Source organism: Condylostylus longicornis, unplaced genomic scaffold (genome assembly GCF_029603195.1).
Source record: "Condylostylus longicornis isolate FDR11 unplaced genomic scaffold, ASM2960319v2 ptg000001l, whole genome shotgun sequence".
NCBI lineage: Eukaryota > Metazoa > Arthropoda > Insecta > Diptera > Dolichopodidae > Condylostylus > Condylostylus longicornis.
In genome coordinates this window covers 4,060,855-4,264,462 of record NW_026577970.1, presented here as the reverse complement: position 1 = coordinate 4,264,462, position 203,608 = coordinate 4,060,855, and the positions used below count along the sequence as shown (strand labels likewise).

The 203,608-nt window shown below is 24.7% G+C and overlaps 2 protein-coding genes across 9 annotated transcripts; one reads left to right on the top strand and one right to left on the bottom strand.

Annotated features, from left to right (window-relative positions):
• Positions 1–77,613: 77,613 nt before the first annotated feature.
• On the top strand, positions 77,614–186,961 carry LOC129617143 (uncharacterized). Of its 8 annotated transcripts, none has more exons than XM_055532550.1 (23): positions 77,614–79,022; positions 106,678–106,789; positions 110,018–110,249; positions 116,202–116,373; positions 121,445–121,486; positions 130,504–130,625; positions 136,043–136,200; positions 137,465–137,557; positions 139,852–140,093; positions 144,300–144,362; positions 148,897–149,425; positions 149,672–149,848; positions 151,126–151,757; positions 153,529–153,738; positions 171,736–171,901; positions 176,220–176,375; positions 178,086–178,274; positions 178,458–178,625; positions 179,463–179,666; positions 180,614–181,821; positions 181,996–182,188; positions 182,264–182,413; positions 182,888–186,961. In XM_055532550.1, the coding sequence occupies exons 1-23, from the start codon at positions 77,695–77,697 to the stop codon at positions 185,765–185,767; spliced, it is 9,426 nt and encodes a 3,141-aa protein (XP_055388525.1). In that variant the 5' UTR covers positions 77,614–77,694; the 3' UTR covers positions 185,768–186,961. The 8 variants fall into 8 exon arrangements, with proteins under 8 accessions (XP_055388525.1, XP_055388606.1, XP_055388566.1 ...); XM_055532631.1 differs by lacking the exon at positions 171,736–171,901 and adding an exon at positions 162,764–162,878; XM_055532591.1 differs by lacking the exon at positions 121,445–121,486.
• Positions 186,962–200,479: 13,518 nt separating this feature from the next.
• Positions 200,480–202,835, bottom strand: LOC129618471 (alpha-ketoglutarate-dependent dioxygenase alkB homolog 7, mitochondrial). Its single transcript, XM_055533255.1, has 5 exons — positions 202,643–202,835; positions 201,204–201,376; positions 200,965–201,132; positions 200,703–200,902; positions 200,480–200,635 (listed from the first exon to the last, which is right to left on the bottom strand). Exons 1-5 carry the CDS (start codon positions 202,770–202,772, stop codon positions 200,518–200,520), a joined length of 789 nt encoding a protein of 262 aa, XP_055389230.1. The 5' UTR covers positions 202,773–202,835; the 3' UTR covers positions 200,480–200,517.
• Positions 202,836–203,608: the final 773 nt, after the last annotated feature.

Below are 203,608 nucleotides of genomic sequence, written 5' to 3'. Positions count from 1 at the left end.
AATATTAAAAGTACATCAATATTCTTTGGTTGAATTAAAGCTGAAAAAATTTAAATTTTATCATAATTAATTTTTGAACAAATTCTGGCTTTAAAGTACTTAAATAAATTTTTACTAAATAAATTTGTAATAAAAGGCACTAGCATTAGGTTCTTGTACTCCTTTAATTCATTAAAAATTATACAAAACCAATTTATATTAAAAATTTAAAAGTTCAAAAAATAAAAAAAAAAACCAATTAAAAATCGGCTACATTTTTTTATCTCGTTTCACGTTATGTGTTCATACAATAGAATTCTATTTTATTTCATTTTATTCATTGGAAGTCCCATAGGTGCCACTTAGATTTTGGGTTTTAATTCAGTTGATAGTAAAAAATAAGCAAACATTTTAATTTCGTTCCAAATGAAAAATTCTAATAATTTGAAATTTTTTTTTCTGTGGAAATTATATTTTTAGGGCAATTTTTTTTTTACAAATTCTTGTGCTGCAAGACTTTCCTGGAAAATTATGTTATGCATTAGTATATGTATTTTTTCCTACTCGAATATGTTATACACAAATATGTTAGTATGTAAAATACGTTAGTAAAAAGTAGATAATAAATATTGTTGTTAATAAATAGGTGTTATAAGAGTAAGTAGAAATAATTTGGTCATAGGTGGAAGTAGATTTTATGCAAATATATGGGAGTAGTAAAGTATTTTCCATAGTTTGAATATTTTCAGTATTTTTAGTAGTGCTTAAATAATTTTTTGGTATTAAAGTTCCCAATATTATTCTACATTTATAATGAAATGTTAATGCTAATGTGCACGTTCTAGTTATTAATAATTCACACACTTTATTCATGTATAAAAATATAAAAATTAGATCATTGCCTATAATTTATAATATCAGGGCTGACGCCTAACACAAAATTTATTATTCAATTTCATTATAATATACACATTTCAAAATTGTGTTTTTTATAAACAAAAGCAGGGATACGCAACAAAACAGTATTGATATGAAAAAAAATTTGTTTATTTATTTCACTCCATTTATCTGTGCATTGGGTGCGTCTGTTAACTTTTTAATATAAAGAGCTGAAATTTTAAACAAAAATAGATCTTTTCTGACAAATCAATTTTTGTCCTCTTTAATGAGTTATGACTGCTCGAAATTCGAAAAACATTCCATAGTTGCTCAATCTATTGCATTGAAACTACAAAATTGTAATCCAATATTGCAAAGACAGCAAACTGATCTTACTTCTATTACTGTCAAACAGTGTGGGTAAATGACAAAATGGCTGTTTTTAGAAATTAATAAATGTTTTATTTTATTAGAACAAAATATTTTTGGATTTTTCTCTCCATGTTAAGCTATTGACTCCCGATGTTTCAATATGAAAAATTTGAAGAAAAACATAACAGTAATTAATATCTTGCCATAATAAATGTAATTTGTTGTAATTTAATTTTTGTCCTCCTCCCGAATGTACGCAACAGTTGATTTTCGGAAAATAGTTTCAAAAGTCTTGTGTAATAATGAGAATAATTAAAATGGAGGGTTCCTTTTCAGAAAAAAATTATTTTCACTGAATTCATTAGCAAACCATTGGTGTTATTCGGATTTGTAATAAGTTATTTTAAATCTACCGAGAAGTCTGTGTACTTCATGTAAATATTATATCATATTCTATATACCTAAAACTCATTGTGAATTGCGTCACAATACACACTTCGAGAAAAATTTATTTTATTCTGGCAAGTATTTTTGATAAAGTTCACCTCTGAAATTCACTTTAGACACTATTTTCAACTTTTAGGTATATCTACATAGATACTCTATACAGATACTCATTAGATACAATGTTGGAAAACAATACCGTATAAATGTTCTCATGTTTTCGTATTAATATTTTGAAAACTTGAATTTCCTTTTTGGAAATTAATTCCAATTTTTAACAATGTTTTAGTGATCTACAAAAATTCTCTTAACAAGAAAAATGATAGTTAGTGTGCCTGCAGGGTTTTTATTTTTAATTAATCATCCATAACTTTTATTCTATTCATAAAGAAAATCATGAATGATTAATTAAGGTTGGTTACCTAATATTTATACAATATACACACACATGAGTACAATTTGTTTACATATTATTACATACATATTTACTATTCACATTCCTACATAATTTTACTAGGTACATATATATATATATATATATATATATATACAATATAATGAAGAGTATTATTTTATAAGAGTTTTGATTTATTTGGAAAACTTTTTAAGGTTCACATTTGTATTCCATTACACTTGTATGTACATAATTAGTTTAAATTAGTTATTCGCATATATTTGCAAATTAAAATTATATACTAGAATATTGCAAAATGAATAAGTGGAATATATTATTTTGATTAGTTTACTAATTTATTGTCTCTAATAAGCAGCCCTAATGGAAATCGAATTATAATTTATTATGCTACCACTCACAGTTTCGTGTAATATGAGATTTATTTTTCAGATTTCGGTTTTGTATTAAAGTAATGAAATTATAAAATTTATTGTGTATAACTTCTATTAAATATATGGCTTGAGTTCAGTTTTATAGAATAACAACTTAAAATTAAATGAGAATAAGGACATTGAATGGGTCACCCATATAATATTAAATAATATTTTATTTACTTTATACATTAAAGCAGTGACTTCAAAAAAAAAATAAAATTTCACTGTCCGAACAGATTATGTCAAAGCTTACTTCCATTACCATTCCACAAATCCATAACCGAAGCTCTATTCACTCTCTATCAATCAAATCTAGGTATTATTTAACTACCAAAGGAAAAAAAGTGTTAAGTTCGAGAATAATCTGAGTTTGAAAATTTGGTCTTAAAAACCGGGTTTCAGAAACTGGTTTCTTTCAAGGATCAATTCAACAACGTAACATTTGCTTTTAGTTTTGATTAAAGTTCTGATTATTCAAATATTAGATTCAAAATTATTAAATTGTTTTTGTGTCACTGTAAGTTATCAAAAACTTATAAATAATCTGTTGTGTAGTTTGCGATTAGTTGAAACTAGTAGATACATTCTTGTAAAATTTCTTTCTATTCTGCTAACGAAGCATAAATTTTAATTAAGTATAAGTATTCGAAAATGTAAATTTAAACATAAAAGCAATAAGTGTCTAGTTAGTCCGTCTATTATTTCATCGATCAGTTCGCCTGTCCACCTGTGTGTTTATGCAACGCACTTACACAAAAATTAGAATTTTACAACTAAGTATAGAACTTCAAAAATAAATCATTTTTCTGAAAAAGCGTTCTTTTACATAATTATTATCCATTCTCCAATAGAATGAATCTCTTTTTGTAATATCACTTTTTTATCGAAACAATAGGCATTGTCAAACTTTTATTAAAGCCAAGTTTTGTTGTTTTATAAACTGCAATTATAATTTTTATTAGATTAATAGTTATTAATCATTGTTTTAGCGCTAGTAAAATTTTTTTCCCTTTCCTCCAAGATGTATGCAATAAGTTTACAACAAAAAATTTCAAATTACTAAAAATACTGGGTTCTAAAGACTTAAAATTTTTGGTTCTTTATAAAACAATGGGTAGGATTTGTGTTTTTTTCCAATTCACTCTAGTAGCCAGGTATAAAGGAATTAAAATCCTTTTAAAATTATTTTAAAAAATTCTTGTGAAGAAACTTTTTTCTCTTTTTTTGTTTGAGGAGTAGGTATTGAAAGAAATAATTTATTTTCTTTTTGTTTTGTGAAATCAGATAAAAAATAGCAACAAGTTTGTAGCTTGTGTAGCTTTCTAATATTGCTGCTGATTAGAAAATATGTACATACATATACACAATTTTATTTTTTATTTTATTATTGTAAAAAATTTTCAATAAAAATCTGTTTCCGTGGTGTTGATTTATCATTTTTCACTTTAAAAAGCACATAAATTGAAAGCAAGAAGCAAATTAAGAGGGTGTAACGACACAGGGGCTATGAAAAGATCTGAAAGATAATTAAAACAATTAAACTTACTGTACTTACCGATATCACATTTTAGTGCTACTTGCTCTCATGTTAAAAAATTTCGAAAAAATTTACATATTTTCCAAACAGTTTTACGACATCTTCAATTTTAACAACAAATTCAATTTTATGTTATATGAGACGTCAAAAATGTTTCCAATTAATGAAATTGCTGCAATTTTCTAATTTTTATAGTTCAAATTCGAACATAAAAACAGTTTATTAATTTTTTAACACAATAAAATACTAATGAGTTCTTAAAAAAATTATATGACTATAAAAATTAATTCAATTTCATACCATCAGCATATTTTTACAATTTATTAAAATAAAACTGGCATAATTCTATTATTTCCGTATAATAAAAACAAAAAACATATTAAAATTTATATTATAAGTGTATTATTAAGGTCCCTTTAAAATATAATGATGTTATTATCTTAATCTTAACAGAATATTTTGCAAATATAATTTACAATCAGACAAACATCTTATATTTCAAGCTGAATTTCTTCATATCTGTTTAGAAACAAAATTTCTATAGCAGTGTTATATTTAATATGTATGTATGTATAAATATTATGTGATATTTGAATGTTGCTTTCAATTTGAGTCCCATTTGTCACTGTATTAAATTAAATATTTTTATTATATTATGTATTTTTTCTTTAACACAATATAAACTATAATATTTTCCTTAAAATATAGGGGTATTTTGCCTTCATGTTATTTAGAACTTATTTTACGAAATTTATTTCAGTATAAATTGTAGAGTTCGCAATTAATATTGGCATTATATTACAATATATCAGATGGTCCTGAGCCTAACGGGCTTTCGCCAGAATGGATGTTTCGTTTCGAAGATTACACTTTAAATATTTAACATAAATTTTCTAATATTGGCTGCAACAAAACCATATCCAGTATTGGGAAGATAACTCTTTTGAATAAAAACTTTCTGTTTGACCTTCTTGGTCTAATTTTCAAAAACTTTGTAAAGCTCTTCAAGACCTCTTCATCGCAAAATCATCATACGATCATATCGGACTAATTTTAAATAAAATTCTTTGTTGAATTTATTTGTTTTTCTGAATATTCTTATAAAATATTTCGAAAATCATAAAAACAAATGTTAAATGTTCTTCAATAGCACTCCTTAAGAAATTTTTGTTTCTATAAACCAATTTCACGACAATTAATTAAACATTACAATTGACGCAGTTTACATTCAATTTCATCGTCAATTAGAAACTTACGCGTGCATTGATTGTTACATTATGTAACATTAATCATCCTGTATAAAATGATAGCTTCTCATTTCATATGTGCGAAAAACATTTATGCATTTGCAAATATCTATCTGTTATATTGTGAGACCTAAAGATATTAAACTAAAGACACTATCAAATTTAATTCAACTCGGTTTATAATTTATATATGTACATGGAGTAGTTGAGAGATTCTATGTATTTATTCAAGAATGATTCAGGTCATTTATTAGTGCTCAATATAAGCTCAAATTACATAAATATGAAATGACGTATTAATAAAAATGCTAATCATAAACGATATTTTATAAAATATAAAATAGTCAATATAAATAATATACAATGACATCTTATATCCTTGGACTTATAATAAATCCCCGAATTTAGGATATTTTGCATAAAATCTTACATGCACTCATACATATAAAATTTGTTATACATAAATGAGAGTAAGGTTTTTCTAAGAACTTATTAATTTAAGTTAATGTGGTCTAATATTTCATAATATGTTACAGAATAAATTTATATTCTGATAGTTTTCTGTAATTTTCCAAAATTTTGTATCATTTGCAATTACAAAATTTACAGTAAATTAAAATTGCAAATGTAAAAATTTATTTCGTGGTAAAAATGGAATTCTAAAAATTAATTTAGTGTAGCAATATAAATTTCAACAATTGATTTAGTAGTTTTTCGAATTGGAAATTGAAATAGTTTACATATTATACGTATAATAAAGAGTTATACATGTATATATATATGAAAATATTAATGTAAGGATATTTCGAGTCATGTAGTTTATGCATTTTAAACAGTATAGAAATTCATTAAAAAGCTCCAAAAACAATATAACCTCGACTTGCTATAACATCGAGCTAGTTTGTGTGACAATGAAAGCCTTTTAAACGTTTTGTTTCCAAATTTGAACAAAATACAGAAAATTCCAATCTATAAATCAATTGTTAAAATTTCTTTTTATAATAAAACGTAAGTGTTTGTAATGACTAAGCTCTAGGTAGCCCGTTGGAAGACCCTAATTTTCGATATAAATAAGCATTATTATCGATACTAACAATAAAATGGTCGGTAAACTTCGATTAGTAAGATCTCAGCAGTCAATTAACAGGTTCCAATCGTGAATTGAATTCTTAATAGAACGTGTTCTTAATTTTTTAACGCTTACTAATGATAAATAATGTAGAGACGTTGTTTTAATTTGCGTTTCTAAAAGTTGAATTCACAAACCAATAATTGAAAATATTTCTGTCCAAAATTTTGTAAAACAAAAGCAAAAGAAAGCAAAAAATCAGCAGTTGCTTTGTAACCAAAAATTGTACGGTAATCAAAATTTGACGGACTGCACAGCTAAACGTGACTGATTTTGTATTTTTAATAACATCAAAAATTACTTAAGAGTAGTAGTTTTAAGCTATTTTTCATTATACTAATACTATACGATGAGAAAATGAAATCGAAAAATAAGGAATAAATTCACATTGATCTAAAAACTTATGGGGACAATTTAAGCATTTCAATTTTAAGTTAACGACGGAGTTGTTGAATTAAAATAAAATTAAAAGCAAATTAATTTTTTATTATAAAGATTGGCTTGGTGAACTCGTATTTACTGAGATCATTTCTGCTTGTTTGTAATGAAATTATGAAGGTTTTTACATTAGACAATTGTTTTTGTAAAAATGCTACTTTGAAACCATCTTTATAATTTGACATACATTGAATGACAATGACAAAAGCGAATTTGTTAAAACAAATTTTTTAATATGACAATGTTTAAATGATTTCTTTTGAACAAAAAACAACAATTTCTTTTATTTACCAGTCGTCTCAGAAGGGAAAATTGTAATAATGAATAAAAAGTTTTTACTACTATTACATAAATTCTACAAAAATTGTACTATTATAGGGAATCTAGCAGGAACAAAACATCAAACAAAGTATAAAATTTAAAAAAAAATGTGAAACCAACCCTCTAGAGTTTCAAGCATAATCAATTTTCAAAAAAAAAAAAAACAAACAATACAATACAGAACCAACAGAAAATCAAAATAAGACGGATGTAAAGATGAAATAAAGGGTATTCCATTGGGACTATTTGGATACTAAACACATATGCACAATTGTAAGGGTAAATGGGTGTTTTTTCCATTCTCTTATTTCGTTTTCTTTTTTAATAGAACAAACAAACAAAAAAGGAATCCCTATTATTTTCTTTTAAAAGAAAAACTTTATTTCAACTTTCACAGAACTTTTTTTTTATTTTTTTTTATATGTCAAGAATAAATTTTTATTGAAATGTCCTTTTTTTTTTTTGCTCTCTTCGTACATAATTTTTACAATGTATTCTCAATTATCAAAATCAGAAGTATATTTCTTATTTTTGTTCTGCTTCTCAACACTTTATGGAAAAATGATGAGAATGAGTTCTTTTTAAGAACGTGCCTCGTATAATAAACATTTTAAAATCTATCAAAATTCAACTATAGAAAACACGATGTGAAAAATAAGGATGAAAAATAATCATGTATGAGTTTTTTTTTTTTATTAAATTATAAAACATTGTTTTGAATAAATCCAGAATCGTATCTCAGTTTAAGAATAATATGCTTTAGCCAATAGGTAATTTTGGAAAATATTTAATGGTACGAAAGTTAGTGGCGGTGAATAAATGCAGTACCGAAAGAAATTTAATAGTATTTAATTTAAGAATACTAATCCAATAAAATTGAAATAAAATTGAATTAAAAAAAAAATGAATTTGTTATATTTCCACTGCGTTTGAACAAGTGCCTAGTTGGAAAACTTCTAAAACTATGAAAATAGAAAGTTACAACTTTAACACGTCTTTTTAAGGAATTCATGTATTTCTAATTTTTAAGCCTTATATAAGACTTACTTTGTTATACAACAAAATTTTATCCGAAGTAGAATTTCCAATTTTAAAAAGTAAGAACAAATTCGTTAAATTAAACTTATTTACCTTCGATTTCAACCATTGTGACAGTATTTAACTATTTTGGACATTAGTTGCCTTTTGATATTATGCAAAAATATGTGCGTATGTGCAGTATGTAATTAACTTATATAAATAGTCTCTCAAGTTTTAATAACTTACCTTGTGGAATTTCGATTCCATTCCATACACTCTTTTTACAAAAACCTATTCATATTTCTCTAAGATTGTATAAAATTCAGTATAGGATTTATATTTATTTAATTGACTTCAATTTAATCCCTTTTAAATGGTTTTTTTTTATAACAATCTACTTCCAAAAATTTTATATATCCTGCTGTTTCAAGATGAAACATAGTTCTTGATTCAAACAATAATTTTGGATATAAAAAAAAGCCTTGAAAATAATAACAAATGTGGTCAAAAATTTTGGCATAAAAAAGTAAATAAAAATAATAAAGAAAAGACGCTAAGTCTTAAAATTGCCTACTTTTATTATTTCTCAAAAAATAATACAAATGTCGTCATAATATCGGATGATTTTCGATTATCGCAAATATTATAGCAAAATAATAACTAATATCGTAAATATTTATTATCTTAAATAATTTAAAACAAATTTTTATATGTAGCTATAAAAACTTGATATTGCTTTTTAATTTTTGTTGATAGCCAAATAATAGGAAACTAAAAACGTACATAATAAAATGCATAAAATATATTGTTAAATAAATTCTAGTTAATATAAGCTTAATCAAATATAGTTGAAATTAAATGAAATAATGAAAGAATGATATTCAATGCTGCGAATTTAACGATAACGCAAGAATATTGCAATTTTACGTTTCAAGAATAAGTATGTATGCAATAAACGTTAAAACAATGATTAAATCCGAAGGTTGATCAATTAATTTAAGATAGATAATGCTATATTTTTTTATGGCAAAACATTATTTAACCGCTTCAGAAAGGCTTATAATGTTTCGAAAGCAATCTAAAGCTGCAATTTCATTACATTTGCAAGGTAATTTAATATATTAAAATTTACATAGCGTGATTCAGTAATTAGTGACATGACATGTAGCATGGTTTTGGGCATCATAAAATGAGTAAATTTTTTTTTTGCTAAGAACTAACTACCAAATTCGAACTAGGCACGGTTTCCGAGATGCAGGAATTTTAATCGAACTTTTGTGAAGTTTCTATATTTTATTAAGTTAAGCTTTAATATTTAGTACAAAAAATGAATAGTATTTATTTAAAATAAGTAATCCCGAAGTGAAAGAAGTAAAATGCTATTTTTCTACGTTTGCAGAATTTACAAAATATTTGTTATATCGATAAAAATTTTTTTCTTCTTTGTTCACTCCTAGAATCAGCATAGGGCCTTGTGCATACTTTTATAGATAGATAGTTATGCCAAAGTTTCGTTGCGTCATAGATATTTTATCTAGGTAGGTGAGTAACCAGCCGTAGTTTTTTCTTTTATGTTAAATATTTAATATATGTATATATACGTATATGAAAATTGCTTACTAATTTTTTTTAATTTTTTATAATTATTGTATATTAAGCTATAATTATTTGGAATATAATTTTATAGTGACCTGCCCGTTTTTTGAACCCAAGACTTTTCGATTAAAGGATCGGTGCCACTGCAAGAGTAAATATATAGATATATTTATCAAACTGGAGAATGCAATCAAAACTTTTCTTCTGGAGTTGCATTTTTAAATACCACACAGTTCGTATTTTCAACAAGTAAAGAAATAATAAAATTAATAATATTTTATTTATTCTCAATTTTTATTGTAAATAATTAATTATTGTAAAGCTTATATAAAATTTATTGATACAAAAGAACAAGACCTATATATTGTAGAAGGTATTCTTCTTTAAGCTAATTACAAAAATCTTCAGAAATAAATTAATTTTTTTTCACAATTAACTTAATCCTACACTGTTCATATTATTTCAACCTTTTAAATAAAAATACAGAAAAATAAATAAAAGAACCACCTGTGTGTTGAGCTCTTCTCAATAAAATAAAAAAAAAGTGTTCAAATTAAGAATAATAACCAAAAATGGATTTCATTTTTTTCTTCCACAACGAAAAATATAATATTATATAGAAGATAAGGGGGCAAAAAAAAAAAAAAAACACGATGAAATGCTCTGGAGGAATACACAAACAACATGAAAAACTTTTTGATCTTTTAAAAAGAATGAAAAATATATAGCATAATTTTGTATATAACGCACTTACATATAAACAAGTATTTTAAAAGAATTCATAGCCCAAGGATATATTTTCAATTTTTATGATAACCTAAAATTTAAAAAAAAAAAAAAACAAAATAAGAAGAGGAAAAACAGAAAAGAGAATGTTATTTTTTTTTTATCTGAAAAGGACCAAAAGTTATGCAACAACTATACATACAAATTCATGTCTTCAGTTCGCTTCAAAATCGAAGTGAAAAAAAATGTATTTTCCTTTTTTTTCAATTTAAACACAAAAGGTTGATTTTCATCGTTTATTCAGCCAGTAAAACTCATATTTATGAATAGACAAAATGAAAGGTTGGCATTATGTTTTAAGTACACTAAATTTTGTTGGAGAAGGTCCAAGCAATTGAAACATTTTTGTTGAAACTTGTTGCAAAATTCAATGAAAACTATTTATGGAATAAAAATCAACCCTGAACTTCTTCAAAATCATAATTAAGCTTTATGGAATTTTAAAGAATTGTGTGCACAAAAATTAAAATATTAAATCGAACAGCAGTTTTCCTGTACGCATTACGGATTTTGTTGTTTGTCTCAAATCTTTCTTTCGTATTCAAAAATTCCTGTAATTAGAAGTTTTTGAACAAACACGTATTCAATCACGAATTTTATAATGTCGCAACTTCTTTATACTATCAGTTTGTTTGAGCTAACAAAAAAATACGATGTACTATATTTTGTATATGTTGTATATTTATAACACATAGGTTCCATTAAAGGTGCAATGCTAAATTGAAAATATTCAATCAAATATGTATAAGGAAAAATTTGCATGACTCCGTTCTGGTGATTCGGAAAAACTACTTAACATGCCGAATATTAGTGCAGAGTTTCGGAAATACTCAATTTAACATTTTCCTTTAGTAAATTCTAATTTGACCACCTAAAAATTCGAAATGAATGAAATTTGAATATTTTACATTAAACTCAAATTAATTTTGTACTAAATTCACATTGATTCGAAGTTTTGCCTCATTACCACAGATTTAATATAATATAAAAGTACCTTTACAAATACATAGATAATTGAAAATTTATTTATGGAAAATTTGAATAAAAAATATATTCTTAACATTTATTTAAATACTACAGTGTAATCATTTTTATATTGAAGGATAAAGAAAAAATCATAAGGTATTTTGTTTAGTTAATATTGGATATCGATGATTTAGAATTTCAATGAATAATGTTTTTTGAGTATACCTAAGTATCCTTACAAATTATAATCCCTATGTAAATTTTCATTTTTATCTCATAAAATTTTTGAATATAGAATTTTATACTTCAGCAAAAATTAAAATAAATTGTTTTTATTAAAAGGTAGCCGCACACAAATTCAAACATGATCAACCGGTTAAAAAAGATTTCAATGAAAAAATTTTAATAAAATGGGGTATTTGAAACGATTTTGTACAAAACCATTTTTTAATTTGTTGTAATATCGAAAATAATTATTAATGCAAAATTTTTTTTAATTATGTCTAGACGGAATAAAATTATTTAAGGAAAGGAATTTTTACAAATCAAAACAAACAATGGACAAAAGTATTTATGCCCAATATCCCACTTTTCAGCGTAACAATTTAGCTTTTCTTAACTGTTATTTGCAACAATATTTTGGTTCTATAACCAATTTATATTGAATTAGCACTACCAAAAATGAAGATTTATTTTCGAAGTGAAGGTATTATGGTCCTATTTTTCTTCGAAACTTCAAAATAAGAGAGTAAAACATAAAATCTTCGAAATTAAAATTACCGAACCGAAGTTTTTCAGAATTACAATTTTTTTATTTTTACAATATTTTTCAAAGTTAACAAAAAAGAATTGATCAAAAAGTCAATTTACTAGCTAACGCATAGTAGCAACCTACATGATAGAAAATTTTTCATATCCATCGCTGCAATTAATTCTGTATTAACTGAATTGTCAAAATAACTAAATGCGTATACAATTTATGACATTACAATGTTTTTAGCTTTTCTTTTTTTAGTGTCTGATTCGGTTTGCATTGAAATCGTGATATTTTGATTTATCTGCTTTTTTCAATTGAATTTCGATTGAAGATCTCGAAGGGTTCGTGAAGATTTCTTATTATCAAATATTCAAAATAAAGGTTTTTTTCTTTTTTTAAATTAAGAAATTTGTGTTAATCAATTTGGCAGCACTGGGCAACACAAAAATTATTGAAAAGTACTTTAAAGTTTTAAAAGAAAGTTTTAAAAGAAATATAATTATTTCAATTCAAAACAACGATCCTTGCTACTTTAACTGATTTTAATAAAGCATGTTCTCAAAAGTTCTTATACGGCCTGTGATCAAAATTGCAACGTTTCTGAGTAAACGCGGTTATTTTAACATTAAATTTACTTTTAACATGCAATTTTATTCATTTTGGAATTATATGAGCTGCAAAAACTTCAAATTGCGCGGATTAATAATAAATTGATAACTTTAAGATGAGAAGGATATATTCCAGTATCTAGTATGCAATTAGTAGTAGGTGTCTGAACCATAAACCAAGACAAGCAAGTTATATGTTTAATAACACAATCTAAACGATAAGTAGTTAATTTGATGTTATTGTACACTGTCGTTAAAAATTTTTTTTATTATAGCGATTAATGACTATAATTCCCGGGCTCAGTTGAAAATATAAGTACAGAAAATTCAATATTACGTATAATCAAATAAATTTTAGAAAATTTTTAAATGTTTTCGAATTTCTAAAATTATTTGAATTCATTAGGTTTCTGTTATGCACATAAGGTCTCATATGCTAACTGAAATGAAAGTTTTGGTCTTATAATCTTAAGTAATTATATAACACACTAAATTAGACTTAAGATCATTTCGGTTTAGATAACAATAAAGAAAATAATTTATACTAGACCTTATACCACGCATTATTTAAAGTTTTGTTCTCATTAAGTGTTAAATTACAAAAAAAAAAATATTTTAATTACTCAAACTCATCGTTTGATGTGCACAATAATAACAATATTTTGATTTTATAATTTATTTGATAAAGTTTTACATCAATATTTATTTTAAATTAATTAACTTTCATTTTACCTGAAACTAAACAACCAATAAGCACATACACATATACAAATATGTATTAATACTTTTATACACACCAGAAATTTACACCTTTAATAACCAGTTAACGCGGCGATGCTCAAATGAGTTTCAATATACAATATGGAGGTGTCTACCTACCAATGTTATTGTTGAATTTAATGTACATGAAAACTTTAAAATACCCAAGTAAATTAAATTAAAAAGTTTGAGCTCAAAATCGTTTTCGTTTTCTTATCTGATGGAGAGAAGAAAAGAGTTGATGAAAGAAAAATGAAAAACTTTTGTTTTTTTTCTACAAAGTTTTTTCCATCTTTAAAATTAATTATTTCAACTTTTTTCTTTTGATTTTGTGTAATAAAATTCTTAAAAATTTTTTTTTAAAAGAATTATTCAGAAGATTTCTTCTCATTATTCAATTTTCGCACCATCTGTAATTGGCACCATATAACTATTTTGCTTCTAACCTTGTACAATTATTTTTGTTTTTTCTTCTTATACATACACATACATACACATACATACATTTTACCTTGATATGATTAAGTGGAAAAATATTTAAAAAATTTAGAAACTTTTTTCCTTAAATGTATTCTATAGCTATAAATTTAGAAAAAAATTTGTAGCTATTCGCAAATACAATTACAGTTAAAGAAGATTTAGGACAATTACAAAATGGAAATTAATTCAAACTTTTTTTTAAATTTGTTCAAAAAAAATATTGTTAATTCATTAAAAATTGTTAGGGTAACAATGTCCAATTAAAAATTTAAATTTTCCACTTAAATGTGTGAGTTAAATGCCGTCCAAGTATATCATCTAAAATAAAATAATTGAATGTACCCCAAACATAATAAAATATTTTGAAAGAAAAAGAAGAGATGACGCTATATGCAAATGGAAATTTGTCCTAAAATTTTGTGTTACTTTCATCAAATTTTTTTCTAAGCAAGCACTTGTATTTATATAACAATACCTAAGTAAGGCCATTTTTTGTCAATATCTAAGAGATTTTCCTTATATGAGCTTTGTATATGGAAATGAAATTGCACACAATTCGAAAAACTGTCTTCTAATTTAAACGAGAAAAAATAGAGTTCACCGTGTCAACTCTGTGATACCCGTACGAATTTTTTATCCTATGTGCGAATAAATATGCCATAGTTGACTATGGCACTGACTATGACTTTAAGTTGCCATATTATCATATTAATTTATGCAAAATTTCAGTACTGTGTTTTCAATATTTTTTAAGAGATGGCCCAACTACTATTGAAGTTGTATGGCAGCTGCTAGAAAGAGTCAAGAAATTTTAACAAATTTTATTAAGCACATCGGCCATACTAATATATTTGCTTATGTAAAATTTCAATATCACAGCTTTTATAGTTTCTATATAGTTTCTATATATATTTGGCTATAGATATAGCCAAATACCTTTTGAAGCTGTATGGCAGCTGCCAGAACAAGCGAATTTCAACAACTCTCGTTAAACACAGTGGCCTTACTAATATATTTCATATTGCGAAATTTTAATACCAAAGCTTTTATAGTTTCTAAGATATAGTGAAATAAATTGTGAAGTTGAATTGCAATTTAAATAGGGTTCTGGGATTTACTATAATGAATTATTTGAGAAATTTGGTTTTGATGAAAATTGAAACTTATCTAAATTAGTTTTTGAATTATCGCTGGGACGGACGGGCGGACAGATAAAGCTCAATCAACTCAGAATTCGACGCTGATCAAAAACATACACTTCAGTCTATATTTCAGGCAATTGTTTTTTAGTGTTACAAATGGTGAGCAAATTTAGTTCACCCTTCGAACGTTCGTACGGGTATAAAAATACGAAGATTGAGCTTAATTAAAAGTTTCTCATTTTTACTCAGCTAATTAGAAGAAAATTCCTGAATGTTTTGTAATTTTGTATAAAGTAATTTTCAATGAGAAAATCTGCCATAAAGTTTGACATATTATAATAGATAATCTCTAATTTCCTTTTTCTTTAAATCTCTATATTTTATGGATTCTTTTCTATATCACGAAACAAATCTTAGTTGTTGCACTATGTGAAATCTAGTAACTTCCGAAGATGATAAGTTTAGTCCATATTTTTTAAAATTTTTAAAATGATATTTTAACAAAACATTTGAATTAAGCAATTTCCTGCAATATTTTCATGACACAAAAATAAAATTAAATGTTTACCATCCGTTTTGTCTTATTTGGGCCTGAAATTTGAAAAGAAAATATCCGATTTTTTAAAATACCAATATACCAACATGCCCGAAATGATTTAACAAGCACACAAAAGTGTACACAAAAAATATTTAGTGATTAATTATAAAATACAATATTTTTTAGAAATTGTAGCTCTTACATAATTTTATTTTACCAAAATCTTACATTTTTAGAAAGTTTTAATTTTTTTTTTATTGTAATATGAAAAATTCACTTTTTGAAAAGTTTTTTTTACTCAAAATAAATTTCACAAAAGTAAAACATTTTAATTATTTTTTCATTTAACAACCATCAATTGAATAATTTCTTAATTGAATAAACACGCAACATAATTGAGTAAGCAGAACAAAGGAGTTTCGATAGTGTAATGAAAACTTTAAAAAAATATTTATTAACATGAAAATTCGCTTTCATACTTTTTGTTAAACTTTTCAATAAGTCAGTGTAATGCTCAAAATATAGCATTTATAATAATAGAAAGAAATCTTACTAACTTAATTTATTAAAAAATTGTTAGATAGCGTGTTGATAGATATAGCATGATAGGTAAGTAACAATTCTGTACGAAAAATATGTAAATAAATATCTTCTTTATATAATTACGGGGCATATTAATGCAATACCAGCCTGTCTATGAAGCCAGAGGAAGACGCACTACTCAGTAACAGCTGGTTTTTAAAAGCTTATTTAAATTTCAGTTTTGCCTTGTTCTCTATGTAATACTCGGTTTTACTACATTTTTAATTTTTTTAAATTTTTTATGCCTGTTTTAAGCATTTTCCTCGATTATATTCTTAACACATTAAGGACCGCAAAGAAATCTTTAAGAAATACGCCTGGGACCGCACGTTTTTGGGCAATCTTTTACATTCTAAAATTATCATAACTTTGCTATTTATGAAGAAATTTTTGTGAAACTTTCAGAAATTATATAATAAGATGCATTTTAAGTTCGGTTTCAACCAACGAGATCGTTTCCTTTCTGGTGGATGAGACGAAGACGAACCATCAATGGTTCTTGTTAGATTCTTGGAAGACCAAGAATTTAATCATCAAATTTAATACATTGTCTGTTCATGTAAATACTTAAATACACAAAGTAGATATAATTTATCAAAATAGATGACATCTAAAGATAGCGTGTAGAAGACATTAATTATTTTGTGATGCATCCGTAACAGACGGAACGCGAAACACGAGAAAACTCGTGAGCGGTCCATAAGAGAAGAGACGCAAAACACGAGACAACTCGTGAGCGGTCTTTAATGTGTTAATACCTTACTTAATTTTCTTACTTCTACCAAAATTTCTCTTCAGTTATCATGGGTTTACAAGTTTTGTTTTTCTTTGAAGTCTTTGCGTACCGTGCCGGCTAAGAGATATGAATGTCTGCGGGACATTATTATTATTGTTATTAATGGGCCCATATTTCGCCATAAAATTATTATAAAAATTAATACTGGAAATTTAAAATTGAATTATTAATAAATTTAAAGGAAAATGTGATTTTTGAATTTATCTTTACCAAGAAATACCATTCTAAATGAAATGTTACGCCTTCCTTTGAGATACTTCTCTCATATCTGACTAATTGCAAAATAATTTTTCCAACTCCATAGAAAAAGATGATTTTTTATTTTACATTCCTTATTCTTATACACATTTGAAAAAACATAGTTTGCAACTCTCAAATAAATAACACCATCCTCTAAAATTTTTTTTTTTAAAAACCATTGAACAGATGGTATTCATACCATTACATTTAAAAATAAAAACAATTTATGATTGTTGAGATGATTTTGATTTTATCATTTTCATGGTTATGTCCTTCATTAGCCTTTTATATACGATATTTTAATTTTAAATTTATAAACTAAATTTTTTTTTTTTTTTTGAGTTTAATTTGAATAGAAAATAATTTTTTTTTCCTTGTTCTCTCTTTTGAAAAATTTTAATTTAAGATGTGATGGCATATTTATGCTTATACGTATGGAAAAATATACAATGATATACAAAAGAGAGAGAGAGAAAAAAAAAATGAAAAGAAAAGTTAAAACATAATTTTCAACTTAATTTTGAATTTCCTTTCAGTTTTAGTTTTTAATTTCATTTTGGCGTTTCTTTTCAAGCTTTAAATAGTAATTAAACAATAAGCAGTAAGTTTGAGAAGTTAGAATACTCTATATAAGCTACAGAGAGTAATGGAAGAGAATGACAAAAAAAAATTCAATTTATAAAGAGTCCTTTTTTGTTTAAATTTTCTTTAAAATATTAATGAGGTTTTTTTTTTTATTATTTCAGTTTTAGTTTTAATAAAAGTAGGACATTAGTTGAGTTGCGTTTTTTGATATTCTTTGAATTTTTATATTTTCTATTTAGTAAAATAATATCAACTTATTAAAATACTTAGAAATTTGCTACCAATAAGATTCCAAATGATAAAGTATAAAAGTGATGTAGACTATTTTAAGATATTTATCTACATAGTGAATTAAGACATAGTAAGATTTTAAGATATCTACATAGTGAGAAAATGTTAAATTTTTTTACAAATTTGATTTGCAGCCACAATTTTTTACTAAAAATCTGGTACCATCCGATAATGGTAATTTTAGGTAAACCAAAACTGCAATGAAGCAGAGCCCAAATCAGAGCTCAAGTTCATCCAAAGATGGTTTAGCTAGCTTGAAAAATTGGTGTTAAATTCATATTAAAAACGACAAAATGCTGCTCGAATTTAAAATTTTAAAATTTCCGTACTTTAAAATGTTGAGATTATCGTCTTTGAACAAATTCTCACAGAAATTGAACGGAAATTTAATTATACGTTTCAAACGTAAAATGTGTTTTTCATTTTTTTCCATCCTTACTCCTTTTTCTCAAACATAGAGTTAGGCGATGAACTTCGATTTATCCCTTTTTTTTTCAACGTGTTCCATTTTACATCTGATTTGGATTTCTGGAACTATTTTTTGGAATTGATGACTTCTATAATTGCGTGGTTATATGTCTAGATCTAGATTATAAATAATGAATTTTACAATTATGCAAATACAAACACAAGTACATTAAACGTTTATGGAATATTAGGAAATTTGCTTTGTTATAAATAAGCTTCATATCATAGAATCAGACTTAGACCAATTGCCAAACGTAAGCGGTAAAACAGAACTGTCAAGCTCCTTTTTTTTCTAAACCTTGTGTGCTCAATGTTAAGCCCGCAATTGAATTCCTGCTTTTTTTAAGACTTAAAAATTCTTCTATTCTCTTTAGATTTTAATTGTTCCGCATTACAAACACAATTCTTTTGCTTGCAAGATAATGATCTTGTACTCTCATTTAAATTTGAAGACAATTATACTCAATTTACCTTTTTAATTAATTTATTTTAATAATACAATATACTTACATACACTTATGAATAGTAATTAAGCACAGATGGACTGCGTAACGAAATACGAATTCCATTACAATGTTCAATTTTTTCGTTGATGCGAAAATTATTATGGCATAAAATGAATGGTGAATGAAATTAAATTTTGAACAAATGCAATGGAGCCAATATAATTTTTAAACGTCCATTTTATAAACATTTTTTTAAAGTAATGAATGCTAAATATTATTTAAATGGAATTTTTAATATTATAAAATGAAATTGCAATTATTTAAAAAACTAATTTAAGCAATATGATAACAAAATTAAAATTGAATGAAATTATGTAAAATTTATTTGGTTTTAAATTTTAATGATTTTCATAAAATTTGTGTTCATTATTTTATATTAATTTTTAAAAACTAAACTTTTAAATTTTATCATAATAATTTAAAACATATTTTAATATAAAAGCTGTTTTTTATAGCATAATTAAAATTTAAAACAGAGAACTATTTATTTGAAAACTGTACGGGATGAGAGACAAATGATGTCACAATTATAAAACGGTATTGTTAATAAAGAAATATGGTTGAAAAAAAACGGTTTCGAATAGTACGACTTTCTAAATTTAGAGAGCGATATTTGTGAATACTAAAAAATTTTGCTGTATTGAGAAAGAAAATTGCATAGGAGAATATGACAATATGACAATATTATTTGTATCTCCATTCTTTTCTAGTAAGATACTAACATGTTCCCCTCCATTTTGTTATTATATTAACAACATTAGTATGCCCGCTATTTTTGGAAATTTCAGGTGTAAAGCGACTGGTAGCGACTGGATTCTTCATCAAGAATTTTGCAAATTAATGTCTTTAGAAACATAATATGTACATGAATTATCGTAAAAACAAAAAACTAAATATAAAAATTTAAGCACCCACGATTCACCATACATACAGGCACATTCATAACTACGCATTTCATATACTTTATATCGTACATATATATATATCATATAATATGCATCAAAATATATTTTAGTTCAAGTACATGATATTAATTTTCATTTCAAATACGATAAAAGGTATAAAAAAGAGTCAAAAGAAAAAATTGATGAGTATAAAACTTTTCTACTTCTCTACTTCTTTTTAATTCACTCTCATATTATTCGAAATTTTATACAATTCGTTGAACTTAAATGAAAAAAGAATGAACACTTTATACTATATATTTTTCATAATAAATTTACATCAATCAGGAATCAAGACACGTTAACTATTTCGTTTTCAATGTATTCCAGGCAAGAAGAAAAGAACATTCTTAAGCTTGAAGGCAAAATTTTATTTCAAAGACTTTTAAAAACGTCATTCATTCTTGATTGACATTCTAAAAGAAGAATTTGAAAAAAATATATATAATTTTATATTATTCAACAGTGCTGATTCTAAAAATGCAACTCTAACTTTTGAGATTTCAATCTACAATAGTCAAAACAAGTTACAAGAGTTAACAAGTATAAAATAGTTACGCCTGATCTAAAAACGAATTACTAAACTTTTTGAAGGAACCAAATAAATAGACATTATTTTTAATCACATTCAGTTGCGTTTTTTTAAATCACACTGTTTTAAAAGGAAAAGAAAAATATTCTTTCGCTCTTGCATTAACATTTAATTTGACATTTTATAAAAAAGAAATGAAACCATGTTAACAAAACAAGCGTTTTTCAATTAGAACGCTTGATTTTGAAAATATTAACGAATTAAAGAAGTTGTACTTGGTCTTAGTAGGAATTTTTTTACTAATACGTTGTTGATAGTAAACTTTACAATTTGTGTAATCCAAAATTGAAATTTCACTATATTTTAAGGACTTCGTAGCATAGAAGTAAATGAAAAGTAATTCTTACTAAATACTCTTGTTAGACTCTTACTAGATTAGTAACTCTTACTAGATTAGTATAGGACTTACTGTTGCACATTATGCCCCTGATTTTTCGAGGAGGTAAAACTTAAATTATATTTCTTTCAGAGTCTTCATTTTCTGAAAGTTGTCTAAAGTTTCTGCTCAATAACCACTCAAAAATTGAAATTCTGCTGATTGTTTTGTCATATTGAATTACGAAAAGGGGAGCTAAATAAAAATTTTGAAAATAATTTCTTTAGTAGCATTTATTCTGCCGTCAAATTTCAGGCTTTCAATCATAAAATCTTTATAAATTTCCAAATATTTTTTTTTATCAGCATTGCTCGCAAATTTTTTTGCATCATTAAAACAAATGTAAACGTCTTTTCTCAAATTGTATAAGTTTTATTCCAACCGATCTTAAAACGGGTTGTGAGGTTTTTATGAACGTATAATTAAAGCGGTTTCATATAAAAAAGAAATTAAACCTATTGATTATATATAAAATCTGCGCAATATTAAATTAAATTTTAAAAAATATTAATGATAAAATTTTGTAATTTTTCACATTTTTGAAATTTTTTCAATAGAAATTTTTTCTGTGTTGCAATTTACACAAGGACTTATATTGTTTTTTAACACAGTTTAATTTAATTCGGTTTTTTAACAGATGAACAATATTTGTTCTACATCACTATTCTACTATTTCTGTCAGCTAAATATCAGCTCTGTTACGGGAATCATTTCCAGAATTTTTTAAATTTTTTAACAAAATTTCCTTTTTCACGGAGCTTCTCTATAAAGTTATTATTTTAAATCTGAAATTTTTAAAATTTGAATCATCAATATTAGACATGGGAACTTTTGTACTAAATTCTCCAAAATTACATTTTTTTCCCATATAAACAGTCTGACTTACTCGTAAGTGTGTTTCTCTTTTTCATTCACTTTCAGAATCATAATTTCCATTTTTTCCCCATTCTTTGTTTCAAATTCCATTTTTTCCTCGTTCTTTGTCAAAATTCTCGATTGAACTTGCCTCTCGCAAAAACTAAATGAGTAAAGTGAAAATAAATTTTGTGTATTTTTGGAAAAAAGAAATGAATACAAAATAAGAAATTGAAAATTACATTGCATACGAACGAATACATAACACTTACTTATTTTCTTATCATGAGGCGTAAAATATAAAGAGAGCAAAGTACAAAAGTTTTCCTTAAAGTTTTCTTTTCTTTATAAAATGAAGGTTGATAATTATTTTTGCATAATTTAATCACACTACTGTATAGGATTGTATAGGTATAAAAAATTTAAATTACAATATGCAAAAATATTTTAAAAAATTAAAGATGCCTGGTATAGAAATTTTTTTATCACATTCTCTTTTAAAGTCAAAACACAAAACACAAAAAAGGATAAAAAACGAAATTAAATCAAAGTTTTGTAAAAAACATTTTTTCTTTTTTATTTTAATTTACTGTATTTTCCTTTTCCTTTTAAAAATGTCTCTAACCATTAGAAGTTCTCATTCATTTTAATTTTTTTGCAAATATTTTTGATTTCCTTTTTTCATTTTTGTGTTTGTATTTGTTCACACGTTTAGCAATTTTGCATGTAAGTTGTATAGTAGTTTTGTTCTCCTTTTAATTTTTCTTCACTATTTTTTTTTTTACAGACGACCCTCATAAAAAAACCTCAAAAATAAAAGTTGAAAATACAAAATGAATAATATTTGTTTCACTTGTTTTTTCTTTAGATTCTTTTTTTTTTTATTTAGTATACTTTCCCATCAATTATTCAGCAAGGATTGCATAAATGTTTTCTGGAAGTCTTCGTAAATTTTAATCCTTTTTGTAAATTCAAACAAAATTTATTATTCACATACATGTATGCATATATGTACATATTTATCTATTTACTTATAAATATTTATATATATTATAAATGTACATAATATGCACATATATACATACATATTATATTACATGAAGCATCAAGCACACATTTTTCAATAATATTGTTTTTGTGACACACATTGTACATACAAGTAGAGTAAGTATTTTTTTCATCATTCATTCATATTAATACATTCAGTTCATACGATATTTTTTTCCTGTGTTCTATACATACATGCATTATATTGAAAATGTACCATATTTACATAAATGTATATACCAAAAGGAAACCTACATAATATTATATGCATGCATGTGTATTACATTTCAGCATCATTCATTTTTCTCCTGTCATGTCAAGCTTATATGATCAGGCGGTTAAAAGTTTTTTTTTTTTGTTTTATTATTGATTTTATGATTTTTATATTCCTGCTTTTCAAATATCAAAATTTTGTGGCGTATACTAAGTACATAGGTATACAGGTTTTGTTTTATACATACATATATATATATAATAATATTTTGTATACGAAAAAATTAAATAAAACAAATACCTGACATAAAAAATGTAAACGCAAAAATCTATAATATCAAAATCATAAATTCAACCTACATAATTGAAGTAGGTATGTAGATCGGTACACATTATTTGTACACATAAAAATGTTAAAAATTAATATTGCAGTTAACCCTAGGACAATATTGCTTTTTTCAAATAATATTTTTAAAGAGACTCTTTGAAATTTGTTCAAAATAACGCCACATTTGATTTTTGTCAATGAAAAATATTGGAATTTATTTGTATTTGTTTTGCATACACAATTTTATATTGACATTGCTATCCGGTTTAAGAATTTATAACCCATAATATTTAGATTCCTTAGAACTTCAAAATGTTAGCCTGATATTCATATTGTAAAAAAATGTATACTTTATATACTTTATGCATATGAAGAAGGATCAACAAAGCGTTCGATTCCATATTGTTTAAAAACGTTTTTAAATGCGCAATAAAAAGAACAGAGCGTTGCGGGAATCCTCTCGAATCTTTTTAGAACTTTAATCTGTTGGTTTAATAAATAATTTTCCAATTTACTTTTTTAAGACGTTCTCAACTTGGGGTGCTCCTCAAGTTAAGAAATATAGATTTAGAACATATCTGGAAACCCTAAATGTAAAATCTAAAGCAAGTATGAAATAAAAAGTATGAACCATCATAATCTGCCATATTTAATAAATTAAACATTTCGCTGCAACGAAAATTTTATTCAATTGTATTTTTCTTTCAAAACAGGAAGCAGAATAAAATAAACAAACTTTGAATAAACTTAAGAAATTTAAAAGTTAAAAGTGTCATAACAATGTTTTCTGGAAAAATAAATGATGTCACGTTTTTTAATTGTTGTAAAAATACTTTTCATATTTGTTCTAAAGTAAAAACAAAATAATAATTTTTATGGAATCCTAAACCTATGCAACGCAGAATATTTTCAGAAAAATAAGGAAACTTGGCGTCTATGATTGAAGAGACAGACAGAGCTGTCTGAGTAAATTTTGCATTTAATAGCAATAACATTAAAAATTTTCTGAAACCTTTTACTGCTATGTCGATTATTTTCAGGTTATATCGAAAATTAACGATCATTTTATATTATAAGATTCGCAACTGAAATATTTGACTCAAAATTGGTGAATAAAATTACGGTCATGTTAGGTTAGCAAGGGATAATCTGATCATCTTCTCACTTTCATCCGACTTAGTCCAAGTTTATGAAAAATTAAAAAAAAAAAAATTGTTTATTGTTTCTGTCGTGGAATGTGCTAAACGAAGGGAGACGTCTAAGATTTAAGTTTCCTGTATTTCATAAAAGCTGGAGACAAGCAACAAGTTCACTTTTACTTTTTTCTTCAAATATATCGAATGATTTTCAAATTATCCAACAATTGAGTGTTGTTATCTTTATCGAAATACCATTTTAATTGAACATAATCAATGGAACATGAAAAATTTTGTTTAAAATACGTGGAAATAAGAAACCACTATATCTTAAAGATAATTTTAAAATACTTTACTATTGCAGCAATAAAAAAAATGTTACCTGTGCATTAATTAATTATTAACAAAACAGAATGTAACTAAGTCTATATAGAACCTGTAACAAAAATACATGATACGAGTATACATATATTTGTTTTGCTCAAAGAATTATACTACTCAGTATCATTCAAGTTTGTACAAGCCCTACAAAAAAATGTTCATGTTTTATGAAAATTTATGAGTCGTACGGACTTGAATGACGCTGAACTAGTACATGCATGCATATTAAATAAGCACATACATAAATGTACCTCTGATTTTTTTTTTTCCTTCTTCACTCCTAGGAGGATCACGATATCTATCATGCCCTAGTTTCTATAGTCATAGAGAGTTAGCTAGGTAGGTGACTATCCTACCGTAGTTTTTATTTATATTAAATATTTCAGTTTATTAATATTTACTGTTTATTTTTCTTAGTCTTTAGTATCAAATATTATGAATATTTGAAAATTACTTGTATAATATTTATTAGTATTGCATATTAAGTTACATAATATTGAATATAATTTTTATAGTGACCTGACCGGGGTTTGAACCCGAGACCCTTCGGCTAAAGGGCCGGTGCCATAACCACTGCACCAATGGCCAGGTAAATGTACCTCTGATAGATCTATTATATTAACTAGTCTCTTTGGAATTCCCTCACATTAAAAACGATTAAACATTAAAATTTTAAAAATTATCTTTATTATTTCTATTAATAAACAATAATTTTACAATTGCATGAAAATTTTGCATGTTTTATTTTTTATATGGCAATAACACTGTAATTTATTTTCATTTTTCTTCTAAACGTTTCACAAATTCAATAAATCAAAATTTTGTAATATTTTGTACGTCTTATATAAAATTTATATCACAACTATAAAAAATATGAAAAAATATGAACCAAAAAAACAACTAAATAAAAGAATAAATGGCAAAGTTTCACTATAGAAAAAATCTGATGTGGTCAACACATAACCGACCGCATGGTGGATTGTCTATTTGAGTGAAAGTGTTACAGAATATTAAAAAAATGTCTGTTAAGTACTTCTTTCCAATTTTAAGGACATTTGTAAGCTTATAGTCAACATATCTAGAAAAATGTAAATTTGGCTCTTAGTACAGTTTCGTTTTGTGCTATCCGAATTCCCTGAAATGCCCACCAGTTAGTATTGGTAATGTCCAGAACTCAAATATCAAATTTCATGAAATCCCATCAATTCGTTCCGTAGATATGGTGAAAAATGTAAAATCGGCCCGCAAATCAGTTTTCGAGCCCTGATGTTTCCAAAAAAATTATATGTTCATACGAAGAATTCATATATTATATGTTTTGATACGAAGAATTCATATATTAAATTTCAATGAAATCGGTTGGTTATTTCTCTTTTTATACACAAAAATGTATATATGGCCCGTAGTAAACGCCTAGTTGCCGATTTCTTCCAAAACATACGAATTTTTGCGGACGGTCGAGCTGAGCTTATATATAAAATTTCAAGTAAATCGGTTGAATATTTTCTACAAAATGTTCAAAAATGTAAAACAGGCCCGCTAAAAAGTGCAGTTCCCGAGGCCTGATATATCCCAAAAGTTGATCAATCCTTGCCATGGCAGAAATAAACTTACATATAAAATTTCATCAAAATCGGTTCAGCAGAACTTGAGATACACGCGTGCACACACAGACCGGCAGACCGACAGACCGACGGACCGACAGGTTGCTAAAAATAGTTTACTTACACTTCCCTACTATGGAGAAGTGCATTCAAACCGAAAACTCGATATGCAAAATTTGTTGCCATCACATAACCTACCTATTGTTTACACAATAGGTCGGTAAAAAACACTGAAAAAAAAACCAAAATTCGCAACATCTTTTATGAGTTCTTAAAAAAACTTTTGCTATACATCGTGCATTACAAAATATAGCGATTCTAAAGAATATTGTACATAACGTTATATGAAAAATGGCGTATATGCAGATACAAAAATTTAATATACATTTTTAGAAAAATTTTTGCAACTTTTTATGAAATGAATCTGATTAGCAACAGCTGTTTTGTAAACTTTATTACGGAACAGTAGTTAAAAATATTCATAGAGAAACAAAATAATATTGTTGTATAAAAAGAATTTCTCAAAATATAAAAATCGTAGGATGATTATAATAATAAATAATAGTAAATATGCACATACATACATATAATATGTATAGGTTTATAACATGTCTTTCATGAATTTAATAAATCTAATTTAAAAGGTTAATAGTTTTGTTGAGAATAGTTTTGTTAAGCTAGTATGTATGTATAGTTATAATCACGTGCGTTCATAGAACATAGATTTTATATCGTCATAAAAACCATAAAAATTACATAAAAATATAATAAATTGGAATACATAAATATGAATACATAATATTGGAATACAGAACATTTAAATTTTTATGATTTTTTTGTACTTACATTAAAAAAATACCCGTCTAAAAATTGTAATTTATTTTAAATAATGAATTACTTAAAAATAATTCATCATGTTACAACTGAAAATTTTCGATTAATTTAAAATTTGATATAAGGAAACTGTTTTTTCCAGCTCAATTATAATTTTTGAAAAATTTCTAAATTTTTGCTAAATTTTTTAACAAGTAATATTAAAATTTTATTTACTGCTTCAAATTCTGGCAATGTTATAAGTTGTAAAATGTTAAGGCTACATTTTATTAGAACTATTCATAAAGATCTTAACATTAATAATTAATTTTTCTTATGGCGATCGTCATTTTTCTAATTTTATGCTCGATTTTTAATGAATTTCAGCAAAAATTACATAATCTAACTCGACTTTCGATCATTTCGATAGCCATAATTAGTTTATTTTATATTGATACTTTATTAGGTAGCTTGTTGTTAAATTTATTTTATATTTCAAGACTAAAATGTGTATTGGGTTAATCCATTAAGAGTCAACGAAATTTGAAGAAAGCATGTAAGAAAACATGTAAGAAACAATAAAGAAAATAACAAATTAAAATTTATAATAGCTTGTATAATAAGAGACAGTTGTAAACCCTTTTCTTCATTTGTACACGCAACAAAGACAAACATGTGTAGATTATTTATCAAGAATAGGGGCTAGGACATTATAGACTAATTTTGTAATCATTTAAATATTTTTTAAGTTCATGTATAAATTTCACTAGGTTTTAACAATACACTAAAAATATTGTTTAACAATAATTATTCACTTTTAATTATTAATACTTCGATCTTAAAAGTAAAAACATTAGCGTTGGAATTGTATTTTCGTGAAAAAAAATTGGAAATGAAAACTTATATAATATTACCTAGAGAGTATCTAAACAAAGAAACTTTAATATTAATTTTGAGTGAAATATGAATGCCGCTTTTAATCCTATTCTGCTGGATAATTTAATTTGATCCAACCTTCGTTAATTAATAATTTACAATTTTAAAACATTAATTTTTAAATTAATTTGAAAAATTATTGAATGTTGGAAAAAAGTCTTTGACTAGCACAAATTTGAAACAAAATACCACATTATAAATTGAGTTTGTTGGTATAAAATTTAAAGTAGTACGAAACAAGTATAAAAATCTAAAATTTAAGTTTTTAAATATCAGATTCAAAGAAAATTTTATTTATTCAATAAATTCACAAAATCATAAAAATTAATATTATTTAAAAAAATATTATAGCTGCAGGCATCCAAAAATTTCTTATAGCCTAAAAATAAATTCTACAGTATTATTAAAAAATCATATTCATTTACATATTCTACTGAAATATTGTAAAACGAAAAAATATTTCAGGTACCATACAAAATTTCGAAAGATATAACTCTTGCTTTATATAATGTAATAATTCCAAAAATAACTTCTAGTAGAGCTAATGACTTTTATAAAAGTTGTTGAAATTGTTTGGCTCCTTCTAGTAGCTACCATACAACTACCAAAAGTTATTTAGCATTATCTTCGAAATTATTGGAATTATAATATCGAAATTTCGTGAAAACAATTGTTGAAATTCCTTGACTTCTTCTTGTAGCTGCCGTACAACTTCAATAATAGCTGAAATGAGTACTGAAATTTTCCATAAATTAATATGATAATACGGCATTAATACGGTAATACTTAAAGTCATAGTCTGTCCCATAATCAGCTATGGCATATTCTCAGAGTTTACACGATCAACTCTTTTGTTTTCGTTTTTTACTAAAATTTCGTTATTAGTTAAATACATATAATATTATCATTATTATAGTATTGCCTGGAGATGAATATATAGAATGAAAATCCGAATAGCCGCCAAAAAAACACACAAAACAGACTTCAATTATCAATAGAATCCTATAATATACATTCATACAAAAAGGATAAAGAACAAAAATAAGTAAAATCTATTATTTACATACTTACTGAATATTCATGCAATATGTAAATCCAAAGAATGTTTCTCCATCGAATTATATCTTAGTTATATACATACATTAATAATGTAATAAAATTAAACAAATCGATATTCATCATTGCGATACGAACAAAGCATTTTACATTTAACAAATAGCACTATTATAATAACATACGCCAAATTTCAAAAGAGTAACTTAAATCTATGCTGATTGAATTGAATGAACTTAATGTATATAGAATCAAATTGAATTATATGTAATTTTTAAAAAATGTTACATTAAATTCAATTTGATAATATTAGAAAATATTAACAATATTTATAAAATAACATTCAACATTAAGAAAAGAATAGGGTTGCTCAATAAGTTTTAGATTTATGGTACGAAGCAATAAGTTTGTGCATTTATATTCACATCAACTATGCTTTTTAAAAGCGTTCAATAATTTCTTAAGTTAAGCGTGTTAAGCTTATTAATTTGCATGGTATGGGATATTGGATAACCTGTCGCATTTATCTTTTTAAAAATGAAAAAATGAGAGGAAGAGTTACCATCAATGGTGAACAGTATAGATTACCGATTGTTTATTATCGCACAATCTCATATCACATCGAATTCATTCTGTTAAGCTCAACTTAAGAAACTATCTGAATATTAAATTGAAATACCTTGTTCTCCTTTTCAATTCGCTTAACATTTTATTTTTAAAATAAATTCGAGAACTCTAACTAAATAACTCTTTATTCTAAAATATATAATCATCATTAAAACTACAAAATTAATAAAATAAAAAAAAATTCTTCTTACATATGAATATATGTACATATAAATTTTCTTTACATAAATAACAAACGGAGGGTTCAAACCCTATACACGTGAACTACATTACATGTGCTCATGATAAAATATTATTTAAATCTATAAAGAATATAGAAAATTAAGTTAAGTGTTTCCTCACCCTTAAAAATTTTGTGTTTTGAAATCAACGTTCCTTATCTTAAATATTTCATAGACGTCCTTTTTCATTAATGATGTCTGGCTCATGTACACATGTCATTACAATATATGTATGTATGTTAGAATAATAATCATAAAGTAATAAAAAAATAAAATGAATCCTATAATAGCATACATTTTTTATGCGATTAGACTAAATGTATACTCGTAATGCGTGGGTACCAATAATATCATTGCCATTAAATTTGAAAGAATTTGAAAAAAATATCTTTAAAAATAGAAAATTGTTATGATTATAACAATATTTTTAAAATACTACTTTAGAATTATTTAAAAAATGTTCGACACGCAAACTAATTTAAAATAATCAAACATTCAATTTACAAAATAACTGTGTAAATGTAAACTATTATACAAAATATACAATTTGAGAAAATAAGAGAAATTGTAATAAGGATTTCTGAAATTTTAAAGTGAACCATAATAACTGGTATATTACTATTTGTGTACATATATTTATACAATATATGTATGTAATCTATTATACATTACATTGTATTACAAAGTGAAATATTTTTAAGGTCGAAATTTTTTATCTTTAACACCATGATGTCATTTTTTTCATATAAAAATTTCAAATAAAAATATTAAAACGAGCACACTTGCTATTTAAATTTATAAAAGATTTTAAGTCATTTATCAATTCGTTGAAAACTGTGATATAAAGTGATGCTGTAGAATTCAAAATGCCAAATAAAGAAGCTTAAATTTTTGAGATGATCATTTGAAATATACAATATTAATAATATACAAACTCTTAATAGAATTGCTTTTTAACAATTCAATTCTAATTCAGCAATAAAGTTTACTTGATAGTTAAAAGTGAACTCGGAACACGTCCTTAAAAATGCCAAACTGCTTATTTTGTCTACTTGAATAATACACTCATGGATGCAATATTAACTTCATAGACGTTCAATATTGCCAACACAATTTTTTTATAAAATGTCAAACTTCCACTTATTGCAGAGGTCTTTTTAATCAAAAGTCAATCAAAATTCAAATTTTTGTATTGAAAACATTAATATTAATAACGAAGTCACCAAACTTTCACTAAATTTCTTTTTTGAAAACAAAATTGAATGCAATGACTATGCTCTAATGTACGGTATGCTCAATAAACGTCCTACATCTTATTTAATGACGACACGTCCCATGAATTTCTGTTATACAAATATTGAGAAAAATTTTAGATAAAAAGTATCTTATATATGAAGGATCAACGGAATTCATAAAAATTAGAAATTAATCTTAAGTATGAAAACCACAACAATATACCGCATGATATACGCATGGTTTTGATGGATGAACATACTTTTTCACTAAAATAATTTTTAATAAAAGAGAGAATCAACGTAAAATTATATGCTTACATTACGTACAAATGTAGTAAAATTAATCTTTACTTACTAAGATTTACATAATTCTATGATATATATATATATATATATATACATATTTAGAACTTGTATATATCTATAAAAAATATATATAAAGTACTATTATACTATTGTAAATCATACGGAATTGAAATACGACCATTTGCGTAAAATTAATAATAAAAAATATTTTTTTTTAAGAATATAAAAAATAAACTGAAATATTAAGAGTTTGGGAATTGGTGGAGGTTTGTACAAAGAAATCGGAAAAAAAATTTAGGCACGCAAAAATATTTCTAATTTGAATTATTATGTACCTATACAAAATTATAACATTAGCAAAATTATTGTACGAAATTTTGTATGATTTACTTTAATATTTTATATTTGGAGCCATTTATATTAAGTAAAATACGTAGTTATATAAGCAGACCAATAATCTATATTGTAATAATTATTATAATAATATTGTGTGTATAAATTAAACTCTCTTTAAGGTAATAAAGAACTTACACTGGTATTAATACATTGTACTTACATTGTATTACGGGAGAAAATTAAATTATTTTCAAATAGTTTATTACTTATACTTGTAAAATTTTCTGGTTGGTCTATCTATTTGTTCCTGAGGTATTTCAGGGTGAAATAAATTCCTCTTTTCCGTATTATTTTCTTTAATTTCCCCAAAAAGTATGCAATTGAATTGTTGTTTTCATGCATTTCCCCTAAAAATATGCCATTAGTGATAAAAATAATTGCATAGCATTTCGATACTTTCAAAATTTTTGAGTATAACAAATACAACGATTAATAACAATCTAATGAATTCTAATAAAAATATTATGTAATAAATTACATAAAAGACACTGTTTTTTGTAGTAAAATTATTCTCCTTACATATTCTAATGCCACTTAAATAAGATTGAGCAGAACAACTCCTACAGACTTAATAGAAGTAACCTCACCTCTTTTTTATATTCTTAAACTTTTTCCAAAATTTTATTTAATGACAACTTGAATCAAAGCTGCTAAGTTGCGAATCACTAATTAAAAGCTACCACTAATTTATGATTATTGTTTTTACATTCATGTTTAAAGCACTTCACATACAAAATACCCACTTTCCTCAATATAATTGCACATGATTTCAAAGGCAATTTGTATAAGAGTTTGAATTTTTATTTTGATTTTTACTTTACACCTACATAAAATCACTCGAAGAAATGCTTGTGTAGGTACTTAATTCTAACAAAATTTATTTCGAATCATAAAGTAACTATTAATAACACAGGAAATTATTGATCGTAAACACATTTGAACATTATTGTTTATAAATTTTTATGTAAATGTATTATGTACCCAATTCTAGTTTACAATCAGCAAATACAGTATTTTGCTATAATGTATTGGAATACTGTTGAAATAATTTTCTTCATTTTTATACAATTTTCCATTGAAATTAGAATAATTTTGAGGTAATTTAGTTTACCAATTAATTATATTACAATTTCCTTTGAAAAATGAATAGCTAACTGATTTTAAGGGGACAGTCAACTTTTAAAAATCTTAAATATTCTAAGAACTATGTACTCGTAAATTTAAGTTGAACATAAAATCATTTATTTATCTGATCGAATTTTCAAACTATGCACATTGTCACTAAATCTGTATTTCTAATCACAATATTTTCCAGATGCTTTTAATACGAAACCATAACAAATCATCTTGAGCTCAGCTATTGCAAACTTAAAAAAATTGTTATTAAAAATTAATTCTAATACCACAAAATCAATAATTATAAAATGTCACCTTGTTGAATATTAAACAAAATCAAAAACTTTAATAAAACTTGAAGAATATTTCCACTCTCATAAAAAAAACGCCGCATGCGATTAACGATGGACATAATAAAATAATTTTATTAAATTTTTGTGAAATCAATCAAAAACTTTCCATATCACAAGATGGGATTTTCGTATATTAATGTCTAATAAATCCACTCAATCCCATTTTCATGTAAATCTTATATAGTACAACAAGTGCTTTAAATGAATCTCAGTACTGGTATTTACAAATCCATAAATGAGCAGTAATTATTATGTGTTTACTCATTTAAATTGATTGATTTTCTCAAGCAAGAAATTTAAAATAAAATTTTTTCCTAGATTCAAATTTTATTTAAATTTTCTTGTTTGCTCTTATTCCCAATGAAATTGTATTGCTTTTGATAAAACTCTTCTTAACGTATACATAAATATTATATATAATCGTATCTCTAAAAAGGATCTAGGACATCTTTTAAAGAAGCCGTCAACGAAATAAAAAATTGCTTGCAATCAATTCAACATCATTAGAGTTTGAATGAAATTTTTATTATTATGTTTTTTTTTCTTTTTAGTGGGATGTAAGTTGAATATTTATTTGCCTCATTTAACATACAAAATGCTCCTAAGGCTTTCTTACTGTTTCCTTTTTTTAAGGATATAAGTATGTAAATAAATCATAAAATCAACTTAAAAGAAGAAAATCTTAAAAATTTCATCTGATTTTTATTTGAAAATTTTTCTTTTTTTTTTTTTGTTGAACCACCACTTAAATAAACAGCAAATATTCAAACAAATTATTTGCTATTAAATTCTAGAATGTAGTACTCGTAGTATAAATAAATTTCGTACCAATTTAATGAAATTATTAACAAAATTTGGAAATAAATTGGTATACACAACCAATTTATGTTTGTGTAAATGAGTATTTAACTTTTTCTATATGTATAAGTGATATTTTTTGCCTTTTTATGCAAAACAAAATTTATTAAACGATTAACGATTCGTTCTTATAATACGATATGTAGGTATAGTTATATTGTGTGAAATAAAACGTTATACAGTTTACATGTTGTTTACGACATACGACATTTTTAGCTACGTTATTATAAAGTTAACGAAAATTTTCGCAAACATATTAACATTTTTCTACACAATAGCATTCGTATGGTAGACTTTAAATATTGTTATATTTCTGTAATTTACGAACACATACAATTTACGAAATGAAATCAAACAAAATGATTTTCTGAATCAAAGTTCGTTTATTACAGACGAAATACGTCACATGTTATAAACAACACAAAGTTAACAACATTAATGTTAAAACTAGGCAACAATGTGCGTGTTTATGTAACAAAAGTAGGTATTTTTTTGTGAATAATGAATTTAGAAATGGGTTATTCTTAATTATGTTAATGCAAATGTATCATACATGCGTATACTTAGAAAATAAATTGAGTGGGAATTGAGATTTAATTCGCAAGCATAAATTGCATTCAGAAATGTTGTTTTTGTATCAGATTTTCAACGAAATTAGAAAAAATAAAGTTGGGTCAAACCAATGGTTTGTATTGTAGCACTTTTCCCTTCAACAAGTGAAAATACTGCTTTTAAATACAGTCTAGTAGACCGATCACACTATTAAAATTATTTTCATTCATAAACGAGACTATTCCTAGGATTGCATATATTTAGGATAAAAATTAATATACATAATGCTCGATTTTAAGCGTTAATTGTATGAGTTAAGCAAAATACTTATTAATGACTTTTTTAATGTCATGGAATTTATCATTAGCTTTTCGCGTTTATAGAAATTTGAAAAAGCTTGCGGTTTTGGAAATATAAGGTGTCAAAAATTCAAATTTTACAAATTTCAAGAGGCGATAATTTGAGAGGGGGTGGAGATGGAAAAAAAATTTCTTCTAACGAAATGAACTATTTGTTAATGTCTAAAAGCCCCTAATTTAAAGCTTCTACAGGCTGGAGTCCAGAAGAAAAACGAAAACAAAAATTTGGAAAACTTCTAGAGGGGGGGTGGATGGTAAAAATTTTGTTCTACGGAAATAAGTTTCTAGTAAAGATCTATATACGTATTAAATTTCAGCTTTGTATCTTCAAGAGTGTAGAAGTTTTGTAAACAAAAAAAGTGTCCACGGACGGACGACAGAGTGAAACTAATAAGCACTTTTCTCAATAAATTTTTGGAAAAGTGCTAAAAAGGTGAAAAAAAAACGTGCATTCCGTGAAATTTTTGTGTGTTTATTTGCAAATTCTTCTAACACCATTTAAAATTAGGATCTACAATTTTATATATTAAAAATGAATTTTCCCAAGTAGCTGAATTTTTGATCATTCAGATTTCGGTAGGAATAAATTTTCTTGATAACTTGTTAAGCTAAAATGATAACATCTTTGATCCACACAAACGTAAAAATTAAAATATTAACTTTTATTTTGAATAAGTTTTTTTCTTTCAAATTTTGGACATGGTTTTAATCTTACACAGTTTAATTAAATAGTAATTTTGTTCATTACAATACAATATTTTTGCTATACTTTCTTTTCCTCGCAATTTATCGCCTTACCATCACCAAATAACCGTACTTTGAAGAAAATAAACAATTTCGAACATATTAGGCAGAATTTTACGGTAAGCAAGAATATACACCGTCGGTATTCCGGAAGAATTTCAAAACTGCTTTTTTTGTGTTTCGAAAAAAACGCATTTGAAATAATATCAACTTGCAGATATATCTAAAATTTACAACATTATTTTCCGAAAATATTAACATTAAAGTTATGTGGGTTTTTTATAAAGTTATAGTTTAGAAATAGCTGAATTTTTCCGAATATATAACTCAAATCTCTCAAAAAAGCAGTTCCGTGACTCTTCCATAATACTGACGACATGATAATTTCGTCAACAAACTATCAAATTATAGCAAACTGTTTCAGGTTGTTATAATTTTCATTGCATATAGTTAATATACCCTTGACTGAGGTGTAGATATAAAAAAATTTTACGAAGATTTTGAAAGCACGAAAATTGCATTGTCCAAGAATTTTTGTACAAACATGAATTTTTTTAATTACAAAAATTTATAGTAGATCTGATTAGTAAAGAAATTGTTAATTTATTCAAGTAATTTTTATAATTTATATAAAATTGAAGCATTTATCAATTCACAACTAAGAAAAATTAAGGATCATGAAATGTGAAAATCTTTTGAAGTTTTTTTTTACGATACAAAATATAAAATTTATTTAAAATTTACTAATTAATTACTTAATCAGGGTAGAAGATAATGAAATATCGTTACGTGAACTCTAAATCAATCTATATGAATGTGTGGTACTTTTGCTCTTACAAATAAACTACAAAAACTTTCCTTTCCTTTCCTAATGAGCTCAATTGAATGAATTCAACTTTCATTCCCTAATATAATATAAAATTACTAGTGTTACTTTGAATAAGTGTAGTAATATTATGAAGTCCATGATTCATGAATGAAATTAAAATTGCTATGAATGAAAAATAAAACGAAATACAGAATAGCACCTGCATACATCAAAATCTATTTTGTTAAAAGCCATAAATCTTCAAAAATAAAGATAAAAACAACCCTTAAACAAAAACAAAAAAAGAAAGAAACAATAACAAAAAACGCAATTTTATTAATTTTTAAATAACCCATCCGCATTCATTTTACTGGTATCCAATTTAAGTTAATCATTACCTGATAACTTCATTCACCTAAAATGGAAATAAACCGATAGGTTTGATCATGTCAGCCATGTGATATTTTTACGAATCAATATTTTCTTGAGTAATCTGAAAATTATTGTAGTTTGTATTATGAAAATCTTGATTTACCTATCCTTGACTATTTTTCTTGATTTTTCAAAAGTGACTCTATTCTATTGTTTCTTCAACTTGACAATATTGTTAAAAAAGTATCATAACGTGAAAAACCGCACAAAAAAAATGCAGTTGAATTCAAATTTAAATTTAGGTTCGTTTTTGAGCATTCTTCATTTTCAACAGTAATCACTTTACATACAGCAGTACTTGGGTGAAAAATACGTTTTTTATGTATAGAAGTGTCATAATCAGAAAACAATAAATTTCAAATAATGGTCACTTTTTCCTCCCAAGGAACAATAAGTTATCGTGTAATGTTCTAGAAATAAAGTTAAAGAAATAAATAAGAAGAAATGTAGAGAAATAATGTTCTCGTTTCAGCCAATGGCTGATTTAATTTAGAAAATGAAGAAACTTAACATTGCTGCAAATTATAGAACCATTTAAGTATCTAGTCAACTGTTTAAACTCATATATAATGAAATGATTGCCATTATTTTTCAATATTGTGAACGGAACAGCAAATTTGTAATATTCTATAAACATAATTCGTGCGTATACCAATAGAAAAGAAAAAAAAAAGTAAGAAATTTCGGAAATGATTGACCCTTTCTTCTTCATTAACCCTTATTTAATATTCCCCGTAGAACATCATAAAAATGAAAGGATAACCCCTAATAAATCTTTTACCTAAATAAAAAAATAATGTTTAACATAAAATTGAAAAAATAATAAATAAAGATTCATGAAGAAAACAAAATTTAAAATCTATTTTATTTTGCAAGTGATAAATTTTCATCGATAAATTTCAAGTAAATTACTTACTTTAAATGTAAGGACTAAGAAATAAATATTGAGTGTTTTCAATTTTAAGACGAACCTCTCTTTACAAAAAATTTTGTAAATAAATTCTAAATTTAATAAAAATTTTATTTTGGAAATTGAAATTCTGGATTTTTCAGCATTAGATAATTAACGGATAAAAGGTTTTTCTAAAAACTTATCAGTGCAAATTTCCAGGAAATTTTTTCTACTATTATGCTATTATAATGATTTGCAAATCACGTGTTTCGAAAATTCAATCGTTATTCCGACCGGTTTAAAAATATTTTTTCACAGAATTTTGTCTTTTATTTGATTTTAAAGTCGACGGAAATTTGAATGAGTAGGAAGAATAATTTTAAATTACATAAAAAGACTGCAATACTTAGGGCTTCATCATTTAATTCGCTATTTTACCTGCCAAGTTAGATGAAGGAGAATAAAATTTTTCGAAAAACCCAAATGCATGATGAGGCTGCTAGTATTAATTAAATTCTTTGTTCAGTTTAAAACATGGTGATAAAAGAGAAACACGTTTAACCAATAAACTTATTATGAATAGTAATTTAAAATTTTCCAGAATTTAGAGATTTAAGAAGAAGATAAAATATAAAATTGAATAAAATCAATCACAAATGTTTAGGATCTGTTGCAGTTTTATTTGGTTACAATTTACAATCAAAAAAAAATTATTTGACAAACAGAAAAATCATTAATTCAAAATAAGGGTTAGGTTAACTTAAACCAGCGTTTGACTATATAATATAATCACTAATATAATCACTGATAACTGATTTCCGAGCCTTATGTGAATATTTACACATTATTACGATTACGCTTATTAAATACTTCGAGTTAAGAGTGTTCAAGCTCTAATTTTCAGTAAGTAAGATTAAAGTTTCAGTAACTTTACCAAACTGAATTTTTTTCGACCAAAAATATCGAAAAATATAATTGATGTTAACAATCTAAATTAATTTTTGGAATGCCAAATTTTAAGGGCCAATGACATCTTCATCGAAAATATTATGGTTGTACAATAATATTTCAGCAATTCTTTTAAAAAATTTAGTAGTCATTCTAAATATTCTTATTAGTGACAATCATATGATATTCATATTAAAACTTTCTGTACTTCTCAGTAAGCGCACAACATTTATTTCGATAATTCAAAATCTTTTACTAAATTATAACCATTTTCCATAATTTTACATTACCATCTTATATATGAATTTACAATATTTTTAAACACATTAATGATGTACAACACACAATCTTATTTTGCACGTCTTATAATTATTTAAATTAGTGTTTGTTATCAGTTGACGCACATCATATCAGACATGTCATTTACATTTAAAAATTTTGGGTGTTATACACCTCTTCTCTTATTTTTGGATTATTATGAAAGAAATTTTAAATAAAAACTTGCAAAATTTATACAATTATTACATTTATGGCTGTAAAGGATACAACAGTTTCGCAAATTTTTACGCCTACAAAAAAAAATTAAAAAAAAAAGTAATATGTTTCTGAGTCCCCAGTTGAGATTTCTGTCAAATTAAATATTTTAAATATGAATGATGAGCCATTGTTAAGTATATGAATAAAATCTTTTTTAAAATGAAGTTTTCTATTGAATCATTGAGCGTAATTAGGGATGCTAATTAGGAAAACTCCCTGTAGAGAAGATGTTATCATATTTTATGTGTTTTTTTTTTGAAGTACATCATGCTTTCTTTTACAAGAGTATACAGATATTTTTCTTTACAATAATATGGTTTTGAAATCACATTGTTGCAGCAGTTTAAATTCAAATATTATTAATTGTTTCCAAATAAAAAGTATTTTGTATATAAAAAGGGAGACATTCGGATAAAAAATCCTGTCATATTAAAATAAAATTTTAAGAAAATTCTAAATCTAAGACAAAATTGAACAAGAAAATAAAAAACAAACAACATCTTACACATATAGGTTGTATGAAATTATTTACTTTTTTTCAGTGTCGGACAACTTTCACCCATTTGTTCCTGGAGATTCAAAATTTGCCCAATCTATAGGTCTGTGGAACCTATATCTTGAATTATCATTCTAATGGCAAAATAAAATCTAATTAAATACTCTCAATTAATATTGAGTTCAATTTAAACAAGTTCGAATCAAACCAATGGTTTTTAAAGTAAAACTTTTACGTGAGTGGGTTAAAGTAAATAATTAAAATGGATCGTGGAAAAAATTTCACACTATCAAAAACTTATCGGCCATTTTCTGATTGTAATGCTTGACTGTAATGTTTCGTGATGGAACAAAACAGTTGCTAATTTTTTACGTTTACAGAACTTAAAAATGTTTGTGAATTCGACATGTGTAGTCTAAATTGCACTCTTTGAACTTTTAAGAACTAAAGTCTTAGAGGAACAAAGGGACAGATGAAAAAAGTGAAACTGATTAGCACTTTTTTCCTTAAAATTTCTTATCAAAAGTCAAATATTATAGGTGATTACGAATATTTTCTCTTATATTACTATTTATTTTACTTGGTAACAAGGTTTTTTTTGCAAATTGCACCCCATCATGATCGTTTTAACTAACACTTTTATAGAAAACCATAAAATTTCAAATTTTGAAAAATTTAAAAAATAAATTTTATCGTTTCCATATGTAGCAGCTACGAGTACTATGGTTTTTTTTTACAAATTAACAATTTCAAAATTAAAGTTGAATAATTGGAAAAAAGTTGTAGGTACAGGAAATTCATTTGAAATTATTGCACTTGAAATTATAATAACTTTAACTTTTAATTAGTTGCATCAGTTGTAAAACTTTTTTTATTTAAATTTCTATTGAAATTTATGCTTTTGGTAGTCTATCACAATCTCTATTTGTACCAATCTAATTAAAACTTACATATCAACAATTCTTTAGGTATTTTTTATTTTGATATTTAGCTATCCCATAAATGCTCGTATTTGATAAAATATTTTATATAATTATTAACAAGCTAGAACTTTAATTTAACAAAATGTCTTTCTTTCATTACATTCTGTTTCAAACTTTGTTAATTAAATAAGTATTTTATTAAAGTTGGGTCAAACCAATGGTTTGTATTGTAGGATTGCATATAATTAGGATGAATGATTTATGCAGTCTTTGAAATAAATCAGAAATTGACTTAAAGAGGGGTTAACATAATGCTCGATTTTAAGGGTTAATTGCGTGAGTTAATTATATTTTTTAATGTCACGGAAGTTTTAAGTTGCGGTTTCTGAAACATACGGCGTCAAAAATTCAAATTTTATAAATTTCAAGAGGCGATAACTTGAGAGGGGGGGGGAAATCGAAAAAAAATTTCTTCTAACGAAATAATATTATTATTAGTGTCTAAAAGCTGCTAAAATATCAGAGTCATACAACCTGGGTTCTAGAAGAAAAGCGACATCAAAAATTTAGAAAAAACGGATTTTAGATAACGGTAAATTTGAACGGCCATTTTGTTTTTTTTAAGTTTGCCTATTTTATACCCCGATAGGAGAAGCAAGCCACTGCCTTTCTCCGTTTGCAAAATATGAAAAATGCTTATGGTTTCACTGCAACAAATAAAAGGCCATTTTTAGGGTTTTGTGGGGGTATAACTTCTAGAGGGGGGGAGATAGGTAAAAATTTTGTTCTACGTAAATAAGTTTCTTGTAAAGATCTATGCAAATATTAAATTTCAGCTTTCTATCTTCAAGAGCGTAGAAGTTTTGTAAACATATCCACAGACGGACGAACGGACAGAGTGAAATTAATAAGCACTTTTTTTCAAAAAATTTTGGAAAAGCGCTAAAAAGGCTACAATTTTTTATGAAACAATAATAAAAATATTTTTTAAATACATACTTGTAGAGAAGAAGAATGAATTCTGCAGAAAAACTGTTATTAAACCTATCGAAAAACATTTTCGAAATTTCATTGTATACAATAAGGGAGATTATGTAATGGCACCAAATTTAGGATGTTCAGTTACGGCTGGATCGTACTTCTCTATGGTATAGGCAACCGTAAATAAACTATTTCCGGAAATGTTTATTTTCGGTGTAGTTATCATGCCTCGGGAACTCGAATTTTTTGTGGGCCGATTTTACATTATTGCGCATATAAAGAGAAATATATAATCAACCAATATACTTCAAATTTAATATTTAAATTTCGGGTGTTAAAACAATGAATCTATAATATTTTTGAATAGATCACGGTTCGGAAACTCAATTGGCGGCCGATTTTACATTTTTTGCCATTTCTAAGGAACGGATTCATGGAATTCCGTGAAATTTGATATTTAAGTTCTGGTTGTTATTGAAGCTAAATGGCGAGCATTTCATGGAATTCGGGTAGCACAAAGCGAAACTAACTACTAAGAGTCAAATTTACATTTTTGTAGGTATGTTAACTAAAAGCTTACTGACGCCCTTGAGATTGGAAAGAAGTATTTAGCAGGCATTTTTATAATATTCTGTAAAACTTTCACTTAACTGGACAATACATATTGCGGTCGGTTATGTGCCGACTACATATGTTTTTTTTGTTTTTATTTTAGAAAAATTTAAAATGCGAGACGAAAACCAAAATGTACTTAAAAAAATGAAAAATAATTTAGCCCAAGCACTATTGAATGTGACAAAAATCAGAAAAATAATCCCAGTCAAATAGAGTTTTGCATTCTGCTTTTTTCTTAATCCAAAATTTCAGACATTTGGTAGTCTAACAAAAAATTTGTCATAAATAACAATAAATGTACAGGTGTTGAGATTAAGATGTAGCTTAAATTTAAGTATTTGTAAATTGGAATCATTACAGAACGACGAAAATATTTGGCACCGGTCAACTTCAGAATGGCTTATTATTAATTTTAAAATACTGAAAAGATTAAAGAAACAATGATTGAAAAACTATTCATGAATACTTTCGTTTTTTATCTAAAATTAAATTAAACTTTTCAATTAATTGAATCATATTTTTATTAAATTCTTTTATTGTTACTTTATATTTTAAATAACCTTTGTATTTTCTTTCAGGTAACCTTGTTTTTTGCATTTTCACTTTTGAAATTTAAAGAATATTTGAAAACTTTATAACAATCGAGGTAAGATTTTTTTTTTTTAATTTTTTTCTCAATTTACTACAAAAATGTAAATTTCTTATTGATCTTGAAACTGTATCTATGTACCAACGTATTTATTTCCTATTTTGCATAATGGTACTTATATATATATATATATATATGTATTATTTAAAATAAGAGATATTATTCAACAATAAATTACCATCTATTTACCTTTTGTATACAAATACTATAAATTATATTTAATATCCTTTCTATGTTCTCATTACAATTCATTTACGAAATATAAACTTTTATAATATACCTAACTTGGTATACAAATTACCGAATAATCTGCTGAAGAAGCTACAAGTCTTAAAAAGTTATTTTAAATTCCATATCCTTTTCCTCCCGCTGATTTAATATTTGCTTTGCAATAAATTTGAAAAGGAGTCGTTTATTTTTAATTTTTTTTGTTTTCTTTTTTTTTTTAATAGATTTCGTTCTTACTTTTCTGTTCCTTTTTTCGTGTACATACATACGATATAATACTTGTATATATACAACTACATTCTATTGAAAAGAGGTCAGTTTAAAATTCCAAATGACAAAATTTAGTTAATTCGGTTAAAATGTTTTCTTGTTATCGCTTTTTTTTAAAGAAATAAGAAATAATGTTTGAAGGAATGCCAGTCTTTTTTTTAGTTAAGAGCAAATATGGATGACTGATTGTACAAGACGGCTAGACTCACTAATAAACTTACATATTTCAAAAATTATTGAAAGTTTCAGAACAAAATTAATTTTTGAAGTCATTGCAGTTTTGCAGTATGCCACTATCTGTCAAGTTTACCAAAGCCGGTACACTAAATAACTTTTATTCTTTACTTAAAGATGAAAGAAATAAAGTATGTCCAAACTGTTGAATTGCATATTATTCAATTATAACAATAACTCTTAATCTTTTTCAAGTTCCCATTTTCCCGACAATTTTTTCAAACAATGCGCCTTAAATACAATTTGGTGAATAACAATGAAAAAACCCAATGGCGCATGAATTCAAGGGATGCACGTTGTAAATATGTATTTGAAACAAAGGTATGATGCCTTTTGATAGATGGCTTTTTAACTTTTGTGAAGATGTAATAGAAAATAATTTTTAAATTGTTGGGAAAACATGGCAAAAAATACAAAATAAATATTCGCTTGAGCGACGAATATAAGCAAGCATAGAAGTACTTAATGAATTTACAAACCAATTACGAATTTGGCTTGGAATAATAATTCTAAACCAACTTATCCAACATCATCATATAACAAAACTTATGAGCTGTCATGAAAATTTATAAGTTGTTTCAAAATTTTAATCTCAATTCCTAATTCAATAGTATTGTTTTGTGCTAAAATTTTCACATTTCAATAAAAAGTACCTATCCAACTTTTTATAACTGGCTCATAACATCACAAGATATATATATACGTACTTACTTGCTATGTACTTAGAAATGAAGGTAAGAATTATTTTTCTAATATAAATATAGATACATACAAAAAACTTTGGCATATAAGGAACCCAGAAAAGAAAGAAAAAATGTAAAATTAACTTATAAAAATTAATTTTACTGTCTATTTTATAAAATGTTATTGCATTCTGTCACATTTTATCTGATTTAGTGAGCCACCACCAGAGTATTTACAGTATTTTTTATTTTTACACCGCTATACAAAAATAATATTACCGTTATTATCATTGTTATTATTATTATTAGCATTGCCATTTATAACTAAGTACAAGTATATGTACATTAATGGATGAGGTTTTTTTTTGTAGCATCCTTAAAATCGTTAAAAAAGGTTGGTTAAATAAAAGACAATATAGAAAATAGAAAAAGGAAAATGAAACCAACAGGAAAAATTGAATTATTTCCCTAGTCATTTTTTTTGTTATTTTTCTGCTTTCTGTTTATTTGATTTCATTCATTATATTCATAACACGCACACACATACGTACAAACACAGATAAACTTCTTTAGAAAATCGGTTAGATAAAATATTATAGTTAGGTGGTTAGTTCAGGTTCATTGAATGAAAAGAAAGTTGGAAAAAAAGAATAAAAGAATAATTTAATTTGGAAACTCTAAAACTAGTTTCAGCACACATACAGATTTAATTTCATCTGAAAAAGTTATTAATTTGTTTCAATTATTTAAGTAGCATAACTGTAATACAAATCTAATATGGGAATAATTATAATAGAATTATTTTAGCATGAAAATATGAAAATTAATAAATATAAAAAACTTTTAATAATAAAATTAAAAATATTTCTTGACTTTAATTAATTAAAGCTCTTCAAAAAATTTGAGAATTCAATTTACAAATGTTTCCATCATATTGTAGGGAAAATTTGTAGAAGATGAAATTATAAAGTAACGTGATTTAATTATAGAGCGTTAAAGTTCGCTAATATGCACAAAGCTAATTTTTAATTAATTTTCAGAAAATATGAAATTAGTGCCATCTCTCGTTGAATTTGAATCGTTTCAGTGTTAAGTTGAATATGAAAAATAAAGTTGGGTCAAACCAATAGCTTCTAATTTAGCATTTTTCACTTCAACAAGTGAAAATACTGCTTTTAAAAATAATTAAGCTATGTACGAGTACAACATTACTAAAATTACTTTCATATACGAAACTATTTCCACGATTGCATACATTTAGGATGAACAATTTGTTCAGTTTTTGAAAAAAATTTAAATAGGTGTTATCATAATGCTCAATTTTAGAAGTTAATTCCATGAGTTAAGAAAAATAATTATATTTTTTAATGGCATGACATATCGCTAGCTTCCTGCATTTATAGAAATTTCAAAAAGCTTGCAAATTTCGTGGGGCGGTAACTTGGGAGGTGATGGAGGTGGAAAAAAATTTTCTAAAGAAATGAATTACTGTCTATTGTGTCTATTAGTGTCTAAAAGCTGTTAAGATTTCAGACTTTTACAACCTGAGATCTAGAAAAAAAACGACATCAAAACACGCGTTTTAGATAACGGTTGATTTTAACGGTCATTTTGTTTTTTTAACGTTCAAGTATGGTACTTCTCGTGTATAGGAAGCAACTCATTGCTCTTCTGCGCTTGCAAAATTTGAAAACTGCTTATGGTTCCACTACAATAAATAGTTGAAAAATGGCATTTTTAGGGTTTTGGGCGGGTATAAAAATTTTGTTTTACGAAAATTAGTTTCTAAAAAATATCTATGTACATTCAAAATTTCAGCTTTCTATCTTCAAGGATGTAGAAGTTTTGTTAACAGACACACGGGTACACGGACGGACGGACGGACAGAGTGAAACTAATAAAAGCACTTTTTTCAAAAATTTTTTGAAAAGGGGCTAAGAATGAATTGCGAAAAAACAATCTACTTTCCAATTGTTACAATAGTCAATAATTTACTATATCATCAATCACTATGTGTTCAATATGTACTCAACTTTATTAATTTAGTATTAATAATATTTAACTTTATTTAATCGAGAAATATACCGCTTGCGTTTTTGTTTTCAACTCCTATGTATGAACAGTTCCGCCTTATCAAACTCGAGTTATTTTGCAAATAAAACTACAAAAAATATTTTACTCCTATTAACATGATTTTCAGGTTCTGAAACAAAACGAAAGTCTTAATAATTATAATATAAAATATTCAATGACAAATCAATCGTTTAATCAAAAATTTACACCTTCAGCAAATAGCATATGCTAATATACCACCCTCATCTTACAAAAATAAATATGCCTTGATTATCTCTTTGAATAACATTTTCTTTTTCATCAGCATCAAAATAATTTTTCAGATCTCTAAAAAAAAGGTCTTTTTTTTTTATTAATAAAATAATAATGTTCTCATATTATATGTACATACATTTATATGTACGTACATACATAATATGTACGTACATACAAGTATGCACACTTTGCTATAATGCCATGTAATCAATTAGGAAGCAATCAATATTAATTTTTTAAAAGATCTCAAAAAAAAAAAAAAATAAAAATTCACCTTTTTATGCCAAAAAATACCGTAGAGCAATTGATTTTTTTTTTTTATTATGTATACGGGTACAAAAACCAAAAAAAAAAAAAAAACTATAACATTTGTACTTTTCAATCTTTTAACGTGTACCTATTTCAATAATTGAAAAATACCTTTAGGTAACTTTTAAAAGATAACCTTTTATCTATAAAAAGTAAAAAAAAAATTTTTTGTAAAAAAAACACCAAAAAAAAAGTGGAATGTCGCTTAAATATTTTATTATCGTTCTCTTCAGCTAAAAATCAATTTTTCATTGGCTCCCATTTTTTCTTTCCTTTTATTTTTTGTATCGAAAAATAAAAGCATATTTTAGGAAACATCCTTGGAAAAAACCCATCCCGTACTTCAATATAAAATAAAAGTCAACTGAAAATTTCAATGTTGAACATTAAAGCATCCAAAAAAAAAAAAAAAATGTGTCATAATTTTTTGTCTTTTCAACTAAAAAAAAAAAATAAAAAGAGGGCTTAAGTTCAACAATGCACCTTTCCATCGTCTCATATTAAATAACATCCTTCTATTTGACAAATGGATAAAATTAATTTTGACAGAACCTTGAACGTTTAACTTGGCTTTTTTATTCTGTTTATTTTTTTTTCTGCTATCATTTTGCTCTTTTGCTATTATCATTTTAACAACCATTTATTTTTTACCAATATAAATATGTTATGGTTGCTATTTACATGAGCATATAGATTATTGAATGTATTTAACTTTATTCTTTCTCTTATGACAGGATATATTGACTGTATATAATATGTACATAGCATTATCCTTGTGCACCACACTCTAATATATATTGCCATTATTATGTACATAATATAATGCTTTATAAAAGAAAACATTCTACCTGTTATGTTGTACTGTTATAACAACTTTATATTTTACATACTCTGTTTTTGTTTGTTATGTTCTTATTATTTTATCTCTTAGTATTAAAAAAATCCTATGTGCACATACTCATAGAATAAGTTTTCATTTTCGTTATTTTGTAATATAAAGTAACAGAAAAAAAAAAATATCAGAATTTTTTGAACTTGAACAGCATCCTGTATTATTGGTAAAGTATAACAAAATGTGTAATATGAGGGCAATAAAAACAGTGATGAAGTGATGCTTCTTCTTTATTAAATTTTCAAGTGAATTTTCCAAATACAACAACGTAAAATGATTCTACAGAAGCGTCATTTAGAAGCGTCACAGCGATATTGTCATGAAAAACAAGAGTTACACAAAGAGCAAAAAATCATCACTTAGACACAAAATAACCACATCAGATCGTTATGCAAGATCGTATATAATAAACAGTTGGTAGATGTTAGAGTGAATTAATATGAGATATATAAGGTTTTTGGTTAAATTATTACTGAAAAAGCTAACAATATAACGCAAATTACTTCTACATTAATTGCAGTTTAATAATTTTTAAATTTCCCAAAATGATTGAAACTAAGAGCGCACAATTTCTAATACGAGGACAAGATAACAAGAGAAGAGCATTAGAAAACTCAAGCTATTCAAATTTATTCGAACATTCTCTGAAATATATTGACGAATAAAAGACTGTATATGCGATTACCCAAACGTTTCTAAGTTAGTCTAGCAAAAATAACGAATAGTTTAATTTTATAAGGTGGTAACATAAGAGAATGAGACAAATTTCAACGTCACCGTTTTATTAATTATGTAATCCTCGAACACATAATTACTTGAAATAAAATATTTTTATATAAGATTGTAAATTATATTTTCAAATAATTCCATCCCAATAGTTCAATTATCCTTTCCTTAAAACATCGTCAATGTCATATTTCTGTAAGAAAATTATGGTTCCCCGACTTGTTATTAAAATTGTATTAATTTTACCGTAACCGTAACAGAATTGAAACATAAAATTTAAAGCAAGATTATTTAATATCTTTATCAAATATCTTTTTTGTAGTTTCTTTACCAATCCAAAAATTTTTCAATCTATCACACCTCAAATCCCATATAAATTTTTGTTCAAATTTGCTGAGGCGCAACGGAGATAAAAACTTACACAAACCAGCAAGGTCTATCGGTTTGGGAATAGTTTTTTTCTCCCTTGAAGATTTGTTTTTGTATTCACAAGATTTTGTTGAGAACCGATTTCTATAATTTCATTTACACACCTCTGCCAGGAGATACATAATATCAAAAATTCTTTTGTTGGGTAGATTAAAATATTTTTATTAAATGAAAAATATTGCTTGAGAAAAAAATTTCCATAAACAAATATTATGGTTTACTTTAAAATTGACATTATACTCCGATTTAAATTTTTCACTACATTCTTAGCTTGATGATTTGCAAATTCCATTATATAAGAATTAGGCCATTATGTAATACTTCATATGTACAGACCAAATGACTCAAGTAGGATATCACTGCCTTTCAAGGCCATGAAATTTTTAAACTCACTTAAAAGCTGCAACAAAATACCTATAAATTTTTTAAATATTGAAAATGTACGTTCGCTCAATTGCAAACAAACATAATGTCAAAAATTTGCTTGAAAATTTTCTTTTATCTTTTCAACTAAGTAACCAGAATTCTCAAACCGCAACTTTGGAAAAAAACGGTGTTTCAAAACAGCAAGGAAATGTAAGTAGGCGGCTTAGAAGGAAAATATAAAAGCCATTTTCCTTTCTCCACTGACTATGCTGTTATTGTTCTTTTTATGTATGAGTAATTTCTTCATATACATATGAAGTGTTCCTTTTTGCTTCTTACATCATCTTATTGGTTTATTTATCTTCATCTAATAAAACTTCATGACAGTTAAAAAAATTTTACCGTCTTTCTTTCTTCTAATAAAAGATTTCAAAAGTTGTAATGGTTTTGCACATATCCTTGTTTCATTTTTGTTATTGTTTCTTTTTCAACCAACCTTATTATTTATGTGAGAAGTATTGCTTTCTTCATAAAACTTACAAATATGAAGTATTTAAGCGAATTTCTTTAAATGGGTTTCGGTCAGGATATTGATTTGGAAAGTGGCGTATTTCCCTTGAACGATTAATGGAAACATCTTCTTTATTGGACAGAATCCTGCTTAAATTTTTATTATTATTATTGCTAGCAGCATATTCCTAATCTAGTAAATAATGATTCCTTGCTGTTAGAATTAAAGGCAGATACATTAAAAGAAATATTAATATTATTAAGACGGAAGTAAGTGACAAAATTTTACGTGACGATAGCTATGAGTGACGAATGAAAAAAAAAATGGTTCCGACAAAAGAAACTACATATTTACTTACTTCAGATGGTTAAAATGGCAGTTTTGCAATTACAATGCTTACCTATACTTACTGTTTCACTGCAAAAAAACAGATCGCTATTTTAGTGAGTTTTCGGAATTTAAAAAATATTCGTCATTTTAACTTCTATGTAGATTCATTTGTATATGAAATTTCAGTTTTGTATTCAGATTCTACAGAAGTTCTGCAAACGGGCTGGCGGGCGCACGATTGATCTGAAGAATAGAGCGGAATTAATAAGTTTTTTTCTAATTTCGAGAGAAATTTGCTAAAGGAATGTGAGTTCCCTTAAATTGCTATAAATTTTTTTCTTAATTACTTTTGATAAGTCACTTAATGAATAATTACGCATATGCTACTGTTTTTGGAACAGATTAATGGGATTATTTCGATTAAGCAGATTATTTCGACAGCTATGTATAAAACTATTTTTCTCTTTGTTCAATGACAATTAACTTTCAAAGTTATTACAACCGGCGTTAATTATACTTTAGTTCCAAAAAACTTTGTAATCAAGATTTAAATATTCGCCAGCTAAGTTCTTTACCTAATTTTTATGAAAAATGAAATTCAAATGTTGCAACAGATTTAGTTGCAAATTATTTACATTTACTAAAATAAGAAACAAATTAGTACATTTTGCCAATATGGGAAAGGTATTTAGAAATCGATTGTATGACGATCCTATCATATTTGTTTTTTTAATATAATATTTGCTTTGCGAAAGGGATTCAGATAAATGACAGTCTCTTGTCTATATACTTGTACATATACATATAAGAATGATGTTTTCAATTACTGAATGGTTTAAGGATATTAATATCCTAGTATCAAATAAACGTATAAAATATAATGTACGTATAAAATCTCATATGTACAAAACGTCAATTCTCGAACAGGAATTTTTAGATTATATTGAATGGAAGAGCGTGTATGTGATTGTATACTTAAATTTTGGTGAGATTATTTTGTTTCAATTCAATTTTTCTTATATACGAGTAGTTAAAAGAGCGGAAAAATGTAATTTTCCAAATTTATTCAAGGATAAAAGTAAAATTTAAAAAAAAACCATAAAAGTAAAAAATCATTACGTTTCTCATTTTTTTTAACTCTTATGAAAGCCGAAAAAATCAATCAACATAAAGAGCTGACAAAAAAAAAAAAACAAGAAAAAACAAGAGAAAAGTAATATGAGAATCAGTAGGGAGTACATTCGGTAAGGATGGTAATAAAATTTCACTCCAATCAATAATTAAAAATATTAAAATTACGATTTTTAAATGAAAATACAAAAGCGTTATTATGGTGAACCACCTAATTATACTCAGCTACATAATGAAGGAAACACAATATATAATAATTAAGTGCCACATTAAATAAAATGTGGTTAACCTTAACCAATTCTTTTATTCATTAATTATGAAAAAAAGTGTAATTATAAATTCTTAATAAAAAAATTTTGGTTTTTATTTTTAAGCTTTAAATTTTTAAAGTTTTTGAAAATATGCGAGACTTGGATTTAATAAATAGTAAAAATATACGAAAATATTTAAGGAAGTTAAGTTAGAGCTCAGGTATCCAGAAAAGGTGTAACCCAGCAAATAAATTAAAAGTCGAAATCAAGGTTCACAATTCTCGCAAGTTCAACCTTTTGTAATTAACCTTACGTACTTATAGAAGTAATTATAGTTGTAAGTATAGTCTAATCTAAATGTACGACTCTCTGTCTTAAAATATTTTGTCTTCCCAAATTTTACGATAGCTGATCATTCATTGATTTATAATATTTTTATATGTCAGCAAAAATCAAATCAGTAAAATTGACTTCTGCGAAGTCAATGTGTGTGAAAACATTAATTAGGAATCGAAATTTTTAACTCGTTATTTCCATAGTAATAATAACATTCAATATACAATTTATTAGAATAACTTTTTATGTATAAAATTTCTCAATTTAAAATAATGAAACGCTTTCCTCGATATGTTTTTCATTTGTTTTATTTTTCGCAATTTTGAAAGATTAATTTGCTAAGAACGTTTTAATATTTTTAATAAATATGGAGTTTGAAATAAATTGAAAGTATTCCCCTTGCGCGGTATACTATAGTTCAACTTAAGAAAAACAAAATGGCCGCTCAAATTTACCGTTATTTAAAGTCCTTTTTTTCCAAATTTTTGATGTCGTTTTTCTTCTAGACCCCAGACGTAGAAGCTTGAAATTTTAGGAGCTTTTAGATATTAATAAATAGTTTATTTTGTTAGAAGAAATTTTTTTTCCACCCCCTCTCAAGTTACCTCTTGAAATTCGTAAAATTTGAATTTTTGACACCTTATATTTCCGAAACCGCAAGCTTTTCCAAATTTTTATAAACGCAAAAAGCTAACGGTAAATTCCGTGAAATTAAAAAATATAATTATTTTTCTTAACTCACACAATTAACCCTTAAAATCGAGCATTATGTTAACCCCTTTTTATATTAATTTTTGCTTTATTTCAAAGACTGCATATATGTGTCATCCTAAATATATGCAATCCTAGAAATACTCGTAGTTTTGTATATGAATGAAAATAGTTTTAATAGTGTGATAGCTATACATAGACTGTATTTAAAAGCAGAATTTTCACTTGTTGAAGGGAAAAGTGCTACAATACAAACCATTGCTTTGACCCAACTTTATTATTATTTTTTTTAATGCAAACTTTGATGCTAGTAAAAAGTCTTATAAAGTTTTGGCTAAAATTTGAAGAATTTTGCTAAAACATTGAAAAAATATTTCAACATTTTAAAATTATAACTAAAATATAAAAACCTTAATTTTTATTTAGTTTTTGGAAAATATTTCGAAATTCAAAAATAAATTTTTGCAAATCTTTTTGCTAAAAGTGTTTTATCATCAGCATGCATACTTTTATAAATTTCAATAAGTTTGATTAAATAATACAATATTGCTTTAAATATCTTACTAAAATTAAATGCCACATACTCGTATTTGAGATTTATGCATATAGGTGGAAACAACAACATACACAAGAGGTAGAGTCTAGGTAAATTTTCACTCAATTTTAAGACGTCTAGACACAATTATTAACCAAACAAAAATTTGAGTTTTATCAATATCGTTATATACAAAACTAAAAAAGGCTAGAGAGTTCGTTCATTACATTTTTTGCGTAAAAAAATTAACTTTTGGTTAAAGCCTGAAGCCAAAGCATGCATTTCTAGCTCCCGTTTTTGTTTAATAAAAAAAAAAAATAAGATAATTTAGGTCTTCCGAACTAGTGGAAACTGGTATTTTAATTTGCATGTAATTTTATATATTTTCTTAGTTGTATAAAAATACTACTGTTCAGTTGTTCGGGCAAGAAAAATTTATATGTCACTTTAAAATATTTCACCCGGTTATTCTTACCGGTTATTTCACCCGGTTTTTTAAAACTAATTATTGACATTGTTTCAACTTTTGAGGTTCCCCAAAATGTATAAATATTACAAAAATTTTTTGTTCACTTAGCCATAACGCTGTAGATGTAAACATTATCTAAACAAACTTCTATTTCTTTCTCTTTCAATTTCAAATAGATTCTCTTGGCAATTTATGGAATTGATTTTATTTAGTTGGATGAGATATGAACAGCACTCAATCACTTATACTAAGAGTGAACAACATTTCAATTTTATAATTGAAGCGGTAAGTGGACACAGGAGTTAACTTACGTTTCCATTTTAACACTTTTTCTCATTAACAAATTGTACAAATTTTATGTTACTTAACTTTTATGTGCACTGTCAATCTCGTCTTCTATTAAGTTTCTAGCTATAAGAGTAATTACAGTTGAAAATATATGAAATTTAATGATATTTTATCCGAGGAGTTTGATTTTCGTCAAAATGTTAGTTAACTCCTTTGTCCACATGCCTCTTCAATTTCTAAAAGATTTGTTTATTAAAATCTTGCTAAAAAAAAGTTTTATAGATTTTCGGAAATTAATTTCTGAATAAAGTGAATTGATGATGAAAATATTGGGTTTTGTAAATTCTGTAATTCTTTCAATTTTGATTTGGAGGAAAACATTTTTCGAAACATTGTTGCAAACGACTTCTAGCCGGACATAAAAATATCAATTCTACAGTTGACGATGACATTTTATAGCTGCCATTTTGTTGCTATATTGGGCATTTTATTTTTACACCTTATAGTGTGAGTTTTGCAAAATATCGATCTATTATAGTTGTCATCTATTATATAGAATGTTAATTAAATTAATTAACATTCACTTTAACAATTTTACGATATTCTTTTATACACAAATAATCGCCATTTTAAAAGAATAACTTTAGTAAAAAAGATTTTTAATAATTTATCCTTCCATTTTTAATAATTACATCCAATGCCATTTTATATATCAATTAAAATTAGGCTTAACAAATCAACAATCGTAGAAATGTGTTTTGACAAATTTACATAGACTAAACTATTTTCAAAATTTCAAATATTAAGTAAAGTCGAACTAACCAACCATTAACCTTACTTTTATTAATTACTACCCATACCATCAAATTAAACTTCTTTAACAGTTTATTATAAAATTAACAGAGGAAAATGGCGACGTGGCTTTCTTTTTTTTACACAACAACGTGTATACTTTTCTGTATAACAGGATAGTGGTAATATCCTTTTTTGGTTTGTTTCTAAAATACTAAAAATTTTTTTTCTAAATATAAAATTCTGTTATTTATTATGTGATTATGTTTGTTTTGCTTTTTGAATATCCTTTGGGATTAATTAATTATTAATTGTCAATAATAAATTTCTTGTTGTTTTTTTTGTATTATTTCCAACGCGCTCTTATTTTATGGCCAAAATTTGCTTTCCTTTTAAAAAATAAAACAAAAACATTATTGTTAAAGTTAAAGTTCTCGTATTTTCTTTAAATGAATTAAAGGTCCTCTAAAACATAAACCAATTTTTTTTTCAATAACTTGTTCTCATTTCAATTTTAATAAAATGTTTTTATGGTATAGGAAAAGTAGAAAAAGTTACAATGTCCTTCAAAAATTTTCATATTTAAAATTTTGTTTAATTAATTGAATATTTTTTTAATCTTTTTCTCATTTGGTAATATTTTTATTTCTTTTAAAATCCTTTTTTATTAATTTTCATTATTAAATACATAATTAACTCTTCTATCATTCTTGCAAAGAGCTACTATTATAGAAGTAAATATAACGGGAAAAATCAGTGTATAAAAAGTTAAACTTATTGTTTTCTAAATAACATTGGAGGGGCTTTCAGAACACATTTCAACATTTGGATAACAGGGACGGGAATAAATTAATGTGGTGGGGATTGTGTGAAATTGCCGTTAACATATTTTCAACACACTACAATTCGTTCTTAAAAGTTTACAAAAATTTGTGAACAATAAGTGACCTATGTTATCTTTGAAACATGATTTACGTTAACATTTTAAATTTTTTAATAGCTACTCAATTTAAATCAAAAATGCTCTACTCACAAAATGTTCTCAAAATGAATTAGAAGTGGAAATTAATTAGAGTAGAATAAGACGTGGGATTGTCCGCATTTCATTTGATTTAATATAAATTTTGATTTTCCATTGGGCTTGATCCTAAAATCATTAAATTTTTTCATCAATGATTATCAGGGCGTTGCTACTTAATTCGGATAAATTTGAAGAATTTGCTGTTGATAATTATTAATATTATTAATAAAATAAACTCAAATGGCTTAAACCACTGAAACAGTAATAAAATATAAAACCTAAAAGACCTATTTCTTCACCTTCATGTAAAATATTCAAACTGAGTACAAAATAAATAAATATTTAAAATTCGACAAAAACCTCAAAATAAATCTTAAAAACTTTTAAAGACGTTTTTAATTCGAAAGCATTTTTTCTTAGAATTTTAAGGATTTATAACAAAAATAGTGTTTGCAAGAAGATACCATGAAAAATGCTGATATATATATATATTTATTATAAACAAAGAAAATAATCCTTATATTGATTCCGATAATTTATATTTCAACAGCTACCATATATTAAAATTGATTTCTGTTGATACTTCAGTAATAATTCAGCAAACTTACTCTGGATCCTAAATCGAACTTTAAAATTTTTGTATAGAGCGCCCAGAAATTTCAAATTTTTATTGTATTACTTCTGGTTCCTGAAACAATAGCAAGAAAATTTTTCAAACTATTTTTACAATTTCATTAAAGTTAAAATCAAATTCCTTCAGTTAAAATCAAATTCCAAGTTAATGAAAATTCCTTTACTATACACACACACACTCAGTATATTAATAAACTCCCATGCTAAAGTAATATGAAAATTAAAGGACATATTTTAATGCTAAATCCTTGTACTTATTTAGTTAGCATACACAAAAACCAAAAACTAATGCATAATTTTATAAAGAACGAATAAAAAAAGAATAATCTTTTGTGCAAAATCACATATTTGTAAAAAAAGAAAATTACATATACTTATAATAAGTTTAAAAAGAAAATCTAACTATAAGTATTAAGTGTACACAAATATACTTGTTCTTTTTAATAAATGGTTAAGAATCCTCCGGGATTATTGAAAATAGAATAAATACTTTTATATAAGAAAAACTTTGATATTCTTATATACCAGTAATCAAATATTCTTCTTGTATTGCGAGTACATGACAATTCTTTGGAAAATGCATTAAATGATAATATCATTGTGTTTTACAGTTCATGTGCTTTCAGCAACATATATTTATTCCCTCAACTTCATTAAAACCAGAATATTCGATTTTATGATATTTTTGTGTGCATAATCAAGTTTATCAAAAATTCTAAATTTTCCATCATTCCATGTGTTGGCTCTAGAATTAAAATTGGAAGACTATGAGTTTATCTTTTTCATTGATCCAGACTTTTGAATACTGAATTTCAATGTATGGAGTTTCATTGCTTATATACATACATAGGTATTGGATAATCGTCAGTAATTTATAGAAATTTTATATGTACTCTTTTAAAATAAACAATAATTTGTAAAAAATCATAAAGATTAATAAACTATTTTTTCATACAACATTTGGAAACAGTTATTTTCTAATATTTGTGGGGTTGACAGTTTCAAGTTGGAATAAATGTTGACAAATTTTTACCCTTGTCTTTGCTTTGTTTCAGTGATAACGAGCAAATATAAACGGGTGTCAGACATCCAAAATCACGCAAACAATGCTTTATTTTCATCTCAGAAACCGTTAAGGCTGCTGGGCTGTATATGTACATTCCACATAGAGAAATTCGAGAAATGAAATAAAGAAAAGCATTAAGAAACGAAATTAACACTGGTAATTTGAAATCGCTTTCTGTGCACAATGTAAATTTGACCAAACACAACAGTGTAAAAAATTTAGAACAATTTTAGGAGAATTTTATTATTCGTAAATTTTTGACATTTTACTGACAAAATCTTCAATTGTTGATGATGAATAACCGTTGAATTTGTGAGAAATAACAATAGCGAAGCGTTTTCTCACGACCTAACTGTTAAAATAATCAAAAAGAAAGATGAAGATATTCAATATTCAAAACATTGCTCCAAATACCGAACTAGCACGTAATTTATTTCTACCTAATTTTTTATTTCCTTTTAAGTCCGAAACAAGTTTTCTTCGCTAAACTGAAACACTTTCCGTAATTAACTTAAAATAACTGTATTTTTTGCAAAATTTCCATCTGTAAGCATTAACAATATGCGTAAAATATGTAAACTTTATTTTTTCTTAAATAATTTTAATACTGTTTGTGTACACAGAAAAATATTAAACCTTAAACTATTGATTTTTTAATTTTATATCCTTATGCTCGCATTTATATTTTAGTTTGAGATCTTTCAACATTATTTCTGCCTAAGACAATGTTTCTTTAGTTAACCCGAGGCTCTTTTTTAATTTTTGTAACATTGTTTTAAATAAAGTTTTCTTTTCTCTAAGTGCTTTTTAATATTTAAAAGTTTAAAGATATTTTTTTTATAGCATCCTAAATAACTTTATATTGAACATGAGAAAATAATTTTAAAATAAAATTATGCACACTGGGATTTCCAACTATTTTTGCCAACATTTTATAAACAAGAGAACGTACTTGAAAATATTAAAATTGTAATATGGTTGTTGTGCTTAAAGTATGTACCTATATATAACGGTTAATTTATTTATTTAGGCTTTATTTGTGGATTTTTTTTGTTGTTGGGATTTAAAAAGGACACTGAAAATTTTTAAAGATTTTTATACGTGTATCTTTTGCTTTTAGAAAATGTAAAAAAAAATGTAAAGATTTCCAAATATTTTTTGTTTTGTGAAACAACAACATGTTATTATACGAGTACGAACGTTTGTTCAAAGACCAAAAGGGTATTATAAAATCGCAACCCGTTTATAACGCTAAGAAATAATTGTTTAACATATAGATCATGTTTTTGATCGACGTCAAGTTCTGATCAAATCATCGATAACTCAAAAACTAATTGAACCTAATTTTCGTAAATAATTTGTAGTAGTCCGAATGTCAGAATTCGATTTGTATTACATGTGAGCGATGTACTGGTTCAGTAGCACCTACCTGAACTTAAAAATTTAATTGGCTATATCTTAAATATTATAGAAGCTAAAGTAATGAAATTTTTCAATAACAAATATGATAAAATTACCATTATTTTAGTAAAACTGTTGAGACGATACGAGCATTTTTGCAACTGTTATGCAACTTGAAAGGTGATTTGGCCATACAATAGAAATTATTAAAACTAAAGTGCTGAAACAGTGCACGAACGAATTTGGTAATATGGTCATTATTTTCAGTAAAAGTCTTTGAGATTGTAAGACTACAAAATAGTATAACAATTATTCACAATATTTAAAGTCATTCTTTCGTACGTATACCCCACAGCTGACATGGTTAATTCTACCTATTCTCGTTTTTCACTAATGAAAAACTTAAATTAAACACTAATTTACTTAAAGTATTTTAAAAAGCATATGAGAAATTACTTTTTATGTTTACAAAAACAAGAAAATTTCGTAAAATTTTTGCTGGTGTGTAAGAGATGTGAAAATATTTTTTATGTTTAATTGAAACTTTCTTTTATAATTAATACTTTTTTTTCAAGGATTTAAGGGCCTCATTTTATAAATAGAATTAAAAATATTTTTTGGAATCGTATTGAACTTTGAAACACTTTTATATTTGGACATACATGTGTATTTTAGAGGTAACGATAAACATAGAATAAATGGCGTCAAGGAACTCTTTTGTTTTTCAATACAATTTCATGTTTCTTGACTTATTCTTAGTTTAGAAATATTAATTTAACGTTTATTAAAACCAATAAAACTTATTTCTTTAGAAATGTTTTCTCCATGCGCATTAAGCGCTTCAGCTGAAATATTGAAAGAGAATTCTTTTATTAACACACGCACAAGAATCGTGCCTCAATTTTTGAGTTTTAGACATGCATAGATATTATATTTTTAATGATAAGGGTGATTTGATGATTTAAAAACTAAATTTAAATTTTATAATCAGAAACCATCAAAAATTTTAGGAAGAATTACAAACCCAACTTACGATTTCATATACCTTCAATGCTATGATGTAAAATTACCATTACTCCGGAACTCTTATGTATAAAAATATAATCGTGCTAACATTGTAAGAAATGAATTAGAGAAAATTTATGAAACTACTCATAAAAGCATAGAAATATACTCAGTGTCATTAATTTTTTTTTAAAAACAACGCACATTCTTAGAAAATTGAATCTTCCACTCGAACTGTACAGATTTTTGTCGTTGAACTTTGTATTTTATGTATACAGGTCCCGAAATTATAAAAAAAACTGGTGGTATTTTATTCTTTCCAAAAAAAATTAGAAATTGGTTTTTTTAAATTCTATTATCAATAAATTCTGTGTTATAGTTTGGATTCCAGAAAACATATATACAGGGTGATTCAGAAAGCTATACAACAACATATACCATTGGTTAAAACTTTTGTTCCGGACTGAGTGCCAGATCTCAAAGGTTTCCGAGTTCCAAGGGTTTTAACGAATTTTCACGAAATTTTTACTTATCCAAGTTTTTTTTTATTACAACTTTCGTGCTTTAGTAAAAGATAGGAACTTCGAACAAACAGTTTCTGAAAGGCCTAGTAAAGAGCTTAAAATAAACATGTTGCTTGATTCTATATTTTATGTACCTTTGGAATACCAAGCATTCGAACTCTAAAGAAAGTAAAATTTTTCCCTTGATTTCATTTTTTCAGTTTTTTTTAGCTAGATAATTTCGTAAGAAATTTTTTAAAACTTTGAAATTTTTTTAAAGAAATTTTCCCAGCTGTTTAAACTTTAATTTAAGTCGTCAAATATTAAAATAATTTTTATGTTACACAAGATATAGTACAAAAACCATAAATATTGTGAGCCAAAAATTCAATTAAAATCAAACCAGATGTTGATAAAACTAAAAATTAAATTCAACTTAATATTCCTTTATCCAGAAATTTTACAAATTTCTCAAAACAAACATCAAATTCTCCTATAAAAATTCACCTAATTCGGCAAAAGTTTATGTTTTTCTTCTTTCAAATCTCATACCTCATATTTCAAATTATTTGCTTTACTGGAATTCGTATTGGTTGTATCAACCGTTTACCAATTTTAGTTTTTGAAAAACTTGTGAAAATTTATTAATTTCCCTAAATTATTTATTAATTATTTATTAGTTTCTTAATTTTAATACCATATTACTTACAAACTCCATTTTGTGTAAAAAAATTAAATTTTCCTATTAAAAAAATTTTTTTTCAATTTAAATGTCAAAATTTATATGGCATGTCTTTAAAAATTCGCTCCAGCTGAATAATTTTAATAACTTCAGATGCTAAATGGTGTCTAGATTCCGAAAATTATTTTTCCAAATTTTTAAATTGCACCCAATCTGAGAAAAATGTATTTGAAAATTTCAAACCATATAGGTACCATTTCTTATAAAAATTGGCAAAAATTAAAAACCTATCAATTTTCTTTACCAAGAAAAGTTTCGAAAAAAATTTTTTGATTACTAGATTTTTTGTTTTTCGTAATACAAAATTCTAGTTTTTCTTTTCAAAAATTTAAAATTTTTTAAATTCAATATTTGTTTTTCAATTAAAAAGTTTGTACAAAATTTCGTTTCAATTCTGTTATTATTTGTTACATTTCAATCAAAACATTAAAATTCAGATTTATATCAAAATAACGTCTCTTAAAAATGTCAGCTGTTTTTTCGAGTGACTCTTGTCATCCTAAATTAATGATAGTTGATAATTACAGCCCTTAGTAATAAGCAATAGGACCTTAAAAATCTTAACATAGAAATGGTTTTTGTGCTACATCTTCCGTAACATAAAAAATGTTTGAGGACTTAAATTAAAGCTTAAGCAGCTGGGTAACATTCTATTTATATATTCTGAAAAAAATTTTAAAGTTTCAAAAAATTTCTTACGAAATTATCTAGCTAGAAAAAACTGAAAATATCGAGGGAAAAATTTTATTTTCTTAAAAGTTCGAATGCTTGGTATTCCGAAGATACATAAAATACAGAATCAAGCAGCATTTCTATTTTAAGTCCTTTACTAAGCCTTTCTGAAACTATATGCTTTAAGTTCCTACCTTTTTAACAACGAAGTTATAATCAAACAAACCTGGAAATTCGTTAAAATCCCTGAAACTCGGAAATCCTTGAGATCTGGCACCCTGTCCGGAACAAAAGTTTTACCCATTTTCCATCTTCTGACTAATGATATGTGTTGTTGTATAGCTTTCTGAATCAACCTGTATATATAATTTGATCAAGATGTTACTGAAATCTAGTACAAATTGTGATAAAGAAAAGAAAGTGGAATTGAAAAAAAAATAGTGTAGCGTTTGGTGTAGCACTTTGGTATATATACATCGCATTGGTGTTAAAGACTTTCTTTTAGCTTCAGATATATTTATTTTAGGGTATTTTGTTCCAAATACTAAAGATACCAAATACAATTTTAAGGGATAAACAAATTAACTGTTCCATATTGAATCTTTATCAACTGTTTCAATTGAATCTTTAGAAACTGTTCCATATTTCTTTAATCATATAATCAAGCTGCGTATTGTAAAAATTATTAATTGAAAATCTATCTGCGAGGAATGAAACTATGTGGTTGTTTTAACGTGTATGTATTTTAAAGCATATTTAATTTTTCAATAATCACCTCTTTAAAATGAAAATTACAGATACTTACGCGTTTAAAAATTGTAAAACCCTCGGTAAATATTTAACATAATGCAAGTAAGTCCCATATTGCTCTACCAATTTATTTGAAACCAATATGAAAAAGGCACATTTTAACCGACACTTTATCGTAAAATAAATGCATTCTTGTACAAAATATTGTAAAATTGAAATAATAAAATAAAATAAAAAATTTGGATTAACTAAAAGAAAAGACTATAAGGGTAATGAGGGGCAAAAATACTTTATTTTTTTTTGGTTTTTTTATCGAAAGTTCAAAACAAATTTCTTATGTTGCTGTTGAGACTTTGATAAATTTCATTTCTTTTTCATTTATGTTGTCTGTGTGCTAAATGTAAAAGGTTTATTCAATCAAAACTCAGGTGTATTACTGATTCGAGCACAAAAAAAAAACAATAAACTTTTATTATTGTTTTTTCTCAAAATATTTTTACTTTTGGAAAAATAAAAATCAAATTGGGAAACGAATGACCCGAAACGCTGAAAGAAAAATGACTTCCCATGGGGCTACATGAAGATATTCTAAGGGAACTCCTGCACCTGGTGTTGATGAATTAATATAAATATGTATTTACGTATGTAAATATATATATATAGCATTTTTACATGCGCATATATTAATATTTGCAATACATACATAATTACATACAAACATACATAAATAGTTTGTATAATAGAAATTCAAAGTTTTAGAATTTTTTGTTTGCATATTTTTTTTATTCTGTTTATTCGTTTTGCTTTGTCATTTGAGCTCTAAGGAGCACTTTTGTTTTTGCGATAACTTGGAAAATTTTTATTTTAAATAAAATTAAAAAGAAAAACATTTTTTTTTTGTTCTCGAGTTTTGTTTAATGGTGTGTATAGTTGTATTAAAAATGTCTTGATCTTTGGAACTTAAATGTAATTTATTTTGATTTCAGACAAAAAACAAAAGCTATTAATTTGGCATAAAGGACGAATAAAATAATGGAAATTAGAATAATGTTAAGCACAAACACACACACACATATAAACGTCATATTTTTTTTTTTCTTTTATGTAAAATATTTTTTATTTTTGGTGTAAAATGTTTTTTTTTTCTTTCATAAGTAACACCTATTGAGGACCTTGAAAAAAATTTAAATTACAATATTCTAAATATAGAAATTTTTAGCCCAGGCTAAATTGTAGAAAAATTCTTGCTGTATGTATATTTAAAATGTATTTGGAAAGCTAAAAATAATCTACAGGTAGACTTTTTGTTTGTTTATTGTAGGTTTGTTTTGGAATTATTAGTTTGTATTTATTACAGATTTTGGTAATATTATGATTTAATAGCTGCGAAGAAGGAATATGTCAGCCAATTTACCTAAAATCCCGGCAGATTATTTATTTTGAAGGGATTGGCTTTTTCAATTGTATTCGATTTAATATTTATGCTTAGCAAGAACCAAATAGAAACGAATTTTAATGATAATCAAACCAATAAATGAGAAAAATTTCCTTTCTGCAATATTTTAGGGAATTGTCGAGTAACTGTTGATTTTATTTGTAGCAATCAAAAATGCAATAGTTTCACTTAACGTTTCACATATCGAAGAATTTAAAAACAAAGTACCTATTACTGTTAATATCTGTGTACTCTGTTCATCTGTCTGCCTGATTACAAAATTCGATGTTATTATGATGGTCGCTTTACTAAGATCATAGAGAAATTAGATATTATTTCTTGTATCATAAAACCTTTGAAACGGCGTCAGGCTGTTGCATTGATCAATTATTTAAATTAACAAAATTTTGTGTCAAAATTTTAACAATTCATAAATACCAACAATTATTTTGTTTTGTTTGTTTGTTTGTTTATTTGTAATCTCAATGAGCTGGTGAGCTCGCATAGAGTTTATAACTTATTGTAAAACTATAAAAAATCTTTATAAACGTTCCTCCTTCTGACTAAACCACTATCGAAATTTGCAAAATGTCAACTGTTTTTGTTACCTTATTTTTTTTTTTGACAATATGAACACTATCGAACTTCTATAAAAATGAAAATGTAACAGTAAGCAACTTGTTAAAAAATACAATTTATGCTTTATATTAGCATACTTTTTTCGAAAATTATTTTCTTAAGATTTCCCCTAAATTTATGCAAAATTATGTAATAAATTTTGTAATAAGCGAATTATTTTAATAAACTGCTTTCATTATTCATGCCTAAAACCATACGAAAATAAGCTCTGAGCTCAAGTTGTTAAACGAAACTATGCCATTTTACACTATTCCTAAAACTACTGAGTAGTTTAATTTTTTCATATACGTTTTGAACATCTCAATTCCTCTTATATATAAATACATTTTTAGTATGTAAATTTAACATTCCAATAATTAAATAAAATTTTTTTGCTTAAAAAATTAATTAAAAAAAATTTTCACCATTGCATTTTATTTCATAAGAAATACAACATTTTTTATAATGCGAAATTTTTCAATGCATAATCTTTTAATAAACGGCCTTAAAGCATAAACGAAAAAAAATGTTTAACCAATTAATTCAAGTACAAAGCATATACTAAAAAGTTGTACTTATGTAAAAAGATCTTGAACCATGAAGAGACTCTCAATAATATTCTTATGTTGGGTGACCACATTATTTTATTTTATAAAACTTAAAAATCCTTGAGTGGAATAGAGTCAATATTTAATTTAAGCCTCTTTTTCATATTCTATATAAAATATTGTCTTCATAAATTTTTAATAACTTTCTTTTATTTTGCAATGTTATGAAGCTTTTAAAAGTTTTCTTTATTATTTTAATTCTTAGCTTTTTAAAATTTAATAAACAAAGCTATTTAATTTTTTCTTTTTATTTCATTTTATTTATTTATTCATTACAGATTATTATTACACTTCAGCAATAATTTTGAATAGAATGCAAAAACAAAGAATAAAACCAACGAATAAAGCACATTTTCTACTTAAATATAAATTTAATCCTTAAGGATATAAATACGTTATTTATTCAATATTTTCATTGTTTCATTCTTTTTTTTTTTGTTTTTCTGTTTTTAAATTCTTGAATGATTTGTTTTTCGCGTGTTTTCAAACAATACGCCGAAGAAATGAAAAGAGATATTTTTTTTTTCATTTTCACTTTTCCTTTTCAATACAAATAAAATCCAATGGCGCAGTCAATCCTTCTGTACAGTGTTTTTCGAATCGAATGAAAATTTTTATTATAAAAATTTTTTTCTACTTTTATTTACAATTTTTTCAAGAAAAATTTTAATTGAAATTTTTTTCATATCTTTTAATCGCCCCGTTTTAATAAAAAAATAATTTTCAATCAAAAAAATTTTATACTTTTTCAATATTAAATTTATTGATGTCTTAATTAAATTGGTAATATTATGCCAAATTGGAATGGATACAGCCATAGTAAATATTAAAAATTTTAGACAGTGGTCTTGTATTAATCGTACAACGAATCCGTTTTTATGTGTTCAATCTTTAATTCAATCTACCTACCATTGAATTGCTTAATAACTTTCTGATTTTCAAAATTTGCTGTTGCTTTTGGGATCTAACAATATATTTCTAGTATTGGAAAGGATCTCTTCCAAATTCTTATTGCAATTTTGTTAACACTGCTTTTCAAACATAAAAATAAATTCGTTCCATAATAGCCACACAAATTTCGCACTGATTTTTTGTAAATATTGCAGCCGACATAATTTCACTTTCGTTTTTGTTTTGAAAATATTTTGAATTATCATTTATATTTTTTTCTTACAATTTATATTTTTGCATTTCAAAAAAACGTATTGTGCTTCAATTCTCGAATTAACACAATTTTAATTAAAATACCTTAAAAATACTTTCAGAACAAAATTATGTACAAAATGGAGATGAGAAAAATACCAACTTTTTCGAAACCTTGTTCTCGGGTTCTATATTTAAATAAACTACTAACGCACAGTAATAAGATATGTTTTAACAATTCCAGCTCTTAAATTCATGGAAATAACCTGTGGACTATTGTAGGTTCATCATAAATGAATCGAATCAGTAAGTAATAGTGACATTTCATTATTCGTGTCCATAATAAAATTTTTTCGAATATTTACGATAAATATTCACGTGATACTTCATATGTGCGTTTACAAATTTTAAGCACATAGTAAAACAATATCGGATGCCCTTCAGCAATATTTTAATGGATTTGATTCGCTATTATTTTAACTACAATATGATTTTAGCTCTTGATATTTTTATAATTAGAAAATAATAAAGCTATAATTTAAAATAAATTTAAAACATCATTTATACATACCTCAATGAAATGTATTGTTCGCCCACAGTGAAGTACTCTTCTTTTAATTCCATTTATAATAAAAACCTATTTGACACAGTGTTTCCTAGAATAAAAGTTTAAAAATATTTCGCAGCATTATTTTACAAATTATTCAGTTTCTAAACGTATATTTCACATTATCATTGCGCTCTAAAGAAGTATGTAGCCCATCTAGACTTTATATTTAAAGAGCTAAATAAAAGATGCATACATAAAAAATATTTTCTCAAAAACAGGGTTACCCTACTTTTTCGGAAGGCATTGTTTTTCAAAAATTTTGAAAGTTTTTAATAAAATGTATACGAAATTAATTTATTTAAAAATATTTTAAACAGTCTTACTATCAAAATTGTTGTGACAAACTAAAATAAAATTACTACTGGCGTGTCCTAGACATTTATTAAAGAAAAATCAGAAATCACTTCTATAGGGGGTTAATTTTGAAAAAATCCTAGATCTCTTGTTAATATTCTTAACAAAAACTATATAGAATGACGTAATGAAGAAAAGCATTCACAAAATTCGAATAATTTCATTTTAAATTCGCAGCTTATAAAATGGTCAAAAAATAAATTGCCGCAGAATTGAAATGTATTATTTCGTGTCCAGGTTAAAATTTTGACACTAAATTTTGTTAATTTGAATAATTGATAGGGGAAAAATGGTAACATTCATACGTTTTCTATTGGAGCCAACTAACCATCGATATTTACAAAATTTGGATTATCCCTAATCGCTCAAACAATCACGAAGAAATTTTTCATTTATTTTCACCACTTTTTTTTATTTTCCCTGTTTTGCTTTTATCATTTTGATTTAAGACAATATTACAAATGTATAACAAATGAAAAAAAAAATAAAATAAAAATATAAAAACATACGGTATGATTTAAAGTACACGAAATCGCATTTAAGAGAACGTTTTTTTTTTTTTAGAAATAAAAAACGAAATGATTAAAAAAAGCAACACAACAAAAAACCTATTCGCAGGTAACGGATAAATTTACAAATATTTTCAACACCTAAGGCATACAATGTACATACATACACATAATATTATGTACAATATAATATATTCCAAAAGTATACACGTATACTTAGGCAAATGTAGCTCTACATATTAAACCTAACCTCTAAGTATGATTACTTTCACAAATATATGCATGTTTGTAGGTATGTATGTAAGTACAGAAACATTATATTCGCATAAATTTCACATACCAATATTAATGCTGGTACATGTTCAAAATTTCCTTTTCATGCCAAACTTCCATTCACCACCTTATCTAATTTTTTATTTAACAATATAAGCCCATGATTTAAAAAAGTTCTATATAAAGATCACGATATACAAATTCGTTTTCTTATTTTTTTTTTGTTTTTCTTTTCTATACTTAAATCCTGTTTTGTATACAAAATAAAAAATATAAAGAAAAATTGTGAAGAAAATATGGAGTTTTGGTAGCATACGCCAAAAGCCCAAGTTCCTGCCTTCCATTTTTACAATTTGGTTTTTTGTTTCTTATGCTGAGCAACTGAGCGTATATGCTTAAGAAATGTAAAAAAAAAAGAAAAACAACAAAAATAGCAACAAGTGAAATTTAAGCTTGTTGTAATTTTTTTTTCCATTTTAACTGGTTTCTCTTTGTTTTCTGTTTGCATTTATTGCCATGTTGAACGAATGTTAACTAATTGTGGTACAGTTGATTGTGTTTTCATATTTTTTTCATTTTCAAATGCTCATACATTTATAAATTTATATGTATACTCGGATAACTTTATTATATACATAATATAAGTATATATGTAAAATCTAATGTTTAAATACATAGATTGAAATTGTGTTTTTACATACCACAGTACATATAACAAATTATAAAAATTGAAGAGGGAAATACAAATGAAAAGTGTTATCTCTCATAAATTGCGATGGCGTATACATACAGTAGATGATACAATATTTTCGGATACTACTTAATACTCGTATATGAGATCAAAATTATTGTTTTGTTGAAATTATAAATTTGTGTTAAAAAATAAATTTGAAATATTTACAAATTGATCACAATGTTCATTTTTTCAAAAAAATATGAAAACTAGGCAATAAAATTAAAGGTGATTGTGTAAAAAGTCTACATCATTTTATTAACGTTTCTAAAACTCAATATACATCTAAACTATACAGAAGAATAAGGCCTTGCAAGTGATTACCGACCAAGTTGCATAGAAGGCTTTCCGGGAATACTAAATACTGCATGACAAATTTTTAATGGACATTATTTTTCCATTTTAAAGAAATGTAAACAAAATTATTTTATGTATAATAAAGTTGGGTCAAACCAATGGTTTGTATTGTAGAACTTTTCCCATCAACAAGTGAAAATACTGCTTTTAAAAACAGTCTATGTACATATATCCACCACACTATTAAAATTATTTTCATTCATAAACGACACTATTCCTAGGATTGCATATATTTAGGATGAACGATTTATGCAATCTTTGAAATAAAGCAAAAATTAATATAAAGTGGCTTTAACATAATGAACGATTTTAAGAATTAATTGTGTGAGTTAAGAAAAATTATTATATTTTTTAATGTCATGGAACTTATCGTTAGCTTTTTGCGTTTATAGAAATTTGAAAAAGCTTGTGGTTCCGGAAATATAAGGTGCCAAAAATTAAAATTTTACAAATTTCAAGGCGATAACTTGAGAGGGGGTGGAGATGCAAAAAAAATTTTCTTCCAACGAAATGAACTATTTGTTAATGTCTAAAAGCCCCTAAAATTTTAAGCTTCTACAGGCTGGGGTCTAGAAGAAAAACAAAATAAAAAATTTGAAAAAAAATACTTTAGATAACGGTAAATTTGAACGACCATTTTGTTTTTCTAAAGTTTAACTAAGGTATACCACGCTAGAGGAAGCAAGCCACTGTCTTTCTGCGTTCGCAAAATTTCAAAAATTCTTATGGTTTCAGGGAAAACAGGCCCAAGAAGAGTTCGTTCCTTATACTAGGTATCATAAAATTGACCTTTGTCAACCATTTAAATAATCCCTAATTTTGTTAATCACATTTTTTGTCCAAACTTTTTATTTCGAGATTTACTTTGTTTGAGGTAGCTGAATTTTTCTTTCGATTGTCATTTGTTATCACTATAATTGTAAATTAGTAATTTTTCTATTCCCATATTTACCCATATTCAAAATAACTGGATTATTTACAAAAAGAAAATAAATTATTTACAGTAATTACTTTAAGTTAAGAATATGTTTGCAGTAAGACTAAGTCCTTCGAAAACTGATTGCGTGCATTAATTAAAGTGTTAATTTTGTTTCTCCATACTTTCACATTACGTCATTCAAAGTATTGGTAGTACTTGGAAAATCGACAACGCTTTCTTAAATTTAACAATGCGTAATGATTAAAACAAATTTTAAATTTCTTAATAAGCAAACAGAATTCAGGGCTTAGTCTATAATTTTTGATTATCACTGTATGCGTAAATTTTTCTTATTATATTTCCGTATCTAGTTTGTATTATTCTTTTTCAGGAATACACAAGACATCGCAACATGTTTAACAAATTTTCTTTTTTCTTCAAGGAAATTTGGTCTTCCTCTTTTCATTTCTTTCCAGACTTTGCTTTCTTTCTCTCTTTTTCTTAAAATTTTTATTCTGGTTTTTGGAAATTTATTTTTTTTTTTGTTATCTAGGTGAAATGGCAAAACTCTTATTCTACTTTTTCTCTTAAAGGAACAAAGAAAGAGAAATAAAGGAGAATCTAGTGAATGCTTTAAATTATAAAACTCTATATCCTATATAGACATAATATGACGTAAAACTTAGGTCGTGTTAAAGTACTTAATACTGTTAATAATAAGTGTGAAAAAAAATTTTTTTTTTTGTTTCAAGATTATTTCATTCTCTCAGTATCCCATTCAGTTTCTGCCAGTTTTCATCTTCTTTTCTTTCACATTGTGTAAATGAAATGAATTTCTAATATAGGAGTATAGGAATTCATAATAGAATAAATCCAAGAGTGTGAAAACAAACTAAGAGTAGAAAATTAGATAATTGTAATGTAATTAAATCTTTTCCATAGAATAATAGAAATATTTTTTTTGGTTTTTCTATTCTTGGGTTTATTTGTGTTTAGGTTTTTTTGTTTTTCTCAAATTACCGTTTTTCTTATTTAATTTTCCGATTTCGTGACTAAAATTTAGTTCATTAATTTATTTTACAAATCGATAAATCGAAAAATAAAAGTGTTCGTTAAAGTGGAACAATAATACAGGTTTTATGTCTAAAAAACATTCATTGAAAAAATATTGAAATTTGTTATTCTAAAAAAGAGATTAGGTTGAGATTACCCAATAAATATTGAAAAAAATGGAATTCTATTTCATATATCATCATCTGAATAACGAAACGGCGGAAGTAAATGACATTTGTACGTCATTATACGATTTAATCATTATTGAATTCTTCCAATAATTAATTTGATAAGAAAACCTTCTTTACATTAATCCATTCCTTCATTCTAACATTCTTGTAAGAAAAAATGGAAATATTGTGTAAAACACTTAGTTTGAAACAACATTTTAGAACAAAAAAGTAGAATTTTCAACCGGCTTAGTGTGATATCGGTATGTATACAATATAAAACTGTTAGTGGGAGCTTGTACCACTGGTTTAGTTTTCCTAATTTTAACAATAATTTCAATTTTTTGTAGTATGTTTCCTTTTGATTTTCATTTTCCCAATAAGATAGAAACTGCCTCTATCTACAAATTACTTAGTTAATTTCATTTTTAATGACTTACAATTATTTACGAATTTGCTTGTTATAAAGTACTTTCAGCAGGCAAATTTAAAAAGGTCAGGTTGTTAAGTACAGTTCTTACTAAAACTGCATTTAGCGAAATTTATTGTTTGCGTTTTTCCATATTTTTTGGAAGCATAAATTTTCCATATAAAATTTTGGAAGCGCGTATACATTTTTCGCACTAATTCTTCATGATCTTACTTTTAATTTCTTCACGAATCTCCTACATAAATCTTATAACTCTGTTAATTCCATTGTTAATATTAAAATCATTAAATAATTGGATGTTATACCAATAACGATCGAAATTTATGATTAAAATTTACAAATTGATGAAACTAAAAATAAATTTTTTTTTTAACTCGTAGCTAAACTAAATATTAAATCCAATTCTTAGATCAAGTCCTTGAAACTTTATTTGATTATTTTATTAAACTAAACGCAAAATACCTCAAACACTTTTACCTGAAATTTTTGAGATTTAGTTAAATATGCATTTAGAAACATAACAAATTTTAAACCGACCTCAATTTTTCAATTCTACGCCATTTTCTAAAAAATTATTGAAATTAATGCAAAAAAAAAAGTACTTCCATTCATTCAAAACAAAATTAGCTTTATTAGGAATATTAGATTTTTTCTTTTGAACGTTTCATTTTATTATCCTGAACACTAAAATTAAAATTTCAAATAGGCTACTTGTTGCTAAACAATTATTTGGAAATTTAATATTTTTTTTTCTAAACAACCCAATCTATTTTCCACTAACAAAAAATATAATTGGGCAGTTTTTCTTTCCACTAACAAAAATTATAATTGGGCAGTTCTTCTTTCTTAAAAAAAAATAAAAAATAATATCAATGAGAAAAAAAAAGTAAAAAAGAGCGACATAATAGGCCCTATTTTATTTGATCGTCCATTTCATATTTATTCAATTTTAGTTTTGACGATTCACCGCCCGCCTTTATACCGTAAAGGGCATTCATGACCCTAATTTAGTTTAAATGACCAAAAATTATCATAAAAAAATATTTTTCATTCAAGAAAATTAATAGAGCGAACAGTATTATCCTATTATCGTTTAATCAAAAGAAACGTATAAAAAAAGTGAGAAGAAAAATTAATTTTTTTTTTGTATACGATATTGGAGTCAAGCTTTTCCATCAGTTTATTCGCATTAACAACAACAAAATATAAATGACCACATTCAGGACTATTGCAAAATTGAAAAAAAACGCAAAATATCTTTCCTTTTTCAATGTTTTTTATCGCAAAAATTAATTTATAAATTGTGTTCCTATTTATATGTATCTAGTTCTTTACAAAAATAAAATGTTTCTTTTGTAATATGATGGAAAAGATTAATATCGATTTACAAAAAGATTATATTGTGTTAAACGTGTCAATTATTCATTAAAACTGCAAGAATAATAAAAAGTTGGGTCAAACCATGGTTTGCAAAGTAGCACTTTTCCCTATACAAGAAGTGAAGGTGCTGCTCTTAAAAACTTCCCATTACATTATTGAAATTTCGTTTGTTCATACACAAAAATATTTCTAAGATTGCATACATTTAGGATGATTTAAAAAAAAAAAGAAGTGTTAATATAGTGACTGAATTCAACAGTTAATTACGTTAGTTAAGAAAAATAATTATATTTTTTGATGGTTAGCCTTTTGCATTTATAGAAATTTGGAGCAGCTTGTAGTTTCGGAAATGTAGGAAGCCTAAAATAAATTGTACAAATTTTCATGAGGCATAATTTGAAAGGAGTTGAAGGTGGGAGAAAATTTTCTTCTGGATAACGGTTAATTTTAGTGGCCACTTTGTTGAACTTTAATTCAAGTTTGCTGTACCACAGAAGAAGAAACCAGCCACTCCTTTTCCGCATTTGTAAAATTTAAATCTCTTATTGTAACGGTCTCGTTACAATAAATAGTCACAAAATGGCATTTTAAGGTCTTTGACAGATTATAGATTTTAGAGTGGGGGAGATAAATTTTCTTCTACGGAATTAAGTTCGTAGCAAAGATCTATGTACGTATGAAATTTCAACTTACTATCTTCAAGAGTGTAAAAGGAACATTTATGCTACATGGAGTGTGACCAAATTGTCGTACTAACCACACCAGCCCATGACTGAATGGAGACGGTTAAAATTGATCGTTATCTAAAAACCTTTTTTTCTTTTAGCTTTCGATATTGTTTTTCTTCTAGACCAGAGGTTAAATAAAAATCTTAACAATCAAGTTCATATTTTTTATTAAATTTGTTAAATTTAAATATTATTAATTAAATTTAATAAATTTAATAAAAAATTGAATTTAAATAAAAGTAAAGTAATTCTCACATGAGCAAAGCTAAATAAAAATATGAAAAAAAAATTGAGGATCCATAAATAATCAATTTTTTTTTTTTCATCTTCATAGACCCCTAGCAGACCTTAATGGACCCCTGCTAGTCTATTTAGACCACTTTGCGGGAATCGGTGTTCTAGACGATGTAAGTTGTAAAAGTGCAATGTGAATTTTTGCCGCTTTATATTTCCTTGCTTATTTTTAAAGCAGAAAGCCAACGGTAAAGCAATGTAATCAAAAATGTGATTATTTGTTTTGATTCACTTACTCTTTGCAATATCTTGATATAATATTTTCGTATACATCACGAAAGTAGTTTAAATGAACAGTAATTTTACTTATCCAAGGAAAAATTTTACTTTACAAACAATTGATTTGATCCAAATTTCTTGTTTTAGAAACTATTACACGACAACGATGAGTATATCAATTAATCAAATGTACGTTGCCGTTAAGTATAATTTAATTTTTGAATTGTTATGGATATTAGTCGAACAGAATCTTTTCCGTATCATTTTCTTCAATCCTCGAAATTACTAAGAAAAATTCTGAGCGATCAACCCCAAGAGAAGTATATAGTTCTAGACCACCCTGTAGTTGCAAGGCTTTAATCGAATGTTATCTAAATACCAAAAAGAAAATAAGGTCAAAATTAATATTTTTCATTTTCTAAAATGGCAAACTTTTTGACAGCTGGTCGACTTAAAGCTAATGTCTTTCCCAAGTAACATTACCATTCATTTTTCAAAAATAATTTAGGTAGAATTTTAAAATAATAAAAAATATTTTTTGTTTTTCTTAATTTTCTCTTGTTCTCCATAATACAGTCAAAACAAATTTAACTTTTCAAAATAATAACGGTTAATTTTTTGCCTTCTCCAATAAAAAATTCAGGTTCAAAAGAGAAGAATCTTTTTAATATCTTTCTTTTCTCTTTTCACCTTTTTCATTTTCACTTCATGCAATTTAAAAGCAAAATTTCTTTGTTTCTTTTTTTCTTTTAAAGTATTCATTTTATTTTATTTTTGAAATTTTATAATGACATTTTCCAACACTGAACTGTCGTTTTGCCTTTAATAGTAAAGAATGTTGTTAATATCTTTGTATTTTATTTCATCGCATTTGTGATGTGATCTTACCTTTTATTATTCTCACTCCTATGTTGCCTCCAAATTCTGAATGGATACTGTTTTTATTCTTGATTGTAATTGTATTTTTTTTTCCTTTTCTTCTATTATTTTTTTCCTCTCGGAATTTTATTTCTGTTTTTTTTATATAAGTATACAGGAAAACATGTAGCAATAAAACGTGTTGCGAATGTTAAATAGGTTCATTAGAGTTTTATAGGTACTTCTCATGTTTTTTATTAGGTTGAAAATTAAAAAATGTTTGTTTATATTTGGACATTCATAACACATAGAACAAAAATCATTATAGAATGTGACTAAAAACTTTTTTGTCCAACTACAACGAAGAAAGGAATTAAAGTAAATTTGTATTAACAATAGAAAATATTTTGTATTCACAAGACAATAAGATATTTTTATAACTTAAGTTCTTATAACACAATATTATGTTATACCTACGTGTAAATTCGCAAGGGACAGGTACTTGACACACAAAAACGTAACCTTTCAATATAATAGAAAAATTATTAATCCAAAATTATTATCCGATATCCATTGCTTCCATTTATTTTTGTCAAAAAATTTTCATCTTTTATGAAATGACTGGGATTGTACTCAAAATCAAATTTATTTTTAATAATATTTTGAAATTTTATTTTGCGATAATCTTATATTTCTTATATGTATTTGGATACAATTCTTATATTTGATAGTTTTGTCTTATTCTTGTTTAGTGCAGGACTAGTGCAGGTCTTTGACAGGTTCTCATAAAGATCTATTGTCGCATTTGGTAATTAAATTTATTTGGTTTGATATTGCTTTGAATGTACATTCTTAAACTACTCATGAGCCTATGCGTGATGAACGTTTTGGCATATGAGTAAAACGTAACCTTAATTTCTTTTGGACTAAGCTTTGTTCATAAAACTTTTTTTTTAATATGTATATGTCAATTTAATAGAAACCGATATTTCAAATATTATAATTAAATTCCAAAATAACTCCAAAATCACACGACCCATCTGTTGTGAATCGGAAAACTATTCCCATTTACAAGAAAAAAATAGTAACAGCAAAAATCATCTGCACAGATGTTTGAGATACTTAAATCGTACTCAGTTTGGAAAATTATGATGGTCAAATATTAAACAAAGAAAAATATTAACCTTTTTTTTAGAAATATTTCGACTAAACATTATCGAAAGAAATTCTGAACATTTCTATTACATAAAATTTGGAAAATTTGTGCGGAAAATTTCTATATTTTAATTTTCAGCAAAGTAGATTTTATTCGGTAAATTCTGAGAATAAAAGTTTTGTTCGGAGACTTTTTGTCTTTAGAACTCTTTTTTTGAAAAGTACTTTCCGTTTTGAGTTTATAACACAAATTTCATCGAAATTCGGAAAGTGTGTATTTTTCATTTTAAGACTCCGCTTTAGTTCTAAATAAGGTCATACTCACTTTAATTGAATATATATAAACATTCTATTTGTACTTATATTGTTCGTTTCGTCCGCTACATACACATATATTCCAACTATGAATAATAATTAATTCATGCGAGTTTTTCGCGCATCATTTGAAACTTAATTACATAATTTTTTCATAACTTTAACTATAATTTCTCGTATTCATCTGTTAATAATCATATGTTGTTTTTGTTTCAGGATTGACAAGAAGACAACCAAGTTTTGTTGATGATAACAAAAGGAAGAGCAAAACAAAAATAATAGAATTGTTGGTCTAATTAAAATGCTTCACTCCTATCCGGAGTTAAGAAAAAATACAAAACCAGATAAGTTCTTAAATAATAACAATAATGATCGAAAATTTATTAAAAATTCAATTAATGCTGAAGGATTCTCAGTATTTTATGAAAATACTTTGCATACGCCACCATTTTATTCTATTCGAAATCCAAAACAATCAATTCAACAACAACATTACATTTCAGCAATATCATTATCACAACCACCGTCCCAATTACCAGTGCATTCCTTAACAAATCCATTAACAGCTATCATGACAACAGCTACAACTACAAATTCAAATGGTAAAAATAATTGTAATAAAAGTGGTACTGAAATTTATGGTAGTAGCGTTGTTGTTAATATTAATCAGCAACAACAACAACAACAACAAATATCTAACAAGAATAATAATACTGTAAATAATAACAAGAACGAAGAGAATCGCCTTAATCAAAGAATTTTAGGTTCCTGTAATACACGAACCAATACTGCTTTTGGTGTAGCGAATCAACCACAGGGAATCACTGGCATTACAAATTTAAATATAAATAATAAAAATAGTAATAAAATTTTTAATACGAATAATAGTAATAATAAAAATAAGATAATGAGTAATACTGGTGTAAATATAGAAAGCACTGTGATTGATGATACTAGTTATAAAAGAAATCCTATTAATATTAATGTAAATAATAATACTAGCGGTGGTAGTTATAGGAAAGAGCAACAACACCAAAAACAACAACAACAACAGCAACAACAATTACAATATAACAATGAAAATACAATAAACAGTGGTAGAAAACGTATTTCAAGACAAAATTCTAGTGCTAGCGATACGAAATCCCATATAAGGCGACATAGGCAACATGATTCCGAACGAATGCAGAAGCAACAAAAAGGCTGTGAAAAATATTATAGCAGTCAATCAACGATGCAATCTGGTAAACCAAATTCTGGAAATGCTAGTGGTGGAATAAGTGGTTCTTCTACAGGTGTTGGCGGTGTTTCTACGAACAGTGGTAATACTGGCGGAATTCCAACTAATTCTAACACAAAAAATTCTGCTACTAGTGGTGGTAACACAATGAACCCAAACAATATTGTAAACGGACGTAGTACAAAACGTTTACCATCATTAAGTAGCGCTGATTCAACATCATCTTCGTCATCTTCCTGCAGTGGATCATGTAGTGAAGATGGTGATACCAGTTCAACATCATCCGGAGAACCAAATTTACCATATCCTGGTTTTCCAGCAGTTGCACTTAAATATTTAACACAGGATACAAGACCAAGAAATTGGTGTTTAACATTAATAACAAATCCATATCCTTTTCAAAATGATTTTTAATATTTTATTTTTAAGTAAATTAGCTATTAGATTTCAGAAGTAAATTTATGCTGTTTCAAGTGAGTTACACATTTTATATTTCATTTATTTTTTAATAATTATGAACAAATAATAAAAAATTTTCAAAATTTGTTGTGAACAAGAAATTTTTTAAAAATGACTGCGAATTGTTTAAATCGATTTAAATAAATTTTATTAGACTTTAAATATAAAAAAATTTAACTCAGTTTTGTTAAATTTTTAATGTATGCGTTATGTCTTATATTTATGAAAATTTCATTCAGATACAAAAGTTTTAGTACCAAATCTTTGGCCTCTGTAAATGTTCTAAAGTTCTGTACATAATATTTTTAACCGATGTAAAGAAATTTCCATAGTTTAAGGCCTTTTCAAACAAATCGAAAAGAAATACCTAAGAATATTTACTTTTAAATTTTGAAATAAATTGCAATTAAGATCAAATTCTTCTTTATTCTTCTTCCAAATTAAAATCGATTATTCTTCCTAAAAAAAGGATTTCATCCAATTTTAAAAAGATTTTTGAGGCGAAAAGACTTTAGTTTTAAGTAATATTTGCTAAAAATTAAAATTTTTATTTTATGAATAATATCGGAAGTCTACTTTAATATATTTCAAGATCTCATAAATAAAGAACGTGCCGCATGCAAATTGATTTAATGATATGGAAACTTTTCCAAATAAAAACCACGTAGACCTGTAGAAACACAAATATCTTCAATTGACTATGTATGCCTTAAGCATCCATAACAAAATAAAATACGTATGAATTTGTAATGAACTATATTCATTTTCAAACTGTTTAAAAATTCAACTTTTAGCTTATGTTATTGCTTTTAAAAATATTAGAGCACTTCCCTTATAACTTTTCAAAGTTTATGATATTGCGAAAATAATTTTATTCTCATATAATTTGGCAAAATATTACTAGAATAAAAATTTAATATAAGATAATGAAAACGTGCAATTTGGTATGCCACCAATAATTGTATCATTGTAAATCTAAAGAGAATAGGCACGGGTGAAGCATTTGAAATTTATTTATTATAAAAACTGTCCACCAAAATTGTTAATTTTCTTAGCCATAATTTATACAAGAATTCCTAAAATTGTCCGATACAAACTTTTTATACGCTGAAAATGTATATACCTTCATACATATGTACGAGTATAAAAACTTATTTAATTGGCGAAAATTTATTAAAAATAACAAAACAAAATAAAATTGGGTCAAACCAACGGTTGTATTGTACCACTTTTCCCTTATCCCAACAAATAAAAATACTGCTTTTTAATACACTCTATGTATACCTACCACACTATTAAAATTATCTACACTCATAAACGAAACTATTTCAAGAATTGCATATATTTAGGATGAACAATTTGTGCAGTCTTTGAAATAAACCAAAAATTAATACAAAGAGGGGTTAAGATGCACGATTTTAAGGGTTAATTGTGTGAGTTACGAAAAATAATTATATTTTTTAATGTCATGGAATATACCGTTAGCTTTCTGCGTTTATAGAAATTTGAAAAAGCTTTCGGTTTCAGAAATATAAGGTGTCAAAAATTCAAATTTTACAAATTTCAAGAGGTGATAACTTGAGAGGGGGTGGTGATGGAAAAAAATTTTCTTCTAACGAAATAAGTTTCCAGTAAAGATCTATGAACATATAAAATTTTAGCTTTCTATCTTCAAGGGTGTAGAAGTTTTGTAAACATATCCACGGACGGATGGACAGAGTGAAACTAATAAGCACTTTTTTTCAAAAAATTTTTAGAAAAGTGCTACAAAAAAACAAACAGTTTTATTAAAAAAATTTATTTCAGTTAATAAAAATTATTATTTGAGTGTAATTAAATTTTTCGGCGTTATAAATTCAAACTCGTTATATTTTTAGAATTAGATTTTGTTGTTCTTCTCATTTTTATTGTTCAAATCCTTTCTCGGTTCTATTGTAAGCTAATTAAATTTCATGGAAAAATAATGGGATTTTTAATTCATAAACTTTTTCAATTTATTAAGCAAAGGCGAAAAAAAATACAAAAAAAAATATTTTTTCTGGTTTTAATTTTATTTATTGAAAATTCTTTCGAGAAATTTTTATTTTTCATAACAAAAATTCACACACACAAGGATTAGAAGCGAAAAAAAATCTAGTTTAAGAAAAAAAAAATTTTTCATCACTCCCAATTTTTGTTTTCAAAATATTTTCCTTTTTATTTGTTTGTGTTTCTCGTTTTTGTTTAGGTAAATTGAAAAAATAGTTTTCCATTTTCCCTTCTTACTTTAATTTTAAACCATTCTCAAGCTTTTCCACAACAAGTACAACATAAATACGTTTTTAAACATAAAAAATATTTTCACATATGCCAGTGTTTGTGTGTGGTAAAAATAACTAAACTACTTCAACTTCTAAAATTTAAAAAAAAAATGTTATTATTCAAAAAATTACAAATCTAGAAAAAAAAAATTCTTCCTTTTTCTCCCCATTTTTTAAGATTTTTTTCATTTATTTGAAATTTTCAGGTCACTAACAATTTGTTTTTCTCTAATAATATAGGGGAAAGAAGTAAAAATACGAACGTATCCAACATATTTATTTGCATTTTTCATAACACTTTAAATTTATGAATTCATATACTTTAATGAATACACAAACACACACAAATTAACTAAATGTCATTTAAGGAAACACCAGCATATTTTATCAATGTAAACGACATGAAATCGGTAAATGTGCTTTTGTACGTTTTTCATAAGGTATCTCGTATCAATGTCCACTGCTATATACCGTACTCCGTACAATGTGAAACTTTTATACGAAGACGATGTTCATAGCCCAACAGGTTCGGAATTACAGAAGCTTAAAGTCAATCTCGACTGTTTTTTTTAACTTTCTGAAATTTTAAGTATAAATGAGTGATTGTGTATGACAGTCGCATTATTAATAAGATTTGAAAACCTCAGCCCTTAGAATAAGGGCTTTCTCATGAATATCTTTATTAGCTGTAATCTGTTCAAATTTTGGAATCACATGATTTTAAAGTTTGAAAAACTTGAAATTTCAACTTTTTATTTTTAAAAATGCTTAATTTTTTATTTACTGCAAATGTTATTTAACACCAAATTTTTTTCTTCCATTACTTCTTGAAAAACCAAGAACAACCGTTCAAAATAGCGTCTCTTTTCTATTATGGAAATGTTAACAACAAATTTAGAACCGAGCTTCCACTACATTTGCAAAAATTATTGGCCCGAAGAATGACGTAGTAGAATTATACTACTGTATGTCAGTTTTAACTTTGATAATTAATTTTAATATTCAAGCATTGAAGGAGGGTCAATAGCCCAACGATCACGCATAAAAGTCGCCTCATCTTCTCGTTCTTTTTCGTCTCCGAGCCCTAAATTTTATACACACGCCAATTGGAAAAATTCGTTTTTTAGACGATAATTAAAATCAAAACTGACTAAGAGTTTGAGGAATCTAAACATGCTATAAACATAGATAAAATATAAACATGTCGACATCGGAAGCGTTAAAAATTTGCCAATAATTTAGAAAAATTAGACATGTAAAACAATAGTCATATATAAAAGGCATTTTTACTGTATACAATCCCACATTTATTTTAAGATTTCATGCACTTTTGTATTATTGATTTTCCAATTATTGCAATCAATTATTCAAATTAAACATTTCAATAATAAATTGCAATAATTTTAATTTTTCCTATTTAATTTTACAAGTTTAAAGACAAGTCATCTAGTATGATTGTATTAAGGGTATGTGGTTCCTATGTTTTATAAAATATTGCAATAATTTGCATATTTTATTTCGGTTTAAGATAATGTTGAAGTTTTATCAGAAAACATTGGTAATTTTAATAATATTTTTCATATTGATAGTGAAACTGATTTTGCAATGTGTAACTTTTCACTCTATCTTATTAAAATACCCTAATCTATGCCTTAATGTATTCAAAAATCACAATTCGAACAACCAAAAATGAACATGAGAAGAACATTTTTTAAATATTTTTTTTATTTCATTAAATTTCATTAAGAAGCTGGTAATTTATTGAGCATAAAAAATTGAGGACTGGGCAGAAATTTCTTAAAAATAAAACCACAAACTTCAATTATATTTTATTTATAAACTAATGAAAAGTTAGTGTTCCTTTCTATATTCCAAACCTATTTTTTATACATCTTTTCTCTACAAAGCAATTACTGCAAATTAAAATCGACCTTACACACCACTAGCTGTCTTTGTACATATATAATTTTAAATATTCGCAAGTAATCGGACATATCGGACATAAGACACAAAATATTGTCGTTCCGAAAGGCTGAACATATAATCACAAAATTTTTCAATATTATTTATATAGTGTGTAATTCAAAGTCACCCTGTTTAGCAAGTTATAAAAATAAAAAACAAAAGAGAAATTTTTTTTTACGAAATTAATCTTCTCATATTTTTTAATAAACAAGAGTGTTACGTACAGTTAAAAGTATAAAAAATTGTAGGTATGTATCTAGAAACACCGTAAAATTTAAAAAAACAAATTACTAAAAAAATTTTTTCTATACTTTTTCCTTCTATGTATGAAAAATTGTAGGTAAAAAGAACCAAAAAAAAATTTTTTTTCACATCCTTGCAAATGTCGGTATGCATTTTTTTTTTTTGTTTTTCTCAAAAAATTTTCACCAACAATCAGTTTCGGTGACGTTATAACAATCACATATGTATGCTATAAAACTTAATGGCCAGTTATGGTAAGCTTATATAATCAGCGGATATAAAACTGATTTATGGAAAAACTTTGTAAATCTTTTCGTTTCAATAAATTTTAATTAAACTTAAAATTTCGATTTTATTGAATTTTATGAAGACGAAATATCAATAATTCCCGGGAAAATCAAAACGATAAATACGTTCCTACACGTCATCTGTATGTACACCATACCGTGAATTAAAGTTGCGATTTTGGGAATTGCAATAAATTGCGCCTGATCTAATAATCTAAATGGTCGAATAAAAATTTTTCATTTTTCAATTATCAATCGGACGAGTAATGTGTGCGCAACCCACGATAGAAATTTTTTTGAGCACGAGACATCAGATTAGGTTTACATTTTCTTACAGATTGTTTTAAGGCAGTGGGTTAAAGAATGATTTCATTCACTGCTTTTGTAATAAAATGAAATGTGTTGCTTTTGACTTGTTGCAAACATAATAAGGTTTACTACCCCTATTTCGCACAGTAATTAGTTCTATGTGTATGTGTAGGTTTTTTTTAACATACATACATTTGATATTTCTGTTATACCTACTCAATTTTTCATGCTTTACTTTTATTTCACTTTAATTCTTTTTTTTCCCATTATTACATGAAACCCTCTTTTTCACTCTTCAATGTTATTAAATTCGGTTATAAACTGCCTCTAAATTGACCTTGATGTTGTTTTTATTTTTGTAAATTTTTCAGATTGAAATTATTATCGCATTTTAAAGGGCGGCGAAATAATGTTTAGGGGAGGATTTTTTTTTTATATTTTAAATTACTGTTGGTACACTGCACTTAAAATGAAATGAAAAGATATTAAAATAAAGTAGGAATGTATGTATAATTTAGATTTTCAGTGATGTTACTAATTCAATGTTTGTTATAGCTTTGTGCCTACTGATGAAATCGTAACAAAGTATAGAATTTCGTTTTGGATGAATATCAGTAAATAGCAGTCTAATCAACACGATTAATTAGGGTTCTATACATTATGGGATTAATTAAAAATTTTGAGCATACAAAATTCAATCACTCTCATTATGCACTAGCATTATGCATTCTTTGCCCTAAAACTTCCTATATTTTGCCCTGTGAATACATTCTGAAATTTAATTCATTCTCTCACATTCTATTTTTTACTCACGTTTCAAAAGATTCGTTAGGCCTTATGTCCATCTGTAAACTTCTGTAGTATTAATGTTAAAAATGTCAAACATTGAAGACAAATAAACCTTAGCAAAGAAATTTTATTTCAATAGACAGCATTCTTCTTTCTCTTTAAGTTTTAAAAATTGAAGAATGTTTGAAAATTTTTTGGAAAACGACCAAAGTAAAGAGAATTTACAAGATCCGTAAACGTAATAGGAAGAAAATTTAAAAACTTTAAGCAAATGTCAGATTCTCCAACCAGAGATTATACAGTTAATTAACGGTGAAATTATTAAATTCGGAAAAAATAATTGCTTGTAAAGCTGCACTTTTCCCTTGAGCAAATGAAAATAATCTTTTGAATTATCTAGAATTACCCACTTTTATATAATATTTTTAATTTTATTATTTTTCAAATATATTATATAATTGCATACTTTTAGGTCGAGGCAAAAAAAAAATTTTAAGGACCGGTAATATAATCGTCAAACTCGATGTTTAAGTAAGTGAGTTAAGATAAATAATAAAAATATTTTATGACGTGACATTTTTCGTTAAAATTTTTGCTTTAATTGAAAGCTTGCAGTTTAGAAATATAAGACGCCAAAAATTCAAATTTTCCTAGTTCCCATAACTTGGTAGAGGGTGAAAAAAATTTTCTTCTAACGAAATAGGTTATTCGTTAGTATCTGAAAAACGGCTAAAATTTCAGACCGCTACAATCTACCGTCTAAAAGAGAAATGTAATCAAAAATGTTGAACTTTAAAATACGGGCACCGCATTTTCTTCTAAGTTTGATTATAATATTTAAGATTTTAAAAAATTTCTGGCAGGTGCAATACAATAAATATAGTCGACAAATGGCATTTTTAGAATTTATGGAGGTTATAACTTTTGAATGGGCCCGGGAGATACTTTAAAATTTTCTTTTAGGGATTTCAAATTCTAGTAAAGAAATATTTTTAATAATGATTTCGATTTTCAGTCTTAAAATATATAGAAGTTTCGTAAACTAACACACGCACATATAGACACGCAGACGAAAGGACAAATTAAGGGACAGACCTAGTAAAACTAGTGGAAAAATATCAAAAAAATTTCTATTATTGGTTAATATAATGGTTTTTGTACCCTCCAACATGAATTAAACTGTAAAATTTCACAGGCGCATTTATTTTGAAGAAAAAATATCAAATTGACGTAATTTCAATACGTCAAACAAATTCAACTTTTTTAAACTGCCTCACTTATTGTTATAATGGAAACATAACAATGTCTTTAACGAAAAACTTATTTCCAAATATATTTTTTCACTTTACAATATGGCATGTTACGTCCCTCAAACTTAGCTTACTATGTATTTCAACTGACATTGCTATATTACACTTTTTTACAATTACACATTTGAAATGCCTTTCCATGTCATGATTATGATTTCACTATGTGATTCTGTTTTTTTTTCTCCTTTTATCCTCATTGTATTATTTTGTCAGTCTTGATTGAAACAATATTACTATTATAACTGTATACACATACTGCTTTTATTATAGCAGTTCTAATGCTCAGAAGTCACTTATATTTATATTTTTATTTTCTTTTTTTCACTTTTGTTAAGAACAATATCTTGGCAGTTTCTGAAATTAAAATATATTTACAAACCCCATGTACTTACGTGTATATTTCAAGATAAAAAATATTTTATACACTAACAATACTGTTGTGCGCTTCTTTCTGATATTATTATAGTGGATGAATACCAGAAACTATTACAAGTTCATTCAATTTCATAAACAAAAGAGAAAAAACTTAGTATGTAAACAAAATACATATATGTATATGACATGCAGTGTAATATTGTTGAATAGAGAATAAGCTCACGGCATTAAACTTAGACTTAAAAATGTTAAACTGTCGGTGTATAGAATAGACACCTCCTTTCATGTCTTTTCTTTGTTTTTACGTTTCTTTGTTATTTTTAAGAAATTTTTGTCCTTAAACTAAAACTTTTGTTTAATATTGTGTATATAAATTATTGCAAGTTATTTAATTAAAAGTAATGTCAAGAAGCGAGAAAAGCATCTTATTCATAATTATTATTTTAGTAGCCCAATAGAATTAGATTGCAGGTATTAAAATTTGCTAAATGTTTTTTTTTTTATACAATTTTGGAATAGCTTTGAAAGCGCCTAATTCTATTTTTGTCATTTGCACTTATTCACAGCATATTCAAAATGAAACGCAAACCGCATATAAAACTCGAGAGAAAATTTGAAAGTCTATACGTAAATGAAATTTTTGAGATTCAATGATTGTATGATTTGTGAATTCGTATTAGCTTCTTCTTTCTTCTTCTTTGGCACTACAGCTCTTGGTAATATTTGGGCTTCTTTACTATATGCCTCCATATTCTTGGATCTTCAGCTTCTGTTTTCCAGTATCTGACTTGAAGTTTAATGGTGTAATTTTTGACGTTGTCTTCTCATATTGCTCTTGGTCTTGCGATTAAATGTAAGTCTGTTTTGTAAAATTCTAAATTGTGGCATATTTTCATTCATTCGCACAAAACGTTTCGCCCACTTTAATCGTTGCGATTTACTAGAACGTATTATGTCTTCATTTTTAATAAAATCATTAATTTCATTATTATTTCTATGTCTATATTCGCCGTTTTCTAATCTTATTGCCCCAAATGAATTCCTATGAGCATTTATCGGAAAAAATCAATTTAAATTTCTTTCTTCTTTGAAAGATTTTATATAACAAGATTGCGAAAATTTATATTTATAATCTCAATTATGCTCTGAATAGTCCTAAATATTATCGAACCAAAGGTTAGATTTAAAATAAATCTTCGTTTATATACATATTCCATCTATAATGTCTGGAAAAGGGGTGTTCATTTTACCTAATAAAATTAATCATAATTATAAATTCTCCATTTTACTTGTACGGAATTTCTAACAAAAAATCAAACCCTTTTCATAAATTTATCAATTTATCAATGAAATTATTTAATATCACGATGCCTTAAAAGACCAACTAAAATTGTGTTAATATTGTCAACGAGAACAGCTACTCTCACCATAGTACATAGGCCCAATAATTAGTGTCATTATTTATTTTAACAAACGCATTTATTTTTTTTGTTTTTCATGGGAAATAAAAAGCAATAAATTTAATAAAAAAAAATCATTCTTTCCTCTTAAACTTTGAATATACTGTACATAAATTTAAATAGTTTTGGTAACATTTAAAATAACACGAATTTCCTATTCCGCTAAATGAAATTTTTCCACAAAATTCACTATTTTAAAAATACGAAAACAAAATTTAACATTGAAAAATTGGAGTATACACATTCCTCGTATACAAAGTCTAAATTTTATTTATTATTATTTCATTCTTGTTAAAAACTAATATTGTTGTTATTTATATGACTCCATTTACTAGAAAGTGTGATGGGTCGATATATTATTCCAACTTGTTCAGTTATTTTAAATAAATAAATACTTTGTCTATAGAATAAAATAAGAGTACATAGATTTTTTTATATATTTTTCGAACTTTTACTTTTAACGCATAGCTGTCTGAACATAATATATACATACATATACACTCATTTAAATAAATACAATAAGGAAATCTAATGATATACTGCTGACCTCAATGATACTTTTATACAAATATATTTTTTAATATTATGAAAATTTAAGCAATTTAGACCATTTTTCAAGCATTTTTATTTGATATTCCTGAAATTCGAACACGGACTATGGTTTAATTAAAAAATATACATTTAAATTTTCTTGAAGACCTTAAAACACCTTATTGAAAGGCGTAATTTTATTCGTGATTATAATTACATTAATGACTTTAAATAAACTTAATAAATAAAAATAATTTTGAACACAAAAAAAATCTTACGTTGCAAAAAAGTGAAAATCGTTTCAGTACTTAATGAGCAATTCTTTAATTTTAATGTCTGATCAAATTGATTCAATGGCAAATCGAAATTATCCAAGCTGATAGAGCTACAATTGGATTTCTTGAAAAATTTTCAATTTACCTACTATGATGGATGCATTTCTGTAATGTATGATGATGGAGAAATGTATATTGGGCTACCAATGTTTGCCCCCATATGTAGGAAAAGATTTTCAACAAGCATTTTTTTCTAAATCAAAGGCTTTAGAGGAGTAGAAATAATTTTCATTTTCTTTTTTTTAGAGTAAGTAATTGTGAATCATTTTTAAACATTGTCTTATCCAGCTACTGCAAATAGAAGGTACTCTAGATTCACATAATTTTACTGAGCTTGGCGATGTTAACTTGAAAATTGTTATTGATTTCAACTAAATAATCGAAAATTATTCTTGAGTCCTATGAATTTAATTTATATAATTACGGCTGTGAGCTCCATTTTTCTTTCTTTTTAAAACTAAAAAGGCAGTCTTTATTTCACATATTGAATAAAACATTTTACAAAATTGGCCTATAAATAAAAAACAAACTTTTAACCTTGAATAATCATATTAAAATTGAAATTTTCTGTTCTAATATCAAATAGATACCTAGCTAATTATATAAAATAAGCTATTCCTATAATATGATAGAAAAATGCATTATTATTTGCAAGAGTTTTATAAATAACTTTATGATTCAATAAAAATAACTAAATATTTTGATACAAATTCAATAAATTGTAAATTATAAACACAAGTATATATTCATATATATTTATTGTTTCAAACTATATATACGTATATAGCCGGATAATCATGCTGTGATATATACTAAACCATTGTGCTTTTTTTCCACGTCAACGTTTTATAGTTGTTTTGAAAATCTTTTACGTTTTTAAATTTAAAATGCTATTCGAAATATCTACAAATATAATGTTCGGCTATAGCTAATTTTACTTTATTATAAACACAAAGAAATTCGCAATTTTTTTTCGATATTCCAACTATAGAACATATTAAAAGAGAATAACTTTGACCAAAAACTAGTTTATTCATTTGTAATAACAGAATTGTATAATAAATTTTACCTTGTTACTTATTAGGAGAATTAATATGTGAGGTCTGAAAATTTAAGGACTTTGGCAAATGGCAATTTCATTTAGCAAAATAAACTTAGTTAAACTTTATAAACATTATACCCAGACGAACTTATGGTCTAAAATATAGACTCAAATATATGTCTTTGAACTCTAAGTCGATTTAGCTTTGACTGTCCGTTGCCCGCCCAAACGTCCGTACGAATGTCCATATGTCCCAACGATAACTCAGAAACTAATTGAGCTAAACTCACCAAATTATCATAAATGATTTATTATAATAAATGCCAGAACCCTATCTAAATTGGATACGACTGATTCACTGGCACAGGTAGTTGCGATTCAACTTTAAAATTTATTTGGCTGTTTTCAGAAATTATAGAAGCTATGGTATTGATATCTCGCACAAGCGAATATATTATTAGAGCTATTTTGTTTGGTAAAAATCGTCGAAGTTTCTTGGCTCCTTCTGGTAGCTGCCATACACCTTTATAAGCTGTTTGTTCGCAGGCCATAAACTATTAAGGCTACAAAGCTGAAATGTTGAACACAGGAATTTTGTAAAACTCTTTTAGATTGTATTGTTTTATACGGTAACTACCATATATGTATAAAATATTACTATACCAAAAGCAAGAGGTTGTATGAAACTGTATGATCAATATCTCCAACATTAAAAATTCGTACAGGAATTTCAGAGTTAACACGGTCAAATATATTTATTCTCGTTTCGGACTTAAACCAATTAGCAAATTAATATAATGTCACTGAAAATGACATTTTTATAATGTTTCCTTCATGATATTGAAGAGACCTCATTGTCTCTTGTAAAATATTATATGAATGGATGAAGAACCAACAAGATGAATTTAAATTCATATATAAAATTCATTTTAAACTGCATATATTTTTATAAGATCATAAGATTATGGAAGATGATATTTTCATTCTTTTAAGAATAAAGCTTTTTGCCATGGAAATAAACACAAAAGAAGTATAAAAATTTTTTATATATACGATTTGTTGTAAAACAAGAGTTTATCATGAAAAGGAAACATTACAAAGAGCACTACGGAAAAATAACCCTTTATCTTTTTAGTAGACGTACAAAGTACCACCATTTAAAATCCATCTGCTTTTGTTTTCTTACCTACCGCAATAGTTAGAGAAAAATTGTTGATATACTCCTTTTCTCAGAGTATGTAAACAAATTTGCACTCAATTGTCTTATATGAATTGTTTTAGTTAATAGCAGTACAAGCCTTTCATTTTGTTTTGGAAATGTACAATTTCATATTTGGGTGTTATCTTCGGAAGTATAAAATTCAATAAAATTGCAATAAAATTCATGTAACACGTTTTAATTTCGTCTCAATTGCCCTAACAAATTGTTAAAAATTGTGATATTTTTCATAGTTATTAATGTACAAATTTATGAAATTATAAAATCTCATAAAGTTGCGAAATAATAGTCTATAGTTTTCTGTATTTAATAATTTTTTCAACTGTTCTTCAATTTGGGCTCATGTTTCATTTTGGATTGTAGTGAAATTGAATGAACTTTTAGCGAAATTCAATGTGAATTGAAACTATTACTAAAACTAATTTCACATTTTTGATCGTATCTAAAGAAATAATCAACGGAGATTTCTTAAAATTTATTCTTTATATTTTGTTTGTCAATGAAACTAGTGTAAATTACAGCGGTTGTGAGATGCCAAAATCAAATTTTCTCATTAAAAATATGAAAGCTTGCAAATCCATTATATTGAACACCCTATGTGTCTCGTATTGATTTGTTAATTTTTAGTATCTGAAACTGAAAAACCGGCTTCAATATTTCAAAATGTAAATTTAATAAATTTAACAATTAAAATAGCTATATCTCGAGTCTAAACTTAAATCTACACCGAAAATAAACTAAAATAATTAAAAATTTTTAAAAGAAATGAAGTTTTCATCAAGAATACTCAAAATTTTCTTTTTTAACAAAAATTTTAGCATTTTGAATTTGAACGAGATAATTAATATTTTCTAAATAAAAATTAGCCTTCATAAATGGCAAAGAGTAGAATTATTTGTCATTAAAAAAATAAAATAAAATTCATCAAGAAATTTCTAAAAACCTAGTAAAGTATTTTTAGTTTTTTATTAATTAAATTTTTCATAGTTCCGTGATATTTCAAAAATTTGCATTTTAATAATCCCACGAAACTTGAGAAAATAAAAAAGGTAAAAACCCCAATTAACATTTAAGTTTCACTTTTATTTTGAAGTGAACTGACCTTTTTTAACATCAAAAAAAGACCGAAAAAACAAAAAAAAATTATATAGATTTTTTTTATTCCTGGTTCCCTTCCCCCTTTCACTTAAACTTATTTTCAAATGCGGTTTATTGATTTAAAACAAAATTTAAGCCCTTGACCCTTCCTTCCCTTTAATAAAAGTTTTTTGTTTTTTTTTCAAACAAAAGAGACATTCGATTCAAATAATCATTTTTAACACTTTTATTTAGGGGGCTTTATTCTTATAAACAATTATTCGTTGCTTATTAAAAAATTTGTAAATCTTGAATAATAAATTCTCATATGAATACCTAAATCACATCCTACATTAATTCTTTCTTATTTTAAACTGCATAAAACCATAAAATTGTGAATGCATAGTAAATTATAATTAGCTGAGAATAAAAATAAAACTTTTTTGCTAATCATACACGCATACACATTCATAAAAAAATCTCATATTTTGCCCCTATTTACTCTAAAGTAGAACAATTCATTTTCATTTTTTTGTTTCTTTACTTTATTCGCTGTATATTGTGAATTTAAAAACCCGGATGAGGATATCCTTTTGTTAATAAAGTACAAATACATACACATGTATAAATGACAATACATATAAAAAATTTTTATAACTGCAAAATTTTTGCCTAAAAATATACCCGCTATGACAAATCTTTTATACTTTTACTGTACACATAAAAATACATGCATCTACACACGATATGTGTAATATTATGAAAATTAAAAAATACAAGTAAATATATTGATATATGTATGCATATATATTATATATATATATATATATATAAATGTACAATGATGGTATTTTTAATTTTTAGCACGTTTTTAAAAATTCACCTCATTGTTTTAATTGTGATTATTATAATTTCGTCCTTTTTAATTCATATAAAAGCCCAAAGAATAAAAACAAAACAAAAGGCTTAAAGGATTAAATAACTATGAGTTGAAAATATAAAATATGTATACATAATGATGCACACACAAACATACACAATTGTTAACTTGAATAAAAATTTGTAAAATTTTTAATTTATGCAGAATTGATGTGATAACAATGTGGCGAAAATTTAAGCGGTAATTGAGCGGAAATTCAATTCAAGTACAGAATTATAATAAATTTAGACAATTTAGTTAACAATATTGAAAATAATTAAAAAAAAATATTTCTAACTAAAAGTTGTTACTCTTTAAAATAAATTATTTTTAGTTATTTGTTACAATGGTTTTGATTTTAAACTTTGTAATTTGAACAAAATTAATTTGTTTTTTTTTCATCGAAGGAAGGAGGAAAGTATGACATATGAAAGTATGACAAATGAAAGTATGACCGTATTTTGCTGCGCTATATATTTATAAAAGGGTGCTCGTTACTACTATGTTTTTTTTGCTATATATAGTTAATAACGCATTATGGTTACCAATAGCCAGAAAAATTTATTTGTATTGCAGGTCTTCTTGGAGATTTAAAAGAATTATTAATATTAATTTTAAATTTAACAAAAATCTCGTAAATTTTATAAAAAATTTTCTGCATTTTCTGTCATTCATCATTCTATATAATATTAGAGAAGCAATAACCAAATAAGCCGTTTGAAAAAGGTGTATTATGAGTAAAACCTTTACGTCTTGGTTAAAACACATGATAAACTATTGAGTACCTTACTTAAAAGATCTGACCATTGGTGCAGTGGTTATGGCACCGGTCCTTTAACCGAAGGGTTTCGGGTTCAAACCCCGGTCAGGTCACTATAAAAATTATATTCAATATTATTATAACTTAATATACAATACTAATAAAAATATTATACAAGTATTTTTCAAATATTCCTAATATTCGATATTAAAAAAAAAAAACTAAGAAAATTAAATAGTAAATATTAATAACCTTAAATAATTAATATATAAATAAAAACTACGGCAGGCTAGTCACCTACCTAGTTAAACCCTATGACGCTATGAAACTAGTGCATGAGAAATCATGCACTAGCCCTATGCTCCTTCTAGAAGTGAACAAAGGAAAAAAAAAAAAAAAAAAAAAAAAAACCTTACTTAAAAGAATCAATTATTGTATAATTACGGTCGAGAATAAAGAGTAAAAAGTAAATATCTAAAATTTTAAAAATGTTAAAAATTTTCGGTTATTTTGGGGCTTCCCTATCAACAACTAGTTGCCTCTTTATCAATTTTTCTCTTCATAAGAAATAAAAGCAAAGTCCAAAAACAACGAGCTGCTTCAAAAACTAGAATAAACGATTTCCCAAACTCTTTTGCTGATCGGAATGCATAAAGGATACACACACCACATCTATTCATTTTTAAATACATATGCATATATGAACTGAAAATAATGGGGTAGAATTTGTTTAGGATTGCTTTGTATAGTAATATGATATTATCACGATGAAAATTGCGATGAATACCCACTAAAATAGAATCTTTCATTAAAGTTTTTATCAAAACAAAATTATCACATGACTATTTTCTAAACAACAAAGAAATTTTAGATATTTAATTTTAGGAAAAATTGCATACTTTTAAGTAAAATTTAACCAATTGCTTTATTTATTACTATTTGCTTTATTAAACTATTTCTTACTATATATGTACTACGTAATTCGTTGAATTGAAAAACATTTTTAAATTAAAGAGAAAGTTGACTCTTAAGAGTTTTGGTTTATTTTAACAGCAAAAGTTTAATTTTTCAATTTAATTATTTTTAATTACAGGAGAACAAGACATCAACAAATATTTACAAAATTCTCATATTAGTACTGGTAAAAGCCATACCAGAAATTTAATTTTTCACATTATGCAAGCATATTTCATTAGATATCTTTAAGAATTTTATTATAATAAAAATATTATAAAACTTCTTTTAATTTCAATTAAAATTCAATTTAGTAGATTACTTTCATTCGATATCTTCAAAAAAAAAATTCATTTTCAATTTAAAATACATTAAGAATAAATCAAAAGTTAAGGAAAAAAACAAAAAACAGATTAGAATGTGATAAAAATAAAAATTTTTCAATTTTTATATTTAACCTTTAAAATCTATTTAATATTAATGTATTACATTCACATATACATAAATATAAGAGTATATAAATTTAACACACAAAAATAACTTAAAACTCAAAAGTTAGCGGCCATTTTAAGAAAAAATTAACATATATATATATATAAAAAATATACGTATAAGAAAAGGTATTCATAAATATTTTTAAACAAAATAAATTTTATTCTAAAGATTTAAAACACGAATTTTAAGTTGCCTAAAGTTCGAGTATGTGCAATATAAATCCTTATGGAAATTGCTCTAATAAACTACAGCCAATATTTTCAATAAAAAATTTCAAATATGTACCCATAAATATATGTATGAATGTATGTATAAATAAAAAATATTAGATATAGCGTTAACATATTGAAAAGATTTAAAACAACACAGGCTTTCATCGTAGGCCTTTTTCTTTTTTTTTTATTTTTGAAATAAAATATAAAAAGGATTTGTTACCTTTCTTACATACACACAACATAAATTTTTGTATCCTCCGTTTATTTTATCTTATTTTCTTTCTCTTTTGAACTTCAAATTAACAATTTCAAAAAAAAAAAAAATGAACAAAACAAAATAAGTGAAAGGAAAGAAATAAAAAAAAAAGGAGTTCTCTCAAGAGAATCCTCCAATCTTAGGCATAATAATGGAAGATGGAAAGAAAATTTCCTGATTTTCTTTTTCAGCTTCGTTGATTTTAAAATTTTCATTTATTTTTTTTATTTTTTTGAGTTCCTTCATTCTTAATGCATATTTGATAGAGTTTATAATGGGATTATTAAAAGGTTAGGTTATTATTTTATTACTGAAGTGGCCTTTAATAATTATGTATGTATGAACGTATATAAACATTTATACAGATTTACAGAGAGGTTTTTTCAACAGACATTATATATTATATGTTCATATATATTCCATATATATGGAGATCAAATGGAGGTATAGTATTTTATATTTTTTAAACTCTATTATTTTTCTTTATAGAGTTCATTAGAAAATAAATTTATAACTTAAAATTAGTAGAGTCTTTCAATTGTTTTCGAAACAATCTAGAAAGCTAAGAAAAAACATTGAGAATGAAGAGAAAAAAATTCATAATAATGTTCTGGGCGTACCTCTTAATTATTATCTTCTAAATTTCCTTAATTACATCCTGTACAGGTGGTCTGCTTAAGAGATTTATGCAAAAGAAGAATTAGTTATGGTTTTCTTTATAAAAAATCTAAAAATAATATTAAGTAATTATATTTAGAATCCAAACTGTAGGTTAATGAAATTCTCGAAGTAGAGGAAATGTATCTAGAATAGAGACTAAAATGTATCTAGAATAGAACTAAATTTTCATGCTGGTTGGGTAGCTTACAACGAAAATAATAAATTATCAATCAGCAAAAAATATTTTAATGTTAATGACCACAATTTCAATACTATATTTTAATTAATTAATATAATTATACTATTATATAAATTATTAATTAAAATAATATAAATTGATCGGTATATTCGTATAAAACTTGAAATTGGAATAACTCGCCTAATTTTTCGTTAACTAAAAATCTAATTACATTATTTTAGCACCCACAAATCGTCACTTGAGTAAATCATTGTTATATGTCGCAAAACTTATTAGCATGAGTTATTAAACTCATTCAATTTGGATTCAATAACTCAAAAATTGAAAAATGGAATATTTCTCAAATGATATGAAGAAACAAATTTTTTTTAAAGATCTAAATTTTTAAGTTTCAAGACAAGATTCTGAAAATTTTAATTAACTTAGTAGTTTTTATAAAATTCAAAACGAAAATAATGTTTCTTTAATCTAATACAAGTTATTAGTTCCTGTGGGTTCTTATTCAAAATTACACTGTGTCTAAGGCAGCCTCATCTTAGAAATAATAATGGCTTGGTTCACAGTGTTTGAATAGTTAATAATTCCTGTAAGTTCTTATTTAAAATTGCACTGTGTCTAAGGCAGCCTCATCTTAGAAATAATAATGGCTTGGTTCACAGTGTTTGAATAGTTAATAGTTCCTGTAAGTTCTTATTCAAAATTGCACTATGTCTAAGGCAGCCTCACCTTAGAAATATTAATGGCTTAGTTCACAGTGTTTGAATAAAAAGGAACGTTTAAGGTTTAATGTTATCTTTATTCTGACTTTTCTTTAATAATTACAAGCTATTTATAATAAAAATATTCCATATTAAGCAATTTCAAATATCGTGTGCGTTTAACATAAAAAATCAGTTTTAATAACAAATTTATCGTATGCTAAATTGAATAACAAAAATATTGCAACCTAATCAAATTTGAAAAATAAAATATTATTGAATACTATAGGTGCATGTGTTAACTTACACAAAACAAAATTTCAGAGTATCCAAATTTACACAATAGTACATTAGAGCTTGTCAGTGATTTTCACATAATATGCAGAATATTATTATGACAATCATTGTAAAATATTCAAAACTAGAGTTCAAAAATTTGCCTATGTATCAAAAATTTATAAAAGTGGCGATATTCCGAAATATTTTAGCACGTGTTGAAACTACGTTTAAATCTACAAATGTAATTCCTCGAGAGTGAAATCATTTCATTTTGTTCAAATTTAAATTTTGGCACGATTAGTTGTGTTTAGGTGTTTCCTTTTTCAAGATTTCCAATTATTTTACGCAATACAATGAACAATTTTAAAATATTTTGAATAAAAGTCCACTTTGAGCATCACATAAGGATAAGGGAGAATTAATCGTCATTTATGAAAATAAATTAATTTTAAAATTTATTTTAGGTTATCCTTACAAAATTTACAGCAATTTTCTGGCAGTATCAGCGCGGTATTATTTTTGTTTTAACCAAAATAATAAATGCTTATAAATTCTCTGTCCTCTGTTAATTATCTGTTAACTAGCGAATCTTTTCAATGAATTAAATCTGTTTTAAAGAATTTTCCGAAGACTTTACTTCAATTTATCATAATCTTTTTATGTATAATAATTACTACTAAAAAAAAAACCATAATAAATTGAATTGGACAATTTTGCTGTATTGATTAACAATTTATAAAAATACTGGAGCCGCTTTCTTAAACAAGTTGATTATAACTAAAATTCATTACGTTTTTTTTTTGTTAATTTATCCAAGCAAATTCAGCAAATCTGAAATCAATACAAAATAAAAAATAAAAACTGATTTATGATAAATTGAAATTCTAAAATATTAAATTACAAATTCATGATAAAATACAAGATTTATTTATGTAGGTTTATTATGCACATTTATTGAAATTTATTTATACATTTTATTTATCACCATGTTAACACAAATTTATTCGCCCCAAACATAACAAAGTGAAAATTATTCAAATTATTCTAAAATAATAACCGTATGTAAACCAATACTAGGTATTTTGCTTTCAATACTTCTATATAAATAGAATAAATTCAACGAAGCAAATATTTTTTGTTAATTTAATTTTTTATAATTTGTTTAAGTATATGTGAATACATTAATTTGTTAATGAATGGTGATTCACTAAAATTATGCAGCACAAATCAATTATAATTAATTGATTAAATCGGTGTCAAAATGTCAAATACATAAATATTCACAATTTTGTAAAGGGATGAGCATAATTTATTCAAAAAAAAAGGTCTTTCCTTTGAACGTCTGTGTATACGAGTATATAAACACATATATTCAATTGGACTCTCCATAATGGGCTCTCTTTTTCCATGTATATGTATCGGTTTATGTATATAAATGTTATAAATATTTTGTGGGCAAAAATCAATTTAACTTGAAAACCATCACATTAGGCAAAAACAAAATTTAAAAATTTAAATTTTAAAATATTTTTAACCCTTTCGTGTTCACACTAATAATTAAGAAGAAAAAACCTATTAATGAAAACTCAGAAGCGTCATTTCTAATAAAATTGGAAGAAATTGAAAAATTTTGTAAACAAACATGCAGACATAGAAGACAATTGTTTTAAAAATTTTCAATTACCTTAGAAAGAAATTTTTGGTAACCTTAGCCCGTTTTTATTTTAAAATTTTTAAGATTGGTTTTCTTTTAGGCATAAAACTATTTTAACAAATCTTAGCCATTAACAAACAATTTATTCCATCAGAAGAAAATAGTTTATCACATGCTCCCTCCACATTGCACTCTATACCCATTCACATTACACTCTCATAGAATTTTATAATATTGTCATTAAATTTAGTATTGATTTTTTACTACGTGGGATAGTTGAGTATTTTAGTTAACGTCTTCCGAAAATAATTAAATATAGATTTTTAAAATTTTTAAAATTGGCATAAGATTCAAATTATACAAATGAAAGTCTCAATAATTTTTTTTAACTTTTGAATTCATATTGCATTTCAATTTCACAACACCTGTAAGTATGCAATTTTCTATAAAGTTTAATTTTCTAATATTAAATTAAGTATAGTATAGTAAGTTAGAAAACATTGCAAAATCAATAAAATAATTAATAAATTTATAATACTAAAACAAATACTTAAATCATAAAACTTAAATTCAAGTATTCAATAGCTTTAAAGCAACAACTTTTTCAATAACCTTTAACATTTTGATAGCATTCTTTAAACAAAATCAAATTTTTAACTTTTGACATAAATTTTTTGTTTTCTTTGTTAATCGGATTTATTTCAAATCAAAATGAGTTTTACAGCATATGCCACACCAATTATTATTTCCAGTTCAGAACACAATTCTATATTACTTAAAATTGTGTTAATAATTTAACAAATTGGAAACATTTTAAAGAAGAACCATATTATCTTTTGTAGGAAACCGTAAAAAAATTCATTAAAGTAAACTAAAGGATAAGTGCCTGAGCACATGTGCAACGGCTAGGAAGACGTGGCCGAAATACGACCATAAGAAATCAATGAGCCTCCTGGCGATGCCTCGACCGGACATAGCTAAGTTAGTGGCTGTGTACACGGGGCATTGGCCTGTGGGGGATCATGCAGCTAGGCTGGGAATTCCCTTTAATACGTCATGCCCCAGTTGTCGGGAGATAGACAAAAAAGAGACGCTTTTTCACTATCTCTGCGAGTGTCCGGCTCTTCAAAGGGCCAGGTTGTTGTCATTTGGGGAAACGGACATAATGGAACTGGGGAACATTTCTAGTAAAAGTATCGGGGACGTAAATAAGTTCCTTAAAAGAACGGGGTGGCTCTGATCGCTGGCCCTGGACCAACGTACTTTGACAACCGGGTTTCACGAGGCGGTGGTAGCAAAACGGCACGTCAGTGCTAATTGGGGTGTTGGCCAGTCGGGTCGCACCGGCCACTCTAACCAACCAACCAACCAAACTAAAGGATATAAAGAGATCTTATAAATAAATATTTTAGAAATATTTTATAATAAATAAAGGTTAGGAATTTAATCATTTCCAATTAAATTTTGTAAAATATTTTTTGGGTATTGCACCGATTCAGTGGTCCCAGATAATGGCATCTTACAAAAGCCAGTACTTCAAATACAACTTGAAAATTAGTGTCTGCTCATAAAACTAAAACGTTGTTCATAACAATTTTTCAAAGACATTTGATAAACTAATAGAATCTAGATGATTAATCGAATAGTCTAAATTATCATTTAACTATTTTTCACCATATTATACATTTACCTCCTAAAATTTTAAAGAGCCTCCTTCTGTGAGGTTCCCACATTGTGCAAATCGATAGTAATATAACCTATAGTAAAATCCTTCAGTATTTATAATGGTAGATAAGTTATGAGTTTGTATAAAACCCTTTTAAGTTCGCTTGTACTTGTTAAAGCCCTTTATTATTGTAAAAAATATTAACGAGAAAAATATTATGAATTAATTTTAGAATATTAAATGGATATTTTGTAGAATATTAATTGTAGAACTTATTCACATATAACTGAATTTATTTGACACGTTTCTTAATTGCATTAAATAACAGTAAATAAGAATAATTGGTTAATAAACTATTTAAATAGGAATAATATTTTCATCAAATTTTGGAATATTTAAATTTTTTATTATATCGTCTTTAAATATGTGGCCTTCAACTTCTTTACTGAACATTTAAAGTATCAAACGTATGCTAATGTTCTTCTACAATGAAAAATTACATAGTGAATAATATTTTATACTCGTCGTAATTTTTATTATATAGTAGGCTATCTGCCAATTTCCTAACACTGCCGAAAGATAAATTTAGAAATATTACCCAAAAACTTGATATAATAGCAATACATGCAATAATAAAATGTTATTAGAGTAAATGTATGTTGGAGTTGAAACTTTTACTTTTCTTTTTGTATTAGCCCCAGAAGAAAATGCTTCTTTCAGTAATCCGAATCGTCATAACACAAATTACTGCTCTTTAATGTTAAAACTTAGTCTTAATTCGTAAAAATTGTTGTAAATTTTTATTTGAAAAAAAAAATTAATTTTCAGATCAAGACTCAAATTTTTTTGCCTAACAGAAAGTTCGTTACAAAAACGTTGAAGGATATTTTAGACACAATTCAGTTGTTAAATAATACTTTTTTTTTCTAATATTAATTTTTTAAACATTTTACTCTAAAATGTGAACACAAAAAATTTTACTTTTCTTGTAAAATGGTTTCTCTTTCAAAGGATTTTTGATTTCTTTATAATTTTCTTGCATTCTTTTCCTCCCTTTTTTTTTCATTGAAGGACATTTAACTGTCTTCTTCTTCTTCCTTTTCTACTTAATGTTACAAAGAAATTTTATATCTTAATGTAAAAGGATTTTTTTTTCTGTTTTTACCTTAGAATGATTTTTTGCTTAGAGTGTTTATGTGTACACTTGTAATGAATTGGGTGGGTTTGAAATACCATCATAAAAATCATCCAAAACTACAATTAGATATTTTACTTAATATTCTCACTGTATTTACGTTAAACCGTCTTGATATTCTTTAAATAGCATCTAAATATTAATCGTGGGTCACTTAATTGAAGATTAATTACTGCTTTATAATTTTCAGTTTTACATGACGATTAAAAAGATTTATAAATCAAATTAGTAAAGATAGAATATTTTCGCATTAAGTTTAAGTCATCAAAAAAATTTTAACCATTGAAACTCCATTTGAAATGGTTTTACGATTTTATTGAATTGCGACATTGATAGCCACAATGTACTTTTGGAACCATTATTAAAATTCAAACTCTTTAAAATTATATATTTTTGCTTATTCCAATTTATTAGGAGGGTAAATACAATGTTTTTCAAAATGTTAATAAATAAGGAATAATTCCTACTAAATAAGCTCCGAAAAATAGTAGAAAATATGTGTTCAAAAAGATATTCTGAAAATATTTAAGGCAAATTTAATTTAAAAGCAAAAATGAAATTTAATCTGAACAATTTATCATAAATTTATTTATTGTTAACTGTGCGTCTCTCTACCCTTATTGCTAACTGTGCATATTTCCTGTGCCAGGACGTTGTGAGGCTGGCACTTCTCAATATGCATGTATTTTTCTTTTTAAATTTATTTCAAAATCAAATTCTTAATTCTAAATTAGTTTTTAAAAATACTTGCATGTATTTTCGAGATTATTTCTTTCAAAATTCCGAGCATCACCCGTATTATAACACAAGTATTCAGAAATTAAGAAAAAGAAAATAAAATTTAAACGACACTTTAGAAAAAATATAAAAGACTTGACGTTTTTCTTTGCTCTTCCTTTCTCATTTTATTTCATTTTCTTCTTCATCTTTAACATTGAAAAATTCCGAGAAAAAAGAAATTACTGTGAAAAAAATTTAAAGGACACTAAAATCAACATTTTTAGTATTATCTTTTAATACAATTATACATACACAAATACAAATATAAAAGTGTATTCATTGAACCAGATGATTTATAACGAACTTGAAATTTTAAGCGTTGTTTATAAGTTTAATAATATTTTTTATATAATTGCATACACAAGAACGTTTTTGAAACAATGTCAAGGATAATCGAAAATATTATTTAAAAAATTTTTTTTGAAAAAAATTAACAAAGTTTTTAAATATCAATTGTAAATATTTTAGCAATTTTTAAATTAATTTTGAAAGCACATTTACTTTATTCCTTTTATATTTAATTAATTGGAAATTCATGAACAAAATATTCAAAATAAGGAATTAGAAAAATAAATCTGGTCTAATCATTTTTAAAATTTTGTTTTTTTCCTTAAATTTGCAATCGTTTCACCGACGAAACGACCGGCAAATGCTTTATAATAATTTTATTATAGCAGAATTAATATAGCTCTATTTTTATATATTGAATTCAAAAATTTAACTTTAATATTTGAATTTCAATTCGAATTGTTTCCGCCTTCTCTGAAGAAATTAATAATTTTCGATTATACCATAAATGTAACAACAATTCATGGATACGATACCATATGAACTCTTATGATAACTCTTATGATAAATACCATCTAAACTAAAGTCACTTTAAATGGTAGTTGGTAAATTACCCCTTGTTCATAAAGTAACTATGCGTTAAATTATTGTAATATATGAATATTATCTAATATGCTTTTAAACGGCTATTGAAGTCATATGCCAATTATCATTAGAATTCATACAGTTTCACATAATGATCATGTACTACCATTCACATACCACCACATTACATTACCAACATTCCATGTGCCCAAATAGATTTATGGTATAATTATAAAATTATGTTTAAAAATGATAAAGATTCAGACATTTACAATATTAATAACCCTGTTACTATAATTGTATTCTATTACTCTATGTCGTATTGCTTGTAAATGAAATTTCAGTATTGTAAACTCAATAGTTTCTTTGGTAAAGTTAAGTTATTTCAAAATTATAAAGCAGTTTATTGAACCGCTATTTCGAGATTATTGAAATTAACAAAAACTTGTCGCATTTACTATTCCAATTACAGCATTTGTTTTTTGAATTTATTTATTGTACTTGTATTAAATTAGCTCTTGTTAAATTGGCTAAGACCATTATTTTAAAGTGCTTGAGTCGGATAAAAAAACTATAAAATTTTAAAAATACTAATAGTTTTTGAGAATACAATTCGGTTTTATTAATAAAATATTTCATTGAAACAACACAACCGGTAATTTTAACCCGTTAAATAAATAAAATGTTAAATAAATTTATTATAAAATGCTAATATTCATAATAATTAATTTAATTCAATAAACCTTCACTGCAAATACAAAATGAATCTTTGTTAACTTTAAATTCCAAATTTATTCAAATTTATTGAACTAATTTAAATTATATAATAACAGTTCATGCAATCGCTTGTTCTTTGTACTAACCATAAAATTTTTGAATTGGTTACAAATAAAAACTAAAATTTGGTTAAACCAATGATTTTTAAAATAGCACTCTTTTCTTAAATAATTAAATTTACTGCTTTTAATAACGGTCCATTTTACATTTTTTAAATAAATTTTATTCTCATACAAAAATATATTAATTTATTGCATACATTTGGGATGAGCAAAGAAGAAATTGAAAGAATGGTTTAATTGTTGATAAATAATTATACTCTTTAGTGACATGGCATTTACCCTTACCTTTTCACTTTTATAGAAAATTGGGAAAGTTTACAGTTGGAAATATAGGCTGCTGAAAATTTAAATTTTAAGAATTTGAAGCGATAATTGGGAAGAAAATTTTTTTTTGCATCTCCACCCCCTCTCAAGTTATCAGCACTTGAAATTTGTAAAATTTGAATTTTTGACACCTTATATATCCGAAACCGAAAGCTTTTTCAAATTGCTATAACAAGAAGCTAACGGTAAATTCCATGACATTAAAAAGCACAATTATTTTTCTTAACTCACGGAATCAACCCTTAAGATCGAGCATTATGTTAACCCCTGTTTATATTAATTTTTATTTTATTTCAAAGACTGCATAAATTGTTTATCCTAAATATATCCAATCCCAGTATCGTTTATGAATGAAAATAATTTTCATAGTGTGGTTGGTATAGACAGACTATATTTAAAAGCGGTATTTTCACTTGTTGAAGGTAAAAGTGTTAAAATACAAACAATTGGTTTGACCCAACTTTGTTAATTTTCAATTGCAAATTCAACTTAAAAAATGTTATCGTTACGATAAATAGACAAAAATTGCTTTTTTGGCACTATATAACTTCTAGGTGTAGAAACAGCTGTAGAAATTTTCTTTAAGTTCTTGTTAAGGATCTATTTTTGTATAAAATTTTATTTTTGTAAAAAATGTTCTATCTCAAAGGATGTAGAAGTTTTGTAAACAGAGGCACGAACAGACGGACGGACAGAATGAAACTAATAAGCACTTTTTTAAAATTTGTTCTGGAAAACTGTAAGAAGATCGTTATCATTCGAAACATTTTGTTTTCCGTCAACATGTTTTCAAATTAATTGAAAATTCATTGAAACTTCCTTTTATTGCTAATAAACACGTACTGCAAGTAAAAATTTGCATTTTTATCGCATACTTTTCAATTGAAATCGTAATCAATACAAAAATTTATTATTATTGTTTTTATTTTTTTTATTATTCTACATGCACTTTTATAATTTTATAAATTATAAATGTTATCTCTTGTAAACCAAAGCCTTATTGAAGTCGCAAACTACGCACACATTTTTTTAACTTTAATTAGACATAATTTGTATTTTTATGAAAAAATCACATTCTACAACTGGTGTTTTGTAATGAAAAGTCTATGAAGCAAAGTACTCAAAATTTAAAATTTAAAAAATATTAACACTGTACACACAATCATATAAATATTTATTTTTTATACGTTCATACGAAGAAATCCTGTTTATTATACTTGCGTGTTTACGGAAATGGATCCGATTTGACGCTGCATATCGACCAAAACTTTCATTTTTGACCCTCTAACCGATGATATATGGTTTCTAACTTGTTGCTGAATCATGCTATATACACAGTGGTAAAAATTGTTTTTAACATTTTTTCATAATTAATAACAATTTGCCTCCGAATAAATTTCGATCTAAAAGTGTGTAAATTTAATTAAACTTTTCAGATTATAGTAATTTAAACTTGAAACTATATTGCATAAATTTACTATTTATCTTTTCTTTATTTAAATTATTTTTTAAAAATTGATTTAAAAAAAATTAAAGAAAATTTTCCTTAATTAAAATTTTTAATTTTCAATAAACACGTGGTTTGAAAGAATATCAATACTAGTTATATTATTGAATTGCATAACTTTAGGAATGTACCAGCCGTGTGTAGATGATAGATGTGAATCGAATAGATGTAAAATATTGCAGGTAAGTTAACATTTTTAAAACAAATATCTTAAAGAAAATTTTTTTTTAAAATTGAATTAAGTGTGTTCTATAATAATTAAAAAATCATTTAATATTTCGCAAATCAAAAAAAATAATTAATAATATTAACAATTTCACCCAGCATTTACATATATCTATAACATTGACACATATAAAATTAGAAAGTTGAAAGAGCTACTCAATAATGCATACGTTTTTCTGTTAGACTTCGATTCTTTTCTGTTCCCGAGAATGGACTACTTATTCTAGGCACAGAATAGAATTCTTCCATTTCGGTTAATGTAATACAAATATTTTTTCAAAATTCTTAGCATCAGTTTATCATTAGAACAATGTGCAGAGCAAGTTTGTTGAACATATATAAAATTTCTGATATGTTAATTTTTCTCTTTTCTGATAATTGAATAATTAATTATCATAGGTATACATAGAATTAAAATTTGTATCAAGATTAACGATCTTGTCCAATATCAAGTCTATATTTAATTTTATTAATCCCTCATCTATGAAGTACAAATTTGTGTGTCCTTGAAAAAATTAGGGTTTTAAAATAAATTACAATATAATTTTAATTAGGGAAATGCCATTTTATAGTCGAATTAAAATATATTACATATTAACATCATTATTGTGTATACGTATGTATATAATATGTATAAATATGTGAGAATATGTAAATGAATCCTTCAAAATTCCATGTTTTTATTGATTAAAAAATTTTATATTCTTGCATGTTAACATGTTGACATAACTTAATTCAACTTAAGGATACATTAGCTAAAATTATCATTTAAATGTTGTATACATATACCCTCATATATATATGCATAGTATATATGTATATACACCTAATAAACTTTATAATTATACAATGATTAAATTATATTGATATCATCTAAAGTCACTGATTTAATTAAAGAAAATTTTTCTTTATTAAACTCCAATTAAAATCTAAATTATAATGAATTTAAACTCACAAAACAGTAGGTTTCATGGTTTTTCATTGAAACATACCATATGTAAACAATATTTAGATATACATTTATACACATACGAATACACCTTATGTATATGTTAAAACATAATGTTTTACCTTATTATATAAACATACATATTTATTTATAAAATAAAATAGAGGCACCTGTTTAAATAAGAATGAATGAATAGATAAATGTACATACATACACAATGAATAATAAAACATCCAAATAATCCATATATCCTTGAGCTACAATGAACATTTTATATAAATATTTCTACATTGTAGACATTGGCATAAAAATAACAAGTATAAGCATGTACTTTGCTTACAAACCTCTATACATACTTTTATATATGTACATACGTTAAATACATTACCTTGTAAATAAACTTATTAAAATTAAATCTTAGACATGTTATATATGTTGCGTATAGAATTAGTCCTTGTCTTCACATCACTTACAACTTTCTAAAGGATATATTTAAGACATGTTGCTTTTGAAAGTAGAAAAAACTATAGGCAAAATTTAAAAATGTTACACAAACCTCATTGCAATTATATATCGCAACCAAATCAATACTAACAGAGTAAGAAGAATGGTAAAATTCACCAAGAATGGTGTGTTTACTAGAAGAAAAATTAACATAAGAGCGTTCTAACGAATATTTTGTATTATTCTAAAATCACTTTAAATCAGTGATGGTTTCAAACAGAGGGGTTAATAGAGACGGAAATGTTTTACAAGTCGACGCATATATTTTTTGCTTAGCATAAATTTTCAATGCAACCACAATTTTGTGGGAAACAAATTCAATAAATCAATTTCAAAGTTTTTAAACTTTTGACATGAATAATTCATATTTAATGTAATTGTGCTCAGTTTAAAACTATAGAAATTGCGCTGTTAGACTGAAAACTGATCCCTCACAGGATGGTTCTTCAATTCTCTTCGTTTTAATAATTTTTATAATTTCAGTCGTATGAAAATACAAAGAACCACGTATATAATTCTTTCATCTGCTGCAATATTTTATTACATTACTTCATAGACCTTATATTTAAAATATATTTTAAAAATTCTAAAATTTGTGTTGTAACAAATTCAGAATACATTTTAAAATTATTGCTTGATTTCCATTTTTAGCCGAAATTAGAAAAGATTTTTGAATCAATACACTTGTGGTACAGTACAGTTGTAAGTATTATAATCGACGATTACAGCATATTATAGCTTGTATTGAACTTTACAAGGTTATAAGTTTGCCATAATGCACAATTAAATTGACGTTTGTTTTCAGAAAGTCCATAAGTATTTAAAACTTTTTTCTGTTCCTGCAAATATTTCTATAAAATTTCAAATATTCAATGGAAAATATAAAAAAGTTTTTACAACATACTGAAAATAATTCTCACGAAAAATTACATTTTCAATATTTAAACAAAACAAAAAAACTGTTAAACTAGTTTTGCAACAAACTTAGTTCGGTTCGTGAGTAATGGATAATTGTCAAACAATTTCAAATCCGATTTAAAATCAATTCAATCTTGCGTCAATTTTATTTATTCAATAGTATTTGAATTCGTATTGTTGAATATCTTAATTTGATATTAGATTTACATTTTGGTAGATATCTATAAAGTTTCGTTGTTCAATTTTTTATTCGTGCCATAGGGTGGTGGAAACTCGATAGTACGAGTAATTATGAGTAAATAATGTTTAAAAGACAATCAATTTTGAAAAAAAATTTCAAAAATTTTGACTTTGCATTCAAAAGTTTTATAAACTTTTAAGACATTTACACTGTTACATGGCCTGAAGGAAAATTTCATAAGTTTAAGAAGTGTATTCAATCGGAGAAAAATATAAACCCGAAAAGAAGGGCAAGGAGCTAACGTCTCCTCTGAACTCATTTCATTACCTGGGATACGCAATCGATTGGTGGACACTCATTTTAATAAATTTTTCCTGTCAATGCACTTAAAAATAAAAAGTTAAGATTACTTAAATTGTTTGCCTGCAGCGTATGACAGTGTAATATCCTGATTATCACTGGACTTTTCTATATTAAAATATTTTTTGAATTATTTCTATAGAAAAATTTATAACCACTTATATAATAACAAATTAACATATAAAATGCATTAAAAAATACTTTATGTTTTTTTTTTTTGCTTATTTCACTTAGGAACAATAATATACATTAAAAATTTTATTTTCATTTTAGATGTTTGATGATATAATCTTTGCATTTTTCGCACTGGAGATGTCAATTAAAATGGTTGCTATGGGAATTTATGGGAAAAATACATATTTAGCTGATTCATGGAATCGTTTAGACTGTTTTATTGTTTTTGCTGGATTACTTGAATATGTTATGCATGTAGAAAATTTAAATTTAACTGCAATACGAACAATACGTGTATTACGACCATTGAGAGCAATTAACAGAATACCAAGTAAGTATGAATATCTTAAAATTAAATGTATATGCAGGGTTATAAAAAATAAATAAAAAATTTGTAATATTTTAGAGCTCAAAAGCTCCGAATTCAAATTTTTAAGAAAAATTTATTCAATCTTGATTTTTCATTACAATGATTTTGAAAAGTTTAATTATAAGTTAAAATTTAAATTTATGATTTTAGATTGTAAACTGAATGTTAAAGCAACCCACATTTGACTATCACTTATAGATAATTTCTTAAGAACTCTATAACTACAGGAAGCTTTACACAAATTTATTTACAAGAATTTAAATTAAATGTGTCCCGAGTAAAAATAAATGAATATTTTATTTTCTTTTAACACTTTAACTTCGCATGCACAAACAACCAAATTTAATAAAACCAAGAGTTCCAAAGAAATTAAATAAAATTAACTATAATATTTTTTAAAACCAGAAATATGAGCCCACAAAATTATCGCTTTACTTAACAGTTAATTTATCTAACGGTACAAATTCTTTTATTATTAATTTTAAATACCATAATTATTTTAATTATATTGACTATAGTATAACATTATAGTACACAATGATATAAAATTACTGTATAATTGATTCAATACCAAAAAGTTATAAAATATCTTAATATTCAAAGCACTATTCTTTAATGTTCCCTTTAACATTGATAAATCTATCAATAAATTATACTGTTATATCGTATGTACATGCTTACATAAAAAAAATCATAAGTAAAATACTTTTTTAATTATTTCAAATATTTTAAAAATTTCGAAAATTCTGCGAATTATTCAAACTTTTCAAATAAATATTATTGAATCATAAAGTTTCTTGTATAAAAGGATAATATTCAAGTTTATTAATCTTATAAAGTTTATGACAAAAATAAATTTTATTCGATGAAAATAATGCGCGTTTGAATCCTTTAGGAAATAAAAATAATATTATTTTAAAATATTTAAATTCATTAGGAATTGCAAACTTTAAACACCAACAATAATTGTAAAAATAATTTTAAAACTTGAGCAACAAATTTGTTATGGTATAGTATATTTCAAAATTGTGACGTAATTTTACACAATGAAAATTTATTTAAGAGTACTTGACAAGCTTCTGTAATTGGTATGTGAAAAAGGACTTAATTTCCCAAAAAAAAACAAGTGGCCCGTGGTCTTAGTGAACCAAATTGAAATGCCAATTATCAAGCAAATTAATTTATTATTAAGTTAAAACTTATCAAAAGTGTAACATGGACACTTGGTACATATTTAGCTCTTAAAGTCCACCCTGTCTCACAAGTTAATTAACAAAATGTATAAATAAGCAACTCACTTATAAATTTTTTATCAATCCTGTTTCAGGCGAAATATCTTGCTAAAAATTATTTCTTTGGTTTACGATAAAAACTCGTTATTAAATTTTGTACACCTTACATAGGTATCCTTTCCTATTGTATAACCTTTGCTATTATAAGTAACGTAGTCGCTAAAAATAAATTGAAAAACCTTTTTAATTTTTTCAATTTATTTTTAAATCTAAAATTTTAATTTTAAGAATCACATACCTAAAGAACTTAGATCTTCTTGTAAATACCACAGAAATACATTTTGATGTAATTTAAGCTACATTAAATCAATATTGTCAAGATCTTACTTATAGATGTTACGGATAATTGGAAGTCTGGAACAGATCTCTTAATAACAAATTGTTCAATGTATTCTACGGAAAAAACAAATGTGACTTAGTATATATTTTATAATAATAAAATTTCATTGACTAAATCTTGGTCTGTATCAAAATTTTGGAAGAACTGTTCTTTTCAGCTTTATACTACTCGTATCTGTCTGTCTGTGGGTCTATTCGTCTTTAAATTCATTCTTCTACTCATCTATCTGGCTGACCTTTAATCTGTCCGACTGTTTACCAAATTTCTACCAGTCCTTGTCTCATTTTCAGAACAGTTCTCTTCCCTAATACAACTGAAATGACTAAAATTTTAACAGTCTTTATTATAGATACAATATATTGATAAATGTTTTGTATTATTGGAACACAGATATCTTTTAAAATCTTAATCCATCTGCGTCATTTTGCAAAGCATGAGTTTGAACTACCACATTTTTATTCTACTGATTCTGAGCATTTTGACTTTAATTTTTCTAGTCTCGAAATCACTTCATGAATAATATTTAGATAGTAATACATCATTTATTTTTACAAAAAATTACGTTATGTCGTTATGAATATTTCACCATAACCTTCTAATCAAATTTAAAAGAGAAAGTTAAGTGCCATAGGGTTAAGAATTACATTAAAAATGTTAACTCTTCTCTCTATAAAATTACTAAGGAATTATCGAGAATATAATCATGTTTTTTCTTTAAAAAATTTTAGTAACATAAAAGTGACATAGAAGAGAATATCTTTGACATCATTTATTCGACAAACTTTAAAATCTAAACATTTCAAAACTTTTTCCTTATAAATTTTTGAATTAATATTCATCAAAATTATCTTTATATGTACAAGTATAGAAACCAATTTCTTATGAGACAAAATCCAGATTTAATTTTTTTTTTGTGTATTATTATATTTGTATTTTACATAAAATTTTAAAAATAATTTTCCTAGGTTTTAAGCATACACATTCATACATATATAAATCTTATAAATTTGAACAAATTTATTCATTTGAATATTATACAAAACAAGATTAAATTTATTATATTTGTTAATTATGCCATGATAATTTGGATAATTTAAGTATGGTATAACCATGGCATAACTTTGTGATTTGTTTGAATCCAAACTTTATTTAATGCACAACAAAAGTTTAATGAATGTATAATATCACTTTTTATAACTGTAGGCCTCTTTCCTACACACAAATTATACGCAAATTTAATAAAAATTAAAAGCGAGTATAGCATAATAAAATTATACTTAAATTATAAACTCCAATAGCAATATACACACATATTAGTGCATATATATATGTATTTTATATAACCAAAAATTCGTACCAAGATATTTTATATTTTCTTAGATAAAAGGAAACAACAAAACAACTTTGTTAATTAGTATCATAATGATAACATTCATATACGTATACACATAGCTAATTAAAGTATTTTATAAGCGTTTCCTGATATTCATCATTATATTCAAAATAGGCTTTTAAAATCTTCGTATAAAAGTTCAAGAATAATTTATACATACAAACATAAATGTAATTAGGTATAAACACAGAATACATACACACATGCAACCATTATAAATACATATATACAGGGTGATTCAGAAAGTTCTACACAAAGCACATACTTTTGCTTAGAGAATCGAAAATGGGTAAAACTTTTGTTCCGGACTGGCTGCCACATCTCAAAGGTGTCCTATATCTTCTGTACCATAAAATATTTTTTTAATGTTTAAGGACATAAATTAAATTTTCAGAAGCTGGAAAAAATTCTATAAAAAAAATTTCAAGGTTTCGAAAAATTTCTTTCGAAATTATCTAGTTAGAAAAAACTGAAAAAATAAAACCCGCGAAGAATTTGATTTTCCCTAAAGTTCGAATACTTGGTATTTCGAAGGTACATAAAATACAGAATCAAGAACAGTATCTATTCGAAGCCCTTTGCTGCGCCTTTCAGAAACTGTTTGCTTGAAGTTCCTATCTTTTTCTGAACGAAAATTATAATCAAAAACATTTGGATAAATAAAAATTTTGTGAAAATTCGTTAAAAACCCTGGAATTCGGAAACTCTTAAGATTTGATACTCAGCCCGGAACAAAAGTTTTACTCATTTTCGAACCCCTAACTAATAGTATATGTTGTTGTATATATATCAGACTCAGCCTGTATACATATACATATTTTACTTTTCGTAATTTCAAGCACACTTATAACAATTTAAGGAACCTAAACTGACAAACTGAAAAAAAAAGTTTTTGCCTTAAATTAACATTCTTATGTAAATTTTCTTTTAAGTGGTTAAAAAATGCAAAATATAAAAAAAAATGTACCATTTTATTTTATTGGGTGAGAAACTTTACTACACCTATATCTAACCTAAATCTTGTATTCGTATATTCTATAACATCAAAACCTATTATACTAGAAAGAAAACTCAATATACAATCCTTATGAAACATATACATACATACATACATGTGTGAATACTAAAATGCAAATAAGTAGAATACAATCGTTTATTTTAGACAAAAATTTTAGACAAAATTGAAAATGGAAGCACAAAAAAAAAGAGAATATTTCAAATTCAACAAGTTGCTCTTTTTTCGTTTGCCAAATCAACATGAATCAACAGACAACAAACTCAACATTATAATGCATATTACACCCAAACATATACATATCTATGTATGTATATTTGTGTTCATGAGTAAATTCTATTTTTTACTTAAACTCAAGAAGAAGCATTCCTAAATAAAATTCATATGTAAAACACGTTTTATTGAAAATAAAATAAAGTTTATTAAAAAAATTTAAAGAAAAAACTTTTCTTGAACTACATTTACTATTGTTACATGCATATAATGTAGGTGCATATGTATGTACGTATATAATTCTGTAAAATACAGTTTATACCAATCTACATACATACTGCAACTCTTTGAGTTTTTATAGGGCAAAAAAAAAAGATTGGCATTTTAATTTTCTTTATAAATGGCATTTTAATGAAAAATTCAAGTGATAAAGTGACTCGAGCCAAAATAGATAAATAAATTGTAATTTTTAAATTGAATTATTTTCTTCAAAAACTAAAATATTTTTTATACGGTTGAGAAGTTTATAAAAACAAAATTTTAGAAAATTTGCATATCAATGAGCAATATCTGGAAAACTTTTTAAAAAAAACTTTAAAAAAATTTTCCAGTATTCAAGTTTACCTTTATCACATGTTGCCCAGTTGCCAGTTTGTTTACAACTTTTCTTATATATGTCAGAGAGTTATTAAATTTTTTTGATGTTGCAGAATTATAGATTGGGACTCTTAATCCTGATGGTCAAGCTTACACTAATTAGCTCGGAGTTATCAGCAATATCAGCTCGGAGTTATCAATATTGCGAATAAGTAATTTTAACATTATAAAATTACGTCACAACAGTGCATATATCGCTCCTACAATATTGTCCTTCCAAAAAACTGAAAGTAAAAATACACGGTTTATGAGATATTTGTATCTGAAATCTCACAAGTATTTTTCTTAAAAAGCGGATATTGTTATGTTTTATTTCATAAACCCATTGGTTTATTATTGATCCCAATTAGATTATACGCTAACGCCAAGTTAAATAAATAACCGCAATATGTATAGCTATATAAACATAGGAATACCGCAAAATATAGTAAGATCGTAATATATACTTTACAACTGCATTAAAATTTTAGAATTCTGCATTAGAAGTTTTTTTAATTTTTTTACTTTTTTATATGGATCATAAAATTTCCTCATATCTTCTCTATCGTACTCTGTTCCGAAGTATATACCACTTGTTGTAACACATACCAAAACAGTGTGATAAACCTGCAGTTTTCGTATTCGGCTAAACTATCCTCATATTTCTCTTCTTGTATATATAAACGTACGCATTTGAAACACTTTCTTCATGACATATATGCTCTCCAAAATAGGCCTTAAAGTCGTTGTTCCTCATTTTTTTCCCGAATTTTAACTGGGATGGCATTCAATCTTCCCGCCTTGTTATTCCCGAGTTTCCTGACGTTTCTTTGATTTTACTTTTTGTTGGAGGTTTTTAATTGTTTGATCTTTTATGTGAAATTTAATAGAAGTAAAGATTAGGTTCTATAATTTTCGTAATCAAACCCCTTGTCTTACTTTTTAATTTTCATTTAAAAATTTAAGTTTAAAGCCCGATTAGATTTTAAATTTTTAATAATTTTTTTTTTCTTTTATTTCATAGGTATGCGAATATTAGTCATGTTATTACTTGATACATTGCCAATGTTGGGTAATGTTCTTTTGTTATGTTTCTTCGTATTTTTTATTTTTGGTATCGTTGGAGTTCAACTTTGGGAAGGCATATTAAGACAAAGATGTGTACTAGATCTTCCATCAAATGTTATAGCACCAAAGTAAGTAAACATATATTGATGAATAATATTAAAAATATAAATTTATTTTATTATTTTTTTTCTTTTTTGATGATGAAATAATAATTAAAATGTAACAATAATTTTCGCAATTTATAGGTACAAAACATAGTATTCTACTGTTTCGATTTCTTTTAATTTTTTTTATTTAAAGTAATTTAATTCAATTTTAAACAAACTATGGACTTTCTTATATGCAAAACTCTGAAAATTTCTGTGCCTTTACACAATATACTGCCGAGAAATCAAATTTTAAGTAAATTAGGTTTAAAATTTGGGATATTAGAAAATAAAATCATTATTTTTACAATTTTCGGCCTTCTTTGCTGTGGAAAACGCTACCTTTCTAGTTATTTTAACAAAAGATTAAGAGATTCATTTAGTTCACATAAAAACAGGTGAAAAAGAAAAATTTTGGAAACTTATGCGAATATGAAACGCAAATCGAAACAGAAGAATTAAAACTATGTCGAAAGCTCGTCAACTTTACTTTCTTTTAGTTACATTTTTTTAATTTCTCTATCACGATTTACGATATTTTTTACGATAATTTTAATTTTTCGTTATCATCAAAATGCTTTTTTTTCTATCGAAATTAAAATTTAAAAAATTTACCAATTTAAATATAAAATAAAATAAATAAAATTTTCTATTTGAATTAAACAAGGGAATTCAAGAAAAAAAATTTAAAAAAAAAAAAATAAAAAATTAATTAATTTTTAATTTATTAATAATTTTTTTTTTCATAATTTTTATTTAAAATTTAATTTATTTTTAGATAATTTTCAGGTCTACAATAAAAGGTTTTTGTTTTTTTTTTAGAACTTTTAAAATATTTTTTTGTTAATCTTCCGTTTTATGAAAGTTTTGTTCTTTATTGATATTTTTTTCATTTAGGAATTTTAAATAAAAATTTTCTTTTTATAATTTTAATTATTCGAAATCTGTTATATTATTTTCTTTCCTTTTAATTTACTATTTTCCACATATAAAGGATATTTACTTTAGCATTCACTTCACCACTTTTAGAACAATAGATTTTATTTTGAACAAGAGAAACAACGGTTCACCTTTAAAACAATTAAAATTTTTTGTACACACGAGTGAAAGGCTTGAAAATATTAATGTTCATTTCAAATTATTTAATGATTTTCATTTTCAATGTCCTACTTTTCTTTTTTAGAAAATTTTTCAACATTTAAATCTTTGTTTCATTGTTTCACTATGTTTTTCCTTTTTTTTTGTTTATAATATGGCAATGATTTTAAATATTTATTATATATACATATGTATGTATAGTAATTAAAATTAAAATAAACCAAAAAACTATAATATCAGACTTTTAATTTTAAAAGAAAGAGTAAAAAATTTTTTAATTGCATCCCACATAATTAAAATCAATTCAACTTTATTTTGTTGAATGCATTTCTTAAAATGAAATGGACTCACAAACAACACTGGGTACTTGTATATTTGCCCACCAGAAAGTGTAATTTGCGTTTTTATTAACTTCCTAACATTACAAATATCTGCAATCGAATATTTTTTCTCGGTTTAAGTTAACCGGCTGTTTTAAACCCTTATGAACTTTGAGACGGGATTGACCATCATAGTCCGCTTATCCTCGCTCTCAAATAATTTTGCAACGATATTTTCTATTTTTGCGGTTCCTACTCCTATCTCCCTGTTATATTTCACCTATATTGCATTCGAAAAGGATTTCGGTATTCTTCTTAAAGCAGGCTTAAAAATAAACTAAGGTCAATGAATGATGTTCGTGTTGAGATAGGTTAATGATTTGCGTAATTAGTAATGTCTATTTTTTTGTGTCTGCGATTACTTCTTCTATGTTTATTCCTAAATTTGTCTAATAGAATTATGCTCTGTAATCAGTACTGACTGATTGAATTTGCTGCAAAAAGTTAAATGTTTTATCTAGACACATTACTGCTTTCTTTGCGTGTCTCTTATGTATCCGCGAGAGATGATAATTTTCCTCGGATTCTACTGTTTTTTTTTTCGCGATACTTTGTTCGATTTGGTTTTGTTCTTATGCTATTTTCTACGCTTTGTAATTGCTGCGAATTGAATATATTTGCTGTATATTTGTTTGAATATTTTTAGGCACTGCCAATATATCAGGCATATTAATAAATTATTGTAGCATTCAGATGACGCACTTAACTTGAGGTGCTGTGCGATACCCCTTTTAGCTTTTGGTTTGGAAAATATTGTCATACAGATACAATATTACTAAAGAATTATGTCGAAGATAGTTAGATATTTAAGATATTTTTAAAACAATTAACAATCGAGGGATTCAACATTGAAACTTGGAAAAAATTAAAAAAATAATGTAAATATATAATAATATAAATATGTTTAATAAATATAATTCTGGACAATAATAAAAAACTTCAGTTTTTAAAATTATTCATTCGATTTATTAATTTACCATTAGATACAATAAAATATTAGTTTGGTTGCACTTCTACATATAAATCATGCCGTTTATTTGGAAGAAGCTCCAAAATAAATCTAAGTCAGATTAACTTTGAATATTTACAAATTCAAAATAAATTTAAAATCATTGCCATAAATTTTCACTTTAGATTGAGGACAGGTAACCAGACAAGAGAGCTAAGGAATCTGTTCTACTAAAATTTAAAAATTTAATTGAAATGTTTTATAAAACAAGATTTTTTTTAATTTTTCAAGTAATACTTCACGTTTATTAACATAACTCTATAAAAAACTACAATTAACTCTTCAATTTAACAAAAAACAATACAAAATACAACACTTAAGCAATTTAACAATTATTTTACATTTAATTTTATTTACATTTAATAAAATTATAAGTATGTATTGTCACAAAACAAATAGAAAAAATAGACTTGTTGCTGAAAATACACAACCAACAAACATTCGTCTTTGCTTCTAGCCACTTTTATACTGCACCCTTTTGACATATTATGTATTATATTCCTCAAGTACATACATATTTCTCTCAAATTCAATTTCTCATTACTTACTAGTAATGAGAATTTTGAATATGCAGTTATTTTATTCGATTCGTACAAGGTTAGTTGTTTGTGTTCAGTATCGTTTTCGTAATATGGTTTGCACGAATGCTCCATATACATTCGCATTTATTATAATATCAGTTATAAAATTTAAAATTAGAGTTTTGTTTACGTAATTATTCAATTTGTATATATAAATATACGCCAATCAAGATAAAGTTGTCACATATAATACATATTTAGATCAGTATATTTACATACGATATACGCACATTAAATCCACAAGATTTTTAAATCTTATTTTCTTTCAATTCATCTTTTATTTTGAGTAAGCTTGAAAGAAAATAATATACAACAGCTTTAGCACGGAACGAAACTGCAACAATTGTCCAATGGGACAGATCTGAATATCTTTATTTTTGTATTCTTACCTATCAAAGACATTAGAAATTTTACAATGTTTTTACTTAAAATCAAAAAATGTTTACAATAACAAATAAATTGCAATTCTATTTAAATTTTTACATAACATTTATTCTTTTTCAAACAAAAATTTTAACCTGTTTCTGATTAGTGAAGTTGAACTCATTCGAAAAAATTATAGCTTGTGACGTAAAAGTTTCAGTGCTACAACCGTGAAAACACGTTACGACGAATGTAGCACTGAAATATCAGAAACTCACACCTCCTTATTTTATTCACATAAAATATTAGTTCAGAGTCTATTATTTCAAAGAGGTATCGTTATGAAACCAAACTTGAAACGTACATTGTACAAAAGAGTAAATACCAATATTTCAAGAAATTGCGAATTTTTGATCCTAAAAATATCGAATTTCTGTTGGACAATTGATCTAAGCAATAGTCTAATATAGATTTGTACTCATTATCGAATCGGCCGATATAATACATTTTGATTACTTTGTCATAGGGCTATTCATATTATATTTAGAAATTATTTTATCTCAGCAAATCTATTATTTTTATTAATATACGTTAGATATTGCTACACTCTTCTCTTATTTTTCTCTTTTTTAAATTATATAAAATCATTTACAGACATCTATACATATATACAAAGCATATGTACATATTTCATTTTCCTTTTTAAATCTTTTCATTGTTTTCATTTTTATTTTTTATATTTTTAATATTTTTCAGAATTTTTCATTTTCATTAGCCTTTCGCTTCATTAACATTTTATAAAAATTTTTGTTTCTTCTATTATTTCGAATCCAATTGTTATTTAAACCTACATTCATGTATACATATATATATAAAAAAAATCATGATATGTATGTATATATCATTAAAAAAATTATGTTATATAATATTTTTAATTTTGTTCTTCAATTTTAAAACAAAATTTCTCACATTCTTAGAATGAAAAAAAAATATTTTGTTTTCAAAGAGTAAAGTAGTAAAAATTTAAAATCCCGCTTTCAAAGCAATAAGACGATCTGGGGCCTAAATATCACAAAATGTAGGAAGAAGAAACCAATCACCTTTTCTTGTTTTATCCAAAAGAAAAAAAATCCTTAATTATTTATTTTCTTGAGTGTATAATAATTTAACTTGTAAAATCTTCCAGCGTATAGGGTCTTTATACTATTTTTTAATTATTTTTTGTATATTTTATAAATTTATTAAATCTCAATACTTGTTTACACACACAATTTTTTTTATGATTAAATTACAATTTTGTTGTTTAAATTTTAATTTTTTTTTATTTAATTTAAATTAATTTTATTTATTTATACATAAACATAAAACATAAAAAAACACAAATCAAAAATAAAACTAATATTAAATAAACATAAAAAAATCTAAAACCTAAAAAAAAAAGAAACATAAATAATTTAATTTGACATTAAATAAACATTTTTTTACACTGAAAAAAATAAAAAGTAAAAAACAAAAACAACAAGAAAAAAAAAACTAAAATACATTAAAATTTCAACAGAAAAATTAATCAAAAACCTTATACATTTAAAACAAAAAAAAAATTCGGGTTTTCTTGTTTTCAGGCCACTTCCAGATGAATACAGAGTTCGAGTCCGTGTAAATTCGTAAGATTCACACAGATTTTTTTTTTTTTAATTTTTTTTTTTCAAATTTGGTTTGAATTTTAATTTTATAATTTTATATGGTATATACTTAGTTGGATTTTTTTTTAATGAAATTATCCAAAAAAATACATGTAAAATTTATTTAAAACAAAAAATTATTTTTTATTATATTTTTATAAAGCAACATAATTATAACATTGAATAGTGTTTAACTATTTTTTTTTTTTGATTTTGATTTTGTACTAAAATATAAAAATTCATAATACTAATTAAAAAATTTATACTGCTATTATACTAAGTTTATAACAAAATTCATATATATATATAAATATATACCTAGCCATAATTTTATTTTTGATTTTGAATTGAAATTTTATTATATATACATGAAATTATTTTTTTTTTTAACAATATTAGCTCAGTGTTTTACAAAATTAGATGATAAATTTATTTATTTATTTATTTATATACAAAAATCGCATTTTACTTATAAATATTAAATTAAAAACAAAAATGTTTTTTTTTTCTGTTTTTTTTTTTTTTGATTTTTGTAAAGCTCCACCTTTCTATATAATAATATATGTGATTTATTTCAATTTTATATAAGGAATTTAAATCTTTTCTATCTCTTTATATCATAAATAAGGAAATCTGAACTTCTCTTGTATAACTTGTATAAAATAATTGAAATTTTTAAAGAAAGCAAAAACCTATAACCCTACCAGTCTATCAATTATTCATTTCAGATCTATTAACAGTAAAAAAATAAATATATATATATTAAATTTGATGTTCAGTTAAGTTGAAAATTGAAATTTTTAAGCACATAATTATTAAATATCTATATATATATATATATATATATATATATATATATAGTTAAATATAATTATAACATTCTATATGTAAATATATATGTTAGAAAAATTATTAATTAATTATATTATACGTGTACATAATTATATTTAAATTATAATATTATTGTATACAATAAATATTATATTTCCCTATACTTAATTTCATGTTCCTCCCTTTATTTTTATAATCATAAATTTATAAAACTTGTAATATTATTGTTCATATACGCAGTATTATGTAAAATTTAAACAACAAAATATCAACAATCACTATTAGATCAAAAAATATGTAGTTTATGAGTATTATTCTTAGAGAATACGTTGAAATGTATTGAAGGTATAAGAGAAAAACAGTTTTTGTACTACAACTAACAAAGTCAATAAGTGATTTCTTAATTGGGAGCATATTATATTTCGTAATAAAATTTTTAGTTAATTATTTAATTAGTTAATAACGGCAACTCCTACCAGTAATATTTAAATATGATATATCATATGTATAACATATAACTGTTCTATAAAATGGTTGTAATCTTCTAACTTGTACATTTATTATGATATGGAAAAAACAAAATACTTGTTAAAATTTTACTAAATAACGATAATCAAATGAGTACTGTGGAAAAATTTTGCAAGCCATAATTCATAGTGAAATTTTTTAAATAATTTATTTCTTTTCATTATTAATATTTTGTATTCGTTTTTGAAACTCTTTTGGCACAAGCCTTATTTAAATTCTGAAATTTTTCTGCGTTGTTCCAATTCTTAATTGAATATTAGCATTTTCTTTTACTTTCATTTTTGGAAGGAAAATATTTTTTATAGTATTTTAGCTAAACTTCACATAATTTTTGTTTTATAACTTAAAGACTTTTGTTCACTTTCAAACATGTCTTTTAATACTTAATTGAAAAAATTAAACTTAAGATTCAAATAACATTAAAACTTCTTCAGATTACTGACGTTTTCGAAAAGTATGCTTGATAACAGTTGACTAAGATACGTAAATCTTCTTTAAAATAAAAAGTAAAGATTATTTTTATATTTCAAAATAACTTCAGCATTTAAATGAATTTATTCGACAATTACTCGTGTAGAATAATAAATCAAACAAAATACAAATTTGCTATAAAAACAAAGAAATCACTTTCGTTTAAATGATTGATTAAATTTTGTTGTTTAAATTTCGCATGACGCTGCACTTATATAATATCTACAATAGACTCTCACTCTATATACTATATTTATAATTCAGTCTCTCTGAATACCTGACCACCCTTTATCATTTAAAAACTATGGACTTTTAATTGTTTATTTTCACTCAAAGTTGAAAATTTATTTTAATTTTTTTTTTATTTAAGTTTATTCGTATATTTTTTGTAAAGTCTCAAGATTATAAAAATTTGAACGACTTACTTTAAAATATTCTAGAAGGTTAAGAATATAATATAGATTCACTAAATAGTTTTATCCAAATTCCCCTAATAATGCTATAAATAAATATAAAAAATAATCTAATTTTTTTTCTTCTTTTTCCTGCAATAGTCCAAATTTCTACTTGAATCTTAAGTTCATAACATTTTTTAATAAATATAAATGAAAGAGTGAGACCTCTTATTACATCATAATCTTTTCATGCCTAGTCTTTATATCACATGATAGACTATGAAGAATCAAAATATTCTCGTTCCTTTTCACGCGATGAAATATTTAAGAGGTCAAAAAGAATCTTCAAAGAAAAAATTTTATGCAATTATATCTTTAATGTCAAATTTAAACGAAACTTGCCTTTCAAATGTGCTGTACAGCACTATATTTGTAATTTGTACACATAACAAATATGTACATGAAAGATATGTACAAGATGAAAACTTGTCTTGAAATTCAACAACTCCTTGTATTATAAAAAAACCAATTTATGTAGGTCATTATTAAAAATTTTCTCATTTATGCAAAACTTTGACACCTCAATCATAGTATAAAAATGAGAGTATTTTTTTTAATTTTTTCATAAATCAAATCAGATCAAATCCAAAAAATTATGTATTCATGCCCATTTCTAAATTTCACCCCGAAATATTTTACACAAAAAAAGCATTTTCCATTTAAATCGTAATTCATTAAGTAATCAAAATATATACAATTTGAGTCATATTATATAAGTAGTACACACATATAATACAAATATTTAAAAATAAAAAAGACAAAATTTATAAAATTTGCAATTTAAAATTCAAAACTTAATTTGAAATTTAGTTCATATAGTTACTTAAATGATTACATTTTTCTTAAAATTGTATCTGGAACCGATGAAGTAATAATTACTCCATGACCTCATCAATTAACTCATTTATTTATCATAATGCATTTTTACATGCCATTATTTTATTACTTATACATTATACTTGTTCAATATAACATAACAAACTTAATATAAAATTTATAAATATTCTTTATACATTAAAATGCAATTATTTATTTTAATTTATACAAAATAAAATTCGTTTCCGTTATAAATACTTACATAATGTATATCGAAATTTAAATTATCTAAACGAATACTTAAAAATAATAAAATAATCTCAATTTCTGAAAACAAATAAAACTTTTACCATTCAAGAACACGAACTGAATCCAATGATATTTCGTCATTTTCATATGAACACATTTAAATTGCATTCATTCATAATTCACAAATAAATATTTTAATTAAATTTGAAACAAAAAATTATCAAGCAATTTTGACAAAATACACATTTCAAAACCACTTAACGTAATCCACTATCGTTGATACAAAAAAGAACCTTAAATACTCGTATTAAAATTTCAAATACCGAATGCAAAGAAAAATATTATACAAATAGACACAAGAATTATTTTTAAGTTCTTATTTTAGGTTTGATTACAATTTTGTGATTTTTGTTAAAATTATGTTAAATTTTTTTATTTTAATTTTTCTTGTTTCAGAAAGAAAAATTTTTGCTTTTTTTTCTTTGTTTTGTCAAATTATTTTTATTACAAAATATTTATTTTCCACTTTTTTAATTGTAATCCTTTAAAAAAATTTTTAGTTACCCAATTTTTTTTGCGAATGTGCTGCGCTAATAGAAAGTTAAAGCGTTTTTACAATGAAATATTCTTATGAACAAAAAAATATTTAAATTTAAAATTTATTAAAATAAAATCATTAATGAACAAAAACAATGTCTCCTTCGTATTCTTTCAATTTTAATCCAAATTAAATTAAAATTAATTTCAGTTGCCCAAAAATTAAATTTTAGTTTTAAACAATTTCGAATCATTAGGTAATATAAGGTAATAAAGTAAAATATAAGGTAAACATTATTATAAGATTAGTAACGTATGTATTATAGTAATATAATAGTAAATATGTGCGTCCCAAATTGACTGCAAATTTTTACATTGCAAGTTGGTTTGTTCATAGGAGATATATGCGAATTTATGTAAATTTTCGCAAAAAAAATTCACCATTAATGATTACGAGTACTATAAGATTTTCGGATACATTACATTTATACATAAAAAATAATTAAAGTTGAGTCAAACCAATAATCTGTAATGTAGAACTTTTCTCTTTAACAAATGAAAATACTGCTTTTAAAAACAGACTATGTACCTACTACATTATTAAAATTACTTTCATTCATATATGAATATATTTCAAAGATTGCATACATTTAAGATGAGACAGAAAAAAAATTAAAAGAAACGTTAACATAGTGGTTGAAATCAAGCGTTAATTTCGTGAACTTAGATAAATAATTATATTTTTTGGTAGCATTGCATTTACCGTTAGTTTTTTGCCTTCATATGAATTTGAAAGAGCTTGCAGTTTCGGAAATATAAAGTGTCAAAAATTCAAACTACAAATGTCCCACGAAAAGAGAATGGAGGTGGAAGAAAATTTTCTCGCAGCTGTTTAGTACTATCCCTGTTTAGTAATAAACAGTAGCTGCAAGAAAATCCCTGATAGAAATAAACTGTTTATTACTATCCCACAGCTGCTAAAATTTGAGACCACCACAACTTACAGTCTAAAAGAAAAACGATATCAAAAATTTGAAAAAAAAAAACCGACTTCAGATATCAGCTAATTTCAGCAGCCATTATGTCATTACCGTACCCTATATTAGAGGAAGGCAGATAGGTAAAAAATTTTCTTCTACAGAATTAAGTTTCTAGTAAAGACCCATTTGTATGTAAAATTTCATCTTGAAAGCTGTTTATCTTGAAGGGTGAAGTTTTGTAAACAGGTCCAAGGACGGACGAACAAAGTGAAAATAAAAAACAATTTTGTTATTAAAAAAGTTTTTCAAATTTTGAAACCAATTTAATAGTTAAATTTATTGCTTATATTATTTTGATTCAGGCAGCGTTTACAAATCAAGCAAAATTGGACAACTAAATCGTACAACTAATCGAATTAGTTTTTGAAACTATTTACAAATTAAATTTGATTTGATCAAATTTTCTGTCACTTTAATTGTTTTTTTATTGTTGTAATAAAAAACAAATAGAAACAAAAATCAGCCATTTTTAATTGTTTCAGCGGTAAAAAAATTGGATAGAAAATAGGACAAGGTTCTATTTTTTCATATGATTTAATTCATATGATTGGATTGGGTTTCAAATTTTGATTGTTTCAAACTAAATCGTACAATTTTTCTTGATTTGTAAACGCTACCTTAGCGTCGGATTTTAGATAGCGGCCTCGGAATTCATCAAAATAATACAATAACCCAAGCATATTTATAACAACAAAATGTTTGTTTAAATTTTCCGAGTGATTTGTAAAAACTTCCCTTCAAATCATAATAAATAATTTCTAGGAAACCAGCAGCTCTGTTATATGAGGAATAAAAATTTAAGCTTAAATCTAACTTACTGTTACAAGTGTAGGACAATAAACAGACTGTTATTTGAGTTTGTAACAAATATGAAATGATTTGAACGATCATATAATTATTAAGATTTTGTTAGAAGGCACCTTCTACATATTGCAATTAAAATTTGAAACTACTAGGTTCACAATTTTTTTACGTAGTTCTACTTTTTTGTTCAATGGTTTTTTAGAATAGAAAAGAATATAATCAATATAGCTAAGTAAAATAGATTATAATCTCACATATTATATAAAGTAAAACAGCTAGTACTTGCATATTCATTCAATGTGTAAATAACCTTACCATTAGTAAATAACATAGAAGTGCTGAAGAACATTCCACGAAAAGTATTTTATAACTACAAAAAATAAAGAAATTATAATGCAGCTTCCGAAAATGATTTTTAACAATCAATTTGGCTACTAACTACATTCCTAAATTAATTTATTTGTTCATATTATATTTCAGTAAAATTATTCAGTTTTACATTAATACAAAAAAGATTAAATAAACCTTATATATTCCTGCGAGAAGAAGGAGAACAAAATTATATAAAAAATTAATACAAATTACTTTTATGTTATCGTTAAACCTTTAGTTATCGTAATTTGAATTTTTTATTTTAAAAATTAAAACCAAAAATTGGAAAAATTAAAATCAATCCAATTAAACAAAAAACAAATTGAAAATAAAAATTTGAAATTGAAATCAGCATAGAGAAATGCAGTTCTTGTGACATACCTCTCTTCAGTTTCCTTAAAATTTAAGAAAATAGCTATAAATTAGTTACAATGTCTTAATTATAAAAACTGTTTTACAATTATAGCTATACCAGTTCTTATATTGGTATATCAATGCCACGTAAACCATTCAATTCCACAAACAGCGACAGAAAAAAAATAAGAACAAGTAAAAACGCTTCCCTGCACTTTGAGAATCTGAGTATAAAGATTTGTTTTGAGAATTTTGAAATTGCTTTCGCGATTGTATGGCCATGTCGAACCTGTCAGACCATTAAACAAAAACTTCACTTATACCCCTAACCTATAATTGGACACATAACTGCCAAATCTCATGGCAGTTATGTGTCCAATTATAGTCCTCATCTCCAAACTTTATTATTTTGAAATATCGAATATTTGAAATTGGCTTTGGAATTGTGTGGCAGCTATCAGAACCAGTGAAATCATTCCATTGAAATTTTTAGAGCACATGTAATTGAACACAAATATACAAAATTTCATATTTATATCTTTATTAGTTCTTCAAATATTTGAAATAAACTATTTAAATTGTATGGCAGCTACCCGAACCCAATAACTATTGGGTCCGTCCTCGGCACAAAAGAAGCAACTTATTGGCCATATTTGGTTTAATTTATTTTTGAGTTATCGTGTAATTGGAGAGACGGACGAACGACGGATAAACAATGTCTAAACAACGCAGAATTTTACGCTGAGCTAGAATATATATGTACGTCCATACCGAAGACGATTCCTTCAAGTGGTTACAAACTACATAACAAAGTTAATATACCCTTCACGAAGGTGCAGGGTATCAGAAGACTCAAAAATATTTTCCTCAAATATTGAAAAATCACCAAAATATGGTTTTAATATTCAAATATTTTCCTTATAAATATTTTTAATTAACTCTTCCTCAACCAAAAAAAAAACAATGATTAATTTACATGACGAAAGAAACAAAAAAAAAAATACAACAATCAAAAGGGATGAATATCAATTAAAATTTTTAATAACATTTACAATAATGACGGCAGTTAAAATATAACTTTATTGTAATGGAGTTTGAAAAAAAAGGAAAACAGAAGTCCTTTTTATTTTTCATATTTGTAAAGCGGGTATTGTTTTCATATTCATTTTAACAAGTTACGCTTAACGTATACTTAACGTTTTCTATTTGGTTAAGAAAGTTTTACGAATTTCAACTACACTTTTCAAGAATTTATCTAATGGAATGTAAATAGGTACCTACATACCTAGGTCCTTAAGTACAGTCTCTTTACTCTTTGAAAATAAATGATATCCTTACTTAATACAGCTCTTCAATATTCAGTGAATTTTTGAAAATCGGTTATGTTCTGACCATATCACACTCTTTTTGTTTTTCAAAAGTTTTTCGCCTTTCTTTGACTTTGTTTTTTATATCATATTTTTTTTATGCCTTAATATTCCTAGAAAATATTCGCTGATAATTTTAGTATCATTATTAAAGAGTTTATTAGATGATTTTTATGAGTTTGCTTTTAAAAATTACAAGGTTGAGGGAACGGAAAAAATAAGAAAGGATAACAAGTAAATAAAATGAGATATAAAATCAATTAAGGACTTACAAAATTTAAAATGCGTAATTTTTGGCATTCAAATTTAAATAAAGAGAATTGAATGAATGAGACAAGCATATTATTAAAATGAGTGGGCATAAACATAATTTATTATTCAAACGTTTAACGTTATTGTATAAACGTAACGTTAAAGGTCAGATTTCCATTTTGTCATATTTCACATAGTCTCATTTTAATTATTTTTATTATATAAGTAATTTATCATGTGAATTTAGAACTCCGTGGATAACACACTGATTTAGAGCATTTTTTCGTAATATTTGGAAGACTTGTAACAACTGCAAGTGCTGGATATTTATTTTAAGTACTTTTAATGATTTCAATTTCAAATAAATATTATAAAACAGTTTAATAAAACACGAAAAAGAATCAAAACCATCAAAAATTCATTTTATTATTATTATTTATTGGAATTATCATTCAATTCAATTTAATTTTATTTAATTATACGCAATTAATTTCTATATTTTATTTAATTTTATTTTTACTTATATGATTTGAAGAATGATTTTGCTATTTTCTTGAAACATTAATTTCCTCTATAGAAATTTTGAAAAATAAAAAAATAATATTAAATAAAAAATTGTAAATTGATTAAAGTGTGGTGTGCCTTTTTGCATTGTTGTGTGTGTAGTTTTTATTAATATAAATACATTAAATGAATGTATTTGTATGTTTTTTTATTGTTATCAAAAATAAATATATACATATATATATATACATAAATTTTATTGAAATAATAAAAAAAAAATAAACATTGAAATTGAATTTATTACAAAAATATTAATAAATTAATTTTATTTTTTGTTTTCTTTTAATTCTTTTTATAAAAAAAAAATCTATAATAAATAAAATGCCAAACAAAATCTAAATTGTATAACAAACGTGTAGCGTGTCATTTTATTATGAGTTTTCCAAAGAACAGGATTACATTTGTTCAAAACCAGAAGACTCAGGTATGCATCTATGTACAGATCTACCACCATATCGTGAAGGGCGAATGGTTTGTAATGGTAAGAAATCTAAAAAAGAAATTTTTGTTTTAAATATTTTTATTTTGTTTATCTATGAAAAAAATTTAAAATTATTTAAAATTAAACTATAACTCAATAATTACTGGATAGCTGTTATTTATTAGAACAACAGTCGGGTCAAATTGTGTTTTCCCTTCAATAAGTGAAAATTATTAAGAGCATAAACTTTTATTTGAAAATTCTGCTCTTAATAAACTATTGTCTTTTTTAAATTACTTTCCCTCATAAACCAAATTTCAAATTATTGCATACTTTTAGGATGATACAAAAGAAAATTAAAAAGTCCTTTATGTAATGGTCGAATTCAAGGGTTTATTGCATGAGTTAGGATAAAATAATTTTATTTTTTGATGGCATGACATTTACCGTTAGCTTTCTGCATTTCTTCATAGATATTTGGAATAGCTTGTAGTTTCGAAAATATAATGTGCCGAAAGTTAAATTTTACGAGCGGCGATCACTTGAAAAGAGACGAAAATGGAAAAAATTTTTTTTAACAAACTAAACTATTTATTGCTATTTATAAAAACTAAAAGAAAGAACGGATATTACTTTCCGTTTCAAGTATTTCCATGTTCAAGTACAATATGCCGCAGTAAAAGAAGTACTCTTCACTACTTTTTTGATTTGTACAATTAAAAATATTTCTTTATTTTTGTAACAATAAATAAATTGTTAAAAAAAGCATTTTTATAGGAATTTGGTGTTCTAGAACTTTTAGAGTAAGTGAGATAAGTTAGAAAATTTTGTTGTGAAAAAAATTGCAGAGTGAAACTAGTAAACACTTTTTTTTTCAAATGCAATAGGTTTAAATAATCCAAAAAATTATTAAAATGAAAAAAAAATTTTGACCAACATTTTTTCATTGTATAAAATATTGGCATCCCGCAGTGGTGTGAGGTTAAAAGCCCCTGACAGTTCTGGAGAATATTGTTGGTATGTCGGTACTTTTATTTTATGTCAACATCACAATTTAATTACATAAGTTAATTAATAAATGTTAACCACCATTAATAAATATTAGTAGTAGCATAGTTTGTCAAATTATTTTAATATTTCCGAAAGTGAAATATGTTGTATGGTTCCGAAGTTATAAGCATTTATTTATATGCAGGAAAACTCTGGTACGTTTTTTTTAACAGGCTGTAGCTCGAAAACATGTATATCTGCACCACCACCACCCCCTTGCAATTATTTACTTGAAATTGATTAAAGAATCATCCCTGAAATTATTTTCCACCTTATGCGAACCACCCTGTATATGTTCTAAAACTAATTATCAAATATAGTTATCCAAGTTCTCTTACTTTCAATTTGTATCACTTGATAAATAAATGTTTAATTATAATAAATGTAAATTGCTTTAATTAGAGAAATATAAATGTATTACAATTAATTGGTCTTGAAGTTCTTCCGAACAATAATACTTGAAATAATTAGTTATAGAAAAAGAACGGTAAACATCATAATTTTTAGGGCGTGAATAGGTCCTTTATATCTTTATAATTTTAGAAACCGTTACTTCCCTTTTCTTTACTTTAAACATTTTTACTTTTCATTTTTTTACTTTTTCTATCAACGAAAAAGGAAAGTAAAATATATCCTGACTTCGTTTGCAGAATGTCAATGATCCTAATTATATTCAAAATACCGAATTTCAATTTTGTTTACATCCTTGTTTTTATTATTTTTTCTTTTCATCTTTTCTTTCTCTTTTTTACATAAATCTTCTTTGTTTACTACGAATATTTGTATTGTTTTTTAATCCTCTTTAACCGTTAAAAAAGATCCATAAAAATCTTTTCCATTTTCTGTTTCCATAACGCACAAAAAAGAACCATAAATATTATTGTTGAAAAAAAAATTAAATATTCCTAGACATTATAAGAGACTAGCAATCATCAGACATGATAATTTCCATGTTTTTATCCTTATAAGAAAATATGAAGTGAAAATTTTAATATGACGTGTGTGTGTGTATATTAAGTTTTATTCTTAAATAAAATTAACATAAAAAATTGAAATTTTAATTTTTTCCTTCAGACCGGACTAAACCAATATTGAATAATTTATTCCAACTCTAACTTTCGAAATTTTAATTCTTTTTTGAAAAATGAATAAAAAAAGAAATTCTATTCAATTTTTTCTACAGTATAATGACAATGTATGTATGTAATTCTATATTTAAATCTTCCTACATCTCTATTTCAATAATAAAAATTAATGTTTTATACCTACACAAAGTCGGGTATTATTGAACTTACCGGTATTGTCAGAATCCATAAGTAAATTTCAATTAATGTTCGATAATAAGTAAATTTCGAAGCTCGTGCGGAAAAGGAAAAAACAACGCCGCAATATCAAAACAACTAAAATGAAATTACAATAGAATTAGAATAACTATTCTTAGAGCGATATGCAAATCATATGAAACCCTAAAGAAAATAAATATGTCAATAATTTACGGTTAAACATGCATAAACAACTCCCAAACAAAATTTTTAGGATCCAATAAAATTTTTTAATTTTGTGCCCGTATTAGTGATTTTAAAATTAGATGATCACACCAAATACATCTTAATCGTATGTATACACGAATTTTCTTCTTAAAAATTTTTAAATACTATGTCGAAGAGGAGTTTAAGCACAGAATTTGATTGTTATATTCCTAATTTGGCAATCAACTTCTAAGTTTTTTTCTTCATTATACATGTACCCTCAATTATTAGCATTATATTTTCTTTTTGTCTATATATTTCCAAACAAAGCCAAGGTACCTATTAAAATAAATTATTGTAAGTTACTACGTTACATTCATATTTATATCTACTCATAACGTATGTTTTTATTATAGAGTTTCTTCTGTTTTGTTGAATGTATGTGATATATTCAATAATATTCTGCGGCCAAATAAAGTTCATAAAATTATATTTACACAAAAGAAGAAGAAATAAAAAATTTAAGAGAATAAGAAAGCAGTTATTGTTACTGCATATAAAATTCTGTTAAAAAATTGACTCGTTTCCTTGAAAAAATTATTTGAAGGAAATTATGTGTTAAGCAACTACATTAAGTTGTACGACTCGAGTTATTGTAAATAAATATTGTAATATACACACTGCTTATTTGAAAGTTCTTTTCCCTTTACACACAAAATGTAAGTATGAATTTATTTTTAAGAAATAATTTAAAACAAGAACATTACTTTAATTTGAAACGAAGAAAAATAGAATTGACCGTGTCAACTCTGTGATACCCGTACGAATTCTTTATCATATGTGCGAGTAAAAATGCGATAGCTGACTATAGAACAGACTATGACTTTAAGTTGTCATATTACCATATTAATTAATGCAAAATTTCAGTACTGTGTGTTCAATATTTTCTATGTGAAACGAGTTAAGAAATTTTAATGATTTTTATCACACATAACAGGCCTAATAATACACTTGTTTTCACGAGATTTCTATATTATAGTTTCAATAATTTCTGAGATATAACCAAATAAGTTTAGAAGTTGTATGGCAGCTACTAGAAAGAGCAAAGCAATTTCAATGACTTTTATCAGACACATTGGTCCTGCTAATATATTCGCTTGTGTGAAATTTCAATATCACAGCTTTTATAGTTTCTGAGATATAACCAACTAACTTTTGAAGCTGTATGGCAGCTAGCCAAACCAGTACCCCGATCACATCCAATTTAAATGGGGTTCTGGAATCTACTATAATAAATCATTTGTAAAAATTTGGTGAACTTAGCTCAAGTAGTTTTTGTGTTACCGTTGGGAGGGACGGACGAACGGACAGATGGAGACATGGTTAGTGATGACATGGTTAAACTGACTTAGAAGGCTGATCATTATTTCTTAGCGTTACAAACGGTTAACATACGTTCGTACGACTATAACAAAACTTATATGCTCATTATTAATTAAATAAAGTTGGGTCAAATCAATGGTTTGTAAAGTAAGTTTCCTTTCAACAATTGAAAATAAAATCTAGCTATTAACATCCTACTTAAAAATAATATAGCTTTTACGTTATTTAGGTTAATTTCATTCATATACTGAAATATTTAAAGGATTGCATATACTTAGGATGAGATAAAAATAAAATTGAAAGATGCGCTAACATAATACTCGAGGTTTACTTTTTGTTAATGCGTGTGTTGAAAAAATATAATAAAAATATATAAGGTGCCAAAAATTCAAATTTTCCAAAATTCTAGAGGAGATAGCTTGAGAAGGGGTGGAGTTGGAAGAAAATTTTCTTGAAACGAAATAAAATATTTACAAATATATAAAAGCTGCTAATATTTCACAGGTTTTAGTATTTTAGCATAAATATTGCTTTTTGATATTTAATTACAAATAGAAAAGCGGTAGAAAAAAAACCCGAAACTACTTTTCTGCGTTTACAAATTTTGAAAAATATTTATTGTTTCTTTAAAATAAGTAGTCGAAAAATGACATTTTTGGGGGTATAACTTTTAGAGGGGGAAGATAGATAAAAATTTTCCTCTACGGAAATAAGTTTCTTGTAAATATCTTGTAAATAGAGCATGAAATATAAAGTTTTGTAAACGGGTCCGTAAGGACCGACGGACGGCCGAACGGACGGACGGAAAAAGTTAAACTTATAAGCACTTTATTTAAATATTGTTTTTTTGAAAAATTTCTAATAAACTTTTCTTAGATAATAGAAAAAAAGTTAATTTTTTTTATACAAATAAACGGTGACAAAGATCTTTGCTGATCGCAAAAGTTTCCAAATTGAAATTTGAGTTTGAGTTATAGGCGAGCTCGTATTAGTTAAGTGTGTGTTAATAATAAGTTAATAATAGATAGAGAATACCTAATTCATAGAAAATTTTCCTCTATATCACATTATTATTCTTTACAACTTAGAGCCAAAACAAAAAAAAATTGAATGATTTTAATAATCGACTTGTTGCATTTAACCATTACAAAATTTTTAAATTTTTCGATAAATGAAACTGTTGAAATATATACATAAATATGTGTATAATAAAATGTATAATTAATTAAACAAAATATATATAACTTGGTAATATAAATATATATATGTATATATATATATATATATATATATATATATATATATAATTTAATAATTATATTAATTAATTTTATATATATATATATGTATATATATATATATATATATATATATATATATATATATATATATATATATATATATATATATATATTAGCTTTGTTAATTAAGAACATATGTATGTATGTATACTCTTAATCAATACTTAAATCAATACTTAACCCACCATGCACAAAAATAAATATTTTGCATGCATTGACATTAAAAAAATTACGTGGGTGTTAATTTTTATTTTTTTTTTTTGTCTGTTTTCAGCTACCGCCCTCCCATTACCATCTTTAAATTATAAAACGAATGTATCTTGTGTTAACTGGAATCAATATTATACAAACTGTACACAATTGGGTGGTAATCCATTTCAGGGAACAATATCATTTGATAACATTGGTTTAGCATGGGTTGCGATATTTTTAGTAAGTAAATTAAAAAATAAAATTTAATTTATACGTATATTTTGTTTCATAATTTCCAACAAAATGGTAAGTGACATTCAAACAAAAAACTTGAAATTTAATTATAGTAAGAGATGTCATTTCCCAGCATTATGAAATTGAAACCTGAAAAACATTATATTTTTCTATTATGAAAGTTTTGACATTCATATTAATTTAAAAATAATTTATTAGAAGACATTCATAATTCGGCGACTTCTTTCGACATGTTTGTCAATGTTCTACTTTACCTAATTCCATTTTTTAAAAAAAAAATCCATCAATACTAATTACTAAGCTTCAAATTTTGCATATCGAGTTTTCGGTGGGAACGCACTTCTTCTTAGTAGGGAAACATAAATAAACTACTTTTAGAGAGATGTCGGTCTGTTTCGCCACGCGTGTATCTCAAGTTCGACTGAAGCGTTTTTATAAAATTTTATATGTAAGTTTATTTTGGCATTGGATTGGTAAAGTTTTGGGATATATCAGGCCTGGGGAACCTTTTAATGGGCGTTTTTTCCATTTTTGATCATTTTGAAAAAAAATATTCACCAAATTCACTTGAAATTTCATATATAAGCTTCATTCTTCATAACTTTTGGAAGAAATCAGGCGTTAGCATCTGGACGTTAACTACGGGCCAAATAAATATTTTTGCGTATATAAAGAGAAATAATCAAGCGATTTCATTGAAATTTAATATTTAAATTCGAGGTGTTAAAACAATAAATCTATAAATTTTTTGGAAAGATCAGAGCTCGGAAACTGATCTGAAGCAAATTTTACATTTTTTTACCATATCTACGGGACGAATTGATGGAATTTCTTGAAATTTAGCATTTGAGTTCTGATTGTTACCAGAAGTTACTGACGAACTTTTCGTATAATTCGGATTGCACAAAATGAAACTATTAAGAGCCACATTCGCATTTTTCTAGGTATATTAACTAAAAGCTTATTAGTGTCCTTAAAATTGTAAAAAAGTGTTCAAAGTGCATTTTCATAATCTTCAGGAATACTTTTACTAATCTAGACAATATACATTGCGATCGGTTATGACCATATCAGATTTTTTGTACTATTATCAACAGTTATTTTGCATCATAATATAATTTCAAAATGATTACTTCGTTTTAAGTATCTACATTCCCTTTTGATTAATATTTTGAGTACTTACTTGATTTACATATATTTGTATTTGCTAATAATAATCATATAATATAATTTTTTTTTTTTATAATAGGTAATATCTCTTGAAGGTTGGACAGATATTATGTACTATGTACAGGATGCACACAGTTTTTGGGATTGGATATATTTTGTTCTTTTAATTGTGGTAAGTTTTTAAAAGTTTTTCTGATTAAAAATAAAAAGTCTTATTTTACAAAATTAAATCATGGAGTACAGGATTGTATAGATGAACTCCTTAGAATTTTCAGTTTTGTTTGTAAGAAAGATGAGTGGGATCATAATTTTAAGGAAAGTTGGAAAACTACTAAATTAAACAAGCAATTAAAGCATCCGTACAGATTTCTTTTGTGATTTACTTACATATACATGAGAGTTTATAAATTTTTCTTTCAATATGTTTGTTATTTAAATTTTTTTGTACGAATTCCAAATATTTTATTTTCTGTTCCCAATTACAATCGTCTTTACTTCAAAAACGTTTATCGCAGCGGAAATGTTCTGATGTTTTAATAACAAAATGTATTTATAGGCCCCACTTTTTTAAATTTATATTTAATGGCATGCAAACATTCTTTACATAAAATGCAAATTATTTAAATTCTTCCTTTCCATTTTGATTTCAAAATGTGCACGTTGTCACATAATTTTCTTTTATATTACTTACATTGATAGGGTTACGTGTAATTTAAATGCTATCAAAATTTATATTATTTTTTAACCAGTGTTTTATTTTCTCATGAATTTATCCTTTGAATATTATTATTAATATTATATAAAAATATGTACTTGAAAAAGAGAAAAACAAAAAATTAACTTTCTTCTAAATCTTTTCAATATCACATAAAAAATCCTCAAATACATTATGTATACGTAGTAAGACAGAAAAGACGGAACAGGAGCCAAGTTGTTATACCAAATTATTAAGAAATATCAACAAAAAAATGGAAAAAAGGATAAAATAATACAATAAAACAAAAATTACAAAATAAAACACCAATTTTTCGGTTGTTTTCCAATTTCCAATTATTTTGATAAATACCAAAGAAAACAGAAATAAAATCCATATAAGAAAAACAAAAAATTGGATGAAGAATTCAAATTTGATTACTATTATAAGGGTAGATATAAAAAAAGTAAAGCGAAATGTAAACACAAAACAAAAATTCTTAAACAAAATCAAACAAAAATGAAGGGAACGCCAATATTCTCTTACACAAATAAAAGATTCAGAATGGCGCACAATATAACTCAATTTTCATATTTTAGTACACCTACTCTCTAATTGACGTTTACTTTTTTTTAATATCTTTACTTTAAAATTATTTGTAAGATTTTTCAATCCACAAAATACCCCCAATCGATCCCAATTTTCCACACGGAAAATTGGGATCGTAATTCAAGAAATCATAAATTGCCCTGGTACTTATTTTAAAATATTCGTAAAGCATTAGTATAAGAATTTTACTTATACGCATGTTTAAATAAATTGCGCAAATCGTAATTTCAAAAAAGTCTTCAACTCCTGAATAGTTTTTAAACACATTCTCGTAAAATTTGACAAATAAGCATTTCAAAATATTTGGTTTTTTTAGGATTTTTTTGTTTTCCTTTTTCACATTGGCTCATTTAACCGATGGGTCTTGAAGAGGGTTTTGATTTCAGGTTTTTAAATTATCAGTTTCTTGTTATAAATTATTTAATTTAATATTTAAATTTTGGGCGTAAAATTCATGTTCAGTGTAATTCAAAACGTGTATTTCCTCGCATATATTAGCAATCATATCATAACATACTTATATTTCAAATATTTGATTATTAGCTGAGATTTTTTTTATTTATGTCTACATATCGAAATCTTTATTTTTTTCAACGATTGTTTATTTTAGACTTCGTTCATTATAAGATACCTACATATAATGTGGTATTGTCGCTGGGTAAGAGAAATCGCTATTTCTGGTTTCTTATGAATTATTTTTTAAAATCAACTTGCTGGAAAATTTCCTTAAGGAAAAATATTACAATTTTCATCTTTAATTACTTGGTGGCCGAAAAGACTTAGGCTGTTGTGATTTGATTTTATGTCGATCCCCGCCAATATGAAATTCTAAATTTTCAATTATTTTATGAATTTCCAAATTAATTTGCGAACATTTAGGAACTACACAAAAGACCATACTTTAGAAAGTGTTCAAAATCTTCTACTTCAAGTTATTTTGCATGTTAAAAAACTTGAATCTTACATGTTATAATAATTATTTGTATATTCAGTAAAAGCTGATTGCATAATAAAACATCACTACCTGCTATAGAACCATTTTGCTTGCGATATCACTCGTATTCCTTATCTGCAAACATTTATGTTCTTAATACTTTTTTCATATTTTAAAAACAATTTCATCATTAAACAAATCAAAATTTAAATTCTTTAATATATTTCAGATTGGCTCATTTTTTATGATCAATTTATGCTTAGTTGTTATTGCAACACAATTCTCTGAAACAAAAAAACGTGAAATGGAACGTATGAGACAAGAGCGTGCTAGATATACTTCATCATCTACATTGGCATCAAGTACAAATAATTCTGAACCTGCAACATGTTATGCTGAAATTGTGAAATATATTGCACATCTATGGCGAAGGCTTAAAAGGCGACTGATTAAGAAGTACAGATTATATAAGTATGCCGTGTTGTTTTATTTTCAGTTCAGTTATGTTTTTAGTTTTATTTTCCTTTTTCAAAAAAGAAGAAAAAAACTATACATTAACAACAAACAAAACAATAAAAGTATACAGACCTTAAATCTTCTAAATATCTTTCTATATTACAACACCTCTATATATAATTAAAAACAATAAAAATAACTAAAGAAAAAAAAGTTAATTTAGGACTTCTGCATCTTTCATAATCTTTCAACACTCTGCCTGCATAAGTTCTAATTTTCTATTCTATATTAAAACTAAATGTCCACATACATTTCGATGTAAATTTAATTTCGTGTTTGAAATCTTTTAAAGCAAAAATTTGTTTGGCATATCCAATATTCTTTCACACTTTCTCAATATTCTCTTATAGATTAACACAAAACATTAATCCGTCTGTATGTTTAACCAAACAAAAATTGATAAAAAAAATATCATTTACCTTAAATTATTTCTTAACAGTAAAGAACTGTTTTTAATTTTATGCATTTTTTTTTTGAAAGTTTCTTAACATAAATGTATTTATGTATGTAATTTACATAAAACTAAAGTTTATTCCCTATTGTAAACAAAATGTTTACAATCTTACCATTATTTCGATTTTGATATAAAAATATTTTAAATAATAAAATAATTTTCAAATTACTCCTTGAAAAGAAAAATAATTAAACAAAATCAAAATTATACATAAAACAATAACATGTATACAGTAAAACATGTCCTTTGTATACTAATCCCAGGCAAATCGCGCACTACTTAAATTTTTTCTTCAAAGTAGTGGTAGACTAAAATAGTATATAGTAGTTAAATTATATAAGGAAACATTAAGTCTATAAAATCCTTACTTATTTATAATAACAAACTACTTTACCCATTATTAATTCCAGCAATTAAATTTTTCTTTGTAAAATTAGATATAGGCTACATACCTAATGTTCTTGTAATAATCAAGCAGAAAAAATTCGATACAATTGCATATCATTAGGAACAAACATTTTCAAAAAGATCAAATATTAGCTCATTATTGTGCACTGTCGATAAGCTAAAATGACACTATACACAAAACTGTTTGAATAAAAAAAATTACACTACTGTTCGATTTACGAGTTAAATTACGATACTGTTAATATTTTATTAAAAGATTTGTTGAAGAAAAATTCTATAACAAACTTTGTATGACGTCCTTTAAAAATTCTTAAAACTTATATAAAATATAGAGTAAATATAAATAAAGTAAATTAAAATATTGTAATTTGTTAATAAAATAAATTGACGGCCATTTTGTTTTTTTAAGACTCAACAAAGCTATGCTTGGATATAAAAAGCTTACCACTACTTTTCTGCTTTTGCAGAATTAAAAAAATTTTTGTGGTTGTGTTACAATAAATAATCAAAGAGTAGCATTTTTAGGACTTTGAAAGTTATAATTTTTAGGGTGGGGGAGATAGGTAAAAATTTTATTCTACTTAAACAAGTTTTTAGTAAAGATCTGTTTACATGTGAAATTTCAGCTGTATATCTTAAAGCGTGTAGAAGTTTTGTAAGCAGACATACGGACGAATGGACGAATGTACGAATGGACGAATAGATGAACGAGCGGACGAACAGACGAACACACGAACAGACGAACAGACGAGCGGACGGACGGGCGGATGAACAGAGTTAAACTAATAAGAATTTTTTTTTTAATTTTTTTAAAAATGTGCTAAAAAATAGAGACACAAATACATAAAAGAAATTGAATGAGTTATGAATAAATAACAAGGGTATGCAATAAAAAATTAATAAAAAATTTCAATAGATTTTTGAAATTTAATTTTTAGTTTTTGAATATGAGTTCCACACTTAATTTCCTATATTATAAGTACATAAATAAGATTAACGTTTTCGAATTTCAATTATTTCGAATTTCTATACAGAACTAGAAACAGAAATAAATACAAAAATAGAATATATGACTAAAATTTAACGAATTCCATATGTCATAAAATTTATGTAATTGTAGGAATTAATAATGGGAAAAATATTAATTTAGCACCCGACTATGTTTTTTTTCTCTCTATATATATATATAGGTCTCCTTGTTTTTATAGCCCTAGAAAAATGTTGGAAAAAACCGAATGAATTATTAGAATTCTTTTTTTTTTATATATGTAATTCCTTTGAATTACTTTAAAAAAATAAGAAAATATTTAGTCTAATAAAAAATAGCACTCACACATAATAATATACATACTTATACATTATGTAGTTTACAAAATGTTATTTTAAATAACGGATACTGAAAAAATGAAAAATTCAAGGTAACTTAACGGCAGATAAAGCACTGCACCATACGAAAATATAAATTTTCATTACTTAAATCGAGTTTTAATAAAGAATAAAGTAAAACCTGCATAAAATGAATCTATTACAAATATGTCATCTATGTATTTGTATTTGAAACATATTTGAGATTTTAAAAAATTTTCACTTGTAGTTTTTATCAAAAAGCAATAAAATTCAGTGTTAAATGTTTTCTTTCAATACAAAGTTAATAAAAATTTTATTTTCTTATATTATTGGAGATTTCACTCTTCAATCTAGAATTTATATTCTATTTTTAAACAAAGCAATATTTCGTTTATTTTCAAAGATAAATTTAAAGTTTCTGAACAGCGCATTTAAAAGGATGTTTAAATAATTCTTTTCATCTTTTAATAAAATCATATGTTGTCCTCAAACTAAGGATGTTTAAATAATCCTTGTGATTTTTTTACGACTCACAATTTCCTATTCCTTATAGCAGCCATCGGCAAAGTGCGGTCCATTTAACTTCAAAATATATGGCCGATAATACTGCTTACAAGACAAGAATATTTTCGATTGCACCTATTAAAATTTTCAAGAAATTTTGAGAATTCAATCATAGATAATAGACAATAGAAATTCCATACAAATTTATCGTTTGTCAAAACAAAACAAACAATAAAGTCAATTGAAAATGTAATTTTTCTTGTAAGTATGTAATGTAAAAACTCAAGTGGTCAATACTCATGCTGACATGGTATATATTTGCTCCTAACCCATAAAAGTTCGCCGACAGTTGCTTATAGTATATTATGTACGTACAAACATATTATAAAAGCTCAATAATAATAAAAATTTAATTTCTCATTTTTAAATTTTTGAAATGTCGAATAAAATTTGAAATAATTTCTTCATTATCATTTCATCAGTAAGTATATCAAAAGCGTGATAAAACTATTTTAGCATTATATTGTGGCTAAAACTATCAATAAATTTAAATATTATTTCAACATTATTAAATTTATTATTAAAACGAGTTTTCTTTAAGATTCCATCTTATGTAGGTTTTACTCTACAACTGTCGTTTTTTCTTTTATTATTATACATCATTTCATCGGTTAACCCAAAAACAAAATCTTTATATAAAACAAAGTATAAAAATAAATTTCACTAAATAATCACCAATTCAAATATACAAAATTCAACAAGCTAAACTTGAATTAAACATTATTTCATAAAACATATTTCATTTAAACCAATATTTTTATTGCTATTAAAGCAATATTGTATTCAACGAAAACTATACTTAAATCATTCTGAACACAAAAACATCTGTATACCAAAAATGAAATCTTTAATAACATTTGACATAATTTAACAACCTGATATTCAAAAACTGTCAAAATATAAATAAAAAATCTATCAAATTCAATGTACAGTGTTTGATAAAAGTTTTAATTGAACAATTTTAAGTTCAAAATTTATAATACATTTAAAATCAATTCAAAATTTAAATCACACTTCAATCAAATATAAATAAAACAGATATTAAAATGATATTTTCATTTTGAACGTTTGTATAAATTCGTAACAAAACAATATTGAAATCAAACAAAATAAAACTAAATTGAATGAGTGACATCTATATTTCAATAAAAATAAAAATGAAATATAGATGACGCTGGTATTAAACAATTGAATTGCTGTCAGCGTCTGCATTAATTTGTTTTTTTTTTTTGTCGACGCAAACTTTTTTCTATTAATATTTAAAATTAATTATGCACAAAAACAAAAAAAAAATATAATAAAATTAGTATTAATTTATTAACTGAATTTTATTTAAATTCAAAAACAAAAAAAAAAAATTTTTTTCTTCAATTATGTTATCCTTACAGAGTTATGCGGCAATATTCTAGTCAACCAAATAAATTTCGAAATTATAAATATAGGGCACTTAGGTACTTAGTAAAAAATAATTAATATGTCATTTAAAAAAAAAAAAATTAGTGCAAATATAATTCCTATAAAAATCTGTTCTTTTTTTTTTTACGTACCCCATAAATCAATAATAAATATTTTACAAACAAAACAATAAATATAAAATAAACTGAATGAATGAATGTAGAAATTTCCCTAACTATTGTTTTTTTTTTTTCAATAAATTTTATATTTATACATACAGTAAAATACAATAATGGAAAATTAATAACTTTTCTTCGTTTATTATGTTTATCGAAATGTAGAATTTGAAAAATAAAAAAAAAAACGTATTGAACTTTATTTTGTGTCTTTGTTGTAATATTAATACAGTATTATTTTCGTAACAATATATTTGTTGAAAATTATTACATTTCTTGGCCAACCCTTAATTTACTGTCGATATTATGTAATAAAATTTAGTCATATAATTCATTATTTAAATATCTTTTCATGTCATTATTATACATATAGTATGTTTTAGTCGAAATTTTCTATTTCAGTTGAAATCAAAGTTTTAACTTTTAGAACCTGCTGGTAAAGCGAATAGGGACAAATCGATATACTACGGCGGAAAATTTAGCATCATCATACTATTGCTAACGTTGGAATCACCAATCGAAGTCGATTTCAGTTCTACTGCCATACCTATAGAGAACGCCACCTTTTGTAATATTGATACGGTCATAATGTATTACTTATTACAATCTTATACAAGTATTCTATATGTGGCAATTGTCTGAATATATCTTTGCGTACATTTTGTACTCAGACTTTTCTATGTTCTCTCCTTATTCTCTTCTCAGTTTTAAATCTCAATTTTGAACTTTGAGTTTAACAAAATAATCAAAATATCCATAATATTACCATAATACAAACAAGCTTGAATAGTCTAAAGAGAAATTTTTCTTTGCCTTCCTCGTTAAATGCAGTACTGGAACTATTTACAACAGTAAAATAAATAATTTCCTTCAACATTCTTTGTGATGACACAAACAAATGATTCTCGCAAGATATTAGTGATTGTTGGATTCTTTTGGAATAACGATATTCATATTTACTGCTTCATACGCACTGCACTTATTCCACAATTTTGAAATACAACAGCGAAAAACAAAAAAGTTTACTTTAAAATCTTGAGACTTTATCGATTAAAAACTGAAATAGAAAAGATATTGTCAAAGCCATTAAATTTGAAAATCGTAAATATTATCATGGTAAATGAAGGGTTGGTAAAAACTTTCGTTCTTCTTATATATCTAATACTAATCTTTTCTTCAATTCTTATATAATATTGAAAACGAACTTTCTATATCTGTATACTATTTGTCTATTATAACATTACTTTATTAATTGCATTAGAAAATTCTATATATAACGATATTTCGTTGAGAAAATATTTTATAAGCATTTACAAATTTTTAATTTTGTAAGTAATGAATTATAATAAAAAGCATAATTAAAAGAATTTTAATATTGTCAGTAACAATTCAGTAATTTTTTCAATGAATACTAAAGAATAATTTAAAAGTAATTGTAATTTCTTTCAATACCACCTTTTCAAATTGTAACATTAATAAATTTCTTAATCCTTCTGATTTTAAGTAAAAAATATTAGCAGTTGGACCTATTAAAATCGTATAATAATAGAATCTTTGTAATATAAAACAAAAAATTTCTTTCTCTATATCTTATAACAGTAAAAATGCATTGTTTTTTTATAATGTATAAAAAATTATAAAATTATTTTAAATTTTAAAAATATTGTGTAGATTAAATGTGCATATACAAAAAATAAAACAAAAATAAAAATTAGTATAATTATAGCATTATTAGAATTTACTATATTGAGAGTATAAAGAGAACGTAAAGTAAAATTTAGACTTCGTAAATATTTCATTCTATTTTTTGTTTTATAGTAATTTATTTCAATTTGCAGATATACCTAATTCAAATTTATTTTAATTATAATTGTGTACACGTAATAAGTAAAAAAGCAAATTCAAGAATCTCATATTATTCGAAACCCCAAAGTTTTCCCTTTCATGGTGTAGACATGCTTTATTCGGCCTAATATACAAATTTTTGCTATCCATATTTAATATAGTTTCCAATAAAATATATTTTATGTATGAATGTACATTTGTATATATATACACATTAGCTTCTGATCTTAAGAATTCTAGTTTAACATAAATCTTACGAATTTACTTTTACATGTACATATAAAAAAAATTTAAATAGTTTTATTTAATTTAATAAATTGAAAAATCAATAAATGACTTTAATATTTGAGAACTTCAATTTTCTGCCACTTTTTCAAACACTTCCAGTTATTATATCACAAATAATACAAAACAATGTCACCTTCCAAAACGCTCACAAGTGTTTAATTTATCAGTCGAAATCACTGACATGAAACATAAATTTTCTAGACGCAGGAATTTATATGATGGCAAAAATTAATCTCAGTGTTGAATCGATTTAGGAATATTTAAATTGAATTTCAAAATATGTAATTGCCAAATTGACGTGTTTTTCTAATTCATGATATCTTGTCGGAACATAATCATCATTTTTTGACACTTTTTAAAATTGAGCACAGGTCTACGTAACACATTTGACAATATTAACCCATTCGTAAATTCTATCTAAAAAAACCATTAACCATTCGTAAATTCTATCGACTCCTAGATTCGATCATCAAACAAAGTTTAGGGATAAAATATTTTTTAGGAAACAAAATAATTGGAAATATATTTTTTATACTCAATATGTTAATTATTTTCGAAATGTAAACTTATTTTTTTTGACATTCGGTTCTTAAGTGTTATATTTTTAAATAATATAAATAACACTATAAAATAATACTAAAACTACTTGCATACACGAACAACATTCATAACAGAATTTCGTACTTAAAGGTTTTTCTGCAATCTACAATAATATTTCTACAAATTTAAAGCGTCACAGTCGACAATATCGCACCGATACTTTCAATAATTTTCAAAAATTTTTTAAGATCAAATTTACATACATTATATAATTTCTAATAAATATGTTGTTACAAATTTCAAATATAACCATTTTAAAATTTTACTTAGAATAAACGAAAAAAGTTATTTTAAATAAAAAAAAAAAATAAAAAACAAAAACTTGTAAAATAGCTATACTTTCACAAAAAGCAAAAAAAAAAATCTCCTATACTCATATATATGTATATATATATATACTTTTTTTTTTGTTATTTTTAATTTAAAAAAAAAACTACAGAAAATAAAATTCAATAACGATTTTATGTCATAAATGTTATTAGAAATTTGAAAGTATACATTGTATATGTGTAGCAAAATTCATATACCAAAGTTACAAATCTAGAATCAAAAAAATTAAAACACGCAAATAACACCAAAAATCAAATGTTTCCAATTATATCACTCTTACTTTACACACCTATATATATAATATAGTTATCTACATAATATATATACGTATATCACGAATTGTTCCTTATATGTATATTATTGCTCAATATATAAATAAAATTATTTAAAAAAATATATTATATAACTATATATAAAATAAATAAATATTAATATATATATATATATATATATAGATTATATTTATACATAACATAAATATACATGGTACTTAAAATATGTATGTATATATATATATATAGTAACACAAGTAAAAATGTATGCGCATATATATAACAAAAGATCACAAATATTTTCCCTTCAACTTTATATAGAAAATGCAGCAAAAATACTGGCAAAATATCAAAATTGGATTTTTATTATTTCAATTAATTTTCAATTTAATTTCTTTAATTAATTTTCTTATTTAATTCTTTTGTGAATTTTCAATTTTCTATATTTTTTGGTACTTTATTTAATTTTAATAAAAATTTTTATTTAAAAAAAACAGCAAATCAATTAAAATTTTTTCTGCTATAAAAGCTCATGATGACAATACAAGTGGCTTTTTATAGTCAAAAATGAAATTCAGAAAATATGAACACAAATTTTTTATAATTTCATTAATTTTTTTTTATTTTGTTACTTTTTTTTTATGTTTCCTTCTTTATTTTTTCTTTATATTTTTTTTTAATAAATTACTTTTTAAATGCTCTATAATATTAACAATAAATGTTAAACGCTTTTTAGTGCTTCTTAGAATTCCCTTAACTTATAAATAAATGAAAAAAAAGCTATGAAAATTTTTAATTATAAAAAAAAAATCCTGTCCTTTAATCAAACCCTTTAGTGCATTTAGAAACCATTTATGCTTTAACCCTATATAAATTTAATGCAAAGTAAATATTGTTAGTAACCTTAATTTTTGCACAAAGCGCTTTGTTACAAAATTATTGATAAATTTTTACGATATTATTGTTTTTTTTTGTATTTTTTCTTCTTCGTTTCAATTATTCTTCATTGATAACAAACCAACAATGGACACAAAATCAACTAAAAAACGAAATAAAAAAAATGAACAACACTGTTGCAGATATCAGAGACAACAAACCCGTGAAGGTTTATTACCAAATGCTGATAATCTTACATTTTCACCAAGTCGTATTAAATGTCATCATCCAAAATGTCCAAAATATAATCGTAAACCATCAAATATTCAAGATCAAATGATAACTGTTATGGTACCATTAAATTCAAATAATAATAATTTGCAAGGGGCCTCAACACAAAATTTAAATTTAATACCAAACAATAATAGTATAATACAGCATATAAATAATAATAATCATACAATAAATGGTAATAATGGTACAACTGGTATTACTGGAAATATAATTGGTAGTGCTGGTCATATTAGTAGTATTGGTGGAAGTAATATTGCTATTGGCATGAATAATAGTCATAATTCATCACCAGATAATTCAGAATATTCAATTGAAGTGACTGGTGGTCGTACATCAAATTTAAAAAAAAATACAAATCATACAAAAGATGATATTAGTAGCAATCAGAAGACAATTTTATTAAAAATACCATCTGGAAGTGATACAGAAAAATTTATTGTAAGACAAATTGCATTGATATCAATAATTAAATTCACATTACTTAAGATTCTGTTATTACTAACTTTATATTCAATTTTTATTTTATAAAAAAAAAAATTTCAATTTCTTCATTAACTTTAAGTCTCTATCTATACACTCTAAAATTTTTCTTAGCTTACAAGCAATAATTGTAAATAACTACTTGCATTGTACATGAAAATTTTTGAAAAAAAATAAAATCTCATAATAACAATTAAATTATAGAATCCTTGTACATCGGGATTTTTAAGCCCTCCAACATCGGCAAGAAGACGATCATCTGTTATGTTTAATGAATATGTTATATTACATACACCACCAACAATACCCGAACCAACACCAGACAAAAATGTTTGTTCATCTGAAAAAATGACACAGGCAGGTGATGGAAGTATTTGGCAGGTATAAAAACAAAAAATAAATTAAAACTTTAAACAATAAGGATAAGAATGATTTTTTTTATTAAAAAGAACAGGTACATACATAATTTATATAAAGCGAGTTTTCAACTCATTAATAATTTATGATGAAATTTTTTTTGGAAATATTATCTTTGAAAAGCAATTTTTGGAATTTTGATTAAAATATGGTTCTTATTTACTAATTTTACGATATTTATGTATGTATAAACATTAAAGTTTTTTAAATTTTCAATTACGCGAGACCATATGTTACAATTTTCCGAAAATATGCAAAATTTAGTATTCAATTTTAGAATTGTAACAGTAAACAGCGAAACTCTGAGAAAATTTTATTAAAGAAAATTATTTAAAATTCTTTAATGAATATAAATGTAATGGCATACTTCGTTTTGTCATAATAAAAGAACAGTTTTATTTTAATTTATAACAAAAAGAAACTATTTTGCCCCTATTAAACTTTAACATTAAGAGTTATTCATATAACAAATTTAATAGGTATATAAAAATAGTTAGTTATTTAATTTGAAACAAACTAATAACTATAATGAAAAATAATATTAGTAATTTTAAAATATGGAATGAGATTAATAATATTAAAATTGGGAATTTAAATTTCCCAAAGTTGTAGATGTAATTTAAATACATTCAACTTCTGTTGTGAAGAGTTCGAATTTGCAATGAGATTAAAAACCCATTAATCTCGAGTTAACAAATTTTTGTTTGCGACCTCTATTACTTAATAAGATCTCCATACGAAATAAACTCATATACACCTATAACAATCTTGTTATATTAATTAGTAAGTACTAACTTAAGTAAATTCTAAATAAATCGTATATCTATTTCCATATATTATTTTTGGGCATAGGTGTTATAAAATTTTTCTGTTAAAAATGTAGACAACTATAAAATTTTTTAGAGATGTGTTCTACTAAAGGTTTTATTTAAAATGATTCATTAATTTTTTACTATTTATTTATTAAATAATTAACCCAAATAATAGAATAAATTTATCATTTATTTAAAATAATTATAATTATGGTGAAAGTGAAATATACTGTTCACGTAAATTAATAACCCTAACAAACATTTTTATTAACACATTTTCTCACTCACACACTTATTTAAGTGAGCACGTATAATTATTAAGACTTTTTTTTTACTCATTTTATTTTGAATATTTAAAAAATAAAATCTGCTTAATTCTTATATTAATTTGCATTGATATTAATTAAAATTGAAATTTTTATATTAAAGGTTAATTTACCCCAAACTTTGGGCACCAATTTGTCAAATTCATTTGCTGATTGTTCTGAACTATCATTACATGATGCTATGACTTGTCAAGAGTTATTAGCATTTTCAGTTGCATTTTCTGCTGCTTTACCAACTGGTCAAGGTACATTAGAATCATTTTACACATCATTAACACAACACGCAACTGGTCAACAACATAACATTAATTTAGAAAATCAAAACACCAACAATTTAATAGAAGATTATTCATGTTGTTATGATTTATATCAAAATGCATTAAGTCCACAAGAGGAACATCGTAAAAAAAAGCGCAAAAGACTGACATCAGCCTGCGTTGCTATTTATCGTTTTATATCAAAAATTTTTAATTTTATTAGAAGATATATAAAACTTTTGGTTGAACATAAATATTTTCAACAAGGAATACTTTTAGCAATTTTAATTAATACCCTATCAATGGGTATAGAATACCATGATCAACCGGAAGAATTGACGGCTATTGTTGAAACAAGTAATATTGTTTTTTCAGCAATATTTGCTGTTGAAATGCTCTTAAAAGTATTAGCTGAAGGTCCATTTCGTTATATTGCAAATGGATTCAATGTTTTTGATGGCGTTATCGTAATTTTAAGGTGAGTTTCATAAAAACGTTTTGAAAAATCAACAAGATTATTGCACCTAACTTTTTTTATAATTAAGAATTCGGAGAAAGGAAACAATTAAATTTTTGAATTTATTTAAATTTTATTTTAATTCAAAATTAAAAATTCACATTTTTTCACAAAAATTTAATTTTTCATATTTGAAAAAGAAATATCAAATTTATTCACAAATAGTGGGATTTTTTTTAAATTCAAAATCTAATCCGTAGCTTAACTTCAGCAATCACTCTATAATATTGATAAATTCAAAATTTCTTAAAGTTATTTTAATATTAATATTGATCTTACTTAAATTATTTGAGGTTAAGTAAAGGATCCTTAAATTATTGAAAGTATGTGATTAATTTCATTAACATTTAAATTTCAAAATGTTCACGTCCATGTTTAAATTTTTCATTCTTCCCAACTGAAAAATTTGATCAAATTATATGCAATACTTAAAGATTTCGTCAATTTTTTCGGAAGGAGATTTTACTTTAAAGATTTTGCTGTTCTTATTTAATTTCAATCAATTTACAATTATAATATTGCGGGGGTAATCATGAGTAATGTCGTTTTCTAAAATACAAAACACACACTAACAGACAAGCATCGTATATAGGTAAATCATGAAATACGAAACAACATTTGTTTCAAATCGCTTAATTTTTTAAAGCATTGATATTTTAAGAAATAACAAGTTTTGAGAATTCTTCATACAAATAATTTGTTTTGTTTTTTTACGAGAATTGTAAAAAAGAATTTTACGAGAATAATTTGTTTTACGTTTTTTTATCTCAAAATTTTAAGCTGTTTTCTGATAGTAAATTATCCGACTTGCGTTTCCATTTCCCGTAACATCCATAATAAACAATTAGGTATAAAGTAAGTACAAACAATTTACACTCATTAGCTTCTCCAGTTGTTTTTTTTTTCAGTTTTTGCAGTTAAACTTGCTTTTGACAAAAACTATAAACAAAGATAACTCAAAATCGCATCATATTATTATAAAGCTTCAGAAAATGACTTTTTTTGTATCATTTTAATTCAGAATAATAAAATAACGACATTACTCATATAGATTCTCCTAGTATGACAATTGCTACAATATTTCTTAACGGTGATCCGCCATCGCGCATGTTACGAATTTGATGGATGCTTTAACAACATGGAGTCGATTTCAACAAAAACAAAAGTGAAATACAAATTCTTCAAAATTTGAAGCAAGATTTATAATGTTGGCCTAACAGTATTTTATTGACAAAAATGAAAGAATATTGGCCCTTCAGAATAAATCAGCACTATAGCAATGTTTATTCAATATTAATTCAACACTATATTTTGAATTTTTGTTGAATAAACATTGCTATAGTGTTGGTTTTTCGAAAACTTTGTTCAAAACAGTACGAATATTTGTAATATTGAAAAATTACTCACTTGCGTAAATTTATGCGTGGAGCATTAAATTTAAAATAAGTTTTAAATTACAAAATAAAATCTTATTCAAATGAAAAAGTTGAAATTTTAACCAAATCTCTTCAACACTACAATTTTTTTTTATTTTTACTTTTAATTTTTTTCCATTAAATTCTGAATTATTTTAGTATGATGGCGGAATTCACCTTAATGGTTTTAAATAAATCGTTTCTAATAAATTTTTTGGTATAAAATAATTAATATAATAGTAAAATTGTAACACTTTTACAGTTAAACAAATTTTACACTATTTTACAATTAAAAAAAAAAAATTATATAATTTTAGTGTTATTGAAATAGGACAAAATTTTAATAATGTTGGAGGTGTAAAAGGCAGCAGCGGTTTAAGTGTATTGAGAACATTTCGTTTATTAAGAATTTTAAAATTAGTTCGATTTATGCCAAATTTACGAAGGCAACTTTTTGTTATGTTAAGAACAATGGATAATGTTGCTGTATTCTTTTCCCTTTTGGTACTTTTTATTTTTATATTCAGGTAAGATATAAATTTACATAATAATTTATGATATTTTACAAATAAAAAGAAAACAAACCCAAAAAAAAAATTTAAATTACAAAGTTATTAAATTTTCGACAAAAGACGAAAAAAAAAAACCAAAAATATCAAATAAATGAATATTAAAGTGATGTTTTCAAATATTTTATAGCTAGAGTTTTGTATTAAATATTCTCCAAGAAAAATTCCATATTTAATATTTAAATATAATTAATTTTCATTCAATAAATCATAACCTATAAGTATATAATATATTTGTAATTTGAAAAATTATTTCTATATGTAAATTTATAGCTGAAAAGCAACTGACACGTCACATAGTTGTGAAAAAATCTCTAAAATTGTAACGTGTTAACATAAACTTTTATTCATTGATACGCAATAATTCGAAATCTGACGTAAGTTTTAAGCACTTTTCCGAAAAAAAATTTTGGAAAAATTAGTTTAACTATATCAGTTTGTCCTTGTGTCAGTTTGCGAGACTTCAGAGAGAGGGTTGAAATTTTATACACAAATAGATTTCAGCAAAAACTCATTTCTTTAAAAGACAATTTTTACCTATTTCGACCCCCCCCACTTGGGAAAATTTTAGCCTGACAAAGTGATGGAACTGACATTTTTGACAATTTATTGTAACGAAATTATAAATATTTTTTAAATTCTGCAAACTCAGAAAAATATTAACATGTTTCTTCTACCGCGATGCAGCACAATTGAACATCAAAAAGACAAAATGGCTGTTAGAAATCTTCTAAGGGGCAAAATATAGGAGTTTGATATTTTAGTACGTTTTAGATACAGATAAATTATATATTTTGTTAGAAGAAATTTTTCTAGTTCTAATTGTCAATTTTCGGAATTCGTAACGCTAAATGCCTTGTCATCAAAAAGTATAATTATTTATCTTTATTCACTAACTTAACCATCCCATTCAACCATTATGTTAAAGCGCATCTTTAACTTTCTTATTTTGCTCATCCCAAATGTATGCAATAAATTATTATACAGCTGTTATATAGTATTTTCATTTGTTCGAAAGAAAAGTGCTCACTTACAAACCACTGGGTTGATTCAACATCTTTCAAATCAAACATTTCGGAACTACGGTTTTGAAGCTTAATATTTTTTAAACAATAAATATCAATATTAATTTCAAATATGCTGTTTTCCAATATTTTAATTTACAATATTATTGTTATCTTTAAAAATCGTTAAATTTTGGCTTATTTTTCAATTGGAGAAATTCCCAGATCCCTTAAGACTTAAATTTAAAAATACTTTAAAAAATAATTTTTCATCTTACAAATATAAAAAAATTTGGGTATATGAAATGAACCTTTTTTTTTTTGTAATTTAATTTTTTTTTTCTTTAATGGTATAACATAAAAGTAAAAAAAAATCTAGTTCTATATTTAAAACTAAGAAAACTTAAAAGGCTACATTAATTGGTTATTAATAAAGGAAGGAATTTTGTAATTAAACAAAAAAAATAAATAAAAAATATAGAAACACACATAATAAAATAATATTTACGCTTTATTACAAAATTTAATAAACCTAACATTTTCTATATATATAAAACAAATATTTTTTTAAACAAATGAATGTTTTTTTCTTAATAACAAACAAGCTACATTAATATACTGAAAAAAAAATTAATTTTTAATTTTTAGTGATAATTTATAACATAACCATGTATTAATACAATTTGCACACAATAAATAATGAAGAAATTAAATATACATATTTTTTTTTAACTCGATTTGTTCTGTAACTTAATAAACATATTATACTCTCTATAACAGGAACCTGTTAATAATAACTATAGCAATATAAATTAATTCATGCCTCCTAATCGTAAAATCAATTTAATCAATTCAATTAAATGAATCGAGCCGTTAACCGTTGTAAGAAATAAATTATTTTTTTTAAAATTTTACGAGTAGGAAGCCGGATGCAAGTTAAATTTTTAATATTACCAAAGTGTTTTTAATAAGATTAAAAACAAAGAAACACAACAATAATATTTGCTTCAAACAATTAGCACAGTCTAAATAATATCTAATAACAGTCTAAATAATGTTCAAATTTGTAAAATTCATTTTTAATATATAATATTAGCATATTATGGTATTGTAGTCCCATCAATTTAAAATTTATGATTCCGATTATACCACATTGTGTTAAATATTATGTCAAGTCAATAGTTAAATATGTAACTGCTTACCTCAGTCAATAATACTTTCACTCCTTCTTCACAACTTGACATAATGTTTTTTCTAGTAAGCATCAGTTTTATAGAAAAACTTTTATGTTCACAGAAATTTTGTTTACCGAAAATAACTTCATGTTATAACAGTTATTATCATCATTATTATCGCAATAACAGTCGTAATAGTAATAAATAGTTCAATGTGTTAAACGTAGTACTGAACAAGAACGCTAAAACTTTTAATTTTGTTTTATTTTTTTTAATACAAATATTATTAAATTGCTTAGAGATTATAACAAATCCGAAATTCTTTAATTTTGATAATAATATCTTGAATTTGAAAGAAAACTGAATACTCAAGATATTCCTTAAATTATGCTAAATGTTATAAATGAAAAAATATATCTAATTAAAATTTTGTGAGATAAGTTTAAGTTATTTGCTTTATTGAATTAGTTCAAAAAAATAATATTTTTTTAGTGTTAATATAGTTTGAAAGCAATTGACCGATGAAGTAAGTGATTTCTGAAATGCCAAAGGCGATGTAGATGAATAATTCATCTTATTTCAAAGAAATCATAATTTTTTAATTACATAATATCCCTCAATATGTTCTTAAAGTATTTTGCGAGTCATTAAAATTTAAAACAAAATTAATTAATATGATTATTCAACGTGATTAATGAGCTTACAAAATATCAAAATATGTAATTATAAATTTTACATAATATACATTTTTGTAACATTTAAGATTAATTCACATTATTTACTAATTTATTATTTTATTTTACAATTTTACAATTGAAATTATGAAAAATAGTAAACACTTTAAAAATTCATTTTAACATTATTTGTTAACATTTTATATCTTTTTTTTTTAAATTTTTATCATACGAGTATATTATTGATTTTACTTTTTATATTTATATTATTGATATATATATATATAAGAGTATATATATATCAATTATATATTGATATATATATTTATATAAAATTGACATATATATGCGCATATTGATATGTATATTCATTATATATATATATATAGATATATATATATATATATATATATATATATCTAATTTTTCTTAAAATTAATAATTTTTTTTTTTAAATTTAATGATTTTTCATAAAATAACAGCAAATTAATTACATATAATGCAAAAAATAATAATTTTATATTATTAACATTTGAAAATAGAATTTATGTAGCAATGTTTTATTCTAATAATTATAAAAATTTATTTATGAAATATACTTTGTCACTATATATACCAGTATATAAAGAAAATTAAAATAAAATTGTAATCCAAACCACTTTCTTTAAAGGAAATTTTCATGTGCATTTAGAAAATAGTAATTTTTTTAATTATAATTGATTTTTATTTTCAAGAATTTAAATTAAAAATGCAGTTTAGGTAAAAACAATTGTAGCACTTACTTTTTTCTTTAATTTTATTGTATAGGTTCATTAATTTTGTAGTCATTTAAAAAGATCTATTTAAGAATTTTACACTCAGTCCATTAAAAATAAATTTCTTTTGCTTCAAAATTAAAAAATAAAATAATATTTAATTAATTTTTATTTGAAAATTTAAGTTTAGTATTTTTTTTATTTTATTTAAAATAATTATAGAATTTTACATTTTTTCATATTTTTTTTTTTTTATATCTTACACGCTTTTCAATCACAGGTGATAATCTAAATTTGTATATACGTATAAAATGTGTTATTTATGCGTGTATCTTGTATATTTATTTTCTTAAATAAAATTTAAATACTTAAATATTTTCTAAATGAAGTCCAGCTATTCTAAAATTGTAGTATATCCAAATTAAATTTTCACATCTCAGCAGAATTATTGACACCCTCCCATTTTTCAGATCGTATTGAACCGTGCACATTAACTTCATTTAATAAAAGTTTTACCTAATCCAAAGATTCTACGAAACATCGGGATCAGTCTCAGGGACTTGATCCTAACTACATTATGTTTAAGAAAATAATCAGACGATTTTAGTGAATCGACAGTAACGTGTCATATAGAATTTCAAAGAAATCAGGTGCCAGCTCCTGAATTTTTATTATGGACATTAAAGCATTTTACCCCCATTTATAAAAACATAATCGATTTTTTCGCATTTAAATGTTTTAATTTGGGTTAGTAAAAAACCGGAATATGTTATACTAACTAGAATTTGAAATAAAAGTTTAAAGTGCATTTTATTGTAAATTAAGAAATTAGACTGCGGTCGATTATGTATTGACCATGTCAGATTTGCGTTTTACCTATATAACACAATTATAATTAAACAATTTTTATAACACATTTTTGAATATCATTAATACAAATTCAATATTATACTTGTTACCGACCGTATTGTGTAAACAATAGGTAGGTTATGTGATGGCAACAAATTTTGCATATCGAGTTTTCGGTGAGAATGCACTTCTCCATAGTAGGAAAGTGTAAGTAAACTATTTTTAGCAACCTGTCGATCTGTCGGTCTGTGTGTGCACGCGTGTATCTCTAGTTCGGCTGAACCGATTTCGATAAAATTTTATTTATCAGTTGAATTCGACCAAGGCACGGGTTGATCAACTTTTGGGATATATAAGGCCTCGGGAAATTAACTTTTTAGCGGGCCTATTTTACATTTTTGACCATTTTGAAGAAAATATTGAACCGATCTTCTTGAAATTTCAAATATAAGCTTTGCTCAACCGTCTGCGAAACCTTCTAACTTTTGGAAGAAATCAGGCGTCGACAACTGGACGTTTACTACGTGCGAAATATACATTTTTGCAAATATAAAGAGAAATAATCAAACGATTTCATTTAAATTTAATATTTAAATTCTTCGTACTAAAACAATGAACATATAAATTTTTTGGAAAGATCACGGCTCGAAAACTGATCTGCGGCCCGATTTTTCCTTTTTCACCAAATCTACGGAACGAATTAATGGAATTTCTTGAAATTTGATATTTGAGTTCTGGTTGCTACCGAAACTAACTGGCGAGCATTTCAGAGAATTCAGGTAGCACAAAGCGAAACTCTACTATGAGTCAAATTTACATTTTTCTAGGTATGTTAACTAGTAAGCTTACTAATGTTATAAAAATTGGAAAGAAGTATTTAACAGACATTTTTATGATATTCTGTTCCACTTTCACTTAACTAAACAATACACATTGCTGTCGGTTATGTGCTGATCACATCAGATTTTTTTTTTTTATTAAATCCAAAAAGCATAGCCTTTAAATTTAATTTGGACAAATTACTACAACTTATACATATATACGTATATGGGTTGTATGTACATGTATCTAATCTTGTATATAGAAAAAATTGTATGTACTTCGTGAATATCAATAGCTGAACTTCATTGATAAATGTTATAAATATCATAGAGATTACATACATAATAAAATACAAAAATATAATTTAATTTATTTTAAAATTTAAATTGTGTATTTATAATATGTAATATCTCATTTATACATATTATATCTCTATAAATATGTATATATATATGTATATACATACATGAAGTAACTAAGATAGCAAGTCATTAATTTATGTTCTTAGTTATCAATATATACATAAAATATAGCTGCTATGTAGCTTCTATAGTCGCTTTTAGTCCGACACACAACACGCACACTTATATACATATCTGGTAAATAAAAATATGTTGATGTACTTTATAATATAGATACATTTGTGTACAAATATGCATAAATGTATATATACAAGTATATAAACAATATTACATAAATTTATATGCAAATATAGAATGTTAATGCCGTTTATATTCATTTAAATATGTAATTATATCATTATTATCTTTATCAATAAAATTTGTGCAATTGTATGTATATTTATACAATTTGTATACATATATATAATATATAAATAATAATTATATGTACATGATATATGTGAAAAAATTAAAATAAAAACATAATGCTATAGAAATTCTTGCGTAGTTAAATTATTCTGCATTTACATGTATAATTTATATATATATATATTATTTTATATATTATATACCTACATGTATAATCATATTATAATTATATAAAACTTAATTTTTGTAATTTTATTTTTTGATTTATTAATTTAGTTTTTAATTTACAATTTAATTATTTGTTATAGATTCAAAGTGTATTAATTAGATGGAAATATTTCTATAAATTATAAAAGTAACTACAAATATATATATACTTGTTTTTAATTATTAAATTTAAAATCTCATATTTTCTTTGGTTAATTTTGTATAATCATTTGTTTTATGTTTATATATATACATATATATATATGTATATACATATATATACATATATATACATATATACATATATATATATATATATATATATATATATATATATATATATATATATATATATATATATATATATATATATATATACATTTAGTGTTTAGTTAGATTTTTGTATTTTAGTTATAAAATTAAAAACATAGTACACTTTTTACTATTTATATTATTATATACTTATATAACAAATTATAAAATAATTATTGTCATTTGGAAATTAATATTTTTTCAACATTGTATGTTTTTTTTATTCTTTGTTTTTTTTTTAATAAACATTTCTATAATGTTTATTTTCACCAACAAAAGTATTTTATAATTTACACAACATATTTAAACAATTTTTTTTTCTATTATGATAATTGTATTACTACACTCTTCCAATCAAAAATTTTTTTCTTTCGAAACCACTAACTCACTTTACTAAAATGTTAATTATTTTTTTAATATTAATCAATAATAATTATTTTTTTTTTAAATATCCTTCTATATTAAAATGAATTTTAAAAGAAACCAAATCTAACTGTACATTGATTTTTAATTTTTTAGATAATCAAGTGTCTTAATCAAAAATTGGATCAAGTTGGAATTAAGTCAAACAAAAACTTTAAAATAATGAAAACTATTTTAAATTCAATAAATACGGAATTTCTAAACATTTCCTTGTATTTTTCATTTAAATTTAATTTGAATTAATTTGATATGAAAATATTTTTCAATGGGTGAAACTGTTATATTAAATGTTTTACAACTGAATCAAACGATTTTTATCAAAAAAAAAAATAAAATCCTAATGCAGATGCAATGTATCCGAATCGACTAATTTTTGTGTTCCCTTTACTCATTAAATATAGACTTTTTATAACATCAAAAATTTCCATGAATATTGGAAGTTTGTTTTTTAGGCATTTTAAAAAAAAGATACACCCCTTAAGATAGAAAACTGAAATTTTATATATCAATAGATCCTAACTAAAAACTTATTCTCATAGAAGAAAACTTTTAACTATCCTCCAGCTTTAATATGTACATTAAATTTATTGTAGTCACAAATTGAAATCACAAATGTTTTTTCGAATTACACCGCGTTGTCTAAAATCCATTCTATAAATTTTTAAAATCGTTTTTCTTCAAAATAATAAATTATCGTAGTCTGAAATTGTAGTATCTTTTAGATACTAATAAACAATTTATTTTATTATATTTCCGAAACTACGCAGTATAATTATTTTTCTTAACTTACTAGCTTAACCGTCGAAATTAACTCATATGTTAATGCTTCTTTCAATTTTTCTTTTGTTTATCCTAAAACTATGCAAACATGAGATTTGAAATATTTTAGTACAAGAGTGAAAGTAAAAAAAAGTGTTACTTTACATTGATTGATCCAATTTATTTTAATTCAAACTCATTATACTAAAAGTGTTAACACTGGCGAAATATTGTTCTACGGGTTAATGAATTAAACCTGTTTATATTATGAATTTTCTATCCCACTGAATCTTTCTATTCCAGCTTATCAGAGATGTAGTTTATCCCACTGAATCTAATAAACTATTTCTCTGATAAGCTACACAAAAAAAACTTATGTTATCTAGTTTAAACTAATATATAACCAGTTTAAACTTATATATAACAAATTCCGTATCAATTTTCGCCTATAGCCCGAACAATTTTCGAACATACAAATAATGCAATTAAATGTGTTTGGAATTATTATTATTAAAATACTTTTTATTAAAAATACAATTAATATTTGTCAATTAGTAAAAATTAGATATCAAATGTATAGAATATAATATCGAATTTTATTTTTAATTAATTATTTTTTTATTTTCTTAAACTTTTCTATACAAATAAATTGTAAATAACACATTTTATTTTATAAATTTCAATAACTCAATTTTTGTTTTTATATTAAACTTTTCTTTATTTTATATTTATATATATATTTTTTTTTAAACTTACAAAATTATAAATAACACTAATTTATTTTCTATATTCTTCTTTCTATTTTTCAAATGTTTTCCACATTAATAAACAATACGTTTTTATTTTAATATTTCTATCTATTTATATAAATTACCTTCCTTCATTAAATAATTCAAAAAAAAAAAACAAATATTCAATAATTAAAATTTTGATTTACTTGTAAATACAAAACTTTTAAAAATAAATTCCTTTATATAATAAATATTAAAAAAAAAAATATATTAAATATAAATGCAATTTTTTAAACAACATTCAATGATAATTAAATCTTAAAAATATAAACAATTTTCAAATGAATAAAAATAATTTAAAAATAAAATAAAAAACAAAAAATTAATTCATAAATTTTTGTATAAATTGAAAAATCATTTGAAAATTTTTTTTTTTTTAAATATTTATTTAATATTAAAAAAAAAAATAAATTAAAAAAATGTCAAAACCTACAAAATTTAGTATACTCGGCATGAACCTTTTTGGATGCAAATTCTGCGAGAAAGCCAATGATAAATCAACTTGTGACAGAAAAAATTTTGACAGCTTACTATGGGCAATCGTCACAGTATTTCAGGTAGATAAAATTTTATTTTGTCTTTTTTCAACTTGATTTTTATTTTTTCTTTTTGTTTTGTTTTTATCTTTATATATATATATATATATATATATATATATATATATATATATAAGAATCTATCTAATAATAAAAACTTATTGTTTTTTTTTAATTTAAAAAAAAATCTTATATTTTAACTATCTCTATAAATTTATAATTTAACTAATAGAAAATATAATTTTGTAGACTTTTCCTCCTCTAGAAATATATTATATATGTATATATATATATATATAAATTTATAATATATACTTAAATATAAGTATACTACTACCATTTCAAAATTTATAATATTAGAAATTATAAAATAAAAAAAAATATTAAAGTGCAAAATAAAATGACATAGTTATAGTTTAGAATTATGGTTAAACATTTTTTTATTTTAATTAAATAAATTAAAAATAAATTCCAAAATAGCTACACAGAAAAAAAAAATTTTAATTAAATGCGATCAATGTTTGTTTTATGTCAAACATACTAAATTAGATATCCCCCCCAAAAAAAAATATTTAATATTATTATTAGCTCCGCACTTGCTTTTCGAATATAAAAAATGATAATTAAATAATTCATGATTTAATGACAATTCATAAAAACTTTAAATTAGAAAAGAAAACAATTTTTTATTTAAAAAATGAAAAAAAAATTAAATAATTGAACACGTAACAAGTAAAACATTTGGATAGTAAAATTTATGTAAATGATCCCCAATTTTAATTAATACCATTTAAAAAAGCAAATTAAATGCATTTATAGTGTTCTTCAGAATATCAAAAATATTATATTTTTTCCTTAAAATTATAAAATCTTGAGCTCTATTTATTTTTATATGTCACTCTCAAGTCACGATCGCTTGATATTGAATTTTAACTGTAAAAAAATAAAAAACTAAAAACAATTTAAATTTCAAAAATATTTTAAAGAAAAACTTTTCCAAAATTTTATCTACCCTCATTTAAAAGATATTATTAGAAAAACTAAATTGTAGATCTACAATCTATACTGTTAGGAGTAAAAACTAGGAGTAAAATTTTTGTTAATTAAAATTGAAATTAATTTTTATTAATAGAAGAACCGAAAATAGAATGTTAAAATAAATTTTATCGTAACAACATAGAGCTTCTTGTATTTCATATTTCGTATAGATATGCAAGATAATAAAATTGAAGGTATGCCAGCCTCAGCCTTACTCTCCCTTTCAATGTTAAATATATTAGTGATTGTTCATTTTATTTTATTGTTTTTCTATTTTGTATAGGTTACTTATTATAGCAACCAAATTATGTGGTTGTAATAATAATCATCTATTTAATCAAAATCAATAGCATGAAAATGTACAAATCTAGTGAAATCAAGCTTATTGGTAAACATCTGTCCTTGATCGTTTTTCACCATTTGAAACAAAATTTAATGTTGGCTAATATATTCAATTATTTACTTTGGATTCATATTTTTAATAATATGAGCTAAATATTATGCAGATTAAATAAATCAGCTTCGTTGCTACTAAAAATTTTAATACAATACTGTTTCAACACTTCCTTCACTTTGAATTGTAAAATGTTAGAAAAAGAAAATCTATTCAATTCGGTCAAATATTATTTCAGGTTAAATAATTTTTACTAACGATACAGAAATTTTTTGAAAACCCTAATTTATTCTAAATACCACAATTTTAATGAAACATTTTTTTGTATGCGTAAGCCTTTGTAAGTTCTACTCTTCCTGCTTTATTCATCTGTTTGTTGTTATTGTTCACATAACAGAAGTCACAATAGAATATTTCACTTGCTATCTATTCCGTAATTTTTTGCCTGAATTAACACCTATTTCAAATTTGACCACAAATCTTATATCGTTGTTTGCTTCAATTTAAATATATAGGTGCTCTTAATATGTAAAGATATAAAAGGTGTTAATTCGAACTTTATATAACAGTTGATCAATGTTAATAATAACTGTGTGTAAGGTTGTACTTCAAAAGAAAATTATCAATTGTTTTTATTTTTTAAAATTTTTAAAAATCATAGTTGGTTCTCTATTAATTTACGATTCAAAAATAAGTTTATTAAAACATTTTGAATATAAAATCACTCAAGTACGTACACCACACTTTAGATTATCTTAAAAATTAAATTAACTCTTATAACAACTTAATGAATCACATAATAGGTATATATTTTCATATTTAATAATTCAATATTAGTTAGGTTACGAGCTTAAGAATTTTACATTAAATCTTACACTTTATTTGATACTAACTATAGTCCTGTAATTAAATAATACTGTTATATTATAAAAATAGTAATAAATTTTTTTTACAATATTGGGAGTAAATATTATTTTATTTTTTTAAGTATCCCAAATTATATAATATAAATCTCAGTAAAAATTATATTTAATTTTTAAACATTTATATAAAAAATATCTAACAATATAACAGAAGTAAAATTTCGTATATCAATAAATAAACTTTTCTATTTTAGCTTTTGTTATTGTAAAATTTAAATTTCTTTTTTCTAAAAATTATAAATTTAACTTTTTTAACTCTAAATCATTTGTTTTTTACTTTTATTTTTTTAGTTATTAACTAAATTTTTAAACAAAATTATATTATATTTTTATAACTCTATCTTTTCTATATTTTATTTTATTTAATTTTTTTCTTTCTTTCAAAATAATTGGCATGAATTATTATATACAAAAAAAAAAAAACAAACACTTAAGTATTCCTAATTCTTTTTTAAATTATTTTTAATTAATTATTGAAACATTGTTAAAACTATAATTTTCAATTTAAATTTAAATTAAAGCCTCAAATTTCTCACAATTTAAATATTCAAACTATAATCAATTAATTTTTGCGTTTTAATAACTTATAAATGATAAATGTACCGTATATTAAGAGACTCATTTCGCGTTTTCCTACTTTAGCTGATTATAAAGCAAAAAAAAAAATAAAAACCAGAAATTTTTTTAAATTAGTATTTTTTAAGTTCGCATAAATACTCTTATCTTCAATTGCATATTATAGTATATGCGCCATTAACTGGAAATATGCAACATTTATGGAATATTAAAAAGGTTTTTAAAAGTAACATAATATATAGCATATAAAATTAATTTATAATTATAATTATATTAAAATTATTCATTTCTAAAATTGCATGCTTTTGTAAATTCTTTTTAAATATAAAAAAAAAATATTCTTTTTGAATTGAAATCAAAATTTTGTGAATTTATGACATATGTAAGGGCACAATTATTACAAAAAGGTAAGTAAAAATGAAAAAAATTATTATTTTCAAAATAATTGATTAATATCTATTAATTTTTTTTATTGGATCATTTTATATAAATGCATAAATTAAATTATTAACTTTTATGTATCATACTTGACAAATTAACACTAGAACTCACAATTAAAATTTTAATTTATGAAGAAAAGTCAATTTATTCCTTTGTTCTAAAATTTAAATTACTGAATATGGCGAAAAAATGAATTTTGCAAGTTTTAATGGGAACCGTTAATCATTGACAATAATTAAGATAAATTTTTCTAAAAATCAACTTAATATACACAATATTCTAGTTAATTTTATTTTACCCTGGTTGGTCAGTTGATGTGAACGTTGCGGTGCGACAGGCCTTACCAATTAGCACGAATGTTTTATCATCAGCAATCCGCGACTACCTGATCGTCATATAGCGTACTATTACAAGTGGCCTTTCAAAGCCACCCGGTTCTTTTAATAAATTTATCTTAATCCTTAAGCTGGATTTGACTTAAGTGAGAAGTCTGACCCCGCCAAGAGCCGAACACCTCACAGACAGTGAAAAAGAGTCTATCTCCGGGCAGGTGCAAGTCATCATTTACTTTACCCTATATCCCATTCCTATCATATTATTTATTTCAAAACCAGAAAAATTTAAAATACATAATTTTTAATCTGAACTATTCATAAGTAACATTGGCTCTTATTATGAAAAAAATACATAGTACGATATACGATATTTCTACTCGTAATAGCAATACTATCAGAAAAATCGTGTATTGTACGATATTATTAGAAACTTCATTCAATAATACAACGGAAAATAATATTACATTAGAATAAAATTAACTACAACGTAAATTGAGCCAAAATGTTCTACCTCTTTTTAATAGCACAATTTTTTAGAAATGTATTCAACATTTGAGTGTTTATTTTTTAATAAAGTAATTTATTAGAAACAATTTCCTAAACTATGCATGACTTAAACTTAATTTCTAATAAAAACAAAAAATTAGAAAATGTCACACTCAGTATACAATTTCATATAGAGAAATGTAGAAGCATTTATAATTCTGTCTTCAACTAAACTGACTAAATACTTTGAAAGTTATTAAAAAAATTCATACTTCTTGTATACTATCTTAAAAATAAATATTTGACTTTGGATTAGTTTCGCTATTACTAAAGTCAGATCTGTCACCATTTTTAGATTTCTATTGAATATGTGATAAATACTCACTTTTATGTCAAATTCAATAATTTTGTAACTATTCCCCACAAAAAAATGTGTATCTTTATTCATGATATTGCAGTTGAAATATTTGTTTTGTATTACTTTTGTATTAAAGGAGACGTTTTTTGCCGGACATTTAATTTCTTCAATAGAGATATAAAATATAGTATATATATATATATATATATAATTATGAAATATATAGTATGTAATTCACTTTTCTTCATGCTGTAAGACTTTAAGTGTGCTTGACATTATTTTTATTTTTAAAAAGTACTATTTAAGAAATTTTAATATGAAATTTTTTTTGTAACATGTTATACAACACTTATAAGTGTTCATACTATAAATATTGTAATGTCAATTCAAAATCATTATGTATATATACATTTTTCTTTTATTTTCCCCCTTTAGATATTATTGTATTGTTGATATATTTTGCAAATTTATGTTCTTGTATACAAATGTAAAAAAAACGCATAATTAATATTTTAAATTTTCTCTTGTACATAATATAAATACATACTTTTTTTATGTAATAAATAAAATGTTGAATGTATTGTTGTTTATCAACATGTTGCACATAGTAATTATTCTTTATTTAATATGAAAAATAATTAAAATAATTGTTATATCATCGTTATTATTATTTTTAACTTAAAAATATTTATTATGCGATGAAATGTATTTTCAATATTTTTTTTTTTTGAAATATAGATTAATTATACATGTCTTTTTTTATAAATTTAAATATTATAATATAAATATCTAAAATGTACATATACTCTTAAAAATAAATCGTTTTTTAATTTGCAAAAAAGCTTAAGGCTAATTACTCATACCCATTTTGCGAAATCTTAAATTTTTAATTTATAATTAATTATAAAAAATGTAATTATATAAGTTTGAATTAATGTGATCATTGTTTATTCTCAAATACGTAAGGAAAGAAGGTAATGTTAAACAAACCGTATTTTTAATATTACCATAATAAATTATAAAAGTATAACATCAAAATATATTACACTATAAAGTATAAATTACCAACAAATTACTCCAGCAACATATATACATATATATAAATAGCGACCTGATTAATAAATAATATTATTAGTCAAGTTCGGGCTGATATAGACATAGAATTTTTAATTTTGCAACTGTTTGATTACTTATTTGTATTCTGTAGGTTTATATTTAGGCGCTCACACATTCAACTATATGGTCGCATGCAATTAAGCAATCAAACAGTTTGTAATCTTTTACAAATTTAATAGTTTAGTTGGGTAGATTTGTGCGTAACGATTCTACAACCAAGCATCAATTGTATAAATAAAACTAAGATGCCTGTCTGAGCCCTTACACTGTCAATACTGAAAGGTCATTTCATAAACGTCAGTTCATTATATTCGATTTAAAATAAATTTCATGAGCAATTATGTATGTTGCCTATTAGACCCTACTTTACGTGTCTATTGATTTTATTTTATTATCATAATGTTTTTTGTAAAATTTGGTTACATATATAAATTACCGTTTTCAATTGAAATGTACAAAATCATTTATTTATTTTTTAAGTGTATATGTATATTACTATAATAATTTAACTGTGTATAACAATTTTAATTAGAAATTTATTATTTCTCATATTTATTATATTTGTTCATTTAATTTCAATTTTATTTTTTTTTATAATTTGTAAAATAAAACTGTTTAAAATTGTAAAATATATAATTGTTATATTTTTTCCTATTAATTTTCATTTAAAAATTTATTATTAAAATTTTATATAAGAATTTGAAAACTACCATTTATTTTTTTTTATTTTATTTTGCATAAAATTTCAATGAATTTTGCAATATTGAAACTGAATTTTAAAAAAGTTTGAAAAAGTTATTTTTAACACAATTTTCACTATATATAGTTTATCAATTTATATATTATACATATATAAATATATATATATATATTTTTTGTTTAATTATTTGAAATAGAAAAACATTATAATTATATAGAAATCTTCTAAAACATTCTTATATATACATATATAAAACAATAAAATAAACAAAATACCAAAATATCAAAAATATACAAACACGTTGAAAAGTAAATATAAATAATGATAAAACAAAAACAAAGAAAAGCAAAAATATATTTAAAAGAAAAACTTACAATATATACTTTTTTTTATTTTTTATGTTATTTATGTAAAAAAATATATAAAAAAAAAAACAAATTTTTTGAAAATCATAAAACTCAATTCATTTTCTGTTTATTGTTTAAAAATATTTATATATTATTATACAACCTTCCAATTAATACACCAATTAAGAAAAATTAAAAAAAAAAAAAAATATTTTTAAATAAAAGATTTAATTTGAATCTATATTATATTATGTAGTTCGAATACAATTATTTTATCATTAAGAACTAATTTTGAATAGTAATATACAGAGTGTACTGTATACAAAATGCAATAGGTGCCAAATTTATAAATAATAAAAATTTTTTACAAAACCATATTATTATTATTATTATACAAAATATTATTTATTGATTTAAATTTTTTAATTGTTTTACAATTTTATTTATATTTTCCATTAATTTTGATAATTCTATTTTTCAATAATATCTTTTTATATATATATATATATATATATATATATATATTTTATCGATGCGTTTATTTTTGCTATCATATAAATTCTTTTTCAATATTTTCTGTTTAATTTTTCTTTTAATAAGCCTTATTATAAAAATAGTATTGCAAATAAAAATTTGTAACATAATTTTCAATAGATCTTAAAAATTTAACAACTTAATCGATTTTAGTTAAATTGCTAATTTAACATTCAATTTTAAATTTTTTAATAAAATATATATTTAATAAACAATTTTAAAGAATAAATTTAATCAGAGATTAAATGATTAAAAGCTTTATTTTAAATTTATTTAATTATTTTTTCTAATTCGCTCTATTTCAATTAGAATTTAAACACTTAAAAAACTAATGCTATAGGCAAAAAAAAAAAATCTTAATTTTAAATACGGTTTTCTCATTAAAATCTGCTCTCTATGTTAATTCTTAAACCAACAAGATTTGTAAGCTCTAACTAACGAGAGAAATTAAGTATTCATATTTTCATTCATTTCTGTGAGTCATTAATGTTAATTAAAAGATGCCGTAATACTGTTTTTTCAAATATCTACTTAATATTGCTTAAAACAGCTCTTTATTATTGTGATATTTAATTGTCTAAATATGGCTTGTATGAAATTATATTATAATAATATTTAAAATAATTTTCCAGAAATTGTATTCATAGTTTATTACTATAAAATAAAAAATACATTATTAATTTCCATTCAATTTAATGAAAACTGAAAACTTTAGCACATAATTTTGTATGTATTTTTTCTAAGTACTATTACACATACACAAACGTGATCGAATTTATAAAATAATTCACAAAATTTCAATTGAAAATACGTTAAAAAAACCGTAAAATTTTCATAAATTTATAATACTTAAGTTTGACGAGGTTCCCCGAATAGTACACTTGGGCCAATTATACCAGTCGTTGTAGTATAATACCGTAAATATCACAAAAATTTACTATAAGAATGTATTACTTCGATATTTCAATTAAAAATTACTTTAAAATATTATAAACATAGAATATAGAACATTTTTTTGTTGAATTTAAAGACAATAACTACAAAATAAATACAAATTAACAAAATGGCTTAAATCCAATATTAGTTTATTAAATTCTTAACTTCCTTTTTTAACAATTTAGTTATTAAAATTTATTTATTATTACCATTTTTAGTATATTTTAAGTAATCCTTTCTCTTTACCTAACTTAGCTTGAGTTTTTATTTTTCAGTTTTCATTTATTTAATTTAACAATAAACATATTTCATTAGTTGAAAATTAATTAAAAAAAAAAACTAAAAATTTAATATTCAATTATAATTTAAAATAATATTAAAAAATTGTTACAAACAATTACAAACATTATAATCATTTAAATATGAACAACCCTAAAAAAACAATAACAAAATTAAATTTTTTTAAGCATTGAACACAAAACCTTTACATTTTTAACTTAAAAAATTCTTTTGACACCATATACTTATATATATATATAATTAAATATACATAAACATATTCAAAATATATATGTAATGTAACATTAAAAAATTAACACTCATTTTAAAAAAAGAAAAATATTCCAAAGAAAATTATACAAAAATCAAATTCATAAAATATATAATGTACATGTTATACATATATGATATATAGCATACTTGGCATGTACCTATTTGGTGGTAAGTTTTGTAAGTTCATGGACGATACTGGACAAGAGAGGGAATGTACTTGTCCGGAAATAATCAGCAAACATCCACTTTGTGAATGTGATCGTAAGCATTTCAACAACTTTTTATGGGCCACTGTTACTGTTTTTCAAGTAAGCATTTTTTATTAAACATTTTAATTCATAATTTTACTCAAACAATAAAAAAATTTTTTGTTTAGTTTTTTGTTTTTCAATTTTGATTTAAATCTTATTTGGTTATTTTTTAAACAGACACATAAAACAAAAAATTTTTTAACATATATAACTTTTTAGTTAGAAAACGTATACGAGGAGAAAACTAATATACTATTTTAATTTAATTGCTAATAATTTAATAAGATTTTAATTTAAATATTTTATCTAATAATTTAAGAAAGGGAACTATATAAAATAGCTTTATAAAAATAAAGTAAAATTCAACAATTAACCAGCTTATAGACTTCAGAAAGAATTTTTTTATGCGTTTCTCATGTTGTTACGTTGGCGCCTTACAATCTTCTTAAAAAGTAAAAGTTTTTGTGATTGAGATAAGCAAAAGCCATACTATCGAGATTATCACGTATTTAATTTGATAAAATATAATACAATATGCACTTTTTTCTACTTTTTTTTTAAATTTACAAACTGTTTAGTAAATTGTTTTAAATATCCATGTTGGAGACTAATTATGGAGATGAAGATTTCCTTTTTCTTAATTAGCGGGTCTAATTACAATATAATCACTTAAAAAATTTATTAATAAATTATACAGCTGCATTAAGCATATTCCTCAAAATTTGAGTAATTTATATTATTAAAAGAGAATCCTTTTAAGAAGTTGGTGATTTGCGAAATATCTCTTAGTTTACCATATTGTAGTCTTCATATAAAACGTAAATCTAATTATTAAAATACATCATAGGAATACGTCTTAGGTGCTCTCAATTTCTCTTAGTTCTGCTCTAAAATGAGATTCTTATGCCTGTTATAAAAATGCGTGAACCAATAATTTTAATTGATTTTTTGAATGAAAAGTCTCAAGATTTTCTATTTGCGCAAAATAACTACACAAAGTATTTTTGTTTTGTCCAATTAAAACTTAAATTTTTTTTATTTATTTCAAAAAATTCTTAATACATTTTCATCTTGCATCAAAAATGCAAGATCTAGACACTATTTTTTAGTGATTTTGCTAAAAAAAGTGTAAAAGTATTTTTAAACAAATGACACTTCGAGAGTCAAATTTTTTCTTTTGTTTAATGAAATGGAAGTTTTTTTTCTCTCTTAGGTCTTCTGTGCCCAGCCAGAACTATATTTTTGTCAGTCTTGGTTCAGATTTAACATGTTTGTTTCACTTTCTATTTTAATTTGGGGTAAGGGATAAGTCGAACGAAGTGAATACAAAGCGTCAAAAAAAACGTTTGACATTTTTTTCATTTATATATGTATAATTGATAATACTCAATAATTTTTAAAGTTTATCAACATGAAGCAGCATAACAAGTACGTGTTGGCAACGTATGTATTGTTATGGGTTCCCATATATTTGCCGACCGTATTGTGTAAACAATAGGTAGGTTATGTGATGGCAAAAAATATTGCATATCGAGTTTTCGGTGGGAACGTACTTCTCTATAGTAGGGAAGTGTAAGTAAACTATTTTTAGCAACCTGTCACGCGTGTATTCGGTTGAACCGATTTTGATGAAATTTTATATGTAAATTTATTTCCACCATGGCACGGATTAATCAACTTTTGGCATATATCAGGCCTCGGGAACTGCACTTTTTAGCGGGCCTGTTTTACATTTTTGAACATTTTGAAGAAAATATTCAACCGATTTACTTGAAATTTTATATATAAGCTTAGCTCGACCGTCCGCAAAAATTCCTAAGTTTTGGAAGAAATCAGACATCGGCAACTAGACGTTTACTACGGGCCAAATGTACATTTTTGTGTATATCAAGCGAAATAATCGACCGATTTCATTGAAATTTAATATATGAATTCCTCATATTAAAGCAATGAACATATAAATTTTCCATTTTTCACCATATCTACGGAACGAATTGATGGAATTTCCTGAAATTTGATATTTGAGTTCTGGTTGTTACCGAAACTAACTAGCGAGCATTTCAGGAAATTCGGGTAGCACAAAGCGACACTCTACTAAGAGCCAAATTTACATTTTTCTAGGTATGTTAACTATAAGCTTACTAATGTCCTAAAAATTGGAAAGAAGTATTTAACAGATATTTTTATAATATTCTGTAACACTTTCATTTAACTAGACAATACACAATGCGGTCGGTTATGTGCTGACCACGTCAGATTTTTTTTTATTATATCCATAATATTGGGTAGTTCAATTCAAAACGCTGTGAGCCTATTATTGAAAACAAATCTAAAATATTTTAAAATCTGTGAATTTTTTATTGAACTTATTGAATTATCTGTTATATTTAAAATAATTAACAAAAAATTAACAATTTTTATTAACTTTTAAAAATTATTTTAAATTTTTATTCTTAATCAATGCTAAGTATGTCTTCTTTTTTCGAAAAAATACTCGTATACAATAATAAATTTTTCAAATTTTTTAATTATTTACATTATATACAAAATATCATACTAAAATCATTAAAAAAAAATATTTAACAAATTTACATTTATAATTTTTTTAATAATATTTTTGTTCAAAGTTATAAATACACACAAACAGACAGACATATTTTTATTTCTTTTAACAAAAAATAAAAAAACAACTATTATAGAAGTTTTTTTTTTGTTATCAAGATTTTTTAATATTTAACAAAAAAAACTCAAAAAAAAAAAAATCTGCTTATTTGCTTGTCTATAAAAAAAATATGTTTAATAATGTTAACATTTTACGTTAATATATAATTGTATTTATTAAAATAATTAAAAAAAAAAAAAAACTTTTTTAATATTAGATGAATTTAAATTTAAAAAATATAAAAAGCAATACAACAAAGCTTTTATCTTAAGTCGCCGCTACGCTTCATTTTAATTTAAAATTTTATATAAAATTTTTGAGGCTGTTTCTTTCAATTTTTTTAATTAAAAAATTTATTATTTACACATATTCGTTTATATTCGTTAAAATATATATATTTTTTTTATTTATATTATATATTTCATATTATATTATATATGGCAAATTTAATTTCGCCATTTTTAAAAAAAAATAAATTTTAATTTTTGGAAATGCACGCTTAAGCTTTTTCAAATCCAAAACCAAAATAAAAAAAAAAATTAATAATAATTTTGTTTTTTTTTTCAAATCCCCTTTATTTATATTAATTAAACCTTATATATTAGTATTATATATATATATATATATATACATATTTATTTATTAAATATTTACTTTATTTTAATTGAATATAATTAAACTTAACAATTTAATATACATTTTTTATATTTAAATAATAAATATATATTTAATTATTTCATAATATTTTAAATATAATTTATTGGTTTGAATCGGTTTATATTTTTTTACAAATATATTTAAATAATTATAAAAATTAAAATTATTTATTTATGAAAAGCTTTTAAATTTTTATAAATATTAAATATTTTAATATTTTATTCCCTTATATCTTTATGAAAAATTTAAAGTAATCACTTTTCTCAAAAACGTATTATAAAATTTTGTTTAAAATAAAAAAAAATCTATTAAATCATTGAAATTGTGTATCGTTTAATTAAAAAATTAATAATTATTATATTTGTGTATCTACATAATTAAATATTAAATTAAAATAAAAAATTTAAAATAGATTACAAACGTAAACATAATACCCACTTTTGTTTTTTTTTAGAAAAATGAGAAGACCCTATATATAATCACTTTTTAAATCAGTTCCAAACACATATATAATAAATATTTTTTAATAATGCATGTATATAATGTAGTAGAGATGTTATACGTCTTATCTCTACTACTGCTATACATTTTTAAAAATGTTAAATTATATATGAAGTAATTAAAGAGGCAAAAAAAAAAAAACAATTAAATATAAATTACATAATTCGATTGCTATTTTTGCTTTTAAGTAGATTTTTAACATTGATATATTCATAAAAATTTTCAAATATTATATTTATTACATATTTCTTAATGTGTTATTAAAAATATATATATATATTTTTTTTTAGTTATATTTTATACCCCAATTATTATTTTTAATTTAATAAAATTTTTAAAACACAATAAGAATTTTTTATATATATATTATAAATGCTTGCTTAATTTATTTTTAAAATTATTTTCTATATCCATATCCCTTTTCAATCCTACCATAAACCTTCCAATAACGAAGAAAAAATATTATTTATTTCTAAATTATTACGATTGTTATTAGCTATTTTACTTTTATTTAATTTAAAATCCACAAAAAAAAAAAAAAAAAATTTTGTTTAGATTCTCACCCAAGAAGACTGGAATGTTGTTTTATTTAATGGAATGGAAAAAACAAGCCATTGGGCAGCTCTTTATTTTGTTGCTTTAATGACATTTGGAAATTATGTTCTGTTCAATTTATTGGTTGCTATTCTCGTCGAAGGATTCAGTTCAGAAGTAATTATCTTATTAGTAAAATATTAAAAAAAAAAACAAAACATTTGCAACAGAAATACATAATAACACATACTTACATTTATATATAGTAATAATTATATAATAATAATGAAAGTGACAATAATTAATAGTTTTTGTAAAATTTTTTAAATTCCTTTTGATTTTTAGCTTGTTGATTTTATCATTATTTTCATTTTAAATAAAAGAAAAGAAGGAAACGATAAAATGCATAAGTATATAGACCACACCACGCAAAATACATACCATATTTAATGTCAAAAATAAATGTCATTCCGGTGAATTGGTAGTTTCATCGTGACGCGTTCATGATATTTTTATTTTAGATTTGTTATAAATATAAAATAAAAATATAATATGAATTTTATGAAATGAAACGTTAATCCGAAAAAAGACAGACTGTGTCCGATTTTAGTTTTCGTCAATTTTTTTTTTAAACAAAAACTTTAATAAGTAACGTATATTATATTATACTTTGTATACAAACATTACAAACATAATATATTTATGGCATATTTTTTAAATTCAACTCTATGGGAACTGCCATAAAGAAAAATATTGGAAGATTATTTTTTTTTTTGTGAAGTTAGAACATTTCAAAAGGTCTGATTTTTGGTTACTAGAATCATTGATTCTATTGAATTGAGAAGTCAATAATACGAAAATACACAAAAACAATCAACTTATTATATAATTTTTTTTCAATTCTTTAATAATGCTTGTTGCAAAACTAAATTGATCAGCGCCAAAAATCAACTAAGGAGCTTTTTCAAAACTCCTTAAAACTGCTGCAATGTAAATCTATAGTTAGTTATTAACACAAAGAAAAATCAATGTGAGGTCGAACATTATTGCATTATTATACCCTGCACCTTTCTGAAGGGTATATTCACTTTGGTATGGAGTTTGTAACCACTTGCTCAGCGTAAAATTCTGCGTTGATTTAGCTATAACCGTCTGTCCGATCGCACGACAACTCAAAACCAAATAACGCAATCGGCAACTTTCACAAGTTGTTTCTTTTGTGCAAACGACGGCTGCTATTGTAATTGGACCATTTAGGACAACGGATCGGGTAGCTACCATACAAGTCAAAGAGGTTTTTTTAAAAATTTCAAAAACTAATAAAGATATTCATATCAAATTTTGCAAAGGTGTATCCAATTACAATCTACTATGAGACTTTTAATCGAATGGCTGCCCTGGTTTGGGTAGTTGCCACACAACTCCAAAAGCTAATTTGAAATATTTGGAAAAAAAATAATGTTAGATTTATGAAACTTAGGTCACATAGGTCACATATATCCCTGAAATTTTAGTGAAATGGCTTGACCGGTTTGAGCGGCTGCCATAGAACTCCAACTGTCAATTTTAATTATTTTATCAGATTATAGGTCCAATTATAGGTCAGACATTTCCATGCAGTTTCGATAGAGTGGCGTGTAAGAAACGTTATCTACTTAACATTTTTACTTGGTTTTATTATTATTTTTGTAGAATTTTTGAAAACAAAATTTCTCAGGTTTATGCGTAGTTAATGTCACTTTGCATATATACTTGTATACAAAAATTGTATTATCTTTAAAAATAATATTGAATATTTTATTTGTATTAACAATATGAAAATATAAATCAAAAAGATAATATTAAAATTATAATAAAAACAAAAACCAAACAAATAAATTACTTTAGCGTAATGAAAGGCGTGAACGTGAACAACGTGAATTAGTAAAAAAATTACGTGAAGAAAATTTAGCAGCTGAAAATTTAAGTGATGGAATATTCGATGAATCTGAACGCAGCCCTTCCGAATCTTCATCAACAAATGGAAGTTACTCGGAAATTCGAAATAAGTGGCATAGTGCAGAGGATTTGAGAAAAGTATTAAATAAAAAAAAAAAATAAATTGATTATTTTTATTTTATTTTTAAAATTTATTTTTAAATTTTATATTTTCAACAAAATCGAAAACAAACAAAAATAATTAAACCCTTATATACGTGCCTACGTCTTAACAACGAAATCAATAATTGTGAATTGTTAAACAACTTAACGTAAATATAGGCAAATGAAAATATGGATTATACCTCAGAGCCCAAATGTAATATACAGAAGCAAAGATTATTACAACCCAGCTTGGATTATCAACTAAATGACACATCAGCTATAAGGAAAGTTTCTGATAAGGATATCAGTAAAATAATTGATGATGATATAAAAAGTTTAAAAAAGGTAAAATCGGAGTTGTAGTTAATAGATCTTACACGGTTATTAACTTATTTTTTTTTTGTATAAAATATATAATTTAATAATACATCAAAAATAAAAATATCACTATTAAAAAACAAAATATTTCAAATAGCACCTTTTAAAATAAATGTACTACTATGTAGAAGAATAGAAAATATGGCTAATTTTAGATTTCGGAACTGAACTGAATCCATGGAAATAGAATTTTTTACTACTTTTTTAATGAGATTAAAAGTATATTAATTTTATACAAATTCTTTAATGGAAATCAAAAAAACTGTGAGCATTATTTACTTTAATTCTATAATGGATAATGTTTGGAATGTTATTCTTTATTTTTATCCTTGTACAATTAATTATAAGAAAATTAAAAAAAAAAATGTATAATAAATAAAAATGCACTTATCCTAATAAAAATTGCACATATTTGTTGTTTTTTGCATGAATTTTTGTGGTTTTTTATTGAAATTTTTTTTAAAATTAAATTTTGGATTTTTAAAATTGCCTAAATGTCTATGCTCTCAGAGTATTAATCTCGGAAATTCTATTTCGATTTTATATTAATATAAATGAAAAAAATTTACAAAAACACTACAAAAAATTACTTCAAATCTTCGCAAGATTTCCTTAATCTAATTAGCCATAAAATAAAATAAAATTTGCGAATCTATATGGGTACATAAATATGTTGTAATTGTAAATATATACTTGTGATGTAATCGATGGACAAAAATGAAAAATTCGCTGAGAATAATTACTTAATTTTGATAAGAAATTTATAAGTCTTATATAATTTATCTAATATTTTACAAAATTTAGACATCTTCAATTAAAGAAAGGAGACCGGAGGCTAGTAAATTAGCTAATTTAAGAGCACTTCGTGATCCACCAATAATTATGACAACAGCTGCAACTCCACAAGATTCTCCGAGCACAACTTTGGAATCTGGTGCATCATTTAAAAATTGGAGTCAACAAGAATTGCAAGCTATGGATGATAATGGTAGTGAAAATATCGGAAAGGTAAATATTTTATTATACCAAATTATGCAATTTAATGAAATATGAAATTGTTATGATACTCTGCTAATCAGATGTATAATATATCACGAAAAGAGAAATTTTGCTCATATTGAATTCTTATGTTCTCACTAAGAGCTATCGTGTGAATTAATTTGTAACTGGAAAAAAATTCATTCTTCGATTTTCAACTTACTAACTTTTTTGGACATTGTATTTGTCAATAATATTTAGTATCGAATTCCTAAAAGGTAAATTAATTTTCTAATTAATATTAGAAACCGGAAAAGGTAATGTATTTAATTATTAAAATGTTATACGAAACGTAATGTATGTATACATGCATATAAATAAAATGTTTATAGTTAGACCCCTTGCTATTTCTGTTTTCACTGTCATTGCTGACATATGAGTATGTTTATAGTATACTAAGGAGTTTTATTATATCCGAAACTGTGATAACTTTGCTGGACACAAACTCGTTTTTAACAATAATAAATAACTCCAAAAACTACATTTCTTCTCGCTTATTTTTTGCCACTACTTTCGTTTTAACCTTTTGTTCATCCTTTCCCTTACTTGCATATAAGTAAGTGGAACTTCAGATATTATTTGTTTCACTTTCTATGTGATTTACTTTTGTCTAATCTGAAAAATGCAAAACAACAAAAAAAAAATAATTTGGTGTTTAGAACCATTTTTAGGTTCAAAAATAAAACTGAGAGCAAGTAAAATATAATTCTCCCTTAAAAACAATTGTTCTCGCCACAAAAGAAAAATTGCATTCACAAATCTTAAAATTTTGTGGATTTTGAGGTTCTAAGTCAACAAATTGTGGTTTACAAATTGCTCTAAAAAAATTTTTACCATGTTTATTAGTTGAATATAACTTACAATTTTATAGTGTGACAAGAATAATTAATTTTTATAATATCTTTTCAATTTCATAGAGTATTAGCTCGCCATCACTCTTAAAGCCACCAGCTTTGTTAGGTGGTCAAAAAGTTATGGAAGTTGAAAGATTGCCATCTATTGAATTTATCCCACCTTCACCTCAATTAGAACGTAAACCATTGAATATACAATCAAATAGCCAACAAATTAACATAGGAAGCAATACTAGCATTAGTAATTTAGAGCCTAGTAATAGTAAAACAAGCCTATCAGTGCCATTGCAATCTGGAAGCAACATAAATGATACCTTACCACATATAAGTGATTCGAGTGACCGGAACATTAGTAATGGTATTAACAATAATATTGGTAGTTGTAATGGTACAAATGGTAATTTCACAACAGATGATAAAAAAAATTTAGTTGACGCTAATAATGAAAAAGAGCAAATTGTTGAAGCTCAAGTACAACGTAGCTCTAGTTTTAAACGTTTTCGACGTTCCAGTTCTAAAAAAAAGAAAAAAAATGCTGGAAGTGAAACTGAAGAAGACAATATTGTATTAAATAATGGACGTGATAATTCACAATTAAATAGTTTAGCTGCTCGTAATGATAGTTTCTTAAAATCAGCAAACCGTATACAAAATGATACAAAAGATACAAATAAATTAAGTCCACAAAATTCCATAAGAAGATTATCAACGTCATCGACTTGCAGCCGATATCGTAGTGGACATAGTAGAGCTGGTAGTATAAGTGCAGTTACTAGTCGACGATCTTCTTCATGTGTATATAATAATTCGCAATTTTATCAAAACTTAAATCGACATAATTCAATAAAAAATTACTCAACACGCAGAATGTCATCAATTGAATTAGCATTAGGAAAATCTTCAAACTTGAATATCTATAGTATGGAAAATCGTAAATCGATGGCATTTAGTAATTCTAAAATCGATTTGGAAAAATGGGAAAAATCTCTATCAAGTTTAAATGAAATTGAGTCAAATGCTGATCAAAAAAATCAACATCATCATCGTCGTCATCACAAACACCATCACCATCATCATCACCGTCGTAAAAGCACAAAACCTGAAAATGATGATGATGTTACCCTACCAGAGAAAATTTCAATTACTCAACACATTAGTCAAGCTTCTGAACACGTATCAAAAATTAAAATTTTAATCGAACGTTTGAAGCCGAAACATTTTACTGAAGAACGTGACACATATTCGCTTTATATTTTTCCAGAAACAAATCGGTAAGTAAAAACTACTCAAAAACATATAAAAAGTAAGATTTTCGAGCTCTTTTTATAACTAAATTTTCTAAAATAAGGTTAATAATCAACCGAATACAAGTTAAAATTTTCAGAAATTAAGAGATAAGGTTGTGAAAATTCATAACGCTTCGAACTTAATATTTTTAATTTCAGCTTTCGCCAAGGTTGCAGCTGGTTTGTGAACCAAAAATGGTTTGACAATGTTGTATTGCTATTCATTGCTTTAAATTGTATAACACTGGCAATGGAAAGACCTAATATTCCTCCAACAAGTACTGAAAGGCTTTTTCTAAGTACAGCCAATTACGTGTTCACAGTTGTTTTTACAACCGAAATGTTTATAAAAGTAATTGCAATTTCCTCATATAATTAAGCAAAAACATAAATTTATATAATTAATGTTTATATTCAATTAATAAAGGTCGTGGCGACAGGTATGTTTTATGGTCCAGATGCATATTTCACATCAGGATGGAATATTATGGACGGTTCACTGGTAACCATATCAATAATCGATTTGCTAATGTCGTTAATTAGCGAATCGAGTCCAAGAATATTTGGGATTTTGAGAGTAAGTACAAATAATTCATTTAAAATATGATTGCTAATTTTGGAGCAGTTACATTGTTTTATATATTAACTTTTTTGAGATTACAATTTGATTTCTCATAAGTACATTGTGGAATTCGATTATATTTTATTCAAAAGAAATTTTACATTTATATGTTTTAAGCTTAAACTAATCAGTTGGATTGGAATTTTAAAATAATTATGTTAATGCATTATTCTTTTTTTGAAAGCTATTTTATTTTTGTAACAGGTGTCATTGACTTCTTAATAGAATGAATTTTCAAGCTTTGCAATTAAACAGCTCTGACAACTGAAATCTGTAAAATTTATGCGCTTTTATTTCATTTTGAAGAATTTTTAAGATTTTTAAATATATTTTTCATTTTAATTTTATAATTAATACATACACAATTTTTCTTTGTTTTAGTAATAATTTTATATTTTCTTTCTTTTCGTTTTCTTTAAATTACGACAGGTGTTTCGACTACTTCGGTCCTTGAGGCCACTACGAGTAATTAACCGGGCCCCAGGTTTGAAATTAGTTGTTCAAACGCTCTTATCGTCCCTTCGACCCATTGGCAATATTGTATTAATATGCTGTACATTCTTTATCATTTTTGGCATATTAGGTGTTCAGCTATTCAAAGGCACCTTCTATTATTGTGAAGGTGAACACATAAAAGATGTTCGTAATAAAAGTGATTGTCTGTCGCATGCTGGCAATGCTTGGATAAATCGAAAATATAATTTCGATGATCTAGGCAAAGCGTTAATGTCATTATTTGTTCTTTCATCCCGTGACGGCTGGGTGAATATCATGTATACAGGATTGGATGCTGTTGGTGTTGATCAACAGCCGATCGTCAACTATAATGAATGGCGCCTATTATATTTTATCGCATTCATATTATTAGTTGGATTCTTTGTGCTAAATATGTTTGTTGGTGTAGTTGTAGAAAATTTTCATCGTTGCCGTGAAGAACAAGAAAAAGAAGAGAAAATACGTAGAGCAGCCAAAAGAGCGTTACAAATGGAAAAAAAGCGTCGTCGAATGCATGAGCCACCATATTACACAAACTATTCTCCGACACGTATGTTTGTCCATAATGTGGTGACTTCAAAATATTTCGATTTAGCGATAGCTGCTGTTATTGGTTTAAATGTTGTTACAATGGCAATGGAATATTATATGATGCCAGTTGCGCTTGAATATGCATTAAAAATATTCAACTATTTCTTTACAGCTGTTTTTATATTAGAAGCAATTATGAAGCTAGTTGCACTTGGCTGGCGTTTATATCTAAAAGACAAGTGGAACCAGCTTGACGTCGGAATAGTTATATTGAGTATAGTTGGTATAGTTTTAGAGGAATTAGAAACAAATATTATTCCAATTAATCCAACAATAATACGTGTTATGCGAGTATTAAGAATAGCACGTGTATTAAAACTACTTAAAATGGCAAAGGGTATTCGAGCGCTTCTGGATACCGTCATGCAAGCGCTTCCACAAGTTGGTAATTTAGGACTGCTATTCTTTTTGTTGTTTTTTATATTTGCTGCATTAGGAGTCGAACTATTCGGGCGTCTAGAATGTTCAGATCAAATACCATGCCAAGGATTAGGAGAACATGCTCATTTTGCTAATTTTGGCATGGCATTTTTGACATTATTTCGTGTCGCAACCGGTGATAATTGGAACGGTATTATGAAAGATACGTTGCGTGATGATTGTGATGATTCCGCTGATTGTGTGAAAAATTGCTGTGTTAGCTCCATTATTGCACCAATATTTTTCGTTATATTTGTCTTAATGGCGCAATTTGTATTAGTTAACGTGGTTGTCGCCGTCCTGATGAAGCACTTAGAAGAAAGCCATAAACAGATGGAGGACGAATTAGACATGGAAACTGAATTAGAACGTGAATTAGTCCGGGAGCAAGAATTCGAAGAGGAGCAAGCTTTATGTTTGCAATTGCAAAACCAAAAAAAGAATACTCAAAAACGTCCTCTAGAGAAAGTATCATCGCTCCCGGCCAATTTCACTTATAGTACACCATCTTTAGATAAAAAATTTACAAACACGCAAAGGCGCCAGACAATCCAGTATTTAAATCCTGTCCTTAATGATTTATTAGCTAACGCAAATGCATATAACACTTCTTCCACACAGCATGTAAAATCTCCAATGTTAGCTACAAAACCATCACAATCACAATCACAAACACTTGTTAAACCTGCATCAGAACAATTAGCAGCCATTATAGGTGACCCTAAAACCAAAAAAGTTGTATCCGAAGAAGTAGCGGCAGAAGTAGTGGCTGCCGCTACAGCTGCATGTAGTAATGGTAGTGAATTACTTTTAAATAGAGCTAGAAGATTATCAAAACAATATCAAGAATTAAATGTACCATCATTATCATCTGCCTCATCTCTAACATCTGGAGTTCCTAGAATCCAACCATCATCATTATCATCTATTTCCAAAACTAGACGTAGTTCCATTATTAGAGCAAAAATGCTCTCAAGAGAGCAATCCTTAGATGAACATGGTATTCGACGTCGTAAATTAGAGAAAAAGCGTATGAGTTGCGATAACTTGCCTTGGGGTTTTGAACGACGCGGTACTATATTTGAAAGTACTGAAAGTGAAACTGGTCCACCATTAGAATCAGATAAACAAAGCGTTAAAAGTGATGTGTGCACTGCCAAAAGAATGATGTTACTAAGTCCACATTTTAAAACAAAATCGGTTGATGAACGATGTCTCTCTTTAAATGTTCCTAACTTAGAATCAGAAATTTCTGCAACTGTAACAACAATAGGAGTATCAACACCCTCATCAACATTAGCGACCATAACACCAACTTCAGCACAGATTCCAATGACAACACAGCCTGTTAACGAATTATCACCGATTAATATTAAACCTGAACGTAAACCATTCGGACGTTCATTATCAATTGATCAAGCACCGTTAGGTCTACAACCGGCTAGGTTCCTTTCAGTACCCACAAGTTCAAGAAATATGCCGCCAAGAAGTCGTTCTGGTAGCACTAAACAGCTTTTTAAACAACAAGCTCTTGATGAAGATCAAGATATTGATGAAAGCTCTTTATTGCTTCCAACATCATCTACAGTATCATCCTCTAAACCATTAATAATTGATTCAAAAATTTCTGCTGGATCTACTGAAAAATATCAAGAAGGTATGAGCAAATCCGATTCAGCAGAAATTTTAAGAATTATATCTGAACGTCGTCGTATGGATCAACGAGATAATAGTGGTAACGAGGATTCAGATTATAATGAATTATTATTGGTAAAATCTCCATATTCATCCACGGAAACGTGAAAATTAAATTTTAACATAATATATAAAAATATGTCTAAAAATGTGTACATACACACAATTTACCTTCCCAATAACGACTTTAAAATTATATTTAAAATAACGATAAATATAAGAAATTGTAAAAAAGTAAGAAAAAAAAAAATTATATATTGTTGAAATTGTAAAAACCTTAAAATAAGTTTATTACATTTTTAAATGAAAAAATTTAACTTAACAAGATATAAAATACATTTTATGTATACTAAACATGTACATATGCACACAGAAACCAAACAAAAACAAAAATTCTAAATTCTAAAAAAACCAAAACTAAAAAAAAAAAACAATTTTTGATCAGGATGTTCTATTGACTTTCATGTACTATACAAAAACTCTTAGTTATATAAATTTTATTACAAATTCTTCCAAACAATCATACAATTTCAACTAGTACTTAATATACGAGACAAGACTTAAACACTACATTATTTAAACATTACTATACTTACTAGATTGAAAGGTGGGTTTTTGTCGGATTGGAAAATTTAACAACGATATTTTCATTATGTTAATGAAAAATTAATGTATGTATAGAAGTTTTCATCATCTACGCATTTCAGTAAAGCTTATCATTATTGAAACTGATTTACTTTTGAAAAATTTTATTAATCTTTTGTTTCAAAATGAAAATTGAAAATATTTGAAACACAAAATTACATATTATTTTAAGGAGCAATTAAAGATTGAACTCATATTAAGATTGGCAATTATTTTTCAAGTTGCATTAAATTTCTTTTCTATGGCATTTCATATGAATTTATATGGTCACATTCTTTTGATTGTCGTAATGAAGGTTAACTAAACCTATGCATAAATTAATTATTATTTTCAATTTTTCACATCGTAAAGCACTTTGAGATGTCTTGCTATTTTGAGCTTAGATGATTATTAAAATCAAACTCTATGCATTAACATTAACGAAATTATAATTATGTATATAGTAATAATTTCAAATAACTAATTATAATTTGCATCTATAAAATTTCTCAAAATGTCCAAAATATAAAACATCCTTGGATATTTTCATAAAATAATTTTAAAAATAAAATATACATATGATGAAAATAGGAATGACTTATCTACAAAATATCTGATAATTGACTTAATTACAGAAATTTTATAAAATATAAAGAGTTTTTTAATTCTTTTGGTCAATAAAATATCTTTCATTAGGGAATCTTTTAATATATATTTGAATATAAGAAAGATAAATATTGTAACGATAATAGTTAAATGTATATGCATAAAATAGAAATTTTCATTCTCGAAAATAAATTAAGATTAGGAAATTATAAATTTATATATATACATACATACATATATATATTAATCTATAAATTCTGTGATTCGATAATTCGGGTTCTTAAATATTTCAAATTTTAGGGAACAACAATAAAATTAAAAATAAACCAAAATACATAAACAACAATTTAAAAAAAAAAACAACAAAATACATTAGAAAAAACATTATTTTTTTCTTTTGGGTTTATATAACACTTTCTATATTTATTAAAAAAAAAAATTGTTATTTTAAAATTTAAAAAAATGATATTTATTTAGTGGTTGTTAACATTTTCGGAGCAAAATTTTTTTAATCATCATTTTAAGTACATTTTCAATTCAAAATATCCAAAAAAAAATTTAAAATAGAAAATAAATTTAAGAAATTTGATTTTCATTGTTAAACCATAAATATGTGCCTACATGCATATTTGTAATAAAACCTTTTTAATGTTAGACCAAACAAAAATATTCTTTTATCGTAAAATATAACAATATTATCGATATTCAAAATTTAATTGAACATTTTTCAAAATTTACAAAAATAATTTGAATTGTACAATTGAAAAATTACAGAATGTATTGAATTGCCTGTTAAGTAGACAGGAAAAAATTAGTACATACTCGTATTGTTTGAGACCTTCTTTTTAATTAACAGAAAGAAGCAGTGAGAAAACGCCTCGAATAAAAACTCTAAAATTTTTTCAATAAAAATTAAAGAGTTTTTAAGGTTTAAAATAAATTATAAAATGATAATGACTGTCTTCATTAAGGCGTAAAAATACGGTATTCCTACAATGTATAGTTTTCGGGAACATGCAACAAGAGTATTGCGACAGTAGTCTTTGTATACAGTAATGTCAACGTAATATCATAATGTTGAAGGATGTTGAACTAAAACATTTTGTATTCTTTTGTGTATAATTTTGATTTTTGCACATTTCTGATTCAAAATATATGTAAGTTCTTTTTGTTATTTAGATGCAACATATATTTTTTTAACATTGTTTGTAATTTTAAGGCATAAAATTTCACATTTAAAATACTTCAACATTTGGTACAAAAATCTACAAAAATTTTACAAAAATGTAATCAGCTATTATAATTTGTAACGGTATGGTCACAATAATGTAAATTTGTTTACCATACCGTGAGCTTTTTAAAGCATTTTTTTCTACATTAATCAGAACTAGGCATGTTCCATAACGCAAAACACAATATTTTGTAAGCTTTTTATAATGCAGATTAACTAAAGCAAAAAAATAAAAGTTTAGACTTTTAGAGATTTTTCAGAAAATTTATTTTTTACAATGTAGAAGTCAAGGGATTACGGATGCATGTAGAAACACATATTTAGCAATTTTCAAATTAAACTCCGAAAATTATTTACTTAGTCAATTAAAGGAAATCAAAAAATAATTCAAATAAAACTATATGTACATATATAGACATCCACATAATAAAAGTAATTAATTTACAAGCAATTGTCGTTTAAATTTCATATTATTATTAAATTAAATAATATGTTATATTAAACTGCAATTTTAACAGTTCATGTAAAATAAATTTAAACATTAAAAATTTTAATTACTTTTTTTTTTGAATCAACAAAATTAAATTTTAATTTAAAAAAAAATTCTACTTATAATTTTGTTAACCTTTTAAGATAAATTATCGTATTTTCCTAATATTCATAATTTATAAATTTAAAATATTTACTAAAATCTTTTATACATACATTATTAATACGATAATACATATTAAAAACAAAAACAAAGAAAAAAAAAGAAACAATTTTATACTTAATCGTAGAATATAAGTTTTATTTCAATAATTTTAAATATTAAGTAGAAAAACCCCATTAAATGAAATTTAAAAGAAAAACAATAAAAAAAAATTATATAAAAAATGTAAAAACTAAAATAAACAAATCAAATAAAAAAATTTAAAACGAAAATCTATACCTTAAAACAAAGTTATCGAATTTTATTTTAAAATAGCAGCAAACAAAGAAGAAAACATTTAAATTAAAAACTATAATTAAAAAATAAAACTTTTAAAATAACAATAAAATATTTTTAAAATTCTATGTACATTTGTAAAATACATTATAAAAGAATATAGAATCAAATATTTTCAAAAACCAAAATAAAAATAAGCCAAGTTTAAGTATTTTTAAGAATTATGGTGATTTTTTCCAAAAAATTTGATATTAGCTTACAAAAAATATTTTCCTACAAGTTGTAATGTACACGGTCATTGAAAATCCATCAAAATGTTTTAAAATAAGTTCATACGGGGCGACACGATGATATCAAGGCCGATTTTTCTACTAGACGCATCACATTTGTGACTGTCACATTTTTTTGTTACGGCCCTTTTGTTTTTTTGGTTTGGTATTCTACAAGACGCGAAATAAGAAGCGAATTTTCTATTAACTTAATTAAAATTTTAAATTGCTACCGATTATAGTTATTTTTAAGCAGGAATTAGGAAAGCTAGCTAACATTATTGTTAAAATATCTAATTATACTCACATTTTCTCTATTTTGATTTCTCGACAACAAAATAGACGTTATCAAATGTGACAAAAAATTCGTCATTTTTAAAAATTTTTCTATAAGACAATAATACTCCGAACGCTTTTTGTGACAAATTATGACTACATTTTTATGGGCAAAGTGTCTTGTAGAATAAAGCTGAATATAAATTTTAGAATAGAAAAAAAAACTAACCATCTAAATTTTTTTAATTCCACTTTACATTTTGCTAATTCATATAAAGCTAGAATTTTAATATTGTTATTATATTAACAACACATTGTAACTTTTATTCTGCAAGGAAATTATTATTATAACTAAAAATTTAGTAAACATTATAAACCTATGATGTTTGAGCTTAAGACTAATGAAAATTATATTTGAAAAGATTATTTCTTTAAAGTCAATTTGGGGTTATTAATATTATCTGCTCAAAAACATTGTTTTCAATTTTTTTTTTGTCAATTCTAATATCAATAAAAATCCCTAGAAGTAAAACGATTCCACACGGCATTTATCAATGTTACGTGAAATATTGTCCTAAGCGTTCTAAAATATATATATGTATATTTTCATTCATTATATTTGTTTATTTAATACAACAGTGATTTAACTCAAAAAGTACAATTTTTGAGTTATTTATACTGAAATAACCACTTAAAACATTTCGTTTTTATGTAAAAACGTCAATTCTCTACTTCGAAAATTATCGCTAATAATAATTATAAAATAAGGCTAAAGAACAGAAAGAACATATTATTAACTCAAAAACTTTAAATTTTAAAGATTTTCTCAAATATGTACATTTTAAGTTATGTAAGTGTTGCACCAAACAAGCGACATTTTGATTTATGTAAGTATTGCAGCAAACAAGCGATTTTATAAATTTTATTATGAAAATTGATTTGTTACTTGTGAAATTATTTTGTATTTCAATTCGAATTGACTAATTTGATATGTTATTAGCAATAGCTTATTTAACTAAAAAGTATTTTAAATCTCAAAATTATGTTTAAAGCATATGGAATTACAGAGGTGTGGTGCAATAAATACTTGGTATTCTCTATAATGGTAGTTACAATTACTATCATAAATACATACTTAAAATTTTCATGATTATTGTTTTAAATTAATAATTAAATCTAATTGAAATGAAAATTAATTTAAAAATCGCATTATAGATCATTTTTTTCGTTTAACGTAAGAAGAAAAGAAATTTAAACTTTTCAAACACAATTCTTTAATATTACCGTATTCAAATATAATGTATTTTAAGTAAAATTATATATACAAATGTACATAAAATAAATATATATTTATATATATATATATATATATATATATATATATATATATGTATGTATGAATATTAAAAATTGACAATCTAAACGCCTTTCTTAAACTCATCTGTAATAATTAACAAGTCATTAAAGAATTTCAAATAAATAAAATAAAAAATTAAAAACAAATATATATATATATAAAAGGGAATAAATAAAACAATAAATTAAATTTAATTAAATAAAAATTATTAAAAAAAAAAATTAATTAAAAGCCTAAAATTTTGAATATTTAAAATTTTTGTCTGAATTATCACACCGTATATATATTTTGACTTCATTAGCTATAAAATTATATTATTATATACAATATATCATTATAATTATACTAATTCAAATATTATGAATAATTTAATTTAAATTTTCATTTTAACTTTAATATTAGAAAACTTATATATTATAAAAAGTACTCATAAAATATTTTATACACGCTCAACAAAAATGATAAAATGTGAATTGAAGTAAAATAAAAAAAAAAAAAGTATGATTGTAATAAATTTAAAATCTAATAGTACGAGTAGTGCAAAATAATTATAAATATATAATAAAAATAAAAGGTCTATGTAAATGTAAAACTACATAAATTTCAACTATACTATTATAATTATGTAAAAATTTCTATATTGTTTGCAAAACTAATGAAATTATTAAAAAAAAAAATTGTATTTATTCTAATATAATTTGAAATGAAAATATTAATGTTATAGTTTGGATATTCTAAAGCAAAAAATTGTAAAAAACCATTAAGAATTTTAACAGGTTTAATTTAAAATTGTGCAATATAGTTAATAAATTTAAATTCAGACCAACTTTTATTACAATCAATGAAAATTACTTACATATTGTAGAATTTCTGAGCTGTTTTTAATTGTAGATATTTTGGTAATCAAAAATTTACTAAATTCCATTTTGTTCTAAAATTATTTTCAAACAAATAAGAACAAATTTTTTTAAATTCAAATTTACATTTTATTTTTATTAATTTCTACTTAATTAAATACTTTGAATTGAGAGAAAATTTGATCAAATTTTTTCTTCAATAATTCTTAGGCATATTTTATTTTTTCAATAACAATATTTTTATTAATTTTTATAGAATTTTTATTCTTATTGTAAATTTTTAATTTGAATACCTTCTATATGAATATAGAATTTCATAGAATATGACTAATCGCAAATTGATTGTCTTATTAACGTTTAAATGATTTAAGGTTCCTGTTGCATTATGGTTTTTTATAAAAACAAAAATTTCCCATAATACTATGAATTTTAAGAGAAAAATAGGATTGGGAGCGGCTTTAAAAATATTATAAACTTAACCATTGTCGCCGAATATGATTCGCAAAATATTTTTGGAAAATTCATAAGATTATTTCAAGGAGACAAAAAATAAAATTTTGAATTCTTTTACTATATGAGGTTCAATTTTCATTATTATTAATTTTAAGATTATAGCTAATCGTAATTTATTATGTAAAATATATTTCAGAAAGGTCATCGATATGTGAGGTACATATAATGTACATACATGAAATAAACATGCATTTTACAAAATATATTTATAATATAGATAAATAATACGTTGTATACATTATATACTGATTCATTTCTCGACAGACGATTTGTTATATAACACAACTTGTAAATTATTCAACTAAAATAGAATTTTAAGTATTAAATATTTTACACCATACAATTGTATTGTAATATTCAAATTCAAGTATTATGGTATTAATTTATCTACGCAATAATACTCGTAGCTATAAATAATTTGAAGTTGCGTGTATTATAAAATTTGTACACGAAAAACAAAACAAGCACTAGTTCAATACCTTACCATTCAATACCGTATTGTTACAATATTAAAATTATTTATTATAAATGAGTACAATTTTATAATGTTTCACTTACATATGTACATTTAAGTATTGAATTTTTTTCTGCCTTGGTTCTGTTTAGAATTGTAAAAATTACAACCCTATAAAAAAAATTCAAATGATAAATTAAAATTAATTGAATCATAAAGGCCTCTTCATGATGCTTAAAATTATATTTTGATTCCCTTAACTTATTAATTAATAATACATGATTGTGTCTCGAGCAGTATTATTTTAACGATTATATTATAATTTCCCATTTAGCAACGATAGCGCAAAAACTGATTTTTATTGTAATACAATGTAATCATTGTTTTTGGTTATTTGACACGCAATTTGTCAAAAATAATAAGTTACTTGAGCTAAATTATTTTTTGTCTCGCGAACAGAACCAATCTTTCTTTTGAATACATTTAAAAGAATACTTTAAAGCTTCAAGAAACATAGGTATCTGTTAATTTAACATTATATTTCATGTATGTACTGCTTCAAATACAAATTATGCAGTGGTACCTAAATATAATTTATTTATAGATGTAAATTTCATGCCAAAAATTATGCGGAACCCTAATCCTTTCCCAAGAACTTTAAATTTTTTTAAGTGAATTCAAATTTTTGTTGGCTCCCAAAAAATAATTTATTATGCTTATATGCATACATTTTTATGTATAAGATGAATGAGGGAAAAAATTGAAAATAAAAAAGAATATTTTAGATCTTTATTGAAAAATACGAAAATATTTCATTTAAAATGTCAATTATTTAAAAAACAAAAGGAAAATTTTAATGCGAATTGTACACATTCACACACATGAGCTTTTCATTTAAATTTTGTTGAACAAATTTCTTCTCTTGTATAAAGCCAAAGTTATTTTAAATATTTTTGTTTCCCTTATTGTTAATTACTTTCAGTAATTCTTATTGATAAAACACATATGTATATGTAGCTTTTTACATATATTTAATTAAATATTTATACAAGAAAATTGTATAGAGAAAAATATTGAAACCATGTATCTAAATCTACATTTAAAATACTTTATGTAAAAAAATTTAATATTTTGCCAAACATCATGTTACGATAAAGTTTATGCTATTTTGATCTATATTCATAAAATTTTTAGTTCACGTCCATACAAAGTGAAGATTTTTGATCAAAAAAGTGGATGTGGATCAAAATCGTACTAGACCTTTTCTAATTAAATTGCTATAACGCTCAATTCCTTTACCGAAATTCGATGAAACTTTATGTTCAAATTAAGAGTTTGGAACTTTAATAAAACTACTAACAAAATTTGAATCGTTGAATAAAATGTTGTTAAACTTTAAATCCGTTTTTCTCGATTCAAAAAATATGTCGTTTGGATCAAAATAGTACTCAGTCGACGATATGTTGGGTAAATTTTTTGAAGATGTTAAAAAAAGCAATTAACTTTCATAATCCCTCAAAACACTAAAGTATTTACAAATAATAACAAAAAATATAAATAATATTAAAAATTTTATGCTATTTGGTAAAATGTGGTCCGAAAGAAGAAAGGGTCCTTGGTTAATAGAATTACACTTAATAATATTTGTTGAAAGAAAACCTAAAAAGGGTAATATTTTTAATAAAGAAAATACATACTCTATTAGTTACTTATTTATTACTTAATCAATTTTCTGGAAATTGATTTGAGAAACAGCTATTTTTTCCGGAAAATGCTGTTATTCAAATACTAATTTGTTGTTGTATTTATTCATTATCGCTACAAGTTTGTACATAAATATTACTTTTAATACATATACTTACATATCGACGGCGCCAAATAGAACTATTCTAAGTAGACTTACACTAAAAGTTTTCCTTGCTTCTTTGAAAGCTGTATAACTCTAAATTTTTTTACACCTAGCTCTGATATAGAAATTCCACAATTATAAAATAACTTTTGTTGTAAATTATTCAAGAAACTTTCAAACATTGTATTTGTGCTTGCAGAAGCTAAAATTCTGAAATATTATTCTAAATTGATTTACATTAACAAAATATCGTAAAATTTTTAATAATGTGTTAACTTTAATTTGAAAAAATATACGTTTTAATTAAAGTTGCAATAATATAACAAAACCATAACGTTTTTTAAAAAGACATACTGAGAGTCAAGAAAATTAGAATTGTATTTTGTTCTCCTAAAAACATACAAGTTTTGGTAATACTATAGTTGTATCCGAAACCGCCGATATGTAAACGGTGTAATCGATTTTAAGCGAATATGTAAAAACACCACTTTTGAGACCATTTATAGAAAGTAAAACATTTAGATGCATGTGTTTGCCAATCGAATATTTGTTCATATTAAAAAATATCAAATTGTTTCTTTTTTTAATTAAATTAAAAACTTTTTTCCGATGTTTGTTCGGGAATTAAAATACTAAAATTAAATTCTTAATTATAATTTAGCTTTGCTTTTTAATACTGAATGAAAAAAAAAAGAAATTGTCAAATTCGAGCAATTTATCAAAGTGAAATTAAAATCACATTATTTTCTGTGCCTTTTTCTATTAGTACGCTGAATGAAGATTAAATAGATTTGATTGCGATTTCTAAATACAAATAAATATTTTTTTTTACTTTTATTATTTTTTTAATTACCGAAACTTCACAAGACAAAATATAGGATTTTATTTTTATTTATTCAAATATCTATAAATATTTCTATATTTTCTACTTCTATATTATATTTAAAAAATTAAAGTTTAGATTATTTATGATAATTTAAGTTATAGGTATGTGTGAAAATCTTCTTATATAAATCTTTGAACAATTCACTAATAAAAAATTTAAAGTGGTACTAGATATAATTTGAAATTGATCGAGCAAACAAAGAAAATTAGTTTCTATTACATTTATGAAAAAAAAATATTTGAATCTTCATTAGAATTCATTTCTTGCATATATTAAGGTACTGTTGTAAAGAATATTCCTACAGTAAAAATTGATGTAAGGGGGTTTTCGTTTATTCGGTTCTAAAATAGTTCTAGCTTGCAATACGTTCGAAAATTCACGCTACATGCACTGATAATACAGAACGTAATACAGGCTGTAATCAACTGCGTTCGGAAATTCAATCTATAATAAAGAAACGTCAGAAATGTAGCGCACATCTAATTTAAATTTTGTTGCTGCCTCATGAAATTTGTTTTTGTGTAACATAGATTTCGAGTTAAAAAAATTTTCAACCCTATCATGAATAAAATTCGTAGCCCTGAAATCCAGAGAAATTATGAATATAATAAATTGTTATTTAAAAATACCTATTAGATCAAATATATTTTAAAAATTCGCAATGGAGCAATAATTACAAATTAGGCTTGAATTGCAAATATGTTGATTTCGAAAGTCTGGAAGAAATATTCAAATATTGAACAGAAATATTAAGAAACAGAACGTTTTTCGTTCTTCGTAGATATTTTATCTGCTGTCAAAGAAAATAAATTCATATTAATTGGAAAGTTTTTAACGCCTTTATTGTTTTCTATTATAAAAACAATGTCCTTAATTCAGATAATGTTAATAAATTAATAAACATGTACATTTAAAAAATCAAGCTTAAATGCTACATGTTTAATCAAATTCGTAATTCATTCGGAACTCATAACTGAGCCGAAAAAATATCCAACATCGTTTTAAAATTAAAAAAATGTAAACATTTAGATTCAAGTTTTCCTAAATACTTAAACAAAAATTCATTAATTTTGATTATAGGAAAGGAAGTAAATTAATTATAGTAGTTTAATTCAAAATAGATAATTTTAATTAATTGACTAATAAACTAGTAGATTTTCACACATATTATTTAAAATATTATTTTTTATTAAATCAAGCATCTATAATATAATTAAATACAAAAAACCAAGAAAAACTATTTTTATACAATAAAAATTAAAATTATTTTTCTAATATTTGTTAAAAATCTATACTGTTATAATATATTATTAAAATGAATTGTTAATATTATGGTATTAAATTTAAAACAATAAAAAAAATTACTATATTTATATTAAATTATCATCTAATTATAATTCTAAATAAATAAATAAAAAAAATGTACTTTTAAAGAAATAAATAAATTTTCTAATTTTCTTTTTAGTATTTAAGTATATAACAAATTATAATAATTATTGTACACATACATAATCTATATACAGGGTATTTAAAGTTTGATAGAACTCCCGAATCAGGATTTGTTCCATAACTCCAAATAGGCAAAAAATACCAGGTGATATTTTTGCTTTTTGAATCCTTCTTCTTGAGTTGTGAGGTCTTGAAATTGGAATTTACGAAAATCGTCTAATATCGTTATACATTTTTATTGATAACTCAGGGAATATAACAGATAACCTCAATTTTGTATTCTCATTTTAAATGTCATAAAATTCCACTTCAACGTAGAATTTTAACATCAGTTTTGTCAAAAATTTATTTTAGTTTTAGAGATATTTAAGTGCAAAATCAAAATTTGTCATATTTACTCATAATAAGAAAATGAAGGTTTAAGTCAGTGATACCCAAAGTGGTTTATATAGACTTCCAAGAGATCCATAAAGAACTGCTAGGGGTCTACGAATAAATATATATTTAATTATAATAAGTTTTTTATTTTACTTTCTCACGTCATTGGTGTACCTTGTTACTGTTGGAAATTTATATCTAGTACAAAAGAAAGTAGCAGGGGGTCTATCAAAAATTAAAAAACACGGCAAGGGGTGTACGAAAGAGAAAATTTGGGAATTTTTTTTTAAATACTGACCTTAATTTTGATATTCTCAGACAATACAAAATATTTTCAAATAAAAACAAAATTTTTTGAACCGTTTTTTCTCAAAATTATGCATTAATAATCATTTGACTTTTCTTTGTCACACTTTCATTTCACTACTAAATATTTAGAAAAATTTCGGGAATATCGTGTAAGTACGAGCAAAACTTTACTATTAAATTTGAAAAAAAAATATAAAAAAGCTTTTTCATAACAAGATTATCCAAGTTGGGTGTTGACCATTTTGCATTTTCGAAGAATACAATTAATGACCTTCATGTATAGCTTATATTGAAAATTTTATTTTCTTCTCATTTACGAAAGCATTGTTTGTCCTTAGGAGAACAAAATTAAAATAATAACAAAAATTAATCAAAATTAGTAAAAATACTATTTATAAAAAATTCTTAATAATATGAATTAGAAAATTCTGTATTCTTTATCGAAAGTAAAAAAAAAACACGAACAGGATTCAAAATGAGTACATAAAGTTGGCTTAACCTCTCACATTTTCCGAGTTATCAATTGAAATGTAAAAACTAAACTGTTTTCAGAAATTCCAAATTTGAGAACCTCATAGCTCATGAAACATGGTGCAAGAAAATAAAATGTCACCTGTTGTTTTTTTTATCTTCTAGAGGCATTCTAACACCCTGCTTTCGGAGTTCCATTGAGTCTCAAACACCCTGCATATATATATAACACAAGTATATCTATATATGTATGTATAAATAAAATTTGTAGATAATTTAAAAATTAACATTAAAAATTTAAAAAATAAAATATCATTAGTTAATCGGAACTGAGTTTTAAAAGTTTAATTAAAAAAAAAAACAAAAACACATAAAAAGAGAAAAAATAAACAAAATAAATTGTGAGTGAATTGAAAAATTGTAACTACCAAACAATTGATTATATTTTAAAATATAAAATAATGAAATTATTATACATAAAATATAATTATAGTAAAATTCATTTTAGCTACATTTAATAAGTTGTTAATTAACGTATTTAATAAAACCAAAAAAAAAAAAATAATAACACTTAAAATATTTAAAGTTAAAATATTAAAACAAAAAGAAAAACAAAAAACTTTAATTGGCAAATTTCAAAATGAAGATAATTTAAAAAATAAAATTAAATTGCATATTTATTGTTAGATTTAAATTATATAAAGATTATAATTACATTAAAAATACAACATTAAATTTATTGAATTATTATCAAAAGAAAAAACAAAAAAAAACCGTGTAATTGTTTGATATTTAGAGAAAAAATAAAAAATTTATTAAAGAATAAAAATAAACAAAAAAAAATAAGTTGAAGAAGTTAACAAAGAAAAAAAAAATATAAAATTTGGACTCTTAATTCTTTTTTAATTAAATTTCACAATAGTTTATTCATATTTTATTTTTAAGTCGGTCTTATCGAACTGAATTATTCCCGGCACTCACTGACAATTTAAATATAAAACTTCTTTTCTAGGTATTAAAAATTAGCTATTGGAGTTTTATGGAAGCTATTGGAACCACTACAGCCATTCCATTAAAATTTTCAGAATTTTATGTAAAATGCAATTTTTATTAATTTTGGAAATACCTAAAATATTCTCTTTGAGTTAGTTGTATGGCAGCTACCCGAACTCGTTCTCTGAACTGATCCAATTACAATAAGGTCTGTCCTCGTTAGAACAGAAACATTTTTTGAATGTTTGGTAGTGTTTTGAATTTATGAGTTAATCATTTTTGAGTTTTTTTGCGATCAAACGGACGAACGAACAAACATGTCATATGCATACAGCAAACTACTTCTTCAAGTGGTGTAAAACTCCATATCAAATTTAGTATACCCTTAATGAAGGTGCAGGTTATGAGAACTAATTATCTGTATATGTGACTTCTATATAAAAAACGAATATTCTAACGGTATAGTTATCACTTATAGCAAGTAATTAAATTGTAGATTAGTTTTAAATATGCCGAATTTAACTTAAAATATCTGCTAAATTTCATTAAAATTATCAATATTTGCATTTTTATTCTTTTTGTTCATTTTGTACCTGTTCAGAACTGTTTTTTCTTACCTTATGTCAAGTATATTTTTATGAAGAAAGATAACAGAAAAATATACTTAAAATCAGGCCATAGAATTCATATTAAAAGAAGAAGTACTTCAGAGATTAACAAGAAAACAAATTCAATATAACAGATTAATAGTCTTTGATTTCGAAATAGTAAACTTTACAAAGACCCGATTTTTCAAGGCTTTGAAAATCTATGGCTTAAAACAGAAGAGAATGCAAATGTACTCAAAACTTTATTCTAGAAAAATAAACTGTTCACTAAGATACATATGATTGTCTAAGGAAATTAATTTTTCTGCCTTGAGAGCTTTATAAGAGTTTTGTGCGCGTAAGGACCGACATATTGAAATTCACGGGCCAGAGCTTTTTTTTTCATTTTTCTGGAAATATGCGTCAAATAAGCTTGGTGGTATCATTCTTCTCCTGCTGATCCTCTGGTATAATCATATAACCATAAAGTGAAAATCATCGCATCGTATTATTTGCATGTAAAAGTTTTAAAACAATGAATGGTGAAATTATTTCTTTGGTTATTCTTGCATAGTAAGTACCAATAATAAGGCTAAAATATAATTAGAAAAATAATAAACTAGTACATAAATAATAGCCCTGTAATATAAATGTAATGAAAAAAATAAAGCGAAGGAATTGGAAACTTGCTTCTGAACAGGAAAAAAATTTTAGTTTTATTCTTATGCGGAGCTAGAAGTAGGTACTAAATAACAGGCTGAAATTCTTTTAGTTTGCAATTTTTTTTTTATTTTAAAATTAAAATAAATCGGTTAATTTATTTACGGTTCATTACGACAAATTATAGAAATTCGACGAGTTTTTAATATTTTTTCACCCTTAAATTGTGAATTTTCATTTGCTAAAATTTCATGAGTGAAGTTGTAACGTGCTGAGTGACTAAAACAAAAACAATAACGTACAAATTATATACCATCCATTATAGTGTAATTTTTAATGACAATACCTCATTATATACAGGGAAAGTCTTGGTAGCAAAATATCTGCATAAAAATTATTAATAGTCGATGGCTTTGGTTGATTACGATAACTAGAATCTACATCTTCTGACGTTTTATTTTGTTGATATTTCTTTTCATCAGTTCGTATAAGGCGCATTACAGAATTTGATAGTAAACTCATTCCAGCAATAGTATCACCACAATACTAAAAATTTAAACATTTTTTATATAAAAAGAAACGCTAACAACACCTAATCTTCTACCTACTCTTGTACTATCAACATGAGGTTTTATTACACCCTTCTCATCAAGATCTAATATATGTATATAAGACATAATTTGACCATTAAAGGCGACATCGCTTATTCTTTGAATAGTTTTTCTATTATGCGGATACCAATGCTTCCGTTCCGTTTCACGATATCCATGAATAGCCTATAATACATATTTATAATCTTTACTTCGAATATATAAAACAAATAAATAATGTGAAGAGTATTACTTACATCATCCCAATGATCAAATTCATATCTTAATCTTTTTAAATATGGTTCAACTTCATCTAACAATTGAGCTTCTTCTTCATTAGATAGAAAATTTGGGAGTACACGCATTTCATTTAGAAAAACACTTTTTTCAGTTTCTGGCCAATTTCCATGAAAATCAATGAAAATATTATCTGCAACAAAATGAATAATTTGAATTAAAAAAAATTATGTAAAAATATTTTTTATAGCAGTGCAAAGTAAAATATTTTTAGCAGTAGCAGTAAAAATATTTTAAGTGAATGAGACTGCAAATGAAAATATTTATATTGGATAGACCGATAGACTATCTGATTTTAATACCTTTGCGGTTTTTCTTATGGTAAGGTATTGTCATTCCCACGTTTGCGTTACGCGTAGTAAAAAATTTTTTCGGTATTAAGGAGAAATTTTGTCTTATCACGTAAACTAGGGAGTTCCACAACTTCTATTTTCTCTGTTAAAAAGAGTTTTACAATCATTCTTGACAGCAACTTGATTTGTTGGTCTCAGATAAGGAAGCTTCATTCAAATTGAAAAAATATTCCATACTTGCTTATTCGAAGAATAAATTTGAATAAAGTGTGGAAAAATTTTTTAGGCTCGTCATTGAAGTTTCAGATTTGAAAATCTATTCTTCGTAGGAATATTACCTGGATGTAGTATTTATTTATTTACAAAAATAACAAATTTTCGCAGTTTCTCTGCTCATAATCACTGTTAAAAGTTTCTTAATTCTATGGTTTTCAAAAACAATACAAGAACAATATTTGCGTCAATATTATTGGTATAGCTTCCTTTGATCACAAAGAGAATAGGCTTGACCAATTAATTGAATTTATTTTGTGATAAACTGAGTTATTTTACTTTTCAATATTAAATATTGAAATTGAACCTGTGTAAATTGATTATTTGTTTAATTGCATTGACCATTATAATATAAGTTTCACTCAATTTCCAATCCCAAATTTTTGTTACCATGTCTTCTGAAGGTTTTGTTCTGAACTAAAATAATGATTACATCCAGTATTAAGTTTTTCTAGAGAGTCATCTATCAACAAATAGAAGAGAGTCTACTTTATAAGCCAATACAATTATTACAAACACGAACCACGAACGTCCCCTGACTCTTTCTTATACTTATGATTTTTTAACGAAATTTTCCAAACATTTAGTTTATAAAACACTGGTTTCTTTAAATAATTGAGTTTGCCAATTAATCTCCATTCTCCATTAATATTAATGTCAAATTTGTTTTATAGGAGTAACCTATATTTTTGCAGTCTTGTGTTCTTCCAAATTTTAAACATTTATTTCATGTACATATGCGCTTTGTTTACAAATATCTGGCATAATTATTTATTAATGACTCTCACTTTATATGGATTTAATCTCAATAAATATTTATTTTGTTAACTTACCAGACGAATGCTTTTGCATGCAATATCTTGATAAAACTTTGTATTTAGGATAACATTCACAGGATCCTTTTCCCCATTTCATTATACTAGTGTTAAGTACATTTTTAATAATTTTAGTTGAAAAATACATTGGCTTGATTTTTTAATTTTCACAATCTTTGTAAAATTTAAATAAACCGAAGCAAATATTGGTCAAAAATTTATTATCTATGTTTGTAAATAAAAATCAGCTGAAAATTGGGATTTGTCATTGCTGTCATTAGACAAAACAATATTATTACAACAACCCTTGACATTACAAAATATTAAGGCCTGAACCTTGCTGTTTTGTGAATGGATTAATAAAATTGCAAATGTGTTTTTGGCGAAACGACATTTTTAAAGAAATGACATTTTTTTTGTCGTTTTTTTTTGGAAAAATTATATTTTTGCCTATTTTCATTTCGAGTTTTCTATATGAAAAGTTGACTTAAACCTAAAAATTTTTATACTAAAATGAAATTTGAAGTTATCTGAACAAGATATCAAAAATTCAAGTTTTAACTCAAAATTTTAACTGTTTTTGATTAAATATAATTTCGAGTTTTACCCGCAGTTTTTGAGCAGCCACCATTTTAAGATGTCAAACAGTATATGGGAGAAAATTGAAAGTTAAAATCAGTTTGTTGTTTTAAAATTTCAGTAGTGAAAAAAGTAAAAAAATGGTAAAATTTTTAACTTTTAAATCGAGTTTTTGTACTGTTAGTTTAGCTAAAAATATAAAAATTTTATATCAAAAGAAAATTTAAAGTTTGCACTTTGAACTGGTTAAAAATTAAGTTTCTAGAGGAATTTTTAAAGAAATATCGAAGTTTTAAAAAAAAAGCGTTCCAGAATTTTTTCATGCAGTGAATAAAAAAAAATTTGTGCTGTGAATATTATTAAGAAAAAAATAAAGTTTTGATGCAAAATTTTTAGTTTGTTCAT

Bases quoted from the DNA above. Each gene is read 5' to 3' on its own strand.
- LOC129617143 (XM_055532550.1), top strand. From the start codon at position 77,695: ATGCTTCACTCCTATCCGGAGTTAAGAAAAAATACAAAACCAGATAAG. The intron at 137,558-139,851 runs GTAAGTTTTTAA...AATATATTTCAG, and splicing joins ATTTTGTTCTTTTAATTGTG to ATTGGCTCATTTTTTATGAT. The intron at 176,376-178,085 runs GTAATTATCTTA...AAATTACTTTAG, and splicing joins TCGAAGGATTCAGTTCAGAA to CGTAATGAAAGGCGTGAACG.
- LOC129618471 (XM_055533255.1), bottom strand. From the start codon at position 202,772: ATGTATTTTTCAACTAAAATTATTAAAAATGTACTTAACACTAGTATA. The intron at 201,133-201,203 runs GTAAGTAATACT...TATGTATTATAG, and splicing joins AATTTGATCATTGGGATGAT to GCTATTCATGGATATCGTGA. The intron at 200,903-200,964 runs GTAGGTAGAAGA...TTAAATTTTTAG, and splicing joins CTCATGTTGATAGTACAAGA to TATTGTGGTGATACTATTGC.